At 40.6% G+C, this 226,655-nt stretch overlaps 2 protein-coding genes and 1 long non-coding RNA gene across 16 annotated transcripts; 1 reads left to right on the top strand and 2 right to left on the bottom strand.

The window, feature by feature from the left end:
- Nucleotides 1-17,301: 17,301 nt before the first annotated feature.
- Nucleotides 17,302-20,494, bottom strand: LOC132404592 (uncharacterized). 2 transcript variants are annotated; one of them, XR_009515589.1, is made up of 7 exons: nt 20,106-20,494; nt 19,897-20,001; nt 19,576-19,633; nt 18,945-19,042; nt 18,616-18,692; nt 18,067-18,169; nt 17,302-17,737 (listed from the first exon to the last, which is right to left on the bottom strand). It is a non-coding gene; the product is annotated as an uncharacterized LOC132404592 (long non-coding RNA). The 2 variants fall into 2 exon arrangements; XR_009515588.1 differs by having other exon boundaries at nt 20,301-20,493.
- Nucleotides 20,495-37,249: 16,755 nt separating this feature from the next.
- On the bottom strand, nt 37,250-151,817 carry lin54 (lin-54 DREAM MuvB core complex component). 13 transcript variants are annotated; one of them, XM_059988861.1, is made up of 16 exons: nt 134,589-138,365; nt 132,716-133,277; nt 129,290-129,388; nt 124,777-124,866; nt 118,926-119,638; nt 110,872-110,965; nt 110,631-110,773; nt 94,696-94,912; nt 90,729-90,799; nt 84,218-84,415; nt 73,047-73,138; nt 68,006-68,077; nt 51,092-51,194; nt 46,902-47,039; nt 41,199-41,401; nt 37,250-38,672 (listed from the first exon to the last, which is right to left on the bottom strand). In XM_059988861.1, exons 5-16 carry the CDS (start codon nt 119,601-119,603, stop codon nt 38,471-38,473), a joined length of 2,211 nt encoding a protein of 736 aa, XP_059844844.1. In that variant the 5' UTR covers nt 119,604-119,638; nt 124,777-124,866; nt 129,290-129,388; nt 132,716-133,277; nt 134,589-138,365; the 3' UTR covers nt 37,250-38,470. The 13 variants fall into 13 exon arrangements, with proteins under 13 accessions (XP_059844844.1, XP_059844835.1, XP_059844840.1 ...); XM_059988852.1 differs by having other exon boundaries at nt 129,318-129,388; XM_059988857.1 differs by having other exon boundaries at nt 129,318-129,388; nt 133,154-133,277.
- Nucleotides 151,818-152,220: 403 nt separating this feature from the next.
- Nucleotides 152,221-209,933, top strand: cops4 (COP9 constitutive photomorphogenic homolog subunit 4 (Arabidopsis)). Its single transcript, XM_059988850.1, has 10 exons — nt 152,221-152,376; nt 164,243-164,322; nt 174,682-174,833; nt 179,758-179,861; nt 180,964-181,117; nt 182,785-182,935; nt 184,468-184,638; nt 185,700-185,815; nt 201,555-201,639; nt 209,086-209,933. Exons 1-10 carry the CDS (start codon nt 152,294-152,296, stop codon nt 209,217-209,219), a joined length of 1,230 nt encoding a protein of 409 aa, XP_059844833.1. The 5' UTR covers nt 152,221-152,293; the 3' UTR covers nt 209,220-209,933.
- Nucleotides 209,934-226,655: the final 16,722 nt, after the last annotated feature.

Genomic DNA, 226,655 nt, shown 5'->3' with positions numbered 1-226,655 from the left:
AAATGACATGTAACATGTAAGGCTTATTGAAAAAAATATTTTCAAATGCATTTTTTACATAACACAACGAAGAAACTTGTTTTTAATTTCAGTGGGAACAGTGTTGTTGGTCTCCCTTTTTAGCCAGCGCATCAAAGTCTGGATTTAGTTTTGTTGTGGCGATTCTCAAGATGGATCTGAGGTGTTGGTCAGTTAACTCGGATCTGTGGCTGGGTTTGCTGATGTTCATGATGCTGAACGCCTGTTCACACAAATAGGTCGAGCCGAACAACGCCAGCATCTTCTGTGCCGTCCTCCGGAGGTTTGGAAACACCTCTTGGTAGTGAAGCATAAAAGTCATTCAGTTTAAGAGAGTTGAACTTCTCTTTTAAGACGGGGTCAGACTGAAGGTCGATCAGTTCCAGCTGTAGCTCCTCTGGTGCTGTTTCAGGATCTTGTGACAGGGGACAGGCCACCAACTGAAGTGACTTGTCAATTTTTTCAAAATCAGAAAAGCGACGGCAGAATTCTCTGTGCAGCGCATCCAGTGACTCGCTGTATTTTTTCACATTTGCGCTGGCCTCTTCCAGCGTGGCTAGTGTGGGAAAATGAGTGAATAACTTATTCGAAATTTGCCTGGAGAAAAAAGCCAGCTTGGATTTAAAGGCTTTCACGTTTGTGTACATGTCATGCACAAACTGATCCTTCCCCTGTAGCTTCACGTTCAGTTCATTCATGTGTGAAAATATATCCACAGCAAACGCAAAGTCACAAAGCCAGCTCAGCTCAGGAAATTCGCCGGCCTTCCTCAGTAACTCCAAAAATGCACCGATCTCCTCTTTGAGCTCCCATACTCGTTGAAACACTTTGCCCAAACTTAACCAGCGGACACGGGAGTGATAAAGTAGGTCCTGGTGATTCGCATCAGTTTCCTCCAGGAACGTGATGAACTGACAGTGCTGAAGTCCCCTTGCACGTATAAAGTTGACAAGTTTTATGACAGGATTCACAACATGATTCAGCTGTAATACCAATTTACATAGAGATTCCTGGTGAATGATGCAGTGAAGGAAAATAACATCCTGGTCAGGATTTTCATCTTTCACTTTATTCTGTATTCTCCTCAGCAGGCCGACATTTTCCCCCGTCAAATTAGGAGATCCATCTGTGGTGACGTTGATAAGTTTACTCCAAGGGAGCTTCATATTTTTGACGACAGCAGACACCCGGTCATACAAGTCCTCTCCCCGTGTTTTTCCTTTCAGAGACTCCATTGTCAAAAACTCCTCCGTTATTTCAAAAGTATTGTTAATTCCTCAGATAAAAATGAGGAGCTGAGCAGTGTCTTTTACATTGTTGCTTTCATCCAGTGCTAATGAATATAACGTGAACGACTCTGCCTTTTTATTTAAGTCGCTGGTTATATCTTCATCTATCAGTTCCACACGGCGAGTCACTGTCCTGCGTGATAAACTGATTTTTTCAAATTTGTCTTTGCTCTCCGGACACAATACACCTGCTGTCTCCACCATACATTCTTTTAAAAACTCGCCTTCAGACAGAGGCTTGCTGGCCTTTGCTAATTTGAATGACAGCATAAAACTCGCCTTGGTACTTGAGTCATGAATGGCAGTTTGACGGTGAAAAAAATTTTGTTGAGCCTGTAAATTAGCTGCCAACCTCTGAGCATTAGCTTCCCGTTCTTTCGTTGACTGGTCGCTAGCATAGTTGGCATGTTTTGTGGCAAAGTGACGGCTGATAATATATTCTTTAAAAACCGCCACAGTCTCTTGGCATATCAGGCATACAGCAGTTGATCGGTGTTCAGTAAAAAGATATTTAGTTGTCCACTCCTTATTAAACACCCGACATTCTCTACCACTTTTCTTTTCTTAGCTCCACTCATCTTTACAGAAGGGGTGAGAGGTTGTAGCGGTGTGCTACACGCAGCGCTAAAATTACGACACGCAGTCGGTAACTGCAGTCGAAGGGAAAAACTTTATTCGAAATCCCCAGCCTCACTTTTAAGCATCCCTCAACCTGCCCCCCGTGGTGCAGAGGCTCCAAAGCTCTGTGCTCGCAAATCCCCGCAGGCTATTTCCCTTAGCCAGAACGCCGGCTAATTGTGAGCCGGTTCGGATGTGCCAGGAAATGGGTCGCCACAAGGTCACAAAGTAAAGCGCAAATGCGGAGTAATACGCTGCACCTCAACAAAGGTCAATGTATATAGAGTGCGTCATCTATTGGGAAAACGCCAGAATTGCGGGGAAAAAACGTTAACAAGGTTTATTAATATAATTTCATCAAGTTCTGCGGGCCGGATTAAAAAGCTTAACGGGCCGCATATGACCCACGGGCTGTAGTTTGCCCATGCCTGGATTAGATTCAACTTTATTGTCATTGTGCCGAGTACAGATACAAAGTCAATGAAATGCAATTACCCTCATTATACTGCTCATTACCCTCACATCCCTGATCGAGTTGGAAGGTCTGGTATAGATACTCGTTGCATGTTTTTTCCATACTTTTTGATTCTTAGTGTTCCGTCAGTTTTCACTGATCTCATTTTCTCCCCCAGCTGTCAGCATGATCACAGGTAAAGCCCTCCCCACCACTGAGTACATCTTCATGAAGCGTTGTCACAGGAAAGCAGCATTCATCATCAGGGACCCCCAACACCCAGGACCATGCTCTCTTCTCACTGCTGCCATCAGGAAGAAGGTACAAGAGCCTCAGATCTCACTCCACCAGGTATTCCTCAACCACCAGGCTCTTGAACCAAAGGGTCACTCAACTTCACTTGCCCCATCATTGAAATGTTCCCACAACCTATAGACTCACTTTCAAGGACTCTTCATCTCATGTTCTAATATCTATTGCTTATTTACTTATTATAATTATTTCTTTCTTTTTGTATTTGCAATTTGATCTCTTTGGTGCACTGGTTGAATGCCCAAATTGGCATGGTCTTTCATTGATTCTATTATGAGTTAAGTATGCTTACAAGAAAATGACTCTCAGAGTCATTTGTATGGTGATGTATATGTACTTTGATAATAAATTTACTCTAAGCTTTGAACAAGAAATTCTGCAGATGCTGGAAGTCCAGAGCACCACACACAAAATGATGGAGGAACCCAGAGATCAGGCAGCATCTATGGAAAAGAATAAACAGTTGATGTTTTGGGCTGAGAATCTTCTTCAGGACTGGAAAGGAAAGGGGAAGATACCAGAATAAAAAGTGTGGGGGGGGGGGGGAGGGTGAAAGAGGCCTAGCTAGAAGGTGATGGGTGAAGCCAGGTGGGTGGGAAAGATGAGAGGCAGGAATCTGATAGGGAAGGAGAATGGACCTTAGGAAAAATGGAAGGAGGAGGGGACCCAGGGGATCTTAATAGGCAGATGAGAAGAGATAAGAGGCCAGTGTGAAGTAGAAGAAGGAGGGAGGGGGAGGGAAAAAACTACTGGAAAGAGAAATCGACGTTGGAGGCAACTCTGACAGAATATAATGTGTTGTCCCTCCACCCTGTGTGTGGCCTCATGATGGCACAAGAGGAGGCCATGGATTGACATGTTGGATAGAAATGGGAATTGGAATTATAATGTGTGACCATGGGGAAGTTCTGCTTTTGGGGGATAGGGAGAAGGTCCCCCAGTTTACAGCAGGACTCACCCATGCAGAAGTGAGCACTTCGGGAGCACGGGATACAATAGCAGATACGCAGGTGAAGAGTTGCCTCACCTGGAAGGAGTGTTTGAGGCCCTGAATGGAGCTGAGGGAGGAGGTGTCAACATGATCTTTAGTTTTCGTCGTTTTGTTTGCTTCATTCTTACCTTGATGGTCTCCCTCATCTTTTTGATCATAGTTGTAAAGTCATGGGGAACTACACCATGAAGGCAGGCCCAATGAGTCTGTTTACACCAATCCCATCTTATCTTCCTCTTGTTCTCATTACTCCTCCCTCTAGATTTACTACTCAAACACACAGTAATACACTAGGGGCATGTTACAGGGGCCACTTAACCCACCAGCCCCTGGGAGGTGGCTGAAACGTGCTCTAGGTCACAGAGAGAGTGTACAAACATTGGAGATCTGGATCGAAACTGGTGCCATTGTAAGTCATCTCTGGTTGTTTTTATTTTTGTTTGGAGGCAGGATATTATTCTTTAGCTGTATGACCTGGTCGGCATCATATTAAAGTTGTTTTATTAAAGGCATTCATTGATCTGTCATCAGTTTTCCCTGCAGCCTATGACAGAAATACAAGATTGGGGTTAGAGTGTTTAATGTTCATTTGGAGAGCCTGGATCTGTGCTTATAGGACTCAGTGACAGAACTATCACTTACATTACGTGGAAATCAACTTGATCCAATCCTGCAATTCTCCCATGCATTGAACAATTATATTAAAATTGCCATTAGATACGATTGGTTAGGTTGTTAGATAAATTTAGCTCATTATTAATTATGATGTTACTTAGTTTTGGTTTGATTCCAGAGCATATTGTTTCTGAACACTATCCTGAAACAATCCAGAAATTCTCTACCATTCAGGCATGAATGAATATGCCTATCCAAATCTAGATAAACATTTAAAATGTCCCAAATCCCCTGGCCTGTTGCATATGCTTGTCTAATTCACACACTCTGCCACTTCACAGCTGCTCATAAACAACTCGCAACAGAGTCATAAATCCTTTATGAACTTTAGCCTCAGGCCTCCACTGCCAGCAGGCCTATCAGAATATTCTCTCCTGTTACTAAAGAGTTATCACCTCCGATCTGTCAGGCTCCTTGACCCCTTCTAGTACTTCCACTATCTTTCACTCTGACTTCATAATCACATGTGAGTTGTTCCCTGTCCTTGTAAGACATATCTCATTTTTACCTCAGCAGTGATAACTACCAGGATGAGTTTACACCTGAAAATTGTTCAATTGCTTTGAGCCTTTGGACATATAACACTGACGTAGGTCAAAGACTCTTCTTGCTCTGGTGTTTTACTCAGATTTCTCATAAAGTCTTAGAAAAGTACAGCACAGAAACAGGCCCTTCTGCCCATCGAGTCTGTGCTGAACCACTTAAACTGCCTACTCCCATTGACCTGCTCCGGGACCCCAGCCTTCCATATCCCAACCTTCCATGTATCTATCCAAACTTCTCTCAAACGTTGAAATCGAGCTCGCATGCACCACTTGCGCTGACTGCTCGTTCCACATTCTCAGGACCCTCAGAGTGAAGAAGTTTGCCCTCATGTTCCCCTTAAAACTTTTCATCTTTCACCCTTAACCCATGACCTCTGGTTGTAGTCGCACCCAATCTCAGTGGAAAGAGTTTGCTTGTATTTCCCCTATCTATACCCCTCATAATTTTGCATACCTTTATCAAATCTGCCTTCAATCTTCTACAATCCAAGGAATAAAGTCCCAACCTATTCAATCCTTCCTTATAACTCAGGTCCTCCAGCCCTGGCAATATCCTTGTAGATTTTCTCTGTACTCTTTCAACTTTATTTCCATCTTTCTTTCTTGTAAGTAGATTTAGTTATTTACATCATTTAGTTTTCCTTTGTGATACATCTACTAACTTTATTTCCATTTTCTTTAAAACAATGAATACTCTCAGTTCTCTCAGATCAGTTCTGCATCCTCCCCCTCACTTCTTGACATCCCTTCAAGCCAGTGTAACATATAAAACTATCGACCCTGCTTACAAAAACTTAATTTCTTTCCCCTCCAACCTCAGCATCTCGCTTCCCAAACTCTGAAATCCAGCACACAGACTCCGAGTCAATAACGGGGAGGGATAGAGGGAGAAAGAGAGGGAGGGAGAGAGAAAGGGGGAGAAGGGAGGGGTGCAGGAGGGTGGAGGGAGAGGGATATAGATAGATAGATATATTATGAGATGTGTAAGTAACACCCAGGGGATGCAGGTGGCCAGCTTAGGCAAAGAAACAATATTGCATTGGGAGATTTCTGACAGCACAATTGTTTGGAGATGGGGTGTGGGAAGAGGTGAAATGTATAATTTACTGTAGGTGAATAAGTATGCTCCTTATTCCTACGACCTGTAACCAGGGCCCAGTGTCTGCAAGTCCAAGACCATGGTCTGGAGGTGGCCATCCTGGGTGCGTGCGCATGTGTGTGCATGAGTGTGTACACATGTGTGTGTGCAACTGCATGCATGTATACATGTGCATGTGTGTATGCGTGTGTATGTGTGAGCGTGTCTGTGTGTGTGCAGCTGCATGCGTGTATGCATGTCTGTGCACGTATGTGTGAGTGTGTGTCTGTGTGCATGTGAATGTGTGTGAGTGTGAGTGTGTGCGCGTGCGTGAGTGTGTGTGGGGGTGTGACAGGGTAAGATAGGGGATTGTTTTGTTGCTTGCTGTATGTTGTTCTACTGAATTTTGTGGGTGGGCTATGTCTGTGCCAGACACTTGCAGGCTGCCCCCAGCAAATCCTGAGGTTCTGCCGGTTGCTAATGTTAACAATATTTTACTGCGCGTTGCGTTTCGATGTACGGGTAAATTCGATAAATAAATCAAATGATGGATGGGTGAGCAACACACTGAACCTGCTCTCAAACAGCAAAGAAAAACAACACTCAACAAAAATATAAAATATGCTTTAAAGGCAAATCAAGAAAATAGGAGGTCATTTAAAAGTATGTTTTTTACTTTCTTTTCACAACACAGAAAGAAGCCAGTTGGCACATTGTCTCCAAGGACCAACAGGTTCCGGGACAGCTTCTTCCACCAGGCCATCAGACTGATTATTTCGTGCTGATACAATTGTATTTCTATGCTATATTGACTGTCCTATTGTACGTACTATTTATTACAAATTACTATAAGTTGCACATTGTACCTTTAGACAGACGTAACAAAGATTTTTACTCCTCATGTATATGAAGGATGTAAGTAATAAAGTCAATTCAATTCATGTTGACTCCTATTAATACTATTCCATCCCATCAATTCCATCAATACTATTAATCCCATCAATATCATTAATCCCATCAATACTATCAATCCATTCAATACCATTAAGCCCATCAATACCATCAATTCCACCAATACTATCAATCCCATCAATATCATCAATTCCATCAATACTATCAATCCCATCAATACTATTCCCTCCTCTTTATGCAATTCACTCTCTCATACATGCCAATCAATGACCCTTTAATTAATTTGCCACAAAATACACTACAGGGTTAATGCTTCAACTTTTGACACCCTTTCATTGGATCTGGGAGCAATCAGAAATCAAATGTAATTTAAATTGCATTCAAGCTAGGGGGGGTGGCGTGCGGAGAGAAGAACCTGTGGCAGAGTTGAAAACAGAGTGGAATGACACAGGAAGTGTTGGTGCCGGCTGAGAAAGGATGGTTAATGCTTCAGCCTCCTGGAGAAGATATAAGTAGAACTGACAAAGGAACCATTGAAAAGAACGAGACTCCATCTGGCATGTAGAACATTAAAACTATTGGAAATATAAACTTAAAAAGAATGCTGGAAGTGCCCAGGAGGTTAGAACTGCACTTGCGTAAAAAAAACAAAGTTAGTTAATTTTATGCATAGTTGAGATTGACAGGCCAGCTCCGACTAAGAACTCAGGCTGTAAAAAAAATTCCAGTGGAAATGACATCTGTAACAGTGAAATACAAGAAACAACAAGCCACATTGGACACGTATGTAGTAAAAACAGAAGGACCAGCACTGTGGGGCTGTGATTGGCTGAGACAACTGTAATTTGATTGGAGATCCATTCACAATCTGAATGCCACACCCCCTGCATTGAAGCCAACTGAAAGTGAATTAGGAAAGATACTGGATGATGCCAAAACAGTCTCCAAGCTGAACACTATGAACTGCTGCCCAATAGAGGGAAAACGGGTGTTGGTGTCAAACATATTGACCATGGAACGACCATGCTGCTCTGACTGGTCTGACTACAACAGTTTTTATAGGCAACATATCAAAGAACACTTCTGATATGTTAATCACTTACTTGAGAAATGTGGCTTGGGTTTAAGCTAGAAGAGAGTTCCAGGAGATTCAGGAAAGATGCAAGCATGCAACTTCTGTGAGAAACTCTACGTGCATTAAGGCTATTGCATGAACTTCAAGTGGAGGACAAAAAGCTGCTAGTAAAAGTAGATGCAAAGACCAAAGCCCGGCTGGATGAATGGAAGATCAAAAAGAGAGTTGTCAATGGAGATATGAACACAGAGGATTCATCAGGTGATGTTGTGGATGAGGAATCCAAGAGGAGAGATCAGATCGTAAAGCGAGCAAAAGAAGGATTAATAAGAGAATACTCCAGTGAACTAAATACACCTTCCCAAGATCAGAATATACAAACTAGAAGAAAAAAGATGAAGAAAGGTGTCCAGAGCTGTCAGGACCACTTCCTGAAGTCTCAGAGTTAACTCCTACAAGACAACCACCACGGAGGAAGCCTCAGAACCCAAGTTACAAGCCTCACCTGCCAAGCAGAATGACTTCCTTTGTCAGGAAAGACATTACCTCACAAGAGTAAGAAATCCTCCACAGTGATTAAATCTTTAGACTAGAATGGGACAATTTAAAATTCACTATGTCTATATATAGTAGCTGTTTTATATAGTGTACTGTGTATGTAGTTGAGATGCATTCACTGTTGAGTTGGAGTTTATAGCTAAGCAAGGAGTGTTTTGTATTTAATATTTCAGTAATATTTGAATAATATTTTAAATACATTGTTTGATCAAGCATTCTTGTTCATTTAAATAAAATCGTGTTATTCATGAATTGCATATGTTATGATACTGCTATGTGATATGTAAGCGCTTTGCTTAAAGTTAGAATCACGTTTTGACCTCCCATCTTTTCCCTTTAATGAGTTTAATGTTTTGAAGTTACAAAACACAACAGGCTAGTTTGGAAAAATTGCAAATAATTTTGAACCTGAATCATCCTAGCAATCACTCAAAGATCTCTGCTAGCTCTGGATTACCAGTTTTTCCTGATAATGGTCCTGAGCATGGATGTCCAGTCCTTGTACTCTTCTATCCCCCATCAAAAGCCTTAAAGCTCTCCACTTCTTTCTCTATAAAAGAACCAACCAGTTCCCCTGCACCACCACCCTCCTCTGTCTGGCAGAACTGTTCCTCACCCTCAACAATCTTTCCTTCAGCTCCTCCCACTTTCCCCAGACTCGAACGGCAGCCACGGGCACCCACACGGACCCCAGCTACGCCTGCCTTTTCTTTGGCTACGTAGAACAGTCCATGTTCCAAGCCTTCCCCGGTAATACTCAGCAACTCTTTTCCACTACTTTGCCTTCAACTTCCGCCCTGCCCTTAAATTTACTCGGTCCATTTCTGACACCTCCCTCCCCTTTCTCTCCGTCTCCATCTCTGAAGGCAAACTGTCGACCAACGTCTTTTAAAAAGCCTGATTCCCATGGTTATCTTGGCCGTACTTATTCCCATCCTGTCTCCTGTGATATTCCCTTTTCTCAGTTCCTTCGTGTCCGCTGTATCTGTTTCCAGGACATCAGAGATGTCCTCCTCCTTCAAAGAATGGAGCTTCCCTTCCTCCACCATTGATGCTGTGCTCACCCGCATCTCCTCCATTTCCTGAACAGCTGTGATCACCCCATCTTCCTGCCACCTTAATATTGATAAGAGTTCCTCTTGTCCTTACCTATCACCCCATGAGCCTCTATCAAACACACCATCCTCTGCACTTCCACCATCTCCAACAGGATCCCTCCCTTTGTGAGTTCCTTTTCCATTCATTCCTCCCCATAAATCTGCCTCCCAGCACTTAACCTTGCAAGTGTCCAACATGCTACACCTGCTCACTCACCTCCATTCAGAACTCCAAACAGTCCTTCCAGCTGAGGCAACACTTCATCTGTGAATCTACTGAGTTGTCTGGTGCTCCCGATGCAGCCTCCTCTACGTCGGTGAGACCCGTCGTAGACTGGGCAACCGCCTCATAAATTGATGCATCTCCACTCCATCCGCCAAAAGCTGAACCTCCTGATGGCAAAAGATTTTAATTCCGATTCCTGTACTGACATGTCAGTCCACGGCCTCCTCGTGTTCCAAGATGAAGCCACCCTCAGGGTGGAGAAGCAACACCTTATATTCCTGATGAAGGGTCTCAGCCTGAAACGTTGACTGCTCATTTCCACAGATGCTGCCCAACCTGCTGAGTTCCTCCAGCATCTGTGGAATCTGGGAGGAAACCAGAGCACCCAGAGAGTTGATGGGGAGAACATTCAAACCCCTTACAGATAGAAGCAGAAATTGAACCGCTGGTTGGCGCTATAAAGGCATTTTGCTAACTGCTGTGCTACCATGTTGCCCCAGACTTGGCTAAGGGTGCTTTCTTTTAAACCAACTTTGCTACAAAATATTAAATATCGAAAGACATGCTTTTCAAAGTAGTGCTGTATTAACATCTGCTTAAATAATGGCCTTGAGCATTGCCCCCTTAATTCTTCATTTTTCCTGAACAAGTTTCATTTGCTGTTTTACAATCTATAGGAAACTTTCCAGCAGCAGGAGAGTTAAGGATAATCACTAGAATCCAGACTTATCAGCTGTTGCTCTCATCATTATTTCATTTGCTTCACTCCTCTAAAAATATTTTGTTTTTCACATTCTGCTGCTTCTCAATAAATTGAAAGCAAGTGACTATCGTTAACTAGTTAAACAAAAACCGTAAACAGCAAATACATTGGGTTTAACAAATATTTAAACAACTTTGCAAATATTCAGTCTGATGCTACACATACAGAATTGGGATATATCGTCACATGAAAACAGTGAGTCTCAATGAGAGGCGGGTGGTGGATTCTTCATGTAAATTTATGGCAAAATACAAAAGATAGCAAATGGAATATTGGCCTTGTATCTTAGGGGCTGATATATAAATATACTTCAGCAGTCTGAGACTTGTTAGTTCATGTTTGTAGTACCAAGGACATTGCGTTGTATCATGCTAAAGGAAAAAATTGAATGCAATATATACATACATTGGAAAGATACCTTTCCCCTACAGGTTTAATTATAAAGAGGGATTGCACAAAGGGTTGCACTTAATCAAAACAACACCCACTAGACGGCACAGGAACAGAACTGGGAGATCTTTGCACTTGTTTATGGACTAAGTACAGCTCTAACACCATTGGCCAAAGGTAAATAGGCATTTAGGTGGGAGGTTAAAAATCTGGTCAAATGGTGCCAAAACCTCCCACTCAACATCAACAAAACCAAAGAGCTGATTATTGACTATAGGAGCCAGTTTTCATTAGAGGTTTGGAGGTGGAGAGGATGTCCTGGCACCAAATTGTGCCATTTCAAAGGCATGGGCCACCTCTGTTTTAGAAGTTTGTGCAAATTCAGCAGCTTACAAAGATTTTCAAAGATTCTACAACTCACGTTCAGTATCATTTATTATTAATGATCTCACTTTAAGGACATTATCTTATCTCATGCATCTGTTATTTATATATATTTACATTTCGATATTGTTATCTTCTATGCTCTTGCTCTTTCATTGATCCTGTTTACAGCTACTGTTCTATAGATTTGCTGAGTAAGCCCGCAGGAAAGAGAATCTCAGGGTTGTATGTGATGACATGTATGTACTCTGATATAAATTTTACTTTGAACTTTTGTTTTCATATTTGCAATTCGTCCTTCTTTTGTATGTTGGTTGTTCTGAGACTTTTGTTGTAGTTTTTCATTCGTTCTATTGTATTTCTTTATTCTAACGTGAATGTCTGTAAAAAAACAAATGGCAGCATTTCAGATACAGGAGCAGCAATAAGCCATTTGGCCCATCGAGTCTGCTCTGCCATTTCATCACGGCTGATTCATTTTTCCTCTCAGCCCCAATCTCTTTCCTTCCCTCTGTGTCCCTTCATGCACTGACCAATCAAAAGTCTGTCAATGTCTGCCTTAAATGTACATAAAGACTTGGCCTCCACAGCTGCCAGTAGCAACAAATTCCAGATTCACTACTCTCTGGCTAAAAAAATTCCTCTCATCTCCATTCCAAAAGGACACCCCTCTATCCCAAGGCTGTGAGCTCTGGTCTTAGATTCTCCACATTCACTCTTTCAAAACCTTTCACCATTTGACAGGTTACTTACTCTAAGGTAACATTCTTCTAAACCCTAGCAAGTTCAGGCCCAGAGTCATACGACAAGCCATGCAATCCTGGAATCATTTTGGTGAATGTTCTTCATTTTGGTGAACTTTCTCCAGTTTCAGCACATCCTTTCTAAGTACAGGGAGGGGCCCAAAACTGCTCACAATACTCACCAGTGTTTTATAAAGTCTCAACATTACATCCTTGCTTTTATATTCTAGTCCTCTTGAAATTAATGGTAACATTGCATTTGCCTTCCTCACCACAGACTCAACCTGCAAATTTACCTTTAGAGAACCCTGCACAAGGACTCCCGAGTACCTTTGCACCTCTGTTTTTCATACAATTCCTGACACCGTATTCCATCAGCCATTCCTCCCAATCTACGTCCTTCTGTAGCTTATTTCCTCAAAACTACCTGCCCCCCACCTATTTTCATATCGCCTGCAAACCTTACAACAAAATCATCAATTCTATCTTCCAAATCATTGACATATAATTTAAAAAGGATCGCTCCCAACACAGACCCTTTTGGAACACTACTAGTCAAACAGAAAGGGCTCCCTTTATTCCCATTCTTTGCCTCTTGCCAATCAATCACTGCATTATCCATGCTAGCATCTTTCCTGTAATATCATGGGCTTGGAGCTGGTTAAGCACCCTCATGTGTGGCACCTTGTCAAAGGCCTTCTGAAAATCCAAGTACACAACATCCACTGATTCTCCTTTGTCTATCCTGCTTGTTATTTTTTCAAAGAAATTCCAACAGATTTGTCAGGCAAGATTTTCCCTTGAGCAAACCATGCTAACTACAGCCTATTTTATCATCTGCCTCCAAGTACCCTGAGACCTCATTCTTAATAATTGACTCCAACATCTTCCCAATGAATGTGACAGATAGAATCTGTTATAGAAACTTGGCATGTCATTCACTTCAGCCCACATAACGGAAAAGCAGGTTCCTTTAATGGCCTTCATGAAACAACTATTTTCTAGATGGAATCCACTTACTCTTTCTTTAATAGGTTGTATCCATGCCATGAAAATGATGATTTTACCTAGATTTTTATATATTTTTCAAAATATACCTATCTTTTTAACTAAAATTTTTTTTGATCAAATTGACTATTATTTTGTCCTTTATTTGGAACGAGAAAAGACCAAGAATTAATAAGCGTTATTTACAAAAATCTAAAAAAATGGTGGACTTGCATTTCCTAATTTAAGACTATTATTGGGCTGTTAATATCTGACAATTACGTTTTTGGTTATATTGGCTTGACAAGAGCCAAAAACCAGTTTGGATTGATTTGGAATTAAAAGCTGTCAAACAGTTTTACTTAACCTCATTATTAGGAGCTCCATTACCTTTACAGCTCTCTAAAATTCCAAATTTAAATCTCTACCCTGTTATTAAACAGTCTTTACAGATTTGGTTTCAGTTTCGCAATTTTAAAAATTTTAAACAACTTAAATTGTCTAGTTCTCTATATCGAAACTTTTTATTTAAACCTTCAATAACCGATCCCATTTTTCTCCTATGGAGAAATAAGGGGATCCGTTCTTTTACAGATTTATTTTGTGATGGTCGATTGATGACTTTTGAAGAGTTAATTAGCAAATATTCCCTCTCTCATACACACTTTCTGCAATATTTTCAGATTAGACATTTCTTGCAACAATAGTTATCTAAGTTTCCATATATGCAATAATTTGATTTGTTGGATATTGTTTTGAATTTGAATCCTTTAGTAAGAGGTTCCATTGGTAGAATTTATAATTTAATTTTTTACTACAAAAAGATAACCTCTCACTAAAGATTAAACAAGATTGGGAGAGAAAACTTAATAATATGACCTTTGTTAATGAAGATTGGTTGCGAGTTCTGAAAATGGTAAATTTTTCTTCAATATGTGCCAATCACTGTTTAATTCAATTTAAAATTGTTCAGTTATTATTTAACAAAGGAGAGACTATCCAAAATATTTCCTAGCATAGCAGAGACAATTATTGTGATAGGTGTAAAACTGAAGTAGCCACTTTGTCACACATGTTCTTCATTAAAATCTTTCTGGAAATCTTTTTCTACAATTTCTAAAGCTCTGAAAATTAATTTACAACCTGATACATTGACTGCTCTATTTGGAATAGTTCTGCATCATATTCAGGGTATTTCATCTTCAGATCAACATGTAATTGCATTTGTTACATTGTAGGCAAGAGGAGCTATTTTATTAAAATGGAAAGATACCTCTGTCCCTACATTAATCCAATGGTTTTCTCAAGTAATGTCTCAAGTTTGGAAAAAATTAGAAGTAGAACTTTTGATCCTTGATTCGATTTTGAGAGAAGATGGGGCTCTTTTCCCAAATATTATCATTTAATTTGAATTATTTTATATGGCTTCCTAATTTTATTCTATATAAACATGAATTGGTGGTTGATGATTCTTTTTCTTTATATATATATATATATAGATGATGGTAAGATGTATTGCTCTGGGGATTGATTCCTAATGGTTTTTTCCCCTTCTCTTTTTTTTGTGGATAGTGGATTTTTTTAAAAATTTAGTGGGGGGGGGGGTTCTCTTTTTTTCCTTCTTTTCCTTATAAAAATATTTTTTTTCCATTTTCATATATTATGATCAACTTTTTTTTCTTCAGCTTTATTGATTGTGTGTGTGTGTGTATATATATATGTTGAAGTTTTGCATCATTTTGTGGCTGTGGAAGATTATATATCAATAAAAAGATTCTAAAAATGAAAATGGAAAAGCAGTTAATTTTGCAAATACTGCAAGTTTGTTAAATGATATTCAAAGACATCATGTTATCCTTGTCTTGGAGTCACTGCAAACTAGCATGCAGAGGCACCAGCAATTTTGAAGGCAGTTGGTACATTGCCTGTGCAACACCTATATAAATAGCAAAGCATACATCAGGTTGCTGTTTATCAATTATAGCTCTGCATTTCACATCATCATCCCCTCAATATTAAATAGTAAGCTTCAAAACCTGAGTCTCTGTACCTCCTCTGCAACTGGGTCCTCAACTTCCTTATGGAAGACCATTGGTAACATCTCTTCCACATTCCCACTGATGCCTGTAAGGAGTTTGTACGTTTTACCTATGACTGCGTAGGTAGGTTAATTGATCATAGTAAATTGTCCGGTGATCATGCTAGGATTAACTTGGAGATTGCTGGGTGGCACAGCTTGAAGGGCCACACCTCAAGGGTACATACTAAATCCTGTTCCACGCTGTATCTCATATATATAAAAAAGGTTAGACTAACTGGCCCATAATTTCCTTTCTTCTGGAATCATTCCAGAATCTATTGACAGATCATTACAAACGCCTCTATGATCTCTTCAGCCACCTCTTTCAGAACACTGGGGTGTACACCATCTGGTCAAGTTGACTTATCTACCTTCAGACCTTTCAGTTTCCCAAGAACCTTCCCCTAGTAATGGTAACTTCACACACTTCATGACCCCTGACAACATCCACCATACTGCTAGTGTTTTCCACAGCCAAGATTGATGCAAAATACTTATTCAGTCTGGTCCACCATTTTGTTGTCCCCCATTACTACCTCTCCAGCAGTTTTCCACTCTCATCTCTCTTTAACACTTTGTGTATCTGAAGAAACTTTTACATAAGAAATAGGAGGAGGTCATCTGGCCCATCCAGACTGCCTCACCATTCAATTAAGATCATGGCCGATCTGCCTGTAAACTCACCGTATCTACCTGCCTTTTCCCCATAACTCTTAATTCCCTTACTATGTAAAAACCTATCTAACTATCTTAAATAGAAGCCTAAACTGCTTCCCTGGGCAGAGAATTCCAGATTCACCAGTTTCTCATCTCCATCCTAAATTTTGAGGCAATGTCCCCTAGTTCTAGTCTCACCTACCAATGGAAACACTTTTCCTATCTTATCTATCCCTTTCAAAATCCCCTCTCATTCTTCTGAACTCCCGAGTATAGTCCTAGGTGACTCAATCTCTCCTCACAGGTTAATCCCTTCATCCCTGGAATCAACCTGGTGAACCTCCTCTGCACTGCCTCCAAAGCCAGTATATCCTTCCTCACATATGGAGACCAGAACGACCTCCCTGCTCTTGAATTCAATCCCTCTAGCAATGAAGGCCAACATTCAATGCTGAACTGAAATCCAGAAACAGCATTCTGGTATCTTTGTTTCCTAGGTATGTTTGTGCTACTAGTCTGTGCCATTCAAAGCACGTTGTGATAATTAGTGTCAATGCCACTGGGTGGTGGTGAAGTTCTGAAGATGTAGAGTTCTTTGGTAAAAGGATGGTGGTGGCTGATTTGAACCCACTACTGTACACTGTGCTCACACCCCAAGTTATCAAATGGGCAAGTTCACTGTTAATAGCAGTGAGAATCATCACTGACAACACTGAGACTACCTGCAGATAAGTGGGGGCAAGGCAGGCAAATTACCTCTTCCTCAATGTTAACAATCAGGAGATGGTTTGGCAGGACTCAACCCCTCTACATTGGCCAAACAGGGGAAACTTTCAAATCCCAAGGAATCTCACAAGGAAGAGAACTGGACTATACAACATTGATGTCCACAGCCATTTACAGATAGAGAGTGTATCCTAAAACAGCAATAGTGGACAGAAAGACTCTCCAACTGGTAGTCACAACTATTCAATGTCCCACCAGGCTCAAATACAGCCTTTTTTCCCCCCAAGCATTATGGCTGAGCAACACATTATCTTTTCCAGTCTTTTGTACCGATACTGTTTTTACATTACTTCAATACATACAATGGTCCCAGGAAGTTGTGTGAATGCACATCTTTTGATACCGGTGCACAATATGTTTGTCACCCTCTACTTCATTGGCATGTTAAGTACACTTCATGATCACACACAATCCCATTTCCTTTTCTGGTTTCTGATGCAAATGATGTCAACATGGAGTTTTTCTACAGATTTTAAAGCTGGCTTATACCACCTTTTAAGAAATTATCGATTCACTACGTTGAATCCAAAGAAGGGTACACAATGCAAAAGAACTTGCTAGATCTTTTGCAGTGGAATGGCTTAATGACCATTTCAAACAAATTTAATAATGTGAAGATTTACAGTATTAAATGCTGTCAGAGAATGAGAAATAAAACTCATGGATGTGTATTATTTTATTTCTTTTAAACAACGAACAAAATGGACTTGGTAGCTTATTATCCTTAAAATAGCTTCAGGTTTACTTCCACTTTAAAAATGCCATGCACACATGCCACTAGGCAAAAAATTGGCAGCACAAGATTTCTGCACACACTGGTTGTTACAAATTCAAGCGAATGTTGCATACAAGTGATCTATGTACTACATACCCAGGTTTTTTTTTTAAAACGATTGTGTTTTTCTCTGCATTTGTGTTATTTTTTGTGCATACTGGAAATGACATTAAACAATCTTGGATCAATTTATAAAAGTGTGACATCTGAGCATTTACAGTTCAAATTTGTAAGTTAAACTCAGTTCCAAGAACAGAAACAAGATGCCTTCATATGGTCCAGGATCCTTGCTACACTCAAACATCACTGAACTGCCAACAAGGTCTGTAGAGATGAAGAAAAATATTAATAAATGATGTTTTGGCATTACACCATACAGATTCAGTTATATCAAATTCTCAGTAAGCTGAAAATTTCACACATCTATTCATTACTGCAGACAGCAATTCAGATTAACCTCTTCAAAAATAAATTAAGACACTAAAAGGCAGTGTAGCCACAGGTTACTATCTCTGTTGCAGGACTGCACCCTCATTTCAAATATGTGTAATCTTGCCCCTTACAGGATCATATGGGTAGTTAGTGACATAGAATAATCACAGGGTCAGTCACTACTCAAACATCACCCATCAAATCTACAAGATTCAAGTTACCTGATTAACAAGCCAAACACAGCTAGATCATAGTGGCCCATTCTTAAGAGATGGTGTTCATTTCACTTTCGTATATTATCTTGTAAATTGTATTTTTCAAAACCTTTTGGGAGAAAAGCAGAGCTTCAGTGTGCCTGAAATCAAACTTAAATTTGTGTATTAATAGTCCAGTCAGCAATGATAGTCACAGCTTCACCTGGGAAGTGAAATACAGACTAGAAAATCCCAATTCAGCATCGCCTCCCCATTTCCATGCCCAGCTTTATTATAGCTGGCACCAGTCTGTCTCAGGGGACAATGGGGGATGATCAGTATTATATTTATCATTCATATATATTTCTAGAGAAAAGTCCAACTATAAATACCACAAAACACCACATCCTTAAGTAAAAAATGTTGAAGTTAGCTCAGTAACAGCCTCTGATACTTCCGCAGATATGATCTCAGAAAGGCATATATGAGACTCATCACAGCCAAAGCTTCAAAATTGTTTGAAATAGTATGCAAATTTATATGTGCTTAACAAATATATATTTTTTTAAAAATCACCTAATTTGTGTTGTTGGGGTTCAGCCAGCAACCTCACCATTTGCGGTGTATACACCCTCTTCCTTTTGATCGCCATCCTAAACATATTAGAAAAATCTATCAAAATACTAGCAGCCAAAAGCTATACTTTCAAATAGTGATTATTTTCATATAGTTAACCTACATCAAGAAATGCAAATCAAAACATACAATTTCATCTGGAACATCAGCATTTTTGACATTTTAGCAGAAATTTCTTAGCTGATGCTGCATGTACATACATTTTCAAAATACTTTGTTAAATTTAGCTGGCTGACAAAAGAACTTTCTAGGGCAGTAAAAGCACCCACCTTTCCAACCAAACTGATACAAATGACTTCCGTACAAATCAGGGTCTAAGAGTAGCTTGTGTTCAATGTGCATCTTCAGACTCTTCTAAGCCTAGTAACTGGGACACCAAAGACAAAAAAAAAGTGTGAAGGAGATTGGTTGCAGGTATATATCAACCCAATGCAAAACTTAGCCCAGAATCCAAAAAATGTAACAGCATGCTATATATAAAGTGATCAATGAAGGTCCCTCTCAATTCTAAATATAGACCTAATCATGTGTTCTGAAACATGTCTTCAGCTTTACAACATAATCATAGAAAATCATGATGTGAACAGCAGTGAATGAAGTTCTAATCATCAGACATGTATATTCATCACAAAAATTCACTCCACTACACAAATACCTAGGTGGGATTTGCAAGGTTAAGAGCCACGTGAAAAGTAAAGCCAGAGTAGAATTTCAGCAGGACCAGGCAGAACACTAACATCACAGCTAGTCCAATTGGGAACTTAAAAGAATTAGATGTACTTTGGGGGGGTAACCAATTTTGTTGCTTATCACAGGATGTTAAGTAACTCATAATTTGCATTTTATTGCATACGTTTCAGGACTGAACGCTTAAACAAGCAAACCGGAATAGTTTGTTACCTTGCAAATTGGCCACAGCTACTGTCTTCGGAGGAAGACAAATCCACGCCATTTCCACCTTATTACATGGAGAAAGTAAACAGAAGAGAGTTAGTGATTTTTACAGTACACGATAAAAGGAAGTTGTTCTATTACTGAAAACAGACAACCCTCATAATTGCAGGACATGTAGTCTTCTCCTTTATAAAAGGATAACTTCAAGTAAAGTGAAAGTTTATAATCATTGGGCATTTAACTAAAGTCTGTTTTCTGTCAACTCCAGGGGCGATACATTTTCCACAACAGTTAGTTTGAAATAATGATCCAAGTATTAGCATTCACCTGTGTATGCACTCGATTCCACTCTGCTCCATGGCTCAGCCACTGTCAGAGGAAAACACTGACGATTAGCCGCAATTCGAGCGGTTTTCCACCTCCCCCGCAGGCCTACGAATTGAAAAGGTAAACCGCATTAGACTTTGGTTGCTAAGCCGGTCGAGCCCCTCACACCCGCCGCGAGCAACACGTGGTGAGGCCGCGCCCAGGCCTACCTAGGCCTGCTGGCGCAGAGACCCACCCGGCCCCTGGGCCGGACAACCCTCGTCTCGACCAGGGCTCCACACAACGCCATGCGGCCGCACTCGGGCTCCTAACGGCACTTCGTTCCGCTTCCATCGGCCAAAGAGCGCGGCGGTCCCCATCCTCCCCAGCTCAGTGCGGCCGAGGTATTCGGCGCTCTCTCATACCCGATATACGTGCTGATGGACAAACATCCAAACTCGGCCGCCAGCTCCGCGAAGAAAAGGCTGTCTGCACCTGCGGCGCCGAATATAAGGCGCTCTCGGCCAGGGGGCGGATCGAGAGGACAACCCTGGGCCTATTGCAGCGCAGCGGAGGCATTGTGCACACCCACGTCCGGGAGACACTTCTGCCTCCCCCCCCCCGTCCGGGAGACACGTCTGCCTCCCCCCCTCACCGACCGGGAGACACGTCTGCCTCCCCCCCCCCGTCCGGGAGACACTTCTGCCTCCCCCCCCCCCCCCCCGTCCGGGAGACACTTCTGCCTCCCCCCCCCCCCCCCGTCCGGGAGACACTTCTGCCTCCCCCCCCCCCCCCCCGTCCGGGAGACACTTCTGCCTCCCCCCCTCACCGACCGGGAGACACTTCTGCCTCCCCCCCTCACCGACCGGGAGACACTTCTGCCTCCCCCCCCCCCGTCCGGGAGACACTTCTGCCTCCCCCCCTCACCGACCGGGAGACACTTCTGCCTCCCCCCCCCCCCCGTCCGGGAGACACTTCTGCCTTCCCCCCCCCCGTCCGGGAGACACTTCTGCCTCCCCCCCCCCCGTCCGGGAGACACTTCTGCCTCCCCCCCCCCGTCCGGGAGACACTTCTGCCTCCCCCCCCCCTCCGTCCGGGAGACACTTCTGCCTTCCCCCCCCCCGTCCGGGAGACACTTCTGCCTCCCCCCCTCACCGACCGGGAGACACTTCTGCCTCCCCCCCCCGTCCGGGAGACACTTCTGCCTCCCCCCCCCGTCCGGGAGACACTTCTGCCTCCCCCCCTCACCGACCGGGAGACACGTCTGCCTCCCCCCCTCACCGACCGGGAGACACGTCTGCCTCCCCCCCTCACCGACCGGGAGACACGTCTGCCTCCCCCCCTCACCGACCGGGAGACACGTCTGCCTCCCCCCCCCCGTCCGGGAGACACTTCTGCCTCCCCCCCCCCCCCCCCGTCCGGGAGACACTTCTGCCTCCCCCCCCCCCCCGTCCGGGAGACACTTCTGCCTCCCCCCCTCACCGACCGGGAGACACTTCTGCCTCCCCCCCCCCCCCCCGTCCGGGAGACACGTCTGCCTCCCCCCCCCCCTCCGTCCGGGAGACACTTCTGCCTCCCCCCCCCCCCCCGTCCGGGAGACACTTCTGCCTCCCCCCCTCACCGACCGGGAGACACTTCTGCCTCCCCCCCCCCCCCCCCCGTCCGGGAGACACGTCTGCCTCCCCCCCCCCCCCCCGTCCGGGAGACACTTCTGCCTCCCCCCCCCCCCCCGTCCGGGAGACACTTCTGCCTCTCCCCCCCCCGTCCGGGAGACACATCTGCCTCCCCCCCCCCCCCCGTCCGGGAGACACTTCTGCCTCCCCCCCTCACCGACCGGGAGACACTTCTGCCTCCCCCCCCCCCCCCCCCCGTCCGGGAGACACGTCTGCCTCCCCCTCACCGTCCGGGAGACACATCCACACTCCCTCCTCACCGTCCGGAAGTCACGCACCAGAACCCTCTCATCATCTGAGAAATGTTCACAATCTAGCCTAGTAATTTTAACCGATATACAAAGTTATCGTTTTCATAGCAGTACTTAAAATGCTGACATGTGTTAAAATAAATGTTTGAATAAGTTATTCACGCTGACACAACGGTATTTGTTATATTGTACATAATATTTATTATAAATCGTATAAATTACGATAAATTGCACATTTATATGGAGACGTAAAGATTTTTACTACGAAGGATGTCAGTAATAAAGTCAATGCGCAAGTTATCGAATAGATAAATGTATTGCAATAATGTGTAACAATGAGGTCAAACAATTTAAAGGTACAAAGTTCAAAATAATATTTTATTATCCAAGTACATGTTTGTCACCATATATAGTCCTGAGATTCATTTAGAGCGGGAATGGGACACAATAATTAAACAGACCAATTAAAACTCATGCTGGTGAAGTAAAGTTGTTTAGAAAAGTTATTTCACCTTGGAAGGGATTGCACTGTGAGTAATATATGCAGGGCACTAAATTATAGGTGACTGTTGGTGTCTGGGTAGTGAGGAGATGGCATCCATTCCAGTCTGTGAGCAATGGGTTATAGGGAGAGAAACGGGGAATTGGTGAATAATCAGAATATCCTGATGGAGGTGGAAAATTATGCCAAAATTTCTGCTGGGCTGGGGATATGGCTTTATAGTGGAAGTGTTGCCATTTTCAAAGGTGATTCATTGAATATAAAATGTGATTGAATGTGGAATTGTTCGGTGGAAGCCAAGCCGAAGGACACCAAACTGATTGTGTGGTAAATTCAGGTAAGGAAGATGGTACTGTATTTTCAGAACAGATGCAAGTGAAACTGGGAGAATAGAAGTGTAAACACGAGGAAATCTGCAGATGCTGGAAATTCAAACAACAACAAACACAAAATGCTGGTGGAACACAGCAGGCCCGGCAGCATCTATAGGGAGATGCGCTGTCGACGTTTCAGGCCGAGACTCTTCATCAGGACTAACCGAAAGGAAAGGTAGTGAGAGATTTGAAAGTAGTGGGGGGAGGGGGAAATGAGAAATGATAGGAGAAGACCGGAGGAGGTGGGATGAAGCTAAGAGCTGGAAAGGTGATTGGCGAAAGTGATACAGAGCTGGAGAAGGGAAAGGATTATGGGACGGGAGGCCTCAGGAGAAAGAAAGGAGGGGGGGATCACCAGAGGGAGATGGAGAACAGGCAAACAACTAAATATGTCCGGGATGGGGTAAGAAGGGGAGGAGGGGTATTAACAGAAGTTAGAGAAGTCAATGTTCATGCCATCAGGTTGGAGGCTACCCAGCCAGTATATGAGGTGTTGTTCCTCCGACCTGAGTTTGGATTCATTTTGACAATAGAGGAGGCCATGGATAGACATATCAGAATGGGAATGAGATGTGGAATTAAAATGTGTGGCCACTGGGAGATGCTGCTTTCTCTGGTGGACTGAGCGTAGGTGTTCAGTGAAACAGTCTCCCAGTCTGCATCGGGTCTCACCAATATATAAAAGGCCACACCAGGAGCACCCCCTCCAGTCTTCTCCTATCATTTCACATTTCCCCCTCCCCCCACGACTTTCAAATCTCTTACTATCTTTCCTTTTGGTTAGTCCTGATGAAGGGTCTCGGCCCGAAACGTCGGCAGCGCTTCTCCCTATAGATGCTGCCTGGCCTGCTGTGTTCCACCAGCATTTTGTGAAAATAGAAGTGTAATTGGTAAATTACACCGCTTACTTTGCATTGTTTCAGAAATTGACTTTGTTATAGTTTCCACTTCCTTTCCTTTAAAAAACAAGTAGCAAAAGCAAACTATATTTCTCCGCCAACTTAAGCTCGGTGCAGAGCACAGATTTATTTATTTATTTGGCGATACAGTGTAGAGTTGGCCTTTTGAGCCACGCTGCCCCAGTAACCAGTGTCCACACTAGACCAGATAATTTTGAAAACATGGGTTTCACATAAAAATGATAGGCTCCCACACCAAGCATTTTTGAAAATACCACCATCCACATTAAAACAGGTATTTCCATGAATCTCCTCCTACTGGGCATGCTCAGGACACATCTACAGAAAACAAGCGACATGTTTGGTGTTGAATCACGCAGTTACAGATGAGAAAAACTTAAAAGGAAATTGCCAAACGACGGACAGCTGTTGGCTCTCGTTCAGGAGGACTTAAAACTTAAAAAAAAACAAATACTGGAGCATATGGAGGCAAACGATGGGGAGTTCATGGACAGCATGGCCTGGCTGACGATGAACATTGAAAAACTGACTAACTCTGTTGCATTAATAAAGCACCCTGTTAACTGTATAAAACATGTCTGCATCAGTGTTATCTTGTATTTCCATACAATGTTACATTAGACTGTTACAGATCTATTGTCAGAGAAGTACTTGCATAAGTAGGTAAACCACCTTCATACAAGCAAGGACAGAAAACAGGGCAAAGTGAATATACTTATTTATTCAGTAAGTTATGGGTCAAATTATTTGGTGAGTACAGTTCTAACTCTTCTGGCTTCTGTCTCGTTGACGTCTGTTCTGAAATTGTTAGGTTGTGTAGGGGTTGTGGTCAGGAAAACAATGAAATGCCGCCAAGAAAGGGAGTTTGTGGAATGCCTCCGAGAAGGATTCTTAGAACAGCTTGTACTGGAGCCTACCAGGGAGAAGGCAATTCTAGATTTAGTGTTGTGCAATGAACCGGATTTGATCAGGGACCTCGAGATAAAGGAACCATTAGGAGGTAGTGACCATAATATGATATGTTTTAACCTACAATTTGAGAAGGAGAAGGGAAAATCAGATGTGACAGTATTACAGTTGAACAAAGGGAACTATGGAGCTATGGAGGAGCTGGCCAAAGTTCAATGGAACAATACCCTAGCAGGGAAGACAGTGGAACAACAATGGCAGGTGTTTCTGGGAATAATGCAGAAGGCGTGGCCGTGGCTGATGAGGGAAGTAAAGGGCAGTGTAAAAATAAAAAAGAAGTATAAAATAGCAAAGATGAGCGGGAAACTGGAGGACTGGGGAGCTTTTAAAGAGCAACAGAAGATAACAAAAAAGGCAATATGCCAAGAAAAAATGTGGTACGAAGGTAAACTAGCCAAGAATATAAAGGAGGATAGTAAAAGCTTCTTTAGGTATGTGAATAGCAAAAAAATAGTTAAGACCAAAATTGGGCCATTGAAGACAGAAACGGGTAAATTTATTATGGGGAACAAGGAGATGGCAGATGAATTGAACAGGTACTTTGGATCTGTCTTCACTAGGGAAGACACAAACAATCCCCCAGATGCAATAGTGGCCAAAGGAACTAGGGTAAAGGATGAACTGAAGGAAATTTATATTAGGCAAGAAACTGTATTGGATAGACTGTTGAGTCTGAAGGCTGATAAGTCCCCGGGACCTGATGGTCTGCATCCCAGGGTACTTAAGGAGGTGGCTCTAGAAATCGTGGATGCATTGGTAATCATTTTCCAATGTTCTATAGATTCAGGAACAGTTCCTGCTGATTGGAAGGTGGCTAATGTTGTCCCACTTTTCAAGAAAGGAGGGAGAGAGAAAACAGGGAACTATAGACCGGTTAGCCTTACGTCAGTGGTGGGAAAGATGCTGGAGTCAATTATAAAAGCAGAAATTACGACACATTTGGATAGCAGTAGAAGGATCAGTCCGAGTCAGCATGGATTTATGAAGGGAAAATCATGCTTGACTAATCTTCTGGAGTTTTTTGAGGATGTAACTATGAAAATGGACAAGGGAGAACCTGGACTTGTAGTGTACCTGGACTTCCAGAAAGCTTTTGATAAAGTCCCACATAGGAGATTAGTGGGTGAAATTAGGGCACATGGTATTGGGGGCAGAGTACTGACATGGATTGAAAATTGGCCGGCTGACAGGAAACAAAGAGTAGCGATTAATGGGTCCCTTTCGGAATGGCAGGCTGTGACCAGTGGGGTACCGCAAGGTTCGGTGCTGGGACCACAGCTGTTTACAATATACATTAATGATTTAGATGAAAGGATTAAAAGTAACATTTGCAAATTTGCTGATGACACAAAGCTGGGTGGCAATGTGAAATATCAGGAGGATGTTATGAGAATGCAGGGTGACTTGGACAGGCTGGGTGAGTGGGTAAATGTATGGCAGATACAGTTTAATGTGGATAAGTGTGAGGTTATCCACTTTGGTGGCAAGAACAGGAAGGCAGATTACTATCTAAATGGAGTCAATTTAGGAAAAGGGGAAGTACAATGAGATCTAGGTGTTCTTGTACATTAGTCAATGAAAGCAAGCATGCAGGTACAGCAGGCAGTGAAGAAAGCTAATGGCATGCTGGCCTTTATAACAAGAGGAATTGAGTATAGGAGTAAAGAGGTCCTTCTGCAGCTGTACAGGGCCCTGGTGAGACCCCACCTGGAGCATTGTGTGCAGTTTTGGTCTCCAAATTTGAGGAAGGACATTCTTGCTATTGAGGGAATGCTGAGTAGGTTCACAAGGTTAATTCCCGGAATGGCGGGACTGTCATATGTTAAAAGATTGGAGCGACTGGGCTTGTATACACTAGAATTTAGAAGGATGAGAGGGGATCTGATTGATACATAGAAGATTATTAAGGCATTGGACATGCTGGAGGCAGGAAGCATGTTCCCGCTGATGGGTGAGTCCAGAACTAGACGCCACAGTTTAAGAATAAGGGGTAGGCCATTTAGAACAGAGTTGCAGAAAAATTTTTTTACCCAGAGAGTGGTGGATATGTTGAATGTTCTGACCCAGAAGGCAGTGGAGGCCAAGTCTCTGGATGCATTCAAGAGAGTTAGATAGAGCTCTTAGTGGTGTCAAATGATATGGGGAGAGGGCAGGAACAGGGTACTGATTGTGTATGATCAGCCATGATCACAATGAATGGTGGTGCTGGCTAGAAGGGCCGAATGGCCTACTCCTGCATCTACTGTCTATTGTCTATTGCTGCGCTGTCACCACCATCTGTTCCAGCACGTCATGACAGTGTTTTAAAAAATCTCCAGTTACCCCCATCCACACTGCTCTGCCCAAGTGGTGTTTTCAAATTTACACACTCTGGAGAGCGTTTTAGAAAAGCTCTGTTTTCGGGGGAGGAAAATGCTGTTTCAGTGTGTACAGAGGGTCAAAACGAAGAGAAAAAGCTTCGGTTACGGATTTATCTGGTCTAGTGTGGACGTCTCATCTCGTCACGGGACAATTCACATTGACCAATTAACCTATCTGCTAGGACTTTGAACTGGGAGGAAACCAGAGGAACCCCACACATTCCCTGGTGGAGGACAAACATTGAGACTCCTAACATCACCGGCATTGAACTCCGAACTTTGGGATGTCCAAACTATACTTTCAAAACACTTTGCTGCTTTGATTGGTCAATGTCAACTTACTTTGGGAAAATAAAGATGGAATAGAATGCAAACTTTAAAACTTTGCCATTTTCTTTAAACCACGGATCACAAATGCAGCTAGGCAATTGGACTACAGTGCTGTGTATCGGGCAGATGAGGCCCATGAGTCATTTGTGGTTGAAGAATAACCTTCACCTTCTACCAACAGTTATGATAACATAAAACCATACTGTCAATACTTTGACTGCAACTCTTCAAATTTATTGCAATTTGACGTGTGGAGAATATGCCATGACCTATTCCATGTATCTCAATTTTAATGTAATTTATTTGGGGTTTCACTTCCACGCTTGCGTTCTAAACAGATCATCTGAACAGAATTGGGCTCTAGTCTGTTAACTGAATTTTAGGCACATGGCAAGAGAGGCATTATTTTTGATGCAAGTATCCACTAACTGGAAAAGGAAAGTGAGGTTCCTTTGTGTAGTTTATTGCTGCTTATGTGCTTGTGCTTATTGTGCATTTCCCAAACCAAGTAATTTTCCCCTTTGCTGTAATCCTAGAGATCAAAAACAGAGGTCATGTAACTAGTATAGTAACTGTTATAAATAATTTCAAGGTCTACTTAATTAGGGAAAAGCAAAAGCAATCATCCTAGCCTACAAAAGAAGAAAAACAGCTTGACTGTACTGAAAGAAAGACATTTTCTGTTTCCACCAATTATGCAACAGGACCATGAATCTGGCCATTCAGTCTATCAAGTCTGCTCTGCCATTTCATCTTGGCTGATTCCGGATCCCATTGAACCCCATACACCAATCATCCCATCACTTTAGAATCAACAAGATGGTGGTACCACCAGGACAAACCATAATGTGAATAACTAACTGTACCCATAAAAAATATCTACTCCGTTTTTGAGCAAGGCATGCTCTAGGCAGCTTTACAGCTGTGCTTTATTCTTTCCATTTCTTGATGATGACTTAACTGTACTCCAAGGGTTATTCAGTGACTTGGAAATGTTCTTGTATCATCTCCTGATTTGTGCTTTTCAATAACCTTTATGCAGAGTTGCTTGGAGTATTGTTTTGTCTTTATGGTGGGTAGTTTTTGCCAGGATACTGACTCACCAACAGCCAGCCCTTCCAGATACAGGTGTATTTTTACTACAATCAATTGAAACACCTTTACTGCTCTTGGTGATCTCCATTAGTGACTTCTAAAACCAATTGGCTGAACTAGTAATCTAATTAGTAAACTAGTAATCTGCACTAGTAATCTAGTGATCTAATTAGTGACTTCTAAAACCAATTGGCTGCACTAGTAATGTTTTGGTGTGTCATATTAAAGGAGGCAATCAAGGCACATGTGAGACGCTGAAGTCAGCTGGAAAGCGGCTCATGGTTTGATGAAACCAAAATTGAGTTTTTTCGCCATCAGACTAAATGCTATGTTTGGCTTAAGCCAAACACCGCATATCAAAAACACACCGTCCCTAAAGTGAAGCATGGTGATGACTGCATCATGCAGTGGGGATGCTTCACAGTAGCAGGCTCTGGAAGGCTTGTGAAGGTAGAGAGTAAAATGAATGTAGTGAAACACAGGGAAATCCTGGAGGAAAACCTGATGCAACTTGGTAGATTTGCTTTCCAGCAAGACAATGACTCCAAGCGTAAAGCAAAAGTTACACAGGAATGGCATAAAACAACAAAGTTAATGCCCTGGAGAGGGTAAGTCAGAGTCCAGACCTCAATCTGAGAATTTGTGTATGGACTTGAAAAGGGCTGTTCACTCATGCACTCTGACAGAGCTTGAGCAGTTTTGTAAAGAATGGGGAAAAATAGCTGTGTCCAGATATGCAAAGCTGATAGAGACCTATCCACAGAGTCAATGTTGTAATTGCTGCCAAAGGTGCATCTACTAAATACTGACTTGAAGGGGATGAGTTATTATACCATCAATTATTTTCTGTTCAATAATTGTAATAAATTTAGAGCAATTTATTTTCACTTTGTCACAGAAGAGTCTTTTCTGTTGATTAGTGTCCAGTGTCAAAAAACTGATATTACAATGTTGTAAAACAATAAAACACGATAACTTTGTTTCTTATCCCATAACTGGTTAAAAGAGCCAGCAGAAATGGAACACACCTGGAGTCTGAGTCTTCTGTTAACAAACACTATTTTATTAGGATCTATGTAATGTAATATAAACCAAGATAAAGCAAACAGGTTAGCAGAATTTATGCATATATGTGTGTAAATATGAAACCCCAAACTTCTTCAAGTTTAGGTGGTAAATGATACAGTCTTACAATGGTATAGGTATGAATTCAGTTCAGTTTGTGATATTGAGTTGAATAATTTGAGGAGCGAGAGAGAGAGAGAGAGAGAGTTGATTTGTTTTCCAAGTAAGCCAATGCTGTCGATTCTTCCCACGTTGTCCTCTGAAGTCCTGTTAGTCACTGTGACCACACAAAAGGGTACTGTCTTCACATGGTAAAGCTACCAACCCAGGCATGGGTTAAACACACTGATAGCTTTCCACCGGTCACCCCTTTTCCACAGTACGAGCAAAACTACCCTTTCGGGGGCACACAAAGCTCATCCAGTGTCTATTTCTTCTGTGTCTCCTGTGTGTCTGTCTGAAAAGCCAGCTGACCTTGTATACATCCCAAACATGCTGAATGCCAGCTGTCCATCATATAGCTCCACCCTTCTGTAACCATGGCAACTCATGGGCTGTTTGGTGTGAATCAGTACACACTTTGTCTTTTTAAAGGCATAGTCCATATTGGATAAACCTTAACATCTCATCACAACTTCCAAAGGGGGGGGGGGGTGAATTCTTTTATAGGCACTGTATCTTTAATTTCTCCTTGGAAAGAGAACCATAAAGTTGCAGTTAACTACATTTTACATTTAAAATTAATAGTACCTTGTGAAGTTATCCACACAAAAGAAAACCAAATGGGACAAATAGCAAAGCTCAATATCAAAAATATGCAATTTGGTTTAAAGTTTTGAGAAGAAAACAAATTATTACAATGTCTTCCTGTTAAAGATATCTTTTAAATATATACTACAGTTCAGAAAAGTCTAATTTAAAATGTCTGTAAGTGGGGCAGGTTTTAATTATCGGTAACAATGAAGAACAGACGGGTGTTTCAAATATAAGTTCCTCAGTTATTGTTTGTATCTTCAGGTGATGACCTGCATTCAACAATTCCAGACTGCAGGCCAAATACATATAAAAACCAAAGGCAGCCTGTTAAAATCATGAGAAATGAACCATAAAACAAATGACTCACGATACTATCTATTATAAATGTAGATTTTTTACTATATATAAAAATTCACATTAAAGTACACGACTCAAAAAATGCTAAGAGTTACAAGTAAAAATAATAAACACAAACAGCTTCAGAATTCAATTTATTGTGGGAAATCATTAAGAAACAATGAACATTTAGACCCAAATTTGTTCTAACCACTGCAACAAAATTCTTCCAGATTATTAGGCAAGTCGCTGATGTCTGAAAATCACAGACAAATGTGGGGGGACATTGCTTAAAAAGTGCATGCCAGTTATAATTGAGTTATAGGGCATTAAAGTGATGATCTCTTGCTGTCTCTCTCCCTCTACCCCTGTGTAATGTCACCACTTAAAAGGAAAAACAAAATTGGAAACTGCAGCAGGTGTCTCAAAAAGCAGTTAATCAGTGTACAGTGTTTAATGTATAGATTCCCTTTATCATTTGTTCATTCAGATATTTAAGGATAAGTCATAAGTACCATGCTGATAGTTACAGCTGATTTCTCTTAAAAAAATTAAGTGCTGAACCTATTCAATGTTGCTAGTGACATCATGAAACAGCGCAACAGTCAGATATTTTTCTGAACATCTGCAATAACTAAATGCATACAGTTTTAGTACAGAGTATACAAATATAAAGACAAAATGATTTATAAAGACACATAACAACAGAATGATGGGATGTCAGTTGCTGTCATCCCAGGTCCTTGTTTATTAATTCAAAGTGCACACAAGCAGCAACACACATGAAAAATGAGCATTTATGATATTTAACTGCCATTAATCATTTCAACTATTTCAGACCTTTTATCCAGCGGACTATAGATCAATGCAAGTACTGCGCTACTTGTACACCAGGTACGTTAAGTGCAAAGTAATGCCAGTAAAGTGTTAAATGTTTTGTTAGAATTTTATCATTGAAAATAGTTAAAATCATGTTACACTGGATATTCAACAAAATAAGCTTAGCATCACAATCTCAGGAAAATTTCAAATCTAGGTGACGAGCTTCAGCTTGCAGGGAAATCATAATCCAATTCTAACAGTGTTCCAAAATGCAAATTATATAGAAAAAAGGTGACTATAAAATGCAATATTTAAATTAAAATATTAAGCATTACATTTCTAAACCAAATTTGGATTAAAATTCCAGCATTGTATTTTACTTCTCAAAATCTCACTATTTTACAATGCTACTAGTAAGTCTATAGTTTCAGTTGGATAGGACAATAAATATGTAAATATATAGAAAACATCAGTATTTTTTCTTAAAATATATCCCCCAAAATAGAAAGTAGAACAATTTCCCATCATTGAGATTTATTAGATATTGTATATGTCGAAGTAGGTGGTGACAAGAAAAAGGTTTAAGATGGGGAAAAGAATCTGGATTTCTTAACTCGTAGGAAATGAGAATCAGACAAGATTTTAACTTAAGATACGACATTGGCAGGAAGGATTACTTGATAAATTCTCGGACCAACAACATTTCAATAGATGCTTAGGTAGGTCTTACTGACCTATAAATCTTACTTTCAGCCCATGCTCTAGGTCAGGGGTGGGCAAACTTTTTGACTTGTGGGCCACAAAGGGTTCTAAAATTTGACAGGGGGGCCTGACCAGGAGCAGATGGACGGAGTGTTTTGGTTTATTCACCTCATAAGAGAAAATAAAATATCATGGGATATGTAGAAAACATGTGCTTTAATTTCAATTGAAATGAACAAATGCATTACAACAAAATATCTGTCTTTGAAGTCCCATGGTATTTAACTATTTATTGAAATGACTTTTAAAACACTGAAAATTAAATGAATAAAATACAGCTTTTTTTAATAGTAACAGTTATTATTTTAAAGCACTGAAAATTCTGTTATCCTTCAAGCTATTATCATCATCACTCTCCTCCTGCCTGTCTTTATTTCAAAAACGGTAGGAGATGCAGGTCTACTTGTCCTGCTCCTTCTTACTCAATTGTCCCCTGTGCCAAAACTCAACAACGACCAGCACAAGGACAGAACACTGACAGCGCGCCAGTATGCGGAGCGCGTTATTTGATCTGGAGCGCATTTTTTATTTTGAGAATGTACGTGCACCTGCGCACTACTCATGTCCATCACTTTACAGAAATGACATGTAGCATGTAAGGCTTATTGAAAAAAATATTTTCAAATGCAATTTTTACATAACACAACGAAGAAACTTATTTTTATTTTCAGTGGGAACAGTGTTGTTGGTCTCCCTTTTTAGCCAGCGCATCAAAGTCTGGATTTAGTTTTGTTGTGGCGATTCTCAGGATGGATCTGAGGTGTTGATCAGTTAACTTGGATCTGTGGCTGGCTTTGTTGATGTTCATGATGCTGAACGCCTGTTCACACAAATAGGTCGAGCCGAACAACGCCAGCATCTTCTGTGCCGTCCTCCGGAGGTTTGGAAACACCTCTTGGTAGTGAAGCATAAAAGTCATTCAGTTTAAGAGAGTTGAACTTCTCTTTTAAGACGGGGTCAGACTGAAGGTCGATCAGTTCCAGCTGTAGCTCCTCTGGTGCTGTTTCAGGATCTTGTGACAGGGGACAGGCCACCAACTGAAGTGACTTGTCAATTTTTTCAAAATCAGAAAAGCGACGGCAGAATTCTCTGTGCAGCGCATCCAGTGACTCGCTGTATTTTTTCACATTTGCGCTGGCCTCTTCCAGCGTGGCTAGTGTGGGAAAATGAGTGAATAACTTATTCGAAATTTGCCTGGAGAAAAAAGCCAGCTTGGATTTAAAGGCTTTCACGTTTGTGTACATGTCATGCACAAACTGATCCTTCCCCTGTAGCTTCACGTTCAGTTCATTCATGTGTGAAAATATATCCACAGCAAACGCAAAGTCACAAAGCCAGCTCAGCTCAGGAAATTCGCCGGCCTTCCTCAGTAACTCCAAAAATGCACCGATCTCCTCTTTGAGCTCCCATACTCGTTGAAACACTTTGCCCAAACTTAACCAGCGGACACGGGAGTGATAAAGTAGGTCCTGGTGATTCGCATCAGTTTCCTCCAGGAACGTGATGAACTGACAGTGCTGAAGTCCCCTTGCACGTATAAAGTTGACAAGTTTTATGACAGGATTCACAACATGATTCAGCTGTAATACCGATTTACATAGAGATTCCTGGTGAATGATGCAGTGAAGGAAAATAACATCCTGGTCAGGATTTTCATCTTTCACTTTATTCTGTATTCTCCTCAGCAGGCCGACATTTTCCCCCGTCAAATTAGGAGATCCATCTGTGGTGACGTTGATAAGTTTACTCCAAGGGAGCTTCATATTTTTGACGACAGCAGACACCCGGTCATACAAGTCCTCTCCCCGTGTTTTTCCTTTCAGAGACTCCATTGTCAAAAACTCCTCCGTTATTTCAAAAGTATTGTTAATTCCTCAGATAAAAATGAGGAGCTGAGCAGTGTCTTTTACATTGTTGCTTTCATCCAGTGCTAATGAATATAACGTGAACGACTCTGCCTTTTTATTTAAGTCGCTGGTTATATCTTCATCTATCAGTTCCACACGGCGAGTCACTGTCCTGCGTGATAAACTGATTTTTTCAAATTTGTCTTTGCTCTCCGGACACAATACACCTGCTGTCTCCACCATACATTCTTTTAAAAACTCGCCTTCAGACAGAGGCTTGCTGGCCTTTGCTAATTTGAATGACAGCATAAAACTCGCCTTGGTACTTGAGTCAAGAATGGCAGTTTGACGGTGAAAAAAATTTTGTTGAGCCTGTAAATTAGCTGCCAACCGCTGAGCATTAGCTTCCCATTCTTTCGCTGACTGGTCGCTAGCATAGTTGGCATGTTTTGTGGCAAAGTGACGGCTGATATTATATTCTTTAAAAACCGCCACAGTCTCTTGGCATATCAGGCATACAGCAGTTGATCGGTGTTCGGTAAAAAGATATTTAGTTGTCCACTCCTTATTAAACACCCGAAATTCTCTACCACTTTTCTTTTCTTAGCTCCACTCATCTTTACAGAAGGGGTGAGAGGTCAAAGAGTAAAGCTCAAATGTGGAGTAATACGCTGCACCTCAACAATGTATATAGAGTGCGTCATCTATTGGGAAAACGCCAGAATTGCGGGGAAAAAAACGTTAACAAGGTTTATTAATATAATTTCATCAAGTTCTGCAGGCCGGATTAAAAAGCATATGGCCCCCGGGCCGTAGTTTGCCCATGCCTGCTCTAGGTCCTGAAGCTTTGTTAATGCTATTCAGAAGCAGCTCTAGGTAGATGCTCTCAATGGGGCTGCTGATAAGAGTCAGCAAACAAGACAGGATAAAACAAAGGAAGCAACAAGGTTGTGTGTTATGTCACATGCCTGGCATCATGGTTAAAATTTTAAATCATACAAAATTTAACAAATATATAACACAATTCCAGAAGAACAGGCTGAAGATGAAACCCACCTGTTTCTTTAGTGATTCAATGAAGAAACAATTTAGAGAAACCCACATAACCAAACCTCGTAACTTGCATCTCCAGCTGTTTTCTTGCTCCTTTGTGTGGGGAAACACTGTACAGGGATCTGAAAGAGAAAATCCAATAACAAAAACAAGCTAAACTACAACTGCTTATCCAATTTATTCTTAGGAAGGTGTGAACTTCTTACGAGATTGCACACATACTGCAAGTGTGAAGGTTGTGGGGGGGGGGGGTCACCTGCTTATGAGTGTTATCCAATGCCACACAGCACGTTGCTCGGAGGTGGACAAGAACATTCGGGAGGATTTATGGATTTCATATGGCTTTTCTCAGTTCTTCTCTATAGCAATGCAGGTGAACAATTGAAATTTGGATCAGAAAATAAAGGATCCTCGCCAGAGACTCAAGTACCCCGGTGCACAGATCCCTTCCAATACCATCTTAAAAATATAATTACTCTGGTCTCCACTAGAATACTTCCTTAAATTGTGTCAGATTATCATTTAGCATATACATTTAAAAATTAAATTCCAAAATTGCAATCATTGTGGTTTATTCTCCAACCTCTTGAAATTGTTGTCTACCTAAATAATGGGCGTCATCAGTAGAAAGTTGATGAGTGATGCTACATATTTAATGGGTCTGCTTAAACGTGTTTTCCAATCTGTCCAAATGGAATTCATCAAGCTGTGAAAATGACAGCAATTTGTAAATCTCTACTGAGCTTGTCACAATTTAAGACAAAGTTGCAAAAGTAGCATAATTATGTTTGAGTAGATGTTGCTTACTTAGATTGTTACAAACAGTACAAAGAACATGCACTGCTTTTCAATGTTACATGGTCATCCTAAATCCTGCATTTGAAATATTTAAGTATGATGAATGGAGTGTGTCATCTATTCAAGTACTAATGTTCACCGAAAAGCAAAAAAAAATGCAAGTGTTGGAAACCTGATACAAAAACTTTGGGATACACAACAGGTCAGGCAGCACCTGTACAGAGACAGACAGAGCCAATGTTTCTTCATGACCACCCTAATAAAATGTAATTTATCTGAAATGTAAACTTGCTTTCTTTTTCCAGATTCTGCCTAACCCTCTGACTATCTTCAATGCTTTCTGCTTTTATTACTTATGTTCTCCAATTTATCAGGTTTATAGCACCACTTAAAAATAACCTCACAACTAAAGGTATTACCTGAAGTTACACTATAACTTGTTTTCATATAAAACCTATTTATCCAAATATAATTAAAATGAATGTAACAGAAATAAAGCATGCTTCTCTTTTCAGATGTGACACAGAAGGCAATGAATTCATTTAATATTACATTAAGCTTATTGCAATGCATTTGAATGTAGTAGCAAGAAATAGTATTACATGAAAAATGGAGAAATACAGATAAATCAGAGGAAAATGCACAGGGAAAAAAATCAGAGGTGCCTGAAATCTGCTTCTTTAAATTAATGCCAGCAAAACACCCAAAGAAACCACACAATTTTTACAATCTACATACTTACTCCAAATTATATTGGTTAGCCCAGGTCTTTTTGTGTTCACTATTTAAATTGACATAATACAGCTGCAGTGACTAAATTAACAGTATATACAAAATTAGTAAAGCACTCCAATCACTGGTACAGCAGAGATAAACTATGCATATCCCCACTTAAGACCTGATAAAGTAGAAGCTTGAGAAGCAAGTTGTCCATTAAAAGACTTTTTATACACCTTTGCTCAAGTCATAATAATTAATCTAAGGCAAGTATGGATTTTTAATTAGCATCAAATACCCTGTTCTAACATTCTGTAAAAATACATTCTTAAAAACATTTTTATCTATCATTTAACAGACTAATCCTTGTTACATGAAAATAGCAGTAACTAACAAGCTTCGGTGAAGATTATGACACTGAGAGCACTAGTTTTATTAAGCTGACTGCTTGATCTTGATGTTAAACAGGAATATTTCCAAAAGGTCTTTCTATAGCTGCATATACAAATAAATCATGTAGCAATACTTTAGAAAGCACTTTATTTTGTTTTGAAAGGAACTAATTATGGATGAGTTTCAGTTTGCCCACATTTATAGGTCAAGGTTAAAAGAAGGTGTCTTGATTTTTTTGCATATTGCACTGTCACAGTAAATGAATACGTTCAGGTTAACAATGTCACTTTTAGCTTTCCTATTCCATGTTGCCAACCTTCAAAATGGTTGTAGAATTTTCAACACAATAAGGACGTGCAAATATGCTTTAATAGAAAATAAAATAGTTACATTAAAAAAGTGTTTTTTTTCCACAATGTTGGATCACCTATATTTGATAGAGTAACTCTCAAAGACATGAAAGATAAACAGATTACCATTACATTTGTTTCTCCCTTTTAAGACAGCCATTCATAATTGAGATGTTGTTTCAACACCACAGCCAATACTGTTAAGTTAAACCAGGAATGCCTCATTACTCCAATCTGCCCTTTTGGCAAGAAACCAGCTATGCTTCTGCATGGGCACTTGTCTCATGGCAGAAATGCCTAAGAAGGGCAATTTGTGTGGGAGGACCCGAAAATCCCTCACACCACACTGTACTGAGCCATCCTGCAGTCTAGTCCATTGGCAGGTTTGAGGTGAGACTACTCACCAGCAGAAGTTTCAAGTGGTCAACTATCAAGAGAACCGATGACCTAGAGAGTTCCAAAAGGCGCAGTTTTGAATTGATCACGAGTGTGATAAAGCACCACTGAAGTCAAGCAATATCTAGCAATTAGTAATTGTAGGTTAACGTATTATCAATGTGCTCTGAAACAAGTAATGGTGTAACCCAAAAGTAAGGGTATGTACATCTATATTATCAAAAAAACAATCACACATAATGCTAAGCTTTTCAGCCACTTAAAATCTAATTTTCACCCACAGTCCCAACACATATTTTAAAACAGAGTCCTTGTATCAAAAACTTGATCCTTGTAGAGTTTGTTGAAAGTCATTTCCGAGAGGTTGTTTAACAGTGGGTACAGTTCTTCCATTGTTAAATCCAGTTTGTAGCTCAGACTAAAAGATAGTTGTCATTCTGGGGGATGAAAGAATACTAAAAGAAATCCTAACATCTTGAGTGACAGATGATCGACAAAGAGAGCAGCCTTGCATAGAGGGGCGCAAAACACCTAAAATGTCATCAAAAGCTTCAAAATAGTGCCTCCTTCATAAGTTTTGCATATTCACACTGATTTACATCATAAAATCTATTTTGTATCCTAAGCATTTGAAATTTAAAAAAGGCACCGTAGTCAGACAAATGGCAGAAAATCTGCTAAGAAATAATCTGACTTATTGAAAGCCTTTGCTAACCGTACAGCTGTAAAACATGGCAAGCCCAAAACATGTTTTTGTTTTAAAATCTTTGCAGAATTTTCTTAAATGGTTCTTCCTGTTCAGCTCCTGCAGTGGAGCACAAATGGATCAGCAGCTCAGGGCACAAGCATCTCCTTTGGCTTTGCCCGCTGAGTTTATAATCTGCATTAAGCAACGGCCAAATTCTTCCAGAATCATCCGCTCAGTGGCAGCTTTTGTTTGGCTATTTTTCTCTCCTTCCTCAGCTTGTGCAAGGAGACACTCACACGTTGCTTCTGCCACTTCCTTTGTAACAAATGTGAAAGGTAACCTGAAAAAAGAAAGACTTAAAATTAAGAGTCTATCCAAAGGGAACCATTAAGAGTTCTTATAGCTTATAAAGAAGCTTTTGGAAAAATTCTTCCGTGCATTATCTGATATCCAAGGGGAATTTGGTACAAGAAAAAAACAATGGGAATAGTTCTTTTAAAATTGATTTTGGAAGATGGAGAATAGGAAGTAAACTAACTGACAATCACTTGGCACATTCAAAACGTGCCCAGTAAATGATAGGCATAGAGCCATAATTATAAAGTTAAGAACTATCTCAGCTTCTTGCTGACACCCCATGATCACAGAAGCTAGTTTTTAGTCAATTCAAATTCACCTCATATACCAAGAAAAGGGAGAAGGCACTGGATACTAATAACTGCTTTGGGATCAGACAACCTAGCTGTCTGCTGAAGACTCCAGTCGAGCCTTTAGTCAACACTGGTAACTATATAGTAATGTGTAAAATTGTCCAAGTTCACCCATTCCACAAAAGACAGGGCAAACCAAAATCAAGCTAATTTCTGCACCCCACCCCCAATCAGTCCATTCGCAATCTTCAGAAAATGAGGAGTGCCACTGATAACATTAATGCGTAGCGCTCTTTCACCAATTACTTGATTAACTACATATAGTTTGCTTTGCCAGAACTAGTGGGGTCCAGATCTTGTTGTACTCATGGTCCAAACCGGGACCAAATGGTAGATTTCCAGGTGTGAGATACACTTAACTGACCTTAACATCAAGGCAGCATTTAATATGGCATCAGAGATTACTGGTACAAGGTTAAAACAATGAACAAAGGGAAAGTACTTTGCCATACTTAGTTGGTTATTGATTGTTGGAGCCCCAATCATTCCAGCCCCAGCACCAAGCCACCAAAGCCCCTTTGCCACCGAACTGTTTCATCAGTTACTTTCCTTTCACCATACAGTCAGAAGTGGGAACGTCTACTCGTATTCAAGTCCTTATCAAAATGTATGTCTGAATGCAATAAGACCTGGACAACATTTTAGCATTGCTGAGAAGTGTCAAGTAAATTCACACATCACAAGTACAAAATAATGACCTTCTACATGAGGGTCCAATCACAATCCTCCAATAGAAGTAACTTCCTGAACTACCGCCACTGTCATCCTGCTTAGAGGCGGGGGGGGGGGGGGGAGAATGAGGTCACAGCTGATCAAAATTCACCTGGACCACAGATAAAACACTACGGTGAGAACAGCAGGTCAGAGGTTTGGTATTTTGTGGTATCTCATCACCTGACATTTCAAAACTTCTCTATCATCTGCAAGACAAAAGTTGGGAGCATGGTAGAGTATTTGTCAGGGTAGCTGCAGGTCTAACAATTCCGAATACCCAGGACAAACTACCAGTGTACTTGATTGGCACAATTTTCATCCATTTGACCATAAGCACTTCATGGGTAAATTGTGTATTAGGTGTGAAATGCACTGTAGGTACACACTCCAACCATTCCAACACCAAACACACTCCAGTGACCTCTACTCCCAAACAGGGATATGTCAGCATGCTTGGAAATATATTACAAAGCTATTGAGAAAGAGTACTTTCAGAAAGAAGAATCAATTCTGAGGGAACCATTTAATAGACCTTTATAAACTGAACAAAAATTGAGCTCAAATGAATTAAGTCTTTAATGCCAAAATCATTTTTAGATATACCTGCACTTCCAGATGATACCAAAGCTGGCTGAAAGATTGATTGTGAAAAAGTAGATGGAAGTGTTGACAGAAATATCAATGGCTGGATCAGGTGGAAAAATAGTGCTATATGGAATAAAGTTGAGAGAAGTCTTAGATAATGGAATTGAGGAAAGAATATGCAATGCAAGGTAGAATCCCTGATGTGCAGAAGAAACATCGCAGCACGATCACAATCCCTGAAAGCTGGTAAGATGGCATAGGGTAGGTGGGACAAGGATAAGCAAAGAGAATATTATAACATTAAAGAGTTTTCATGCAAACCCATATTATGGCCATTCAGGTAATGGAGATTCGCCTTTACAGAGTCAAAAATTACTACTTAAAAGTTCAAGATACTGAATAAAGTTCACTTTGGAATTTATGTGGGGTAAACAGAAATTGAATAAACATTTTTTTCCAATTTGTATTTCTTGATGCATGTGCTGATGATGCAGCTCCAGGTTATGGATAATTAAAATACAGACTGTTATGTAGGAACACAATTCCTCTATAACATGCCTATCACTTATATTGGTTATCTGGGAGACAAGACTGCATAACTTGAATTATAAGATTTCAGTGAGTCTGAGGTTTTCAGTGACAAGGGGGTTGAGAGAAGATGGTGCTCTCGAAATCCCTTGTGTACATGGAGGTGGGACAAGAGATTAATCTAAGTAGCATTTCCCTTTGGCCAGCATTGTCACATTATGCCAAATGGCTGCATGTGGCATTTTTTTTTTTGATTTAATGAATAATATCCATTTTATGAAATCTGAAATCTACAACCTGGCCAAGATTTGAATCAGTGATCCACTTACTTTCCTCCACCACTTGTAACAGCTGGTGTTGTTCTGGTGAGTAGGTCAGAAATCTGTGATGAAAGCTTGGTCTTTGCAGCCGTCTGTTGCTGTACACGAACCTCTGCAGCATCTGCCAAATGCATTAGCGTTTTCCGCTCCGGGCTCTCTTCAAAATTTTTACAGCCGACACACTTACATATTGAGGAACACATGATCTTTGCCTGATGAGCAAAAACACGCAGGGAAACATTAGCTCTCAGTCGGGCGCTATTTCACTCATGCCTCATCATCATCATCTCTAAAACAGGGAATTCTAGTAACAGATAATGCTTCGGAGAGAACAGATGAAGTTAGCTAGCATCATATCAATTTTGAGATTAATGTCAAATTGTTGGGCTGAGCATGAGAGCCGAGCAAATTGCCTACCTATTTCTCCTAATGTAATTTAGTAAGGATTGTTTCCAGCTTTAAAGAAATCAAACCTCTTAAAATTTTGTAATACTAGAATGCCACCACAGACTTTCCATTTCTGTCACAGTGAAGATTTAACACAAATTTTGCAAAGGTTAAGACCACATAGACTCTAAATTAATTAAACACTCTCCTTCACCAATAATTAGTCTGAAAGAGGAAATGTTTTTAAAATTCACACATTTGTAGGGACTTATATCACATGTATATCATTTACAAGTGTAAAATATTATCAGGAGTTTGTCTGAATGTTTGTCATATAAGTTATGATAGAGGTTGATTCTTGGACCTACACTCATGAAGAATCATAGGCAGTGGGGGGCTGACAGCCTGGTACATACCTCAAAAATTTCCTTTCCATTCATGAAAGAGAAAAATAGAAAAGGCAAGGGGAAGAGCTCCAGAATTATTTATGCTCTTGATGTTAAATGCATTATTTATCTGGGTGAAAGATTAAGGGGCCAAATTCAAGTTTTCAAAGCAGCAAGAGGCAAGATAAAAGCACCCTAATTTGAGTTAGAAACAGGTTTAACATTAAAATATCCTAAGTTCAAAATATTTTCTCATAACTCAGCAGACACATGGAATAAATAGAAATATGACACTGTATTCATTGATTCCTTCTTTATAAAGTACAAGTTTCTCTGAATCTTTTTAAAGGATCAAATACTCTACAGCACATAAAAGTTAACAATTGCCTTGGTTCACAATCGTGCCCACTTTGTGCACTTCTCACAACCTTAAAATTTTGTCTAGCACTCTTCCAAGAATTTCAGCAATTCTGAAATCAATATCCACTGTCAACACATTCACCAATAATTTTTGAAATGTTATTCCTTTACTCTTTCTTCACAGGTTTCTATTTGATCCCTCTTATGATGTTATTGCCTGGTTCTTTTTATAGATGTCCATACAAACTGTCCATGTATTATTTATGCAGATCCTCTGATCCCTATACCTCTCAATGGATAATACCATTTTTGACCTTCTCTACCACAAATCCAAAACTTGTTTTTGATAAACTTTTTTTAAAGAGTTAGAAACATAGAAAACCGACAGCACAATATAGGCCCTTCGACCCACAAAGCTGCACCAAACATGGCCTTAGAAATCACCTAGCCTTACCTTGTTACCTTGTTATGATCCCAGCCCCCTCCTTTGTGAGAATCGCAAGAGCACCTGTCGAGGGGGGGGGGGGTCAATAGACCCAGGAAGAGAGAGAGAGAAATGTGCCGAATTGCACGTTCCTCCTGGATGCAGAATAAGACGACAGCGACTATTGTCTCGTGGAGACCACGTGAAAAGCCCTTGGGCAAGGTGGGCTGGTTGAGAGAGAGATTGCATCATCCCAACCTGATTGACACCTGCGACCGCGTGAGGAAGTATAAAGGAGAGTCTCAGGGGGACAGCTCCTTCAGATGCACCAAGAAGACACTGGAGAGTGATCCCGCAGCAGCGGGAAGCCACGTGCGTTAGATTCCAGGATTGGAATTTGTGGCTGGAATCACAGAAAACCGCTTTTAACTAACATCGGGGAGAGGGAACCAATGCTCCCCCGATTTCACGGAAGCTTCATCAAGACCCGGCAAGTTTTCTCTCTTCTCCCCAATCTCTCTCTCTCTGTCGCCCCATGTGAAACCCAGCGATTCTCAAAAGGCTGAGGCCTGCAGACTTCTGAGTGACTTTTATGTTTCCAACGGACAATCTATTAACCCCTAGACAACAGTAGAGTTCATTTCTTAAAGATGATTATTACTATACCCGCGCTTTAGATTGAGTATTGACGACGTGCATTATCTGAATGTTTGTATTAACCTTACTTTTGTGTCCCTTTATAAATAAAAACGTTTGAAAATAGTGACATCAGACTTCAACAGACCTCTCTATCTTTGCTGGTAAGTTATCCAGTTATGGGATACGTAACAACCTATAGCCCTCGATTTTTCTAAGCTCCATGAAGCTTAAAAGACCCTATTGTATCCGCTTCCACCTCAGTCGCCGGCAGCCCATTCCATGTACTCACCAGTCTCTGTGTATAAAAACTTACCCCGCCATCTCCTCTGTACCTACTCCCCAGCACCTTAAAACTGTGCCCTCTCGTGCTAGCCATTTCAGCTCTGGGAAAAAGTCTCTGACTATCCACACGACCAATGCCTCTCATCATCTTTTACACCTCTATCAGGTCACCTCTCATCCTCCGTCGCTCCAAGGAGAAAAGGCCGAGTTCACTCAACCTATTCTCACAAGGTATGTTCCCCAATCCAGGCAACATCCTCGAAAATCTCTGCACCCTTTCTATAGTTTCCACATCCTTCCTGTAGTGAGGTAGCCAGAACTGAACACAGTACTCCAAGACCAGATCTGATATAGCTGCAACATTACCTCTCGGCTCCTAAACTCAACCCGACGACTGATGAAAGCCAATGCACCGTATGCTTTCTTAGCCACAGAGTCAACCTGCGCAGCTGCTTTGAGCATCCTATGGACTCAGACCCCAAGGTCCCTCTGATCCTCCACACTGTCAAGAGTCTTACCATTAATACTATATTCTGCCATCATATTTGACCTACCAAAATGAACCACCCTACATTTATCTGGGTTGAACTCCAGCCAATTCTCAGCCCAGTTTTAAACCTATCAATGTCCCGCTGTAACCTCTGACAGTCCTCCACACTATCCAAAACTCCTCCAATCTCTGTCATCAGCAAATTTTGCTAACCCATCCCTCCACTTCTTCATCCAGGTCAGTTATAAAAATCACGAAGAGTAGGGGTCCCAGTACAGATTGCCAAGGCACACCACTGGTAACCAACCTCTATGCAGAATATGACCCACCTGCAACCACTCTTTGCCTTCCATGGGCAAGCCATTTCTGGATCCACAATGTCCCCTTGGATCCCATGCCTCCTTACTTTCTCAATAAGACTTGCATGGGGTACCTTGTCAAATGCCTTGCTGAAATCCATATACATCTACTGCTCTACCTTCATCAATGTCACAACCTTAAAAAATTCAATCAGTCTCATAAGGCACGACCTGCCCTTGACAAAGCCATGCTGACAACTATTCCTAATCATATTATGCCTCTCCAAATGTTCATAAATCCTGCCTCTCAGGATCTTCTCCATCAACTTACTGAGGTAAGACTCACTGGTCTATAATTTCTTGGGCTATCTCTACTCCCTTTCTTGAATAATGGAACATCTTTCCAATCCTCTGGAACCTCTCCCGTCCCCATCGATGATGCAATGATCATCGCCAGAGGTTCAGCAATCTCCTCCCTCAGTAGCCTGGGGTATATCTCTTCCAACTGGGATGACTTATCCAACTGGATGCTTTCCAAAAGCTCCAGCACATCCTCTTTCTTAATATCTACATCCTCAAGCTTTTCAGTCTGCTGTAAGTCATCCCTACAATCACCAAGATCATTTCCCGTAGTGAATACTGAAGCAAGGTACTCATTAAGTACCTCTGCTATCTCCTCAGGTTCCAAACACACTTTTCCACTGTCACACTTGATTGGGCCTATTCTCTCATGTCTTATCCTCTTGCTTTTCACATACTTGTAGAATGCCTTGGGGTTTCCCTTAATTCTATCTGCCAAGGCCTTCTCATGGCCCCTTCTGGCTCTCCTAATTTCATTCTTAAGCTCCTTCCTGCTAGCCTTATAATCTTCTAGATCTCTATCGTTACCTAGTTTTTTGAACCTTTCATAAGCTCTTCTTTTCTTCTTGACTGGATTTACAACAGCCTTTGTACACCACAGTTTCTGCACCCTAAGATCCTTTCCCTGTCTCATAGGAATGTATCTACGCAGAACCCCACGCAAATATCCCCTGAACGTTTGCCACATTTCTTCCGTACGTTTCCCTGGGAACATCTGTTCCCAATTTGTGCTTCCAAGTTCCTGCCTGATAGCTTCATATTTCCCCTGACTCCAATTAAATGCTTTCCTAACTTGTCTGTTCCTATCCCTCTCCAATGTTATGGTAAAGGAGACAGAATTGTGATTATTATATCCAAAATGCTCTCCCACTCTGAGAGATCTTACACCTGACCTGGTTCATTTCATAATACCAGATCAAGTACAGCCTCTCTTCTTGTAGGCTTATCTACATATTGTGTCAAGAAACCTTCTTGAACACACGTAACAAACTCCACCCCTTGCTCTAGGGAGATGCCACTCGATATTTGGGAAATTTAAAACCTCCCATCACAGCAACCTTATTATTATAACACCTTTTGATGAGATTTAATATAAAGATCACCATGAAAGTTAAAATCGTTATTCATTGATGGATTAATTATCATTTGGGAAGACAAACACTGAATGCAGTATAGCAGAGGTATGATGATAATCAGTCTGGTGTTTCAGTATTAACTTTGGAAAACTGGAATTAATCATTTCGAAGCAAGACAGGGTCAGTAGATGATAGGTGGACTGAGCAGGGTGGAGATGGCAGACAGGAAGTAAGTGGATGATAGCTGAAAGCAAGCAAAGTGCAAAGAATTATACTTAGTGAGAATGGGAAAGGCAGGGACGACAGCTAGGAGGGCTACTGCAGGAAGACGAATCCTACTGGTGATGGAATTTAATAAGAAAGGGAAGTGGTAATGGAAACCATCAGAGTAGAATCAGATGGAATCAGGTGGGGGGGGGGTGGAATGAGTGAAATGTATGGGTAGCAGGTGAATGGACCCAGGAGGGAGGACCATCGGTGGATCAGGAAGTGGGTAAGGTTACTTGGAAGTTTCTCACAATAACATTAAACTCACAGGAGTAAGTAATTGAGCTATCAGTATCGATCAAGGGTCAATACAATCAGGAAAGAACAGAAATAAATTTAGGACGGTCAATATATTTTTTTATTTAAAGTACAGCATTGTAACCGGCCCTTCCAGCCCAATGAGCCTGTGCTGCCCAATTACACCCAAATGACCAATAAACCTACTAACCTATACACCTTTGGAATGTGGGAGGAAACCAGAGCACCTAGAGAAACCTAGGCTGCACAGGGAGGATGTACAAACTAGTTACAGATCGGCGGAACTGAAACTGGAACGCTGGTGCTGTAATAGAATTATGCTAACCCCTATGCTACTGTGCCACCTCCAAAGTTGTACATGGTCATTGCAAAAAATGAAATTTGAAAGATCTTGCTTCCTTTTGGAAGCCAACTAGATAACAGATTTTAAACGGATTGTACAGTGATAGGAACCAGAAACAAAATCCCATTCAACCATTCTTACCTCATAGCATTCACAATAATTTTTCAAACATCCTGACCTCTTGCAGTTACAGCCTTTACTATGTCTTCTATCAGATTCACCCTCTTTGCCTTTTCCGATCTTTGGCTTAAATGCTTCTGGATTTCTGTCAAGACATGCCTGGAAATGAACGACAAGACTTAAGGCATTTAGATATAAGAGAATGCCAAATGGCTATGAAGAGCTGCAGCATCTTTTTCCTTCTTGCTATGTTTTCCAATCAAAGCTACTACACACTAACAGAAGAAAAAACTACTTAGGAATCCTCTTTTAGAGAACTGGCATCACAGGCAAGCATTCAGATTTTAAAATCCTATTTAACCCCAAGAGCTAAGAGACAAATTCATTTCAAGATTTATATTTGTCTACAGGTCTTATTCATGTTAATGCTCAGCTTAAATAAAAGGTTGAGAAAAAAAAATTCAGAAGGCATGAAACCATAAATCAATTGGTGCTGCCACATCTGGTGAGAATGGCAGTTATAATCCAAAATAAAAATGCTGGAAAATCTCAGCAGGTCGGGCAGGAACTGTTAACAAAGAAACAGATTCATTGTTAGATCAAAGATAGTTTATCATGCTGTAAACTCCATTTCTCTTTTTGCAGATGTTTTCAGAATTTCAGATTTTTCAATTATCAGTTATTGCAGGCTTTCAATCTTTAGTTATCCATTATAGGTTGTTTACATAGCCAGATTAGCTGGTGGTGCAGTGGCATCCGCACCGATCTCAGGTTTGCACCTGGCCGGCTCCCTGCATGCTTTCTGTCCATGCTGGGTTGAGCATTGAGCTGGCAATTCGGCCTCGTAAAAAAAAAGACAGAAGTGCTAATGAAAATGGCAAGGTTGCTACCCGATGTGTAGAAAAAAACAAAAATATAGCAAAAATTGCTTGTTTGGTAACTTCATAAGGAATGAAGAGATAAATCACATCTTTAAGAGACCAAAGCCACAAATAACAGGGCTCCTTCTAAAAAGAACAATGAATAAATCATTTTCTAAGACAATTAACTAACTTCCTTGTAGACAAAAGACACACAAATAGAAGAGATAAAAAGAGAAAAAAAATAGAATACTGGAAGAACTCAGAAAGTCAAGTATCAACCGTGGAAGCAAAGGATCAATGCTGACATTTAGTGTCAAGATTGTGCATCGGGACCGAGAAGTAAAAGAGAGACCACAGTGCAATGGAGGGCAGGACTGAGGCTGGAGGATCCAGATGAGAGCTTTGGGGGGACTGTAGAGGATGAGATGATGGGCAAATATGTAAGTGGGAAGGGATTGGGAAGATGAACAGAGGGAGAAGAAATGAGACCCAGGCTGTAGATGCTTGAACTTGGAATAGCAATCTTTTGGAGGAGCTCAATGGTTGAGCAGCGTCTGTGAAAGCAAAAGGTATCATTGATGTTGCAGTTTGAAACTATGTATTAGTACTGACTGTGCAGAGGGAACTAAGCCAATACAAAGGACAGAAGGGCAGTAATGAGGCTGGTCAGTAGGTGATAGGTTGAACAAGGAGGAGTGAAGGATGATGGTCACATAGAACTAGGAGTTGGGAGACAGAAGCAGGTGAATGATAAATGGGGCAGACAAAAAGAAACAGGTAGAAGTAGCTTGGGAGGGCAAGGGGGTTAGGAATGCTCAAATGTGAATACAGCTAGGAGGGCGATAGGTGGGAATACAAAGATTATCTGTGTTGGAATCTGACAAGCATGGAAGATAGTGATCAGAACCATAGGAGAGAGGTGAAAAGCAAACGGAACTAGATGGGAAAAATGTGTGGATAGTAGATCAGTGGAAAAAGAGGAAAAAAAGGGAGGACTGGAAATGGATCAGGGTTGTGGGTGGAGGGGAAAAAAAATTAAAAAAAACACAGGAGACAGGAGTTACTTGATGCTGGAAGACTCAATGGGCTGTAGACTACCCTGGTGGTTTGCAGGAACTGGCTTCTCTAATTTGCAATGGGCCACATCCTGGCAGAGGAAAAGGCCAAGAACAGGTCAGTTTGGAATGGGAATGGGAATGAAGTTAAAATGGCATACAATCAGGGGCTCGGGATGGTCACTGCAGACAGAGAACAGCTCCTCAGTCTGGTCTCTCAGTGGGCTACTGCAGGAGCACCAGATGCAGTAAAGGGGAAAGAAGCATATTGAAAGGTGAGTGTGTGTGGAGGAAAAACTCTGAGAGTGTGCTTTACCTAAAATTGAAAACCTATCATTGGGTTATAGGCTACCCTAACAGAAATTACAAACTGATGTTCATCCAATTTGCATTTGGCATCTCCATAGCAATAGAGGCTTCTTACAGACAGGTTGGTGTGTGAGTGGGAAGGGATATTAAAACATCACAGACAGAACACAGATGCTACACAAGAGTCAAATTCTTCCTTTTCAACTATATTTTTATTTTCAGTTTAAAATTTTAAAAATATACTATAATCATATTGTCAAGGTTCTATGATGGGAAGCAAATTTTCTTGTCTGAGCCATCAATCCAGCCCTTCTGATTATAGAGATAATTTAATGTACAATACCATTAATCCTTACAAAGAATTTACTAGGAACACACAAATATGACAATCACAGTTTAAGAGAAATTAATTGTTCCTTTCTGAAATAAGTTGCTATGTAATCATTTTGTGCCTAATAAAGGTTCATGGCCTAAAATCCTGTTGTCCATATCACACATTGTCGGAGAGTTATCCAGCTGCTAATTCTCTTCCATAAAGTGCTTCAAAAGGCATGCGTTTCTAACAGCCTCTGACACCTAAGTTCAACTCTTGGCCTTCATGTATGACTTAGCTACGAGGCCCAGCGGAACTGTTTCTACTGACAAGGGGCAAAACCAGGTACTTTGGGCAGGTGGGGCTTGTCAGCCTAGGAGAAGGAAAACTCTGATTCTAAACCTCTGCTGCCTTACAGCCATACTCACCCATGGGAAAGGCTTCGGGAGTAAACCCTGGGGACAAATCTGGAGCCAGGGTCCCTAAGGCAGTTTGATATCATTTACAACTTCACTCTGGCAACCTCTGTGACAACACTGGTGCCAAGCTGTATCGGCGCTTGCCCTTCCCTTGGACTACATCAGTGACATGGAGAGGGGGAACTCGTTACCCAGGCAACAGCCGGTTCTTCAAATCTTCCCGCCCAGGCTTGCACCCTGGAGAGGACACAGTCCACCAGAGGCGCAAACCCATCATACCCTGGGATTGACGGCTGCCTACATATCTACACAATTCTCTAGCTTTGTTGTTTCACTTACAGTAGTATGTTCATCTATGTAATTCCTACGACTGGAATAAAATTAGAACCAGCTCAAAATGCTGGAAGCGGAGAGCAGGAACATCCACATAACTTCTCCATCTTTGTTTTTACTTCATTAAAATAAAACAAATTTGCAATCCCAAGGGTGCCAGATTTCAGACAATGGACCTGCAGAGGATTCCGAATGTAAGCTATGTATGTGAGGGAACTATCTCTTAAAGGTAGGTGACAACAATGTTCCAATTAGGTCACAAATAGCCAAATAAATTTGCAGTTAATGTTCAGGAAAATAGTAAACTATTCTCATGGATTAAAGAGCCACTTGTAACTGCATCATAACGTAACAGATAACATGTTTGAGTATTCTCATAAGCTTTCAAAATCCTGTGTTAAGAACAGGAAGACAATCATTAAGCATACATTATCGTTAGGCTGCTTCAGGCATTTTATTGATAAATATCCAAAGCTCAGTGACGAGAATTCCAAAAGCAGAATGACTCAACAGCCAAGAAATAACCGTATCACAGCAGCACATTTATCCTTCTGCACTCCTCTGCTGTGTACTTCACAACTGAAATCTGGATTTTCTGAAAGAACTGTCACTTTGCTGAGGGATAAATTCAAAGTTTTGTGCACATCACGCAGCCTATTTTCACGTGCATTCTTTAGAAAAGTTGCAAGCAACCTCAATCTTCATGAAATCTGTTACGTAGGTGTGCATCTTTGCCCAAGTTTCTCAGTGTTGAGGAAGGTGGCAGGAAAACAAGAAAATATAATGAAGGCTGTAATACATTCTAAAATTGGTGATGTTGGGTAGGTGAGGCTGGTGAATGTAGGTTAATGATGGAAATAATCATTCCCTGTAGTGCTCTGAACACTTACACCCAAGATACAGAAGAAAACTCACTCACCTTTATTGCTTTTAGCCGCTCAGCTTCATGATCCAGATTATTAAAACAGTTGGTACAATTGCAACTATTGCAAAATTCTCCATTTGCAAAGCAATCACAGTATCTAAATGAATAAATATTTATTGATTTTAGATGATTTACATCAAAAAGAAATAATTCACATAGCTTTTATCTATATTATCCTATCACTGTACAATATATCAGAGATACAACAAGGGAGCTGTCATCCATTCCAAGCTAGTCTAAGAAGGCACATCATTGTGCCATTGCTTGTATGGCGTGCTAATAATCAGCTTAATTGCCAGCTGACAGATCAGGTAAGTCACTTGAACCATTTGTGTCCTCGCGGTGGAACAGCTGGGTCAGGGATAAATCACCAAATGAAGATGCCAGCAGTAAACTACATGTGAGAGGATTATACCTAGCTGTTATATACAAGAACACAATAAGAGCAGTAGACAACCAGGCCTTTCAAGCCTGCCCTGCCATTCAATGCAATCATGGCTGCTCTGCTAGCCTCAACTACTCTTGCACCAGTTTCCCAGAGCCCTCAATTCCTCAATCTTCCATGCAATCATCTAACTCCACATTGAGAACTTCTAATGATTTGCCTCCACAACTCCCTGAACAGAGATGTTCACAGATACTGTATTCTCTGAGAGATTTCTGTGCACCTCAGTTTTAAATGACTGGCCCTTTAATTTCTATCTCTATCCCCTTGTTTGAGACTCTTCCACTAGTGAAAACATCTTAACATCCTCATTATCAAGCCACTTACACCCGTTTGAATAAGGCCATCCTTCTGAACTCCAAGAAATAGAACCCCTCGAATGGGCAGCCTCACATCCCACTACAGTAGTACTATTAGACCCTTCCATTTAATACAAGTACATAAAAGTATCAAATAAAAGAACAAAACTGTAAGTTACAACAATTAATCTGGCATCAATTGTTCTGTAACAATATGCAACAGATGTGTAGTCTGAAAACAAGACACAAGTGGTCTAGTCAATCTTCACCAAATCCAATTTAATCAGAGCATAATAAATGGAAGATGTACTGGTGATTCAGTGCCTTGCTCTTGCTCTGTTGTTCAGCAAGTCCGTGACTGATCTCCAATCAGCAGTAATCTCTCACCATTAAAAAAAAGTTCTGTTTTTCCCATCTTTCCAATTAAGTTTGAACCAATGTAATTTCTTCCTATGTATTCAAAACCCACCCTCCGTGTTGTCTCTTAATTATCATTATCTACTCCTGTATCATTTAACTCTCTCAGTCCATTGCATCTTACTTCTTCCCAGTTCAACCAATTCAGTATAAGTGGTTCCCAAAAGCAAATTACCTTCTACAAGATTACTGATCGCAGTCCTGTTGCTAGGAACCCATTCATCTTGATTAGGTTCTTGCACACACAAAACTGGTTCTCATACACAAAAGAGTACTTCCTTTAGTACCTTGACTCTAGGCATGCATTAACATACCTTATATTCCCATTTCCACTTACTGGACCATGACATTGGGAGCAATTCAAAGATTACCATCTTTTGAGAACGTGCATTTTAATTTCTTTTCCAGCTCCTGAAAACCCAACTAAACTGCATTAGCTACAATCCTTCCTTTATAATTCGCTGTGTTGCTCAAAAATAATGACTCCCAATCATTTCTTCTTCTAATGGAATATTCTGCATCCTCTATCCTGACTCTAAGAAGCTAACACAAAATGATGCCTTCCTGGTGGCAGGATAGAGGATGTAGAAAATCTAATGCTGGGTACTGGTTTAAGTATGCAACATATTAAAATGATTCTTGCATTTTCAAATAGGCATTTACTACTCAAAATTTGTAGCTGTAATCATTCTCAGATTTGATGATCACATGTACATCAAAAACACTGTGAAATGTGTCATTTGCTAAACTTATTATCAAATTTATGTCATCATATACAACCCTGAAATTCATTTTCTTGTGGGCTTACTCAGTAAATCCATAACAGAATCACTGAAAGACTGCTGCAACTTGGGCATTCAAACAGTGCGCAAAAGATAAATGCTTAAATACAAAAAAGAAATAATAATAATAATAAAAAATAAATAAATAAGCAATAAATATCAAGAACATAAGATGAAGAGTCCTTCAAAGTGAGTCCACAGGTTGTGGGAACATTTCAATGATGGGGCAAGTGAAGTTGAGTGGTTACCCCCTTTGGTTCGAATGCCTGATTGTTGAGGGGTAATAACACCTCCTAAACGTGATGTTGTGAGGCCTGAGGCTTTTGTGTCTTTTTCTTGATGTTAGCAACAAGAAGGCAGTGTGTCCACTGTGGTGGGAGTCCATGATGTTTCATGTAGATGTGCTCATGATGGGGATGGCTGTACCCAAGATAGACTGGCCATATCCACTATATTTTGTAGGACTTTCCATTCAAGGGCATTGCTGTTTCCATACCAGGCTGTGATGCAGACTGTCAGTATACTCTCCACCACACATCCATAGAAGTTTATCAAAGTTTTAGATGTCATACCAAATCTTTGCAAGTTCCCAAGGAAGTAGAGGTGCTGCTGTGCTTTCTTCATAATTGTACTTACGTGCTGGACCCAGGACAGGTGTTCTGAAATAATAAAACTGAAGAATTTAAAGTTGCTGACCCTCCTCACCTCTAATCTCCTCATGAGTGGCTTATGGACCTCTGGTTTCCTCCTTGTGAAATCAAGCTCCTTGGTGTTACTGACATTGTGGTTAAGACACCACTCAGCCAGATTTTCAATCTCCCTCCTGTATGCTGATTTATCACCACCTTTGATACGGTGTCATCAGCAACTTGAATGTGGCATTGGAGCTGTGCTTAGCCACCCAGTCATTCGTTTAAAGTGAGTAGAACAGGGGACTAAGCACACAGCCTTGTGGTGCACCCGTGCTGATGGAGATCATGAAGGAGATGTTGTTGCCAATCCGAACTGACCGGAGTCTACAAGTGAGCAAATTGAGGATCCAATTGGACAAGGAACTGTTGAGGCCACGGCCTTGAAGCTTATTGATCAGTTTTGAGGGGATGATGGTATTGAATGTTGAGCTGTAATTAATAAAGAGCATCCTGATGTGTGCATCTTTGCTATCCAGATGATCCAGCATTGAGTGACGAGCCAATGAAATGGGATCTGCTGTGGATCTCTTATTCTGTTAGCAAATTGGAGTGGATCAAAGTCGCTTTTCAGACAGGAGTTGATTGCTTCATCACCAACCTCTCAAAACACTTCATCACAGTGGATGTAAGTGCTTCTGTACGATAATCATTCAAGCAGTTCGCCATGTTCTTCTTGGACACCAGTATAATTGAAACCTGCTTAAAGCAAGTCGGTACCTCAGACTGATAAAGTGAGAGTCTGAAGATCTCAATGAACACTCTAGCCAGTTGATCAGCACAAATCTTTAGTACTTGGCCAGATGCTTTTCATGGGTTCACATTCCTGAAGCTTCTTGTAAGTCAGCTTTATAGGCTGAAATCACAGGATCACTGGGGGCTGTGGGAGTTTGTGATGGTTCCTCCACGTTTTGATAGTCAAATCAAGCATAGAAGACATTGACCTCATCTGGAAGAAAAGCCCTGTTGTGGCCAATGTCATTCAATTTAACTTTATAAGAGATGACAGTATTCAAGCCCTGCCATAACAGTCGAGCATCCTATGTTGATTCAAATTTAGTTTGGAATTGCCACTTTATCCGTGAGGTGGCTTTCTGGAGATGGTACTTGGACATCTTGTAACCTTCTTGGTCACCAAACTTGAAGACTGAATGATTTTGTGAGGACACACTGTCTACAACTGTTTTAATAAAGTCCATGACAGCCATGGTGTATTCATTCAGATCCTCAGACGAGTCCATAAATATGGCCCAGTCCACTGACTTGAAACAATCCCTGGTCCACTCTGTTGGTACCTCTGGTACTACAGGTTATATGCTGATGGTAATTGGGCAGGGTTTTCTTCAAACAAGCCTTGTTACAAAGCATCTCAAAATACCCAGCTGGCACAGGAACTGCAGACAACAGAACTAATTTCCCCATCTAAAAAAGTTTGGTCTCAGAGTCATCTGTAATATACAAGACATATTTATTCTCATACTCCAAACCTCTGATACTGGAGCCTAACACAGTATTTGCTGTTCAAAGTGTAAGCAATCGGAGGGGGGGGGGGGGGGGGGGACATCACGTGATGTCGTAGGATCGAGATGCTGGAACCCAACTCTCCCGTAAAAAATCAATAAATTAATGTTTAAGTGAAGAAAAGTTAGTCAATACTTTCTAAAAGTTACTTATAAACTACTCCGGATTGTTTCAAGCTATGCCTCACAAACAGAAGATGAAGAAAACTACTACCGTGAAGACAACACAAGTTGGAACAGAATCAAGGCCCACTTCTGCTAAAGAACTGCGGGCTCAGGTACATTTCACCTCCGGCGATACAGAACAGGAAACTGCGGCAACATCGATCAATCCTAAAGAAAAAAACCAACGAGAACTGCGCAAACGTGAAGGAAGGAGCATGCGCAAACGAGAGCAACCAGAACCAGTTACGACTGAAACCGAAAGTGAAAGTGAATCTGAGGGAGAGTCAGATTCTCTGGAAAAATCAGACGAAGATGGAGGTAAGTTTTTCTGGAAATATAGAAAAGACTTTGATGCAAATAATGTGTAAATTAGGCGCATTAAAAGTAATCAAAAGAAAAATTACAAATATGGAGATTATGTTTGATAAAATGACAAGGAGACAGGAAAAAATGGAAATGAGAATTACAACGGAAGACATAGTTGAAAGAATGAATAAAATGGAAAGTGATACTACTGCCTGGACATCAGAAAGAAAACAATTTATGGGAAAAATTGATAAGCTTGAAAATTTTAGTAGACGAAACAACATTAAAATTGTTGGACTTAAAGAAGATATAGAAGGAGAAGATCCAATAAATTTTTTTCAAAAATGGATCCCTGAAAAATTGGAAATGGAAGGAGAAACTCTAATTGAGATTGAAAGAGCTCATAGAGCCTTAAGGTCAAGACCTCAAGCTGATCAAAATCCACAATCAATTTTGATAATATGCTTAAGATACCAAGATAAAGAAAAGATCCTGAAGGTGGCTGCCCAATGTGCCAAAAAGAGAAACGGGCCATTGATGATAGCAGGGAAGGCAGTTCTCCTGATATAAGTTATAACCTTTTGAAGAGAAAGAAGGAATTTAACCCAGCGAAAAAAGTCTTATGGGAAAAGGGTTATAAATTTATAATGTGTCACCCAGCAACACTGATAATTTTTTTGGAGGAGGGAAAAAGAAGATTTTTTTTACCGATTATCGAGAAGCGGAGGAGTTTGCACACAAACTTCCATTTATTCACTAATTACACATAGAGACTTCCAAGCGTAATGGATTAAGGATGAAGATAGAGACAGAGAACGGAAGTGATGGACATTTAAGGATAATACAGGGGAGAAAAGCAAAATTTCAGAAATACTAATTGAGAATAATATTTTTTTTTCTTCTTATACATTTACTTTTTTATGTTGCGGGGGGGCTGGGGAGCTTTGGATCGGTTACTGTGGGATTCACATGTGTAATCATGGCGATCGCCATGACCCGTACAACAGGGGGGTAATGTTGTGTTCTTTTTTTTTCACAACATTAGTAGGGTGGTATTTTGTTTTTTTCTTAATACTCTATTTTTCTTCTATCTTTCTGCCTGGATGATCGGTGGGGACACACATAGCAACATGAAGAATTTTAAAAAGATTTCCCAAGATACCACGAAAGTTGAAAGATTAGGTATTATTATAGATTGGAGTAACATAATTAAAAATAATGACTAATTTACTGAATTTTTTAAGTTTTAATGTTAATGGGCTTAATGGACCGGTAAAAAGAAAAAGAATTTTAACATACATTAAAAAAATGAAAACAGATATAGCTTTTTTACAAGAAACACATTTAACAGACATAGAACATCAGAAATTAAAAAGAGACTGGGTTGGAAATGTTATTGCAGCTTCATTTAATTCAAAGGCGAGAGGAGTTGCAATTTTGGTTAATAAAAATTTACCAATTAAAATACAAAACGTATTAATTGATTCGGCGGGGAGATATGTAATTATACATTGTCAAATTTTTTTAGAACTATGGACTCTTATGAATATTTATGCACCAAATGAAAATGATGTAAAATTTATACGAGGTCTTTTTGAATTTGGCTAACACACATGACAAAATATTAATAGGTGGAGATTTTAACTTTTGTCTAGATCCAGTTTTAGATAGATCAACAAAGGTTGTCACAAAATCAAAAGTAGTAAAATTAACTCTATCATTGATGAAAGACAAATTTGATTGATATATAGAGAAGAATTAATCCAAAAGAAAGAGATTATTCATTTTATTCAAATAGACATAAAACATATTCAAGGATAGATTTTTTCCTATTATCAACGAATATTCAAGATAGAGTGAAAAATGTGGAATATAAAGTGAGAATATTGTCAGATAAAGAGGAAACAATTTATAGATGGAGATTTAATTCAATATTACTAAAACGTCAAGATTTTTGTGATTTTATGAAAAAGCAGATTCAGTTCTTTTTAGATACAAATTCATATTCAGTTGATGATAAATTTATATTGTGGGAAGCAATGAAGGCATATTTGAGAAGTCAGATAATAAGTTATACTTCTAAAATTAAGAAGGAATATATGATAGAAATAGATCAATTGGAAAAAGAGATTACAAAATTAGAAAAAGAATCTCAAAGAAATATGACAGAAGAAAAATGAAGACAACTTATTAATAAGAAGTTACAATATAATACACTCCAGACATAGCGAACAGAAAAAGCAATTATGAGAACTAAACAGAGATATTATGAACTAGGTGAAAGATCACTTAAGGTCCTTGCATGGCAGTTAAAAACAGACCAGACTTCCAAAACGATAAATGCAATTCGAACAAGAGTAAATAAAATTACTTATAAACCTTTAGAAATTAATGAAACTTTTAAGAATTTTTATTGTTGTATAAATCAGTATCACAAAATGATAATGTCAAGATAGAAAGGTTTTTATCACAAATAACTCTTCCAAAATTAAATACGGAAGAACAGAAGGGATTAGATATGCCTTTTACATTGAAAGAGGTCGAAGAAGCCCTAGGATCACTTCAAAGTAATAAATCTCCAGGAGAAGATGGTTTTCCGCCTGAATTTTATAAAAAGTTTAAAGATTTATTAATTCCACTTTTTATGGAGTTAATACATCAAGCGGAAAGAATGCATAAACTTCCAGAATCTTTTTCGACAGCTATTTTAATAGTATTGCCAAAAAAGATAGAGATCTTTTAAAGCCAGCATCATCTAGACCTATTTCTTTATTAAACACTGATTATAAAATAATAGCAAAAATCTTATCTAACAGATTATCTAAATACTTACCAAAATTAGTACGTATGGATCAAACAGGATTTATTAAAAATAAACAATCGGCAGATAATGTAACTCGGTTATTTAGAATAATTCATTTGGCGCAAAAGAGGGAGGAAATGAGCGTGACAGTTGCTTTAGATGCAGAAAAAGCATTTGATAGATTGGAATGGGATTTTTTATTTAAGGTATTGGAAAAATATGGATTAGGAGTATCTTTTATAAAATGGATTAAAACCTTAAATACTAATCCCAAAGCTAAAGTAGTGACAAATGGTCAAATTTCAACACAATTTCAGTTAACAAGGTCAACTAGGCAAGGTTGTCCATTATCATCTGCTTTATTCATGTTGGTGATAGAACCATTAGCTGAATTAATTAGAATGGACCCAGGTATTAAGGGTTTCAGAGTTAATCAGGAAGAATACAAGATTAACTTATTTGCTGATGATGTTCTGCTTTATTTAACAAACCCATTGCACTCGTTGTGTAGATTATCCTATAGATTAGAAGAATATGGGAAAATATCAGGTTATAAAATAAATTGGGATAAAAGTGAAATTTTACCTCTTATAGTCACTAGATTATAGTCAATGTCGATTAATAACTCAACTTAGATGGCCGGCAAATGGTATAAAATATTTAGGTATAAGAGTTGATGATGATATAAAGAACTTATATAAATTAAATTACTTACCATTATTGAAAAAAATTCAAGAAGATCTTGATAAATGGATATTACCATTAACATTAGTAGGTAGAGTAAATACCATAAAAATGAATATATTCCCTAGACTACAATACTTATTTCAATCACTACCAATACAACTACCCCAGAAGTTTTTTCAAGAGTTAAACAAATATGTGAGGAAGTTTCTTTGGAAAGGTAAGATGTCAAGAATATCGTTGGAAAAATTGACATGGAAATTTGATCTAGGAGTGTTACAATTTCCAAATTTTAAGAATTATTATAAAGCAAATCAACTTAGATTTATTGCATCTTGGGGGCGGAGTTTCAAGATGGCGACGTAGACATCTGCCTTTTAGGCGATCTTCATTTTTTAAACAATAATCACCCTTTAATCAAATCTTTTCGTACTTAATTACATGGGTTGATATTTCTGATTTACTTCTTTTCTAAAATAATACTTGATTTAATCTTTTCAAACTTAAAATGTCTGTATCTAAGAAATCGTCTAAAGACCCTCCATCTCTTGAGGCAATTTCCAGTCTTCTGGATACTAAACTGGATACTAAACTTGCAAGTCTGGAAAATAAGCTTACTGCGAAAATGTCTGAGCTTGATGAAGTCGTTAGATCATTTGATACCAAGCTTCAAACGCAGGCAGCAGATATTGAACGGCATGAAGAAAAGTTTGTGGCTCTTGACAAGTTAATTTGTGAAAAAATACGTACTATTGAAACTTTGGAGAAGAAGGTATGGTCGACCGCTAAAATAGTGGAGCAGAATAAGTTTAAAATCACCGATTTTGAAAACCAATCTCGGAGACAAAACTTGCAAATTATCGGATTTCCCGAAAATGTTGAGTCTGGTGACTTAACTGAATATTTCTCTAACTTATTGTGGGAAATTTTTGGCGAGGACGCTTTGCGGGCTAAACCTACTATTGATCGTGCCCACAGAGTTTCGAGATTTTCGATCTCAAGAGACAAGCCACGAGCTGTGATTGTTCGCCTCCATTATCCTCGGGAGAAAGAGCTTTTAATCCGATTAGCTCGTCAGAAAGGTATGATTTCTCACAGAAACAACAAGTTTCGTATTGTTGAAGATTATTCATTTGAAGTAATGAAAGCAAGAATCGCTTTTAAACCAGTGATGGCAGAGATTCATTCGATTGGACTTAAACAAGCTTTAAGATACCCAGCGAATCTCAGAATTACGTTGAGTGACGACAGTCAGCGCTTCTTTAATACTCCGGAAGAAGCGAAGAAATTCGTCGAAGAATATCTGTCTTCTAGTACAAGTTGAACTATGTGTTATGTTGAAGAATTTTTGGAGAGAAGATGCCATTTCGTTTTGGGCTTTAACTTATGAAGCTGCGGTATAGCTGTTTACTTTGGTCTGTAGACCTGGTTTTTTTTTTATTATTATGGTTTATAGATGCTCTTCTAATTTTACTATAATGTCTTTTTTCTTAATTTTTTTCCTCTGAATTGGATATACACGTTAATACTCTGTAATAATGATTTACTTTTTAAGATGTCGTTTCTTCTTCCCATAAGACTTTGCTTTCCATAAGCATTTATTTGCTTGTACTTGAAAATGGGACGAATGTTTTGGATTTTTGGACCTTTTTTATATATATTGTAGTGATTATTGAATCCTTTTTTAATCCTATTTTGACGACTTTTTTAATAGATTGGTGAATTTACATTTATATTCTGTAATATGTTTTTTTCAAAATGTCGTTTTTTCTTCCCATAAGTCTCTGTTTTTGAAACGTCATTTTCTTGTATTTGAGTATGGAATCTTTTTTTTAAAGGCATATTACACCATTTTAAACTTTAATGTTTATCCTTTTTTATTAATGATCTTTTGCTTTATTATATTATTTTTTCATTTTGATTGATATATATTCTTTCTTTTAACAACCCTGTATTTATATCTGGGTGTTATATAGTCTTTTTTTTCTTTTCATGGAGTTGCCATCTTGAAATGGGGGTAATATTAGTATTAGTTTGTGCACCTGCCGCTTGGCTTTTCTTCGTGGGGTTGGGGGAGGGGGTAGGGATCTTTTTTCACGCTTTTGCTTTTTATTTTTTTGCTTTTAGTTTATGGGCCGACTTTAGATTATTAAAATTGTTGAAGTGTCATGTTCTCCGGTTGCTCCTGAATCATTTTTCCTTCTTCCTGAATTATGGGTTATGTCTCTTTTTAACCTTTTATGATATATACAATTAATATTGGCATGATGGATAAGTCTATTAATTTTATCTCTTGGAATACTAATGGTTTAAATCATCCGATTAAATGTAAAAAAAATATTTAAAGTATTCCATAGACTAAATGCTAATATTATTTTTGCACAGGAGACCCATATTAGGAAGGAGGATAATCAACGCTTTTTTAGGTTCTGGAAGGATCAACAATTTCACTCGAATTGTACCACCAAAATTAGGGGTGTGTCTATTTTTATAGACCCCTCAACATCATGAAATTATTTCTGATCCACAGGGCAGATTTTTGTTGATAACTGGCTCACTTTTTAATCGAAAAGTGGCTCTAGTTAATATTTATGCTCCAAACTTTCACTGTCCTGAATCTTTTAAACATTTATTTACTTCCCTCCCTAATCTAAGTGAATATGTTGATAATGGGTGGAGATTTCAACTGTTGTCTGAATCCTTTGATGGATAGATCTAAACCTAATCGAATTCTTCCAAATAGATCAGCCTTACTTATTAATTCCTTTATGGTTGATTCGGGAATTACTGAAATATGGCGGTTTTTGAACCCTAAAGATAAAGAATTTTCATTTTTTTCACATGTATATCACAGTTATTCTAGAATTGATTATTTCCTTATTGATCATCGTTTATTAACAGATGATACTGATTGTAAATATGACTCTATTGCCATTTCAGATCATGCACCTTTGAAGTTATCTATCAAGATTTCGGACTCTTTCAATAATACTAGATCTTGGAGACTTAACGCTACTTTGCTTCAAGATCCAGAATTTATCACCTTCATAAAACAGCAAATTGACTTGTTTTTTTCAAGAAACTATACCGAAGAGATTGACAGAGGAATACTTTGGGACTCTTTTAAGGCTTTTATCCGTGGACAAATTATCTCATATTCTGTCGGTAAAAGGAAACAAAGATATTTAGATATTGCTTTATTAGTGGATAAAATTAAAGAAATTGATAAGATTTATTCCGTGACTCCTACCAAAGAACTCTATCAGAAGAGAGTTGAGCTTCAAATGGAACATAGCTTATTATTATCTTCTTCAATTGAGAATCAATTAATTAAGACCAGGGCTCAATTTTATATTCATAGTGATCGAACTGGTAAATTGTTAGCTAACCAATTAAAAGCTATTTCGACTAAGCAACAAATTATTAAAATTCGTAAACAAGACGGTAATCTGACTACTGATCATAAAGAAATTAATAATACTTTCCAAGATTTTTATAAATCTTTATATCAATCAGAATTTGATGGCGATCTGTCCATGATGGATAATTTTTTTTAACAATTTGAATATTGCTAAACTGACAGATGAAGATCGGAGCTTGTCCGATGCTCCTATTTCTATGGCTGAAATAGGAGAGGCTATCTCATCAATGAACTCAGGGAAAGCTCCTGGTCCTGATGGTTATATTATAGAATTTTTTAAAATTTTTTCTTCTTTGCATTCCCCTTGGTTATGTGAAATCTTTAATGATGCATTTAATAAGAAGAGACTACCCCTGTCTTTTTATGAAGCTACTATCTCTCTAATTCTTAAAAAAGTTAAGGATCCTACTCTATGTGCATCTTATCGCCCTATATCGCTATTAAATGTAGACTCTAAGATTCTTACAAAAATTTTAGCTATTAGATTAGAAAAGTTACTATCACAAATTATTTCAGAAGACCAAACTGGTTTTATTAGGAACCGCTATTCCTTTTTTAATGTTAGAAAATTGATTAATATAATTTATACTTCTTCACCCACAACCTCAGAATGTTATTTCATTAGATGCTGAAAAAGCTTTTGATAGAGTTGAATGGACATACTTATTTAATGCCTTGAGAAATTTTAATTTTAGTCCTGATTTTATATCATGGATTAAGTTAATATATTATAAACCTGTTGCTTCTGTTCTTACAAATAATTACAGATCCTCTTTTTCTCAATTATCTCGTGGTACGAGACAAGGTTGTCTCTCCTTTATTATTTAATATCGCATTAGAACCTCTAGCCATTGCTATTCGTGAATCCCCTAATATTTTTGGTATTACCTGTAATGAGAAGTTATACAAGTTATCACTTTATGCTGATGACTTGTTGTTATATATTTCTGATCCTGACAGGTCTATTCCCGCTATTTTATCCTTGTTGGTTCAATTTGGTAGTTTTTAGGTTATAAACTAAACTTGGATAAGAGTGAATTATTCCCTTTAAATGCGCAAACTTTATTGAGTGACAGGATACCATTTAAAGTTGTTACTGATAACTTTATTTATTTAGGTATAAAAATTACCAAGAAATATAAAGATTTAGTCAGATTGAATTTTTTACCTATGCTTCATCAAATTCAACAACTTACTACAAGATGGTCTCCTTTATCCTTATCATTAGTTGGTCGGATTAATGCTATTAAAATGATGATTTTACCGAAATTTTTATATTTATTTCAAGCCTTACCAATTTTTATTCCTAAATCTTTTTTTGATAACATTGATTCAAAAATTTCCTCATTTGTGTGGCAAAATAAAAACCCCAGGTTAAGTAAAAGGCAGTTACAAAAACCTAAAAAAGATGATGGTTTAGCTTTACCTAACTTTAGATTTTACTATTGGGCGAATAATATTCGAAACTTAATATATTGGAAATTAGATTTGGATTCACCATTGTGCCCACAGTGGGTAAATTTAGAATGCAATGAGCCACAGGGATATTCTTTATTCTCCGTTCTTGGCTCTTCTCTTCCTGCTGATTTAGTTAAATTCAATAAACTGATATCCAACCCTATTGTCAAACACACATTACAAATTTGGTTTCAATTTCGTAAGTTTTTTACTCTGAAAAACTGTGTTCTTGATAGCCCTATCTTACTTAACCTCTTTTTTAAACCTTCTTTGACAGATCAAGCTTTTAGCATATGGAAAAGGAAAGGTATAATATGTTTTCGTGATCATTTTTGAAGGTAGTTTGATGACTTTCAACCAACTTTCCAACAAATTTAAGTTACCTAAATCTAATTTTTTTAGATATTTACAAATCAGAAATTTTTTACATAAAGTTCTACCATCCTTCCCCAATTCAACTTTGAAAGATTTTTCAGATATGATTTTTACCTTGAATCCTTGTCAGAAGGGATTAGTGGCTCTTATTTATAATATGATTATGAAGATACAACCAGAAATATCAGGTAGAATTAAACAAGAATGGGAAAAAGAACTTCATTATAATATATCAACAGAAAAATGGGAAAAATTTTTACAAATGGTTAATTCTTCAATATGTGCTAAACATGCTTTAATACAATTTAAGGTTGTACATAGAGCCCATATGTCTAAAGATAAGCTTGCTCGATTCTGTTCTCATATTAACCCTCAATGTGACAGATGTCATTTAGATGTGGCCTCATTGACTCACATGTTTTGGTCATGTCCCACTTTACATAACTATTGGAAGGACATATTTGCTATCATTTCCTCAATTTGGAATATTGATTTACAACCTCATTTTATTACTGCAATTTTTGGTATACCAAATGAGGATGGTAATCCGTTTTCCCCTTCAATTAGACGAATGATCGCCTTTGTAACATTAATGGCCAGAAGGTCTATATTACAAAATTGGAAAGAAGTAAATCCTCCTACCACGTTTCAGTGGTTCTCTTAAACTATTTCTTATTTGAGCTTAGAAAAAATTAGAAGCACTATTTTTGACTCATCAATTAAATTTGAAGAAACTTGGGGACCGTTCATTCGACACTTTCATATGAATTAATTTGGCCTCTTCCGGACCTTTTCTCTTTTTATTCTTGTTCTGGTATGGAGTTCCAGAGTTTTTGACATTATCATATACATATAAACTGTTATTACTGCCCATGTTAGTTTAGTTTAGGTTTAATTTTTTTTCAATATATATTTTTTTCTTGTATTTTTTAAATTTTTTTTCTTTTGATTATTCTTACTCTTTTTCATGTATAATTAATATAAATTTGATTGATTAATGTACTTTTTTTGCTAATATTTTAATAAGATATTGTTATCTTATTACTAATTCAACTTCAAGTCTAGTGCACTTATAACCTATTCAATATTATGATATGTTTTTTTTATATATGAAATTCAATAAAAAGATTGAAAAAGAAAAAAAGATTTATTGCATCTTTTTTTGAGAAAGATAGACCGGCATGGATTAGAATAGAACTAGATAAAATAGGAGAAAATATACCAGAAGATTTTATATATAAATGGGAATCTAAATGGATACGGGAAAAGAAAGAATCTCCTATATTAAAACATTTGATTGACTTATGGAATAAGATAAATATTGACGATGAGATAAAGAAATCCTTATTAGCAAAGAGATCTTTAATTCAAAATAGACTTATTCCTTTTACAATGGATAATCAACTTTTATATAATTGTTTTCAAAAAGGGATTAGATATATAGGTGATTGTTTTGAAGGAGGTATATTAATGTCATTTGATCAATTAAAGAATAAATATAAGGTATCAAACAACACTTTTTTGTTACTTTCAACTAAGGGCTTACTTAAGAGAAAAATTAGGTCAAACAATGTTATTGCCGAAATCTAATGAAATAGAAACTTTAATGCAAAAAGGAAAGATTAAAAAATTCATTTCTTGTATGTATAATTTGATTCAAAAACAGGCAATTAAACAAGGAGTCCATAAGTCAAGACAAAAATGGGAAAGTGACTTCAATATTAAAATTGAAGAAAAAAATTGGTCAAGACTATGTCTTGAGAGTATGACAAATACAATAAATGTTCAGTTAAGATTAGTGCAATATAACTTTTTACATCAATTATATATTACACCACAAAAAATAAATAATTTAAACCCAAATTTATCCGATCAATGTTTCCGATGTAACCAAGAAATTGGTACTTTTTTACATTCTACTTGGTCTTGTTCTAAAATTCAACATTTTTCGACAAATTTAAGAGTTTTATTGGAACAAATTATTGGAATACAACTTCCACATAATCCAATATTATTTCTATTAGGTGATATTGAAGGGATAAAACCAATATCCAAATCGAATAAATATCAGAAAGAATTTATAAAAATTGTATTGGCAGTAGCCAAAAAGGCTCTTGCAGTTACTTGGAAATCGGATACATATTTAAGTATAGATCGTTGGAAGAAAGAAATTTATAGCTGTATTCCACTTGAAAAAATTACTTATAATTTAAGAGATAAATATGAAACATTTTTGAAAATTTGGCGCCTTTATTTACAAAAGACAGGATTAAATATATAGGTGCTCCGAAGATGAAATAATTGGTTATTTGGGGAAATAAATAAATATATATACTAGAGTTAGTACGAACTCCATGGAGCATGTGAGGATCTTCCAATATCCAGGCACTTTCTTTTTTTTTCTATAGGGATGTTAGGGGGGAGGGGTTAAGGGGAGGGGGGAAGGGTATATATATATTTTCTTTTATTTCTGTAATTATTTGAAAACACAATAAAAAGTTTTTTAAAGAAGTGTAGGCAATCACTACTTATGAATAACAACATTTATTGATCTCATAGGTGATCACTTCCCCAAGTAACACTCATTCTACAACTTTTTAGACTAATCCTTTCATGCCCTACCTATAACACATTTTCAAAAGCATTATCAAGGATACATCTCACCCTAACCATGGACTTTTTACTCTCCTCCCATCCGGTAGGCGCTACAGAAGTTTCCACTCCCGCACCAGCAGGCACAGGAAGAGCTTCTTCCCTGAGGGTGTGACCCTGCTGAACCTCACATCACAGTGCTAAGCAGTATTGTACCAATACTGTCTCAGTACTTTTATATTTGTCTGCTGTAGCACTTACTTTTTATTTGGAGTTATTTTGTAAATACCACTATTCTTTGCATTTCTGGTTAGATGCTAACTCAATTTAATTTGGCTTTGCATCTGTACTCGGCACAATGACACTAAAGTTGAATCTAATCTAATTTTTAAACCTAGCTTTGTATTGTCAAATTTTGTCCCTGCTTATAATAATATATTGATCTACATCGTTGAGATCCAAGCAACAATCTTTGTGGCACTCTAACAGCTACACCTTCATTTTATCAATGAAGATAACAATCTTTCCTATAACCAATCCTCAAATTTCCACCAATATATTATTCCAAAGCCATGAGTTAAAACTGATTTGTAATAGCTTTGTAATATCTTATCAAATGCTTTCTTGAATATCCTTCTCTCCTCACCAAAAACCTCTAAAAGATTCAAACACTTTTTCCACAAGTTTGCTTCTTTGACCAACTTATTCTCGTACTTTAGGAGAGGCCTTTCTTGCTAATCTGGAAGGGAAATAAAACTAGGTTCCAGTGGCATTATTATAGGATTTAGCATATATTAAAAAGGTAGCAAATTCAGCTCTACAACATATTTTGCAGTAGTTTGGGGTGGGATGGGGAAAGGTGGAAGTTGGGGATCTGGTACAGTGGTTGCAGTTAACATTAAAAATAAAGCCCATACTATTATTACACTAGGTCTGCAAACTTCCTACTTACAGTTTCAGGCACTGAGACTTTGTACAATTACAAGGTTTCCGAGGCCTTGATCCTGATTCTGATGTGGATGATCTGCGTAAAAGGGAGAGTAGGAAACAGAAAGTAAATAAGTAGAAAGAGGAAATCAATAGCATCTACTGAATAATTCCATGCTGCTAAATGTCGGAATTACAGATAACAAAACAGAATTAATTCAACATCCACATAATTTATTGGTCACCAGGTGCTCTTCATTTAGTCCAAAAAGTTTATTGTCTTATTTTTTTTTCCAAAATTTCTATTTGACAGCATTATAGAGTGGAATTGCTCCCAGAATAATGGTGGCTATACTACCAATTAATGTTTCAACAAATCATCTGCTCAATCAAGGTTACTTTCTAAATGCAGTAAAAATCTTATAAAATATAATTAGAAAAGTGATTGAACCAGACAGATAACCTGAATTCAGCCCAAAGTAGAAAAGGGACTGCGTCCACAAACACACTTTAGTCAACAAATCAGGAAGGCAAATATCAATAAGTTGAACTTTCTATCAACCCACTTACAGGAAGGATTACATTTATGTGTTACATCAAAATCCTACTAGAGGAAATATGAATACCTAGATAGCAATGAACTTTATTTGGTCTGAAAAAAATCTAGCATAAAGCTAAGGGGATAATGTCAGTTAATTCAAACATATAATAATCACTACTCATCAGTTGAGTAGTCTGGTGTACAGAAAATTAATGACACAGTTAAGAAAAAGGATATTGGTGGTGGAAGACAGGGAAGTGTTTTCACTTGTGGTCAAAAGCAAACTTTGTACCTTTTAAAATAATCATGAAGAAATTAAAATGGAAATTCAGGAGAGAATGGTTTTGCTTGTGCAGTGGTTGGGATACACAACAGAAGTGAATTTAAGGGCATCTGGAGAAGGATGTGGAGAATGGAAAAGGTGGCAGAGCTCTATGCCAGGTACAGCATTAAACAAATAGTCTGGATTATCCACGAGCTGAGGGCTTCACAGATGATACTTTTATCATGTCCAAAGGTGATCATATCCAAAGTGCGGCTTCAGATAGATAGGTGACCACTAGGAGAAGTAAGGGGAGCAGGCAGTCAGTGCAGGGTTCCCCTCACTAACAGGAATACCCCTTTGGAAACTGTTCCCTCAAGAGCTAGCAGCAGTTATCAGGAATCTGGTATTGCGACTAGCTCTGATGCTCAGAGGGAAAAGGTGCAGTCATACTGATAGGAGACTCGACAGTGAGGAGGGCGACAGGAGAATCTGTGGCCGCAGAACAGACACAAGGATGATGTGTTGCCTCCTAGCTGGCAAGGTCAACCACGTCCCTGAGCGGCTGCAGAGAATCCTCGAAGGGGGGGGCAAACAACCAGAGGTACATGTTGGTACAAATGACATGGGTGGAGCAAGGGATAATGTCCTGCAAAATGTGTTAGGTAAGAAATTAAAATGCAGGATATCAAGGGCAGTGATCTCCCAGTGCCACATGTTGGTGTTGTGTCAGCCAGTCAGGTCTGTCTTGGTATGTGCTGCAACTTTCTGCCCAGTGGTATGTGATGGAAGGTTTGAGAGAGCTGGGCAGGATCAGATTTCTGGAGGACAGTAGTCTGGTTTGGGGTCTTTTGTTGGGAGGTGCGGAGAGAACAGCACCAGGGAAGACACCTGGGAGATCCCATCTGAAGAGGAGTCCCTACTGCAAAGAGTGCTTTGTGAGACAAAGGATTCCAAGAAGAAAAGTTCTATCTGTGGTTAGTGATGGGAATTCAGCATCGTGAGTAAAGCGATATGCCCGACTACTCCAGAAATTAGCTCTGTTAGCTGTTTGTTAAAATTGTCAGTGTTGCAGTTGAACAGGGGAAACTATGGAGCCACAAGGGAGGAGCTGGCCAAAGTTAACTGGAAGGATATCCTAGCAGATAAGACAGTGGAACAGCAATGGCAGGTATTCTTGGGAATAATGCACAAGGTGCAAAATCAGTTCATCCCCCCAAGAAGGAAGGATTCAAAGGGGGGAAAGGGGCCACAAAGGAAGTCAGAGATTGCATGGCATTAAAAAAAAGGAAATATGACAGAGCTAAGGTGAGTGGGAGGACAGATGACTGGGAAATTTTTAAGGAACAACAGAACTTAACTAAAAAGGTAATACGGGGAGAAGAAATGAGGTACGAAAACAAGCTAGCCAGGAATATAAAGGAGGATAGCAAAAGCTTTTTTAGGTATGTGAAGAGAAAGAAGATAGTTAAGAACAACGCTGGGCCCTTGAAGAATGAATTGGGTGAAATTGTTATGAGAAACAGAGAAATGGCAGAAGAATTTAATAAGTACTTTAGATCTGTCATCACAAGGGAGGACACAAGCAATCTCCCGGATGTATAGATGGGCCAAGGACATAGGGTAACAGAGGAAATGAAACAGATTTGACATTAGGAAGGAAACATTGATGAGTAGACTGATGGGACTGAAGGCTGACAAATCCCCAGGTCCAGATGGTCTGCATCCTAGGGTTCTAAAGGAGGTGGCCCCGGAAATTGTGGATGCATTGGTAATCATTTTCCAATGTTCCTTAGATTCAGGATCAGTTCCTGAGGATTGGAGAATGGCTAATGTTATCCCACTTTTTAAGAAAGGAGGGGGGGAGAAAACAGAGAACTATTGTCCTGTCAGCCTAACATCAGTAGTGGGGAAGATGCTAGAGTCCATTATTAAAGATGAAATAGTGGCATATCTAGATAGCAGTGATAGGATTGGGCCGAGCCAGCATGGATTTACCAAGGGTAAATCATGCTTGACTAATCTATTGGAGTTTTTTGAAGATGTAACCAGGAAGTTAGACAAGAGAGATCCAGCAGATGTAGTGTACCTCGATTTTCAGAAGGCATTTGATAAGGTCCCACATAGGAGATTGGTGGGTAAAATCAGAGCTCATGGCATTGGGGGGAAGATATTGACATGGATAGAAAACTGGTTGGCAGATAGAAAGCAAAGGGTAACGGTGAATGGGTGTTTCTTGGAATGGCAGGTGGTGACTAGTGGGGTGCCACAGGGCTCGGTATTGGGACCACAGCTGTTTACGATTTACATCAATGATTTAGATGAAGGCATTGAGAATAACATCAGCAAGTTTGCTGATGATACTAAGCTGGGTGGCAGTGTGACATGTGATGAGGATGTTAGGAGAATTCAGGGTGATTTGGATAGGCTGAGTGAGTGGGCAGATACTTGGCAGATGACGTTTAATGTGATTAAGTGTGAGGTTATCCACTTTGGGAGTAAGAACAGGAAGGGAGATTATTATCTGAGCGGTGTAGAGTTAGGTAAGGGAGAAATACAAAGAGTCCTTGTTCATCAGTCACTGAAGGTGAATGAGCAAGTGCAGCAGGCAGTGAAGAAGGCTAATGGAATGTTGGCCTTTATTACAAAGGGAATTGAGTACAAGAGCAAGGAAATCCTTTTGCATTTGTACAGGGCTCTGGTGAGACCAGTACCAGAGGGCATGGTTTGAGAATAAGGGGTAGGTCATTTAGGACGGAGTTAAGGAAAAACTTCTTCCCCCAGAGAGTTGTGGGGGTCTGGAATGCACTGCCTCAGAAGGCAGTGGAGGCCAATTCTCTGGATGCTTTCAAGAAGGAGCTAGATAGGTATCTTATGGATAGGGGAATCAAGGGATTATGGGGAGAAGGCAGGAACTGGGTATTGATAGTAGATGATCAGCCATGATCTCAGAATGGCAGTGCAGGCTCGAAGGACCGAATGGTCTACTTCTGCACCTACTGTCTATTGTCTATTGTAGTATTGGTAAATACATTTTCTTTGTAATTTTACGCTGGTGTACAATCTGTTATTTTTCTGGCAATGGCAACTTTGCATTGAGCAGTATTTACACAGCATTCACTACAATCAACCAAACAACCCAATGTTCCTGTTGGGTCGAGCCCCAAATCATTCCAACCCTAGACTTATATTGCTTATGAAAGCTGGCCTTCTCACCTCTGAGTCACGTGGCTGTTAGCAGAGTTTGCTGATGAACCAAGTTTGTATACGAGGCTGGTGAGAAGGTTGCATGTATATCTCACACACAACACAAAGAAGTATTACCACAAATAAATTAACAAATAATAGAATATATTCCAGAAGCTCTAGTGGTTACGATGAACTGCAAAGAGATCTTGATCGGTTAGGGACGTGGTTATGGAATATAAAAAGATTTCAACTTCAATTAAGTTTGAAGTGATGCATCTTGGACAAACCACAGTAGAACTTATACAGTGGCACTGTGACAAGGTGCTGACAAATGCTGAGGAACAGAGGAATTTAGGAGTACAAGTGTACGAATTCCTGAAAGCAGCTGCACAAGAAGAAAGGGTAATGAAAAAGGCATTTAGAGACGGCTGGCCTTCATCAGTCAAGGCATCGGGTTTAGAAGTGAGGATATATTGTTATACAACTCATTCGTGAGGCTGCACTTGGAGTATTGCATACAGTTTTAGTCACTCTTTTTTATGAAAGAGATCATCAAGCTGGGAGAAGGTGCAGAAGAGATTTATGAGGATGCTGCCAGGACTAGAAGGTCTGTGTTATAGAGACAGATTATCCATGCTGGATCTTTATTCCCTGGAGCTCAGGTGAATGAACAGAAGTATACAGAATCATGAGGGGTATGGATATTATGGACAGTCAGTCTTTTTGCCACGGTTGGGGAGTCCAAATCTAGAGAGAGCAGATTTAAAGGAGAGCCAAGAGGTAACTCATTTACACCGAGGTTGTGAGTACCTGAATAAGTGGCTGTGGTGGGTACAATTGCAACATTTCAGTGCATGAAGCCAAGGGGTTTGGTTGTTGGTGTATGTGGCAAACACAGCCAACTGAGACCAGCAACGGACCAGTTGTGATGGAGGGCCTGTTTCTAAGCTGTATTACTCCATGACTCTAAAGCTAGAGTGATGCTGACTGTTCGAAGAAAAAGTCTGTTAGTCTGCCGCATGTTTTTTTAAAACATAGTTTTGTGTAATTCTGCAAATTAATACAATGACTTACCCATTGATTGGCAGTTTTGCTTGAGTCTGAACGTGGGATGTTGCAGAAAACCCATTGTTACTAGATATTGAAACATAGGAGGTCTGTTGTAACTAAGGAAAAGAAAAACTAAATTATTTATTGCATATTTGGACAGTTTTCTTGGCCATTTCATATTACTGGGTATAACCTACAACAGTTTATTTCATGAATACATCACCACAACATAACACATTTTTTTTGAAAACTTTTTTTATTGCATTTTTAAGTAATACAGAATGAAATATGAAAAAAAAGATATGTATATAACCCTTCCCCCCTCCCCTTAACCCCTACCCCCTAACTACCCTATAGAAAAAAAAGAGAAAGAAAGAGAAAAAAAAAGAAAGAAAGAAAGAAAGAGTGCCTGGATGTTGGTCGATCTCCACATGCTCCATGGAGTTCGTAATAACTTTAGTATATATATGTAGCGGTGTGCTACACGCAGCGCTAAAATTACGACACGGAGTCGGTAACTGCAGTCGAAGGAAAAAACTTTATTCGAAATCCTCAGCCTCACTTTTAAGCCTCCCTCACCCCGTGGCGCAGAGGCTCCAAAGCTCTGTGCTCGCAAACCCCCGTAGGCTATCTAATTGTGAGCCGGTTCGGATGTGCCAGGAAATGGGTCGCCACATAACCCCCCCCCCCCCCCCAGAACCGGCGATACACCCCCCAATGTCCACAGTCTGGGCCAGAACCTGCTTGGGAGGTCGGCCTCTGCGCCGAGGTGCCGGAAACTCGGCTGGTTGTGCCAGGTCCACATGGGCCGGTTTGAGGCGGTCCACCATGAAAACCTCCTCTTTCCCCCCAACGTCCAGCATGAACGTGGACCCGTTGTTCCGGAGCACCATAAACGGCCCCTTGTACGGCCGCTGCAGCGGTGGCCAATGCCCGCCCCTTCGTACAAACACAAACTTACAGTTCTGCAGGTCTTTGGGTACGCAGGTCGGGTTCCGCCCGTGCTGTGAAGTGGGTATGGGGGCCAGGTTACCGAGCTTCTCGCGTAGTCTGCCCAGGACTGCTGCGGGATCTTCCTCTTGCCCCCGTGGGGCTGGTAGGAACTCCCTGGGGACGACCAGGGGCGCCGAATACCAACTCGGCCGACGAGGCGTGCAGGTCGACCTTGAGCGCTGTGCGGATGCCGAGTAGGACCCAGGGAAGCTCGTCCGCCCAGTTGGCTCCTTGCAGGCGGGCCATGAGGGCCGACTTCAGGTGACGGTGGAAACGCTCCACTAGCCCGTTCGACTGTGGGTGGTAGGCAGTTGTGTGGTGCAGCTGAGTCCCCAAAAGGCTGGCCATAGCTGACCACAGGCTGGAGGTGAACTGGGCGCCTCTGTCGGAGGTAATGTGGGCTGGTACACCAAAGCGAGATATCCAGGTGGTGATCAGGGCTCGGGCGCAAGATTCGGAGATGGTGTCGGTGAGCGGGATCGCCTCTGGCCATCTTGTGAACTGGTCCACAATAGTCAGGAGGTGCCGCGCTCCGTGCGACACTGGCAGGGGGCCCACGATATCCACATGAATGTGGTCGAAGCGCCGGTGGGCGGGATGGAACTGCTGCGATGGGGCTTTGTTGTGTCGCTGCACCTTGGCCGTCTGTCAGTGCATGCACGTTTTGGCCCATTCACTGACCTGTTTGCGGAGTCCGTGCCAAACTAACCTGCTGGAAACCATCCGGACAGTTGTCCGGATGCAGGGATGCGCCAAGTTATGAATGGAGTCGAAAACACGGCGCCGCCAGGCTGTCGGGACGACGGGACGGGGCTGGCCGGTGGCGACGTCACAGAGTAGGGTCCTCTCACCCGGGCCTACGGAGAGGTCCTGGAGCTGCAAACCGGAGACTGCGGTTCTGTAACTCGGAATCTCCTCATCTGCCTGCTGCGCCTCTGCCAGTGCCTCAAAGTCTACCCCTTGGGAAAGGGCATGAACGGTAGGGCAAGAGAGCGCATCCGCCACGACATTGTCCTTACCCGAGACCTGCCGGACATCCGTCGTGTATTCAGAGATGTAGGACAGGTGGCGTTGCTGGCGGGACGACCAGGGGTCGGACGCTTTCGTAAACGCAAAGGTAAGCGGTTTGTGGTCCGTGAACGCGGTGAAGGGCCGACCTTCTAGGAAGTACCTGAAATGCCGGATTGCCAGGTAGAGCACCAACAGTTCCCGGTCGAAAGCACTGTACTTGAGCTCAGGTGGCCGCAGGTGTTTGCTGAAAAACGCTAGGGGTTGCCAGCGACCTGCGATGAGTTGCTCCAGCACCCCACCGACTGCCGTGTTTGATGCGTCCACTGTGAGGGCGGTAGGGGCGTCCATTCTGGGATGTACTAGCATTGCGGCGTTCGCCAAAGCTTCCTTCGTTTGAACGAAAGCGGCGGCAGACTCCTCGTCCCAGGTAATGTCCTTGCTCGGACTCGACATCGGGGCGAACAGGCATGATCCAGGCAGCTGAAGGGAGGAAGCGGTGGTAGAAATTGACCATACCTAAGAATTCCTGAAGGCCTTTGATCGTGGTGGGTCGGGGGAAGTGATGGACCGCATCTACCTTAGCGGGCAGAGGGGTTGCCCCGTCTTTAGTAATCCTGTGGCCCAGGAAGTCAATGGTATCGAGTCCGAACTGGCATTTGGCGGGGTTGATTGTAAGACCGTACTCACTCAGTCTGGCGCAGAGTTGACGGAGGTGGGACAGATGCTCCTGACGACTGCTGCTGGCTATGAGGATGTCGTCCAAATAGATGAACGCGAAGTCCAGGTCCCGTCCCACCGCGTCCATTAACCGCTGGAACGTCTATGCGGCATTCTTCAGGCCGAACAGCATGCAGAGTAACTCGAAAAGGCCAAACGGGGTGATGAGAGCCGTTTTGGGGACGTCGTCAGGATGCATCGGGATTTGATGGTACCCTCGGACGAGGTCTACCTTGGAGAAGATCTGTGCGCCGTGCAGGTTTGCTGCAAAGTCTTGAATGTGCGGCATAGGGTAGCGGTCCGGTGTGGTAGCCTCGTTCAGCCTGCGGTAGTCGCCGCACGGTGTCCAACCTCCCATTGCTTTGGGCACCATGTGCAGGGGGGAGGCCCATGGGCTGTCGGACCGCCGGATGATCCCCAATTCCTCCATCCTCTGGAACTCCTCCTTCGCCAGTCGGAGCTTGTCCGGGGGAAGCTGCCGAGCGCGGGCGTGGAGGGGTGGTCCCTGGGTCGGGATGTGGTGCTGTACGCCGTGTCGGGGCACGGCTGCTGTGAACTGCGGCGCCAGAACCGATGGGAAATCCGCCAGGACCCTGGTGAAGTCGTTGTCGGACAGCGTGATGGAGCCAAGGTGAGGGGCTGGCAACTGGGCTGCACCCAGGGAGAACGTCTGAAAGGTCTCGGCGTGTACCAGTCTCTTCCTGGGCAGGTCGACCAGTAGGCTGTGAGTCCGCAAAAAATCCGCACCCAGAAGCGGTTGGGCTACGACGGCCAGTATAAAGTCCCACGTGAACTGGCTGGAGCCAAACTGTAGCTGCACCTGACGGGTGCCATAGGTCCTTACTGTGCTGCCGTTCACGGCTGTCAGGGGGGGACCTGGTGCCCTGCTGCGGGTGTCGTAACTCGTCGGAGGTAAAATGCTGATCTCGGCACCAGTATCGACCAAAAACCAGCGTCCCGACCTTCTATCCCACACATACAGGAGGCTATCCCGATGGCCAGCCGCCGTAGCCATCAGCGGCGGCTGGCCCTGGCATTTCCCGGGAACTTGCAGGGCGGGCGACAACGGCGGGCTTCTGCGCCCCACCGCTGGTGGTGGAAGCACCAGTGTTCCTTGGACCGGGGGTTGGTGGGCTCTGCGGCCGGGCCTGGACTGGTTTGCTGCTGGGAGATCTGTGCGATGGACGCCCCGCTCATCTTTTTGGCGTTCCACAGCAAGTCCGCCCAGGCTGCCACCTTCCGGGGGTCACTGAAATCCGCGTCGGACAGCAGCAGGCTTATGTCCTCGGGCAGTTGCTCCAGGAATGACTGCTCATACATGAGGCAGGGTGTGTGTCCGTCGGCGAGAGACAACATCTCATTCATTAAAGCCGATGGAGGTCTGTCGCCCAAGCCATCCAGGTGCAGTAAACGGGCAGCCCGCTCGCGCCGTGAGAGTCCGAAAGTCCTGAGGAGTAGGGCTTTGAATTCCGTGTACTTGCCGTCTGCTGGGGGCGACTGTACGAACTCCGCGACCTGGGCCGCTGTGTCCTGGTCGAGGGAGCTCAACACGTAGTAGTAGCGGGTGTCTTCTGAGGTGATCTGGAGAACGTGGAATTGGGCTTCGGCTTGCTGGAACCATAGGTTCGGTCGCTGTGTCCAGAAACCCGGCAGTTTCAACGAAACCGCATGAACAGAGGCGGCGTCGGTCATTTCTGGACCAAAAATCATTTGGACCGTCGGGGTCACCAATTGTAGCGGTGTGCTACACGCAGCGCTAAAATTACGACACGGAATCGGTAACTGCAGTCGAAGGAATAAACTTTATTCGAAATCCTCAGCCTCACTTTTAAGCCTCCCTCAACCTGCCCCCCGTGGCGCAGAGGCTCCAAAGCTCTGTGCTCGCAAACCCCCGTAGGCTATCTAATTGTGAGCCGGTTTGGATGTGCCAGGAAATGGGTCGCCACATATATTTATTTCTTTCCCCAAATAACCAATTGTTTCATCTTCAGAGCATCTATATATTTAGTCCTGTCTTTTGTAAATAAGGGCTCCAAATTTTCAGAAATGTTTCGTATTTATCTCTTAAATTATAAGTTATTTTTTCTAATGGAATACAGCCATCGATTTCTTTCTTCCAAGAGTCTATACTTAAATATGTATCCGATTTCCAAGTAACTGCAATAGCTTTTTTGGCTACTGCCAGTGCAATTCTTATGAATTCTTTCTGATATTTATTTAGTTTGAGTTTCGGTTTTATCCCTTCAGTATCACCTAGTAAGAGTAGTATTGGATTATGAGGAAATTGTGTTCCTATAATTTGTTCCAGTAAAAGTCTTAAATTTGTCCAAAAAAGTTGAATTTTAGAGCAAGACCATGTAGAATGTAAAAAAGTACCAGTTTCCTGGTTACATCGGAAACACTGATCCGATAAATTTGGATTTAATTTATTTATTTTTTGTGGTGTAATATATAATTAATGTAGAAAATTATACTGCACTAATCTTAACCGAACATTTATTGTAACATAACACATTGAGAACACATTAAGAACTGAAATTCTTTCAATTTCTCTTTACTTTTCACTGAAAAGTTGTATTTTATTGGAACTTGTTACATTATCTACCCTTCACAGAAAAGCTCCTATAGGAGAAGCAATACGATTACACAGAGTATGCTGAGTAATGTTTTTTGAACAGATTTACATTTGAAATATAAAAGGCAGGGGTGAGAGCAGGAGGGCATGAGCAAGCGCGATCATGGATACGTTTGGGGTGCTGGGAAGTTGTCAATGAGTGAGCAAGACGCGGGTAAAGGAAGGGCAAAGGATAGTGGGAGGTGGTAGGGGTGAGTAGTGATTAGATTATGATTTTGTGAAGAGGTCTTGTATTGGGAGATGAGTGTGTCACCTTGTACACTCTAAGAACATGTTACAGGATCACTACACACACGACATGACTGCATAGCCAAACCCGAGTAATCGCATTGACAATTTTGCTGATGACATAACAACGGTAAGGTTCATCAGCAACAACCATGAGAAAGCCTATAGAGAGGAGGTGGAAGAGCTCAAGGCCTGGTAACATCTTCCTCGAAGTCAAGAAGACAAAGGAGACAGTTACTGACTTCAGCAGAACTCACACCATCCATACCCTTCTTTACAATCTTTTTCAAGCTCCTGGGAGGGCACATCTTGCACAACCTCTCATGGCCCCAGAACACATCCTATATAATCAAGAAAGCTGAGGAGGCTGAAGAGAGCTAGACTGTGCACATCAATACTTATGATATCCTATAGATGTGCAGTAGAATGCATCTCAACATGTTGAATCACTACATGGCACGGAAACTATACTGCAGTGGAGAGGAAGGCTTTACAACGGGTAGTCAAAACTGCCCAGTGCATCCCTGGCACCAGCATACCTGCCATCAACGACATACATACAGGAAGCTGCCAGAAGGCCAGCCTTTTAAGAATGATCGCATCCACCCTGCTCATGGGACTGTTTGTCCTACTCCCATCTCTGAGGAGGCTACATAGCATCCACACTGGGACCCCCAGACTCAAAATCAGTTACTTTCCCCAAGCAGCAAGGCTGCTCAACCCACTAACCCACCTCACCACCCACCCCCAGCACAACAATTTAATCATTTCCTGTCAGTCCCCTTACTACTGGACCTTATGCCACTTTATGTACGTATAATTAATGTATATAAGCTATCTTTTCATTTATATTTATTGTGTTTTTTTTATTATTGTATTCTTTATCTTAGTGTGTTTTTATAAGCTGCATCAGATCCAGAGTAACAATTATCTTGGTTTTCTTTACACTTGTATTGGGGAAATGGCACAAAACAACCCTGAATCACGAGTAAGTGGTTCAAACAAATAGCATTTTCTAAAGCAGTTATCATTCTGTAACCTTACGACTGTTAACATTTCTTCAAATGAGGCGCAATTTTTATAGAAGTGTTTAAAATTTGTGGGTCCGATCCCTTCACCAAAGGGGTTGTGAAAGTGCATTTTACCTGCACCAATTTGCCATTACCATTTGCTCCTTTTGAATGTATACAAAGGACTCCAGATGGCTGAGATGTGCTGACTGGGGGAAAATATCTCTCCATTTATTAAAACATACTGACCTTCTCAGCATGGAGGCTTCTGCATGTTGATACAATGACCTTGCATTACTTTCAAGACAAGGAAATGTACTAAGAAGAACCAAAAGACATTGTTCTTTTCAACACGGATAGTCAAGAACAGGAAACAGTGAAAATAAATCAGAGAATAGGGATAATTTTAGTCTGTAATAAATCAACAAATAGTGGTCCACAATATACTTGTCTACAAATGGAAGGAAGGCTGCCATGGTTCACCAAGACTTCTACTTCAGAAGATTTTTAAAAGACCCTAAGATCATAAGACATAGGAGAAGAATTAGACCATTCAGCCCATCGAGTCTGCTCCATAATGTGGCTGATCCCAGATTCCACTCAACTCCATGCACCTGCCTTCTTACCATAACCTGTGAGGCTGTGGCCAATCAGGAAACGATCAACATCCACCTACATATTCTCACGGACTTGGTCTGCATCACAGTCTGTGACAGAGCATTCCACAGATACACTACTCTCCAGCTAAAAAAATCCTCCTACCTCTGTTCTAAAAGGACACCCCTCAATTCTGAGGCCGTGCCCTCTAGTTCTGGATATACCCACCATAGGAAACATCCTCTCCACATCCACCCTATCTAGTCCTTTCAACATTTCCCCTCTACCACCACTCTCCTCTGTCTAGCGGAATTAGTTCTTACTCTCAATAATTTCTCCTTTGGTTCCTCCCACTTCCTCCAAACCAAGGGTGTAGCCCTGGGCACCCGTATGGGTCCCAGTTATGCCTGCCTTTTTGTTGGCTTTGTGGAACAGTCCATGTTCCAAGGCTATACCGTTATCCGGCCCCCTCTTTTCCTTCGCTACATCGACGACTGCATTGGCGCCGCCTCTTGCATGCATGCTGAGCTCGTCGACTTCATTAACTTTGCCTCCAACTTTTACCCTGCCCTCAAATTTACCTGGTCCATTTCCGACACCTCCCTCCCCTTTCTTGATCTTTCTGTCTCCATCTCTGGAGACGGCTTATCTACTGATATCTACTATAAGCCTACAAACTCTCACAGCTACCTGGACTATTCCTCTTTCCACCCTGTCTCTTGCAAAAAGGCTATCCCCTTCTCACAATTCCTCTGTCTCTGCCGCATCTGCTCTCAGGATGAGGCTTTTCCTTCCAGGACGAAGGAGATGTCTTCCTTTTTTAAACAAAGGGGCTTCCCTTCGTCTACCATCAACTCTGCTCTCAAACGCATCTCTCCCATTTCCTGCACATCTGCCCTCACCCCATCCACCCACCACCCCACTCGGGATAAGGTTCCCCTTGTCCTCACCTACCACCTCACCAGCCTCCAGGTCCAACGTATAATTCTCTGTAACTTCCGCCACCTCCAATGGGATCCCACTACCAAACACATTTTTCCCTCCCCTCCTCTTTCTGCTTTTCACAGGGATTGCTCCCTACGCGTCTCCCTTGTCCACTCGTCCCCCCCATCCCTTCCCACCGATCTCCCTCCTGGTACTTATCCTTGTAAACGGAACAAGTGCTACACCTGCCCTTACACTTCCTCCCTCACCACCATTCAGAGCCCCAGAAAGTCCTTCCAGGTGAGGCGACACTTTACCTGTGAATTGGCTGGTGTGGTATACTGCGTCTGGTGCTCCCAGTGTGACCTTTTATATATTGGTGAGACCCGACAGACTGGGAGACCGTTTCGCAGAACACCTACACTCGGTCCACCAGAAAAAGCAGGATCTCCCAGTAGCCACACATTTTAATTCCACGTCCCATTCCCATTCTGATATGTCTATCTATGGCCTCCACTATTGTCAAAATGAACCCAAACTCAGGTTGGAGGAACAACACCTTATATACCGGCTGGGTAGCCTCCAACCTGATGGCATGAACATTGACTTCTCTAACTTCCGTTAATGCCCCTCCTCCCCTTCTTACCCCATCCCTGACATACTTAGTTGTTTGCCTGTTCTCCATCTCCCTCTGGTGCTTCCCCCCACCCCCTTCTTTCTCCTGAGGTCTCCCGTCCCATGATCCTTTCCCTTCTCCAGCTCTGTATCACTTTCGCCAATCACCTTTCCAGCTCTTAGCTTAACCCACCCCCTCCGGTCTTTTCATATCATTTCGCATTTCCCCCTCCTCCCACTACTTTCAAATCTCTTACTATCTTTCCTTTCGGTTAGTCCTGACGAAGGGTCTCGGTCCGAAACGTTGACAGCGCTTCTCCCTATAGATGCTGCCTAGCCTGCTGTGTTCCACCAGCATTTTGTGTGTGTTGTTGTTTGAATTTCCAGCATCTGCAGATTTCGTCGTGTTTGCCCTTTCAACATTTGGTAGGTTTCAAAGAAATCCACCCACATTCTTCTAAATTCCAATGAGTACAGGCCCAAAGCTGCCAAACTGTCCTCATATGTTAACCCCTTCATTCCCTGAATAATCCTCGTGAACCACCTCTGGACTCTCTCCAATGACAACACGTCCTTTCTGAAATATGGGGCCCAAAACTGTTGACAATACGCCAAGTGTGGTCTGACTAGTGTCTTATGAAGTGTTATCTTCTTGCTTTTATATTCTATTCCTCTTGAAATAAATGCCAACATTGCATTTGCCTTCTTTACCCTAGACTCAAACTGTAAATTAACCTTCTGGGAGTCTTGCACAAGGGCTCCTCAGTTCCTCTGCACCCCTGATGTATGAACCTTCTGCCCATTTAGATATTAGTCTGCATTATTATTCCTTTTACCAAAATGCATTATCATACATTTCCCAATATTGTACAACCTATCCTCGTTAAATGCGTCTTCAGACAATGAAGATTCATAGTTATGCGAGGAACCTATTTCTACCAACGTCTCCTTATATGCGTCCAAAACTCACAGTTATGCGAGGAGCACTGCTTTCCTGCCAATACAAGTCAGGTGCGCGCACTTCACAATCTCACTCCCGCCAGTGTCGCATTGGTTTTGGCAAGGTGTGGATGTGCAATCTTGCTCTCTTAAACTTTTGTTGGTTTTACCTAACGTGCAGTGATTTTGTGCTTGAAATATTTAACTACGCCTTCTAAACATCCGATATCATGTCCTGGACCATCAGCCGAGCGGCATAGAACCGCTTTAACACTTGAAAAAAAGTTGGAAATTATAAACAGCACCGCATCAAGTGAAGGTAACATAGCTCTACTGCTGGGAACAGTATCTTGCCTTTAAAGTTCTTTTGTTGCTTGACAATGTGCCAACCCTAAACATTTGGGCAGCATTCATCCTCCTGCCGCCTAACATAACATCACTGATTCAACCACTCGACCATTCAAGGCGTATTTTTTGTTTACGGCGAACTCTCAGATGCTGCAAGCAACAGACAATTTTGAAAATCCCAGGAGTTTACCAACGGTGACGGAATGGTGGAAGTCAGAACACTTGGCACAAATGGCAATGGACATGGACCCAAGTTTGGAACGGAGTCAGCATTTTAGTCGTTCCCTGCCGTCAACCATTCTTCCCTACAAGCAAATTTATGCTGAGAAACAAAATACTGCCAAGCAAACAACCCTCACCACTTTCTTCAAACCGGTGTCATCTCCTGCTGCCGGCAGTTCTAAGGGTTCTGTGAGACTTCCTTCACCCCTTGATACGATCCTGATGACCACAATCATCCACCTGATCGGTGTAAAGCTGTCGCACACCACAACCACCACTCATCTCCCAGAGCAAACACACCTGCCACTGTTGGTGAGTACTATACACCCTAGTATGTTAACTTTCTATGATTTATTACATTGAATATTACCTTAAATTGATGAAATATAATACGAATGTTGCCTTGTGGTATTGCTTTTGTGTCGTATTGGTATGAAAATGTGAATAAATTACAGATAAAACATATTTAGGAAGCATCCCTATTTTCTCCATTTAAATAATTATTCACATTATGCGCCGACTGTGAGGAACGTATCCCCTGCATATAACGAGGATAGGGTGTATCACATCTACCATCTTTTTTGCCCATTTTTCCAATTTGTCTAAGTCCTGCTGCAATCACATTACTTCCTCAGCACTATCTAAGCCTCCATCTATTTTTGTATCATCAGCAAACTTTGCCACAAAGCCATCAATTCCATTGTCCAAATCATGGACAAAATGTGAGAAGTAGCAGTCCCAATACTGACTCCTGAGGGACACCACTAGTCACTGGCAGCCAACCAGAGAAGGCCCTTTTATTCCCACTTGATGCCTAGAGTTTGCTCTCAGCATATCACAGGAGAATGTACAATACATCAAAATTTAGTGCTAGAAAGGTGTTAAGTAACATTACAACATCTGTGCATTAAATAACTCTGGGTTATTATCCCTTACAAATGGACTATTTTACTTGCCTGTGTAACGTACTGAGCTGGGACTACTGCATATCCCATGCTGCCAGCTCCAGGGGCTGGTGCCAAAACAGTGCCTGGTGGGAGGTTTGTTAAATTGGGTTGGATCTGCGGTAATGCTGTTGCAGGCATAATGAGTCTCTGTTGGGGTTGGCTGGTGGTAACCACTTGTGGAGTGCCGGCAACTGGTTTGGGAACTACCTGCAGACAGAAGTATAAAACATTTTTAATACTTGAATGCAATTAATAACAAACAAGTTTAGGAAGACACAGATGGGTAAACTACACAGACAAAAGAAATGAAATATAATGTTATAAACCAATCACTTTAAATCAGAGAGAAACAAAACAATGATAATCAAAGGGATATATAACAAGAAGCCCAAAGTATACAAACTAAGGACTGCAGGAAAAGGCTGTCCAAAGCTTCAGGATCTTGGGCTTTATAAAAAGAGAGGCAAAAAGGAAGAAATGCAATAACTTTAATTAGACTTTGTTGGAAAAAGGTGGATTATTCTGGCTAGTACTCTTCCATAAGGATGACAATGTCTCAATGTTCAGATAGATGTACTAGATTAGTAAACAAAATTTAAAAAACTGCAGCTGCTAGAAACCTGACACAAAAATAGATGTTGAAAGCATTCTGCAGCTTATGCAGCACTTGTGGAGAGAGGAGCACTTAATATTGCAAAGTGGAAAGAAACGTTGGTGATAGGATGTTACTTTAACAGGTTCGAGACAGAAGAGACAGAGAAATAAAGTAAATTGACATAAAAGTACACCCACATCTATGTGGAGAAGGAAAACTTTGTTGGGCATTTGTATATCAAAAATGGGCAGTTTTTCTTTGTTCAGATAGTTGGTATTAAAGATTATTTCCATGGAAAGGCTAGATAAAATGTCCTACCCAGCATACGGGAAATTATATTGCATTTATAACTATTTATATTCTAAAACTTATAGTAAGAAAAACAGAACGTTGGATGAACTCAATTTCTCAAGTAACACCTATGGAGGCAACATGTATAAGTCAACATTAAGTTGAGACCCTGCATCAGGATGAGTGGAAGAGGAAAACCTGCCATTATATAGCAGCATGACAGGAGGAGGAACAGAACCTAATATGTAACAAGTGGAACTAGACTGGGGGGGGGTGGGGGCAGAGGGAGAGAGAGAGATGATGGGCAGATGGAACCAGATGGGTAGGATTAGACAAATCTGTCACACCCCACCTTCCCCATCTGCCCATCATCCCCTCCCATCTGGTTCTACCTATTACACATCACTCTAACATCCCACCAGCTGCTACTGTTATGAATGCACCACAGCTCTGAGGGGCCGAAGGGGCGGGGGAGCCCCCTCCTTTGTGAGATTGCAAGATCACTATTGAGTCCGTTCAGGAGACCCAGGAAATGGGAGAGAGAGACGTGCCGAATACCTCGTTCCACCGCGATGTAAAATAATGCGACATTGACCACTGTCTCCTGGAGACCACGTTTGTGGATTGGGGACTATGCTACGTGCAAGCCCTCGGGCAAAGTGGGCTGGTTGAGGGAGAGAGAGGTTGCATCATCTCAACCTGATTGACATCTGAGACCCGTGAGGAAGTATAAAGGAGGGTCTGGGGGAACACCCCCTTCAGACGCACCAGAAGAAACGCTAACGATCCCATAGTAGCGGGAAGCCATTTGAAGGAAGTCACGTGCATTCGATTCCGTTGCTGGAATCGGTGACTGAAACCAAAGAAACCAGCATTTAGCTAACAACGGGGAAGCCCGCTCCCCTGACTCAGCAGATTTGCTTCATAAAAAACCCGGGCAAGTTTCTTTTCTCACCCATCTTTCTTTCTCTCTCCATAAATCTCCCTCTCTCCAACAAGTGAAAACCCAGCGGTTCCCCCCAAAAGGTTGAGGCCTGCAGGAACTGAGTGACTATTATATTTCCATCGGACAATATATTATCCCCTAGACAAACGATCGAGTGTTTCTTATTGATGGTTATTATTAGACCCGCGCTTTTAGATTGAGTAGTGACGACGTATATTATCTGAATGTTTGTATTAATCTTATTTTTGTGCCCCTTCATAAATAAAGACTTTAAAAAATAGTACCATCACACTTCAACGGACCTCTCTATCTTTGCTGGTAAGTGATCCATTTACGGGATTTCATAACACTACACACTGACCATCTTCCCTCTTCCTCTCAGCCCTGATGCAAGGACTCAATTCAAAATGTTGACTTGTACCCTTTGCCTTCACAGATGCTGCTTTTTATGTCACCCTGCAGCCTCTTGACGCTCCAGTTTGTTTACTCTTTCCTTTGAATACTCTAATGCAGACAACATATTAATGAATCTCTTCTGTAGCATCTTCAAAACCTCCTTATCTTTCCTGTAAGATCATGTCCAGAATTGCACAGAATATTCCAAAAGTTGTGTTTCTGACACTTTAGATAACTGCATCACAACTTCCCAACTTTTATACTCAGCGCCCTACATGATAAAGGCAAGCATGCCATATGCCTTTTTTTAACCACGCTATCTACTTGTCTTGCCATTTTCAGAGGACTATGGACCTGAATATTTTCCTCATACACTTGACCCTCCAAAGTACATCATCTCACACCTGTCCAGAACACACCTGCCATTTCTCTGCCCATATTTCCAACTGGTCTACATCCAGTTGAATCATTTAACGCCCTTCCTCAAAATCCACAACTGCCAATTTTAGTGACGTCTGTAACTTTACTAACCAACCCTCTTAAATTTTTGACTAAATATCACAAACAGAGGTTTTCATAACACCATGAGTTACAGGAGAAGAATTAGGCCATCATGGCTGATCAATTTCCTTCTCAGCACCAATCTTCTGCCTTCTCCCTGAAACCCTTCATGCCCTGACTTAAATATACTCAATGACTTTGCCCCCACAGCCGCCTGTGGCAATAAATTCCACAGATTCTCCACGCTCTGGCTAAAAGGAATTCCTCCTCATATCTGTTCTAAATAGATGTCTCTCTATTCTGAAGCTGTGGCCTATGGTCCTACACTCTTCCACCGTACAAAGCATCCTCTCCATATCCACTCTGTTGAGGCCTTTCAACAACTGATAGGTTTCAATAAAGTCACCCCTCATTCTTCTGAATTCCAGTGAGTACAGGCCCAGAGCCATCAAACACTCCTCAAATGGTAAGCCTTTCAATCACAGAATCATTTTCAGGAACCTCCTTTGAAACTTCTCCAATATCAGCACATCCTTTCTTAGATAAGGAGCCCAAAACTGCTCACAGTTCTCCAAATGAGGCCTCACCAATACTTTATAAAGCCTCAATATTACCTCCTCTCGAAATGCTAACTTTGCATTTGCCTTCTTCACCATGACTCAACCTACAAATTAATCTTTAGGGAATCCTGCAAGAGTCCCTTTGGAGCTCTGATTTTTGAATTTTCTCTCCATTTAGAAATTAGCTTACACTTTTATTTCTTCTACCAAACTGCATGATCATACACATCCCGACACTGTATTCCATCTGCCACTTCTTTGCCCATTCTCATAATCTGTCTAAATCCTTCAGCAGCCTCTCTGCTTCTTCAACACTACCTGCCCCTCCACCTATTGGCAAACATAGCCAAAAAGCCATCAATTCCATCACCCAAATCACTGACATTCAACATAAAAAGAACCAGTCCCAACAGCAACCACCGTGGAACACTACTTAGCCACTGGCAACCAACCAGAAAAGGCTCTCTTTATTGCCACTCTGTGCCTCTTACCAATCAGCCAACGCTCTAACCATGCTAGTATCTTTCATGTAATATCATAGCTTCTAAATTCGTTAAGCAGCCTCATGTGGGGCACCTTGTCAAAGGCCTTTTGAAAATCCATATATACAACATCCACTGATTCTTTTTTCTTATCCACTGACCCTGCTTGTTATTTCTTCAGATTTGTCAGGCAATTTTTTTCCTTAAGGGGACTATGCTGACTTCGGCCTATTTTATCACGTGCTTGCAAGTACCATGAAACCATATCCTTAACAATTGACTCCAACTTCTTCCCAACCACTGAGGTCAGACTAACTGGCCTATAATTTCCTTTCTTCTACCTCTCTCTCTTCTTGAGAAGTGGAGCGACATTTGCAGTTTTCTAGTCTTCTGGAATCATGCCAGAGTCTATTGACTCTTGAAAGATCATTGCTAATGCCACCAGAATCTCTTCCGCCACCTCTTTCACAACCCTGGGGTGTAGATAATCTGGGCCGGGTGCTTTAGCTACCTTCAGACTTTTCAGTTTCCCAGGCACTTTCTCCATAGCAACGGCAACTTCATTCACTTCTGATCCGACATGCTCGAACTTCTGGTATACTGCTAGTGCCTTCTAACATAAAGACTAATGCAAAATACTTATTCAGTTCATTCACCATTTCTTTGTTTTCCCCTCGTACTACCTCTCCAGCATCATTTTCCAATAATTTGATATCTCTTTTACCCTTATATATATGAAGAAACATTTGGTATCCTCTTTAATGTTATTGGATAGCTTGCCTTCGTATTCCTTCTTTTCCTTCTGACTTTTTAGTTCCCATCTGTTGGTTTTTAAAAGCTATCTAATGCTCTAACTTCTCACTAATTTCTGCTCCATTATATGCCCTCTCTTTGGTTTTTAAGTTGGCTTTGACTTCCCTTGTCAGCCATGGTTGTGTCATCCTGCCTTTAGAATACTTCCTCTTTGGGATATCTATCCTGCGTTTTCTGATTGCTCCCAGAACTTCCAGCAGTTGCTGCTTTGCTGAGCGAAGTAGTTAACTGCGATTCCTTTGCTTGCATTTTCGAAAACAGTCCTATTTCCATCTTTAATATCTCTATTTTTCCTTTAAAGGGTTCTTTTGAAGACCCTAACCTGGAGTTATGCGCTGACTACGGTTCTTTGCGGGAATGGGACCCACTCTCGGGGTTCCACAATCGGTTGTTATTCAGCATGCCAAAGTCTCGGCCTAAGATTTTGGCGTGGTTTCAGAAGCCTGGGATCTCGAGTAACTGGAGACAGGTGAATCAAGGGTCGGTGTCACCACAGGAGATCTGTGTGTCGTTGGGGGAGTTGGAACATCTGCTGTGTGCTTGGGGACCCGGGATCCTTGCAATCTCCAGGCACAGAGCTCGAAAAAAGCGATGTAACAGACTTTTAACATTGTAGACCAGCGAGTTGTTTGTTATGTCTCCCCGCTTGCTGGAAAATGGAATGGAGTGACCTCTTTCTCCTTTATTAGGAGAGAGAGAGAGCCTGTAGCCTTTGGGGTAACCGCAAGTCTGTGTCATTGCTATTGCTTTGCTCATGCCTGAGTGCTGGTAGTGGGTGAGCTTTATTTTTGCCAGTGGAGGAGGGGGATTGTTGCTCGCTATCGCTTACGCACAGGAGGGGGAAGCAGGGGGGGACTTCGGGGTTCTAACATTTAACTGTCATTCATTCTTTGGGGAACTCCTCTGTTTTTGTAGATGATTGCAAAGAAAAAAAAGCATTTCAGAATGTATATTGTATGCATTTCTCTGACATTAAATGAACCTTTGATTCCAGTGGAGAGGAACGAATGGACAAGAGAATCACGGAGGGAGCGATTCCTGCAGAATACTGTTATAAAAGATCTTTCCTCAATTTAACACTCCAATATTCTCCATGCAACCCCCACCCCCTTGACAAATTTCAGTCTTATCTCTATCCATAGCTACCTGAAAACACTAGGTGCCCCCCCCCGCAAACTCCGATCACCTAGCCATGTTCGTTTCCCCAATATAAAGTCTAGTTGAAAATAGCTTTAAAATCAGAAAATTGGGAAACTTATGTAAACACGATCACATAAAAGTCAGCTAGGAAAGACTATGAGCTTGAAGTCCAAATGGAATGTTAAGAAAGATTCTGTCTATGGCTGAAAAGCTCCATAATATTCTGTCTATTTAAAAAGTAGTAGTAAAAATAACTATGGCTATCTTGCATGGTTAAAGATGAGAGATAAGAAAAGGTAGAGGTATTAAATAAATACTTAACTCTGTACCAGATATAATAACTGCAGTATAAGGAAAGGAACCAAAATTTCATTCATGGTAAAGAAATTAAGGTAGGTAACGTCACGAAAGATACCAAAATAAACCTGAAATCTCCTCAACTTGATAATCTGTATTCCAAGGTTCAAAAAGAAATAGCTACAGTTAATGGATATATTAATAATAATCTCCTAAAGTTTCTTAAATTAAATTCTAGAATAGTAGATGCAAGGTAGCAAATGTTTCATGTCTTCTTAAGAAAGGATAAAACAAAACACCTGTTAGCCTGACATCACTGTGAAAAAAGATGCTGCAGTCCATCAGAGAATGAAATGAAATACAGAAATTCATACGACTGAGTCAACGAGATCTTTTGAAGAGAAAAATCAGATTCAACAGAACTACTACAGTCATTGGTGGCAGCACTATAGATGAAGAGGCAAACAGCACTGTAATATTTGACATACATATTACTCACATTTTTTATATTCTGTGCTGGTGCAATTGGAACAGACATGCGAACTTGCGGATTCAGTACAACAGTCTTGGCTGGTTAAGAAAAAAAGCAATGCAAGACAAAATAGAAAATTTACTCTTAAAAATTTTAGAGGCTTGTATAGATACTCCTTTATATCAAATGAAAAACTGATCCATATTAAAAAAGTTAACAATCACAGGTAATAGTCAGAAGCTTTGAAGGGTTGAAAACATATTCTTCCAAGAATGCTAGGATGTTATAGAAACAAATTTAAAGTACAAAAACTATATTCCTAACTGCATTGAAAATTATCAAATTATTTCAAAAACAAGTTTATGGATTAGATGAGATAATCTATTCAGCCTTACAACATCCTCTTACCATACCAAATTACAAACCCTCTTGGTATCAAATGACACTCAAATGAACCAAGACCTTGCCCTTTCTATACTTTCTTCTCATCTTAATCTACTTTTACATGCTCTGGAATAATGTCTATTATTTCCTTATATACTTCTTGAGACTTTCTAACACGCATACTGCAGAACAGCTAAAAGATAACACTTTTCAAAACTGTTCTCTGGAAATCTGCAGAGAATGTAAGGAGAGAGCATGGTGAGCAGTGTAAAGGACTGATAGCTTCAGAGGATACAGATTGGGCATATAGAAAATAAAAACTACTCTATGTTTAAGAAAAATGTTTCAACTTACCCAGGAATTAATAAAATTTTAAATCCTTCATGAAGGTTGGATCTAGCTTACTGTATATATTTAAAACTCTATTTTCCTGTAGGAACAATGTGTGCTCCTTTGTCTTAAATTGGACTACCAATCCCATTAAAAAAAAGTGTATTTCATGTAAATCAGGAAGATACTGTTCATAATTTTCTGTTGCTTCATAAGCAGCACTATTTCAGCATCTTGCTAAAGGACTCAGTACTGGAATACATTTTAGAGTATAATTCTGCTCAGCATGTCTTCAGATTATGAAATACTCTGGCATCTGGCAGAAGTAGTGGAAGCTGAATCCACTGTTGCTTTTAGGAGTCGTATTATGGTACTATTCATGATTTTTTTTGAAGTACAGGAAAATGGAACATTGGATAGCTTTCCCAGACGTGGGCCAAAAGCTTCACTTTGACATCGTGGTTTAAGATATTAAAAGCCAATGAAAGCAAAACAACCTGAAACTAACACATACTCTGCTGTATCCTGCCCACACATCCTATTCAAGCATAGTAAATTGCTTCTGCACAAACCTCAACTACACAAGTTTTGAAGCAGTTTCTCTTTAAATACCTTCTTCCAAACCTGCTCTTAAATCTCCCTATGTGGGTTGCTATCAAACTTTTTTGAAACAGCACTCCAGTTAAATAAAATTCAAAAAATCATTGCACCGGTAAAAGGATTATGCTCATTTCTGATTACTTTAGGCACTTTATTTACACTGACGTCTTGAGGAACTCAAAGGAAACTGAAGTTTTGTGCTTAACAGCCAGTCTATATACTAATTTAATGCCCAGCACCTATTTTAGTTATGCTACATAATTAAGTGACTACTGGATATTCAGCAGCATACCAACTAAAGTGTTCAGAGGTTGTGTCAAACGTTAGTCGGCACAGCAGGGCATTGCAATTGCCCTGAGGTACGTTGCACTACTTCAGAATTACTGTTACCTTGTTCTTTGTTTAGTTTGTAGTTTATGTGGCCACTTTCCTCTCTATTTATTTCTCCATCTTAAATTTGAATAATCCCAGTATAATAAAAAACAAGCAAAATAAAAAAAATCATTTGGGCTTGGTCCTCAAACCTAGCAACTTAAATACAACAGAAAAGATAATCAAAAGCATAAGCTGCAAAAAAAAAACCAAATGGAACATTTTTGTGTTCCTACAGATAATAAAACTGCTAAAATTTGAATTGCAAATTCAGAACCAGTTATTTCCATTTATATACAAAGCTATCCAGACAGTAGGGGAACATTAAAAATAAATGATCGAGTCAAAGGCATTTGTAGACTATCAAAACCAGGCCCAAAGGGAAACCAAGGCAGGGGAGTCTGGAGAAGGAAATCCATTGTATCGATACTGATGCACATAAGGCCAAAGAGCAACAAAAGCTGATGACTTCAAGGCTGAAGGAAATTAAAGAATAGGATGGGATACAGTATTAAAGTACAAAAATGCAAAATTTAAATTGCAATTATTAGTGACCAGAAGGGAATACAAGTCAGGAAGGATGGAATTAAGGTTGAGCACCATCTGTTAAGAGTTAGGTGACAAACTTTTTGGGTGAGGCTGGGGAGGGAATGAAATAAAATCAACAAAAAAAAAGAGAATGAGAACAAAAGAATTCCCCCATTACTGACCATTTTAATTGCTGGTGATTCAAGTGATTGATGGCAAACTGTGATGGATCTTTGAAAGTCAAATTGAGATGAAAACAGGAAAGACAAGATTGTCATCACTCTAGAATAGCATGTAGATAGACCATAGCAAAAGATGTCTGGAGTTTGTAGCAGTTTCCCAGTATTGCAGAAATTTCAACTTAGGAGCAGCATATTTGACCTGCTGAATCGATATTAACCTGAGTCTATCTAAAAGCAAACCATTCACTAATCCTTAATGGGAGAAAACTGCACATTAGATATGTAGTTTCAGAACAGGGTAGTAATACAACAATCTCAAGGTTGGTTGAGGTGATGCTGCAAGTTGCTAGAATACGGATGAAAATAGACTATGTCTGACTATAATGTAGATGTTGCTACTAAGGGCAGACATATCTACAAGAACAAATGTAAAGGACAATGATTGGTGTTTAGAATAAGTCAAGCAGCTTTCCCAATGAAAAGGCCAGGAAGGAACAGCGATGAAAATGGATTACAGCTGTACCAAAAATGTAGAGGGTTAATGGATGGACAATGATCACAGTGGTTATTCACTGCAATTTGAATTGAAACCATCTGAGAACTATGACAGGACTGAAAATTGACATAAACCTCAAACAGCAAGTTCCCAAAAAAAGGGACAGATTTAACAAGTGTTATGGACTCAAGAGTTTAAGATAGGAAGTGCAGTGGTAATTTAGAAGTTAGAAGGTTAAGATGGGCATAAACACAACAGCTGAAGAAAGAAAGATTAAAAAATGTCTTAGAATAACATTTGCATTAAGGCTTCGATAAAGGCGGATGAAAACTACAATTGTGAAAGATGCCAGTGAAAAAAGCTGGGGTGTAAAGTTTCTCACCTTTGCCAACACTCACAACTCCGAATAGAAATGTTTGTTTTTTAAAAACAATTATGGTGGTTTACAACATATCTGAAATTTTCCTAATTAGTCGAATGTCTCTAAAATAACTCCAGGCCCAAAGTCAGGCAGATAATATCAATTGTGTCCCTTCTTTCAGGTACCACTTTTATCATTCCATAACACTGTGGTAATAACAGTGAATCACTCTCACTGAGTACCAAAAGTCACACTTTACTTAAGCTGAAAATTTCTGAAAATTTACATGTTGATAAATTTAATACAAATTCAGTCACATATCAACAATAAAACTTCATAGAATGCCAAATATTTTGCACTACAGAGGAAAGCAAAATTTCTCATGTTTCCAAGTTATATACAAAACTTCAATATCTTTTATTCTGCCCCAATGAACTTGAGAATGTGAACACAATGTAAATATGTGTTTTCAGAAAATGCACAAATATTCTCGCTAAGTGTGTTCACAGAAAATATTTATTGATCTTCATCTAGAACTAATAAAAACTTACTGTATTTTGCAGAATTAGCATTAACCTCTCAGCTTTGTGACAGTTAAGAGCTTTTGGACAGAAAGTTATACCATTTGATATTTACACCAATTCTTCAAGCTTCAAAATATATTTCAGAAATATTTTCATTTTGATTTATCAAACATATGATTTAGAAACAATTACAAAATAAAATCTTCTTGAAGCAAACCTTGTGATAAAGGCTGTGTGTTGGTGCTGGAAGTGGAGCTGACCGCCTGTGAGGAGCCACTAGCCGTTGTTGCAGTAACTAGGCGTACATAGTGGAACTTGCTGCCTGGTACTTGAATCGGGTGAACATTGGGTGGGGTTGCCAAAGGGATGATGGTCTTGAACTGGGTGGCATTCATTGGTCCCATAGATAGTGTCTGGACTGTAGGTTTCACTGTCTGCTCCAGAAGTAATAACAAACAGATAGTAAGCTTTATTAAACAGAAACACCAAACTTACAAAACAATTGGTATCGATAAGTGCAAGCTAATAACATGAGCTTTTGAAAAAAGTTGAGAAAAATCATGCGAATGTGCAAGTAAACTTTCATTTTTAGCTTATTTTATACATTGTTCCACGTTAACGATGAAAATTAGTTATGTTTGGTCATACTGTTTCCCTTTCATAGAGCTCTTTAACAAATTGGTAAATTGGTTTATTATTGTCACATACTAAGTTAGAGTGAAAAACTTGTCTTGCATACCATTCATACAGATCAATTCATTACAAAGTGCATTGAGGTAGTACAAGGTAAAACAATAACCAAGTAAAGTTTTATAGTTACAGAGAAAGTGCAGTGCAGGTAGAGAATGAGGTGCAAGATCTTTACAAGGTAGATTGTGATGTTAAGAATCCATCATATTGTACTAGGGAACTGTTCATTAGTCTTCTAACAGCTGTTCTCAATCATGGTAGTACATGCTTTCAGGCTTTTGAATCCTCTGCCCAAAGGCGGGCAGGGGAGAAGAGAGAATGTTCGGAGTGGGTAGGGTCTTTGATTATCTTGGCTGCTTTTTTCTGCTTGGTTTCTGTGATGTGCTAAGTTGTATCCACAATTCTCTGCAGTTTCTTATGGTCAGAGGCAGAGCAGTTTGTGTATCAAGCTGTCATGCATCTGAAAAGGATGCTTTCTGTGGCACATCTACAAAAATTGGTGAGGGTCAAAGAGGACATGCCAATTGTCTTTAGCCACCCGAGGAACTGGATTTGCTGTTGGGCTTTCTTGGCCATGGCACTTAAGGTGGCTCGACCACAATAGGGTATTAGCAATGTTCAACTGCTAGGAATTAAAAGCTCTTAACCCTTTTGACCTTAGCACCATTGATATAAACAGGAGCGCGTGCACCAGCCAATACATTGCTCTTGTTTTGCTGACAGAGGGAAAGGTTGTTTTATGACACCATGTCACCAGGCTCTCTATTTCCTTCCGATACTCCAGTTCATTGTAATTTGAGATACAACCCAAAATAGGGGTATCTCTATGGACAGAGCTAGAGCAGAACCTGATCAGCCAGTCATGAGAATACAGAGAGTAGAGTCGTACCGTAATACTGATACATCTGATAGAGCTTCTCCCCCTCAAACTGCAGGGTGAATTCTATCATATTATCATCACTGCCTTCTACAAATTCCTTCATCTTAAGCTCCCTAATCAAATCTGGTTTACACAGCACAAAATCCAGAATTGCTTTCTCCCTGGTGGGGTTGAGCTGCTTTAAAAAATCATATTGTTGGCATTCCACAAATTCCTTCTCCTGGGATCCAGCACCAACTTAATTTTCCCAATTGACCTGCATACTGAAATCCTCCCATGATCATCGTAACATTGCCATTTTTATATGCCTTTTCATCTCCCATTGGAATTTGTACCCACATCTTGGTTATTGTTTGAAGGCCTCTATATCACTTCCATTAAGGTAAATTTCTCAACTCTGCCTACTAGGCTTCTACATCTTCAGATCCTATGTTACTTCTTTCTAAGGACTTTATTTTGTTTTTTAGCCAACAAATCCACACCACCCCCTATCCTTTTGCAACATTGTGCATCCTTGGATTTTAAGTTCCCAGCTGTGATCATTGAACCCCAACCCCAACCCCAATGCACACAATGTTCTATCTGTCAATTTCTAACTGCACTACAAGATCATCTACCCTGTTTCACTTACTGGGTGCATTCAAATATAACACCTTCAGCCTAGATGCTCTGATGGCAAAATATAACTAGCAGGATGGCTAAAGATGAAGAGAGTGGTTGTCACACATTTCTGAAAGGCATTCAACAAGATGCCACATAAAGGTTATAACACAGTATAAGACTCATGCCATTAGGGTTGCATATCAACAAATATAGAGGACTGGCTAGCTAAATGAGAATTGGGATACATGGATCAGTTTCATCTTGGCGTGATCTTTGCAGGATGAGTCAGGAATTAGCACTGAGGCTTCATTTACCTACAATCCAGGTCAATGACTTAGATGAAGGGGCCAACTTACATTCCCTGGCAATAAAAAGATAACAAAATAAAACATAGTAAGGTCACAATATGCAAAAGGAGATACACTGTAAATAAATGAGCAAAACCTTTACTGCTGGACTATTACGTAGAGAAATGCACGGTGATCCACTTTATCAGGAATATAATGCACATGGAAAGAGACAACAGATGTGACATAAGAATTCATCTGATAATTCTTGATCGAAAACAAAATTAGCATGCAGACAGCGAATAATCAGGAAAACATCTGAAACTGTGGATAGAATACATCAGTAATGAAGGCTTGATGCATTGTACAAGAATACATCTGGATTAGTGTATAAAGTGTTAGTGTCATTCAGAAATGTACTTGTATTTGACTGAGTTCAAAGAAGGGTCAATTGGTTATTCCTGGTATGAAGGGCTAGTCTTATCAAGAACCATTATGATTAAGCAAATTGACAAGTTAAGTGAAGTTTATTGTCATTTAACTATATACATGTATATAACATATACAGAAATGAGGTGCTTCTTTGAACCAGGGTGTAAAGCACATAAACACACAACAACTTATGAAGGAAAGGATAAGATCTACAGATGAATCACACGTAAGTAACAAACTAAAGTGGATTAATATTAAATACTGTAAACTATGGAACAGTGACACCTGGAATACAATGCAGCTGGGAGTTCAGAAGCTTAATGGCCTGGGGAAAGACACAGTTCCTCATCCTGACCGCTCTTGTTTTTCTGCATCAGAGGCCTCTGCCTGATGGTAGAAACTCATACAGGATGATGGGTGAATGAGTGGGATTCTTAATAATACTAAGGGCCCTATGTAAACGGCCCTCCTGATAAATGTCCCTGATAGATAGCAGGGACACTATGATCCTCTTAGCTGTTTTCAAAGTCCTTGGTAGGGACTTCAGGTCCTCTGCAGGGAAATACTAGCTGAACTTCAGAAAAATGACAAGAAATAGCATTCTCTTGTGGGGGTCTGGCAGGTACGATTGGGTAAATGAATAGCTTATGACAACAGCTTATTTATTTATCCAATCTAAACTGCTGTGATCTTGTAAACCTTATAAACCTGTACACATTATAAACTTCCGCTACTCTTGCTAGAACCACTGAGTCTAACCTTTCACTGCAATTGAAATCCCACATCCATGGTGCAGTGTAGAAACAGGCCATTCAGCCCATCACATGCATATTGCCCATCATGCCTACCTATACCAACTCCACTTGCCTGCATTCATTCCATCTCCCTCTTAACCATGCTCATTCAAATAGCTATCAACATGCCTTTTAAACGTAGTTACTGTTCTTGCCTCCAGCATCACCTTTGGCAGCTCATTCCAGATACCAACTATGTGTTAAAATATACCCTTCAGATTAATTTTCTATGCCTCTATTGTACCCAGCCTCCTTCAGTCCAAGGGAAACAGACTTTCTGATCTCTTCTGATAACTGAAACCCACAAAAACCAGGCAACATCCTTATAAATATTTTCTGCACACATTACACATAAACTTGTAGCAATGATTGGCGGAAGAAGTCTAGGGGATTCTCCACAGTACAGGATGAAGAACTTGGAGAGAAATAAAGAGGTTTCATGACATCATTATTCCATTATAAATGCAAATACAGAAATGTATTATAAATAGTTATTATAGCAATGAGATTTTATTTTCAATATACAGGCAGAGGCTATGGACAGAAGCAAGATTACAAAAAATACACTAATAGGCTAAATCTATTTAAAGCCAATTCTCCAAATAGCTAATGCCCAATAATATTGCTTTTTGGCTCCAAGTGAAAAATACAAGATGTTGGTAAGGCCAAATTTAGAATATTGTGTGCAGTTCTGGTCACCGAATTATAGGAAAGATATCAATAAATTAGAGAGAGTGCAGAGACGATTTACTAGGATGTTACCTGGGTTTCAGCACTTAAGTTACAGAGAAAGGTTGAACAAGTTAGGTCTCTATTCATTGGAGCGTAGAAGGTTGAGGGGAGATTTGATCGAGGTATTTAAAATTTTGAGAGGGATAGATAGAGTTGATGTGAATAGGTTGTTTCCATTGAGAGTAGGGGAGATTCAAACGAGAGGACGTGATTTGAGAGTTAGGGGGCAGAAATTTAAGGGAAACACGAGGGGGTATTTCTTTACTCAGAGAGTGATAGCTGTGTGGAATGAGCTTCCTGTAGAAGTAGTAGAGGCCAGTTCAGTTGTGTCATTTAAGGTAAAATTGGATAGGTATATGGACAGGAAAGGAGTGGAGGGTTATGGGCTGAGTGCGGGTAGGTGGGACTAGGTGAGATTAAGAGTTCGGCACGGACTAGGAGGGCCGAGATGGCCTGTTTCCGTGCTGTGATTGTTATATGGTTATAAAAAGGCTGTTTAGCTTTAGATTGGAGTGCAGGAACTATGAATTAGCCCTATCATGTATTCAACTCTCAAATTGCTTCACCAAATAAAGTGCTAAATTACAAGGAAGGAAACAGACTAGAGTAAGCCACAGAACAATTGTACTTTCAATTGACTGTGCAATAATGCAAAGTAGCATGCCTGAATGTATGTACAAATGACCTCAGGAAAAAAGGCAGTTGAGGTTAAGCTGAAAATTTTCTTCACAGTTTCAATGTAGTTGCATGATCAAGAGTTTATCTGCGAGGTATACAGAACTCTGTTGCTTACTCTTTCTCTGCTGCATCATACAGACTTTATTCGGTGAGCTATCCTGATTTTGCCTAGACTATCCAGGTCATCCAATAGACAATTAACAGAAAGACAGATACATCCCATACGATAAAAAACCATGATTAAAATAACAGTTCAAAGTAAATTTATTATTGAAGTACATATATGCCATCATACACAATCCTGAGATTGATTTTCTTGCAGACATACTCAATAAATCTACTGAATAATCATAACAGAATCAGTGAAAGACCGCACCAACTTGGGCATTCAATCAGTGTGCAATAGACAACAAACTGTGCAAATAAAAAAAATAAATAAGCAAAAGCACTGAGAACACGAGATGAAGAGTCCTTGAAAGTGACTCCATTGGTTGTGGGAACATTTCAATGATGGGGTGAGTTAAGTTGAATAAAGTCACACCCTTTGGTTCAAGAGTCTGATGGTTGAGGGGTATAACTGTTCCTGAACATGGTGGTGAGAGCCCTGAGGCTCCTGTATCTTCTTCCAGATGGCAGTGGCAAGAACAGAGCATGCCCTAGGTGGTGGGTGTCCCTGATGATGGATGTTGTTTCCCTGTGACAGTGTTTTATGTAGATGTGCTCAATAGTGGGGAGGGCTTTATACATGATGGAATTAGCCCTATCCACTACATTTTGTAGGATTTTCCATTCAAGGGCATTGTTGTTTCCACACCTGGCTATGATGCAACCAGTCAATATACTCTCCACCACACATCTACAGAAGTTGCACATCAGACTCTCCAATGAGGACTGGCTCATGGATCATCAGAGATCACGGATCTCTAGTTTCCTTCTCAAGAAGTTAACAAGCAGCTCCTTGGTCTTGCTGACATTAAGTAAGAGGTAGTTGTTCAGGCACCACTCAGCCAGATTTTCAATCTTCCTCCTATAAGTTGATTTGTCACCACCTTTGATACAGCCTACGGCAGTGGTGTCATCAGCTAACCTGAGTATAACATTGGAGCTGCACTTAACCACACAGTCGTAACTGTAAGGCAAGTGGATCAGCAAGCTAAGCACCCAGCGTTGTGGTGCACCTGTGCTGACGGAGATCGCAGAAGAGATCCTGTTGCCAATCCGAACTGACTGGGGCATACAAATGAGGAAATCGAGGAACCAATAGCACAAGGAGGTATTGAGGCCAAGATCTTGAAACTTATTGATTTCCATCCAAACTCCCTCCATTTCTGTGAACTGGTACACTTCCATTGATACCTCCATATTATTGTCCATTCTTCCTCAGATATAATTAATCCTCCTTCCTTCTCCCATTTTGTTTTAATGTATGAAGTCAAATGTGTTTTAAGATTTGACAATCCCTTATACATGCTTGAAACGATTCTACCGTTATCTGAATTATATGCTTTTCTAAGTAGCTCTATCAAGCATGTACTTGCCTTGGTTACATTTTTAAGCGTCTTATTAACATATTGTCGCATCTGTAAATACTGATAAAAATCTTGTTTTTCTAATAAGTGTTTCTCTTTAAGCATTTCAAAACTGAACAGTGTTCCTTCTTTCATTATGTTGCAAAGAACTGTTATTCCTTTAGCTGTCCAGTCCTTAAATCTAGCATCCAAATTATTTGGTGTAAAATCCGAGTCATATACACACCATTTAAGAATTGCAATATCTCCCTCTAGATTATATTGTTTTATAGCAGTTATCCATATTTTAAGAGTCAATTTCACCCATGGGTTATCAATAGTATTTATGTACCTTTGCAAGTTGTTATCAGCCAAAATTGCTTGTATGGGGATGAGAAGTACCCGCTCCTCAATCCTTTTCCATTGAGCGTCATATGATGGGTTGCACCAACATATCACAGCCCTCAACTGTGCTGCAAAATAATCTCTAAGAGAAGGTAGGCCCCATCCCCCGTTTTCCTTTGCTAATTGCAAAGTTTTCAGACGAACTCTAGGCCTTTTACCCTGCCAAATATACCTTGATAACATCTTGTTCCATTCATTGAATTGATTTTGATTAATCTCTATTGGTAGGGTCTGAAAGAGACCTGCCCAGACCAGTCTGGGCAGTATATTCATTTTAATAGACTCAGTCTTGAACTATGACTGAAAAAAGGAATCAGGTTCTATCTTGCCATATCTTCCTTAATTTTTTATATAAAGGCTGATAATTACATTCTGATAATTTTGCCAAATCTTTTGGCATAATGATGCCCAAATATTTGAAAGACTCTGTTTGCCATGCCCAGGGATATCGACTTTCAATTTCTCTTGGTGGGCTATAGTAATATGAAAGTAATTGGGTTTTATCTATGTTGATCTTGTATCTTGATAATTGACCATATTGTTCAAAGGATTGCATCAATTTAGGTAAAGAGTATGTTGGTTGCCCTAGATAGATCAAAATGTCATCCGCGTAACAAGCCAATTTATGCTCTGTCCCTTTAATAGTAATTCCCCTGATATCTTCATTTTGTCTGATGTATTGAGCTAATGGTTCCAGATATAATGCAAAGAGTAGCGGTGACCATACACAACCGTGTCTCGTGCCCCTTTCTAGAGTAAGACTATTTGATAAATATCCATTGATTTTAATCCTAGCAGTAGGGTTGTCATATAGTGTCTGCATAGTTTTAATAATTGTGTCTTGGAAACCAAATCTATGTAAAACTATGTAAAGAAAATTCCAATTAACCGAATCAAATGCCTTTTCAGCGTCCACGTTTATGACTATTGCTTCAATTTTTATTTTTTTGTATATGATCCATAATGTGAAGTGTCCTTCGTATATTGTCTTGTGTTTGGCGTTGTTGTATAAAACCTGTCTGATCGTTATGTATCAGTATGGGTAGAAACTCCTCTAATTGCTTGGCCATGATGGAGGTAAATAATCTATAATCTACATTAAGAATGGATATTGATCTAAATGACCTGCATTCCATTTTATCCTTGCCTTCTTTTGGTATAGCTGAGATTATCGCTTCCTTCCAACTGGGTGGCATTTGTGCCTTTTTTAGAGCCCAGTTCAGCGTGGGGAGTAAAACAGGAATTAACTCATTTTTAAATTCTTTGTACCACTCTGCCGTATACCCATCTGATCCTGGTGACTTGCTTAATTTAAGCCTACTAATTGCAGCTTTTAATTCAACTTGAATTATGTCAGCAGTCATCATTCTATTTTGTTCTTCGCTTAAAGTGGGTAGCTCTTAGAGAATTCAAGAAGGTGTCAATTTGGGTTATGCTTCCCCCTGGAACTTTGGAATATAAAGTTTTGTAAAACACTTCAAAGCACTTCTTGAATTTCACTTAGCTTATTTTTTATCATTTTCATTCTTGGGTCCCTAATTCTATGAAATGTATTTTCTGCTATCTTTTTTTTTCCAGTTTCCATGCCAGTATTTTCATAGACTTTGATCCACTTTCATAATGTCTCTGTTTCAGAAACATTAAATTTTTCCTGATTTCTTGCGTAGCCAAACTATTAATTTCATTCCTAATTTTTTAAATTTCCCTTAACGTATCCTGTGCCAAATTCAATTTGTGTTTTTTCTCTAGTTCCTTCAGCCTATTTTGCAATTCCTCTAATGTTTTATTCCTTATTTTTTTCTTATATGAAGATATCGCTATAATTTTCCCTCTTAAGACCACCTTCAGAGTATCCCATAAAATGGTAGGTGAAACCTCTCCATTATCATTAAATTCTAAGTAGAGACCAATTTCTTTTCTAATTTGTTCCTTAAAGTATGGATCATTGAGTAGACTTGAATTTAGTTTCCAAATAGTATTCTTTGGTTGTAGGTCAAAATCAACAGATAAATATATAGGTTACATCTATATACATACATATATACATCTATAGGTTACATCAGGATCAGATGTAAGGCCACTTACATCTATTGTCCCAATTATTCCACAGGTGTTTATTTTGTCTTTGTCTTTTCCAAATGTTATGAAATAGTCTATTCTTGTATATACAGAATGGGGAGCAGAATAATGAGTGTAATCCCTTCTGTCGGGAAAAGGTTCCTCCATATATCAATTAAACCAACATCTTTAAAAAGTGTATTAACTTTCTTATGTAAGGATTTTGTTTCATGGGTTTTTCTATTGGAAGAGTCTAAGTTTGGCTGTAATTGTAAATATACAAACGTTTGTAAGTCTCCCCCACATATCAGGAGACCTTCTGTTTCCGCTACCATAGTATCAGTAATTTTCTGAAAGAAACCAATATCACTTCCCGGGGGTGCGTATATATTCAATAGAGTAACTGTATTGCCATCTATATTCCCCCTTACCAGAATATATCTGCCTTCTTTATCTCCCATTGTGAATACTTTTTCCAAATTTAGCTTGCTTGAGATAAGAATAGCAACTCCTCTCCTATGTCCTAATTTATATGAGGAGAAAAACAAATTAGTGAAGCCCATTCTCTTTAGTTTTCTATGCTCATTATCACTTAAATGAGTTTCCTGTAAACATACTACATGGGCTTGTTCTTTTTTCATTTTGGATAAAATTCTATTACGTTTGATTGGATTTAATATCCCATTGACATTAAAAGAAATGAATTTTACTTTGTCCTTAGCCATCTGTATTTATCTGTCAATGTATCATTGAAATTAGCAGCATAAAACTTAATCGATCTACTCCCTGAACAAAAAAAACACATATATGCACACACGTATATATATATTCATTTTCATGGGGAAAAAGGAGTGAGTGAATAAAGAATAACAACTAAGTAATATAAAATCCACATTATAATAAGTATTTCTCAAGATAGGTATATCACCGTCTACTTTTGTTTCCGTTTAGCTTCTCAACATTTTTAAAGTTAGTCAAACGTTATGGCTCTTCTGGAGGGGGTGAGGACTGTCTTTGGAAAACTCCCGGTCTCTTCCTGATATGCATCTCTCGGCCTCCTCCCGTCTCCTGCCTTCTCAATTCTCGCACTATTTTCCAAGCGGAGCGGGATAATTCCTCTACCAGGCTTTCCCTCGGTTTGATCACGCTGACAGGCAACCTCCTGGCCTTCATGTCTGTAGTCGCCTCTTCCACTGTCTGATACAGTGGAAGCTTAGCAGGGTACGGAGTTTGAAATCTAATCCTTTCTTGTTTTAATATTCGCTTTACTTCAGAGTATTCATTACGTTTCTGCAGGACTGCAGGGGGTAATCTTGGTTGAAATATATTAATTTATCGTCTAAGAACACCTTACCCCAGGCCCTTCGTAGAATCTCTGCCTTGGTACTGTATCGAAGATGCTCTGTCTCGGGTAGGCTTCGGGACGAGCGCACGATGCGCTCTCTCAATTTCCAGCTCCATAGTCAAGGGAAGCTCCAGCGCATCCCACAGCAACTTTCCGACAAACTCCGTCATAGACAAGCCCTCCGCTCCTTCGGGAACATTGTATATTCTGATATTTTTCCGCCGTGATCTTCCCTCCAGGTCAAGCAGTTTACCTTCTTGTTGATTTAATATTTTTATTGTCTTACTTAGTATCCGTTTCACGTTTTGTACGCGATCTTCCACCTTCTCAATTCGAGTCTCTGCCACCACTATTTTTTGATTGACGTTGGTGAGCTCTGACTTAGTATCATGTAGCTGCTGTTTTATATCTTTCTGGAACTCACTTATCTCTTTCAAAATTTTGATCAGATTTGCTGCTTTGCCTGAACGAGGCCCAGCGTCTGCCTCGCTAGCATGCGGTCGGATAGGAAAGCCGCTCGCTGCACTCCTCTCGTCCACTGGCTCTGCAGTGTCACTTTTTTTTATTATTTCCATTCTTTTTCCCCATTCCTGCCCCTCTTATCAGTTCAAATACTTTTGAAAAATACTATAGTTGATGATGGGTTAACGGCTTAATACGCGTTTTTCCGGAGGAGCTAGTGACTTAAGCTGCCATTCTTGACGATGACGTCACTGGAACCGAAACATACGTTCTTAAGTGTTTTAATTGCATAGAAAGGTGAAATATATACTATATACTAAGACAAATGTTTGACTAACTGATGCTAAATAATACCGGATGTACCTGTTCTGACTTACTTAGTAAGAGAACTTCGAATTATTTTCAATCCTGATCCACGATAACCTACGTACATCCTCCCGTATACTTTAAGTTAACTCTAGATTACTTATAATACCTAATAAGATGTAAATGCTACGTAAAATAGTTGTTATACTGCATTGTTTAGGGAATAATGACAAGAAAAAAAGTCTGTACATGCTCGAACAACAAGTGCTGGAAGAGCACTTCCGGGTTTTCGCAATTTGCAGTTGGTTGAATTCGCGCATGCGAAATTCGCAGATAAGGAGGGCTGACTGTATGAGTCTTTTAAAACAGCCCACACCAGTCACTTGAAGCAATCCCATAGCTGCTTCTCTGCCTCCTGCAACCACTGCTTTGTTGTGCTAATCTCTGGAGCTTTGCTCTTTAGCCATTGCCTGTATGCAGGTACGAGAAGGTCAGTCAAGTGATCTGATTTATCAAAATTCAGTTTGGGCATTGAACAGTAAGCTATCCTTATCTTAGTATAACGGTTGCCTCGTGTGTAGTGTACTTGGACCTCTGGTGCTACAGGTTATAAGCCGATGGTAATCAGACAGGGTTTCCTTCAAACAGATCTGGTTGAAGTCCCCCAGCTTTGATTTGAAAAGGAAAGAGATGGACTGTTTCTTGTTTGGAGATAGTATCATGCAATAAGTATCTCAAGCATTTGATTACAGTCAGCTGGTGGTGGTATGTAAACTGCAATCAGGATCATGGAGAGCTCCCTAGGTAAATAAAATGGATGGAATTTGACCGCAAGGTGTTCATGGTCAGGGCAACACAATTTCGACAAAACTGCCACATCAGAGCACCACCAAGAATTTATCTTTTGCCTTTTCCGAATCAGCAGGTTGGTCCATATGGAGAATTGAGAAGCCTTCAGGTCTGATATCTGTACCTGCCATGCTGAGAGAAAGCCAAGTCGCACTCAGGCATACAGAGGTGCCAGAAAGTTTGAGAACCCTGTAGATATTTCTCAATTTCTGCATAAACATGACCCAAAATGTGATCAGACCTCATGCAAGTCCTAAAATAAGATAAAGAGGACCCAATTAAATAAATAACACAAAAACCTTATACTTATTCATTTATTTATTGAGAAAAATGATCCAATATTACAAGTATTTTTGGATAGAGTATGTTAACCTCTGGAGAAATGCCTTCTACAAAAGCTATTTGGAGTCAGGTGTTCAAATCATTGAGATGAGATTGGAGGTGTGGGTTGCAGAGGTGCCCTGCCCTATAAAAAAGACAACAAACTCAAGTTACTGACAGTCTGCTCTTCTCAATAATGATCTGCTTATGTGCTCTATGCCTTGATCAAAACAACTTTCAGAGGACCTTAGAAGAATAATTGTAGAGATGCATGAAGCTGGAAAAGGCTACAAAAACATTCCTAAACACCTGAGTGTTCATCAGTCTATAGTAAGATAAATTGTCTACAAATGGAAGTAATTCAGTACTGTTGCTACTCTCCCTAGGAGTGGGCATCCTGCAAAGATCACAATGTGCAATGCTGAAGGAGGTGAAAAAGAACCCAAGGATACAGCAAAAGACTTGTAGAAATCTCTAGAACTTCCTAAAGTCTCTGTTCATGTGTCCACTATAAGCAAAACACTGAACAAGTATGGAGTTCGTGGAAGGACACCATGGAGGAAACCACTGCTCTCCAAAAAAGCCATTGCTACACATCTCAAGTTTGCAAAAGACCACTTGGATGTTCTGTAACACTTCTGGGACAATGTTCTATGGACAAATGAGACAAAAGTTGAACTTTTTGTGAGAAAAGCACATTGCTAAGTTTGGAAGAAAAAGGGCACTGCACACCAGCACCAAAATTTCATCCCAACTGTGAAGCATGGTGGAAGGAGCATCATGGTTGGGGGTTGCTTTGCTGCATCAGGGCCTGGACAGCTTGCAATCGTTGAGGGAACAATGAATTCAAAATTTTATCAAGACATTTTACAGGAGAATATCAGGGTAGCGGTCCATCACCTGACGCTTAATAGAAGTTGGATAATGCAACAAGACAATGATCTGAAACACAAGAGTAAATCAATAACAGAATGGTTTAAAAAGAAGAAAATTTGTGTTTTGGAGTGGCCTAGTCGAAGTCCTGACCCTAATCCTATAGAAATGTTATAAAGGACCTGAAGCAAGCAGTTCGTGCAAGGAAGCCCACCAACATCCCAGAGTTGAAGCAGTTTTGTAAGGAGAAATGACCTAAAAATTTTCCAAGCTGGTGTGCAGGACTGATCAAATTATCGGAAACGTTTGATTGAAGTTATTGCTGTACAAGGGTTTCATACCTGTTACTGAAAGCAAAGGTTCACATACTTTTTCCACAAATACATGTAATATTGGATCAATTTTTTCAATAAATAAATGAACAAGTGTGTTTTTTATGTTATTTTTTAAAAACTGGGTTCTCTTCATCCAGTTTTAAGACTTGCGTGTAGATCTGATCACATGTTGGGTCATACTTAGGGAGGAAAAGAGAAATTTCTACAGGGTTCAAAGACCTTCTAGCACCACTGTAGAACACAACATTCTCTCATTTCCCTTTGGTAAAGCAATTTTGTTCTCAGGTCCTCAGTTTCGTTTTCCGGTATCTGCACATTTACTAACAAGATGCTGGGTAGGGGGGGCCTCATCCCTCTGTGTCTCAGCCTGGCTTGGAGACCCCCTCCTGCCTCGGCGTAGAACATTCATCTGCTTAAGGATGTCATATTTGCCTGGTCCACCAAAATCATCAGACGATTGTGAAATCTGTCGGTCATTAAGTTGATTTAAAAGTATGTTGCTTAGAGGGAAATTACATGCTGCAGACTGGAGTCAGAGTAATTCAAAAGAGGTATATTTTAAATTATATTTAGAAATATTGCCCGCAGCCCACAGATGTCACCATGGTTCACCACGCCACCGTGATGTCACAGCTGGGCCCAACAACTAAGCATCCAGTACTCTACATTCTTTGTTTAATTATCTCACGCTTGTCATTTCAGCTTTCCCCTCTCCTGTATTTGTTTTTAGCTCTTTCCTATGCAGTTAATTTCTCAAATTCACTGAAACCCCAGGCTGGAAGTACAACTGGTCGCACCAACAATGTTGCTCAGGCTAGTAACTAATTTATTTGTATTATTGACCATTGTAGCACAAACCATCACATTGATTTTAATGGGGAAAGAGCACCGGAGGATGTTTGGTTATCTGACTGCTACAACTGCCACTGTTTCATAGTCTGTTAGGAAGCTCTGATACTTAGCAATACAACACAAATTCTGTTTAAGCTTTGTGTGTTAACAACGTTTTATATGCTGGCACGGAAAAATAAGATACATTTGTAAACAACGTTTCTTTGCTGAAATGGTTAAGTATCGTAAAGTGCTCAGATAAAATATAAAATATATTTATATCCTTAAAGTAAAATTGTTGGATCTTTAAATCATCCAATTTAATCATTGCTAAATAGTAGTGCTTGTGTCACTACCTTCAGGTGTTAAACCTGTAACAGGCTGTTGCTCCACACTTTTACAAGGGAGCATTCGACCAGGGGTTAAACCAGAAGTGATTTCAGGTCTTAGAATTAAATTCAGTATTCCGGCAATGAATGCCCCACTTCTTTTGACCTTGTGTTCTTTCACTTGTATTCCAAACTTCAGAGGACGAGAATGAAACAATTCCATAACTTTGTTTCCTGTGAGGTTCCTTATTGTAAGACTTTATTCTTGCAAAGTTCCGTTACTCAAGGGCCTTGTATACCACTCACTAATTTCTAATCAGTTATTAAAAACTGACAATTATTATCCTCTTGTATTCTCCATGTGTTTACAAAATGAGCTACATGTGAACATGCCACAACACACAACATAAGAATAAGAACATTAGGAGCAGCAGTAGGCCATCTGGCCCATCAAGCCTGCCCCGCCATTCTATAAGATCATGGCTGATCTGTCCGTAGATTCAGCTCCATCTACCTGCCTTTTCCCATAACCCTTAATTCCCGTACTATGTAAAAATCTATCTAACTGAAGAAGTCTTGAATCAATAACAACAAATTGATTGTTTTATGACAAAACAATGATAATAACTTAGGGCAGCTTACATTTCCCAGATCAGAACTCACTCTAAATGTAGACTTGTAAAATTATTGTTAATAAACACTGAATTTCCTCCTCTGGCCCCACCAGCTGCATCAATCCATTAACAAATGCTTTGGGTTGCATCTTGCTGAAAATAGTAGTGAATCTCAAAACTCCAGAACGTAGTGACAGATATGCAGGTCCAACATTTGTCAATTCAATCTAATGCTGAACTACATGCGGAAACCAACCTGGCGGAAGATTTCCCAGTATCTATACTGATGGAGGTAGAAGGAATTGCTCATTTTTTGACATTATGGAGAATCAACCATTTCTTGATCAAGACTAATGTGTTTGAATACCTAAAGTGCTTCAGAACTGACATATTTTGAAAAGAAAAGTAATGATGTCCACTGTACACCAATAATATGTTTCAGCTTCAGCAAGTGAGCAGCAAATCACCATCCATACTTTTGACACTAAATTGTACTCAATTGCACTAAATTACAAGGAGCATGGTCTATTCTCTTTAAAAGCTGGATTAAGGCTGGTAGGATAACTTCACAAAGGACAAAAAAAAATCACAAACCCCAAGAGAGGTGGGGGGGGGGGGGGGAGCACATTGACTGCTATTTATTGCTCTTTCAATCTGTTTCTAAAGAGCAGAGAATTAATGGGAACAGTAAGTATTAGTACAACCAGATAATCAATTTTATTTGAATGTATTACTTGGCACAAGGTTTCAAAGATTAAACTTTTCAAAACTATGCCCCTAAGTTCCCATGTACCCCTGTAAATAAAGAGAGGAATCAAACCTTATTTGGGGACTTTAGTGGAGAGATGGCTATCTTGTTGGATGTCTGCTGTGCTGCAGAAATGAGACTGGCTCCACTAACAGCTTCAGAAACTGTAATGGCATTTGGGGCTGTTCCAACTGCGTTCTGAGGAAGAACTTTACCTGCAAAAATACGAAACATCAGATATAAATATATTTAATTATTTGCATACTCCAGAACTAAGTACACAAAATAAATCAATAAATTGTAATAGAACAACCTGTTATAATGTTCTTGTTGTGGATGGGTTTGGCAATGATGACTTTTGTGATAATTGGTGCTGCAGCAGAAGTGGATGTGCATTTCTTAGCGATCTGCAACGTATAGAAATATATGTAAAGAGAAAAGGTAACACAAAATTTAAGAAGGCCTTACTTGTTGGTTTGCTCTCCCTACATAGGTGTGACATAATGAGACATCTATACTGCAGAATATTTAGATTAGTAGCCCCACAATTTTAGGTTATCATCTCTTTGGTTCCCAGACTATAACCCCAGTGCCTCCCTCTCCCATTCTTGCAAATTGCATAAAAACTATAAAGAATTTTGATTTATGGTGCACAATGACAGAAAATAAGAACTGCAAGTTCAAAGCAGTGACAAATGATTGCAAAAATTATTCAAATCAATTTAAACTTGCAAATAAAATTATTTAATTATAGTAAAAACGATTTTTGTTAATAATTTTAGAGGGTACACTAGTAGTTCCAACTATTCACTACTTTGTTACTTTTTCACCTTTCAATGAAATGGATGCAGTGATGTTAGCTTATTAACAGCAGGCTGAATGTCGCCAGTAATTTGCAGTCTGTTTTGTTGTGTTGAAAGGAGCTGGGTGACAGCACTGAGACCATGCCCCACTATATAATGTTGGAAAGGCAGTAAATAACATTTTGACATTTTCCAGTGCAGGATAGCGTTCAGAGAGTACTTTCTGCAACCAAAAGCTTCGATATGATTTTTTGAACATCGCTTCAGCTCAAAGTCATTTTCTAGCAAGATTATTTGTTCTTCCATCCTTCAGGTTAATTCCTCATTACAGGTGCTCAAGAATGGAGTTATTACCCAATCTGCAATCTGGATTGACAGAAGATCCTGAAATTTCTTTGATATGCCTTTAATGCGCTCACCCAGGTGGGCACAGAATATTTGAATATCATTATCTGATATTCTTTCTCAAAGAGGCTTGGAAATTGGAAAAGATCACGATGGTCAATGTTGCACTTAAATAGGGTTGATTTGGATAGAAATATGGAGACGATTGATTTGACTTTGATAAGATTCACACCATTTCTTTGCAATTGAAGATTGATTTCATTAAACTTTGCAAATAATACTGACAAATAAGCAGTATCATGCCTAATATTCTGGAGTTAATTACTGAAAGTGCATAAAAGCATTTCAGGCAGTTTCCTTTTGAGAGCCATCTGACTTCTGTGTGCAACAGCAAGCATTCAAACTGATCATCACTCTCTACACAAAGCTCTCGAAATAGTCGAGGTTTGAGAACATGATCTTGATTTTATCTATCACTGTGCTAACAGTATTTAATGATTTGTACAGCTGATCATTTAGGTTTTTAGTGGCAAGATTTTGTCTGTGAATTACACGGTGAATGATAAAATACATTTGGTACAGCTTTTTTCAAGAAAGTAGTTCAAAGATTCAAAGATTGTTTAATGTTGTCATTTCCAGATCCCATACAGCACAAAAAAAATCACAAAAGATGAAGAACACAATAATAATTTAAAATACACAGCAAATATAAATGCAAAAGATAGCTTATATCCATAGATCGATTGTATGTCCATAAAGTGATGCCAGGTTGTACACAAGGTGATTGACATGAAGTAATAAACAGTGGTAGTTGAGGCATGAAAGGGGTGGATTACTGGCTGAAGGTGTTGATTAGCCTTACTGCTTGGGGAAAGTAACTGTCTGGTGCTCCTGGCAGGGATGCTATGTAGCATCCTCCCTGATAGGACTAATTAAACAGTCCATGAGCAGTATGGGCAGGATCCTTGATGATGTTACAGGCCCTTTTCGGTACATAATGTCTTTTATGACGGGTAGGCTGTTGCCAGTGATGCAACTTATTAGGATGCTCTCTTCAGCCTCCTCAGAAAGTAGAGGCATTGGTGAGCTTTCATGACTGTAGAATATGTTCTGGGGTGATAACCCCTGGGTGGTGTCCAGTCATCGACAGTGCTTTATTTGTCACACAAGCAAGAATGTTGATGAGTGAAATGTCCTTCTCTTTGAAAAATTGCTCAGCAACCTGAAATATTGACTCCCCCTTCATATCTGTTTCTCGTCCCCTTGCAAATAACAACTATTGAATCATGCTTTTTCATCTTTACTGAAGTGAACATAATCAAGATGTAAAAATTTGTTGCCTGACAAAGTTGACTCATCCATCTGCAGATCAATTTCTGTTGTTGCACAATGTACTTATTCATCTTTTAAAAGAACTGCTTTATTTGCTCTTGCAACATATGCAAAACTGTACTCAGAACCTCTCTTACTACTGGCAGAATCAGTTTTTCTCTAATTGTATGTGCTTTTCCAGATTTGGCAATGAAAAGTTGTATGAAGCATGCAAACAATCACTGTTTTATTGTGAGGTGCTGGCAAAATGCTTTGGAGTGCTTTCCATTTCTGAAAATAGCCAAGTTCTTGATTGCTTTATTGAGTGTATTCTCTTCAAATGTTCAAGAAGCTTGGATGGTTTCATTGCCTCATTTGAAAAAAACTTTTTCACACTGTTGGTTGCTTGGTGTTGGTATAAATCCTTATTTCTGATTAACACACACAAAATGCGAGAGCAACTTAGCAGACCAGGTAGCATCTATAGAAAAGAGTAAACAGTCGATGTTTTGGGCCATATTTCTGATACTCTGCACCATACCGTCTACACTTCATTTTTGTTTAGTCTGCTGCAGTCATTTTCACTATGGATTAATGGCCACGATCAATTGCCCTCTGTTTAAACCCAATCTGAAGCACTGCAGTCAATAAAGGGGGAAGTTATGACGTCGTCATAGCTCAAGAAAAAAAACGCAAGTCCCTGCCTGAAGGTATGAAAAGTAGGTCAGCTGATATCCTCGTTGGGCCGTGGGCCAGAGAAATGCATTCAAGACCATTCAATAGGGAAGATTCTGAACTTTACCCCATTGAACACCACACCCTAATTCACAGAAATTGTGTCACTACGTGATTAGAGTAGGGGAATTGTACTAGGTAACACTGTAGTAAGGTAGTGAACAGCAGTAGTGCGTGAGGTGGGCCCAGCCTGGAAGTAACACAATTTCTTCAGTTCAGATTTCTCCTATACCAAATACAGAAGCATCACATTGCTTTTCAACAACTATAACATGCTTCGAGCAAAGTCTAAAAGAACGATGGGTTAGCAAGAGATGAGGTGATTACATGAAGCACTGGGGATCAAATGCTTATAATAAGCAATTCATTTCTTGAATTAAGCATGTAATCCCTCAGCTGCCCTTCTTGCTGTTGAGTGCCCCGCCAATTCTCCCTTTATCTTTATCACCCCCCTCAAAACTCCCATTTTGAGAACCATTCATTTAGATGAATCATAAAGCTACAACAGGGGAGTTACAACAACTCAGCCCACTGAGTCTGTATCTTTAGTAAAGAGCTACTCAGCCTAAATTCAGCTTGGTGCTCACAAGATGATGCATGAATGGGTGGGGGGGGGGGGGGGCGGTGTAAGAGGAATCACTCAAATTCATCTTGAATCAAGGAAATGAACCTCTTGGTAAATAAGCATGGTAAATAAAAAGCTGTTGTCCTAAATGCATGTCTCAAAATATGTGGTGATTCAGTCACTTACATTCTGCAAAGACAAGAATACAATTGAAGACTACTGAACTGGCCATTGTGAAAACTGTACAAAAAAGCTGTCAACCAATGATGTTGAAGTTGTGGATCTGCGGTTAGCTCGTGTTGAGATGTGTTTTTGGTCACTCCTTTTTTTAAAAATTGCTATTTGTTGCTATTTTGGGCAGTTTTGATTTGAGCTGAATTGAACATGCCTGGATTTCAACTTTGTGTTTTGTATTCTGTGCTTTTCCACTCTCTTTTGGTGCCATTTGCACAATTTTTTCTACTTTGTGTATGAGGAAGAGGTTTTCTGTTTTTCTTTGAACAGGTTCCATGGTTTTCTTTGTTTCATGGCTGTCAAATGGTTTTCTTTGTTTCATGGAAGACAAATCTCATGGTTGTACACTGCATACATGCTTTGATAATAAATGTACTTTGAATAACTGCTAAGATTCCCTTCAGAAATTAGTGCAATGGATTCCCTGGGTACAAAGATTGTGTTCCCATCCAAAATACAACTAATAACACTACCGAAAAGGCATAGCAGAACAGGCATTTTTAAAGCCTGATTTTGCAGTTCAGTGGAAGTCAATTTGTGCTACTGCAAAATACAGTAGACTTGTTAATTAAGCCTTAGGTTAATTGGAGCAACTCTTAAAAAATAAAAACTAATTCAGGAAATTGCCAGGAATCCCTTTAATTGGGGACACTGTGCCATTTAACTGGGGCAGGAGACTGCTGGTGAACAGGTTCTAACTAGCATCAGTCACGAGCAGTTGTGTGGCAATTAGACGTTACACTATGCTTAGAGTGATCAGTACTTAAATAGTGTCAGTTGCATGTGGTTGTGTTCAAAAAGCAGTATTTTATGTCACTGATAGTTGGTGAAAAATAAGCAGCAAGACAATTCAGAATTGTTTTGCTTACTGCAATTTCAAGCATTCAGGCTTGGAGATTCCAAAAATGGCCATGAGTGAAAATTAAACGATTTTACTACTTCAACGAGTTAGGGACTATGAAAAATATGAAGTTATTGACTGTCATGTTTTGTAACTTCAAAACATTAAACTAATTACAATAAAAAGACGAGTCCAAAATCATGATTGTTTACTTTGTTTTTACTTTAAGCGAGGCACCTACGTATCATGTAGTAGTGTCATAACACATGCAATTCACATTCTTTTTTTTTTAAAAACATATAATCCTAACCAATTATATATATAAAATTTAAGGAACATATTATATACATACACACAAGTTTTTATTTATTATGTATTAAACATATGCATACACTTATAGTATATACACTATTATGTAAGTTTGTTTTTGGAGAGTGAAATCTTCGATAGCATTGTATGAAGGTAGTCCATTATCTGTACCAGGTGTCTGTGCTGATTTTGTCCCTGGATGAATTCCTCCATTGATGACTATTAGGAACTTATACACAGTTTTACAGTCTTCTAATTTGTTCTGCATTTCATTTAAATTCATTATTTGTTACTCAGTTTGTCTTTTATTTTTATATATACCTTTTAACTATTTCCACAAAACTTTAGATAAGTTGGGGCAGCCACTTAACAGGGCCAAAATGTACAGAATTAAATGTAAATTAAATTAAATGTCCCAATTAACCAGAACACAATATATTACAAAAGCTGCTTTTTCCAAATATACTAGCTGGGCCTTCAGTTGATAGGCCCAGCCTCTCCAAAGCCCTTCACTATAAGCATCTTGAACCCAAATAACCCCCTTTTCTTTATGATTTTATTTTGTCAAAGCCATTATTTAAACAAATAACTTTAAAGCATTTTATGACTGCATAACTGAGCAGGGCATTTATCAAGCACACTTTCAACAAAAACAAGACAGGGACTTCACTTAAAAATTACATTCATCTAAAAACAACTTCCGTTTATAGGTCTGATGTCAAGAAGCTTTAAAGTTTAAACATTATGGACTTTATAAAATTGGTGCAAGCACTAAATAACACTGACTATTTAAGCCAAAATGTTGGTTCATGTTTGCCTCGAAATAATCTGCACCAATGGCTTTGAAGACAATATATGCAACTATATTACATGCAAAAAGACTTGGATAGTTAAAAGTGAAATTTAACAAAAGACTTGAGCTTTGCCTCTAAAAACTGTAAAAAAAAACTGCAGCATAAACAGCATGTCTTTTTAATGCACACACCTTTTTAAAAAACCTATAAATTTGAAATTCAGTACAAGGTGAAAATTGTATAAGATCTTAAAACAAACCCTCTGCATCCCAGATCACTGAATGGATGGTTAAGAGGTTTGTAAAGTGATAGTTATGGACACGGGGGAATGAAGACTGGAAGACAGGGGTGGGGGGGGGGGGAAATGTAGTACCTCTAATCAAAACAGGTGACAATATACAGGCTCTCAAGTTTCAATTTGAATGGGTAAATTATTGGAATTGATCTGAGTTGGATCTCAGTTAAACAATCAAATTGTAGTAGAGAAGTGGAAGGTACCACTGAAAACAACTTTCTTGATTCCTTACAACAAATAAACACCACCAAATCAAATTCCTTATGAGAAGCACAATCACATTGCACAGTTAAGCTTCCAAATATACATATTTGAATAATATCTACATGAATGATTGATGACATGATGCAGTGAAAAAGAAATTAGCTAAAAGGTGCCACAAGACTGGGGCATAGAAAAAAAGTGATGGGTGTGGTGCTCATAACTCACATTTGTGTCACTGCCACTGCCAACCTAGTGATGGTGTGTTAAACTTCAGATGCAAATTGGTTACATTTTCAACTACACTTCAGATCAGATGCAGGAGGTTTTTTTTAAAAACATGAGTGATCATTTCAAACATATTTCTCGAAGTTATGGAGGTAATCACAATGAAATCTAAGAAACAACAAAGGAAGAACTAAATTTGAATTAAGTTTTTAACATCACATCCCTAAAAACTTGGACCAAGTAGGTATTAAGAAGATGGAGGTGACAAGTTTTTTGAACACAAAAGCAGTTAAATCCCCCAAATTAGGTGAGATCCATTCCAAAAGGCTGTGGGGAGGGGGGCAGGAAACAAAGGAGGAGGGTGATTTTTGTCACAGAGAGTGTGATTTTGGAAGAGTGGCGATGACTTTTCTATCACTGGCAAGATATCAGAAGACTGGAAGTGTAATGTTCAATTATTAAAGAAGAGCAGGGGTAAACCTGATAACTATTGGCCATCAAGTTCATCAGTGGCAGAGAAATTATTAGACAAAATTCTAAGAAACAGGACTGATTAGCGATAGTCAACATGGCTTTGTGAGGTTGTCCAATAGATATTAATAATACAATATCTTATAAGATCTCTAATGATAGGCTGGTATACAAAGTTAAGACAATGGGACACAAAACAAGCTGGCTAACTAAATCTAAAATTAACTTGGTAACAGAAGGCAGAGGATAATGGTGAAAAACTTCTTTCTTGCTTGGAAGTGTACAATTAGTATGAACCATAGATCAGTTGGAAACTTTTTTGTGCTATATAATACAATTGACTTGGATCTGGTTGTAGGAGTAATAATTAATGTTTGAAGATGACAAAATTTGGTGGTGTTATGGATAGTGATCAAGGTTATCACAGTTCATTGGTAGATTGAATTTAATAGAGGTGATGCATTTGGAAAATCAAACATGGATAGAAAATATACAATAAATGGTAGGGCACTAACTAATGATAAACAGAGACCTGGGGGTCCATGTCCATAGTTTCCCGAAAATGGCAACACTAGTGAATAGGGAGGGAATGGCAGCAAATGGTGCACTTGCCAGTGCATAGAATACAAAAGTTGTAACACTGTGTAGTGTTGCATGTAAGCTCTGGTCACCACAGCACAGGAAGAATGTGATTACGCTGAGGAAGAGAAGAGATTCACCAGGATGTTAACTATTTATAAGACTTTTAGTTACAGGGAAAGATTGGATAGGTTGGGCTTGTCCTCCCTGCAGCAAAGGAGACAGAAGGGACACCCAACAGAATGATGTCAGATATTGGGAAGCATACATACTGCAGATAATCTAAAACATTGCTCCACGTAGAAGGGTATCAAAATCAAGAGGGCATATGCTTATGGTGAGAAGGAGTTTTAAAGGAGATCTCAGGGGCAAGATTTTTTGTTTTAAAAGTGTTGCTGCTATCTGGAACATCCTGACAGTGGAGATGATGGAATGAAACACAGTTACTATATTTAAGAGTCATTTCGACAGACACTTAAATAGGTAAGGCATAGAAGAGCCCCAATGCAGACAAATGGGATTAGTGCAGATGAGCCAAAAAAGGTCTGTATATACACAGTTGGCCAAAGGGCCTTTTCAAAACTATACAACTATGTTATGGCGGACAATTGAAAAAATGGTATATTCAACTTTATTAGAAACAAGTCATCCCTTACCTGCAATGTTTTGAATTGATTTTGTGTTGGCTGGATTGATGCATTTAATGAGTTCCCAGGACCCAAAGTGTTTGATGTTCCAACTCCGGTCTTGCCATCAAACTTTTCACCAAGAGTAACCATCTTGATTTGTTTCTGCACCTGTGGATCTACACCTTGAAACTGTGATTGGACTTGAAGGTGGGTTGACTGACTTGGTGGCAATGAAAGTACGATGGACTGTCGGGGCTTTCCTAGTGTAGTCACTACAAACTGTTGTCCTACTGTCTCCGATTTAACAGGCTGGCTTGAAGTGGGAAGATCAGAGGGTTCTGATTCTGGATTAAGAGCAACCTGATTTTCTGCTTTAGTTCCAGCAGCTGTACTTGGGTTGCTAATATTACTTGTAGACTGTGATGCACTGTCAGGATTTACTTCCATTTTTTGCAACGAGTCACTTAAAATAAGTGGAGTACTACTATTTGTCAACACAGTAACATGATCTGCAAGGCTTGACAAAACCTGTGAGTTCTTGCCTTCATCTGAATGTACCATTTCCTCCAATTCAGTTTCCATGGCAACTAAATCCTCATGCTCTGATGTTATTGTGACAGCCTCAATACTGTCATCTTCGTCAACAGTAGTGTCCATTATCTCCTCGGGAAGTAGGCTAATCACTTCAGCTGATACCACTTCCATCTTAATACTGTAGATGCTTAGTAAGGCCTAGATAACTGAAACAAAGAAAAACAGTAGAAACCACAGATGCTGCAAATGAAATAATGATGGAAAACTTCTCCCTTGATGCATCCTTGGTAGCACAGGTACAATAAGTATTCAAGAAATAACAACTTGCACTTATGTAATGAAATATAGCCAAAAGCTCGTTAAAAATAAAAAAAAGCTACAACTGGATTGATTAAAAAAGGAGAGGTTTAAAGGAAAAGTTGTGATAAAGGGTTTTGACTGGGAACATTAACTGCCTCTCTTTCCACAGGTACAAAATGACCTGCTGAATGCTTCCAGATTTTCAATTTTTAAGTTTCAAAGAAAACCTGACATTAATATAGCACTCTTCATGCCGTTTTCATCAATATCCCATGGTGGAGTACAAACCAATTAGGAACTTGTCAGTTGTAATGCAGCGAACACAGCAGCTAATTTGCACAGAGGAGGCTCCTGCAGACAGCTAGGCAGTTGCAAATACTGAATTTAAGCCACATTGAGGGCCAATATTGAAGTTCCTAAAATAAATCCCAGGCACCGAATTCAGCAGAGACAATGGTACCAGTGGTACAGTGTCTGACCCCAAAGCTGGAGACCTACACAGCTGACAGCACAGCCATACGTGACAAGGAATAGTTAAGAATTTTAGGACTGTATAAATCTTAAACAGTGGGACAAGACTGCAGAGACTTTTGAACACAGGATGCGAATGTTAAAAATTATTTGGATCCTAAGTATAGGGCTGAAGAATAGGACATGATGAATTATAACAAACACATAGAAACTTTAAATACACCTTAATATATTGTTGGATTAAGAAAGTGCCAAGATTGGTGATTGTGTGTGTGTGTGTGTGTGTGTGTGTGTGTTTGGGGGGGGGGGGGAGGGGGTCATAGGCTTTTATGTGGGATGAGGTCCTGAAACTTCATTCAAATAGTTATTTCTAGATTTATAAATTTCTTTTTTTTATTTTGTTTCTGGACTCTGTTTTTTTAAATAATGCATTAAGACTTAAAAAATTAACTGTGGTCAAATAGAATGATGCTGGGCACGATCTAATTTAACCTAAAACATGTTTTTTTTTAATATATAGTTGAAGAATTCTTCAATGAGGTAGTAGGTGCCAACTTTCTGAACTGCTGTTGTTTTCAGATGAAGATACTGCCAGCAAGCATTTGTTTAGGGAGCTCCAGGATCTGGATTTAGTAACAATGAAAGTAGTGTTGCATACTTCCAAGTCAAGATAGTGTGCAACTTGAAAGGGAACATGTAGGCAGTGGTGTGCCCATGCCCTGTTGCTCTTGCCCTTTGTAATTGGAAGTCCTGGATTTGGGGAGGCAAGCACTTGTAGACACCATATACAATAGCCATTGCATGCTGGTAGCATAGGGAATGTGTTTTTTTTTTAAGTGATGGAAGTGAGGTTCCAATCAAGCAGGCTCCTTGGATAATGTTGAGCTTCTTGGCACTCTGTCCAAACAGGTATGCGGAGCGTACTCCACACGACATGCCTTATACATGGCAGAAAGGCTCTAGATGGCCAAGAGACGAGTGCCTCATTATAACCAACCTTTTACCTGCTCTTGCACACATTATATTTGCATAGATTCTCCAGTTGAGTTCCTTGATAATTCCCAGAATATCGATGCGTTTTAAGCAACAAAATTGAACACCAAAAGGTACGCAAGCTTACCTGATGAATTACAAATAGAATTGAATATTGGAGGGCACAGCAGAAATTAAAAATATTCTCGGGCAGGGAAGGCTTGAGGGGTCAAGAGATGGTATTGCAAGTGGTTGGCTCTCTGTACAGGTCTAACATATTCAATATTCCTGTGAACCCTGTGGACCAGTGTGGGGCTACAAAAGGAGAGAGCAAACTGACCACAGCACTACTCAGGTGGTGGAGTCAAAAAGGAATACGACTACAGCAGGGGAAAGATATTGTTGGAGGGATAGAGATGAACTTCTGTAGCCTGGTGAAAGAGACACAAAGATTCTGATGCAACGGTGAAGATCTCTTATACGCTGGAGAGAAACTCACAGCAGTTAGGGGAAGATACAGATGTCACAGACTACTTGTTGATACCCAAGGAAGAGATTCTACTGTAAGTTTTTGCAGCCAAGCACTGAAATACGAATCTAAACTATAAAACAATAATTTCCGGATTATTATGCAAGCCAAAGTCAGTTGGGTCAATGAGATGAAAGGCCTTTGATTCATTGGGGACTGGGAGAGGGGAGAGTTGTTCCATTTGGACACAAAACATGCTGGAGCTTTAGGAAATCAAATAAGTAGGGAGTCAAACTGGACATTAAGTTCAATAAAGGACTCGAAGAGGAGAATCCTGGTGAAGGGAAATTTAGGATGTTAGTAAGAATTAAAAAAGATCAGGAAATGTAGAACTAGGTTACACCAGGAAGAGACAGATCAAACTCACGAAACAGCATTGTTACGATAGTTGAAAAGGTGCAGGTTACAAATGCAAAGTATTTAACTACAATTAATTGTAAAGTGATAGGTGTAATTACATAATTCTGTGGAGGAAGAATTTAAGGAGTGTGAACAGGAATGTTGAGCAGCTAAAAAAAGTTATCCTAGATTGGGAGCAACAAACAACTTACTGAGGAACTCAGCAATTTGAGAAACATTTGAGGAAGGAAAGGAACTATTGATGTTTCGAGAATAAGTAAAACATGCTTAGTTAATACTTTCCCCTTTGGTAGTCACTAGGCAAGAGGACATGGGGGCTGGAGACTTAAGGGAGGAATATCTTGATATTATGGAACACGCCTGCATCAGGGCGAGGGAAGTATTGAAATAAGGTAGTACATCAGGCTCAATGAATTCCCACTGTCATACAGGAATTATCAAATCCTGTTGAAGGATCTCAGCCAGAAGTATCAACTACCCATTTCCCTCCATAGGTGCTGTCTGACCTGCTGAGTTTCTCCTGCACTGTGTTGCTCCAGGATGCAAGGGAGAAATGCAAAGGGAGGTATTTTTAGATCTTAGTTAGCCAAGGTGAGGTACCAGAAGAGTGGAGGATAATTAATGCTGTTCCCTTGTTCAAAAGGGGAAGTAGGGATAAGCCTAAAACTGCAGGCCAGAGACTGTAGTGATATGGAAATTGTTGGAGATGATTCCAAGGCACAGGATTTATTTTTACTCGGAAAAGCCAGGATTGATGAGAATGAATCAGCACGGGTTAGTGCAGGATTAATCTTGTCTCAAATCTGAATGAAGTTTCTTTTTTGAGGAAGTAACTACGAAAATTAACAAAGACAAAGCATCAGACACAGTTTACATCAGGGTTTTCTGCAAGATAATATTTAGAATTCTACAGAAAATTAAATAATTTCTGCTGAGAAGGTGGTGGCAATATTCTCACTATTTTAAAAAAGGCAGAGAGAAAATGGAAAAACACAGTCATAAAGAAAATAGCAAAAGCTTTTATAAAGGATGGACAGTTGGAAAAAGTATTAAATATAATCAATGATTTCTGGAAGGGAAAGTTTTCCACAAGTGTGAAGGAATTTTTTTGAGGATGTAATTTTGAGAAAAGATGGAGATAAAACAGTAGATTGATGTATTTTGATTTTCAGTAAGTCATTGATCCCATATAATAGATTAGACAGCATCTATCCAGTTGTTGTACTGCTGAACAGGAACAACTACCTAGTACAATAAAAGTGGACTCTTGACTTCACAATCTATTGTGTTATGGTCTTGCACCTTACTTTCCTTATATCTGTAACACCTTATTCTGCATTGTTAATGTTCTCCTTTGTAGTACTTCAATGCACTGATAAGATTGGTAAAATTTAGTTTACCAATTTACCAACTACACTACTACAATGAAAAGATTTATACGGATGACATATAAAATCAGTTTTCCCACTGTAATTTGGTCTCTGTGATAACAAACCAATTTGGAAAAAAAGTAGAAAGTCAATGTACTATTTAAGTGATGTTAGATTGTAAAGTATTGATGTAGAACAGGGGCTCCCAACCTTTTTTATGCCATTGGCCCTACCATTAACTGAGGGATCTGTGATGTAGAAAGAGCAGGATGTTGTACGCCACTAACCAAAAGCAAACATGCAAAGTTATGGCAGCAAATTACGTTAGCCTTCATGAAAGGAGATTTACGTACAGACACAAAAGATATTATGGAACATGCCTGGAGTTTGCTACAACTCCATAGGGTATTAAAACTACCATCACTAGAGGAGTGGGTATAGTATAGTCTCCTTACCCTGGAAAGGATGTGCTTGATCTGGAGGGAGTGGAAGAGAGGTTCACTAGGTTGCAAGACTGCACTTCAAGGAAAGCTTAGGCTGAATAAGTTTGGATTCACTGAATTTGAGAGGAGTGAGGGGGGGATCCAATTGCTGTTGATAAACACAAAATGCTGGAGGAAATCAGCAGACCAGGACAGCATTTATGGAAAAAAGTAAACAATGTTTCGGGCTGAGACCCTTCATGTAGTCCTGATGGAGGGTCTCAGCCCAAAATGTCAACTATTTATTCTTTTCTGGAGACGCTGCCTGGCCTGAAATGTTCCTCCAGCATTTTGTGTGTGTTGCCTGGATTTCCAGCATCTGCAGATTTTCTCATGCTGTTTATAAAATTTTGACAGCTAGGGTGATGAATCTACGAAGATGATTTCCCCTGGATGGGCCATCTGGAATAAAAACATATGTCTCGGAGCTAATGGTCTAAGACTCGGACGAGAAACTTGTAGACACTAGTGAGTCTATGAACTCCTTATCATACAGAGGACAGAGGCCAAGTTATTGAATACAATCAAGGAGACATAATGTTTGAAAGCAGAGGCAGTAAAGGCTATGGTGTAAGAACAAGGATATAGCATCAAGGTAGAAGATGTTAGACCCACTCCTGTTTCTATTTTCCTACGCCAGATAAATCTGAACCCGAAGAAGGACTATGAGACAAAAAGAGCAAATAAGCAAAAGCTGATGAGGTAGGGCAAGTGAGTAATGCACTTGAGCATTATATCTTACTCTTGAATTTTAACTTTACCCAAATACATAAAGTTACATATGGAGTTAAATCCTTTTTAACAGTTTGGGAACTTAACCAGAAAGTTGTTCTTTTAAAAAAATTTGTTTAGCAACTTACTCTGCTCCAAAATATCTTTTGTGGTTACATGTTGATATTATCCAATCTTTCCACAATGACATTTCCTCTGTAGACAACAATTATTGGGATCTGTAACAAATTCATAATGAAATGTAGAGTTATTAATATCAATTAAGTTTCACTTTATGGTGCAAATTCTAAATAATAATCAAATGGAATTTATGCAGATATTCTTTTCCATTTTCATTTTGAAAATTCAATCCAAAGTTTCTATTTTTGAAATTGGACCAGTTGAATTGAAATTGAGTTGCTGAAAACAAACATTAAACTGCTCTATAGTACCACAATAGACACTGCAGGCCTAGGGTTTATCCCAGGGGTCAGCAACCTTTACCACTGAAAGAGCCACTTGGACCCGTTTCCCACAGAAAAGAAAACACTGGGAGCCGCAAAACCCGTTTGACATTTAAAATGAAATAACACTGCATACAACGTTTTTTTTGCCTTTATGCTATGTATAAACAAACTATAATGTGTTGCATTTATGAAATTGATGAACTCCTGCACAGAAAACGAAATTACATTTCTGCATGCAACAAAAACATTTTGACCTCCGAAAAAAAGACGTTGGGTTGAAGGTTACTTTTAAGTAAAATACTCAATGTCTATTTGAGTCCTTCTTGTATTTATGAAAAACGCCAAACTTAAATTTGCCGCCAGCAGCAAACCAAAAATAACGTCAGCCAGCTGTCAACCTGAAAAATAAAAGGACTATTTCACTGAACAATGAAAACATATGAATATACGCAAAATAATAGGCAATTAAAATATTTATCATCCTTGTTCAGGTTGACTCACACCTGACAATGCAGTCGTATTCAGTAGGGATGGATCGATGCTTAGGGGAGTGACCGGGAAGGATAATGTGTTTTTTTCCTCTCTGAACTCACAGAAGCGTTTCCCAAACGATGTTTGCATTGCGATGATTGCAGAATGTAAATACTCCGAATTTATCAAGTCGTGACCTTGTTTGAACTCTCTCAAATTGGGGAAGTGAGACAATGTGCCTTTCTGTAAATCTCTGGCAAGCAACGTCAACTTGCGCTCGAATGCCAAAACATCCTCCAACATGTGCAGGGCTGTACGTCCTTACCCCTGAAGAGCTGTGTTCAGCGTGTTCAGGTGCGCTGTCATGTCTACCATGAAGTGTAGCTTTTCCAGCCACTCTGGCTGTTCCAGCTCAGGAAAGGTGAGCCCTTTGCTGCCCAGGAAAGTTTTCACTTCTTCCAGACACGCGACAAAGAGTTTCAGCACCTCCCCTCTGGACAGCCAGCGATAAAAACACGTTGTAGCGGTGTGCTACAGGCAGTCAGTAAACTGCAGTCAAAGATAGCTTTATTCGAACTAAACAGCCTTGCTTTTAAGCCTCCCTCAACCCGCCCTCCATGGGCGCGGATGCTGCAAAAGACACGTACTCACAAACCCCCGTAGGCTATCTCCCTTAGCCTGAACGCTGGCTAATTGTGAGCCGGTTCGGATGTGTCAGGAAATGGGTCGCCCGCCACAACGTCTTATTTAGATTGTACAAGATCACCATAATCTTCAAATTTAGATTTACATTTCAAAATCTAACAAACTAACATAAAATACATTTTAATTAAATACTGACCATGTAGCGGTGTGCTACACGCAGCGCTAAAATTACGACACGGAGTTGGTAACTGCAGTCGAAGGAAAAAACTTTATTCGAAATCTTCAGCCTCACTTTTAAGCCTCCCTCAACCTGCCCCCATGGCGCAGAGGCTCCAAAGCTCTGTGCTCGCAAACCCCCGTAGGCTATCTAATTGTGAGTCGGTTCGGATGTGCCAGGAAAAGGGTCGCCACAACCAATTATTTCTCAAAGCAACAGGGAGCCGCAGCACAGACGTAAAAGAGCCACATGTGGCTCCGGAGCCGCGGGTTGCCGACCCCCGGTTTATCCTGCTCATCCTGCACAACAAAATTATCAAAGCCATAAATTATGAAAAATGTGGACACTGATCAGTTAAATAAAGTTGTTCAATATTTCAGGATGAATATAGAGCTCAGATGGCATACACCACCATCCAGAGGTCACAAGATCCCTGTGCATCTACTGAGCATGACCTGTAAATCAGACTGAACCATGGTGTTCCACTCAGTGGCCATAAATCCCTTACTCCTTCAAAAATTACAAACTGAAACATTTGCCTATTTAATGCATCTGTATCTACCCCAAAATTTAGATTCTAAATGACAGAAAATTGCCGAGGCCCATTACATCAATACCCATTAAGCAGCCATTTACTCTATCCACAATTTCAACAATTAGCCTGTAGTCTTCTGTGACTTGGTACAGATTGAAAAAAGTGTGGGAAGTTGGGCAAATTTTAACTCTAAGAAAAATGACCTTGTTAAAAAGTTGTCACTCTTGCAAAGGAATGAACAAGTCTTGAACCAATCAAGTCTTGCCTAGCATAAGAATAACAAGAGGTAATTATGTAGTGTGTACACTATGTACACTTTATGTACACTTTACAGTACAGGCAACCCAGGTTCAATTTCCATCTCTATCTACAAGGAGTTTGCATGTTCTCCCTGGGACCGCATGGATTTCCTCCAGGTGCTCCGGTTTTCTCCCACAGTCCAAGGACACACCAGTTGGTAGGCTATTTGATCATTGTAAATTGCCCCATGATTAAATTAGGATTGCTGGGCCTATTCTGTGCTGTATCTCAATAAATAAAATAGTAGCTAGGAATTAAATGCAATTTCGGTTCATATACCAATCTCATGGATAACTTAAACGCGGAAAAAAGGGGGCTAGATTGATAATGCCCTTCAAGAAAATATTTAACAAGGGACCACAGTAGCATAGTGGTTGGTGCAGCACTACTAAAGATCAGGGTGTTGGAGTTCCACAGTTCAGTCCTCTGTAAGGAGTCCACATACTCCCCATGAAATGCATGGATTTCCTCCAGCTGCTGCGGTTTCCTACCACAGTCCAAAGATGTACTGGTTAGTAGGTTAATTAATCAAATTGGTTTAAGAGGTGGAAGGCTCCTCCTGCTGCTAAATTGACCCATGACTAGGTGAGGGTTTAAATCAGGCTTGTCAGGGGTTGCTGGGCAGGGCAGTTGAAAAGGCCTACTGTGTGCTTCATCTCCAAATAAAAATCCACCATCTTTGTTTTCAGTCTCTATAGCTCTGTTGGATACACAATTCCCAATATTCACAAGCCTCTGCATTAAGAAACTTCTCAATACTATCCTGAATGGCTCTTACCGCATTTGCCTTGTCATGTCCGTAAAAGTAAAAAAAAAGCCCATAAATGTTTCAATAAAATAATTCTTTTGCACTTTGGAAAGTATAGGCACTGTTTGTGTAATCTTTCTCATTAGACAATTCCCTTCATTGAGGAATCAATCTGGGAAATGAATATTGCATATTTGATCTATTACAAGGATTTCTTTCCTTCTGCAGGGAAACCAGATTTGTATAATATTTAGACCCATGCTTCAACATGGATCCTGTGTAACCCAGTAAGATATCTTTACTCTTACAAGTATACTCAAAGCCTCTTGCAATAAATTCCAGCATATGCAATTGCTTGCTGATCCTACAAGTTAACTTAGAGTTCCTGTACAAGAACACCCAGCTTCTTCTGAAGATGACCAACTTTAAATCTTGGACTATTTGTTCTCCCCCCACCATTTTTTTTAAAAGAAGAATGGCCTTACCCTTTTGGAAACTATGTTCTATCTGCCACCTCCTTGCCATTCTTTTAAATGCCTACATTCCCTCAAAGCTCCTCCAAATTTTCTTCTCTATTAAACTGGGATCTATTACAGCAAAATAAAACATGCTGTTGGAGGAAAGCAGGAGGTTCCATGGAGGCAAAGGGATAGTCAACATTTGAGGTTGAGACCCTGCATCAGGGCTGAGAGTGTAGACGGGAGATTGCCAGTATAGAGAGACAAGGGCAGGGGTGAAGCAGGGGCTGGCAAGCACAGTGGAACCAGATTAATAGGGAGATGATTAGCAGGTGGAGTCAGGAGGAGGAATGGAGTTAGGTGATAGGTAGAGACATAATCAGGTTGGGGAAGGGGACACAGAGACATTGTCAGGAAAGTGATGTTTCCAAAAATGCAAGAGGCTGCAGATGTTGAAATCTGATGAGGAAGATGACCAAAGGAACCATATGAGGTAAAGAAAGACCGTGATAGCCCCACCCCCTGAACCTCTATACAAAACAATCCCCCTCTACACTGATGCAGGGTCTCTACCCAAAATATCAACAATCCCTTTGCTTCCATGGATGCTGCTTGACCCTATACTTTCCTCCAACAGCATGTTTTGTTTTGCTGTAATAGATCACAGTTTAATGGTAGTAATGGTTGAAAAGAAAAATTAGAGGAGCTTGGTTAAAGGTAGGGATCCGTGACAAAAAAAAACAACAAAAGTAGGTTGATGTAGAGTGTGGAAACCAAATGGGGGAAAAGTCAGAGGAAAGAGCACATAGACCGTGGGTTACCTGAAACTGGAAAACTCAATATTCATACCATTCAGTTGTAGACTACTGAAGTGCTGTTCTTCTAGTTTACAGTTGGCAGTGGAGAAGATAAAGATGTCTCTGTGGGAAAGGAAGAAGCAAAATGGCATGTAACTGGGAGGTCAGAATGGCCATTACATATACAGCAAAGTTTTTCCGCAAAATGGTCTATGCTCCGTAGAAGAGGCCACATCAAGAGCACCCAATGCAGTGGATAAGTTTCACAAGAATCCTTCTGACCTTTTTGTTTTGCCAGTAGGGGCGGGGGGGGGGGGGGGATTGTTGCTCGCCACCACATCTATGGGAGTGGGGAGCTGGGGGAAACTTTGGGGTTCTCACGTTTAACTGTTGTTCAATCTTTGGGGCACTTCTCTATTGTCATGGATGTTTGTAAAGAAAAAGCATTTCAGGATGTACATTGTATACATTTATTTTTCTGACATTAAATTTGACCTTTAAACCTTGACCTGGTAAGCTGTTTAAGTCCCTGGATGGTGGTGAGGGAGGTGATGTTGGGACATGAGTTACACCAAAGTGCCATGTGATAGAGGGGGAAGTGAATGGACAGGGATGAGCAAAACAGGGATTCACAGAAACAGTGAAGGGGGAGAGAAAAATATGACTGATGCTGGGAGTAGAATAAAATACAATTGGCTCCATATCCAAATCATTGACAGAAATTGTGAAAACTTATGCTCCAACACTGATTCTTGTAGCTTCATACTAATCAGTCTACCTGGTCAAAAATTATCCATTATTCCTTCTCTGTAAACTGGTTCTCAGTTCTCACTATTACATAAACTCTGAAATATTGTTTAATAATTTATTAAGGCACCTTATTGTGGAGATTGTGAAATTTCCAACATGTTCACTACCTATTCTGCTAGGTAGAACATCTCATTCAGATTTGTTGGACAACATTTCCTTTCCATAAATTCATGCTGGCTTGTCCAACTCCTTCCGTCATCAACCTAATATCCTTTTATGACTTTCATGAGAGATGCCAGCCTTTTTCCTCTCTAATGATAGGCTAACTGATCTGCAGTTCCCACTTTCTCTCCCCCTCTTTGCTTAAAAAATGGGGTGACATTTGCCATTATCTAGTGTTTGGAGAACATTCTGGAATCTGTAGAATTTTGTACTATGACATCCAGTGCTACCTCCTCCACTGAAACCCATTCCAAAACCTTGCAATTCATTCAGATTTCAGTTTTATTAGCTTCTGGATACTTTCTGTTTAAAATAATTTCTTCAGCATCTCATTCCCTTTAGACAGTAGTTCATCACAGATTGTATTTAGTCAGTCTTGAAAGGAGAATACAAATTGTAATTTTCTCTATTTCCTTGTTTTTTTCTATCTCAGTGAGGATTGCACATGAACTTTTACTAATCTATTCCTTTTCACATCTCTATATAAAAAAACTTCTAATGTTTTTTAAAGTTACTATTCTTATCAATATTTTCATTTTCCTTTGCTAGAGTCTAAATTTTCCCAACCTTCAGGCAAACTGCACTTTTGGTAACATGACAAGCCTTTTTATCTGATCAAATACCTTTTTCAACTTGTTAGCTATGCCTAATCGACTTCTCATTAGGATTGAATGCCTATATATTTGTTCTAAACCATGTTACTATTAATTCACAATGAGTCACCTCGAGATAGGCCCAATGCTGCAGTTGGTGTCACTGATAAGCAAAGAAAATGGCTGCCAATGGAAGAACTGTACACAGGACTAACTGTCCAAAGGCAATTATTGATCTCAGGGCAGTGGAAGATCTGTATAATAGTTTCTGCCCTCTATAGAGCAACCAAATGTCAACTGCTGTGAAGATATCAAGCATTTTTTATCACCTATTGCCCCCATTATGCAAATTATCACATTTGCCTCACAACAAACAAGATATGCCACTTGAACAACAGTTCTCTGACCTTACAATATTTCTATATACCCATGACTGCGTGAACAAATTCAGCTCTAGCTTCATTTATAAGTTTACAGATGACACCACAATAGTGGACCAGATCTCAATGAGGAGACAGCACAAGGAAGGAGATAAAGAGTCTAGTGGCATGATGACAAGAGAATCTTTCCCTCAAAACGAAGGAGCAGATCATCAACTTCAGCAAGTAGGGTGGAGTCCAATGCTCCTGCTGCTTCAATGATGCCAAGTCAGAGATGATTGAGATTCAAAGTCCTATCCGCAACACCCTGCCTGCTCCAGCCACATGGAACTACAACCAAGGACACCAAAGCCTTTACTTTCTCAGAAAGCTAAAGAAGTTTGGCATCTGATGACTCTTAACAATTTTTTTGCACAGGCATAATAGAAAGCTTGTTATGGAAACTGTTCTGCCTGAGACCTCAAGAAAATGTATAGCTATGGGCAGTCTGCAGACCATTGACACTTCCCATTGCCGCGGGAATGCAGTCGATGTAATGAAGGAACATTCCCATCCAATAATCCTCATTTCTCCACTTCCCCACCGTATTAAAGACACAACAGCTTGAGAGCACGTATCAGACTCAAGGCCAGCTTCTATTCCACCTTGCCATTGCCCTTTGTCTACCTGTGTTACATTTCTTCCTGTTACTGCAACCCTACATTCTGCATGGTGTTTCTTTATTTCTACCTCAATGTACTTAAGTATGGCATGATTTGTCTGGATAGCTCACAAAGCTTTTCACACTGTATCTTGGTTTATGTGAGAATGGCAAAGTGATATCAATGTGCATAAGCAATGATCTGAAGTTATTCATGTTCTGGAATAATCCCAACAGATAGGAAGGTGGCAAATGTAGCTGCAGTATTTGTTATAATGACAACTTCATAGCAGAGGGGGAAAAAAACTATTTTTAAACGGCACAATAGCAAAAAAAAAATTAAAAATCTTTAAAATCCACTTCAAAATCATCTGACCATTCATTGCCAAGGCAAATCTAAGCTCATAAACCTTGTGTGCTTTGGTAAGTTCTGCTTCAACAAAATAGTGATTTATGAACATGCCGTGATACTCAAGTTGAATAGCAAATTGAATAACTAAAAATACCCTTTCCCGTCGATAAGATCCCAACTGTTTGACGGGTCACCATTCCCAAAAAGGGTTACTGAATACTTGTGGCATACAGTATGAGTAGATGTAACCACCAGAACGCAATAATATTTGGACGGGTGGGTTCATTTACACGTAAGGGGGCGCTCTTTACACCGCAAGACAGAAAAGATCAAATATTTCGCATTCTTTCTGCATACGTTTATAAATTACCTGTTTGCTAATTATCGCTAAAAATCAAATACAGAAGTTACACTTTACAGCTGTTTAGACTTTTGTTTTAAATCACATATTAATGAATGTACAATTTTTCACATGCTCTCGAAACAGGTAAACTAGACAAGTTAAAATTCAACCTTCGAGGCGGAATCTTGTCACACGTTATTGCGTCTTGGAGAGCCACGTCTCTACAAATGAAAGACTGAACGGCAGGCCTTTATTTACACTCTACGATTGCAATGAAAACTGGCCCCGATAAACGAAAAGCTGGTGGAATGTTTCATGTCACGGTTCGCAAGCCGGGAGAAACGAAACTCAGGTCGAGCTTTTTGGATCGAGCTCGAGTGTATTATTAGGCAGGGATTGCATTTCGAAAGCTCCGCCATTTTCACCTCGTCATCATATTTCCAGAGGAAGGCAAGGCCTGTGCGAGCCTGAGAGACAGACAAAATACGAAAAAAAAACCGCGAAGAAAACTCGACAGGAAATAACATTTCCAAACAAAGCCCACAAGCAAGTGTCCGATGCCGTTGTCGCAATCCCCAGCCACCCAAAGTTACAAAGCAACAACTTACCTGCGGCAAGTAAAATCTCAACTGCACTATAGCGACTTCAACACACAAAATACGGCCAAAAGCTCAGACAAAACTCCATGAATGCTACAGTTGCCGGACACCAGCGCAGCCAAGAATATAACTACTTGGATTAACAAAATAGAAATCTGGATCACTAAGTGCAAACTGCTGTCAAAATAGAAAGTTTACGTTACAAACAAAACTCAATTAGGGTGATGACAGGGAATCATTCAATGCCCCAGACGAATTAAAATTGCACAATAAATTTTAGTTTATACTCATGTACTCTCAGGCGGTCTCTCCCAACATCCCCCGAAATCGAGGGTGACTTTTTATAACGACAGGTCTAGGAGAGGTGGGCACGGAACGAAATAAAAATAGCAGGATAGATGATGACAAAAGAACTGTCATCAGGAAAGTGCGCTGGATTCAGAAAGAAAAGAGGCAACACTGAAGGTCAATGAGATCGGGCGCCTGAAGAGAAACCGTGTTAGGAGGGGGTTGTTCCTGGAGCAAAGAATACGGCCCCCCACCCACCGTCCGGATAGCGAGCGGCTAATCCCGAAGCAAAGATCACCGGAGATCGAGGCTTGCGCCTAGAGCAAAGGGCCTGTTCCTGGAGCGAAGGACACCAGCCACCGTCCAGACCGAGGACTTGTTCCCGAACCAAAATGCACCAGCCCAGTCCGGATCGAGGGCCTTTCCCCCGACCCCCGAACCAAAATGCACCAGCCCAGTCCGGATCGAGGGCCTTTCCCCCGACCCCCGAACCAAAATGCACCACCCCAGTCCGGATCGAGGGCCTTTTCCCCGGACCCCCGAACCAAAATGGACCGGCCCCAGTCCGGATCGAGGGCCTTTTCCCTGGACCCCCGAACCAAAATGCACCACCCCAGTCCGGATCGAGGGCCTTTCCCCCGACCCCCGAACCAAAATGCACCGGCCCCAGTCCGGAACGAGGGCCTTTTCCCCGGACCCCCGAACCAAAATGGACCGCCAGCCCGAGTCCGGAACGAGGGCTTGCTCCCGAACCAAAATGGACCGCCAGCCCCAGTCCGGATCGAGGGCCTTTTCCCCGGACCCCCGAACCAAAATGCACCACCCCAGTCCGGATCGAGGGCCTTTTCCCCCGACCCCCGAACCAAAATGCACCGGCCCCAGTCCGGATCGAGGGCTTGCTCCCTGAGCAAAGGACAGGGACCGGGGACGGAGGGCCTGTTCCTGAAGGAAAGGACACCAGCCACGGTCCGGGCATCGGGCGTATTTTCCAGCCAAGTGCACCGGCCCCAGTCCGGATCGAGGACCTGTGCGCGGAGCCAGGATCAGTACACCGCAGGAGCACCGGCTCCCGGGGGTAGAGCGATGCCGAGGGGCCGTCTCTGCCTCCCCCTTTCACCGGCAGTGCACCCACCGCACCCGCTGCCCAGCAACTCACCGGCTTTCAGAGCGGGGCGGCGGCGGCGGCGGACCGCAGGCCTCGGGCGGGCGGGCGACCCTCTCACTCGGCTCTGGTCGCCGGGACACTGAGCGTTTGTTCAAAATCACGCGCCCAGCGCCATTCCTCCCCCATCCGACATCCCATAATATCGGCTCGTTCCGCGGAGCACGTCGGCAGCCCCGCCCACCTCCACCGCGCGTCACGGCGTTTCCCGGCGCGAGAGGAATGCGGGAGGCGGGGTATCCCACTGCGCGCTTCCGCCACGGAGCACCGTGAAACAGTGGCAGGGGTCCACAGCCTCCCTTACGTTTTAAACACAGTCCGACAATTTGATGGGGATGCAACACTTCAGGTGTCAAAACCATCGTTGCCTTTGTCTTGCTATGATGGAGCTTGGGCAGGTTTGCACTAAAATACTATACAAACTTTGACAAATTTATACAGGTGCACAGTGGAGAGTATCCCGGCCTGCTGTGCAAACACCGATGCCCAAGAACGGCGAAGTGGTGGATACCAGCACAGTCCATGGCAGGCAAACCTCTCCCCATCATCCAGCACATTTACAAGAAGCAATACCGCAAGAACGCAGCATCCATCATCCAGGCCACGCTCTTTTCTCACTTCTAACATTAAGCAGGAGGTACTGGAGCTTTAAGCCCTACAGCTCCAGGTTCAGGAACAATCGCCCTACATCCATCAGGCTCTTGAACCAGCGTCAAACACCTCTACGCTAAATGAATCCACAATCTACAGATTCACTTTCAAAGACTCTACAGCTCATGTTCTCAGTTTTTATTTATTTGTTTTTTATTATTCGCACAATTTATCTGTTGCACATTGGTTGTTTATCAGTCTTCTTCAGTTCTAATCCATGGTGGTTATTTTTCCAGTTTATAAACTGAGTTGTTTAACGGTATAGCAATCACATGTAGAGGTAATGAGAGGGTCATTAGTCTGCATGAACGGAGGTGTGAGCTGTTGTGGAAATGCTGGGGTAGAGGTATCAGGACTGCGTTGTAAGTAGCTAATAGGGGGCGTCATACCTCACCTCCTCTGTTCAGGGATGGTTTTTCCAGTTTGACAAAAAATGACTTCTTTAACCCTTCTTTCAAACCACCTGTGCACGCTGTTATCATCAAAGGTGTGTCCCTTGTCCTTTAGGTGTAGATATACAGCCAAGTTCTGACCTGAGGTGTTAGACCTCCAAAGTTAGAAACATAGGAAACCTATAGCACAATACATGCCCTTCGGCCCACAAAGCTGTGCCGAACATGCCCCTACCTTGGAACTACCTAGGCTTTACCATAGCCCTCTAATCTAAACTCCATGTAGCCATCCAGGAGTATCTTAAAAGACCCTATCGTTTCCGCCTCCGGCAGCAGCCCATTCCATGTACTCACCACTCTGCGTAAAAAAAATTTACCCTGACATCTCCTCTGTACCTACTTCCAGGCACCTTAAAACTATGCCCTCTCGTGCTAGCCATTCCAGCCCTGGGGAAAAACCTCTGACTATGTACATGATCGATGCCTCTCATCATCTTGTACACCTCTATCAGGTCACCTCTCATCCTCCATCACTCCAAGGAGAAAAGGCCAAATTCACTTAACCTGTTCTCATAAGGCACACTCTCCAATCCAGGCAATAACCTTGTAAATCTCCTCTGCATCCTTTCTATGGCTTCCACATCCTTCCTGTAGTGAGGCGACCAGAACTGAGCACAGTATTCCAAGTGGGGTCTGACCAGGGTCCTACATAACTGCAACATTACCTCTCAGCTCAATCCTACGATTGATGAACCCAATGCACTGTATGCCTTCTTAACCACAGAGTCAACCTACACAGCAGCTTTGAGTGTCCTATGGATTCAGACCTCAAGATCCCTCTGATCCTCCACACTACCAAGATTGTTGCCATCATATTTGACCTACCAAAATGAAGCACCCTCACACCTATCTGGGTTGAACTCTATCTGGCATCCGTTTGTGAACCAGTTGTTTGGTCTCACCGATACACCGTGCAGTTCTCATTGCACCAGATGGCACATACAATATTGCTCTGTTTACGTTTGGGTGTAGGATCCTTTGATTATAACAATATGCAAAGATAAGACTAACTACCCATAACGTAGTAAGTATAGGTAAGTTAACTGCTGCTGCTAAGTTAACAAATTTCATGTCACATGCCGGTGATAATAAACCTGGTTTTGACTCAGAGAAGAGATTTATGAAGATGTTATGGGAGTGAGTGATGGGGAAATTTCAACAGGTTCGGACTGGGTTCACTGCACCATAGGAGAACGAGGGATGATCTTACAGAGATGTATAAAATCATGATGGGCATAGATAAGGTGAATGGGTTTAGTCCTGTTTTCCCATGGCTGGGGAAATCAAGAACTTTAGGGCATAGGTTAGGGGTGAGTTGGGAAAGATTTAATAGGACTTTGAGGGACAACAGGGTGATCAGTGTATCAAAACCATTGCCAGAGGAAGTGGTTGAGGCAGGTACATTTAAAAGGCATTTGGACAGGTACATGGATTGGAGAGGTTTAGAGTGATATGGACCAAACACAGGCAAATGTAACTAGTTTGGATGGGAATCTTGGTCAGCATGGGCCAGTGGAGCCAAAGGGCCTGTTTCTCCACTGTGACTAACTTTCATAGCCCCTCTGAGAGTGGAGAATCATGGGAAGAACAACTCTAGGAGTCATCAATTTCCTATAAAACCACTCATGATCATGGTTCAAAAGGCAGACCTGCTCTGAGAAAGATAATGCTCTCACAGTCACGCTGTTCTACTGGCCTGGCAACAGCAAATATACACATCCCAGTTTTGGCATTTAGATTACTTCCTACTCCATCAGAAGATTTCTCCATCTGTGGGGAAAATTTCCTTTTCAACATGAGCAACTTTATCATATGACAATCACTATAGCAAATTTAATGATATTACACATATCACCAAAGTCTTAATAAATTGTATAGAATTTATAATACAACTTTCAACCTGATTACAAAAGTCTTGCTGTCTTCATCATCATACCACAGATGCCCAGTAAATTGAACGACATAGTAATTTCAGAAGGTGATTTTAATCCTTGCAGGATTAAAGGAAACCTGGTCATTAGGGAGTTTATTATGGTCCAAGTTGGCTCCTGTCTGGAATATTCAATAAGGAGCACCTAGATCCCATCGTTTCCAGCTGGGACCTGTGTGGAGGATTGTATTGGTGGGGGAAGAGCTGGTTGGAACTCCATTGTGGAAAGAAGAGCATCATGACAGGGGATTGTTATGTTTTGTAACTTAAAATTAAACTAATTCAAAGAAATGCACAGGAGTCTGAGAATATTCGTTTAGTTTACTTTAAGTGAGTTGCGCACGTATCACACAGTAGTGCAATGATGTATGTAATTAAAGCATTTTAAAAACACATAACCCGTAATTTAAATGAATAAGAATGCTCGGTCAACCAAGATGTATACAGGATTAGTTATATTATTGAAATATTAAATACATAACAGGGATAGTGGTGTATAAAGACTAGAAGTCATATTACATTTTTAATAGATGATTCTGGACAGATAGTGTATATATTGCATGATCTACTCACTCTATTGAAATAATTGGAATTCTGACATAGTCAATCAATATTTGACTTGAGTGATGAAGGCATCGTGATGTGCTCCTCAAAAGGCCAACATGTAATAAATGTCTAGTTTTCTTACAAAATACTGGTACTCACTCTTTACCAAACAATCCTAACTCCTTGGGAGAGAGAGGGAAAAAAAGACAGAAGGAAAATATACTGTTCAGAAAAAGAAAATGAAATTACTCCTAGTGCTTTAACAAACATCATAAAGCATATTCCAATATTATCATAATTGGATGTATATCAAGAAACTGAATGAATCAAAACATTCTTAGTGAACATTTGAATGAAAACTATTTAAGATCCACTTATGAAGAAAAATTAGTTTTAAAATAAGTGCAATGCTGAATTTTCTCTTATTTCCAGAGAACAGGACATCGATATTTTTGACATAGAAATACAATCAGAATAAACGTACTGAATCCTTTGGAAACTGAGTGGCATGGTGGGTTAAACTTCAATTTCACCAAGTAAAAATTTAAAGGCATGTATATTCCAGAAGTCTAAAGCAAAACCTTTCCCCACAGATGCAGCATGATCTGTTGCGTATTTTGAGATGTTTTTTGTTCCAGTTTTAAGTTTGAGGAGGTATGCAGTCTCATGAAATTGCTTATGTAAATCTTCCTACATCATAAAGTGTTAGGTGTGAAATGGGATAAGAATTACATTAACTTTACACTGCATTTTGCTTAAGCTGAATCATTGAAAAATCATTTTGTCCTTTTATTACCAGTAAGATTTCAAATCTGCCAGTTTGATTTTCAGATTTTTTTTGATGAAATATACAGCATCAAAATTCAAAATATTTTTAAATTGTGGTTTCAGTCTTCAGAAACAAGTTAACCAGTATGCACAAAAGTTAATTTCATAAAGAGAACAGGAATATTAAAAGCTTGGCAGAGAATAGTTTTATAAACGTTTTAAAAGGAATAAGTAATTGAGATGGAGAGGAAAAGTGCAGACAATTTGCAAAAAAAAAGAATGAAGTAGGGACAAAGCAAAAGAAAAAAATAACAAGGTGTTACGCAGAGGGTTGGTTAATGTTAAAATAGATGCCAGGTTGGAAAGTGGAGACAGATGTCACCAACGGTTAGAACAGGAGATGTATTTTCAATTTTATCTTGGAGGTCCGAAAACACATTAATCTCAGCTACGGACTTGCGTGAAGGACAGAATTGTGGCCAGTTCCGCTTAGGATGGCAATTTTTATTGAGAGTGAGAATGACACTGAAGAGACAATTGGTGAAGTTGAGTTGCTGAATGTGAAGATAAGGAGCACAGCTTTGTTGGGAAATGTAGAGATGGATGTGAAAGAGTTTGGGATGCATGAATAAAGGACCTTGGGAAAACGATACAGGATCCAAAACCAATCCTCTGGGCTAAACTGATAGTAAGAAAACATGGAAGAGGCTGTGCAAAAAGGATTGGTGGAATAATACATTCTATATAATAATTTGCAGACACTTAATTGCAACAAGAACAAAATTATATGTTTCATCAACTAATACAATTCATTCTAAGAATCAGAGCAGAGAGCCTGACTTTACTGTCCTGAAACATGGAGCAGAATAAGTCAATAAAACATGAAACATTGTCAAATAAGTACTTTAATGTTTTAAGCACCTGGTAGCTGAATCTCCATTGTCCCACTACTGAAACTTTGGGTCTTCAGTTTAGCCAGAGAACAATTTATGCAGATGATCCATGCAGGTATCATAGCCAAGTTGTTTGCATACTGCTCGCTGCTGTCTTTGAGTAAAAGGTAAAAGGTACAGGTGTCTCAGGTTCAAGAAGAATTATTACCCCTCAACCATCAGGTCCTTGAATAAAAGGCGATAACTACACTCACTTGCCCCATGATTGAAATGTTCCAACAGCAAATGATATCACTTTAAGGACTATCTCATGTTCTCATTATTTATTGCTATTTATATTTGCATATGCAGTTCTGCACTCTGATCTTTCATTGATCCTGTTACAGTTATAAGTTTGCCTACAAGAAAATGAATCTCAGGGCTGTATACAGTGACTTTGATAATAAAATTTACTTTGATCCGAATTATAATACATAAATTTTATTACAATTGCACCAAAATAAAATACAAAATATGTCTGTTTAGAAATCCTGCTACTTTGAAGTTAAAAACTAAATAAACTGGAATGAATTGACTGAGTTCACTGACTCGTGTTGACTGGATGGTCAATGATAGACACCACCTGGAAATATTCTCAGTATTTTTTCTGGAGTAGGTGAAACCCTTCTATTTTTGCAAATTTTCAGGATGTGATTTACAATAGGGTGTGTGCAATCTTAGTGATATAACTGATCCTGAGAGGAGCTTCTATACGGACAAATACGTGTCTACTTGGTTTATCAACAGACTTTTCTAAAATAAAGTACAATCAGATCAAGAAGTTATCCTGGGATTAATAGTGTATTTCAGTTTATTCAATGCCCTTTCTTTACAAGAGGACATCTCTGAGGGTGCCAATTGTTCCATTATGCTCCCTCACCAGGGTCACCTGTGTGGCACAGACACTATACACATAAGGGAAACAAAAACCGACTTCTCCCCTGCCTGATTTTTGTCTTACATTTGATATATCTAGATTTTTTGTCAATGCCTTGAACACTTTCCTTTCTTCTGCACTCCATACATGACATCTCTGTAAGTTTGCTGTCCGCATCCTGTTGAAAATCAGGGGCTGCGGTCACCTCTCAGTGGTCTTATTCTTCCTTATCACTTCAATGTCCGTCATCTCCTACAGCAAACCCCAAACTATCTGTCCACATGAGCATGTCAAACACTACCATTAGAGGTCTCACTTGTCGAGATGCAAAGCTTTGTCATTCTTCTGCAGAAATCTCCGTCTTTCCTCTTTTAAGGTGAAGATCTGCCACAATACTCCAAGCACAAATTCTAGCATTTTCATGTGTATTTAAAAATATTCCTGCAAAATATCTTTGGCTCTCTTATTCTATTAAATATACACAATGTCGCTTTCCTAAAATTTGACTTTTATTATTCTTTGTAATTATCATGAAATTGAGACAATGTTATCAGCTACATCTGGATCAAACTCAATGTTACTCGCCAAACATTAGTAACTTCAAGATGAAAAACATTTTAATCTATTTGATATTGTCTCACAAGCCTTCACCATCCTCTGTCAGCTGTCATTAATACACAGGAACACAAACAAGGAAGAAATAACATTCATATCACACAAATGCTAGGCAATTCAACAAGAGAAAATCCATCTATCAACCCCTGACGTTCAATGGCATTACCATCACAGAATTCCCCATGATCAATATTTTGGCATTACCACAGATCAGAAATTAAACTGGAGTCACTGTCTCCACAATGAGGCTGCAAGAACAGGTCAAAGAATATGAATACTAAGGTGAGTAATTCACCTCCCAACTCCCAAAGATTGTCCAGCACCAACAAAGCTCAAATCAGGAGTGTGATAAACTCTCCAGCTGCCTGAGCCATTGCAGCTTCCAACAGCTGGGCAGCAAAAACAATGGAACACTAACATCTGGAAGTTACCTTCCAAGCTGCACCATCCTGACTTGGAAATATCTCACTGTTCCTTCACTGTCACCAGGTCAAAATCCTGGTAGTCCTCCCTAACAGCAATGTGGTATAATGCTGTACCCACATCTCATGGACAGTTCAAGAAGGCATCTTACCACTGCCTGCTGAAGGGAAACTGGGGAAGTACCATTAAATTCTGGCTATGAATATAAAAGATATGAAGTTAGGAGAGGCATGGATCTGGTAGATAGCCAGAGTACGTTTCCCCACAGTTGAGAAACTTGAGGAGATCATAATCGGACTGGCGTATGTTGTGAAATTTGTTAACTTTACGGCAGTAGTACAATGGAATACATGATAAATATAGACAAAAAATTGAGTATATAAACTGTTAAAATAAGTAGAGCAAAATAACAAATAAAAAAAATGTAGCGAGGTAGTGTTCATGGGTTCAATGCCTATTTAGAAATCAGATGGCAGAGGGGAAGAAGCTGTTCTTGTCTTCAGGCTCCTTCCCGATGGTAACGATGTGATAGGTTTAAAATGAGAGGGAGGAGGTTTTTAGGAGATCTGAGAGGCAAGGATCTAATTTCTTCCACACACACACACACACACACACACACACACACACACACACACACACACACACACACACAGTACAGAAAAAGCTTCAGATGGGGTGACAGTAGCAGGAATAGAAACCACATCTGGACAGGTACTTGAAAGAAGCATAAAGGGATAAGGAAGTAATCAGAGTCAGGTTTAACATCACCAGCATATATCGTGAAATTCATTAACTTAGCAGCAACAGTACAATGCAATACATGATAATATAGAAATAAATAAATTACAGTATATATATATATATATATATATATATATTACATTGAAATTGTGCAAAAACAGAACATAACATAAGAACATAAGAGATAGGAGCAGGAGTAGGCCAATCAACAGTAGCCTGCTCCGCCATTCAACAAGATCATGGCTGATCCAATCTTAACTCTAGTTTTCACCAAATCCCACAAGGCAACAGTGCCAACCAACAGGGCACCATGCCGCACATTTTATTTTATTATTCATCCCACCCAAACCCATGTGATCACCCGGGGCAAAAAAAAAACAATTTGCCAATTGAGGAGAAAAAATCTGGAAAATTCCTCTCCGACCCATCCAGGCTATCGAAAACTGGTCCAGGAGATCACATGGCTGATCTAAACCTAGCCTTACCTGCTCGCTCACCATATCCCCTAACACCATTTTTATCCAGGAAAATGTCTATCTCCGTTTTGAATTTATTGAGTGTAGTAGCTTCCACAGCTCTCTGGGGCAGTAAATTCCACAGCCCCACTACCCTCTGAGTGAAGAAATTTCTCCTCATCTCAGTCCTGGAATGGCATCCCCTTATTTTAAGATTATGCCCCCTAGTCCTAGTTTCACCCATCATTGGGAACATTCTCCCCGCATCCACCCAATCAAGCCCTTTCACAATCTTATATGTTTCAATAAGATCGCCTCTCATTCTTCGGAACTCCAATGAGTAGAGTCCCAATCTACTCAAGCTCTCATCATACATCAACCCACCCATCCCCGGAATTAACCTAGTGAACCTTCTCTGCACTGCCTCGAGAGCCAGTATGTCCTTTCTTAAATATGGACACCAGAACTGCACGCAGTACTCCAGGTGTAGTCTCACCAATACCCGGTACAACTGCAGTAAGACCTCCCTGTTCTTATACTCCATCCCCCTAGCAATAAAAGCCAGCATTCCATTGGCCTTCTTGACCACCTGCTGCACTTGCATACTAAGTTTTTGTGTTTCCTGCACCAGGACCCCCAGATCCCTTTGCACAGAAGCACTTTCCAGTTTCTCTCCATTTAGATAATAACTTGCTCTATTATTTTTCCTGCCAAAGTGTATGACCTCACACTTGTCAGTATTATATTTCATCTGCCAAATGTCTGCCCAATCACTCAGCCTATCTATGTCCCCTGCAGGGTTTCAATGTCCTCCGCACTCATTACACTCCCTCCCATCTTTGTGTCATCAGCAAACTTCGATACATTGCACTTAGTCCCTTTCTCCAAATCATTAATATAGATTGTAAAGAGTTGGGGTCCCAACACCAACCCCTGCGGAACACCACTAGTCACCAACTGCCAGTCTGAGAATAAACCATTTATCCCATCTCTCTGTTTTCTGTTAGAAAGCCAATCCTCCATCCATGCCAGAATATTATCCCCAATCCCATGATTTTTTACTTTAAGTAATAATCTTTGGTGTGGCACCTTGTCAAATGCCTTTTGGAAGTCCAAATACACCACATCCACTGGTTCCCCTTTATCTACCCTATATATTATGTCCTCAAAGAACTCCAACAAATTTGTCAAACCTGACTTCCCTTTTGTAAAGCCATGCTGACTTTGTCCTATTAAGCTATGTTTATCCAAATGCCCTGTTACTGTTTCCTTAATTATCGATTCCAACATTTTGCCAACCACAGATGTTAGGCTAACTGGCCTATAATTCCCAGCCTTCTGTCTATTGCCCTTTTTAAATAAAGGAGTTACATTAGCATTTTTCCAATTTGCCGGGACCATTGCCGAGTCCAGCGAGTTTTGAAAAATTATCACTAATGCATCCACAATCCTGACCGCCACTTCCCTTAAGACCCTAGGATACAAGCCATCCGGTCTGGGGATTTATCCACCTTCAGTCCCATTAATTTATCAAGTTCCATTTCCTTGGTGATTTGAATCGTAGTTAGCTTCTCTCCCCCTAGAGCCCCCTGTTTATCCAGTGTTGGGATATTTTGAGTGTCCTCTACTGTAAAAACTGATACAAGATATTTGTTCAGTGCTTCCGCCATCTCCATGTCCCCTACCATTAATTTCCCGGTCTCATCTTCTAGGGGACCAACATTTACTTTAGCCACCCTTTTTCTTTTTATGTAACTATAAAAACTCTTACTATCTGCTTTTATGTTTTTCGCCAATTTACTTTCATAATCTATCTTCCCCTTCTTAATCAATCTTTTTGTTATTTGCTGCTGATCTTTAAAAGCTTCTTGATCTTCAATCTTCCCATTAGATTTAGCTACCTTATATAACTTTCTTTTTAGTCGTATACTTTGCTTTATTTCTTTACTTAGCCACGAATAACTATTTTTTCTTTTACACCCTTTTTTCTTCAGTGGAATATATTTTTCTTGATAGTTGTAAAATAACTCCTTAAATATACACCACTGATCAAGTACCGATCTACCCTTTAATCTATTTTCCCAATCCATCTTAAGCAATTCCACTCTCATACCATCATAGTCTCCTTTATTTAAGCTCAGTACGCTTGTTTGAGATCCAACCCTCTCATCCTCTAATTGAATATGGAATTCGACCATGCTATGGTCACTCATTCCAAGGGGATCCTTTACTAGGACATTTTTTATTAGTCCTGTCTCATTACACAGGACCAAATCTAAGACTGCTTGCCCCCTTGTCAGCTCAGTAACGTATTGTTCAAGGAACCCATCCCGAATACACTCAATAAACTCTTCTTCAAGGCTGCCGTGTCCGACTTGATTAGTCCAGTCAATATGAAAATTAAAATCCCCCATAATTATAGCTGTTCCCTTATTACAAGCCCCAACTACTTCCTGATTTATGCTCCAACCAACTGAGTTACAGCTGTTTGGAGGCCTATAGACTACTCCCACCACTGCTTTTTTCCCTTTACTATTTCTTATTTCTACCCAAATTGTTTCGTTATCCTGATCCTTTGAGCCAATATCATTTCGCTTTATTGCAGTGATTTCTTGCTTTATTAACATAGCCACCCCACCTCCTTTTCCTTCTTGCCTGTCTCTCCTAATTGTTGTTTAATTCCCAGTCCTGGTCACCCTGCAGCCATGTTTCCATAATTGCCACAATATCATAACCATGCATAATTATTTGTACCGTCAACTCATCAATTTTATTCCTAATACTACGTGCATTCAAATAAAGGCCTTTCAAATATGTTTGACACTTATTTCCTACCTTTTCCTTTTGTACAACTTTACGCTTATCTCCATACATTCTTTCCCCCCCGACACAGTCTGTCTTTTTATTTCTCCACTTTTACCTACATCCATTACCTTCTCCATTGTCTTTTTAATTATTTGCTCTCTAGAATCCTCCCCCCCCCCCACTCGTTAGTTTAAAGACCTCTCTGCAGCCCTAGTTATATGATTCGCCAGGACACTAACCCCAGCCCTGTTCAGGTGAAACCCGTCCCTGCGGAACAGTTCTCTCCTATCCCAGTACTGGTGCCAGTGTCCCAAGAAGCAAAACCCACTTCTCCCACACCAGTCTTTGAGCCACGCGTTTAACTCCCTAATTTTATTTAACCTAGCCAAATTTGCTCGTGGCTCAGGTAATAATCCAGAGATTATTACCCTTGAGGTTCTGTTTTTTAATTTGACCCCTAGCTGCTCATATTCCTGTAACAGAACCTTCTTCCTTGTCCTATCTATGTCATTAGTACCGACATGTACTAAGACAACTGGATCCTCACCCTCCCACTGCAAGTTTCTCTCCAGCCCAGAAGAGACGTCCTTAACCCTGGCACCAGGCAGGCAACATAGCCTTCGGGACTCTCGCTCTCAGTTGCAGAGAACCCTATCTATTCCCCCTGACGATACTGTCCCCTATTACTACAACATTTCTATTGACTCCCCCCCTGGAATGGCCCCCCACTCCATGGTGCTATGGGCAGGTTGCTCATCCTCCCCACAGTCCCCGCTCCTGCTCTCACAGGGAGTTAAAGCCTCAAATCTGTTGGACAAGAGCAAGGCCTGAATCTCCTCCAGCCCTATCTCCTGGATTCCCCTACTTTCCTCACTCATAGCCACACCATCCTGTGCTTGACTGCAATCTACATTAGTTAATCTATTAGGTGTGGCTATCTCCTGGTACACAGAGTCCAGGTAACTCTCCCCCTCCCTGATGTGTCGCAGTGTCTGAAGCTCGGACTGCAGCTCATCAATATGAAGCTGGAGTTCCTCGAGCAACAAACACTTGCTGCAAATGTAGTTGCCGTGTCCCTCAATGGGGTCTACCGGTTCCCACATCTCGTAGCAGTAACACATCACCTGCTCCATGCTATATAGTTAATTTAATGTACTAGTATTAGTTATGCAAGAACCCTTTGCCCCGATACAGCTAACTATCACACTATTTAACAATACTTTTAAAGTTATAAGTGTAAAAGGAAGCAGGACTACTTACCAAGCAACTGGCTGTGAGAGCTCTGCCGCTCCGGTCTTCCTCGCCTCACCTGGTTCCGCCGAAGCCCGTTGAGCCAAAGCCCTTAGGTCTCCACTCTACTCCCAGCTCACTCCACTTCCCACAACGACGCAATAATATTTATTTTTAAAATAGTGAGGTAGTGTTCATGGGTTCAGTGTCCATTTAGGAATCAGATGGCAGAGGAGAAGAAGCTGTTCCTGAATCACTGAGTGTGTGCCTTCAGGCTTCTGTACCTCCTACCTGATGGTAACAGTGAGAACAGGGCATGACCTGGGTGGTGGGGATTCTTAATAATGAACACTGTCTTTCTGAGGCACTGCTCCTTGAAGATGTCCTGGATACTATAGAGGCTAGTACTCCATAGTACATCTATATAAGTTTTCAATTGTTTTGGTGGACCAACCAAATACTTTCAAACTCCTAACGAAATATGGCTGCTGTCTTCCCTTCATAGTTGCATTGGGACCAGGTTAGGTCCTCAGAGATCTTGACACCAAGGAACTTGAAGCTGCTCACTCTCCCCACTTCTGAGCCTCTGTGAGGATTGGTATGTGTTCCTTCATCTTATCCTTCCTGAAGTCCACAATCAGCTCTTTCGTCTTACTGACGTTGAGTGCCAGGTTGTTGCTACGGCACCGTTCCACTAGTCGGCATATCTCACTCCTGTATGCCCTCTCGTCACCACCTGAGATTCTACTAACAATGGTTGTATCGTCAGCAAATTTATAGATGGCAATTGAGCTATGCTTAGCCACACAGTCATGGATATAGAGAGAGTAGAGCAGTGGGCTAAGCACACACCCCTGAGGTGCATCAGTGTGGATCATTAGTGAGGAGGATATGTTACCACCAATCCACACAGATTGTGCTCTTCCAGTTTGGAAGTCGAGGATCCGTTACAGAGGGAGGTACAGAGGCCCAGGTTCTGTAGCTTCTCAAACAGGATTGTGGAAATGATGGTGTTAAATGCTGAGCTATAGTCGATGAACAGCATCCTGACATAGGTGTTTGTGTTGTCCAGGTGGTCCAAAGCCATGTAGGGAGCCATTGAGATTGAGTTTCCTGTCATGGTCCAGCCCAAAGTCCACATTCTGGTTCATCGTCCGGTCCGCAGACTCCGGACTCCGGGTCCTCCGACTGTCCCTTGTTTCGATTGGACTTAAACATAAGTACCTGATGCTCATCTTGGGGGCTGGGAATATAAGTGGCCCTGGGATTGAGTGGGGGGGGGGGTGGGTCTTTTCAGTCTCTCCTTGGAGCAACCTACCGGTGGAAGGCTAGTACATTCATTGAGTTATGGATTTGGCTGTTCTGTAGCACGCTGGGGTTACTGGCTGCCTCGAGTCTTGGAGCTACCCTGGACTGAGCTCCCTTCCTGTCCCTCGCCTCTGTCAGGTAAGTCAGGCTGATTGCTGTTACCCTGCGGTTGGTTCTGTCCCTTCCTGTCCCTCGCCTCTGTCAGGTAAGTCAGGCTGATTGCTGTTACCCTGCGGTTGGTTCTGTCCCTTCCTGTCCCTCGCCTCTGTCGGGGGAGTCAGGCTGATTGCTGTTACCCTGCGGTTGGTTCTGTCCCTTCCTGTCCCTCGCCTCTGTCGGGGGAGTCAGGCTGATTGCTGTTACCCTGCGGTTGGTTCTGTCCCTTCCTGTCCCTCGCCTCTGTCGGGGGAGTCAGGCTGATTGCTGTTACCCTGCGGTTGGTTCTGTCCCTTCCTGTCCCTCGCCTCTGTCGGGGGAGTCAGGCTGATTGCTGTTACCCTGCGGTTGGTTCTGTCCCTTCCTGTCCCTTGCCTCTGTCGGGGGAGTCCCGTGTCCTGCCCAGGAGAGGCCTCCAAGAACCCAAGCCCTGTCATGTCTTTGCCTGGTCTCCAAAAACCCAAGTCTCTGGCCTCAAGACCCCAGCCTCAAGAACCCAGGCCTCGTCACGTCTTCGCCTGATTTGGGGTCTGAGCCTGAGTCAAGACCCAGGTTCTGGGTCCTTGTCCAGTCTCGGGCTCGGAGTCCATGCCCAGGCTCCTTGTTCCCAGTCCCTTGTCCTGGTCCTGCTTCCCTAGCCTAGTCTGACCCGTCCTGTCCTTTTGTTTTGTCCTGTTCTGTTCCTAGTACTTCAGAGTCTGTGTCCTGCATTTGGGTCCAGTCTCAATGCCCCCCCTTATGACATCTGCTGTTGACCTATTGTGGCGATTGGCAAATGGCAGTGGGTCTAGTCCTTGCTGAGGCAGGAGTTCAGTCTAGTCATGACCAACCTCTCAAAGCATTTTATCACTTAGGCACTGGTATAATTGCTGCCTTTTTGAAACGTGGAATTTCCACCCATAGCAGTGAGAGGTTGAAAATGCCCTTGAATACTCATGCTAGTTGGTTGGCACAGGTTTTCAGAGCCTTACCAGGTACTCCATCGGGACCGTTTGCCTTGTGAGGGTTCACCCTCCTGAAAGACAACTTGGTATCAGCCTCCAAGACAGAGATCACAGGGTTACCAGGTGCAACAGGGATCTTCACAGCTGTAGTTATATTCTCCCTTTCAAAGTGGGCATTGATGACGTTGAGTTCATCTGGTAGTGAAGCATTGCTGCCATTCATGGTACTGGGTTTTGGTTTGTAGGAAGTAAAGTCCTGCAAACCCTGCCAGAGTTGCTGCACATCCAATATCACTTCCATCCTCAATCAAAATTGTCTCTTCACTCTTGAAATGGACCTCTGCAAGTCATACCTAGTTTTCTGGTACAGACCTGGGTCACCAGACTTAAGTGCCACAGATCCAGCCCTCAGCAGACAACAAACCTCCTGGTTCATCCACAGCTTTAGATTTGGGAATGTCCAGCAAGTTTTCATAGGTACACATTCATCCACACAGGTTTTAATGAAGTAAAGCAGGCAAGCAGTATTAGTATAGAATGGGATTAGATAGAGTATATGATGAATATTATAGATGTGGTGAACATTACAGACATGGTGCACTGAAGGGATTGTTTCTGTGCTGTACATTTCTATGACTAAATAGGCCATTGCCCTTTGAATCTACTCCACCATTCAACAAGATCATAGCTGATCCACTAACAGAGCAGGACATTGTGTCGATCTTCACCTCCCCTGATTGTTTTGTTATCCAGAAATCTTTTGAACTATGCTGTCAAGGTCTCCAAAGCATTTTGGATAGAGAATTCAAAGATACACCATTCTCTTGAGTAAAGAAATGTTCCCTCATTTCAGTCCTAAATGGTCTACATTAGAACTTGAGTTTCTGTTCTAGACGCCTTCAGCAGAGAAAATACCCTCACTACCCTTACTCTGCACCTGAGGGTTTTGTGTAGTTTCCCAATCAACTGCTGCCAACACCTCGGGTTTCTTTAGTCTAGATTGAAACCTCTGGTTCTGGACTAAAACATAACACTTTTGAACTTAATGCTAAATGCTATCATATTACAATGATTTTTTTCCCTAAGGGTCCTGTTACATTTATTGCACAATACAAGCTCGATTGTAAGTCAGTTCCACAATATACTAATCAATAACATCCATAGTCTAATATTCATTCCAAGAATTCTTCTTCATTCTTACTACTAATTACTTGCCTTTACTATATGTAGACTAAAGTCTTTATTCTATTAGCAACACACACAAAATGCTGGTGGAACACAGCATACAAAATGTCGACAGTGCTTCTCCTTATAGATGCTGCCTGGCCTGCTGTCTTCCACCAGCATTTTGTGTGTGTTGCTTGAATTTCCAGCATCTGAGGATTTCCTTGTGTTGTCTTTATTGCATTACTCCAGTTTAATACCATTATTAACACTATTCTCTGCATAAAACACGTATTTCTGAGAGGAAAAAGATTCTCCCACCAATCCTTTCTGGTCCCTGTTGTTTCCAAGTTTCACTTTTATCTCTGTCTTTCGCCTTGGAATCTGCTTGCCCTTCTAAATAATGCAGCACTTTCCGCCCATCATCCTGCCCCTTTCCCCATCTCCACTAGTCTCTGTCTCTAAACTCCTCCTTCACCTGGCCCCCACACCCAACCTCGTTCCACCTGTCACTTACCCCTCCATCTCACCTTCACGCCAGTTATCCTCCCTTTACTCTCCGTCCTGATGGAGAGCTTTGACTCGATCTCTCTTCACCTCCACAGACTCTGCCTGACTCGCTGAGTTCCTTTGAACACAAGAAACTGCAAACGCTAGAATTGGGCAAAATCGAGGAACTCAGCGGGCCAGGCAACATCTGTGAGGGAAACAGCTCATGTTTTTGGTTGCCACCCCTGATAGTGCAGGGTGGGAGTTCCTCCAGCAGCTCATGTTTTGAATTCCTTGAAAAGTTTACATTTTCTACCAGAAACCAGCATCAGCGGTCTCTTGTGTCTCCACTTTCTGTTATTAAATTCTAATGCGAGGTCCCGTCTATTGAAATAAATCGTTAAATTGATCTTTTTTTTCGGAAATAACTGAAATTTGAAAATACTCGTTCTATTTTTGAAAGTCTTACATATAATGCTTCTTTTAATCAGGGTACTTTCCGAGCTGTGCTTTTTCTTTCCCGTGAATAATAATGATAGTGCCTTCCTGCGTTCACTTACCGGAGAAAATCTTAACCCGCTGGTGGGAATTCAGTGACACCGATGTACGAACGTAGTAAGCGATGAGCTCCACCCCAGTTCACCGTCTGCGTTTATTGATGGACAGACCCACGCAATGCCCATGAGGAAGCTCGGTGCACAACATGTCAAATACTCACGTTCGAATCGCTCCTCGCGTTTCGTCCGAATAAGGGACGAATTAGTGCTTTATTTGTCCGAGCAGAGGCGAACTTGGCTGCCGGCTGCCTGCGGCTGTGCAGAACTCCAAAGACTAGGCGGCGCTATTGCCCGGCGCCAGCTGTCCGCGGCTCATTGCTGATCTCCAAGGCCTAGGCGGCGCTGTTGCCTGGCGCCAGCTGTTCGCGGCTCAGTGCTGATCTCCAAAGACTAGGCGGCGCTATTGCCCGGCGCCAGCTGTTCGCGGCTCAGTGCTTATCTCCAAGGCCTAGGCGGCGCTGCTGCTTGGCGCCAGCTGTCCGCGGCTCAGTGCTGATCTCCAAGGCCTAGGCGGCGCTGTTGCCTGGCGCCAGCTGTTCGCGGCTCAGTGCTGATCTCCAAGGCCTAGGCGGCGCTGCTGCCTGACGCCGGCCCGGGGGCTGACGGACGCTCTTTGCACTCTCGCCGATTCGTTGTCGTGGCCGGTGGGGCAAAACATGGCGGCGGCGGCGGCGGCGATGAAGCAAGAGTTGACAGTGCTGATGAACTCCAGCGGTTCCCATAAGGATTTGGCTGGAAAGTGAGTACTTTAGGGGACGTATCCAGGATTGCGTGCCCCAGACTGCGGGGTGGGCGTTGTGTCTAGAAACGGCCCGCAGAGCGGCAGATTCGCACCATCACCTGCCGCCTGAAGGATGATCCTCGGCTTGTCAGTTCGGCACGTTTACTCGGGCCTCAAAGCCCGCTGTCTTTTTGTCCTTAGCCCGCAAAAAGTTCTTTTGTTTTCGTTATTGAAAGTAAGGAGTGTATCTGCTCGTTTCAAAGAGTTGTTCCTCCTGTTGAGGGACCACTGTTACTGGTCCCATCTCCAAGCTGATCTAGGTGGGCGTTAGGCTGTTTCCCTTTTATTTCGTGGTGCCAAAGAAGAAAATGCTGCCGATTACAGCCCAGTTGAATGAGTACTGGGGAGAATTCGGCTGTCATAATCTTTGATAGGCTCATTGATGAAGACTGACACAATCAGATTGCTACTGCTGGTGATAAGGCTACGACTGCAGTAAGTGTATCAAAGAGACGGCTAAAAAATAGATTTCGATTCAGCGAGATTCATTTGTTTGACATGTCCATTTAGCATCAATATGCAGATCAGCCTAACTGGCTGAATTAGGCCAGTTCCTTTGTGTGTTGATACAGTTACATTAAACAATTTCGGCCTACGTTTGAGTTCTTCTATGGTATTTATCTGTCTCTGAGGGAGAGGGATGATAGATATTGTCCAGGTTATAATGTCTTCAACAGTCAAGTACAGAACTTCTCTTTGTCAAAGGTCTTTCCTGAAGAATAAGCATCCCATGTTTATCCAGTGCTGCAAGTAATTACATGTGTATTTAGGATAGAAATTACAGAGAAGGGATTTACAGTGTGTCAGGGCCTTTTGGAGTGGGTGCAGTAGAGGTGGGGTGAGCAGGCAGGGCACCAATGTTGCTTTTGTTTCCATGATGTTATATGATAATCATAAATGAATTGAACATTTTTGAAATGCAAAGTCAAGAATGATGGAGAAGCGCATCTAAATCTGAGTTAAATGAAGATGCAAATGCAAACCTTATTAGGGACTTGGGATTTCATTTATTGCTTCAGATTCAGCAGTGTTACTTTAGAAAAAGATGATCAGTGAGTGGGGCATGAATCTCAGGAAATGGATGCAGCAAAGAAAGTTTGAGGTCCTACTGTTAGGAGAGGGATAAATATTGCAAAATAAAAATCCATTGAAATTATTTTAAAGTTGTGGGGAAAAATAAAGAACTGTCTCTATAAAGGGCAACATGTACATGGTGAATTATTCCCATTTTGTCAAATAAAACCAAGTTCTTAACTTTGCACAAACTCAATCACAAGAATTTGCCATCTGTTCCAAAAAGAACAAATTTCACTGTAATCATTACCCTTAAAGCTTAAGTGGCTTTGAAAACATTTTTTTAAATTGAAGCTGTGGCAATTTCAGTTTTCACCAGGATTTCATTAATATAGTTGTTTCAATTTAGAGAAAATATAAGCATGTGACTTATTGCTGGAGGAGGCCACATACCCCGTTGAACCCCCATTCTAATTCTCACCTTATAATCAAGAATCAATCTGCCTTAAAAGTATTTGAAGGTTCAGTTTTACCCTTTTTGAAGATTTCCAAAGCAGTTATTTAGGGCGTTATGTACATTTAAGCCTCTTTCTCTATGGCAAGCTCATGGATTTCTTTTTAGGGAGAGTACAGCAGAAATTCACTAGATCTGTTCTACAAGTAGAGATTGAGTGAAGTCAGCCTATTTTGTCCAGCGATCTTATTGAAATTTATGAAATTCTATAGGTTGAATGCATGGAGTGTGTTTCCTTTGGTTGAAAAATCTAGAAATGTTCAAGAGAGAAATCCCTTCACACTGACAATCTTTGGAATTCCTTGCTTGTGGGCTGTGAGGACTTTATCATTGAGACAGTGATAAAATAGGTTTCTAAGCATGAAGGGGATTGTGGAATACAGGGATAGTGTCAGTGTTAGAAGATCAATATCGAAGCTGGGATGAATGGCCAAGACACTTCCTATTATTTTCATATTCTTAGGATTTGTAGCTTTCTGAGGAACCAAGTCACAACATCTTTGTTTTAACTAAATGATTAAAAAAACATTTAACCCCTATTTTCATACAAAAGGAAACATCCTCTGCTCGTCCAACCTATCAAGACCTTTTAGAATCTTTCCAAAGGCCTGTGGGTGCGAACTTAGCATATCCAACCTTGCCTCATAATACAACCCGTGACCTACAGGTTTCAATGTAGTAAATCTTCTTTCACAAGAGAGTATTTTGAGCTATAGACCTCTATGGAAGACACATTGTGTTGTTGTGCCAGTGATTTTTTTAAAACAGCTCTGCTCTCACTTGTACTTTGCTATCAGTGATGTCCTTTGCAAGAGCACTAATTGATTTCCATTCTTGTTGCACTCTGTAACACTATAGACCTATATTAATGCTTGATCTTTCAGACAAGCTTCACTAAACTAAATTGCAAAGTCTCTGTAACCATTCCTTGTTCGAACATGCCTTCACAGAATTTTAAAGGGACGACAATTATAAAGTGTATTTTAGCATGAATGCACTATTTTCTTTGCAGGGTTGGTGAATCAAGAACTAGAGGGCGTAACCTTCAGGTGGGAGGGGAAAGATTCAATGCGTTGGCTTGAAGGGCATGTTTCCATGCTGAATGACTTGGAAGTTGGTGTCACATATTAGTTACCCTAGGATGACGTATCAAATCCTCATACTGATTCTGATTTGTATGATTCATATGATTGTCCCTGCTCTATGCAAAGACATGATCACAAACATGTGAGATTCTGCAGGTGATGGAAATCTTCAGCAATCAATTAAAACTGGATCTCTGAAAACTGAATGTTTTTGTGGAATTGTGTTGGTACAGTGGACTATTCTTTATTCGTGACATTGGAATTAAAGGCAGAACAATGTCTCCAGTCATGGTGGAGCTGTGAATCCTGACTCCAGAGTGAGGATAACTCCCCCACCATTGATCCATTTGTTAATACCAAGTTGAAGACTGCGGGCAACCCCATTGTCAGTAGACATATACTTCATTGTCTGAGAAGTCAGGTGCTCGAATGTTGACATTACTGGCCTGGATGAGATGCAATGAGCAGGAGACCGTGAACAGAATGATCCTATGAACACATCAATTAGATCCAAACTTCTTGGTACTGCGTACCACAAGAGGGATACCTCTTTGTGGGTTAGGTTTGGTGCCAGTGAGTTAATGTGGCGTCTCAGTGACTCCCCCTGTAGGTAGGGCAATGTCTCCTGACTTTCTGGCTTCCTTAAAAAAGTGTAGGTGCTCCAGTCTTGAAATCTTTGGTGATTTTCTTGAAAATATATAATAACCATGCCAACATGTTTGTATCCTAACCCAAGGCCACTTAGAAGAAGTGTATGAGTATTCAGGATGCCACTAATAATTTTGAACATCTTTAAATTGTGCAGGAGCCCAGAAAAAATGGTTTTCAGAAAGCTATCCACCCACCAGCCCCAGCAAGCACCTCCATGTGCTAGAATTTCTCGATTCCACACCGGCTTCATCAGCCACTTAGAACTCTCAGAACTGGGGGGGGGGGAAGAATCATCATCTACCCAAGCCCTGGGAAGACGTTTGAGTAGGTAGGATTGTGTCAAGTATTCAGAGCAGACTTTGCCACTTTGTTCAGAATTGGGTTTAATATCGCTGACGTACGTCGGGGAATGTGTGGTTTTGCGGCAGTGGTACAGTGTAATACATTATAAAAAGCTATAAAGTACTGAAACCCAATAATCAATGGGGATGCTTTAGGGATTTGAAAAGTCAGAGCCTGATTTCATTTATGAGCAAGTGGAAATAAAAATTGCAATGACGTATTACATTATGTTGTTCCCTAAGTATTTTGTTAGTGACTGTGTCACAGGAATTAAACGGTTGAATTCAGATGCCATTAACATAATAAGTGTGACATTTTGTTGACAGGGATAATTATGACAGTTCTGCTACTTCCTTGTGCATTGTGCTAGCTGCTAATGCAGTTACACTAGCATTTGGGTGGAAAGTTAAACTTATAGGTTTAGATCAAGTGAAAATTCTTATCATACTGCCAAAGACAAGCAGTAATCCTGGGAACTGGAAAATTTCAGATTTCAGTAAAGAAGGATCAATACTTTGACAAGGAAAAATAGAATACATGTGTAATCTGCACAGGGACATAAAAAAACTTCTACAGAGGTAGAAAGAAACCAGTAGGTCATTGGAGATAGGAAGAGTGATGTTGATGAGTAAGAAAATGTCAGAGGAAGATAGAAAAAAAAGCTCGTAGATGCTCTAAGTAACTGAAAGAAATTTTATTAGCATGTAAATGTTAAAGAAATGAAAAAGAAAATGAATAAATCTCCAAGATTACTACAGGTTTACAAGCCCTTGATGAATAGCTTTGTGTGCCATTTTATGAGGTTGCTGTGGAGGGATTACGACAAAGGTGTTCTGCACTGTCCGCTGATTGTGGGACAGATGTATGAGGAGAGATTGAGTCAGCTCAGCCTACATTCACTAGAGCAGAAGATTGAATGAGATCTCTTAGAAACCTATAAAATTCATTTTTGTAAATGCTGCAAGGGGCTAGAGAGCCTAAAAGCTTGGGCTATGGGGTACATCATTAAGAAGCAAGAACAAGACCTGCAGAATGCTCCACCACAGAAGGCAGTGGAGGCCAAGTCATGAAATGTATCCAAGGATGAGGAACTCTAATATGATGCAAGGCAGTGTGAATGCTGGAAAAACTCAACCAATCAGTTCTCAGTTGAGGAAAGAAAAATGGTCAAATGTTTTGGGTCTGTGACCTTTCTTTGGAATTGGAAAAGAGAAGGACACAGGTAAGATTTTAGCATGGAAAAATAAGGAAGTAGAACAGAGTACATATAAACGGATAAGTGCAATTGCTGTCACCACTAAGCCATTTTCTGTTGAGCCATGCTACTGAGTTTTTCCAGTATCTTTGTTCTTGTTTTCGACTTTCAGTATTTGCATGTTTTTGTCTTTTGATTTTGACGAATGAGTTAGCTGTATTAGTTAGTGCTTAAGGAATCAAGGAATTTTGGGAAAAGGTGGGAACTGCGTGGAAGTGGACGAAGAGTCATATTGCGATGAATGGAGCAGACAGCCCAATGGGCTGAATTGCCTCTTCCTACTCCTGTTGTCTGTGTTTCAATACCTGCGTTCCATGGTTTGGAAAGAGTGCAGTAACTGACTGTCATTTTTCCAGAAATCCATGGATTTTCAGATCAGAGGTAGCAGATGGAACCAACCACTGAAGAAAGCAGGGCAAAGGAAAATTGGGAAATAATTGCTGAGTAACTTTAAACACAAGGATAGGTATTTGTAAAATAAAGTCATCAATGGTATTGGGTGGTGGAGCATGTGCAAGGGATGAGTGGTTATAGGGGACAGTACTTCTTACCTTCATGCTTTGGTTAAAATTGATACCTGTACCTGGCTGGAAGCCTGAGAAGAGTTTATTCAATACTTACCTTCGTGTACTAAAGTTAATTGCTAGTGGATCTTAAAGGTTTGGCAGTAATTTCATAAATAATGACATAAAATACTCTGGTTTGTTTGAATAGTATGCATGCAGCAAATTGGATATAGTGACTAATAGTAACCAATGTAGGCAGCTTCAAAAGTTTAGTGGCATTTCCATTGATGAGACCCCCACCAGTGACACTGTGAAGAGCACTACGGCCCAAGTACTCAACTTGATTGAGTGTATGACCATGCGAGCAGATCAGCAGCTGGGCAACTCACCGTCACAAAGCAAAAATCAGGTGGACTTGCTTCCATTTAGACAAGTATAGTTCCATTGGCTATTGGGAGGCTTGATGTCACCCAGGATGGAGTAGCTAGCTTGATTGGCACCCCATCAACTATTCCCAGCATACAGTGATCATCCTGTATAGCATTTGTAAAGTATGTGATGATTTCCTTGCCAATGTTATCCGAACCAGCAATTTCTGCAGTCAAGAGGGACATGGCAACGGCTGCATGAGAACACCACTGCCTGCAGATTTTGGTCCAGGCTACATGATTTAGAAATGCACTGCAAGTTCTTTGTCTTCGCAGTGTCTAGGTCCTTGTTCTACCTGCCCTGTGGTGCTATGAAATTGCCTTCAGCAGAGATACTGTGGCAGTTTGGGAAGGGGACTCATCACCATCGTCTCAGAAACATTTTGGGTTGGGAGGGGTTGCTGGTCTTGCCAGCAGGTCCTAATAGGTGGATAAATAAATATTAAAAATAGTCACTTTCTTTGCATTCCCATATCAGATGACACACACTGCACTGAAGTAACATAAAGTAGGAACTGAAGTTGTTCACCAACTAACTTTCTATTGTTTGAGTACCAAAAAACTCATGTCTGCATGAAGTTTTGGGCTACTGTCATTAGATGATAGATTGATTATTTTATTTATTTATTTTATATTTGTCTTCCAGTTCAACTCACGCCCTACCGCAGGGTACAATTTTTCCTTGTAAGCATAAATTTGTTTTTAACTTAAGACATTTTGGATAATGATTTTTGAATTCAGCCACTTAGATTTCTCAACAGTCATACCACATATTATCGCCCTGGCCCACCACGAGCAGACTCTACATCCCCACCACTCAAGCTGGCCCACTTTTCTCTTGTTGTATCACTCCAGCTATTTGTCACCTGTGACTACATGCCAGTTTCTGTTGCTGCCATTGCTGTCCTTGTCTCGATTTCTCATTGGCTTGCTGAAAATTAACAGCACCTGATTTAGAGTCTGTTGTAAAAAATATATAATGTAATCAATTTTAAAAGCAAAAATGTATTATACGATATCTTATGTTTTGGACATATTACATTAACCATGAGGATTGTCCGAGATGGGTTTCTTTAAAAGCTAACTCTGTTAATAAATTTTCTATTATTTCTTGGATCCTCACTCCCTTTATCTTTTAGTAAACTAACTGAAAATTTGGTAGTTAAACATACTTTGAGGATCTGGGTACAATTTAGGAAATTCTTTGGTTTATTGAGATTTTCTTTGTCTAGTCCCATTTGTTTTAACTGTTTTTTTAGACCTTCGATGACCAACTCAGTTTTTAAAGAATGGGATAGATGGGGTATTAAATGCTTCCAGGATTTGTTTGTTGGAGGAAATCTTCTTTTGTTTGAGCAAATGTCAGCTAAATATAGTTTACCCAAAACACACTTTTTTCGTTATTTACAAATTAAAGGCTTTCTGCGTTCTCAACTATGTACATTTCCTATAAGTTCCTATAAGGACTTATTAGATGTAATTTTTAGTTTGAAACCTTTTTTATAATGGTTCAATGTCCAATATATATGGTATGTTGTTAGGAATGAGAAATGTTCCTATAGACAAATTAAAAATCTTTGGCAACAAGATTTACAGACTTCAATTTCTGAGGAAACTTGGAATGAAATTTTTAAATTGGTTAATAACTTCGTTACGTGCCTGTCATTCCCTTTTACAATTCAGAGTGGTTCATAGGGCTCACATATCTAAAGATAAGCTAACTCGATTTTACTCGGATATACAGTCGGCCCTCCTTATCCACGAATTCTGCATGGGTGAATTCTACCAACCGCGAATCGTGAAAACCTGGAAGTGCTCTTCCAACACTTGTTGTTCGAGCATGTACAGACTCTTTTTTCTTGTCATTATTCCCTAAACAATGCAGTATAACAGCTTTGTATAACAGTATGCAGTATAACAGTATTATAAGTAATCTAGAGATGATTTAAAGTATACGGGAGGATGTGCATGGGTTATCGTGGATCGGGATAGAAAAAAATCGGAAGTTCTCTTACTAAGTAGGTCGAAACAGGTATATCCAGTATTATTTAGCGTCAGTTAGTCAAGCATTTGTCTTAGTTTATAGCATATATTTTACCTTTCTATGCATATAAAACGCTTAAGAGCATAGGAGTCAGCACCAGGCTTGGGAACAGAAGTTCCTGAGTTCGATCCAGTGACAGACCGTTGATGTGGAGGATCAAAAGCCCAAAACCCAATAATTAAACCACTGCGTTGCTTAGTAATAATTGTAGCTTTCATCGGGGCAGGGCCTTTATCACTTTATCCTTTAAAATTGTTCCGATCGCTGACCGACTGTAGCCTAACGCTTTTCCAATGACTGATGGCGTTTCATCTCTTTCCGATTGCTTTATTATTTCCACTTTTATTTTCAATCGTGATCGTGATTATTTTCATGAACAGAAACACTGCGGATTCAGAGCTCCGCCGCCAGGTCCTAATGTCCACTGCACTGCAACAGGTTAAATAAGGTCTGGGGTTCTGCTGGGTCCTAAGGTCCACCACATTGAGACAGGTTGAATAAGGGACTTGAGCATCCACGCTTTTTGGTATCCACGAGGGGTCCCGGAACTAATCCCTCGCAGATAAGGAGGGCTGACTGTATCCCCTTTCTGTGATAGATGTAATAATGGAGAAGCCTTATTAATTCACATGTTTTGGGCATGTCCGAGCCTTGAAAGATGCTGGAAGAAAATATTCCAGACTTTCTCGGTACTTTTCAAGGTAAATTTTAAGCCTAACCCTTTGACTGCATTATTTGGTATTGTTGGAGGAAAAGACTTTATTTTGGAGATGCCTGATTTGCATATTTTGCCATTTACTTCTCTTGTAACTAGGAGGGCACACTTGCTTAAATGGAAGGGTGCTGTTCCGCCTACTCATGCTCAATGGTTACGGGTTGTTATGTCATGCTTAAATTTAGAGAAGATCCATTGTTCAGTTTTTGAATCTAGTCAAGACTTATACATTGTGGGGACCATTTTTGAGTTATTTTCAAAACTTTTGATTTGTTGTAAAAGTTCAGATGAGGCTAATAATATATTTTATTATATGATAAGGGGTTTTTCCCCCTTTTTTCTTGCTTTTCCTAACAGCTCTGACTTTGGTAGTGGGTTTAGATTTTTTTTTCTGTATTCACAAAATTATTATATTTCAATATCACAATTTAATTAATTCTTATGAGTACAGGGTTTTGTGACTGTAACTGTATTTTAATACAATGGTACTTTTTTTTGATTTATAATATATATCTTCTTGTATTCTGTATTCTTTTATACAGAAACTAATAAAAGTATTGAAAGAGAAAAGCAAAAATGTTTGTTGTTGCCCAGTTCTATAACCCGTTCTTCTCATTTCCCCTTTTCAAGGCAGCACAATTGTACAGATAGTAGAGCTGCTGTCTCAGCGCTTCAAAGATCCATGTTGAATGTAAATATAACTAGTGCTGTCTTTGTGGCAATAGCCCATTCTCCCTGTCACTACATGAGCTTTCTCCAGTTATTCTCATTTTCTCCCACATCTCAAATACATTGTGAATTGCCCTTAGTGTAAGTGGTAGGAGATGGGGAAAGTTTATAGAAATGTGGGAAGCATAAAGTGAGGTTCTTGTAGGGTTTGTATAAATGGGTGCCTGATGATTGCTGCAGACTTTGTGGCTGAAGGGTCTGTTTTTATGCTGTATAACTATGGCTCCACAGAATCTCTAATATATGAAACAGAAACAAGGTCAGCTCTACAGCTCCTTCTGCCTGCTTAATTATTAAGGCTGATTTATACTTGTGCATCGCATCGATGCCGTAGGTAACATGTACCCTTTGCCTTACCCTACACCGTAGGGTGATGAGCACCTCTCCAGAAAAGTTACTAACATGTCGCGGCGACGCAGACTGCAGCAACTGTGATTGGTCCGCTTGGTAGCATCGCATTTCCAGTTGCTTCTTCTCCGCCATGTCTGTAGGCTGTGCGTACGCTGATGTGAAATAGATGAATCAAGTTGTCAAATCCACCTGCCGACATGCGAAAATGTTTGAAATGCATTTCCTCGTGCATGCCTCTCATGAAGAAACTCAACACAGTGGTGTAGAAACCCCACCACCAACTAGCGTTTTGGCACACACCAACGCATGCTCGCTACCATGAAGAAGTGAAAATCAGGGTTACAGCGTAGGCTGTGGTGTAACCCATAAGCACAAGTATAAATCAGCCTTTAGTATGATCATGGCTGCTCTTTTACTCCCTGCCACTTTCCTGCATGAATCTCCTTTCTCTTGATTCCCTTATATCAAACACCAACTTGAATATAGTTAGTAACCGAGCTTCCACATTCTTATTGGGCAGAGAAGTTTGAAGCTTCAGCACTCTCCGGGTAAGGAACTTGCTTCTCATCTGCATTGATTTTGAGACTATAGCCCATGTTTTTTTGCCCAGAAGGCAAGTGAAATGTCAGTCATACATCTTCCCTATCAAGCTCCATAAGAACCTAAAAGCGTATCTGATGAGAGTTTGTGGCAGAGTTCAATGCTGGTAGAGAATATTGGACTACTGTAAGTCTAAAGTAGTGAAATGAAGGAAGTGACATTAAGTGAAAAAATGCAGTAAGTTGCCATTGGAATACCTGAGGACGTACGGATGTGTGCCATTGGAATACCTGAGGACGTACGGATGTGTGTTTAAAACAATGCTTCTAAGTTCACAAAATTGTAGTATATATACCTGAAGCTGGTGTTCGTATTCACATTGCTTTGCCAAGGCCATACAAGTACAGTATTCAGTTCTGGCTCCCATATTACGCAGGATTCTTTTTGGAAGAAAGCTAGAGGAGGGTAGGGATAATTCCTGAACGTGAAGAAATGCGTAAATAATCGTCATACAGTGTGTTCAGCCAGGAACGTTTTTGTTCAACCCTACAGCTGTGTAAAAGGACATAATTACCAGAGAAATGCTTTGGAACAACCTATGCCCTTGAAAGATGCTACAGCAATGGAACTGTTTCAGTCTTTCTAATAAGAAGTAAAAGACAGTTCTGGAAGCACAGTAGAGAAAGTAATGGATGGCATAAGCTCAAGGTCCCCAGGCCATGACAGATGGGGTTGGCCGAGGGAAGGATGGTATCGGACCAGTGGTCTTCTGCTCAAAACTTTCAAAATTAGAAGCAAAGCAATGTGAAATCAGAATTTCACAGTTTAGAAGGGCTAAAGAGCTTTCCTCACTGTGATTAATCTTCATCTTGTGGTTAATTAATGCCAAGTTGCTTACTTAAGGACATTACCTCCATATGGTTGGATGATAAAGTTGTTCTTTGGTTGCCGAGGTAGTAAATATCTCACTGTACGGGAAGCACAGTGTAAAATCTAAAAGCATTTTATTTATTTTGATTGAAACACCAGAAATCAATCAAGAAATTGTTACACTGCTTTGTGTTGTTTCATGAAAGTAATGGACATGTTGAACTGATATGTTGGAATATATAATTTAAAAACAGTTTAGACCTCAGAGCAAATTAAGATGGAGTAATTTGTCACATTTAATACAAAAACATTTCCATGGATTTATTGATGCAGATTTCCAATCTGATTTGCATTGTGTGGCTTAATTGTAGTAAAATGAATACCAAGATACCTTTAAATTTTAAAAATCTTATTATCCTTTGAATTTAGTAACTAATATCAGTGATGCTTTTGTAACTTTTTGAGAAATGAAGCCAATAGGGCATAACTGAATGCATATTTCCATCACACTATAAATTTAGCCTTCAGTTATTTGTAATTTAAACTGATCAGGCATGTGTTCACCTTGGGTCTGTGGTGATGTATGTAATTTGATGTTCCTGGTTTACAGGGTTTAGTTGATTTTCATTTTAATTTTGTATGACATTGGCATGCCACTGGTTAAATTTTAATGGTAATGTTCCTTTTATTAATATTTTGGAAAAATGCTTAAATATTAAAGTACACATTTGTTTTAAGAATCAAACTCAAAATCTGTCCTCCATTTGTGTCCTTTAATAGGTACCGCCAGATCCTGGAAAAAGCTTTACAACTCACAGGAGCAGAGCAGCTAGAGGCTTTGAAGGCTTTTGTTGAAGCTAGTGAGTATTCTCAATGTGTATTGTGTGTTACACTGGGGAAAGATTGTCCTTTGTGTTTATATTCTCTGATTTAAAAATAACTCTCCTTCCTTAAATTCCCAGTTTGAGGTAACCTCCTTCATGATAGTTCAAACTAACAGTCTTTTGGTCTTTATACAATTCAAGATACTTTCTCCCATTTCAAGCCAGCATTTCTTTTACCTGCTTCTCTATTTTAACAACTATCTGATCCCTACTAGCTGTTTTCGTAATGACAAGTGTTTGTAGGATAGAATGTTATATTTTGTTTAAAGAATCGTCTGTGGTGTCTTCCCTGAAACTTTCTGTTCGTGCATGAATGTACAGAATAGAGAACGACCCTTCGGCCCATGCAGTCCCTGCTTATCATCAAGCACCCCTATTATACTATTCTACACAAATCCCATTAAAAAAATGTTCCCATATTCCCTTTAATACCCCTAGATTCTACTACTTGCACACTAGCTGCAATTTACAGTGGCCAGTTAACCTACCAGCTGCGTGTTGTTTGGATTTGAGGGTTAACTGGAGAAGTCATAGAGAGAAATGGGCAAATTCCATGTAGATAGCACCTTGGGTCAGGATTGAACCCAACTTTTCAATGCAGTCTGTTGTTGGCTCTCTTAAATGTGCCAATCTATAGGATGAGTTTGATGGTTATTATGTGTCTTCCACTAGAATTTCTAATATTTGGAGTAATTGATAATGATCAATCAGAAACGTGAAGGAGTTGATAGTCAGTTTAATTTCTGCAGGGTCATTTTAACAAGTCTGTATCAAGTAATCTAGATTCTGTTTGTCTATATACAATTTTCAATAAAATTTTGGTAATGTGAAGGGTCAGACAGCTACCATCTAGTAGAAAGTTACATGAGACCCTTAAAATGGAAAGGTTGGGAGTGAGAATCCCATATTTACTATGGGATATTACAACTAAGACAGTTAAAATGGCTAATGATTAATTAAGATGATAAATTAAGACAATCTCACAGCAATGAACTGTTGAAACAGAAGTCAGAGCATGCTGGAATTCTGGTTAAAAAGTAACAGGAACACTTTTACAATTCCTCCCTTGGAGTGTCAGACACCCTGAGCCCTGGTCCTGAACTTATTTCCACTTGGCATAATTAACTTATTATTTAATTATTTATGGTTTTATATTGCTATATTTCGATACTATTCTTGGTTGGTGCGGCTGTAACGAAACCCAATTTCCCTCAGGATCAATAAAGTATGTCTGTCTGAAATACTGAGCAGGTCAGGCAGCAGAAACATCTACGATTTTTTTTCCCCTTTTTCGGGATGTACTGTTGCAACTGAACGAAATGTTGACGGAACTGCAATTGGCAAGTTGTTTGGAGTTTTGGTAGTCTAGCCACAGAGTGTATGTCATTAAGCTGGGGGGGTGGGGGGATGTGGAGAAGATTGACACCGATGTGACTGGGCCTGGAGGACTTGAGTTGTAGGGAGAGACAGGCTGTTTTCCTGGAGTGTGGGAGGCAGAAGTATGTAGAATTGGGGGGTGGGGATGTGTGTGGGGTAATCGGTTGCAATCTTTTTCCCAGAGTTGGAGGGCATCGGTTTCAGGTCAGAGGGGTAAGATTTAAAGGACAACTCTTTTCACAAATGATGGTAGGTTTCTGGGATGAGCTGCAAGGGGAAATGCTTTGAGGAATATGGACCAAGTGCAGCCAGAAGAGACCAGCTTATTTAGGGAATTAGGTTGGCATGGATGAATTAGGCCAAAGGGCCCATTTTCATACTGTAAAAATCCATGATTTTATATTTGGTCCATATGTTAAATAAGCCCTGAGACATAGCTGATTTCTCATTTAATTATTTATATTTATGATCAGGAGCACTACATTACATATATTGCATATGTTCAAAATTCAAAGTAAATTTATTACCAAAAATGATTATTGTCACCATATACAATCTTGAGATTCAGTTTCTTGTGGGCATACTCAACGGATCTATAGAATAGTATCTATAACAGAATTGATGAAAGACTGTCTAACTAGGGCGTTCAACCAGAGTACAGAAGACAACAAACTGTTAGTACAAATAAGTATTGAGAACATGAGATGAAGAATCCATTGGTTGTGAGAACATTTCAATGATGGGGCAAGTGAAATTTTTCCCTTTGGTTAAAGAACCTAATGGTTGAGGAGTAGTAACTGTTCCTGAATCTAGTTGTTCGAGTCCTGAGGCTCTTTTATTTTCTTCATGATGGCAGCAGTGAGAAGAGAGCGTGTCCTGGGTGGTGGGGATCCCTGATGATGGATGCTGCTTTCCTATGACAGTGTTTCATGTAGATGTGCTCAATAGTAGGGAAGGCTTTACCCATGATGGATTGAACCATATCACTACTTTTTGTAGGATTTTCCATTCAAGGGCATTGGTGTTTCCATACCAAACTGTGATGCAGCCAGTCAATATACTCTCCACTGCACATCTATAGAAGTTTTAATGTCATTCTGAATCTCTGCAAACTCCTAAGGAAGTAGAGGCAATGTTGTATATATAAAGTATAATGTTTATAAAATGTATTCTTGTAGGATAGATAATACTGAGAAGAACTGTTAAATTCTTTGTGAGTCTAGGACAGGCAAGTTAATTTGTTTGCTGGTAAATGTAACTGTGGTTGAAATTGCTGTAAGCACTGAAGTGAGACCATGGTTGCCAGATTATGACTGAGACGTGGGAAATATCCCAGTAAAAATTCTTTGTTGTTTGTCACACTTATGGGTCTTTCCTCTCCTGCTTGAATCAGAATCAGGTTTATTATCACTGGCATGTGTCGTGAAATTTGTTCACTTAGCAGCAGCAGTTCAATGCAATACATAATATACAAGGAGAGGAAAAAAAATATACATCAATTACAGTACACGTATATTGAATAGATTAAAAATTGGGCAAAAACCCAGAAATAATTCATATTTAAAAAGTGAGGTAGTATTCACGAGTTCAATGTCCATTTAGGAATTGGATGGCAGAGGGGAAGAAGCTGTTCCTGAATTGCTGAGTGTGTGCCTTCAGGCTTCTGTACCTCCTACCTGATGGTAACAGTTAGAAAAGGGCATGCCCTGGGTGATGGAGCTCTTTAATAAGGGATGTTGCCTTTCTGAGACATCGCTCCTTGAATATGCCATGGGTACTTTGTAGGCTCATACCCAAGATGGAGCTGAATAGCTTTACAACCCTCTGCAGCTTCTTTCGGTCCTGTGCAGTAACCTCCCCCCCCATACCAGACACTGATGCAGCCTATCAGAATGCTCTCCACGGTACATCTATAAAAGTTTTTGAGTGTATTTGCTGACATGCCAAATCTCTTAAAACTCCTAAAGTTGTTGTCTTGCCTTCTTTATAATTCCATCGATATGTTGGGACCAGGTTAGATCCTCAGAGAGCTTGACATCCAGGAACTTGAAACTGCTCACTCTCTCCACTTCTGATCCCTCTGTGAGGATTGGTATGTGTTCCTTCATCTTACCCTTTTGGAAGTCCACAATCAGCTGTTTCGTCTTATTGACATGCTGACGTTGAGTGCAGGGTTGTTGCTGCGACAACATTCCACTAGTTGGCATATCTCTGTTGACTAATCTGTTGGAGTTTTTTGAGGGTGTAACAAGGATGTTAGACGAGGGTAAGCCAGTAGATGTTGTGTACCTAGATTTTCAGAAGGCATTTGATAAGGTGCCACATAGGAGATTGGTGAGTAAAATCAGAGCTCATGGCATTGGGGGCAGGGTTTCAACATGGATAGAAAACTGGTTGGCAGATAGAAAGCAAAGGGTAGCAGTGAATGGGTGTTTCTCAGACTGGCTGGAGGTGACTAGTGGGGTACCACAGGGCTCTGTATTGGGACCACAGCTCTTTACGATTTATGTCAATGATTTAGATGAGGGCATTGAAAACTATATCAGCAAGTTTGCTGACGATACTAAACTGGGTGGCAGTGTGACATGCGAAGAGGACGTTAGGAGAATACAGGGAGACTTGGATAGGCTGAGTGAGTGGGCAGATACTTGGCAGATGTCATTCAATGTGAATAAATGTGAAGTTATCCACTTTGGAAGCTGGAACAAGAGGGCAGAGTATTGTCTGAACGGTGTCGAGTTAGGTAAGGGAGAAATGCAAAGAGACCTAGGAGTCCTAGTTCACCAGTCAATGAAGGTGAATGAGCAAGTGCAACAGGCAGTGAAGAGGGCAAATGGAATGTTGGCCTTTGTTACAAGGGGAATTGAATACAAGAGCAAGGATGTTCTTTTGCATTTGTACAGGGCCCTGGTGAGACCACACCTGGAATATTGTGTACAGTTTTGGTCTCCAGGTTTAAGGAAGGGCATTCTGGCAATTGAGGAAGTGCAGCGTAGATTCACTAGGTTGATTCCTGGGATGGCATGGCTGTCTTACGCAGAGAGATTGGAGAGATTGGGCTTGTACATGCTGGAATTGAGGAGATTGAGAGGGGATCTGATTGAAACGTTTAAGATAATTAAAGGATTTGTTAGGATTGAGGCAGGAAATATGTTCCAGATGTTGGGAGAGTCCAGTACCAGAGGGCATGGATTGAGAATAAGAGGTCAGTTATTTAAAACAGAGTTGAGGAAGAGCTTCTTCTCCCAGAGAGTTGTGGAGGTGTGGAATGCACTGCCTCGGAAGACGGTGGAGGCCAATTCTCTGGATGCTTTCAAGAAGGAGCTGGATAGATATCTGATGGATAGGGGAATCAAGGGATATGGGGACAAGGCAGGGACTGGGTATTGATAGTGAATGATCAGCCATGATCTCAGAATGGCGGTGCAGATTCGAGAGGCCGAATGGTCTACTTCTGCACCTATTGTCTATTATCTATTATCTCGCTCTTGTACACCCTCTCATCTCCATCTGTGATTCTACCAACAATGTTGTATCAGCAGATTTATAGATGATATTTGAGTTATGCCTAGCCACACAGACATGGGTATATAGAGAGTAGAGCAGTGGGCTGAGCACACACCCCTGAGGTGCACCAGTGTCGATCGTCAGCAAGGAGGAGATATTATCACAGATTGTGGTCTTCTGGCTAGGAAGTCAAGGATCCGATTGCAGTGGGAGGTACAGAATCCCAGGTTCTGTAACTTATCAATCAGGATTGTGGGAATGATGGTGTAAATGCTGAGCTATAGTCGATGAACAGCATCCTGACATAGGTGTTTGTGTTGTCCAGGCGATTTAAGGCCATGTGAAAAGTATCTTCCATTGACCTTTTGTGGCGATAGGCAAATTGCAGTGGGTCCAGGTCCTTGCTGAGGCAGGAGTTCAGTCTAGTCTTGACCAACCTCTCAAAGGATTTCATCACTATAGATGTGAATGCTACCGGACGATAGTCATTAAGGCAGCTCACATTATTCTAATTAGGCACTGGTATTATTGTTGCCTTTTGAAGCAAGTGGGTACTTCCGCCCATAGCAGTGAGAGGTTGAAAATGTCTTTGAATACTCCTGCCAGTTGGTTGGCACAAGTTTTCAGAGCTTTACCAGGTAATCCATCAAGGCCTGCCACCTTGCGAGGGTTCACCCTCTTTAAAGACTAACATTGGCTTCCAAGACAGAGATCACAGGGTCACTGGGTGCAGCACGGATCTTCACAGTTGTAGTTGTATTCTCCCTTTCAAATTGGGCATAGAAGGTGTTGAGTTCATCTGGTAGTGAAGCAGCACTGCCATTCATGCTATTGGGTTTTCCTTTGTAGGAAGTAATGTCTTTCAAACCCTGCCAGAGTTGTCGTATATCTGATGTCGCCTCCAACCTCATTTGAAATTGTCTCTTTGCCCTTGAAATAGCCCTCCGAAAATCATACTTGGTTTTCTGGTACAGACACTGGGTCACCAGACTTGAGTGCCACAGATCTAGCCTTCAGCAGATGATGTACCTCCTGGTTCATACATGGCTTTTGGTTTGGGAATATACAGTAAGTCTTTGTAGGCACACACTCATCCACACAGGTTTTAATGAAGTCAGTAACAACTGCAGCATAGTCATCCAGATTCAAAGATGAATCCCTGAATACCGCCCAGTCCACTGATTCAAAGCAGTCCTATAGGCGCTCCTGTGCTTCCCTTGTCCATACTTTCTTGGTCCTCACTACTGGTGCTGCAGTCTTCAGTCTCTGCCTATACTCAGGGAGTAGAAGTGATCAGACTTCCCGAAGTGAGGGCATGGAATAGCACTGTAGGCATTCTTGATGGTGGTGTAGTAGTGGTCCAGTGTGTTGTTTCCGCTGGTATTCCTAGTGATCTGTTGATGGTAATTGCTTAGTGATTTTTTTTTTCAAATTGTCCTGGTTAGAATTCCCGAAAATGATAGTGGAGGCATTAGGGTGTGCTGTTTTGTGCATGTTGATCCCATTGCTCAAATCATCTAAAGCCTGATTGACATTGGCCTGAGGTGAAATGTTTACCGCTACCAGAATGATCCTAGAAATCTGCTTTGGTAAGTAAAATGGGCAGCACTTAACTGCTCGATATTCCAGGTCTGGTATGCAGAATTGGGACAGCACTGATTATTTGTGCACCATGAAGAGTTGATCATGAGGCATACTCCTCCACCTCTGCTTTTGAGAGATTCTATAGATCTATCCTGATAGTGTATAGTAAACCTGTCAACCTGAATCGCTGCATTGGGTACAGAAGGGATTAACCAGGATTCCATGAAACAAAGGACACATGCAGTCCTAATGTTCCTCTGATTCAGCTCCCTAGCTCTGAGATCATTGATTTTATTCACCATTGACTGCTCGTTTGCCAGCAAGATGGTTGGTATTGGGAGTTTAAAACCCCATTTCCTTAAACACACTTGTATCCCTGACTTCAGCCAAGTTTCCTGCATGCATTTGGCATTGTTCCTGTCAGTTTTAAGCAGTGATATTTAACTTAAAGATGTTAAGATGTCTTTGTTGACTGTGCTGACCTTGGAAGCAGTTGTGCTTTTTAGCTGTATCAGACTGAAATGAGAATATTTAATAGTATCCATTGAGAGTTCTGCTGCCAAACGAGTCGCCTTGAGGTTTAAATGATTGAAGTCCAAACTCATCTTGACATCTGGATAAGTGTTTACTAACCTACTTGGGATAATAAGCAGCACACCTTGCATAATAATTTATGCAGGAATTAAAAGAATGATTTTTACAAGTTTGGTCTTCTGTATTCACCATCAAGTAGTCACCATCAGATTATATTAAATCTAAACTACAGTTGCAAGAGAAAGTTTGTGAACCCTTTGCAAATACCTGGTTTTCTGCATTAATTATTCATAAAATATGGTCTGATCATCTAATTCACAATAATAGACAAAAACAATTTGCCTAAACTACAAACCCCATTTCCAGAAAAGTTGTGATATTTTCCAAAATGCAATAAAAACAAAAATCTGTGATATGTTAATTCACGTGAACCTTTAGTTAACTGACAAAAGTACAAAGAAAAGATTTTTGCAGCCCCAAACCATGAATCTCCTTTCACCATGCTTCACAGTTGGGATGAGGTTTTAGTGTTGGTGTGCAGTGCCCTTTTTACTTCAAACATAGCGGTGTAGATTTTTGCCAAAGAGTTCAACTTTGTCTCATCTGTCCACAGAACATTGTCCCAGAAGTGTTGTGGAATATCCAGGTGGTCTTCTGCAAGCTTGAACAGCAGTGGTTTTTGGTGTCCTCCATGAACACCATTCTTGTTCAGTGTTTTTCTTATAGTGAACCCATGAACAGAGACTTTAGCAAATTGTGGTAGTTTCTGCAGGTCTTTTGCTGTTACCCCTGGTTTCTTTTTTCACCTCCTTCAGCATTGCATGTTGTGGTCTTCGTGTGGTCTTTGCAAAACGCCCACTCCTAGGGAGAGTATCAACAGTACTGAGTTTCTTCCATTTGTGGACAATTTCTCTTGCTGTGGGCCAATGAACACTCAGGTGTTTAGAAATGCTTCATGCATCTCTACTATTCTTCTAAGGTCCTCTGAAAGTTGTTTTGAGTAAGGCATGGTGCACATAAATAGATCTTTATTGAGAAAAGCAGACTCTGTCAGTAACCTGACTTTGTGTGTCTTTTTTATAGGGCAAGGCACCTCTACAACCCACACCTTCAATCTCATCTCATTGATTCAAACACCTGACTCCAAATAGCTTTTGTAGAAGGCATTATCCTGGAGGTTCATGTACTTTTTTGAACCTAGACTGTGATTGTTTAAATGGTGTACTCAGTATTGATGAGAAGTACAATTCTTTGTGTGTTATTAGTTTAGGCAGATTGTGTTTGTCTATTACTGTGTCTTAGATGAAGATCAGACCACATCTTATGAGTAATTAATGCAACAACCAGGTCATTGTGAAGGGTTCTCAAACACTTCCTTGCAACTGTATCAAGCCCTAGGTAACTGATTAACATGAAAGTTGATACATTTACAGTACAAAGACTAATGTTGATGAGTGTAAGAAATAATCTTTTAAAAATAGGCTTTTTTTCCTTATAGCTTTCCCTGACAATGAAACCTAGTTAATCTAGTTATATTTTTAAATGGTGGTTCTAAACAAGAAATTACTTCACCCAATTAACAGCTCCATTTACTTGTATAAGGCAGTCATTCAACAAATGACGTTGGTATATATTGCATTGAAATGTCATCAGAATACGTATTTCAGATTTGGATTTGACACTCACAACAAAAACAGAGCTTAAAAACCAGAGATTTTTGTCACTGATAGCTGGCAAGAAATAAGCAGTAAGACAATTCAGGATTCTTTCACTCACTGGTTTCAAGCATTCAGGCTTGGAGATTCCAGAAATGGCCTTGAGTGAAAACAAAATTATTTCACTTTCAAGAAATTAGGAACTACGCAGAATTTGAAGATACAGGTGGCCCCCCCCACCCCTTTTCCGAATGTTCGCTTTACGACAGCTCGCTGTTCCAAAAGAACTACATCAGTACCTGTTTTCGCTAACCAAAGAGGATTTTCGGTTTTATGAAACAAAGATGCCCGCTTTATACGCGTGTTTACCCCGAGAAAGATTACAATGACCGTGAAGCCTTATGCGGGCGGTTGTGTGTGCATGCATGTACGTGTACATGTGCGTATGTGCATATGCATGTACATGCACATGCGTGTACATGCCGATTTTTTTTTTCTTCAAATCGATTTTGGCTCGCTGTCTTCCCGAGTTTGATAAGTGAAACTACACGGTATGTATAATATTTCTACTTTATATGGGGTGTATATTTATCATATCTTTCCTGCTTTTACTATATTTTCATGTTATTTTAGGTTTTGTGTGTTACTTGGTTTGATTTGGTAGGTTATTTTTTTGGGTCTGGGAACGCTCAAAAATTTTTCCCGTATAAGTTAATGGTAATTGCTTCTTCAATTTATGACATTTTGGCTTAAAAACGGTTTCATAGGAACGCTCTACCTTCGAATAGCGTGGGGAAACCTGTATCGACAGTCATCGATTATGACGATTTGGAGGATGCAATTGTCAAAAATTGTATGAAGACAGTCCATTATCTATACTTGGGTGTCTGTGCTGATTTTGTTCATTTACAATCAATGAAAACCACACGTCAGCATACACTCAACTCTTATCTATGGCTCCAAGTACCTGCATGTGATAGCAGCCACACTGCAGTGCACTGCTGCAGCAAGCGGGCTAAACCAGGTGAGGGGAGCAGGTGGTCTTATATCACAAAGAGATAGGGCCGAGCCTGTGCTAGCATGTGAAGTCAGCTCTGGTATAATGGGCAGATGCTACCTACAGTGCGATCCAACAGCAGGAAGGTGCTTCTGCGCGCTGTGGACAGTGAAGGGCATGACAAGGTACAGAAGAATTCATGGTCAACCACTGCAACCAAGAAAGACCCCAGATGTGATGACCTTCAGACTACTGGACCCAAACTTGTGAGGTTGAGAGAGTGCAACTTCTCCATTGCAATGGATTTTCCACTTTAAAAATTCTCCTGCACGGGTTTCCTGTCATAAGATGGACAACCACCAAACCAATACACTAATACAGTTTTACAGTACTGTTGTATAGTGTTCTAATTTGTTCTGTATTTCAGTTAAATACATAATCCATGATTCAGTTAAACAGTACTTTATCTTTTTTATACCTTTTTAACTATTTCCATGAAACTGGCTAATTGGGGCTGCCAGTTAATTGGGCCGTACTGTACTGGTCCCAATACGTCTCAGTCGGAATCCACTGTATTTGCAGTGATAATCATGAATTGTGTTTTGTGATGAGATGCAGTAAATTATTAGCAACATTTTATGGCAGGCATGTGGTTCATTGTCCTTCTCTGTTTGAATACAGTGGTTAATGAAAACGTCAGTCTAGTGATTTCCAGACAACTGCTGACTGACTTTTGTTCGCATCTACCGAATCTTTCTGATGGTACTGCCAAAGAAATTTACCACTTTACTTTGGAAAAGATCCAGCCTAGAGTTATTTCATTTGAAGAACAGGTAAGCCAGTGAGAGAATTTTATAAGTGCTTTATTTTTAATTATGCAACTGTAATCCTCTCACCGTGGCTCATACCAACCTCGGCTTGTTAGCTAACATCCATGTAACTGAGCTTGCATGGGTAACGGTGAGGCCACTTTCAGTCAGCAACACATGTCTCGGGTCAGTGTGATTCCGGCTCAACCAAACAGGAAAGTTCAAATGTTCTGATGAGGGAACGAAAATTATGGTGGATGCTTTGTAAATACTGCCCCATGAAAAGTTATCGTTCACCAGGATATAACACCTTACACCAGCATAAAATTAAAATGAAAGTATATTTACAGATATTTTGACTTTAACAAACAGTTAATAGAGAAAAAAGAAAAGGGCCCCAGTACAGTTGAAACAGTCTAAATGCAAGCATAAATGTTGGAACTCATTTCTGGAGCAGTAGGGTGCTTTCCTTTGATTACTCACGCGCTGAACCCACATTCTGCGTGAAAGACACTAGCCGCAGCTCAAACCTCCCTCAAAGACCATTACGAATGAACAAGCTAACCCAGGACTATTGGCATTTCCTCCTTTGAACCATTCATCTGCACAAAGCACTTCTTACAATAGGCTCTCCACTGTTGGTGGGATCTTCTGAGCATTTTCCCATCTTTTTGCCTCTTCCAACAAAAGACCCAAACCAGACTATTGTCCTTCAGAAATCTGATCCCGTCCAGCTCTCTTGAATCTTGCATCTCATCCTACTGGGCAGAAAGTTATAACACGTACCAATGCAAACCTGATTAGTTGACACTACATTCCTAAGTTGGACAAAATGGTTCCTTATCTTTAGCCAAAGCCAAAACACTCTTGCTAACAGGACAAACTCGAGGAAATCTGCAGATGCTGGAAATTCAAACAACAACACACACAAAATGCTGATGGAACACAGCAGGGTAGGCAGCCTCTTACTATCTTTTTCTCTTACTATCTTTCCTTTTGGTTAGTCCTGACGAAGGGTCTCGGCCCAAAACGTTGACAGCGCTTCTCCCTATAGATGCTGTCTGACCTGTTGTGTTCCACCAGCATTTTGTGTGTGTTGTTGCTAACAGGACACATTGCTTTCACAGAAAACTGCTAAAATAAAAATCCCTCACAGTATAGCAGTAGTAATCTTAACCAAGGCATTACACAAGTATTTAGTTGACATCCTTCATTATTATTAAAATGTGGATATTCTGTATTGGTGTAAGTTTATTTAACTTACTTATTTATAAACAGTATATTTATAACTTATTTATAAACAGTAATGACTGGATTTCTGCAATGTCATTCTGAGAAAAGTGTGAAGCAGAAGTTTATTCAAGGTGTATTTATAAATTCAGAGTCTCTCTGTAAGTTTTATGGTTTCTTTTTGATGGAAATTACATTATAGTTTTGGTAGTAGGCATTATTATTTAAAAAAAATTATATTTACAGCTCTGTGGGGTTGAAAGCTCCGATTAATATTTTTTTTACATATTGTAATGGTTGGCCTGGAGGTCCATAGTGGGAGGGTGGGGAGGATACTAACTTTATATGATTTTATTTTGGGTGCTGTTTCCTTATTGTTATGAATTATATAATTAATACGCTTATTTTGCACTGTATTAATCTTTACTTTGTTGTGTTTTTTTGTTTGTAGTTAGTTTGTAGAAATGAATAAAAACATTAATAATAAAAAAATAAATTCAGAGTGCATGTATTAAGTTATACGGTATATCTTAGTAAATGCTGCATGTATGAGAAACCTTGGACTCAAAACAAAATGACTATACCTCACCATTGCTGAGACAACTTAAGTGAGCTAGAAATTATGCCTGGTAATGTCCTTAGGATCTCAAGATGAACAGTTTTAGAAGTTAGTTGGAAGGTAGAATGGTATCCCTTTTGTCTTGCTTTCAGTGATCCCTTTTTAAAAGTTCTGCAGTACAAGTATCTATGATTTACAGTCAATTGCCCTTTGAATTGTGTAGTGAAAATTACGACTGAGAATGTGCTCAGGAAGCTAATGGTCTGAGGGTGGATAAATCTCCTGGACCTGATGGACCCTTGGGTTCTGAAGGAAGTAGCTGGAGAGATTGCAGAGGCATTAATGATGATCTTTAAAGATTCAATAGATTCTGGCATTGTACCAGATGACTGGAAAATTGCAAATGTTACTCGGCTATTTACAAAGAGTGGGAGGCAGCAGGAAGGAAACTATAGATCTGTTAGCCTGACATCAGTGGTTGGGAAGTTGTTGGAATCGATTTGTTAAGGATGAGATTACGGAGTACCTGGAGGCACATGACAAGATAGACCAAAGCCAGCATGGTTTCCTGAAAGGAAAATCCTGCCTGACAAACCTACTGCAATTTTTTGAGGAAATTACAAGTAGGGTAGACAAAGGAGATGCAGTGGATATGGTGTACTTGGACTTTCAGAAGGCCTTTGACACATGAGGCTGCTTGGCAAGATAAGAACTCATGGAATTACAGGGGCATTACTAGCATGGGTGGAGCATTGGCTAATCAGCAGAAAACAGAGTGGGAATAAAGGGGTCCTATTCTGGCTGGCTGCTGGTTACCAGTGGAGTTCCACAGGGTTCGGTGTTGGGACCATTGCTTTTTATGATGTATGTCAATGATTTGGATTGTGGATTAATGGATTTGTGGCTAAATTTGCTGATGATACAAAGATAGGTGGAGGAGTGGGTAGTGTTGAGGAAACAGAGAGCCTGCAGAGAGACTTAGATAGTTTAGGGGAATGGGCAAAGAAGTGGCAAATGAAATACAATGTTGGAAAGTGTATGGTCATGCACTTTGGTGGAAGAAATAAATAGGCAGACTATTCTTTAGATGGGGAGAGAATTCAAAATGCAGAGATACTAAGAGACTTGGGAGTCCTTTTGCAGGATACCCTAAAGGTTAACCTCCAAGTTGAGTCGGTTGTGAAGAAAGCAAATGCAATTTTTGCATTCATTTCTAGAGGTATAGAATATAAGAGCAGGGATGTGATGTTGAGGCTCTATAAGGAACTCACAAGACCACACTTGGAGTATTGTGTGCAGTTCTGGGTTCCTTATTTTAGAAAGGATATATTGACATTGGAGAGGGTTCAGAGAAGATTCACGAGAATGATTCCAGGAATGAAAGGGTTACTGTATGAGGAACATCTAGCAGCTCTTGGGCTGTATTCCCTGGAGTTCAGGAGAATGAGGAAGGATCTCATAGAAACATTCTAAATGTTAAGAGGCCTGAACAGATTAGATTTGGCAAAGTTATTTCCCATGGTAGGGGAGTCTAGGACAAGAAGGCACGACATCAGGATTGAAGAACGTCCATTTAGAACAGGGATGCTGAGAAATTACTTTAGTTAGAGGGTGGTAAATCTGTGGAATTTATTGCCACAAGTGGCTGTGGAGGTCAAGTCATTGGGGCATTTAAGGCAGAAATAGATAGGTTCTTGATTAGCCAGGGCATCAAAGGGTATGGGGAGAAGGCAGGGGAGTGGGGATGACTGGAAGAATTGGATCAGCCCATGATTGAATGGCGGAGCAGACTTGATGGCCTACTTCTGCTCCTATATCTTATGGTCTTATGGTCTAATTATCCTTGAGGATTAAATAGAGAGCTCTCAATATATCATCTAAATGAGTAAATAAAACCATACTTGTCTAATTAACAGTTTAAAATTTTCTCTTTTTCTGCTTATTTTGTTCTTCAACTTAGAATCTTAACTTGCACATCAATGCAGGTTTGACTGATGAATCGGGTGGGGCAAGAAAACTGCCAGTATGCTATCAGAGTGGAGTCAGTAACCAACTTTGCATGTTTGTTTTTGAGAATACTGTGGAACAGAATGGAATGTCACAGAGCATAACTATATACAGTGGATGCATTCGCTGGGCACAATCTAGTTCGCCACCTATCATGAATTCTTAGTTGAGTATTGTTTTGAGGATTATTTATCAGCTTGACGAAGGTTAGCATTTGAACAGCCCATGGAGTTGACCCTCTGTTGCCTTTTTCAATTTTGAATGGTGTATGGAATGCCCTGTTTAAGATTTTTACTGCATTTTTATTAATATTTCAGTATTAGTAGTTTTCTGTTAAGTCAATGTGCCATGCTGGAAGGTGGCTAAGATGAGGAAATGTGAATCATCTGAACAGGATTGTGGGCAAGAGTTTTCTGAAGGTCAGTAGTCTGGTTCATGTGTCTTTTTTGGCAGGAGCTGGGAGGCGACAGGAGGGAAAATGACTGAGGATGCTGACCTTATTGCACTAGGTGCTTTGTGCAGATGAATGGCTCCAAGGAGGAAGGGCCAATGCTCCCATGGGAGAGCCCGTTAGTTTGAGATGGGTTTTAAGTGGTGTTCGGAATGTGGTGTGTGCTTTAACCCAGACTGTGGGTCCCGCACCTAAGTAAAAAGGACAAATTCAAGATGAGTTCCAACTTTGGACTGGATTAACTGTACTGGGCCCTCTTTTCCCATTTCTTTATTCCTACTAGCTGTTCGATAAAGCTGAAATTTGTAAATATATTTCCTTTATAATTTTATGTGGTGTTTGATGTGTTTTATCTTGCTGACTGTATAATTGTGTATGGGCAGTATTTACGCAGCATTTGTTCATACCGAGACTTCTTTAATTGGAACATCATGACGTTCCTGTTTAGTTGAACACCAACTTGTACCAATCCTAGATGCCTATTGTTTATGAAAGGTGGCTTCTCACCGCTGAGTCCCATGGCTATTTGTGGGCCAACAGCGAGCCAAGTTTGCATACGAGCCCAGTGAGGGAGTGACGTGTATGAAGATGAAATTTCCATCCATTGAAATGGATTGGCGTGGCTGGAAGAGGCAGGGCAAGTGGGCAGAAAAATGCAAATGCGTTTGTTGTGTGGTCATGGCTTTGTGTTTATTTTGCAGGTAGCTTCTATAAGACAGCATCTAGCCACCATTTATGAGAAGGAAGAAGACTGGAGAAATGCAGCTCAAGTTTTGGTGGGAATTCCATTGGAAACTGGACAGAAGTGCGTAATTGTTTGGGACTTGATTCATTTTTGAAATGTATTGTGCAGCTTTTAACTATTTAAAATAAGCTGGTTCCTTTCAAAATGAATATCTATATACCACTATAGAAAAACAATGAACAATTTATTTCTGTAAAACAATGATATTCCTCACTTGCAATCTTAAGTGATTTTGCTGTAATTTGTTTAATTGAGACCAATGTAAATTAACAATGTCACCACTGGCACATATGGATCATTCTCCCAGGATCTTGTTGTGAAAAGAGTTACTGCTTTACCAATTTTTTACAGCATGCTTTTGCAGTGTATTTTGCAGACTTGTCTGTCTTCTTTTGTGCTACGTAACAAACATTAACTCCTTCCACTACCAAACCAGCATTCTTCTGGCAAGAGTGCATAAATGATCTGTTTTAACGAGTCTTAACTGGAAAACGAAGTGAAGTTAGCTTGGTATATTCTCTTAATTTCTCTTCTCTTAATTCTTCTCCTATCTTTCTGAAAATGTATTTGCATTATTTGGGTCTCTTCATGGCAACAAGGTGTGTTGGAATGAGGAAGAAGGTATTCATCCATGAAGTCTATCAGTATGATGTTAGAGTATTTTAGTAGTCTTAATTACATTAGCTTATTACAGATATCCCTGAATATACAAATACTCTACTTGTAAATTTTTGCTGTAGGATGCATATCCTGATTTGAGAAGCTTTTAAAAAAAATAAGAAGAATGTTTAATGTTAACAATAATTCCTGAGCTCTGGAATGCAATTTGAATTTTTACATTCAAGCTAATGGAATGTAATGGAACTAATGGAATGAACCTTGTCAGTTTACAAGATTTTGTATAATACAATGTTTTCCTATAAACCCTTATATAACCCTTTTTAAAAACTAATACCTAAATACCTTTATATCAGGAGAGATCAGAACAGTATAATATGTTAGTCAGAGAGCCTAAAATTTACTGAATTTAGCTGAAGATAAATAAATACAAAATTTTTCCTACCTTTAAATCTGCCACTAATGCTCATACTCTGAAACATAATTTTATAAAATATACAATTTTATAAAATTGCTTGTTCATTAACATTTAGCTTTTTTATAGGCAGTATAATGTGGACTATAAGCTGGACACCTATCTGAAAATTGCTCGTTTGTATCTGGAAGATGATGATCCTGTTCAAGCAGAAGCTTACATTAACCGGGCATCTCTACTTCAGAATGAATCAACCAATGAACAATTGCAGATTCATTACAAGGTAGAACTTTGCTTTTGGAAAGTAGATGTTAATTACATTACGGAAAGCCAGTGGATCAGTGAAAATATTTCCACATTTTGAAGAGTTCAGCAGTCTCTAGGTGGTTTAGGTAATACCTTCTTAGATATTTAGTGAGTTCAAAGTTCATGACTGGAACATTATGGATTAAAATTGCCCCAGAATACCTGGATTTGGGAGAAAGAAATTTAACTGGGTCACTTATTTTTTGCAATTAAAATATATTTTTGGATATCACACTCAACTGGGCTTTTCCCTTGTGTATCAAACTAATGAGTAGTCCATAGGCAGTTGCTGATTAAGATTACCAATCAGATTCCTAAGTGAGGTACTGGTCAAAGGTGACCATTCATAAAGACTAGTTTGAGTCAATGTATTTAGGAAAGAACTAAAAGGAAATACTGGGAGAACAAACAAAAACAAAATGATCAGAACAAATGACTGCAAATGTATTCTGATCTTATTGGAGAGGATAGGACACTCTGAAGCCATGTTGTGTCGACAGTGGAGGGAGTTAATATTTGTTATGTAGTTGGCTACTGACTTATCTTGTGTGGCATTGAACTCCCAAAGTATGGTTAAAGCTGAACCCAGTGAGACAGGTGGAACTTTATTCCATCATGATTGTGGCTTGTGTCTTTTTAAAAGATGCAAGAGTTTTGGAGAAATTCTGACCTGTTTTTATCACTGAAGTATTTATGTGACTGGTTCAATTAAGTTTCTGGTCAATGGAATGTCAAGAGGAGCTGTTCTATTAGAAAGTATTCATTGTGTGGCAGGAATGACATTTGCCACTTATCATCTCAAACCTGAATGATGTCCAGGTCTTGTTGCATGCAGAAAATGAATATCTTATTATTAAAAAATTGTGAATGGAACTCGACTTGGAAGTCATCAATAAACATCGATAGTTCTGATAATGAAAGAAAGGGAAGATGTATTGGAAAGCAAATAACTGCAGGTGCTGAAAATCCCTGGAGCATGTTACAGTTTATTTGGGACACGAGATTCTGTAGATGCTGGAAATCTCAAGTAACAAATGCAAAATGCTGGAGAGATCAGGTAACATCTACAGAGGGAAAGATACTGCCTGACCTGCTGAGTTCCTTCAGCATTTCATGTGTGTTGCTCACAATTCATATCTGAATACATTTTGTTTTGACGCTATCTCATTACTTTGTGTTAAATTATTTGTCAAATTATAATCTATTATGCAAATTACAGTGCCAAAGTTAATCTGACCTTTCATGTTCACAAGTCCTGCCACGATTAAGACAGGTCTGGCCAGAACATGGGATTTCCATCAGCAATTATCACTCCAGGACGCACGTCATTCCCTTATCTGCTTGCTCTGAATTCCAGAAAACTCTTGCTAATGGTGCTGTGACAGTAGCTTCATGAGAAAAGTTACAATAACTTCTATTAGCTGAGGTTAGTTAGTGTGATTAGCAAATGCCAGCTTTGTATTTGCCCATACTTTGCAAATGAGTGGAAAGCTATACAGTTTAACTATATGTAAACCAAAGGAACAGCTTCGGTAGACAAAAAATTAATGTCCCCATTTTTCACCCAGCTGCCTTGGAGCAACACAATATATCAATAGTTGCATTTTCAGTAAAGTGAAACTTTGTTCTGTTTTTTGCCTTCAGGTGTGTTATGCTCGTGTCCTCGATTACAGAAGGAAATTTATAGAAGCTGCTCAGCGATATAATGAGCTTTCGTATAAATCTATAGTTCATGAAACGGAGCGCCTAGAGGCATTAAAGCATGCACTACACTGCACAATTCTTGCATCAGCAGGTATTATATTGTTGCCCAATACTCCTAAGGATGTAAATAGTTCTAATATAATTGAATATGTTAAGCACCAAGTCTGTAGTCTTACGTTTTAATTATACCAGATTCCTATCTGATAGTTTCTGTCAACAAATAAGTACATCAGAAAATAAAGTGGATTGCAAACAATTTCAAACACAGTGATATTAACAATATATTATTCTATTTTCAGTTTGATCTTTTGTTTTGAAGTTTCTGATTTGGAAGTTATCGTGGGAAATACCGATATATTCTAATCTACATACAGCATCACAGCAGCCCCCCCCCCGTTCTGTCTTGTGAATTTATTGAGAGTTCAGGAAATCTAAAATAAGAAATTTTGATTACCACATGGCTACTAAAAGAACTATTAGTGGACTCTATAAAAACAAACTTAAAAATAGTATAAAATTGGATATTGTGAAAACATTGCAAACTATTATCATATTATCAACTCAGAAAGGAACAAAATATGGCTTTGCTAATTATTATTACTTGGTTAACTGAATTGCTCATACTGGAGCAATTTGTTTCGAAAAGAAGGAATGGTTGATTTCAAACATGATTTTTTTTTGAATCATTGGTTATTTGAAATGATTGCATCAGATGAGCTTGGCATTCCACATTGGGAAATAATACACTGTTAATGTTCTTCTTGTTAAAAATGCAATGATATCTTTATTCATTAGGAGAAACTTTACCCCAAGGGTAGTGAGAACATGGTATATAATAGCATGAATGAAGCAAATCATACAGATTTAAGTGGAGGTTGGACAAGCATGTGAGGGAGAAACATATTAAAGGGTAACATTAATAGATTTACCTAGGAAAAGATGGAAAGAGGCTTGCGGAGCAAAAAAAAAATGCATGTATCTGTTGGGTCAAATGTTCTTTCTCTAAGATTTGGAGTTGGGTCTCTTTCAGCCTTCTTTGCTTTTGTCTCTTGACAAATCTTTTTGGGCTTATCTGAATTAATCTAAAGCAAATGCAAGAATAGTTTCGGGAATTATTTTTACAAAGGCTAAATCTTGTAGTGAGAAAAAATTGGAAGTTGTATCCACATAAAACTTACAATTTGAGGCACTTACACAAGTAAACATGTAATGAGATTACAAATTTTTTTACACAAATATGTTGAAGCTTTATTAGGACAGAGAAGTCAGAAAGTGAATCATGGCAGAATTCAAAGCATGCAAGTGAATAACTTATTTTGAAAAATAATTTGGGAATGCAACACAGTCGACAAAGTCTAAGGTTTGGCAAGTTTTCTATCATTCAGATCAAGTTTTCTTTCATCGTTGGAAATGTTAAGCATTATTATAACAGCAAATCTATGATAGAAATGAATAAATATGTTTAAAGTAATTGAAAATACAAGATTTTCCAAGCAACAAAAAGGGGAAAACACAGATTACTAAAGGGAAAAAAACATAAATTGGGAAGTAATAATGTGAAAAAATAATGCAACAGAAGTATTAAATTTCACAGTGTTTCTGTTGGCTTTGCTTTCCCTGCAGGACAGCAGCGATCCCGTATGCTGGCAACACTTTTTAAGGATGAACGCTGCCAGCAGCTTGCAGCTTATGGAATTCTAGAGAAAATGTATCTAGATAGAATTATTCGAGGGAATCAGTTACAGGAGTTTGCTGCCATGCTGATGCCTCACCAGAAAGCAACAACTGCTGATGGTAAAGTCTTCAGTTTGTTTTTATCCTGAACGTGTGTTTTCCACTCTCTTTATTTTATAGTTTATAGCAGAATAATCTGTATATGATTAAACCATTTTGGTATTATCATGAAGTGATTATTCACAGCTTCAGTCAAAATGCTGAGCTATCTTAACACTCTACATTTAGATATGTATGGAAGTTCAGATAAGAATTTCGATCTGGTAGTGTGTATCACTAACTTGACTTTTATCAAGTTACACATTATTCTTTTCCATAAATTGTATTATTGACCTTCTGTTTCCTGTTAATGCAACTGAAATCTTACTAACATCTTTGAATGCAGCCTATTTTACTATTCTTTTAAAACCAAGTCCACTGATTTATGGTTTTCACATAAACTGGAATTCGTACCCATGGGCACTTCTTCTGGATGTTATCATTTGAATGAGCTGACTTTCTGCTCTCACTTTTTGGGTAACTTAGAGCAGATTCCCATTTAGGTAACAGTTCTGCCCCTTCGAATGCCTTGACAATTTGCTGGCTGCAGTGTAAAAACAAGCAAACAAATAATTTAAAAATACATTACCATGAAGTGTGTAATGTATCACAAGGTTAGTGACCCTATTCAAATAAATGGGGCTGCTGTTATTACACACCTCCTCTCTGGTGTAAGATTAAAGTGCTTAGTGCAATCAGACTCTCACCGAGAAATTAAACCTACATTGCTGAACACTGGTCTGCAGTGGAGTTGATGTGTGGGGTGATCAGCACCTAACTGTCAAAAGCCTTGGTCTTCCATGTTTGTCTTTTCTGTGACTATCCTTCTCAGAAGTGAAGTACAGAGCTTGTCATGTGTGGAATTGTAGGTAAATATAATAATTGCTGCATTGTCTACAAGTGAAATGCTAATCCCAATACCTTGACCTCTCTGATGACTGAAAGACTTAAAAACCTTTGGCTACCAGCTGTCAATCCCTAATGTTTTTAAGTAATTAAAAAAAAAATTTTGCTAAGTCATGATAAAAATCCCTGACATTGTTTTCAATGTAATGATGTTATATTTCCTCTCTTGGTACCAGGTTCCAGTATACTGGATAGGGCTGTCATTGAGCACAACTTGCTTTCTGCCAGTAAACTCTACAATAATATCACATTTGAAGAGCTTGGAGCTTTGCTCGAAATACCACCAGCCAAGGTAAACTTACAAAGTGTTGAATTTTTTTACCTTGTTTTAATCTCAGAATGAGAACAAACATCTTCTATTGAAGAGAACAATATGCCTTCAGTGTATATTTTGGCATTATTTCACTTTACATATATAGGGAAGGCATTTTTAGAGTTAGGTGTTTACTTACTAAGAGCAACACTTTGGATTAATTGTTTGAAATTGTATTTTATAGTTTCCTTACACAAGGCAATGAGCTAGCATTGGGAGCTAGATGTTAATACAACATCTGACAGAACAAATATACTTTGGATTATTCAGCATATACAAGAGAATGGGGAGTGATATATAGGAGCTACAGGGAGGTAGTCATCCCTAAGTTGCAGAAGGCAAGTAACTGGGTGACTGTCAGAAGGAGAGAAAATGGGCAGCAAGTGTAGAGCATCCCTATGGCCATTCCCCTCAATAATAAATATACCACTTCGGATACATTTGAGGGAGATGACCTACCGTGGGCAGCTGCAGGTGACCAAGTCTCTGGCACTGAGTCTGATGCTGTGGCTCAGACGGGAAGAGAGGTGAAGAGGACTGCAGTGTTGAGAGGAGATTCAAAAGTCAGAGAAATAGAGAAGAGATTCTGTGGGCATGATGGAGACACCCGGATAGTATGTTGCCTCCCAGATGGCAGGGATGTCTCAGATCGGATCCATGGCATTCTAAAGGGGGATGGTGAGCAGCCAGTAGACTTGGTACATATTGGCACCAATGACATAGGTAGGAAAGGTGAGGAGGTCCTGAAGAGACATTTTAGGGAGCTAGGTAGAAAGCTGAATAACAAGGCCTTCAGGGCAGTGATCTGGATTGCTTCCCATACCACGCACCAGTGAAGGTAAGAATAGGATGATTTGGCAGATGAATGCTGAGGAACTGGTGCATGGAGCAGTGGTTCAGATTTATGGATCGTTGGATCTCTTCTGGGAAAGTACGACTTGTACAAAATGGATGGGTTACACCTGAACCCAAGGGGAATCAATATAATTACGGGTAGGTTTTCTGGAGCTGTTCGCAGGGGGGCACTAGAACTAATTTGGCAGAGGGATAGGAATCAGGGTGATGGTGCTGAGAATGGGTAATTGGTTTACAAACAGAAGCAGTGTGTAATGAGACTGCTAGTAAGGAGTGGCCGATGGTAGGGCAAAATTGCAGTCAACACGATGAGTTGCAATGTAAGGGGCGGACAAGATTGGAAAGGGTGAATTCAGGACTAAAGGTGTTATATTTGAATGTGAGCAGTATACAGAATAAGGTAGGTGAACTTGTAGCACAGTTCACAGTTACAGACTGGCATGGATGACGTTGTGTACATCATTGAAAGAAGATCATGGCTTGGAGGTTAACATCCAAGAATACACATTGTATTGAAAAGACAGGCAGATAGGAGGGGGGGTTTTAAAAAAATCAAGTCATGAGGAAAAGGTGACATAGGGTTGAAAGTGGTTGAATTGTTGTGGGTAGAGCTAAGTAAATGGAGGAGTAAAAAGACCCTGATGGAAGTTGGATACAGACGCCCCCAAACAGTAGTAAAGCTGTGGTGTACAAATTGCAATGGGAGATAGAGAATGGGGGAAAAGGACAGTGGGGGAAAATAGTCAAGGAGGATTTCAACATACAGGTAGATTGGGAAAATCATGCTGGTGCTGGATCCCAAAAAGGGGAATTCCTAGAATACCTACAAGATGGCTTTTTAGAGCAGCTTGTGGTTGAGCCCACTGGGGAACAGCTATTCTGCATCGGGTTTTGTGCAATGAACCTGAAATGATTAGAGAGCTTAAGGTAAAGGTACCCTTGGGGACAAATGATCACAATATGATAGAATTCACCCAGCAACTTGAGAAGGAAAAGCTAAAGTCAGATGTATCAGTATTATAGTGGAGCAAAAGGGAATTATGGAAGCATGAGAGAGGTGTTAGCAAAAATTGATTGGAAACGAACACTGGCACGGATGCCAACAAAGTAGCAATGGCTGGAATTCTGGGAGCAATTCAGAAGCAAGATATATACATCCCAAAGAGGAAGAAGTATTCTGAAAGCAGGATGACACAGCCATGGCTGACAAGAGAAGTCAAAACCAACATAAAAGTCAAAGAGAGGATATATAATAGAGTAAATATTAGTGAGAGATAGGGGTTTGGGAAGCTTTTAAAAACAAAAAGAAGGCAACTGAAAAAGTCATAAAGAAGGAAAAGATAGAATATGAAAGTAAGCTAGTCAATAATATTGAAGAGGATACCAAAAGTTTGTTCGGATACATTAAGTACAAAAGAGAAGTGAGAATTGATATCAGACTGCTGGAAAATGATGCCAGAGGTAGTAAGGGGGGGAGCAAAGAAATGGTGGATGAACTGAATAAGTAGTTTGCATCTGTTTTCACTGAGGAAGACACCAGCAATAAGGTGGAAATTTGAGAGTATTGGGGCAGAAGTGTGTGAAGTTGCCATTACTGAAGAGAAGGTTCCTGGGGAACTGAAAGAGGTGGCTGAAGAGATTGTGGAGATAATGACTCTTCAAGAATCAATTGATTCTGGTGTGGTTCTGGAGGAATGGAAAATTGCAAATGTCACTCCACTCTTCAGGAAGAGAGGGAGGCAAAAGAAAGGAAACGATAGGCCAGTTAGTCTGACCTCGGTGGCTGGGAAGAGGTTGGAGTCAATTGTTAAGGATGTGGTTTCGGGGTACTTGGAGGCACTTGATAAAATAGGCCATAGTCAGCATGGCTTCCTTGGGGGAAAATCTTGCTTGACGTATCTCTTGGAATTCTTTGAAGAAATAACAGGCTGGATAGACAAAGGAGAATCTGTTCATGTTGTGTACTTGGATTTTCAGAATGCTTTTGACAAGGTGCCACACATGAGGCTGCTTAACAAGCTATAACCTATGGTATTACAGGATGATTCTAGCATAGGTAAAGCATTGGCTGATTGGTAGGAAGTAAAGAGTGGGAATAAAAGGAGCTTTTTTTCTTGTTGGCTAGTGGTGTTCCACAGGGGTCTGTGTTGGAAATGTTATATGTCAATGACTTGGATCTCGGAATTGATGGCTATATGGCCAAGCTTGCAGATGGGGAAAGATACGTGGCATGCCTGAATGAGTATCGACTTGTGGCTCTGACATCAATTGCTATGAAGTGCTTCGAGCGATTGGTTATGGCATATGTCAACCATAACCTACCAGTCAACCTCGATGCTTTGCAATTTGCCTACTGGAGCAACAGGTCAACGGCAGATGCCATCTCTCTGGCACTACATTCCTCCTTAGAACACCTGGAGAATAAAGACGCATATGTAAGGCTCCTTTTCATTGACTACAGCTCTGCCTTTAATACCATCATTCCAAATAAACTGATTCCTAAGCTCTGGAACCTGGGTCTTAGCACTCAGATCTGCAGCTGGATCTTCCAACTTCCTCACAGACAGGACCCAGGCTGTAAAAATAGGGGACAAGCTCTCCTCTACAATCACTCTGAGCACCGGTGCCCCTCAAGGCTGTGTATTCAGCCCCCTGCTATACACACTGTACACCCATGATTGTGTAGCCAAGTTTCCATCAAACTCAATATATAAGTTTGTTAATGACACCACAATTGTAGGCTGTATCTTGGGTAATGATGAGTCTGAGTACAAAGAGGAAATTAAGAACCTGGTGGCATGGTGCGAAGACAATAACCTATTCCTCAATGTCAGCAAGACGAAGGAATTGGTTGTTGACCTCAGAAGGAGCAGCGGACTGCATGACCCCATCTACATCGGTGGTGCGTCGGTGGAACAGGTCAAAAGCTTTAAGTTCCTCGGGGTGAATATCACAAATGACCTGACTTGGTCTAACCAAGCAGAGTCCATCGCCAAGAAGGCCCACCAGCGCCTTTACTTCCTGAGAAAGCTGAAGAAATTTGGCCTGTCCCCAGTGCACTGTAGAAAGCATTCTTCTAGGGTGCATCACAACCTGGTATGGAAGTTGTCCTGTCCAAGACCAGAAGAAGCTGCAGAAGATCGTGAACATAGCCCAGCACATCTCACAAACCAATCTTCCATCCTTGGACTCACTTTACACCACACGCTGTCAGAGCAGTGCTGCCAGGATAATCAAGGACTCGACCCACCCAGCCAACACACTTTTTGTCCCTCTTCCCTCCGGGAGGAGGTTCAGGAGCTTGAAGATTCGTATGGCCAGATTTGGGAACAGCTTCTTTCCAACTGTGATAAGACTACTTAATGGATCCTGACCCAGATCCGGGCCATACTTTCCAAATATCCGGACCTGACTTGCACTACCTTACTTTCCCTTTTCTATTTTCTAACTATGATTTATAATTTAAATTTTTATTATATTTACTTCGATTTGTACTTAAGGGAGCGCGAAGTGCAGAATCAAATATTGCTGTGATGATTGTAGGCTGTAGTATCAATTGTTTTGTGACAATAAGGTAAAGTAAGGGGGCAAGTAGTTTTGAGGAAGTAGAGAACCTACCAGAGGCTACAGAAACAGATGAGAGAATGGACAAAGAAAGTGGCAGATGGAATACAGTGCCGAGAAGTGTATGGTCATGGACTTTGGTAGAAGAAATAAAAGGGTAGACTATTTTCAAAATGGAGAAAAAATTCAAAAATCTGATGTGCAAAGGGACTTGGGCGTGTTCGTGCAGGTTGAGTCAGTGGAAAGGAGGGCAAATGCAATGATAGCATTCATTTTGAGAGGACTAGAATATAAAAGCAATGATATAATGTTGAGTCTTTATAAGGCACTAGTGAAGCCTCCCTTGGAGTATTGTGAGCAGTTTTGGGCTCTTTATCTAAGAAAGGAATGCTGACATTGGAGAGGGCTCATAGGAGGTTCATGAAAATGATACCGGGATTGAAAGGCTTGTCATATGAGGAATGTTTGATGGCTATGGTCCTCGACTCACTGGAATTCAAAAGAATGAGGGCTGACCTCATTGAAACCTAATGAATGTTGAATGGCCCTGATAGAATGGATGTGGGGAGGATGTTTAGGTGGGAGAATCCAAGACCAGTGGACACAGCCTCAGTATAGAGAGGGGTGTCCTATTTAGAATGATGAGAAGGAATCTGTGGATTTCATTACCACAGGCTGTTCTGGAGGCCAAGTTATTGGGTATATTTAAGACAAAGGTTGATAGATTCTTGATTAATCAGGGCATGAAGGGATACAGGGAGAAGGCAGGATTTTGGGGCTGAGAGGGAAACTGGATCAGCCATGATGTAATAGTGGAGCATAATGTGCTAAATGGCCTAATTCTGATCTCATTTCTTATGAATATTGTCCTTTCAACTCTTTACATTTACTCTAACCATGCACAAAATAACAAATTGTGCAAGTGACTAAAAGAACATCAAACACCCCCTCGGGTGAGAAAGCAAACACATCGTGCAAACAACAAGAAGAAAGAACAGGCAAAAACACAGAATATAAAACTGAAAGAGTCTGAGTAAATCACGGTCCAATCCATAAATTGCAGACCCAGAACTTCGGTATCATCCTCCGACAGGATTGAGGGAGTGAAAGACTGTCAAACACAGGCACCTTCCTTCAGGAGCTGTGAGCAAAAGGCTGGTAGTTGGCTCTGAGCGCACGCTCGCCTTCCGTACTCACCTCAATGTTTCAATCCTTCTCAACTGTTTAATCGGCAAGATTGGCGAAAATGGCCACTCGCCTCCTGAAATCTTCTCAGAGACTCGAACTGTAGATCACAGACCTCAGCAGTACCAGAAACATATTTAGAATAAAAAGAAGACGGAAAAGAACTGTAAGAAACAGTATTGTGGACTATATGGAAGATGTTGCCTGAGGTAATGTTGTTCTGCTGTGCCATCTTGACCAGAGCCATGTCTTCTCCATTGTATGCAGGGTTAGAAATGCAAACAATATTGGATCACATAGCTGCTGTGATCTGTAGATAATTGTAAACCAAAAAACATAGATCTCTTTACTCTGTTGGTCTATTCTATGAAAAAAAGGTAGTCCTATTTACATTTAATTTACATTGTGTATACGACGATGAACTAATCTAATAGGAGGAAGCCTACTATACTTACTCCATCTTGGAAGCATTGACGGCAGGAATCACTTTTAAATGGTAGGCCATAAGGTATTGACACATTAAAGATAGAAACATAGAAAAGTACAGCACAGAAACAGGCCTTCAGCCCATTTAGCCCTTGCTGACACAATTTAAACTGCCTACTCCCATTGACCTGCACTAGGACCATAGCCCTCCATACCCCCACTATCCATGTACCTATTCAAGCTTTGCTTAAACGTTGAAATCAATCTGGCATGCACCACTTGTGCTGGCAGCTTATTCCACACTCTCACAACCCTCTGAGTGCAGAAGTTTCCTCTCATGTTCCCTTTAAACTTTTCACCTTTTACCTCTGGTTGTAGTCCCACCCAGCCTCAGTGGGAAAAGCCTGCTTGCATTTACCCTATCTATACCCTTCATAATTTTGTATACCTCTATCAAATCTCTTCTCAATCTTCTACTTTCTAAGGAATGAAGCCCTAACCTTTTCAATCTTTCCTTATAATTCCTGTCCTCCAGACCCAGCAACAAGCTTGTAATTTTCTCTGTATTTTTTCAACCTTAATTACATCTTTCCTGTAGGTAGGTGGCCAAAAACTGCATAAAATACTCCAAATTAGACTTCACCAACATCTTATACAACTTCAGTATAACATCCCATCTCCAGTACTTGATACTTTGATTTTGGAAGCTTCCTTTACAACCCTATTTACCTGTGCTGACGGTTTCAATGAATTATAGAGCTGTATTCCCAGATTCCTGTGATCTACTGCACTCCTCAATGCCCTACCATTCACTGTGTAAGACTTACCCTGCTTGGTCCTACCAAAGTGCAAAACTTCATGCTTATCTGCATTAAGTTCCATCTGTCATTTTTTTAGCCCATTTTCCACCTGATCTAGATCCTGCTGCAAGCCACGATAATCCTCTTTGCTGTCCACTATATCCTCAATCTTGGTGTCATCCACAAATTTGCAGATCCAGTTAACCAGATCATCATCCGGATTGTTGATATAGATGACAAACAGCAATGGATCCAGCACCAATCCCTGTGGCACTTCACTTGTCACAGGCCTCCTGTCAGAGGGGCAACCATCTACTGGCTTCTCCCACAATGTCTTAATCCATTCTTTTAACTCATCTTGAATACCAGGTGCCTGAACCTTCTTGACCAACCTCCCATGTGGGACACTGTTAAATGCCTTGCTAAAATCCATATAGAAACATCCACTGCCTTGCATTCATCCACCTTCCTGGTATCTTCCTCTAAATACTCTGTAAGATTGGTTAGACTTGACCTACCACACATGAAGCCATGCTGACAATCCTTAATTACTTCATGTCTATCCAAATAATTGCATATCCGGTCCCTTATAATACCTCCCAATAACTTTCCCACTTGATGTCAGACTCATCAGCCTATTACTTCCTGGTTTATGTTTAGAGCCTTTCTTAAACTGCAGAACAACACTGGCTATCCTCCAATACTCTGTAATCCCTCCTGTCACTAAGGATGATTTAAATATAATTAAAGGGCCCTGGCAAATTCTGCATTTGCCTCCCATAGGGTCTGAGGGAACACCTTTTCAGGCTTGGGGATTTATCCACCCTGATTTGCCTCCTGACAGCAAACGTCTCCTCCTCTGTAATGTGTATAGGGTCCATGAAGTTGATGCAGCTTTGCTTCACTTCTATAGACTATGTGTCTGTCGCCTGAGTAAATACAGATGCAAAACATGTATTTAAGATCTCCTTCATCTCTTTTGGCTCCACACATTGTTTACTATTCTGATCTTCCAGAGGACCACTTTTGTCCCTTGCAATCCTTTTGTTGTTAACATATCTGTAGAATCTCTTATCTTTCTCCTTCACTTTTCTGCTACAGGGCAACTTCATTGCCTTTGTTTAGCCCTTCTGATTTATTTTTAACTGTTGTCTGGTATTTCTTATACTCCATAAGCACCTCAACTGTCTATACTTGCTATGCATCACTTTTTTTCCTCTTAACCAGGGCCTCAATATCTATTAAAAACTGAGGTTACCTACACTTGTTATCTTTACCTTTTATTCAGACATGCACATACAAGCTCTGTACTCCCAAAATTTCACTTGGAAGTCCTCCCATTTTCCAAGTACACGTTTGCCAGAAAACAGCCTGTCCCATTCCACACTTGCCAGATTATTTCTGATACTATCAAAATCAGCCTTTCTCCAATTTAGAATCCCAACCTGTGGATCAGACCTATCTTTTAGCATTTTTACTTTGAAACTATAATAGCATTGTGATTACTAGATGCAAAGTGTTGCCCTATACAAACTCCTGTCACCTGCTGTGTCTCATTCCTAATAGCAAATCAGCTAAAGCACACTCACTCATTGGGACTTACTGATTAAGGAAACTTTCCTGAACACGTTTGACAAACTCTATCCCATGTAGTCGTTTTACAGTATGGGAGTCCCAGTCAATATGTGGAAAGTTAAAATATCTTGTGTTTCTTGGAACAATCTGCGATCTGCCTACAAACTTGCTCCTCTAAATCCCATGAACTGTTGGGTGGTCTGAAATATAGCCACATTAACGTGGTCATACCTTTCTTATTTCTCAGTTCCACCCAGAATGCCTCACTAGACATGTTCTCCAGTCAGTCCTGACTGAGCACTGCTGTGACATTTTCCCTGACTAGTAATGCCACTGCTCCTCCTTTACTCCCTCCCACTTGGTCATGTCTAAAACAATGGAACCCCAGAATGTTGAGCTGCCAGTGCAACCCCCCCCCCCCCCCGCATGTTTCAATAATAGCTACAACTCATAATTCCAGGTGTTGATCCATGCTTTGTGCCTGTGCTCATCTACCTTTCTTACAATTCTTCTTGTATTGAAATATTCACAGCTCAGGACACTGGACACCATGCTCAACCTTTTGATTCCTGACTTTGTCTGATGTCTTACCAACATTCTGGTCAAGATGACACCTGTGTACAACACTCCTTCAGTCAACATCCTCCAGATAGATCATGAATCCATATATTTCACTTCTCTTATCTCTTTTACGTCTGTTTATTGTCTTCGGTGTGATTCTGGAACTGTTGGAGCCTGTGATTTGCTCTTTGGAGATTGTTTGGGTGTTCCAGTGCTCTGCATTCTCCGAGAGAATTCTGAGAGGCAAAGGCAGTATGAGCAAACCTCAGGGCGGGCAGGCTGCTGTGAGCCAATAAAAGCTTCCATTGTGCACCGATTAAACTGGCAAGGAGGATTGAACATTGAGATGAACGCAGAAGGTGTGCACAAGCTGCCTGTTTTTTGATCACTGAGAGTTGCTGTGCTGCGTTTCCAGAGAGGCGAGAGCTTGCTGCTGTGCCCAGAGAATATTGCCCAGATTTTCTGTGCTTTGGATGTGGACTTATTTTTTTGTATTCTGTGTTTTTGCCTGATCTTTCTCAGGATTTGTTGTTTGGGGGGTTTGGGGGGGGGTTGGTGGATTTGGTGGTCAATGTGCCTGTTCCATTTTTGTTTGTTTTTTCATGCTGTAAGGGGATTTGGGGTTGGTGACCATGTTGCCTTTCTTTTCTTTCTTGGTTTAATGGCTAACTGGAGAAGAAAAATTTCAGAGTTGTATATTTGGTAATAAATGAACCCTTGAACATTGGAACATTTGTCTCCACGACCTCTCCACTAATTGTTCTGGCACTCTGATTCCCATCCCCTTGAAACTCTGGTTTAAACCCCACTGTGCAGCATTAGCAAATCTTCTCGCTAGAATATTTATTTGTTCCCCTTCCAGTTCAGGTGCAAATTGTATCTTCTGTACAGGTACCACCTTCTCTGCAAGGGAGCCCAATGATCCAAAAATGTGATGCTCTTCCTCCTACACCAACTCCTTAGCCACGTGTTAAATTGTATAATCAACCTTTTTCTGGCCTCACTAGTGCATGGCATAGGTCGCAATCCTGAGATTACAACTTGGAGGTTCTGCCTCTAACAGCATCTAACTCCCTGACCTCCCTTTGCAGAACCTTGTCACTCTTGTCATTGGTAACTACATGGACCACCCACCCACTTAAGAATGCTGAGGGCCCAACCGCTGTGACTTTCCTCTGCGAGGTCATTCCTGCCAACAGTATCCAAAGTGATATACCTGTTGTTGAGGGGATGATCACTGATAATGGTGAATGTCCTCATTGACATTGGCCTTTGTTGCGAAATGACCATGTCATAGGACAGGAGAGGAAGAAATTCATGCTTCAAGAGGTTCATTTATTGTCAAAGTATTCTAAAATGCTTTTTCTCCAGATAGCCACAAAACCAAGAAAGAAAAGAATGGCAGCAGGATCATCAACCCTCAAATCCCTCCTCCCCACTCCGAATAACAAACAAAAATGAAACTGGCACATCAACCCCCAAATTCCCCTCCCATGCACAAAAATGAGAAAGGTTGGATGAGAAACACAGAAAAAAACCATAAAACTGATAAAAAAAAGTTCACAGTCCAAGCCTACATCCAAAACACAGAAAACGTTCCCTCTCTGGCAGCAGACTGATCTCACCAGCGATTTAAAAAGGCAGTCTCCCCTCTCAGCAGCAGAATGATCTCACCAGTGATTTAAAAAGACAGTCTCTCTTTTCAGCAACAGAATGATTCTCCCAGTGATTTTGGAAAAAAAAGCAGGCAGTTCAATCTCCCTTGTCACTTTAATTGGTGAAGTGCCGTTGAACGTTGGCTCACAGTCTTCTCAACACGAGGTTTGTGCATGCTGCCTCTGCCTCCTGGAATCCTCTTGGAGACTACAGAGCGCTGAAACACCCAAATGATCTCCAAACTGTAGGTCGCATTCAAGATGAAAAACAAACATAAAAGACATAAAAGAAGTGAAATATATGGTTTCATGATCTATCCCAGAAGATGTCAACTGAAGAAGTGTTGTATACAGGTGGCATCTTGACCAGAAGATCAACCCATGTGGGGTGCTCATCCCAAAGATCACCTAAGAATTGCTAGCAGAAGTGCTGGGTGCAGGGTGGGTGTAACATTTCAGGGAAGTTTGGATAGGTACATGGGTGGGAGGGGTATGGAGGGCTATGGACCAGGGCGGGTCTATGGGATGGGAAGGATTAACAGTCTGGCACAGACTAGATTGGTGAAAGGGCCTGTTTCTGTGCTCTGGTGCTCTATGACCTTATTCATTTAATTTTTGAAAAAAATGATGAAGTACTTTGTCTCTGTGCTCGTACAGATCTGCATTCACTAGCTTAATTAGTATCTTGGGAGGAATATTTGGTGACTTTTTGCATTAAACAGAAACTACATCCTTGTGATGGAAATTTCACCTACGGTAATATTAAAAGATCAGAGATTTTTTTTTGCTCATAAGTACACTGTGTCTGATAGAAAGCCCAATTTAACAGCTAAACATTGCTTCGTGCCTGAATTTATTAGAGAGAGATTGCAACATTATCCAGTGTTTCAAAGAGACCTTGAAAATTTTATGGGCCAAGATAAAAACCATTTTCTTGCTGTTCAATATGAAATGATTGTCTGTTTCTTAGGCCTGCCTTGGCCCATTTTCTAATTTTACTGCTAGCCTGTTCCAAATCAAGTGATTCCCAGTGATCAAGTGCACTATTGATCATTATTTACTTGAATATCTTCTCTTCTGCCAGTTTTTATGACCCATAACTATCCTAGTTTTAAATCAATATCCTGGTTTTATTATTGTTAGCTCCTTTTTGTGTGTTTCTCAGCTTGATTATATTTTTCCTTTAGTGAAGGCTCCAAAATTATACCTGGTATGTTATAGAGGAGATCGATACTGGTTGAACTGTTAATGTCCACATTTTGTCCCTTATGTGAACTTAACATTCCAGTAAAAGAAGAAGAGTACTGGGGGGGGGGGGGGAGTCAATGTGTCAAGCAGTAGGTGTATCTTGACATTTTGGGTGCAGTGTCTCACTCAACTTGAAACCTAAACATCCAGCTGTTGCCTCCACAGATTTTTGTTTGACATGCTGAGCTTTCCAAGTTTTTTTTTGTAGTTGTTCCATTTTCCATAATCTATAGTCTCTTTTGTCTTAATGTTTCAATTTTTTTCTTACAATTTGCCAGTTATTGGTTCAGGAATTTTTTTATCATCACCCCAGATGTCATTCCTGATCATCTCTAGAAAATGTGCTGAAATACGCTTTATGCATATTTCAATTTTTTAACTTAAGCTACATCTGTCACTTATTTCCCCTTCCAACCTAAACACAGTTCTCCTGTACTTTGTAGCTACCTTTTACAATGTTAACCATCTCCTTTTTATCTTAGTGTCATAAGCTTTGACATCTTGATATTCTTCCAGATAATTTCTGATTGCATTTTATTATGTATGCCAATACTACATTGAATGAAGATGATCAGAGAAGCAACACTAAATATGAAGCCAATATCAGTATGATAACTTCCTAGGTCTGCCGGCAGATAAGCAGGCAAAGTTTCCATTTCTGTTTGAAACAAGTTGCAACCCACATCTTGATAAATAAAATGGATGCCAAGCATCTCTAAGGATATATGATATCAAAATCAGTGTTGGCAAAGGTTCCAGGAAATTTGGGGAGGGCTGGTTATTATAGACTATGATTTTATTAGTGTAAATTTTAAAAATTGAGAGTTTTCTTGACCAGATTAATTACAGGTTAGTTGTTGGTATATTTCTTACAGATGTTACTCTGTAATCTGTTCAGTAGTTGAAAATTGTGTCAAGTTACATAAGTCTTCATGGAAATGTGGAAGGTTTTGGTGTCTTCCGAGCAAACCAGTTTCTCCCAGGCATGGGTGTATTGATAGGCATTCCATTGTAATACAGAGTGCTTGGATAAATAAGCAGAGGGTACACAGAACTTTACAAGACAGAAGGAAAAAGGATATCAGCAGGAGGCCATTTCTGCTTTGAATGTTAGGGGAGCATCTGTGATGCCATATGTAGTGACTTGTAGTAAAAATGAACAGGTCATTAATGACATCCTCCACCTCCAGCAGCTTTAACTGCAGTTTAAATCAGAGCAGAAATTGTATTTCTTGAAAGAGCCTGGAATACAGACAGCGAACATGAAACTTAACTTTCACTACATATTAACTGATCGAGTGCCATTGAGTGCACATTCCCTTATGGAACTTTACATGACAATTCTACCTTGAACTTCAACAGAAATGGATCCAATCCCTCAGCATCCTGTTAATGTAAAGCAACATCTAGCACACTGTGCATGTCACTAACAAGCATTCTTGGGTAATCTTATAATTTTATTTTGCAGCAGTCTGCTGTGTAACTTCTATTTTAGCTCACTCAGCAAATCAATGAGAGACTACTAGGTGATGATGATGTGTAAGTCACCAGCATGTGTAGACTATGATGGTGTTTAAATGCAAAGGGTACAGGGATAGACCATTGCCATTCTGAAAAGACACTTTTGATACAATAAGTGCTTTACAGAAGTCTTTTAGCACTCCGTGGTGTCAAAGTTCAAAGAACATTTATTATCAAAGTATGTATACTTCATACAACCTTGAGATTTGTCTCCTTACTGGCAGCATCAAAACGAAGAAAGCCAATGGAACCCATTTTCTTTTGGGGAAAAGAAAGACTGTCAAACACCTAGTGTGCAGAGAATGTGTCAGGGTTGTAGTAGTTTGCTATTTGAGCTGAGGACCCAGAAATGTCAGTGATTGTCATGCAGTCTGTTTGGATGATGTCCTTGCTATGGTTTAACAACTGGCTCGTGCATCCTGCTAAAGCCGCTGCAGCAATGCTGTGCGAATGATTAAGAAGTGAATGATTATATAGGCTGAAGGAAAGTTGATGTAGATTGGAGGTAAGTGAAGCAGATGTGTCAGCGACTGGTCATATAATTGGTAAGAATTTGGTATTTGTTGATCGTAACCATTCACATCAAATTATTGAATATCTTGCTTTGCTGCATTCAGGTTCTGGGTCTTGGCTACTGTCTTTGGCTCCATCAGCTATTTTTATCAGCTGTCTTCTGAGCATACATCTGGAAGGCATCAATATATCTCTGCCATTCTCCCTTCACCATCAAACTGTTCAGTACAGCATCTGAAGAATTTGCAGCCTAGACTTGCCCTAGTTTTGCCATTCATATAGTTTTCCAGGTCAGGCTAGGTTGCAGAACTCAGCAATTCCACTACAATGTAAGAGGTACAGGATAGCTTTAACTAGGACTCCCCATTTAATTTATTGGCACCTAATCAATCTAACTAGGAAGTGTTGACTTGAAATTATTCAGGAGCAACTCATAGGAAGTTGGTGTGTTGCCTGAAAATCAATGGTTGTGTTTTAGAATCAAATTTAATTGAAATCTGAATAAATTAAATTCTGCACTGTAAAAATTAATTTTCTATGTTAATTTTCACTTATAAAAGTTAAAATTATGACATCACATGCTTAAAAGAATCATACAATAGGACTAGCCCTGAAGTTTTCTGTGTATCTATTTTATAGGCACCAAAAGTTCATAGATTTATCAATGAAATAGTTATGCGTATATCAGTGAAGAGTAGGTGTACTGCAGCTTATGGAAAATTGGACCTTGCTTTCAAATTTTACGTTTTTAATATACTGTTTGTTTGTATGATAGCTTGAGATTTCTGTCAGCTTTCTTTTTAAAACAGCAAGCACTGTCATCTCCATTAGTCTTGCCAGAAAATCTAATCCAGTATACTCAAACAACAACACACACAAAATGCTGGTAGAACACAGCAGGCCAGGCAGCATTTTTTAGGGAGAAGCGCTGTCGACGTTTTGGGCCGAGACCCTTCGTCAGGACAGTTTTAGCTTTCTGTGCCTGGGAACTTCTGTGTTTGAAGCATAATCTATATATCTCTAAATCGCTCTCTCCTTATCCAGGATTTTAACAATTAGCCTAGGATCTTTGTCTCCCACTTGCGTGTGCAACAATGTTTTTATTAATTTGCATATGTATTTAATTTTATGTACTACATTTGCTGAGTAGATTTTCTCTGCTCTTTCTGTGTGAAGGATGAGTTTACTACTGCAAATGATCTGTAACGATTTACCAAGTTACTTGTTAATTGCTTTTTATATCATATTAACATAGTAACATTTTCTAATGGAGCATTTCTAATGAATTAAAACATGAATTCTAGACTGATAGGATGAAAGGTCTGCACTCTGTTAACTACAAAGGCTATCCCTGAAATACATTTGCAAGAAAACATTTGTGAACCCTTTGCAGTTACCTGGTTTTCTGCATAATTTACTCATAAAATATGGACTGATCTTTGTATTTAACAAACATTTTGTACATCTTAATATTTAATTTTAGAGGACGGAGAATATTTAATTTGGGATTGAAATTCACCATATAGTCTTAGTTTATTCCCTATTGATTGGTTGTAATCTCTGCCAAGTACAAAATAAATAAATAAATAAATAAATACACTTGTAATTGCAATAATTCTGTATCACTGTTTCCAGCTGGAACATTATGAAAATATTATATTTCTTCTTTAGCATTTGGGAATTCCAGTGAATGTTAATTAGCTATTTGCTTGGCTAGCAAAATGCCTTCCAGTTGTGGATTCGTATAGTGTCCTGTTTTATCTGTGAATATTGAAAAGATAATTTATTTGCTGCCTTTTGTACTTTTTCCACTAGGCAGAAAAAATAGCCTCTCAGATGATCACTGAGGGGCGGATGAATGGATTTATTGATCAAATTGATGGAATCGTTCATTTTGAAAGTAAGTGGTTCTGTATGCACATTCTGTCTGAAAAACTTCCTTTTGATGTTAGTATTTTTATAATTCTGAACATTGAAACAATGAGATGCTGTGACAGCTTAGTAACAATACATCAGTGCATTGTAGAGATTTGTGCCTGTTAATCTGACAAAGTCATCTTGGTGTTATGAAGAAGAAATCATGTTGAGCAATGTCTAAATTGAGAGACTTTCTTGAAACATAAAATCAAGAGATATAGGAACAGAATTAGGCCATTCAGCCTATCAAGTCTTCTCTGCCATTCCATCATGGCTGATCCCAGATCCCACTCAACTCCATACATCTGCCTTCTCTCCATATCTTCTGATGCTCTGGCCAATCAGGAAACGATCAACTTCCACCTTAAAAATACACATGGACTTGGCTTCCACCACAGCCTAAATGGCAGAGCATTCCACAGATTCACTACTCTCTGGCTAAAAAATATTTCTCCTTACTTCTGTTATAAAGGGTTGACCCTCAATTTTGAGGCTGTGCCCTCGGGTTTTGGAACTCCCACCAGAAGAAACATCTCCACTTCTACCCTATCTAGTCCTTTCAACATTCGGTAGGCTTCAATGGAATTTCCCCCCCCCCCCCGCGGCATTCTTCTAAATTCCAGTGAGTACAGACCCAAAACTGCCAAATACTCCTCATATGTTAACCCCTTAATTCCCAGAATCATCCTCATGTACCTCCTCTGGGTTCTCTCTGATGACAACACATCCTTTCTGAGATATGGGGCCCAAAACTGTGGACAATACTCCAAGTATGGCCTGATTTCTATCTTATAAAGGCTCAGCATTATCTCCTTGATTTTATATTCTGTTGCTCTAGAAATAAATGCCAACATTGCATTTGCCGTCAACCTGTAAATTAACCTGGGAGTCTTGCACAAGAACTCCTAAGTCCCTCTGCATATCTGTTGTTTGAACCTTCTCCCCATTTAGATAATAGTCCACACTATTTTTCCTTTTACCAAAATGCATTATCATACATTTTCCAATACTGTATTCCATCTGCCACATTTTTGCCCATTCTTCCAATTTGTCTAAGTCCTGCTACAATTGCATTGCTTCCTCAGCACTACCTACCCCTCCATCTATCTTCATATCATTAGCATTTTTGCCACAAAACAATCAATTCCATTATCTAAATCATTGACAAACAATGTGAAAACAAGCGGTCCTAATACTGACCCCTGAGGAACACCACTAGTCACTGGCAGCCAACCAGAAAAGGCTCCTTTTATTCCCACTCGCTGCCTCCTGCCTGTCAGCCATTCCATTATCCATGCCATTATCTTTCCTGTAACGCCTTTAGATTTTATCTTGTTAAGCAGCCTCATGTGAGGCACATTATTAAATGTCTTCTGAAAATCTTAAGTAATTGACATCTACTGCATCTCTTTTGTCCACTCTGCCTGTTACTTCCTCGAAAAACTCTAACAGATTTGTCAGACAAGATTTCCCTTCGCAGAAATCATGCTGGCTTTGACTTATTTTATCATCAATCTCCAAGTACCTCAAAACCTCATCCTTAATAATAGACTCCAACACTTTACTGAGGTTATGCTAACCTCAACACTGAGGTTAGGCTAACTGGCCTATAATTTCTTTTGCCTTCTTCCCTTTAAAAAGTGGAGTGACATTTGCAATCTTCCAGTCCTCTGGGACCATGCCAGAATCAAGTGATTCTTGAAAGATCATGACCAATACATACATTATCTCTTCAGCAATTTTTCAGACCTCTGGGATGTAGTCTATCTGGCCCAGGTGACTTATCCACCTTAAGACCTTTGAGTTTGGCTAGCAATTTTTTCTTTGTAGTAGCAATAGCACTCACTCTTGCTTCCTGACACTCCAGGACCTCTGGCACACTGTGAGTGTCTTCCATAGTGAACACTGATGTAAAGTACCCATCTGCCATTTATTTGTCCCCATTACTAGTTCATCAGCATCATTTTTCCTGTGGCCCAATATCAATTGTAAACTCCCTTTTGCTCTTCATATAACTGAAAATATTATTGGCTAGTCTGCCCTCATATTTCATCGTTTTCCTTCTTATAGCTTTTTTAGTTGCCATTTGTTGGATTTTAAAAGCTTCCCAATTATCCTACTTCCCACTCACTTTTGCTACTTTGTATGCCCTTTCCTTGGCTTTTATGCAGTCCTTAACTTCCTTTGTCAGCCACGGTTGCCAACTCCTGCTATTTGAGAATTTCTTCTTTGTGCGACATATCTATCCTGTGCCTTGTGAACTATTCCCAGAAACTTCAGTCATCTTTGCTCTGCCGTCATCCCCACCAGTATTCTCCTCCAATCCATCTCGGCAAGCTCCTCTCTCATATCTATGTAATTCCCTTTATTCCATTGCAATAGGGATACATAAGACTTCTGCTTCTCCCTCTCATATTGCAATATGAACTCAATGATATTATGATCACTGTCTCCTAAGGGTTCCTTTACAGTAAGTTCCCTAATAAGATTTGGGTTATTACACAACACCCAATCTAAGATGGCCTTTCCCCAAGTAGGCTGAAGCACAAGCTGCTCTAAAAAGCCAGCTCATAGGCATTCAACAAATTTTCTCTCTTGCGATCTGACACAAACCTGATTTTCCCAATCCCCTTGGATATTGTAGTCCCCCATTAGCATTGTGTCATTATCTTTATTACATGCCTTTTCCGGATCCCTTTGCAATTGCAACCCCACATATTGCCTACTATTTGGAGATCTATACAGGTGTCCCCCACTTTACGCCATTTCGCTTTTACAAAAGACCTACTTTAGTAACCTGTTTTCACATTACAAAGAGGATTTTCGCCTTTACAAAAAAAGTTCCTCATATAATTTTTCCCATATAATTTTATGGTTCTTTGCTTTACACTATTTTGGCTTAAGAAAGGTTTCATAGGAATGCTCTACCTTTGTAAAGGGGGGGGGCACCTGTATATGATTCTCATAATGTTTTTTTTTACCTTTGCAATTTGTTAACTCCACCCACAAAGATTCAACATTCTCTGACCCTATGTCTCCTCTTTCTAATGATGTAATTCCATCCCTTACCAACAGAGTCATACCACTGCCCATGCTTTCCTGCCTGTCTTTTTAATACAAGTATATCCTTTGATGTTAAGCTCCCAACTTCTTTCAGCCACAACTCAGTGATGCCCACATCTTCATACTGACCAATCTGTAATTGCACCACAAGTTTGTCCACCTTACTCCGAATACTAAGTGCATTTAAATACACATCTTCAGTCCTGCATTCTTTGCCCTTTTGAATTTTGCCTCTTTGGTACAAATTAACTCTTAGCTTTGTCGGTATTTGTACCCAATCATTGGCTTGTCCTTCCTTACATTCATGTTATACCCCTCATCTACTTATAAACTTGCTGGCTCACCTTCAGCTCTGATGTACTGGTTCCCATCCCCCTGCAATATTAATTTAACCCACTCCAGACAGCTCTAGTAAATCTACCCATAAGAATATTGGTCCCTTGATATCAACATTGAAGATTCTAAGAGGATTGACAGGATCTATGCAGAGATGATTTTTTTCCTCTTGTGGGAGAATCTGGAGCTATAGGTCACTGACCTCATTAAAACCTGTGTGGATGAGTTTGTGCCTATGGGAACATACCGTACAGACCCAAATCCAAAGCAATGGAGGAACCAGGAGATTTGTAGTCTGCTGAAGGCTAGAACTGTGGCATTCAAGTCTGGTGATCGAGGACTGTACAAGAAGGCCAGGTACAACTTATGGAGGGCTATCTCAAGAGCAAAAGAACAATTCTGATTGAGGTTAGAGGCAAAATTGGATGCATGTGAACTCTGGCTGGGTTTGTAGGCCATTACTTCCTACAAAGCGAAACTGAACATCATGAATGGCAGAGATGCTTCACTCCCAGACGAGTTTAATGCCCTTTATGGTGGCTTTGAAAGGGAAAATAAAACTACAGAAATGAGGATATCTGTAGCACCCAGTGACCCTGTGATCTCTTTCTCAGAGGCTAGTCAGAACGTTTTTCATGTGGGTGAACCCTGATAGGCACCAATGGTGAACCTGGTAAGGCTCTGAAAACCTGTGCCAATCAACTGGCAGGTGTGTTCAAAGACATTTTCAATCTGTCATTGTTACAGTCAAAAGTTCCCACCTGCTTCAAAAGGGCAACAATCATACCAGTGCCCAAGAAGAGCAGAGTGAGCTGTCTACTATTGTCCAGTAGCACTCACATCTGTGTGAGGAGTGCTTTGAGAGGTTAGTTAAGGCTAGAATCAACGCCTCTCTCGGCAAGGATCTGGACCCACTGCAATTTGCCTATCACCACAATAGAACTCATTTGTTCTTCAAGCAGCCTTGGATTACTGGACAATACTAATACTTATGCCAGGCTGCTGTTTACTGACTACAGTTTAGCATTTAACAAAGTCACTCCTACAGTTCTAATCAAAAAGCTCCAGAACTTGGGCCTCTCTACCTCCCTCTACAACTGGAAATAACATATGCAGCTTGCTGATAATCAATACTGGTGCAACTCAAGGATGTATGTTTAGCCCACTGCTTTACTTTCCCTACATACATGACTGTGTAACTAGGCACAGCTCGAATGTCATCTATAAATTTGCTGATGATGCAACTGGCAGAATTTCAGAGAGTGACGAGAGGGTGTACAGGAGTGAGATGTACCAGCTGGTAGAGTGGTGTCGCAGCAACAACCTTGCACTGAACATCAGGAAGACCAAAGAGCTGATTGTGGACTTCAGAAGGAGTAAGGCGAGTGAATAAACACCAGTCCTCATCAAGGGATCTGAAGTGGAAACAGTGAGCAATTTCAAGTTCCTGGGTGTCAACATCTCTGATGATCTGTCCTGGGTCCAACATATCGATGCAGTTACAAAGAAGGCACAGCCTTGGCTATATTCATTAGGAGTTTGAGGAGCCTTGGTATGTCACCAAAGACACACTCAGATTTCTACATATGTGCCTTAGAGAGCAGTCTAACTGGTTGTGTCACCATCTGGTTAAGGGGAGGGGCACTGCACAGGATCAAAATAAACTGTAGAAAGTTATAAAAGCAGTCAGCTCCATCATGGGCACTAGCCTCACTAGCATCCAGGACATCTTCAAGGAGTGATGCTTCAAAAAGGCGGCGTCCCATCATTGACCCCCATCACCCAGGACATGCCCTCTTCTCATTGCTACCATTGGAAAGGAGATAGAGGAGCCTGAAGACACACACTCAACAAGTCAGGAACAACTTCTTCCTCTCTTCCATCAGTTTTCTGAATAGACATTGAACCCATGCACTACTTTTTTTTTTCTTTTTGCAGTACTTATTTGATTTAACTTAAAATGTGTGCTGTAATTTACAGCTTTTATTATGTATTACTGCTGCATAACATCTTTCACGACATATGCCAATGAAATTAATTCTGATTCGAAAATAAGGTCTGGACTCTTGCCCAGATCCAGCACATTTCATTTTAAATGATCTTCATATTGCCTTTCTCTGCTGCTTGCAATTGCTTGTGCTTTGGTTCATTGGTATTGACCGTGAGTACTTATTCAAAAAGCATTCTACATCTGTGAAACTAGACAATAAGCAAAGCAGGTTGTCATCTCAGAGGCTTTTCCCCTTGATTTCTATAGCACAGGAGAGCTGGTTAGTAAAGAAAGCCTAATTAATATTCAGGTTAATAGCTCACTCAGCACCAATCAGAAACAAAAGAAATATATCTCTCTTTGTCTGGATCAACTCAACACTGCCGAACAACAGTGGCTCAATTAACTGAGCCTTCAAAAGAGCCCCTCATCCATGTCATTAATCTCAATTTAAAAGTTTGATTAATCCAGGCATTCAATCTACATAACTAAGAGACTGTTTCATCTTAATGCAATGGGATTCTTCAGAGTGGTTTGCTGAATGAATGCTTGAACAATTTTACCATGACCATGAACTCATTTCAATGAGGTCAACAGGATTTTAGACCGTGGGAGACAAGTTACTATTAGGTTAGTTTTACTTTTAGTACAGTGGTCAGAGAAACAAGGTGGTGTAAAGCTGAGTAATAGGCTGCAAAATACATCCATCACTTCATCTCAGCACGGATAGATGGTGGCTGTCCACTGAACCACCAGCTAGAATCCTAGATCTGACCAACAAGTAGAACCAAGTTCCAGGTGTAACCCAAGCAGAGCTTCATTGAGCCAGGTGTTAATCAGGAAGTGCTAACTGAGAGTACTATCAAACATTCAGCATACTGATGTGCTCATTGGCTGAGTTGGATGTGCCTTTTTGTGTGTGTGTGTGTGTGTGTGTGTAGATTTATTCATGCAGGGTGTTTTATTTGGAAGTAGTACAGTGAGGTACAAATGCTAAAATTGCAACTAGCACTGCTATTAGGTGAAAAGATTGTAAATATCAGAAAATATTATTTGAAATATAGTCCTCTCTAATAGAATATAGAGGAATATAGACAAATTTGGGTGGGTGGAAGATTACAATTAGAGTGACTTCTGTGTAAAATTGTTATCTGAATTTTAAATGAATGGACAGTATTAAGAAATTGTATAGATATTTAAATTGGCTTACTGAAGGTGAGTTATTGTTCATCTGAGCCACACTATCATTCTCTGAGAACACTGGATTGTTTTAATGAATCTGTTTTCTGTGTGTTTTATTCCTTTAGTTGCTGGTGGGTGCTAGGTAAACTTCATTTCAACAGTGACAAGTGAATTGCATAAAAGTAAACCTTATCAATTTCCTTTTGCCTTTTATCCTATAATTTTCATCCTTTGCCAGTTTAATTCTCAGGTGATGTCCTCCATTTAAATGATGGCAAAAATGAATAGCTCAATGACAATTATGTGAAAGTCTGGGGTCTCCCTTCCTAATGAGAAATATACTTACTTGCAATAGAGGGCACAGAGCAAGGGTTCACCAGATTAATTCCTACGACTGCAAAGTTTTTCATATGAGAAGCAGAGTGAGTATATACTGAATATAGGAAAATATCAGAACTCATTGAAACATAGGATATACTTATGAAGCTTGATGATGGGTGTGGTGTTACGGTTTCCATTGGCTGAGCACCTAGAATCAGAGGTCAGTTTCAGAATAAGGGGTTGATCATTAAGGACTGAGAAAGTTTCTCATCCAGAGTGGTTAATCTTTGGAATTCTCCATCCAGGAAAACTGGAGGTTTAGTCACTAAGTATATTCAGGATAGAGATCAATACATTTTTGGACCCTAATGAAATCAGTGGATGTGGAGTTAGTATAAGAAAGTGGTACAGAGACAGAGATCTGTGATCTTGCTGAATGGCAGAGCAGGATGAAAGGGCCAAGTAGCCCAGAGCTCAAAGGATGTTTTCTGTCACTGGAGTACTAGCAAGACTAAAACATTTGTCTTATTCTTCCAGCTCGTGAAGCTTTGCCTACATGGGACAAACAAATCCAGTCCCTTTGTTTCCAAGTGAACAATCTCCTGGAGAAGATCAGCCAGGCTGCCCCTGAGTGGACGGCACAGGCAATGGAAGCTCAGATGTCACAGTAACAGCCTCACCCAAATGCATGAAGTTGTAGCCACCACCATAATTCAGTTGACCGCCTCCCTCACCTCCCTATTTAAAAGACTGAATCTAATTTTTCCAGAACTAACTTTGCAATTGAAGTTATGTGGATTTTTTTTGCAGAATAGGAAGATATACATTTCTGCATTACACATGGAAGTATTTGCTTCAGTAATTCTGGATCCATTCATGGGGGTTATCTTTGAATGAGGCAATTGAGATTTGTTCAGTGAATTTGGTTGCTGTTTATTGAATTCAGAAGACTGTCACTCAGTTTGCTATAAACAGTCTGGTTTAATTGAAAAACTGAAGAACTTCATCTTTGATGCATTATTAAAGGAATTGATCCAGATTGTTTGGGAGTTTTTTGCTGAAATCGGAAGACAACAACAGATGGAATCTGTGCTAATACAAGTTGTTATTCAAGAAAATAAACTCATCCTAAAGCAGATATTGACATGGACTATATTACTTTGAGAATATCCTCTTTTCATGTAATTAACTGTTTATTATGTAATAACTTTGCTATAACAAAAAACTGGGATTTACATATCTCATTAAAAAAATAAAATCAGTGATTGATTTTGGTTTTCAAAAGTGAGTGATGCTCATATTTAAATGTCAGTTTTACATGCTGCTGCCTTGCAAAGTTTTATTCATGGTAGATAGTTGTAAATCCTCCTGAATAAAGAAACCTTATATTCTATACATCAGTAATATATCCTGATGCCACTTTCTGCTCCAACGTATTTATAAGCTTTGGTTTGAAGGACATAATTCAATGAATAACATATGTTTGTACTGAAGAACTCAATGTCGGCTTCATTCATAACTTTATTCAGTTTACCATTAACAATACATCTTCTCTCGTGTCACTTAAATAGTTCCCTTTAAACAATTACGATGCATAACAATGTAATTTTGCAGATAAGTCAACAAGCACTAGATCCTTTTACAAATCAACGTTGTTAATAACATTACAAGCTAGAGTATTGATTTAAATTTTGTAGCTTGAAAGGTAATGATAACAAAATCTCAGGGCCCACTTTGTTAGAACAAAATCCCCTAAAAAATTAACGTAATTTGTGTAAGGATCAGTTGATTTCTCATAGCTTTTGTGCTATTATCTTCAGATATTATTATAACCTCTTATACCACTTAAAACAATATTTTCTAAGACCTTAAAAAGTTGGAGGAAGGCTGCCTATCACTCAACCAGAACTTCAAGGTAATATGGGAGACCCACAGCCTTCAAGAGGCAAAATAAGTAAACCTTTCATCAGATAGGACCCCAAAATTTTTCTTGGTTCTAGGAATTATTTCATCTATTTGTCATAAAAGCCAAACATATTAGGACATTTGAATTGGGATATTTTTGGTTTGTTCAGTGGAGTTTGATTGAGAAGTGAGGGGTTATTGAACTATATAAAGTACAAAGGGGTGGAAGGGGTTAGTGATGAGAAGGTGTTTCCTTGAATGGAGAGTCTAGAGCTTCAGACTGTAATCATAGGATAAAAATTTGACCATTGAGATTTCAGATGAGAAATCATTAAAAGAATTGTAAAATGTCATAATTTTCTATTCCAGAAGTGCGTGTGTTGAAGACTGACTTAGCCCACTGCTCTACTCTCTCTACATCCATGGCTGTGTGGCTAGACATAGCTCAAACAGCATCAATAAATTTGATGATGAAACTACCACTGTTCGCAGAATCTCAGATGGAGATGAGAGGGTGTACAGGAGCGAGATATACCAGTTAGTTGAGTGGTGTCGCAGCAACAACCTTGCACTCAATGTCAGCAAAACCAAACAGCTGATTCTGGACTTAGGAAGGGAAGACAAGAGAACACAAACCAAACCTCACCGAGCAATCAGAAGTGGAGAGAGTGAGCGATTTCAAGTTCCTGGGATCTCAAGATCTAACCTGGTCCTAACATATTGATGCAGCTATAAAAAAGGAAAGATAGCAGCTATATTTCATTAGGAGTTTGAGGAAATTTGGTTTGTCAACCAAAACACTCGAAAACCTCTCCAAATGTACCATGGAGAGCATTCTGACTGGCTGCATCACTGTCTGGTATGAGGAGGGGAGCTTCTGCACATGACCAAAATAAGTTACGGAAACTTGTAAAATTAGTCAGTTCCATCATGGGTATCAGCCTCCATAGTAACCAAAACATCTTCAAGGGGCGATTCCTTATGATGGTACCCCAACACCCAGGACATGCCTTCATGCTGTTACAGGAGGCACAGAAGCCTGAAGGCACACACTCAGTGACTCAGGAATAGCTTCTTCCCCTGTTACTCGATTTCCAAATAGACACTGAACCCATGAACACCACCTCACTACTTGCTTATTTCTGTTATTTAAGTACTATTTATTTTTAACTTAACTATCTAATAGATGTATATATAATGTAACTCAGTTTTTTCTCTATCATGTATTTCATTGTACTGCTGCCGTAAAGTTAACAAAGTTCACAACATATGGAGTATAAATTTGGAGTATTGTGTGCAGTTTTGGTCACCGAATTACAGGAATGATATTAATAATGTTGAAAGAGTGCAGAGAAGGTTTACAAGGATGTTGCCAGGACTTCAGAAACTGAGTTACAGAGAAAGGTTGAATAGGTTAGGACTTTATTCCCTGGAGTGTAGAAGAATGAGGGGAGATTTGATAGAGGTATATAAAATTATGATGGGTATAGATAGAGTGAATGCAAGCAGGCTTTTTCCACTGAGGTTGGGTGAGAAAAAAACCAGAGGACATGGGTTAAGGGTGAAGGGGGAAAAGTTTAAAGGGAACATTAGTGGGGGCTTCTTCACACAGAGTGCTGGGAGTGTGGAATGAGCTGCCACATGAAGTGGTAAATGCGGGCTCACTTTTGACATTTAAGAAAAACTTGGACAGGTACATGGATGAGAGGTGTATGGAGGGATATGGTCCAGGTGCAGGTCAGTGGGACTAGGCAGAAAAATGGTTCAGCACAGCCAAGAAGGGCCAAAAGGCCTGTTTCTGTGCTGTAATGTTCTATGGTTCTATATGCCAGTGAAATTAAATCTGATTCTGACCAAGTTCAATCAAAACGGAAAAAAACAGAAATCTACGAATGTGAAAAAGGACAATAAAGTGAAGTCAAGATTAAAAAAAAACAAGAATATTGAATGGTGGTGTTCTGGCTATCCAATTTAATTTTTTTTTGTTGCTGTGGGATACAGAAATAACATTTTGTTGCCTTCTGTTAGGAGTTAAAATTCTATACATTTTTCTTTGAAAAGCCACACGTGGGTTATTTTCTGTTGATATTCCAGTAACAACACTAGTGATGTTTGTTGTTTTTTTTTTATTTGTATGTTTCCTATATCAATGTGTGCAGTCTTAAAATTCCAAACAATGCTTGGTGAAATTCAGTGGACTGGGCAAGATTGTCAAGTGAAAATATAAGTTATGTTTGGTGTGTGTTACTTTAGCCAGAAGATGGAGCTGTAGTAAACTTCAAATTGATGTAAATGGAGACAAGATGCAACAGATACGGGAATCTAAAACAACAAAACTGCAGGAGTAATTTAGCAAGTCGAGCAACATCTGTGGTGTCTGAGGGATAGTCAACCTTTGGGATCTGGGTGCAAGATCTCAGCCTGAAAAGTCTGTTTTGTGCTCCAAACTGACTTAAACATGACCAAAAGTACTTCCCTAATATTGATTTCAGTTGAGCATAATCTTATTGGCTTACTTCATACTGATCATAATATCCATTCACCATTTTTTTGACAATAAGGTTAAAGCTTTAATTTCAATGAATGCATCAAGTTCACATTCGGAGTTTGTCAGGATGACTTTTATTCTCTTTTTAATCAGGATATGTACAAAGCTAGCCAGTATTCTAAATGACCTCATCCACTCATTGTGAAATCTCACTATAACCAAGCTCCTTTTTTAAACTGGCTGGCTACCCAGCATCTTATTGTTCATCTGTTACTTAGTTATTTGAACATTCCTTCATTTTTGATTGTTGATAGTCCATGTTATTAATATATATGTGAGAAAAATGCAGAATCCCCGCTGAATGCTATTATACACCATTCTCCAGTTTGACAATTGAACTATCCCATTCTTATCCTGAGCCAATTTTTGCGCACATTGCCATCATCTCTTTTTAAGTCCATTGAGTTTGATTTGCTGATGACCTCTTATGTTGTAATTTGTCAAGTATTTATTGGAATTCTGTATTGTCCTTGTCAATGCTCTCTGTTAAATCATCCAAAAGTCAGTTAATTTTTTTTCCATAATAAACCACCTTTGGCTTCCTTTATTAATATTTTGATAGCAAAATTTTGTCTCCAAATAGTATTTCTGTACAGGGTCGAAGTAAGCTGCAGAGAGTTGTAAAATTAGACAGTTCCATCATGGGCACTAGCCTCCGTAGTATCCAGGACAACTTCAAGAACCGGTGCCTCATTAAGGACTGCCCAGGACATGCCATCTTCTCATTGTTACCATCAGGAAGGAGATACAGAAGCCTGAAGGCACACACTCAGTGATTCAGGAACAGCTTCTTCTCCTCTGCCATACAAATCCTAAATGGACATTGAAATTACTTCACTAATTTTTATTTCCTAGTTTTTGTACTGCTAATTAATTTAACTATTTTATACATAGATTTACTGTAATTCAGTTTTCTGTTTTCTATTATGTACAGCATTGTACTGCTGCTGTGAAGTTAAATTTCATTACATATGCAGGTTCTAATTCTGAAAAGAATAACAAAGAAACATAAGCAATAGAAAGTAAGTGAATACTGTTTAAATATTTCAGTGGTTATAAAGAGCTAAATCAACTTAAGAATTTTAAAATCTCATTTAATAGCATTCTTGTAATTGCGTCTGAAGGTGAACATAATGCAGTAAATTTGTAGTAAGATTGTTGACTTTCATCACCTAGTTTAAACTGTTTTGCACTTGGAGTGTTTTTCAAGCAGGTCTGACCATGATCCAGCATGCCACATACTCTATACATTCAGGGCAGATGGCCTTCCTGCTCTGATTGAAGTTAAGATAATATGAGAGTTAACAACCTATCATTGGCTTGTGCCACCTTCAAAATGTATTTGCACACCTTAGTGTGAGGCGGTTCCTATCTGCAACAACAGAAACATTGCTGCAACAGTATCAGTGTTAAAGCTTGCAAGGACATCCGCTGGGGCAGCTTCTCTCAGCACCTCACATCCTGTCAACTCACATGAGCTATAGGCTGAAGTCCCCCATGTTTGACATCTGTAAAAAGACTCTTGGCTTCAAACCAGGACTGGATTGATGAGATCAGTCAGGATATTGAGGAGCAAACATGAGGCATTCTGGATTAGAAGTTCCATTCTTCACAGAAGGAAAAGAAACTGCTTTAGAGGCACCAGCTGAAGTCCTGCAAGGAACCTGGGAAACCCATCAACTTACTGACAGCCATTACTTGCTCGGATATTACATTGAATGCGTGCCTTCAGTGCTGCCATGGCCACCTATGGCCCACACGTCCACCACCAGCCAGCAGGGAACATGAACTCATAAAGACATAGAGGTAGCCAGCACTCACTAGAACACTTCAAATAGCATGTCTGAAGGCTTGAACGACTTGAGCACCTTGAATCCTTCCCAGAGTTGTCTATTCAATCCGACCTTGCTGCTATGGCCACTGTCGGGCTCCATCCCAAACAAAAACAATATACAAGGCTAGGAGCTGATAATATCCGCACAGAAGTTCTAAAATTCGACAGTGAAAAGCTCCATTTGTGCAAGCTCAATTTGAATGTACCAGCAGGCATCTGAAATACCATAATCATGACCGTTAAGAAAGGTGAGAAGTTTGATAATGGTAATTGTGGACAGTTCTCAATATCTGCCATGGGGAATAGCATGCCAGGATCATCTTCAAATGCCACCTCACAATGTCCAAAGAACTGCTTCTCAAATTTTAGTGTCGATCTTCATCCATGACAATCCCAAGAGAGTTGGGTAATCCCAACTTGTTCAATACCTCAGTAAAACTACACGAAGGAATGGTAAAGGGCTCTCCTCAAATCTGGCTGTGCAAAGAAATTTGATTGTGTCTTAACAACACACAAAATGCTGGTGGAACACAGCTGGCCAGGCAGCATCTATAGGAAGAAGCACTGTCAACATTTCGGGCCGAAATCCTGACAAAGGATCTGCCTGGCCTGCTGTGTTCCACCAGCATTTCGTGTGTGTTGCTTGAATTTCCAGCATCTGCAGATCTCCTCGTGATTGTGTCTCATATTTGTTTCCTGAAGCCATGATCATAGCCAGGAGATTTACAACAGACCCAGTCTCCCAGGAAACAAGTGCCAAATAAAGTTGCCTCCTATAAGCTTCTAAGAACAGGGGTACCAGCAGAAGATATCACAGAGTTCTGCTAGAGCATTTCCTTAAGAATAAGAAGTCAATATTGATGTTCTCTCCCAGGACAGTTATGACTGTTCTGAAGTAGGCAAACAAGTTGATAGGGTTGTTAAGAAGGTATGCTGACCTTTTTTAGTCATAGTATTGAGATCGAGAGCCATGAGGTAATGTTGCAGCCCTATAAAACCATAGTTAGACCACACGTGGAATATTATAAAAAACACAAAATGCAGGCAGAACAGCAGGCCAGACAGCATCTATGGGAGGAGGTAATAACGGCGTTTTGGGACGAAACCCTTCAGCAGGAGGGTCTGACCTGCTGAGTTCTGCCAGCATTTTGTGTTTTTTATTTATTTCCAGCATCTGCAGATTCACTCATGTTGACGTGGAATATTATGTTCAGTTCTAGGAAGGATTTGGAAGCTTAAGAGAGGGATGCTGCCTGTCTTATGAAGAAAGATTGAGCAAGCTGGTGCTTCTCTCTTTGGAGGTTGAGTGATGATTTGACAGAGGTGTGCAGGATGATACAAGGCATGGATAGAGACACAGGGAACTTCTTCCCAAGGTGGAAATGGCTAATACAAGGAGGTATTATTTTATGGTAATTAGAGGAAAGTATGGGGGGGGGGTTGTAGGAGGTAAGTTATTCACACAGAGCAGTTGGTGTTGGTGTATGTGGTGGTGAGGCAGATACATTAGGGACATTTAAGAAATTCTGAGGTAGGCATATGGATGATAGAATAATTGAGGGTTATGGAGGAGGATGGTTTAGATTGACCTCAACGCAAGCCCTACTTACAACTCAGTTGGCTATGTAGAACGGGCCACGTCGTACGTATGTCTAACAACAGGCCCTGGGAACATGCACTCTATTCCAAACTCTACCAAGGAAAGAGATCACCAGGTGAACAGAGAAAAGCATTTACTGATATGCTTGAAGAAATGGATTCCCAGGGCGTTACGATGGACTCGGGCACGGAGTAACCGGAGGCTCGAGTACATGGCATCGAAGAGTCTTTACTCACAGTAGAATCAATGAAGATACGCCTATCACTCAAAACGTTCATCACTATCGAAAGGCCAGTTCAAGGTTGGGCGACGAGAGTTTAGTACAAGGTCGCACGAGAAACTCGCAGTCACCAGTAAACAGCCCGAAAAAAATCCTGCAGAGAGCAATTAACGGGTGAAACAAGCCACAATTAGGTAAATCAACGATATTCAGGTCTGGGGCTCGCGGGGGTTTCCTGCTGATCCAAAGGGTTCACAACGGGACTATCCCCTCTTATAGCCGGCTCCCCGGGAAATCCGAATGGCGGATGTGAAAGTCAGTTATCAATTCAGGGTCCAAGATGTCCAAAGAAGGAACTGAGCACCTCTCCTCTGGACTGCAGTATATTTTTCCCAGTCCACTAAATATTGCATCTTGCCACATACCAGGCGGTGTCCAACAGTCGCTGAACTGTATAACCGGCATAGGAGAAGGCCTGGCGACAGGAGCCCTGCGGTTGTAAAGTACAGGTTCATGACGGGGCACATGGAAAGTAGGGTGGACGCATAGGGCGAGTGGTGGTTGCAGACGATAAGTAACAGAGTCGGTACGATGAGGATATTCAATGGGCCGATATAACGCTTCTCGGATTTGACTCGTGTAGGGAGATCTTTGGCTGACAGCCACAGTCATTGTCCAGAAAAAAACAGATAGACCTTGTCGTCTCCGGTGGTTAGCATGGAGAACTGGCGAACTGTCCTTGCCTTCGACAATTTCTGCCTTCATCTTTGAAATAATTGGTCGGCTTGTAGGCTTTGTGAATAAACATAAGAGCCTTTGTATGTGCGTTACGAAAGCTGCAACCCGTTACTTCCATTACGAACAAAAGCAGACGTCGTCTTCTTCGTTTTTACGGCAGTTGGCATCCACACTGTTGCATTACTGCCATCTTCAGCATTTATTGTCCATCATTGTCCATTCACTTGACTGCCATTACACTGACGTCATTACATCGAACTCATTTTAAAGTGAACACGACTGAGTGAGTGTGAATTATACAGATCAGTTTCTATTATGAACAATATGTGTCATCCGCCACCCATTACGTTACCCTGTACAAGATCCCCGCAGAATTCACCAAAACCGGCATTGCGCTGGAGCTTGTATGAGCTCCCGCCGACTCGGGCCTTTAGTGACTCGGCTGGTCTAACAGCAGATGCCTCTGGCACGACCCACACACGGTCACGTCGTGATGCAGGGTAGTGAAACCATCCAGGTCTTGTGGGTCGTTTTAAAGGCGATCTACAGAAATAGATTCGATTGTACCCTTCCCGTCTACAATAAACATGTTTTTGCCCAATTCCAAAACACAGAACAAGCCGTTCGTTGTAAGGGTGCATTAGGGCGGACAAAACGGACAAGGTACAACGTAAGTCAACTAGAACCAAAGAGCCGATGCGAGGTGGGAAGAGGTGTAAAAGAATTTAGTTTACTGAGGAGGGCGGAACGCTGCTGAGATATCGACTGGGAGCCGTGACTTCGGGAATAAAATCACCCGGCACGCGTGACACCAACTCGGTTGCGGAGGACCGTAGTATTGTGAAGTGTTCCTCACAGTAGCTTCTAAGGAGCGGTGAAACCGCTCGCACAGGCCACAGGACAGTGAGTGATACGCCGTGGTGTGATGCAGTTCAAGGCCATTGCGGCGCAGAGGTCTGACATGAAATGGGGACCGCGGCGGGTAGAAACATCAGACGAGGTGTTGAACGCCCCGGTTATGTCTGCTGCCGTCGATAACGCTAGAGGGTCGACCTGGGGCTGTGGCCCTCAATGCTAAGGGATGCGTGCACCTGCAGGGGCGGGGGAGGAGGGAAGAGGACCATATTGGCATGGTCAAACCATCGCTCAGGATCATGAGAGGTGCCAATAGTGACTCTTACTGTCCGCGGACTCACAACACAGGTTGCAGTCCGGTCTCGCACGCTCTTCCTAAGGCTTTAAAACTTTAAAGCAACCAGTTTCCGCGACGCCTTCCCGCGGTGAATGGAGTTAAAAACACTACGCCTCCAGTTTGTAGGCACTGTGGGGCGAGGGCCACCGGTTCGGACGTCGCACGGGAGAGAAACGCCTGCATCCCTGGACTTGACAGGCCCGTGACTGCTGTCTGAGAGCCTGGATCCCTGCGCTGGCAATTTGGTCAGCAGCCACAGTCAACCCCGATGTGAATGGCACTGACAGCGGGCCGAGAGAAGCAATCAGCCGCCGCATTTCTCCCCCCTCACTGTGCTGTAGGCCATCACATGCACGAGGAGTATGTGGTTAACACACCCTATGAAATGATAACCCTAAACGGAAGTGGTGAACAGACTCACAGAGACTGAGAAGGTCGCGCGCGGTCAGACTTGTTGAACTTTCCCTCGGGTTGGCGTGAGGGCAGCGGCCATCCCGGATGACGAAGGGAGCGGTTTCCACAAGCCTCCAGCCGACTGTTCGGGAGCAGCGCCCAGAACGTAATCTGAGGTGTCAGTAATGATGGCTAGAGCTGCGTTGGGAGCGGGCATGGCAGAGTAGGGTCTGGTTCGAAAGAGCTCGTTTGAAGTCATCAAATGCGCTGATCATGTCTGCTGACCATTCAAGCATGTGATTAGAGGAACTGCTTTTAAGGGCACCAGACAGGGGAGCACAAGTTCAGCAGCTCGCAGAATGAAACGGTGATGAAATTCACCATTCCTAAAAACTGTTGCTGTGCTTTAGTGGGAAGTCCAAAACAGCGGCGACTTTTGATGGCGGGAGTTATCCACCTTCTGCAGAGATGCGAGGGCGAGGGAGTCAATTGTAGACAACGCGAAATGGCATTTAGCGGGGTTAAAATCAGTCCACGTTGGCTTTAATGGTTGAACAGCGTGCGTAGATGTGATAAAGTGTTCAATTTTTGGATGTGCAGGCGACAAGTATGTTATCTAGTTAAATCTTTTAACGCAGAATCTATTAGTCATTAATCATTGGCATTTTTTTAACCCAAACGGCAGGGGCAGAAATTTAATGGGGATATAACAGCTGTTCTGGGAATATCCTCAGCGCACACAGTCCACTGTAGAATAAAAGATCTTTCCGGCTAAACGTGCTAAAAAGTCTTGAACATGTGGGGACTTGGTAACGACCAGGGGTGGTGGCCTTGTTAAGGCAGCGGTAATCGCCGCACGGACCGCAACGCGGAGGGGTGAAGCTGGCTATTCGATCTGCACACAATGCCAAGCATTTCCATGCGGGCAACCTCGGAGCCCGTGTTGCCAGCTTTTCTGAGTTTAGCTACACGCACGGGCGTGGACCGGAATGAGGTGCTCGACATGTTTTGTGACTATAGAGGAAAATATTGGCTTGGTGAGGTTTGGGAATTTGCCCAGCAGGCGAGTGGATTCACACATGTGTGAATCGTGTGTAACACGTGAGTTAGACTGAGTCGTCGTGGGGAACTCACTGGGGATACAGGGTAACGTCCCGAAGTTATTTGCGTCCACAAACCGGCAGTTCTTAAGATCTACCAACAGTCCTCGGCGCACTGGAAACCTGTGCCAAGCACAGGTGTGGAAACTTCAGGTAAAGTTTCACGTGTAGCGTCGTCCGCGGAAGCAGAGCTTCACACACACATCGTGTCCTGCCGCCACTGCTGGCCTCCAGCGACAGTCCAGCACACTCACTTGAGCGCCCGTGAGTATGGCTCTGAAAGGCTGTCCGCAGTGAATGGTAGACGACCCTGGCAGCCGGAGTCCACGGTGGTCACAGGCCCCTTGGTGAGCTGGTACTGTCGAAGCTGCGTGGCGGTTGGCCCTGCTTGGCATTCGTGCCAAAGCTTGCGTGGTGAAAACATAGACCCGGCACTGTCGGGTTCGGAGCCGCAGGGGCGAGTCTGCCGGAGACGCTGCTGACAGGGCTTGTTGAGTCAGGGAGAGGAGGAGGAGGAACGATACCCGACTGAGTGCAGACTATCGGCCATTTTAGCAAGCTTCCTATAGTCTTTCACGGGTGTATTAGCGAGCGCGGTGCGAACTTGATCAGGCATTTGGGGCGTGAAGGAATTCTCCAAGAACAGAACAAGGATAATGATTGCCTTTTTTTTTATTATTACAAAATCCGTTATTACAAATATCAGAGCTATACAATATATACAAAACAGTGGCAAACACAATTACTGCACTACAAATAGACAATAGACATTACACCAGAATGTTGCCATCTCTATCCACGATGGCATTCATACCCCGCGGAGCCCAACGGTCTCGAAACTCCTCCAAGGCCGCTGTGGACTGCGCGTGTTCTTTTTCAATAGTTACCCGGGCACGAACATACCCCCTAAACATTGCCAGGCAGTCTGCCCGGGGAGATCCTCCCGCCACCCGTTTCCAAGACCCACGGATGGCGGATTTCGCCATCCCCAGGAGCAAGTTGACTAGGACATCCTCATCCCTCCATGCCCCCTTCCTCACTGCATGACCATATATAAACAGGGTGGGACTAAAATGCAGCCAGAAGGCGAGAAGCAGCCCACGCAAATATGCAAAAAGAGGCTGCAGCCTCACACACTCCATGTACATGTGGTACACGGTCTCCTCCAGTCCGCAGAAGTGGCATGTGGGTGGGAAGTCCATGTACAAACTGAAAAACTTATTGCAGGGCCTGGGAGTGGTGGAATGTGGCCCGTTAGTTGCGAACGCCTAGTGTCACCCTGTCCGGGCAAGGAGGGTAACTGTTCCACTCTGGCTGCAGAGGAGCTACTCAGCGACCGTGCCCCTGCAAACCGCGCTGTGGCATGTCGCCCCCAGAACTCTGGCAGCTTCACAGTGACCGCGTTGGCCAACGTGTCACTGATTTACCCAGGAGCGTCAGGGTCACCAATGTGGGATACTGTGAATAAAACATGAGAGTCGTTTTATGTACTTAACAAAAGCCGCGGCCCATTACCAACAAAACCAAAAGCAGTCGTCTTACAAGGCAGGGACTGGGTAGGACAAGGCAGGGAATGGGTAGGACAAGGCAGGGACTGGGTATTGATAGTGAATGATGAGCCATGATCTCAGAATGGCGGTGCAGACTCGAGGGGCCGAATGGTCTACTTCTGCACCTATTGTCTATTGTCTATTGATATCGTTTCATCAGACGCTCTCTCAAAGTGAAAACCACAACTCAGCGACGGTGCTTGTGAATTATACAGAACAGTTCCTGTTATGAACAGTAGATGTCACCTTTTACCCTTTACAGGCTGATGGGATGCCCCCTCAGATCCAGCTCCGGGAATAATGGAGGATTATAGGTGAATTGGCATTCAAAAGCCATGGAACAATGTTGGAGTGTACTATGAGTGAACTCAGCCCCGATCAAGTGGTCGCCCAACGTTGTAGGATTCCCTGAAACCCCACACCTTAAGGTTCTCTGCAAATCCCGGTTAACTCTTTCATTCTGCCCATCCGCCTGAGGTTGGAAGACCAAGGAAAGACTTGCAGAGGCCCCAGTGGGACGACAGGCAGCCCTCCGGAAATCAGAATGTGAACTGGGGACCACGACCCGAGACGATATGCTGGGGAAAGACACGTATTCGGAAGATATTTTATAGCATAAGATTTGCCATTTCTGATACCGTTGGAAGTTTAGGAAGGGGCACAAAGGGACAGGCTTTAGGAAAACGATCCATCACTACCATGTATTTCATCGAGGAAAGGAGACTGGCAAGGAAATGGGATAGGAAGAGGCTGTAATAGCCCTCGGGGCTGTGATCTTGGTTCCTTGTCTCTGGCACACACATCACAAGACCACATCATATAAGACCTGATATCCTTTTTTTTCCTGGCCACCAGAATAATCTCTTAACAAACTCCATCGAGCGAGCAACCTCCGGCTGTCCAGCAAGGCTACAAGTACCAATTAAGTGCCTCTGACCAAACCGCCTTGGGTACAGAAATGTGACCGGGAGGACCATTGCCCGGGTCAGCCTCACACTGGTCCGAGCTCCCCGCTCTATGCAGTCAGTCTCCCATCTGACAGGAGCCACCAGCTTTGAACGAGGATATATGTCTCTGACATTTCCTCATCAGGTGCACTGAGTTGTCTCAAGAGGCTCTTGGTTCTTGGGCCCAGGACTATGGATAAAAATTAAATTGGACTGATTGGGGAATTGAACTACAGTACCAGGAATTAAATCTGTTAGCGTCCTGGATACACTGTATACAAAATTCTTGTGGTCCATCTGAACCACAAAAGAATGCTTAGCCCCCGTTAACCAATTCCTCCACTCCGAGGGCTAGTTTAATAACAAGTGTATTGCTGACAGTACAGTTAATCTATGCAGGTGAAAGGAATCTTGAGAAAACACTGTAGCACACACTGGTGTAATTTGTAAGCACCAGTCGTTGGGATAAAATCGTCCCACTCCAGTGTCTGAAGCGTCAATCTTATCAGCAAAAGGCAAGTCCGGATCTGGTGATACAAGTACTGGTGTTGTCTTGTGGAGGAGAGCGTGTCTTATTCTGATTGCAGAAAGTCACTTCCGTCATGATTGGTCAGTTTAGAAACTGCAGCTGCTTTTCCCATTGAATAGCTGCCTGGCGTCCAGTTTCAAATATTCTGAGTCTGCAGACAGCACATACTCTCTCGCTCCCTTTCTTTCGGGCAAGCGGTGCACATGACATTTGGGAAGTAATGCTCTGTGCGCACTAAGTATGTTGTTGAATATTCAGCTTTGTAGTGTCTATAACTTGGGGAACATCAATGTTTGCTCGACTTTTTACTGTGCGTAAATAAGTAAATAATGAACTTGCTCGAAGTCAGTGTTTTCTGTCTCACTGGCGAGACCCGTAAACTTGATTCAACATTACATTTTGGCGCCGTGAGCAGGGTATGGCTTTGGAGCAGAAATGCATTTCTTTAAGGGGTTATTTAAAAGAGAGGGCTCTCAGAGTGAATGAGAGATGCAGAGTCCCAGGGTGGACAGATAACAGTGAGGGCTTTGGAAGTCTTGCTAACTTATGATTGGTCATAGGATGCCAGTGGATTGGTCAGACCAGTTAGATTTAGCCAGGTTGAAATGGGACACCATGCTGTTTCTATACTGTAGTCTATATTACATTGACTGTTCTAGTTATTATAAATTATTATAAATTACTACGATTGCACATGGCACATTTAGATGGAGACTTAACATAAAGATTTTTACTCCTCGTACGTGAAGGATGTGAGTAATAAAGTTAATTCAATTCCCAAGCCCAATCCTTCTCCAACACTTCATCATGTTGATTGTGGCTTTGTCCTCTTGATGACACTAAAGGATATGGTGGGAAATCTTTATTGGCCAGAAAATCTGGAGGGCCTTCCAGAGGCTCCTGGTGTGAAATGACACCAGCACTCCGTCACGTATCAGCATTTTGATTCGTACAAGAGTGTGGACAGGACACAGCTCTGGTACAGCTTCACCTTGGTGTAGATCTCTATTAGGTACAGCAGGCACCTAACAAATTGGCAGTGAGTGTATATGGACTTTACCAAGGGCCCTCATGCCAGGTTAGTCTGGAAGTGGAGATTGCATGGGATCCATAAGTGGTTTGGATTCATAACTAGGTCACTAGTAGGAAGCTAGAGTGGTTGTCCAGAATTGTTTCTCAGACTGGATGCCTGTGATTAGCTGTGTGCTACAGGGTGCTTGGACCTTTGTTGTCTTCACCTCTCTGAGCAATCAGTTTAGGAGTTGGGAAGTTGCATTGCAGGTACATTAGATGTTAGTGAGGCTGCACTTGGAGTATCGTGTACAGTCTGATCACCCTACATGAAAGATGTTTTAACTAGAAAGGGTGCTGGAAAGTTTCACCAGGATGTTGTCTGGACTTGGTGGGGGAGGGGAGCTGATTTACTAAGAGAAGTAGAGTAGACTAGGACATTATTCCTTGGAAGATTATGAGGAGCATAGACGGGGTGAAAGCACATGACCCTTTTCCCAGGAAAGTTTGCTAAAAACTAATGGGTAGGCTTAAGATCAGGGGTGAGATTTCCAAAGAACATCAGGGCAGTCTCTTCTTGTAAAGGGAGATTCCAGTTGGAATGTGCTGCCAGAAATAGAGGTTGAGGTGGACTCGTTAGCAACATCAGAAAGCAAATGGATTGAGGAGGTTTTGAGGGCCTTGGGCCAAATGTGATCAGGTGGGACAAAGTTGCTGGCAACACAGTTGGCACAGAAATGTTATTTCCAAGGGCTAGTTTCGATACCATATGACTCTGACTCTATGGTGAGTGGTTTGTGCCTAGTCATTGTCGCCCTGGTATCTCACTACCATTCTCTCCATTAACCTATAGTGACAATGGAGAAATTGCTGGGATATGCATCTAATAGTTACTTTATTAGGTAAAACTGTACACTTGCTCATATATGTAAATATCTCATCAACCAATCATGTGGCAGGAATTCAATGCACGAAATGTATAAGATGTGCATCATTGCATGGTAAGAAAACTACACCACAGCGGACAGGAGGGTTCTACAATAGGTAGTCTAAACTGCCCACATCACCAGCACCAGCCATCAAGTACATGTAAAGAAAGGTGCTGGAAAAAGGCCAAAAAATATCATTAAGGATCCCACCCACCCTGCTCATGGACTGTTGGTTCCAATCCCATCAGCGAAGAGGCAATGTAGTTTCCACACCAGGACAGTTACTTGCTCATAAACAGTTACTTTCTCCAAGCAGTCATGTTGAACAACACCTCCACCCAGTAACCCACTCCCCCACCACCACCACTGCCATTTTATCATTTCCTGTCAGAGTCACCTTATGTACAGACACTCCTGTGCCTGGCATCACTTTATGAACATACAATCAATGTATACAGTATAAGCTATCTTATAGATTTACATTTATTGAGTTGTTATTGTGTTCTTTCTCCTATTGTGTCTTTTTTTAGGCTGCATCAGATCTGGAATAACAACTATTTCATTTTCTATTACACTTGTGTACTGGAAATCACATTAAATATCTTAAATCTTGAAAAGCATGTTGACAGTGTCAAGAGGTGGATGAACCAGGAGGTCTGTCATCTGCTGAAGGCTAGATCTGTGGCATTCAAGTCTGGTAACTCAGGTCTGTACCAGCAAACCAGGTATGATTTGTGGAGGGCTATTTCAAGGGGGAACAGACAATTTCAAATGAGGTTGAAGGCGATATCAGAGGCAGGGTCTGCAAGACATTATTTCCTGCAAAGCAAAACCCAATAGTATGAATGGTAGTGATGCTTCACTACCAGATGAACTCAATGTTCTATGCCCGCTTTGAAAGGGAGAACACGACGACAGCTGTGAAGATCCCTGCTGCACCTGATGACCCTGTGATCTCTGTCTCAGAGGCTGATGTTAGACTGTCTTTAAAGAGTGAATCCTCGCAAGGCAGAAGGTACCAATGGAGTACCTGGTAAGGCTCAGAAAACCTGTGCCAACCAACTAGCGGGAGTATTCAAGGGCATTTTTAACCTTTCACTGCTCTGGGCAGAAGTTCCTACTTGTTTCAAACAATTATACTAGTGCCTAAGAAGAATAATGTGGGCTGCCTTCATGACTATCGCCCGGTAGCACTCACATCGACAGTGATGAAGTTGGTAATGACTAGACTGAACTCCTACCTCAGCAAGGACCTGGGCCTATTGCAATTTGCCTATTGCCACAATAGGTCAACGGCAGACGCAATCTCAATGATAACATAAACACCTATGTCAGGATGCTGTTAATCAACTATAGCTCAGCACTTAATACCATCGTTCCCACAATCCTGACTGAGAAGTTGCAGAACCTGAGCCTCTGTACCTCCCTCTGCAATTGGATCCTCGACTTCCTAACCGGAAGACCACCATCTGTGCAGATTGGTGATACTGTCTCCTCCTCACTGATGATCAACACTGGTGCACCTCAGGGGTGTGTGCTTAGCCCACTGTCCTACTCTCTCTTTACCCATGCCTGTGTGGCTAGGCATAATTCAAATGCCATCTATAAATT

Source organism: Hypanus sabinus, chromosome 14 (assembly GCF_030144855.1).
Source record: "Hypanus sabinus isolate sHypSab1 chromosome 14, sHypSab1.hap1, whole genome shotgun sequence".
Lineage (NCBI taxonomy): Eukaryota > Metazoa > Chordata > Chondrichthyes > Myliobatiformes > Dasyatidae > Hypanus > Hypanus sabinus.
The sequence above is the reverse complement of the archived record's forward strand: the minus strand, read 5'-3'. Positions and strand labels throughout refer to the sequence as shown.

Bases quoted from the DNA above. Each gene is read 5' to 3' on its own strand.
- lin54 (XM_059988864.1), bottom strand. From the start codon at position 119,603: ATGGAAGTGGTATCAGCTGAAGTGATTAGCCTACTTCCCGAGGAGATA. The intron at 110,966-118,925 runs GTAAGGGATGAC...TATACGTTGCAG, and splicing joins ATCAATTCAAAACATTGCAG to ATCGCTAAGAAATGCACATC. The intron at 94,913-110,630 runs GTTTGATTCCTC...CTTCTGGAGCAG, and splicing joins CACTAAAGTCCCCAAATAAG to ACAGTGAAACCTACAGTCCA.
- cops4 (XM_059988850.1), top strand. From the start codon at position 152,294: ATGGCGGCGGCGGCGGCGGCGATGAAGCAAGAGTTGACAGTGCTGATG. The intron at 182,936-184,467 runs GTATTATATTGT...CTTTCCCTGCAG, and splicing joins CACAATTCTTGCATCAGCAG to GACAGCAGCGATCCCGTATG. The intron at 185,816-201,554 runs GTAAACTTACAA...TTTTTCCACTAG, and splicing joins TCGAAATACCACCAGCCAAG to GCAGAAAAAATAGCCTCTCA.